This window comes from Cydia fagiglandana, chromosome 18 (assembly GCF_963556715.1).
Source record: "Cydia fagiglandana chromosome 18, ilCydFagi1.1, whole genome shotgun sequence".
Taxonomy (NCBI): domain Eukaryota; kingdom Metazoa; phylum Arthropoda; class Insecta; order Lepidoptera; family Tortricidae; genus Cydia; species Cydia fagiglandana.
In genome coordinates this window covers 524,652-813,009 of record NC_085949.1, presented here as the reverse complement: position 1 = coordinate 813,009, position 288,358 = coordinate 524,652, and the positions used below count along the sequence as shown (strand labels likewise).

Sequence of the window (288,358 nt, the reverse complement as noted above, 5' to 3'; positions counted from 1 at the left end):
TGTACGAAATATCAATGATATTTCGCAGTTGCTTTTCGGTGAAGGAAAACATCGTAAGGAAACCGGACTAATCCCAATAAGGTCTATTTTACCCTCTGGGTTGGAAGGTCTGATGGCAGTCGCTTTCATAAAAACTAGTGCCTACGCCAATTCTCGGAACTAGTTGTCACGCAGATAGACCCCAGGCCCCATAGAAAAATGCCGGGATAACGCGAAGATGTTAGGAGGTAAACGAGCTGACGAACTACCTGATGATAATCAGTTACCGTCGCTCATGGACACCTATAATGCCAAGAAGGTTTGAAGGTACCGGTCCGGAAACACCAGACGACAGTTCATTCCACAGTATACTCGTAGCTGTGTGAGGCAGCAATACCCGGAACAGCTAAAAACGTTTCGATATATTGAAGAGTTGACATTTCTATGACACCTGTAATATCAGTGTTATACATGGTGTGTCTGATCTGACCATGGGGCTTTAATTCAAGGGCTTGATTATACACGCTAAACTGAGCTACTTTTACTATGGGACCAACCCTAAAATCGGAGAAAAATTTTTGGCTTTTCCATAGAAAACGTCGACATCTGATCAACCAAAATGAATGAAAAAGTAATTTTTTTTCGGGATTTCGGGGTTGGTGCTTGGTGCCATAATAAAAGTAGCTCAGTTTAGCGAGTATAATCGAACCCTGGATTTAAAGCCCCATGGTCAGACACACCCTGTATATTCGTGTAATTCCGACCGTTTGCTCAACCTCTCCACACGTTTGGCTCGCCGAAGGTACAGACAACCCCCCCGTAGATCCCACGTTATTGTATATTAAAATTATTTTCTTCAAGTCGTAACCGCCACTTGCACCATCCCACTAACGCGGGTTAACCGGTTAAACTTGGAGTTACCATGGCTAACCCAGTGTCAAAATGTACTGGGTTTAAACGGTTACCGTACCCGGGGGGGGGGGTCAGTGGGATGATGCAAGTGGCGCTTACGACGGCTCGACCATGACATTACGCGAATGGCGACGGCGGCAGCGACAACTATAGGTAGGAATAGGGTGGGTGGGGTAAATAACGCAAGGTCCGATCGCTGTCTCGCTCCATGGTGACCTATGGTGATCGCTCTCGCCGTCGCAAGTCGCTCATTGTCGTGACCGAGCCGTTACAGATACATAGCCACTGTAAAAGGAACGTTTGGATGTCAACTTCAGTTGCATTACTATTGTTGCAGCGTCGTTGTTTCCGCTATTGTATTTGGGCCCGATTCGAATTTTGAAATAGATATCTATTAGATATATTTTAGACATCACCAAGATACGATAACGATATGTTTAAGATCTAACCTGTCAAATTTGACATTTGCGCGATTCTGGAGATACTCTTGAACGATTTCCACAGGATATGACTTAGATATCCAATTCACATTTAATAGATATCTCACTCTATCTAACGTAAAAGTGACATTGGCAGTCCGAATTGCGCTGCAAAAGAGAACTAGTTGATATCTAAACTATAACGTAACTAGAATGGATCTAGTATGTGTCGTCTCTTGTGAATATCTTGGAGTACGAATACGGAAATTTGTCAATTCCCTTGAAAAAAGGGGACATTGTAGATAAGCCAAGTGCCAAAGGTCTGTATCCAAAGGTTTATGTGCATTTAAAGGTTCGTCACTGACCGTGTCTTGCCGCTCGTGCCTGACTCTCTACACGTGCTCGCTTCATCTAGTGGCCGTGATCCGTATCCAAAGGTAGTATTTACCGACTCGTCTTTTAAAGACTAAATTAGCGGTGTCGTGTCGTGCTCGCTTCATCTAGTAGCCGTGATCCTTATCCAAATGTAGTACATATTTACCGACTCCTCATTAGCGGTGTTGCGTCGTGCCCGACACTTGACTCGACACGTGCTCGCTCCATCTAGTGGCAAAACATCTGTGTCCAAAGGTAGCGTTTAAAGGCTCGTCACTGGCCGTGTCGTGTCGCCCGTGTCGGACACTCGACACGTGCTCGCTTTGAGGCTAATCCCGTTACGCGCCAGTTGACACACTTCTCACTCGCTTTTATGACGGCGTGAAGTGTGCTATCACAAGCCGTACAAGGGGTTTTCAGGAAAAAGGGGTACCAATTTTTTTTTACTAAAATTTTTTGGGTTATTTAGACTCAGTTCGATAAAAAATAACATTTTAGAAGGAATAGGTACCTATTCAACTATTCAACTATTCAACTATTCATATCAAAAGCTTTTATGAAAAAAAGTGTTAGAAATCTTTAAGGGCTGATTAAGGGTGCGCGAACTCGTAAGCGATTTTAGTTACATTGAGGACTATTGGTTACATCCGATTCAACCGACCAAACAAAAACCGCAATGTAATGAAACTCGCCTTAATACGGCTCCGACACTCTCATGAATAATTATATTATACTTGTCATGATATTCCAACATTTGGTTCAGTTCGGTCATGATATTCCAAGATCTCCCCACACACACACACACACTGTGTTTTATTAGACTTTACTCGTAGTTTGTTATTTTTTTCTGTCCAGCAAAAGTTGTGTAAGTAATCAGGTTTCGAATCGATGAAGTTACTAGAGACTACTACTGATCACCAGTTCACCGGACAGCAAAATTTGACAGCTCCGAACAACTGACAGGCTGATATCGTACGGCGAACTCGTAATCTTACCCTTTAAATTCTACAAGCTGTAGATCAGCTACCTTTAATTTTAAAATTAATTGACAAAAATCATACATTTTCAAATGCATAGGTACTGAACGGCGAGATCGTCATCCATCGGTGTTTGACATCACTACGATAACCGACAATGTCACATCACTAGAGGTGGTCGTCCATCTTAGATTGGTTTTACGCGAGAGCGTCCTCGCATATTATTTTCAGATCTATACTCTCATATTTGTGATTCCCTAATAAATATTGTTATAAAGTGGTGCCTTGGTGTTTTTACTCTTACAGTACCTATATATCAATGTGCTAAACTTTCAAAAAACATTTTAAGTATGTGATACCTACTCCATATAAAAATGAACTGTCATAAGGATCATCATCCCACGTGCATTATAGGAATGAAGATGAGATGACAACAACATAAGAACATACGTCTCACGTCATTACGTCAGAAAGCGAACAAAGCATTACGATCCGTTTGCGGAGCTCGGTTTGTTAAGGTGAGTATAGACGGGATTATGACGTCATCTCGAGTGCTCAGTGGCGCGGGGCGGCCCGATAAGGCGGGGGCACACGGCCGACTAATCTTGCGAACTTAGAAGATGTAGAGGCCAATTCAAACTTGCACTGTGACATCAAAATGTTATCTAAAGATGTCAGTCAAGGGCGAACGAGAACAAAATGACATCATTTGGAGCCCGCGCCCACAGAGAGCGGTCTGGAGTTCTGCGTTCCGCGTAGTTCTGCGTTCCTCGTAGTTCTGCGAAATAGGTAGCTCCTAACTACATAACGCACACAGGAGGCGGCAAGACCGGGGCAGTCAGGTCAGACAGACCGATAGAAGATATTGAAGTGATGAGAGAAAGGCGTCTTTTATAATTATGATTTAAGTCATAATAATTGCAACACTATGGAAAATATTTTTACACAATTTGCCATTAACTATTAATTATACTTTTTACTTCGTTTGACTTTATTCGATTTTTTTATGCTTTTAAGATTTAACTCTTATATCATTTGAAAAATTAAAAAAAAAAATGAAGGGGTATAGGAAATATAACATCATTTACTGGCCAAGTTGTCCGTCCGTGTGTCTCCCCTCCAAATAGATGATGACTGAAATAACTCCATGTGTTAAAGCGCGCCGTTTGTCTCGCTTTAGCGGAGCTATCCGTCTCGCCGCGATAACGACCTATAGCTATTACAAGAGATTTATCGTGCGCGTTATGTGGGCTATTATATTGACCGTATATCGGGTAGTTAATGTGGGGTATATTAACAATGTGTAGGCCTACCGCGAAACACGAAAATGGAAATTTCGTTATCTGCCTCTCTATCACTCTTGCATAGAATAGAATATATTTTATTCAAACGAGCAGTGGCGGATTTTTCCTAAGGCCAAGTAGGACCGGGCCTAGGGCGCCAAGATATCAGGGGCGGCATATTGTGACAAAAAATTCACTGATGATAACAAGAAATAACTTAAAAACCGGGCAAGTGCGAGTCGGACTCGCGCACGAAGGGTTCCGTACCATAATGCAAAAAAAAAAAACAAAAAAAGCAAAAACAAAAACGGTTACCCATCCAAGTACTGACCACTCCCGACGTTGCTTAACTTTGGTCAAAAATCACGATTGTTGTATGGGAGCCCCATTTAAATCTATATTTTATTCTGTTTTAGCGGCTTGCGGTTGCGGCGGCGGTTGTTGTTATAGCGGCAACAGAAATACATCATCTGTGAAAATTTCAACTGTCTAGCTGTCACGGTTCGTGAGATACAGCCTGGTGACAGACGGACGGACGGACGGACGGACGGACGGACGGACAGACAACGAAGTCTTAGTAATAGGGTCCCGTTTTACCCTTTGGGTACGGAACCCTAAAAATGTAGTCAATATGACGGGTGCTGAGAAAGGGGCGACTTCAACGCCTGGGGCCTAGGGCGGCAAAGACTGTAATTCCGCCACTGTGAACGACACCCGCAACACCAGAGGGGTTGAAAGTGCGATGCCGACCTTTAAAATGGGAGTACGCTCTTTACATGTACTGAAGGGAGGTACCCCAATGTTTTCTAGTTTTATTTATATTATTCACAGCAACCTTACTACAGCTTCAGTTAGGGCCAGTTGCACCAACCACATTTGACAGACTGATCAACGTCAGCCGGCGCGCCCCGGCGCGTCTTTACTATGAAACTTTCCATTTCCATACATAAAAATTTTGCGAACTCTTTAACGATTCGAACAGTTTGGTGCAACCGACCCTTAGGGCCAGTTGCACCAACCACATTTGACAGACTGATCAACGTCAGCCGGCGCGCCCCGGCGCTTTACTATGAAACTTTCCATACATAAAAATTTAGCGAACTGTTTAACGATACGAACAGTTTGGTGCAACCGACCCTTAGTCTTATTCAAATGACATACATTATTTATTACCATTATAGGTACATATTATTTTTCGCACAAAACTTCGAGAATCTTTAGAATAACCGTCGCGTAGCGAAAACACTCTTGTTTATTTATTTTTAAATGCAGTCTTGATAAAATTCAATTTCATTTCGCCTCTGTTTGGTAATAATGGCACCTATTTAATGCAGTGGACTGCAAAGCAGCTTTTTGCTACCGGGGTTTTTTGGTGAGAAATATTGTTATTACTGTTCTGTTTTTAGCGGGATTAGAACAATAGCCTGGTCCTTTTTTACTCAACTGCATGCAGATATTTAAGTAACTAAGGGCTACTTGCACCATTTACTAACCCGGGGTTACCGGTTAAACCTAGAGTTACCATGTACAATTTGACACTGAGTTAATGGTTTAACCGGTTAACCCTGGGTTAGTGGAATGGTGGAAGTGGCGCTAAGAAATACAAAGTTAATTTTCCACTCTAGCCTCAAAACTACCGACCGACTTTAGTTGTGTTGATTTTAGGTGTCCATATTTTTAACAGATTGAAAGTGGCAGGGTTTTTTTTTAAAGTAGTAGGTATTTGTGTAAATAATCAATCTTGACAAATTTTAACTATTTTACTCTATGTACATTATTTAAAACTTAAAATCAACGCTCCAATAAAAATATTTTATACAAAACAACATCTTTTAAAATCCGAATCGCAATATTTCGCATGTAATTATCGCGCCGTGACGTCATTGTGCTTTAAACAGGACGGTACTATATACTATGTAAAGAACATAGTGCCTTATATAGGACATACTAACGAGGCAGCATTGTGTGATGCTCGTTAAAACGGGCCGACCATTAAGAAAGTCTTTTATATAGAACTTTCGCGCTTTCGAGGCGACGTGTGATTTTTACAGAATCCCTACTGTAAGAGTGACATTCCATTTCCAACTGCAGCTGCAACACTGTTCATTTTACTATGGAAATTGACAGTGACAGCGACGCGTTTCCATAGTAAAATGAACAGTATTGCAGCTGCAGTTGGAAATGGAATGTCATTTTACATTCGATGGCGTGACGTCTATTTTTGTATGGGATTGTGAACAGCGCGCCAAGCGGCACATTTTGGAAAATCTAAATCGCATACATAATGATACTTAATGCAAACGCGTACGTCACGTCACGCTATGGAATGAAATTTACACTAGTCGCCTCCATAAACTCGCGAACTAAATTGACATGAGTTGGACAAATAAAATGATACCAGGAATAGCAAAGAAAAAATTGTCACGGGTATATGTCGATAAAATGATATCGATAAGTAAAATATTGCACTTACTACCCATGTCATAAATTATAAAGGGGTCACAAACGATTTCGATCAATATGAATGTGACGAGAAAAGTGGTTAATTCGATTGTAAGATTGTGTCGTTACCGATCAAATCAGGAGGTGCGGATGAGAAACTGACAAATTTCAGTGTCATGTTAGTGTGCAACAACTTGCCGTTCTTTATTTCAAGAGCTCGGTTGTCACCATAAATCTAAAATTGGTGATTTAATTTTATACATGTGGCCGGTAGATGAGATTGATCCATAATTATTTATAGTTGGTCAAACAGATCTTGTCAGTAGAAAAAGGCGGCAAATTTGAAAAATGAAGGCGCAAAGGGATATCGTCTCAAAGTAAATTTGAATTTCGCGCCTTTTTCTACTGACAAGATTTGCTTGACCATCTATAAATCTTGACCTTATTGTCAACTTAAACGTCCAGTTTAGGGACTGGTCTTTACAATCGAAGCAATAGGGATACCGAGGCGATTTAATTTTTGCGTCCACACCACTCGAATTAAATGAGAAATTAATCACATTATACGAAATATTTCCCCATCTGGGCCGGCCTTTTTTGTATTTTAAGCCAAAATCACTTTTTCTATATTATCACCTACAACTTAATTGTTACTCTAGCTGTAAGTTTTCCTAACAAATAAAACAAAATAAATATAATAAAATATTTATTTATCTAATTACAATATGTTTATTCAATATCCTTGTCTCTATTAGGTACTATAAAATTGCACAATTTTGGAAATACCGACATTCTCTAATTAAAACTTTTTTGAAAATATCGATATGAACAACACTGGCCAAACTGTGGTATCATTTGTGCACATTGACCTGTCAATTTAGTTCGCGAGTTTCTGGAGGCAACTATAGCGGTACAGAGCTTTTGTATTTTCTTACATAACACTGTCATAAGTGTCATAACAATACGGATTCATCTATGACATGTAACATTCACTGTAGTTTAATATATCATATGGTTTTCAACAAACCCACAATCACCAACCGCTTAAACTACTCTGCTTAACTCTGCTACCTCTTTAAACATTCAAAAACTTTGTGACAGCCTCCAAAATATAAGCGGCCATTTCAAAACCATTTCTAACCATTCGGACTGCATGCAAATCCGGCCCTGCGGCCGTTTACTACCTAGATTCAAAAGGACGTATGTAAATACAAAACTAGTTGAGATATAGCTTTTGGCTTTCTCGGTAGAGTTGTGGGCTTTTGTTTTTTCACGGGAAGACGCGATTCAGTGTCGCTTATAACCGCCATTCGCTATTTTGATTAAGAGGGAAGAATAACTTTGCAATCCTTGATAGCTAGACAGTTGAAATTTTCACAGATGATGTATTTTTGTTGCCGCTATTATAACAACAAATACTAATAAAATAAAATGAATTTTAAAGCGAACTGAAAAGCTAAAAATAATGTTGATATGTTAGTTACATAACTTTATGAATCTAAATTGGAATGTAAATGTACACTCACTGTCGTTCACAGTAAATACAAGGGGTCATGCACATTTATGACCGTGACTGTAGGTACGTGTGCATTTAGTTTCGATTACAGTCGGGGGACCTTGTTGTACCTACTGCATTCTCTCATTCAAAAGGTCCCCCGACTGCAATCGAAACTAAATGTACACGTAGGTACCTACCCTACAGTCACGGTCATAAATGTCATCTCTTTTTGTTTGGGCAGTCGTGTAAAAAGTATGGAACCCTCGGTGGGCGAGTTCTGCTCGCACTTGTCCGGTTTTTTTCTGTGAAGCTCCATTTCGGGAGGAAATGGTTTCCACTAACTAAATATTAACAAATCACTTTGATTTTGTCTTCGACAAAATCGCTCGTTCGATCGCTTCAGCATAGTATAGTTCTATTTTTTTTTAAGTGCATATTTTGAAAAAAGGAAAACCTTTAAACCTACTATTTCATTGTGTGAATAATACAGTAGGTATGTATCAGAACGAAAGGCAAAGAAAGAGACCCATTAAAGGTCATACTGAGCAACTTTTACTATGGGACCAACTGCGATAATGCCGAAAAAAAAATTGACTCTCCCATAGGAAATTTCAACATCGGACCAGCAAAATGTATGAAACATCCAATTTTTTCGGGGTTGGTTTCCGCGTTTTCGGGGTTGGTCTCATAGTAAAAGTTGCTCAGTATGACCTAAACATTAATGGGTCTCTTTCTTTGCCTGATACATATTGTATACTAAAAAATCATGGAGAATAGGAAATATTTAGAATTGGAAAAACATTGTACCGACGGTATCAAGCTGCTGTGATGATGGAGACACATAAATATTCATATTAACTACATAAACAATAAAACGCCAATCTTCTAACTAAACTTCCATGACATTTCAGCTAAGTACATAAGCGTGGCACTGAATTAATCTAAATTGCCGCCCTTTGAAGGGCTCCACAATTTCTCATGGAAAATTAAGGCTTTCAGGTGAAAATTGCGTTGGGCGGCAGTGAGCGGAATTTAATCACGCCACCGTGCAAGAGATGGCGCTATAAATAAACATATAAACTACGAGTGAAATTGTAAGGCGTCCGCTAGGTGGCGCGGTTGCACGGAGCGGGTGAGCGGGCTAACGAAAAATAGTATGAGCAAAGCTAACTGGCGCGGGGCCCGATTGGGATTTTGAAATAGACATCTATTAGATATCTTTAAGACATCACCAAGATACGATAATGTCATTTTTAAGATCTAACCTGTCAAATTTGACATTTGCGCGATTCTGGAGATACTGTTGAATGATTTCCACAGGATATGACTTGGAGATCCAATTCACATCTAATAGATATCTTACTCTATCTAACGTAAAAGTGACATTGGTTGCCCGAATTCTGCTGCAAAAGAGAGCTAGTTGAAATCTAAACAATAACATATCTAGAATAGATCTAGTACGTGTCGTCTCTTGTGAATATCTTGAAGTTCGAATACGGCAGACTGACGCGTGCGACTTATTTTACCTACAATGGCACCCGCGTGCGTGCGCCCGCTCCGTGCATCCGCGAACCACGTTTCACGTTGTTGTCTCTCTGTCGCACTTGTAAATTCGTACGTAAGTGTGATAGGGAGATAACACGTCGAACGTGGTTCGCGGTAGGCCCTCAGATAGCGGATGCCCTTACAGTTGGCGTCAAAAACATGTTTACATTATTTGCTTTATAAATTTCAAACGAGTGCAAAAAGTGTAAACATGTTTTGACGCGGAATAACATTTTTTTTTAACGTGTGACTTATTACCCGACTACGGCAACGCAAAAGGAGGGTTATGATTTATTCATTAACAATGGAAAATAAACACAATAAAACCTAACACGTACAAAAACCAAAATTAGCACAAGGGGCTAAACAATAACTTTGCCCCTTGTACAGTCAACAGCAGAAGTTGCTAATAAGCGGGCCAGGTGTTCAAAATGATCTTGTCGCGACTTTATTGTTAAAAGAATAAGAGCGTGTCAAGGTAATTTTGAACACCTCGCCCGCTTAGCAACTTCTGCTGCTGACTGTAAAACAAATAAGTGCGTCAGCTATATTTATTTACTTAATTGGGTACCTACGCTCGTTTTTTCGACAATATATACACGACTCATGCGATTGAAGGCTCCATAAGAAGAAGGATAAACTATGCAAGTTTAATGATGAAGAACTAACATTTTTGCCATATTCTTTAGTGAAACACACCACCAAACTCCACAAATTACTTACAAAATGAAGGCTTTCAGGTGAAAATTCCGTCGGACGACTGTGAAAGGAATTTAATCATGCCACGCTTCGGGAAATGACGCCGGGATAAATAAAGATATAAACTAAAATTAGGCGAGGGACGTTCCGATTTCAATAATGAGATCTTGATATTATACTACTCTCTCTCTGAGAGCGTTTTGCTTAATATAAAACATTTGGGAGACCGAGCTTTGCTCAGAAAACATAAAAGAAACTCTCAAATGCGCATTTTCCCAGAGAGAAGACTGCTAGCTAGATCGATTTATCACCTCCGAAAACCCTCATACTATAATAGCAAATTTCATCGAAATAGAGACGTTTCCGAGATCCCCGAAATATATATATATAAATAAATAAACAAGAATTGCTCGTTTAAAGGTATTAGATAGATTAGATAAGAGCGATATGCATTGAGACGAGAATAAGTTTTTTGTCAAATATGTCATTTTTTATACGAGCTTTTATCGCTGACTACTTTTCTTTCAACAGGCAATACAAATAATACTCATTGAGACAATTGTAACAACCCAAAATACCTATTTGATTGCGTTGTTTTACCTCAGAGTTCCTATGGCCTTCTGTGCCCACTGTCCACCATTAGGGACAGGGATCGCAACCTCTATCACGTAATCTGCGCCCCAAGTCTCTAATCTAACTTTATTGACATGTATTTACTAAGAAAGTCTATTTACAATATTAATAACAAACTTAATATAAAAAGTAACCTAAAATTAAAACTACCTACAAAACTAAAACTAATACCTAAAAAAAATATAGAACTACCTACAAAACTATAACTAAACCTAAAAAAAATACCTAAAAATCTATATCTATATTTATCCCTTTCGGTATCGAGACCCTCGGTCCGTGGGGCCCGGGAGCTCAGTCTTTTTACAGATTTGTCGAAACGGCTTGTCGAAACAGATTTGTCTCTGGGGACAAAATAGCTGGCAGCTTCCTCGCTCAACGCATAAGCGTTCTAATCTAACTAACTTTTTCGGTTTCAAGCACCACGGTAAGTAGTTAAGTAGCCGTAGTAGGATAGGTGGTAGTTTGAATTGTCCTCTTTATTACTGTTACGAATATACGCCCTTGAAACCACTCGCAGTGTTATGCACTTACCTTATAACCTCATAAGTCCCCGTGTACTTGTATAAGTACAAATTAAATTCGAGTTATAAACTCTTATAGACATGTTACAACTAATAGAAATAAAAAAAAGTTTCAAATTCAAATACGCAAAAATTGGCTTGAGTCTTACTTGGTGGAAAAAGCATTAGTATATATATATATATATCTAAGCATCAAAATAAATGTAACGAACACAAATCAAAAAGGCTTGTTGATCAACGTTAAAAAAGGACCATAGTTCTTTGTATTATAGGACTGTCGTTACCTGATTTTACGGTATCAAAATTAAATCAACATACAAAACAGCAGATTTTAAATCTGAATAACGCTCTAGGTATACCGTTAGGTACGAAATCTGTTTCATCTCTCCATTTATTCCTCTGATCTTCATTAAATCCGTATTATAAAACTACAAAGTAATTGTGCGCTAAGTGATTTCCATATTGCTAAGGATTGAAGACAGGAATTCAAACAGACTGCTAAATATTCTGCTCACGTTGTGTGTTGAGCGTCTTTTTAAGCGCGGGGTGTGCGCAGTGGCAGAAAATCTAACAATAACGCAACAGTGAAGGAAATTGAATAGATTAAACCGATTGAAAATTACAAATGATATCAATTTGCTGTCATAGTATTATAATTCGTCCGCCAGGTGGCTAACTCAAACGCACCAGAAACGCACGATCCGAGCGTGCGCGTTCGACGATGTCGATAGCCGTCGCACTGTCGCTGGACCGCCAATATTTGTGTTTGGACACAGACTAACTTATCACTGTCCTAAAAAAAATCATAAAAGTTAGTATGAATCTTGGGAATCTGTTCAGGACAATGCCTCTAGGATTTAACGATTCATTATCAACGCCATAAAAAGTTATGTAAGTAAAATAAAAAGTCAATTCTCATGTCCAAGTAAGTACAGCATCGTTGCACAGTGTGCCAGCGTCAGAGTCAATCATGCATGCTTGGAGCGTGCATTTCATGGCCAAGACGTAGGTTTTGAGTAAGTAATTGATTGATACGTCCATTAGTAAAAACAATCCTTTAATTTAAAAGAATGTTCCCTCACTGCTAAGGGTCGCAACAAGGTGTGACTATGACCGCACTCCATGGAGACAAGACTATGTAGTTTTGTTTCATTGGGGTGCGGTCATAAGCCATGTGGATTATGGATCGGGTGGTCCAGGCTATTGACTTCTTCACAGCGTCAAACCATCTGACGCTACTAAGCCAAAATGATACTGTTTTTAAATATGTACACTGTGAGGGTTGCGCTAAAATTCTCAGTTCGAGTACATTTGCATGACAAAGCTAGCGTGTTTATATGTCCGCGATCTCTACTTGCCTTTGGCTGACTGTGGAAAAGATGACGCGGGCCTTAATTCGGAAGACATAAGTGCTTTTGGTCGGACGCTAAAAGGAAATAGGTACCGTAAAAGTATAAAACTTGGCCATTTGACATAACTTTGCCCACCGCGTCACAGTTCAGAAAAAGCGTAATAACTTAAAATTAGTTATAGATACACTTTCTGATACTGAATTGTGACGCGGTGGGCAAAGTTATGTTAAAGGACAAAGTTTTATAATATAACGGTACCATAGGATTTTATTATAAAAACAAAATGACATACAAATCGGCGGCAATGACGACACAGCAACAGTAATGCAACTGCAGTTGACATCCGATTGTTACATTAATGGACAACTTATTTAATTTTAAATTCATGATATTCTTACAGGGTATAATAAATATAATTACGTTTTGAACAAGACGCGGTTGCTATGACGCCGATGTGTCTTTTATTAGATTTTACTAATTTCATCATCATAATCATCATCATCTCAGCCATAAGACGTCCACTGCTGAACATAGGCCTCCCCCTTGGACCTCCATTCGTACCGGTTGGAAGCGTCCCGCATCCAGCGTCCTCCGGCGGCCTTAACAAGGTCGTCCGTTCATCTTGTGGGTGGACGTCCTACGCTGCGCTTGCTAGTCCGTGGTCTCCACTCGAGCACTTTTCAACCCCATCGGCCATCTTCTCTGCGTACAGTTCAATTTACAGTTCGTAAATGAGTAAAATCCTGGCTCGGACACATTTTTGATTAAATTGTAAAACGTTGGCTACATATTTGAAAATAACTTCGAATTTCCATCTCAAGTGGTTTACAAAAGGCTCCGAAATTAACTGCAATACATCAAAACTCGATACAATTTGTACACGCGAGCAACAAGGCTATCAAAGTTACGAATTCATACCGCAACTCTTAACAAAACGTTTAACTGTTAACGTTTGTTCGGTACAGTTTTGTTAAACGAGTCTTTGATGCTGCGGTTGGTAGCTGCGGGTGAAGTTGCGAGGGTTCGCCGAAACTTAGACTTGTTTCGCCGAAACTTGATTTTCGGTAAATGAATAAATAACAGATCTAAGGATTAGATAAATAGAAGAAGTACTTTATTCGTGAACACGAATATCTATTAAAAGAAAATGATTTAAAAGAAGGCAATTTACAGATGAGTTGACGGTTTGCAATAAGTAATTTGAATTTCCGCACATAAGTCCAAAAACTTCAACTTACGCGCTTTTTGTGAAACAAAGGTATTGCAGTTGTGCGAAACGGCTGAAAATTGTGCTTAGACTGGATCTATGAAAATCATACATCAAAAAACGCCAAACGAAAAATAAAATACATTGGGATGACAGATGCTACGAAAAGTCACGTGACTATTTCCATTACACTATTGAAGATTCTATTGGTGTTTTCTAGAGAATGCCATGAGGCTATAGTCCGCCATTTTTACCTTTTTTTGTTGTGCTATAATAGTTTGATATTCGCACTGTTCGCACATGAGTTCAGAAACTTTAGCTTTACGTGCCTTCTTGTGAAAATAGTATCGCAGCTGTGCAAAACGATTTTCGCCGAAACCCAATTTTTGGCTATATCGCTGACCTTTAAAGCTGAGTTGCTTGCAATAGTTTGATGTTCTACACACGAGTTCAGAAACTTACGCGATTTTATGTGAAGCAGGTATCGCAGGTGTGCAAAATGGTTTTCGCCGAAACCCAATTTTCGGCTATATGGCTCGTCTATAAAGCTGAGTTGACTGTTTGCGATAGTTAGAAGTTGTTCCGCACATGAGTTCACAAACTTCAACTTCACCAGCCATAGAAAACGCATTAAGCACTAAGATAGAACTTTCAAATTCAAATGTAACGCGTGGTTGTGGTTCGAAAAAGTTTTGGTAATATGACAGTTTAAGTTAGGTATTACAACAATGTTGTACACTGTTGTGTGTTGTGTGATTAATAGAGGTATTCATATAGGTGATGCATCTGATGCAATCTCCTATATGAATACCATAATAATTGTTGCTCCATGCAAGTAATACATGCATGTAGGTAATACTCGCCCTGTAAAATTCTATAAGTAAGAGGTTTTTTTTTTATAAATGCAATCTTCCGTGTGATCTACTTAAAACGGAAAATAATAATAATAAAATAATGCAGGGCAGCTTGTGGCGAGCTGTTGGGGAGTAACGACCCCACGGACCCGAGTACTCCCGAGAGTCGGTCAGGGTCTCCGTCTCCGGCGTGTCTTCGTCGGTCGGAGTGGACCCCAAGGAGACCCGCAGGACTCTCAGCTCTGGCTTGCCTTAATTGGCCGTCCAGAGAGGAGTCGTTAGAGCTATATGCTCCAGGGGTGGAAGTGAAAGATGCATAAGACGCGAGTTGGCACAGTGGCTGTTAACAGCCACTGGGTAGAAAGCGGCGCACACCTCTCGACACCCCTGAGCCGCTCACACCGATGTTGCTCCTGGTCGTCTTTACGACGGCAGTTTCAGGGGCCCATCTAGTAAGCGGCGAGTCACCGCCTGTCTCGATGACGGTGTTTACATTGTTATGGCAGGTGTCCGGACCTCTTTTACAATAGCCCAGTCTCATTGTCCACCCAAACATCAATCCATAAACCGGTATACTGTTCACTTCTTCTGCAATAGTCCCAATGCTTGCTGCGACCGGTTCACGGGTGTCTATTGTTGCGCCTGTGAACGGGTTCCAGCAGGCGTTCTACATTACATTAAAACTCTCCAAAGGGCCTCTACGTGTTGGATCTATATCCCCACGCAAGCCTATCAAAAGACCGGGATTTATAGGCCCGTGAAGTCCAAAAAGGAGAAACAATAATAAAATAATTTTATTTGTTCCCTAGTTGTAAGTGATACTCTTTAATAGAAATTGAGGTACCTGCACCCAAGAAGGCCCGGTTCATAGTCTTTGAAAATTTTATTCTTTTATACGTACTGTGAATGGGTTCAAATTTTGCGTCCATGTTCGCAAGTGTAAAAATATGGGTGTACAAATAATTTCAGAAATATGTCCCATAACTCTTATGTCAGTGAATTAAGAACTATGGGACATATTTTTGAGTAAGTTGTCTACACCTATATTTTTACCGTTGACTGTACCATAGACAAAACTGTGAGTTCATATTAAACATAAGAAGAATGAAAAATAAAAATAACGACAGGCCTTCTTTCACGCAGGTAAATTGTATCAATACTACATACGATTATACCCAATACACTCTAAAAAAAATTTGGTTGGCCCTATCAATATTTTGATAGTCGTAATCAAGCATCTTGATTCCATACGAGCCTAACAAGGACTTCGACATTTCAAATAAGGTAATTCTGATTGATCTTACTATTGCTATGTAACTGAGCCAACTAAGATCTTGTTCAATATATACATGAAAAAGAATTATGGTAACTAATTGACCCTAGTAAGATCAACTAAGCTTGATATTTATTGAATCAACCTACGTTACATAATTATGTCAACAAGTTAATAATAGATGCAAGGTATACAATTGTTAGGATTAATCAATACCTACTTTATTAGTTCAATCACAGATACACTTATTGTTTTAAGTAATCAGCTTTCATTGATTTATATAAGATCGTAATTGTTGTAATTAACTTAACGTCAACTAAGAAGAAACTGCTCTTAGTTGGTCTTCATTTTTTAGAGTGTACTGTTTACTCAGGTACTGTATACTAACCCCTTTGTACCACATCAAGGTTTGCATTGTACGCTAAATTGGCTGTAGTACTGGACGATTTTAGAGGAGCTCAATATCACCACAAGGCTATCCACCATCTGTACCCAAAGAGTCCTCAAATTCTTCGGCTACACAGTCAGACGCGGCACGGACACGCTAGAAAGGCGCATTATTACCGGGAGTGTCGACGGACGAAGGAGTAGAGGGCGTGCACCCAGTAGATGGTCAGATGTGGTCCAAAATATTAACCAGACTTCACTCTAGGCAACGATGCAGATGGCCGAGGATCGAGAGGCCTGGAAAGCAGTGGTAGGAAGAATAACTCATAGGAGTCACGTCCCTCAGACATGGGGTCACGACCACGAAGAAGACTGTACGAGTAGTTCGTAGGTACCTAATTAAAGACCGAATCACGAAGCCGGTACATGCATATTGCTGGCCAAGAGCAGGTAAAAGTAGGTACGACAGACAGAATAGATATCTATGAACGTTTTTTGCACAATTTCCTGCTATACATTTTTGGCCGGAAAAAAAATATACTATAATAAAAAAAAAAATTATTTATTAACAATTACATTTGGATTTTTTAAGAGATGCCATCGATATTGATCTACAGCAAGTTGTTTTACAAGTCGAACTCTTCGCGACTAAATTATTTTAATCTTCCGCCTTACTACGGACGAAGTCGCTAGGCGAGAGTATAATAAATAAATGTTTTCATTTTTAAACCTTGAGTACAATTTTACAAAAGATGAAGTGGGAAATAGTTTCCCCATGAACAAAAAATCCAACGAAAGTACAGATTAGTTAATATAGGGATAGATGGCGCTACATGTCTATGTAGAAGTAAAAGAATAGATCAGCCACAAATCTGTCTCCGTCCCCCGACAGTTTTATCTGCTTAGAAAGAACTGGGAATTATATAAAATGATCTTTTGTCGCTCGTGAAGATAGAAATTTATTATTTATAAAACGAACAGTCAGATGATATACGGAAAAGAAACACATGTAGTGCGGTGGGACCATGGTAGAAATAAATTAAATTGCAAACATTGTCAAACTCCGGTTACGTAGGCGACCGAAAGAACTGGTCACTCTACAATGTACGATGCGGCTAAACGTGGGCCGCCTTATTGAAGAACGTATAGCAATGACAATCCGGCTAATCGTCGAACCGCTGCATTTCAAAACGCCCCTGTTTTTGAAAACGGCTAGCCGTAATGTAATACGGCGGATTATACGATCTGACTACGACATACATATTACGTAGTTACGTTTGATCAACGTCCGATGTATACATGAATACAATATTTCCCTAAGGAACACCAACCATTGTATCCTGAACCCTAAGTTGAAATACAACACTTACTATTACAAAGAAGACCGTCACACGGAGGGCTCTAGATATTTTGGTACCAATACTCTATGAGTTGAAAGATGAGACGAGAAAATATAAAGAGGCTCTTAGAAGACGTTTTCGGAGTAATTTTTTGTCAAAGAATATTTTAAATGTGGACAAAAAATATTTAAAGTGTATTTTAATATCAAGTTACAGGACCCATTATATTTTAAGTACAGTTACTTATAATAATTTTCTGTATAAAGAACGCATTAACTCAGATTCGTTTTCAAGGGATCAAATTAGTAGTAGTAACGTAAGTAGGTAAGTAAATGAAATAATACAAAGGGGCAAAGTTGTTGATAGCTAGTGAAGTGAACTGTATGATGAATTGGTAATATAATGGAAACACGCAGATTTTATACAAATATTATAAATAATTTGTTTATGAAAGAACAACAAGAACTTAATAGATCGGCGGTGACAGGCAGACTAATTGTCAAACACACAAATTAAAATATTTCACAAACAATACGTTCGAAGGAGGCCGCGTGCCAGCCAGTCGCCAACAGTTGTTGTTTAACTTCTCGTGCTAATATTGATACCCGAGCAACCGAAATATTCCAAAATTGAATCACGAGCGTACCGAGTGGTTTGAAAAATGGAATATTGAGCGTTGCGAGGGTTTCAAAGCACGAGTTAAACAAAATTTGCCCCCGAGTGAAACACAAAATTTTTCACCACACCAACCCGAAGCAAATATTAAATGTAAAATAACAAACAAAATCAAACCAAATCAAATCTAAATGAATGTTATTAAATATTTATCATCCAAAATCATCATTTAAAAGTCTTCTAGCAGCAAATATAAGAAAACAACTCAAAATTTGCATTTGATTACTTTGCCTCACATGTGAATAAAATGCAACTATGCTATCAGTTTTTGAAGTGCAAAGTAAGCCTTTCCGAGCTGAGCTGGAGTGGTGAAAAAGTAATGTTCGTCCCGGATTTTCATTTGATGTGTCCTTCACATATTAACGACATATTATTCCATTATTCCAACGAAAATAACGACTAAAAAGTTACTACCTACTACCTACCCGAGTGAATCAACTATTTCTTGTTGTAATTCAGTTATTCTGGTTGACCAACCAGGGGACAATAGTAGCAAAGTTTTTAAAAGGACTATTATTGCACCATGGTTCTACTAACATGCTTTGTAGATGCCCCATTAAAACCCTATAACTACCAATAAAATGCGTGTTTCGTTAATTTAACGAATAAACTAGGCTTTTAATAGTGACCCAGGAAACCGTAACCATGGCAACGAGTTACAAGAAAAAGTTTATTCACCCACCTACTGTTAATAGTTAGTATTGTTGTCCTTACATTTCGTAACATTCGCATTAAATTAATTGGAATCAAGCAGCAAAATTAAGTACAAACCCCGCAATATAGATATGCTAGTCTCCTCACAGCATGTATCGAGCAGATAAAACAACAAGGATACAAGTTCGCAGACGAGGGAAAACGCTTACGCACAGAGTGAGAGGAGGCGCGGGTAGCGGCACAGAATAAATAATAGGACCTACTACCATGGCGGGACGACTTAGACGCCTTCATCAGTGGCTGGCCGGAGTAGGCACTACAACGGGAGTTGTGGAAATCAGGGGCAGAGGCCTTTGCCCAGCAGTGGGACACTACAACAGGCTATTAAAAAAAAAACTACCGTACAGAAAGGACACTTCCTACAAAACCGAAGTTGGACAGCGGTCCAGGGTATAATAATGATGCCCTTTTCTAATACATGGCATTATCCCTTCCAGCTATTTAGGGTTGTCAAAATTCCAGTCTTTATCTTATCTTTGGTTGTGCACGCAAAAGGACGTCAAGTGGTGCCAACCCTGATAATTGCACGGAGCAGTGCTGAGCCGAACGAAGCCGAGTTTGCCCGAAGTAAGGTGTCTCCACTGGTCGCGGGTAGCGCGTAGGCCCGTCACCACGCATAAAGCCAGGGGCCTAGCCAAAAGACAATCGCAATACATCGACAAACACCAATACACTGACTAAAAACAGAAAATGTATCGGGATGACAGCTTACGAAAAGTCACGTGATTTCCATAAATTATTTCAGTTTCATTATTAAGTGCTGAGGACGCCGCAACAGGTAATGCAGCAGCAGTTGACATCCGAACGTCACCTTGAATATTAGGGAAGCATTGCCAGTGCAAAATTTAAAAAATGCTCTGCTAATTAGCCAGACTATATCACTCAACGCATAAACGAAAACCGTTTCAGTTCTCACCCTATCCTACCCCTTAAAGGCTATGATAAAACATTAGTAAAACAGCGCCATCTGTTGCCAACCCTCAGAACTTTTATCACAACAAGCTCGCGTCACAGTTCAAACACTCCCAATAATACGGTCCGATGTCTTAATGAGTCTTAATGCTTGTTTAGAAGTTGGCCAAATTGAATTGGGGTTGCCGCAAGGGTGGGAAAGGAAAGTTTGAAGTGTTGGCGCGTTTGGTGTTTTTGTGGGTGATATGATGATTATTTTGCTAGTAGTTTTGATTTTTCTAGGTATTTTTACCCAAACTTCAAATGAATGACTGTAATTTCCTCTTCTAATCTCTCATGTTCCACTTAAACATTTTTACTTCAGGGGTTTCAAATAGTCAACAAAAAAAATTGTACTAAATAAAGACTAATATGGATCCCTAAAGCCGACCAAAGTTTTAATATCAATTACCGGTCTCTTGTGAGTTTTAATGACAAAATGGTGGCTTGGGATCAATGAGGACCAGCCGAGAAATTGATATTGGCTTTAGTTTCCAGCCGTGCTGACAACACGTGCTTTTCTCTAATACATAATATGTGCTAAGTTGTTTACGAGGAAATTATGGTTATTAAAAATACCATTGTTTGTTTCAAGAATTTAATAATCTTAGAATGTTTCTTGTGCATCAATCGATCGTATCTCCTGCTAAATAATACAATTAAAACCATCTGTGACTATTTATATTATTCTATCTATATATTTGTCTTCAGTGCCGCTACGTATGACTATATTTTTTACTACACAGATATTGATTTTAACATGTTAGTGTTTCAAGTTATAAAAGCATTTGAAATGATAGCTTTATCTTTCGCGGCTAGATATTCAAGAAAAATATATATTGCTGTTGACAAACTGGATACTAAATTCGGTTTGGATGATGACTATATGAAGATATTGAAAAGCAAAGCTGATGTGGCTACAGTAGCGGCAGTGGTATCTTTGTTAGCTGATGTTTGGGGTGTGATGCAATTGACAGTCAGACCAGGCCTGATGATGATATTCTGCTTAGGATCTGCTGCTCATGATGCTGAATTGATTTTTATTTCTTTATTCATCAATATCATTAATATCAGGTTGTCGAAGTCTATTAATTCGCATCCAAGTTTCGGTTGCACTGTTTACAGGCATATCTTGATTGCATCTTCATATTTCAATGATGGATTTCAATTTACTGTACGTATCCGTAGCTTCAGTATTATGCTTAGTTTACTTTACCTTTCTTTACACAACTGCATTTTATCAAAACTTATTTGCAGATTCTCCTCATGTCGTTTGTCACTTTGATTAATACCATTGTATTTGGATTTACCATCGTTGTTGCATATATGGATATGGTACGTAGATACTATTTGTTAGTTATTTGCTAACAATCTTCTTTTTATTAATGTATGAAATTAAATGCCTACTAATAAAATGACATCAACATTATATTATTATCATTTATATTTTCAGTACTAATCTGTAAATTATTTCATAAAAAATAGAATTGTTATTTTTTCAGACTGTTTTACTATTTGGATACCTTCTTTGGCGTCAATTCAAATCTTTTTACTTACTGTGGGTAGTTTGTGCAGCAGCGTATAGGACTGATATGATTTGCAAGCAACTAGGATTTCATCTGGCTTCAATATTAGTTTTGGATCCAAGATTTTCTAATGGTGAGCAGAATTAAGTATTTGATCTTTAATCCCTCAGCACTATCTCTCTCACCCCTCTCATTTCCGTTTACATAGGTATTCAATTATTTATGTTGTTTTTAATTTCGTAATATTATGATTTTCTCTTTTTTTCCATGGCCTTCGGATTCAGATTCGGAAACCGTGACGAAAAACGAAAAAGACAATGATTAATTCAAAGATAAATAAGTTACATATTTTGAAATGACCAAAGTCATCGTCAACAATGTTAAGAGGGCCCGGCCCTCTGTCGCTGCAGCATTTTCCATTCCAGCCTATTCTGGGCCTTCGTTGACCAAAGTAGATAATGAAAATGATAAAAAGCTAACGGGAGAAATAAAGAACGAGTGATGATTCCCAAGCATGTCTTCACTATTGATTCTTTTTTCAACAGACACATCATCAAAGTCCTACCAGACCCTACTCCGTTGGTACACCAGTGTAAAGACTGAGAAAACGAGCTTTAAAGCCGGACCAGACATGCCAATCGGTCTGTCCGTGCCGGTCACTATCCTGGACGTTAGTTGCAATTACCTACTTCTAGTAATTCAGGTAACTTTCTTTAGTTTTGATTTTTTTATAACACGTTAACAAACAAGCATCGGCCCGCTTGATGGTAAGCAGGCACCGTAGCTTATGGTCGCCTACAACTCAGGGGTGTTACATGCGTTGCCGACCCTTTAGAAACCTGTACACTCCTGTAGAACCCCTTACTTACTGGTAGTAGCCCCTCGAGAAAACCTCGGCAGGGGATTCATCATACTTATTTAACCATACATAGACGGCTATTCCCATTGACATGCTTGTAACCAAAATACTGCTTATTTCCGTAGTCGACATGTGTATAGCGTCAAGTAGCAGATTTATTAGTACCACTACTTGACATTGACACTAGATATCGCCACTGTCGCGACAAACGAAAAGTGTATTCATCATCATCATCATTTCAGCCTATATATGTCCCACTGCTGAGCACAGGCCTCCTCTCATGCGCGAGAGGGCTTGGGCTATAGTCCCCACGCTAGCCCAATGCGGATTGGGGCTATAGTCCCCACTCTAACCCAATGCGGATTGGGAAAAGTGTATTGCTCAACCATTTTCAATTAATATTCCGCTTGTTAATTAGTCAGACTTTCTGACCAGTTATCTCTGCAGCTTAGGTACCTACTCTACTTACCTAGGTACATTATTTTTCTCAAACATGCAATGAAATATTGATGTTATGTTCCTTATAATAGGCTGCGAAGTATGACGTTTCAGGTGCGGCTAGGACAAAAGGTATTTAATGGAATTTCATACAAATCTTGCAGGCCTAGGCCGGTAAAGTCCTCTTTTTTAATTTTCATTTCACAGATATTTGTGACACAGCATCGTGGCATTCATCCATAAAAAAAAACTAGAGGCAGTATTGGCTTTATGGTTCGTAATGACACTGCCACTACGCCTATAAAAAAAAACAAAAAACAATGTTTGCTATAATTTGCAGTTTTATTTGTATAAAATCAACATGAACTTAATAAATAATACATTATTAACCAAATTTTATAATTTTAAATTATAAATTTAACTACACAAATAAAAAACATTTAAAATATTTCATCTAAACGTTAGCGGTAAAAAGGTCTACTTAAACACGCGTAGTTATTTTTTTTTAATTGTTATGGAGGTAAAGTTGAAAAATTTTCATTCTGTTTTATTGGATTTATGGTGCGTTGTTGATTTTTTTACTTTAATATGAGTTCCGACGAAATAATGAAATTAATTGTAATCGTAGGTGTTGGAATTGGCAGCGTAAGCAGAATTGATTTTAAATAACTTGCTGCCTGTGCCGCCAAGTCAAAGACGAAGTATGTATATGGTTGCTTATGGCAATTTTATTATTTGATAAACTAAGAAAAATGGCTTACAGTTTATTAGAAACAGTTTTGTGGCATATTTTAAATGGATGTAACTACAAATTCGTCGACACTGTGGAAATTATACTTATTTACTCCATGCATAAAGCAACGATGTATGTGAAAATGATATCAATATGAAAGACTATGTAAACTTATGTGACAAAAACGACAGTCAGACGGATACAAGCGAAAAAATCAAAGATACATGAAAATATACGAGTAGTAAAAATACACGACTCGTCTAAAACATACGCGTGTTAATGATATAGGTACGTGTTGGTTATATTTTGGGTGTAGTTTACTTTTAGTTTTTTCTATAAATAAAACTTGGGTTTCGTGGATTTTTTATTTTATTTATTTCATTGCATGTTTGAGAAAAGCACTATACATACCTCGGCGGGAAATGGGGTTGCCCGCGCTCAGACCTATCCGGCCTCGCTTCGCTCGGCCGTCTATATGTCTTCGGCCGGCAACCCCTTTTGTCCCGGCCTCTGTAGTAATGTACTATTATTCTATCTAAGATTGTCCATCGCTTCAATAACAACCATTTATCTACATTATTCCCGTCATACCCAATGAATGTTTTAATAAATAGAATTACTGCTGATCCCTATTATTATCTACTTGCCAAAATACAAATTCATGCTAGAGAACATTAGTCATTTAGGACATCTTTGGGCAATATGGAAATGTACAGTCGCCATCAAATATATCGGAGCTGCCGAGGTGGTCAAAAATATCTGAACACGAACTGTAACGCCTTGACAATAGAGGCGTGTTCAGATATTTGTGAGCACCTTGGCCGCTCCTATATATCTGATGGCGACTGTACGAGATCGTCTGGCACAAGCATTTCAAGAAATAATTTTTCGTGTTGTTCTTTAATAACTTTTTGGCGATTAAAATATGTATTAATACTTGAAATATGTTGCTTTTCAGTTCTACATGGCTTACAACTGAAGATTCGTAGGATTACATACATTATTGATTTGCTTATTTGTAAGTGCAGACTTCGATTGTTTTTGTTTAATAATTATAATTCTTAAGTACCTAAATAAATTAATAAATTAATTTATTCATTACCAGCTTGGCTCATTTGTGCTAGTGATTTGTGGTAGTACCATACCTATAGGATCAGTGGACCGACGTCTTTGACTTTTACACAAAACTGCCCAACTGTCAGTAGTACCGAGCTACTAACAATGGCGATGTATGCAGCTCGGGTGCGAGCGTTTCGCCCCTCGTACCCCGCATCAAAATAAAAATGGAATGTCCAGTTAACATGATTAAATTATGCCTGATTTTTTGAATTACCTGAATACACTTTATAAAAAACCTGTACATATACAGTTTTCTTTCATTTTCTCAAAATGATACAACATCATACTAATGGTGCTGGTCATTTGAGCAAAGCCGTGTAAATATATTTTTGGCACGTTGGCTTGTACAGATGTTTTTGCACTCGACCGTACCTAACGAACGAATGAAAACCGGAACCTGAAAATGCTGAATCAATCAACAAATGGGTAAACCCAATTATTCCAATTGTTTCATTCAATTAACCGGTAATAACCGGCGATGTCGATGGAAACGGTTCATTTCATTGGTGTTTTTAAAATTCATAATGGTGATTGGAGGTAATTTTGAAAATTGCGAATAATGGTGGTTCCACACTGGCTGGTTACCCATATAACGTTATTATAGTATCGTATGACGCGAATTTACGAGTACTTCTTATTCGTAGTGCCCCTTCGTTGGCTTTTCGTTGTTTTTTTTTTTCTTTGGTTGGTTGGATTTTCTTCGATTTTTTAAATATTATTAGAGTTAGGGGCACTAAAAAATTTGCATGATTTGCAATGAAAACACTAAAAAAGTTAAACGAAGAAGTTTTAAATTTTTTATTATTATTTTGAACTTTTATTATATAACTAAAGGTTCCAAATTCAAGAACAAAACATTTGCTCCAGGGTCTTAAGAGGTTCTTTAAAATTTCGACCCAAGATCATAGCTTAAGACGGCACCTCTAACAGCGGCCCTTGACATAGAAACTGAAACTTTTTCGCAGGAAAACGCTCATTATCACGACCTGAGACCGGGAAATTAACCCTTTCGCTGCAGGTACGGAAAGATTTATATGGATCTGTGGATTAAAATTATATTACTAAATTATTCTCTTAAATTGCTTTTCTTCTTAAGACAAGTTAGCTTGTTTATAACATACAATAAAAGTAAAATACAACACGTACAAAAACAATACAAAAAACATATAAACATATTATTAAAAACCTAAACTAGGGTGCACCCAGCACCGGTGCAAGGGTGCAGGGCCCAAGCTGCCGGTGGTCAGGGCCGCAGAGAGATACTGCCGTATTCGAACTTCTAGATATTCACAAGAGACGACACGTACTAGATCCATTCCAGATACGTTATAGTTTAGATATCAACTAGTTCTCTTTTGCAGCGCAATTCGGGCAACCAATGTCACTTTTACGTTAGATAGAGTAATATACCTATTAGATGTAAATTGGATCTCTAAGTCATATTCTGTGGAAATCTTTCAAGAGTATCTCCAGAATCGCGCAAATGTCAAATTTGACAGGTTAGATCTTAAACATATCGTTATCATATCTTGGTGATGTCTAAAAGATATGTAATAGATGTCTATTTCAAAATCCGAATCGGGCCCATGGAGGAACCGGCAGACTATCCGCGCCGTGTACAAGACCTCCGCACACCACCGCCTTCTGCATCTGACCCTTGATCCAACCACCTAGCCAGAGTCTCTCAAGATGTTGGTCGAGACTCTTCGCTATTAGACCGTTCACTGAAACGACTATCAGGACAATGATCGTCGGGTGTTGACCCGATGTGGGATGTTGATCCCACATGGCGGTTATCTCGTATACTTATTAGGTATCGTCTTGGGTCGTCCCATTAGTTTTTCGTCAAGTTCTTAAATTAGTCCTATTTTGCTTTCGTCACTCATTCTACATTGAAAGCCAACGACGATTGGAACGTATCTAGAATGAGTGACGAAAGCAGAATAGTACTAATTTAAGAACTTGACGAAAAACGAGTGGGACGACCCAAGACGATACCACTTATTAGAATTATATTTATTTTATTTTTATTTATTTAGATATTTAATTCAGGCAACAAGGCCCATATTACAAATACCTTACAGACTAACATACATATGTATTTTATAAACTTAAAACTAAACACTAGACGACAAAACGGCGTGGCTCCGTTGCGTCGGCTGCTCTTGTGTGGGATTCGGCAGTTTGCCCCGGAACCTCCGAAACACGACACCTTTCGGCCAGAAGTCGGCGCACTCGATGGTCCCCTGCAGCGGTCGCGGCACGCGCACCACAAAAGAGTTGAAGTGCACGTAGTGGCGTGATCGAAGCTGGAACACCCTCAGCGTGTAGCCGGTCTCCTGGTGTACATACTCCACCACTTCAGCAGCCGTGGCGGTATAATGCAGGCGCGATACGTACAGCGCCTTACTCGGTGTAGCAATCCGCAAGCCAGAATTAGCCGGTTCAGCGGTACCACATTGAGTCTTACGAGGCGCCGTGCGCATATTACACTTAGCTAAAATTATTCATAGAACAATCGAACAAGCCTAAAGCCCTTTGTATTAATTGGATTCCTTTAAGCACATAGCTAAGATACCTCGTGGAATCGAGCACTCGAGATTGCAAGAGATTTGCATAAATTAACTGGCTGGGTAATGAACGCTGTATTAATCTCTTGTTATCGAGAAGACATTTGTAGAGATTGTCGGCTTGGATGTATTTATAAGAGATTTTCGGCTTAGATATATGGGGCATTATCTATGAAAAGGGACCTTGTAGATGGCGCTTACGCCGCATAGCGTCGCGCGGCATTGTATTTATATCGGAGCATCGTTAATAATGGCGTAAGCGCCGTCGACAATAAGGTCCCTTTTCATAGATAACGTCACATATTTAGTTTAGATGTGAAAATGAATGGAAAATATTGTGAATACGATTTCCTTTGTCTTTCTTTCATAATATACATATACAATAAAATTGTAAGTATGTACCTATAATAGGCCAATGTTATTAGATTATGGAAAAATAAACTTCCAGTAATTCATTTGGTTCTAAATGCGTGAAATCCGAGTTAGCGCAATTGCAGGAGGTACATGTTTGCTATTTTTTAAGTTTTTTGCTTGAAGTTCGAAAACGGTACGTCCGGAAAATGTTATCCTGTTCAATATTAGAAAGGGTTAAATTTTGTGTCGAATGAGAATTTGAAATTTGGTCCAGTGGTAAAATGAAATGAACAATTAAGTAGAGACCGGAACAAATCCTCCAAACTTATTAAGAAAAACGCTGCACCATGGTAACTCCAGGTTTAACCGGTTAACCCCGGGTTAGTGATTGGGGAAAGTGGGGGCAATTGGCTCTAAGCCTTGCTGGTGCCATTGTAATTGATGGTAGATTCCTTCTACATAGAGTGGTTTGGCAATCTGAGGAAAAAGTTTTTTTTTCAATTAAATGAAAACTTTCCATTAAAGTCGTATCCCTATTCCACCCGTCTGTCCCCATTAGGGCTATTTCACGGTTTATAAATGAACTCTAATGGCTGCCTTTGTTGCCGTCAGTCGCCGTTCATTAAAACGGACAATAATAATTAAGATCACACTTTACTCCAAATTGCTTCTCAAGGAAACGGATCTACTGGAAAAAAAAACTGCATTAAAAGATTTTCTAAAACTCGCTTGCCTCGCCCGGAACTCGAACCGACTAAAAATTCTAAAAAATAATACTCTCAATTTTATTCTACTAGTCGATACAGTTAATGTTAATGATAACATTTCTGAAAAGAAACATTAGGTCTTAGACTCGTTTGTCGTATAAAATATCCATAACATCTAATATTTAGTACTCAAGATTTTTTTAGACAAGCCAAATGAAGAAAATAGAAAAATCTTTGAATGCAGTTTTGTATCTTTTTAAAAATAAAGGAATGTCTCATTTAAGTAAAATGAGCCAGTTTAAGGATTTAAGGTAGTTTCCCTCGAGGGCCCGACTTATCTTTCCACACTGTATACTACGCTTAGGACTTTAGCACTAATCGGTTCTAGGACATTCATTACGTTATGGCAAATGAGTATTAGTATGCGACTTTAAGTAGGACAAAAGTTATTAGATACTCAATAGAAACATGCAATTTTTTAGCACTTTTCCGGATATAAATAATTCTCAACTTTGTTAAACGAATTAAAAACCTGTTCGGGCTATAAGAGCTACGCCTATTATAAAAGTTTAACTCCTGATAAAGTTTTAACACTAACAGTTCCAGTTAATATAGATATGTATGTAGTATACTCATTAAAAACGCCTTAAGGTATACCGAAGTATCTTAATTTTTCCTTAATGCGATATTATTTTTATTTTTTGTTTGAAGAAAACGTTACAATTTTATTTGATTCTTTTTTATTATAAGTAAATAAATTCGGACGAAGCTCACTCTGAATTGCATCAAATTGTGCTGGTAACCATGGTAACTTCGTGATTAACCGGTTTAACCCGGGACAGCGAATGGTGCAAGTGGCAATTAGAAAATTATTTTCAGAATGTATTTTAATTAGTTTTTATTTCAAGTAGAAACATTAGTAATACATATAAATTATAAACTGAAATACTTATGAACTGAAGGCCTTGGTGACTTTTTCTTAGTATAATATATATTATGACATTTATTTCAATTTATGTATAATTATTGTTGTGAATAATTAGGTGCCATCTTTATGAACAGAGTCAACTTACATTAATAACATTGCAGTTTACATTAAGATTGTGTCTATAGAATTAAAAGCCTCAAATTAATGAATTAGAAATAACAAATTATTTAATATCAATTGAAATAAAAAAATCTAAATTAACTAAAGAGCACTCTATCAAACGGCAATGAAACTTATCGAACAACTTTGATAACAGCGCCATCTCTGTTTCACCGGCTGAACTCTTTGTAGCGCGGCTTCAGCTTTCGCCTAGTCGGAGGGTTAACGATTTTTTTGCCACGTGGCCGCCACGTGTCGGGGGAAAGTTTGGGAGCGCTTTCAGCATTTTTCGGGAAATGAATTAGAGATGCACTAGATATGAAATACAGTGAAACCTGGTTAATTGGCACCTGGATAAATGGAAAACCTCAATAATTGCAACCAAAAGTCCGGTCCCGGTCCCTTGAGACCAAAATGCCTCTATAATTGAAATTTTGGAACCTCTATAATTGCAATTTAGATTTTAGTGCTTTTCGTAATTTTGCCTCTGTAATTGACCACATCGCAAATTAAGACCTCTATAATTGACACGGTGCTAAAAAATCCGTTATTTTTGCTATTGTTTTTACCTCTATTAATGAAACGAGTCTTACTTATTACCTCTGTAATTGAAATAATGTAGTTGTAGACAGCAGAAACAATATTTTAATAGCAATGATCATTTTATTTATATCTCCATCCAGAATTCAATTTATTTATTGGGTATCTATCACAGCCCGTAGTAGGTGAAATAGTTTTAATCAATAAAAAACAAAGTATGCTTTTTACATTCTAATAAAACTTTCTTCTACAATTCAAGGGAATTTTTTAAACCCAAATGATAAGACAAGAAAGTGGTAATTAGTGTAAAAGTGCAAGTATAGACAGAAGCAATATATAGACCAGAAACCCAGAATGTAGGCGTGTTAATCTACTTTAAATGGTTATTTGCACCTCCATATAAGAAATTTGTCAGAACGCAACCTCTATTAATGGAAACCTCTATTATAATTGACACAACGATTTTTGGAACCTCGTTAATTGACACGACCTGCTTAAATGAAAAACCTGGTTAATTGACAAAAACTGGCCGGTCCCTTGAGATTGCAATTATCCAGGTTCCACTGTAGTAAAGATATGTGACGTTCCACGGCAAAAGGTACCTTATGGCAGCTGGCGCTTTCGCTATTATTAACGCCGCTCCAATATTCAGCCGGGGAAATGGTACCTTTTACTTTGGAACGGCACATAGGTATATTTACTATTTCATATCTAGTGAATCTCTAGTTCTTTTCCGAATCGCGCCGATTAAATAATGTTATGTTATTAGGTAGGTACTTTATCGATATTTTCGCTACCGAAAAATTGAGAATAATATTTACAGTCAGCGATAAAAGCTTGCGCCAAAATTGAAATTTTGCCAAAAACTTGTTTACAATTTTTGGGGAACCCGGATCCCTCATAGTTTCGTCATGTTCGTCTGTTTTTTTTTGTACTTTATTATAACTGTTTTCCGATCAAAAAAGCAAGTTAGGTACTTACCATGCTATTACTAAACACTTACCATCGCGGTTGTACCGCGAATCGCCATAAACCCAGTTGTTTTACTGCCTGGATAGAACCTAAATAAATAATAACTTCACGTTCACAATAATATGTTATCTACGCCACCGCAGCCAGCTGAACAAATGTACTTACAGCTTTGGGGCCTAGCCAAGGCAACATCTTTAATAGGAAAAGCCAAATGAAACATAAATAATGTATAAAAATAGTCACGTGATTTTTCACGTTATTCTGGTAGGTACAGTCATCAGCAATAGTATCTTACACAACTAGGGCCGCAAACATATGTGACACGTTCTTATTTGGAGCGCAATAAGAGGGCGTCATATATTTTTGCGGCCCTAGTTGTGTAAGATACTATTGCTGATGACTGTACTATAAGTTTTAGAGTAGCGTATCCAAAGTCAGCTCTGGCTGGACATTATTTAATTTCAGTAGGTATCTCGGTTCTAAGTGTATTTTCAGTAGGTATCTCGGTTCTAAATGTATTTTCAGTAGGTATCTTGATTCTAAATGCATGGTAGGTTATTTAAACCAGCATCTATCTCTGACTTTATCACAACAGTTAATACAAAAGGAGTACCCTTTATGTGAGTAAGGTTCTATCATATCATTTATTTAGTTTTTTTATAGGTACGGTCAGGGGTGCGAAACTCCTGAGATCGGTCAAACTCGGCTCCGCTCGGCTCAGCATTGCTCCGAGCAATTACTAGGATTGGCACCACTTGACTTCCTTCTGCGTGCACGACCACAGATAAGATAATCACTTGAATTTTGACAACCCTAAATAGCCGAAAGGGATAGTGTCATATATTAGAAAGGGATAGCATGATTCGACCCTGAACCGCTGTCAAACTTCGGTTTTGTAGGAAGTTTCCTTTCTGTACGGTAGTACTATTATTTATTCTGTGGTACGGTTTAACTTTGCTGTTTAAGCCTTGACTTTGGTAAAATATTTTGTTTTATCAATTTGAACTCAATAATCAAACACCGTTATCAATGTTTCAATTCATTGAAAATCAGGATTGGCAAAAATATCTACTGTAGGGAACCCTAACTTCGCCTTAGATGCCCAACTTCGACCAAGTGAGAGAGTAAAAAAATCAAAACGTAAATAAATGTACAATTTTCTTTTTTCTTTCTTTCTTTCTATAATGAATCTTAACTAAAAATACGTGGGTAAAAAAAACATTGAACTATTATTACTAAGTCGAATGATGCCAGAACCCCGCTCAAACGAAAAAGCTCATAACGTCGCAATTCTAACCCCTATGACACAAGATTTCATGTAGATTCATGGTAATCTTATTCCTTAGGGGAGAGTCGGCTATAATGTATCGCCCGGTCAAATCGTACCTCCCCTAGATTTCTCGTTAAACGACAATGCTCCAATGGTATTCCTATCAATAATCTGGTCAGAAATGGCATAGGATCTAAAACTAATGAAAGATAAATAATATGATTTTCTTTGGACATGCTCTAATTTTTGATGTGGATTTTTAATATGATAACTCATGATCTAGATAACTTAAAAATACGCAATAATAATAGTTAACTACAAATTTACATAAACGGCTTCATTTCGTGGCTTTTAAAATATATCTAAAGTTTATGCTTCTCTTTTTATATTGATTTCAAAATAATACCTAGTAATATAATACTGAAAAGAGTTAAAATACAGGGATAAGATCGCTTTTGTTGTATTTAATTCACTCTGTAACTGTGTTTCTCGCGTTTTTATTTATATGTACAATAAAGTAGGCATATACATACATACATACATACATACATACATATACCTAGTTAAATTTGAATGGGATTCCTGTAAACGTGCGCGTCTTGTGCAGTCAAACGGTTAAGGTTATAAAAGGTTTGGTAATATATATTATCTGGATCAAAAACACTTTTCGTTTCTTTTCAATGCAATATAAACCTTAAATACTTTAATAATAGGATTCATTTTAAATTCAATATCTTACGCTCCTGCGAAAACGTCTTGTTCAAAATGATTAATAGAATCGTGCCTCTTTTGTTTTTCTTTTGTATTCGTAATTAGAATCACATTAATTAATAATTATAAACTTCTGATCCCAAGTTTTAGCTAATAAATTAATGAATACAATTCGAAAATTTAATTAAATAGGTATTTTTGCATAATCTGATTATACCTACAATGCCTATACAGGCGGTTTTTTATATCTGACCATACTCATACACCATACCACCACCATACCATCCATCCATCTATCTCTGACCATATTCATACTCTAAGGGGTGAATAAGTAGATCATACTGAATACACCCTGAAAATGTTGAGCTAGATTGTTGTAATAGATCACGCTAATTTTGCACAGGCCTTACAGTGACAGATTGTGGAAGAGACACTATTTACTTAAGGTACGTCACCTGCAATAACATGTTACTCTTCGAAGGCCGCAAAAATATGTGACACGCTCTTACGGCTCTACAAATAAGATCGTGTCAGATATTTTTGCGGCCTTCGTTGTGTTACATATTATTGCAGGTGACTGTACCTACTTAAGGAAAAAGCTTTGAGATATTGTTACTATAGAGAAGCCATACATACCAAACATTGAAATTGTCGCACTCGCAAACTGTACCACGCGAACAAAACATCGTATATAAGCGTTTAGGTCGCAACCTCACACTCCGCTTCTATGGTTTGTTGTCAAAACAACATCAACAGAACTCATGGCGCAAAATACTGGTTCTGTGTGCCGGTTCTAAACTTAATAATAATAGTTCAATTTGAAAAAGATGAGAATGAAAGTAATCACATATTAATAATTTTATTTAAACAATCACAATGACCTTAATGTCACTAAAAATACAGTCAGTCGATTCTTAACCTTAACTAACTTAATCTTAATATTATCTTACCATTTCACTTAACTACAACAATATTTTTTTACATTTATATCATTCAATTTCGTAAGTTACAACTATCTAATTAATTTTAATTTACCATTGAAGTAAATAACGTTTAATCAACCTCATATTGAACTGTATTTTTGTTATTTTTTAACTAATTGTAAATGAACAAATAATGGACAGTCGTCGTCAAAAATATGTTTACACTTTTGCACCTTACTCCTTTGTAATAAGGCAAAAAGTGTAAACATAGCTTTGACGTCGACTGTACATATACCTATTTGTTTTACAAGAAGAAAAAGTTGTCGATTGAATACCCAAGCAAGCAAAAGATTCAAAAATTGAACCACGAGCGCAGCGCTGCGAACGATTTATATGAAATTTTGTATAGAGATAGTTTGAGTAACAGACTAGTCACTATACAATTTTGAGGCCCAAAATCTTGTCTAACGTCACTAAAAACTGCTGATTTTTGCAAAATAGTAACTGTTTTGTTATGGCTCTATACCAGCGGTTGGCAACCTACGGCCCGCGGGCCGCATGCGGCTCGTGAACCTGTCACTTGCGGCCCGAGTGCCGCTTTGGTTATTTTGTATGTAATAGTGACAAACGACAATGTCTCATAAAGTCATAAATATTAACAAAGTGCGGCCCGCGTCACCTCTGTTAACTAGCTACTATGTGGCCCTTGGCTGCTAAAAGGTTGCCGACCGCTGCTCTATACTGTAAAACATGGCAAAACACGTCATTTATAAAATGACATTTTGTTTGTCCAAATGTCATTGTTCATTAACCTTCAGACAAATTAATGAATACCTATATATCTCACAAACGTCTTCAGTTACACGAAAGCCGTGCTATAAGCCATTCTAATTATATTAAAATATGTCTGTTTTAGACAGTTTGAAATTCAACCTTAAAAACACCTTAGTTATGGTCGGGTTTTCAATACAAAAGGAAGACAAAATACAAACAATGGAAACTTAATTGGACATTATTCTACTCGTAAATGTGTATCTTATAAACTTTAGCAATACCAATGGTAAACCCCCGTATAATGGACGCGGCACCAATAATGAGACGTGAACCACAAATCGTGTAAAATAACAGCACATTTTACCATAAATAAGTCCTAGAGCTGCATAAGATTGACGTTTCATTAATTTTTGCCTGTTTGTGTGTCTATAACTGGATAAAAAATACGTAGATACTTAGTTTTCATTTAGGTTGAACCCAATTACAGTATTCATTATACACGTCGAGAATATAAAAGATGTTCCACGTTCCACTTTTAACACGTAAAGCTGTAGAGATTTTACAGTAGGTAACAGTGAACTATCAAAAATACTCCAAATTTTCTCATAAATGTCTCATGATTGGTGCCGTAAATAACTAAAATACATGATTTACCCACAGTTTAAAACAAATAAGGAAACCAATCAATTTTTAACAATTACAATTTTGCTTCATCTCATTTGGACGATTTATCGTTTGACATAGGCAGATCAGATTATTACCAAAATTCTTTGTTCAGAAATTCGTGAAGATCATGGTCGCTACATTGCCTCGATGCATTGGTATGCCATTTAATGGATCGCCGAAATTAAATTAACCACGTAAATAACAGCTTGGAACGTGATAATAAAATTTATGATAAAATTTTCACCTATACAATTAGTAAACTTCAATTTGTACACAGCTCCTTATATGTATTAGGTACCACAAAATTTCGAAATTCATACACCCTTTTTCAAAATATCAATATAAATATTTCCGACCTCATACACTCTAAATAGGTACTTCATTGTATTATTTAACAAATAATTGCACATTTTGAGCGTTTCCACACCATTAATGTTCGTTTCACAAGATGGCAATAAATTATCCGCCGCTGCATCTGTCAATTTCATTGATAAAATCGGTGAAGGAATAAAAGTTTGAATCTCAGATTAGAGGCGGCGAAAGTGACTCATTCTTTCAAGGAAATTCAAGGAATATCAAGGATTTTTAAAAAGCAGCAGCAACAACAACGCCGCAACATTACAATCCAGCTTCATTCAGTTGACATCCAAACGTCACCTAGGTGACAGTCCATTTCCAACGACAGCTGCATTACAGTTCATTTTACTAAGCCGGGTACTCACTAGCGAGCTGTAACCGAACATGCGTGATACAGTAACGAGGTTCTAGTGTGTACGCGTGTTACAGTTTCGGCTCGCGACGTCGCCGGAACGCTTTCACCGAGCGTACTCATTTTGCGAGCTGTAACTGTAACCGAACAGATACAGTACGAGGTTCTAGTGTGTACGCATGTTACAGTTTCAGCTCGCGACGTCGCCGGAACGCTTTCACCGAGCGTACTCATTTTGCAAGCTGTAACTGTAACCGAACAGATACAGTACGAGGTTCTAGTGTGTACGCAAGTTACAATTTCGGCTCGCGACGACGGCGGAACGCTTTCACCGAGCGTACTCATTTTGCGAGCTGTAACTGTAACCGAACAGTAACGAGGTTCTAGTGTGTACGAGAAGGCCAAGCCGCTGGAAGCCGGATCTATCCTCAGTTTTGGTTTGTAACTCCACGATGAAGTATTTTTCGCTTGTGCATACATACTAGATGGTCTAGATGCCTACTCGATGATCATAAACGGCCACGTTGATGGGGGATTCACAGAATATATCGGGAAAGAAGATCCATAAAATACTTGCGTAGTACACTATTTTCCCTGTAGGCGTCTATCAGCAAAATACATTTATCGTCTGACCATTCACTCATGACGAAGAAATACTCGATATAGTTGGTTCGCACTTCGCAGCGGCTAGCAACAACTGATCTTGACGTCCACGAGCGCACTGCGAGCGCCCTTTGGTTCGCGCCAAAAACCGACAACCGTCGGATCGCTGCGAGCCGCTCGTGTAGCGTTCGTTGCAGGCTCGCGAGCCACGTACACACTATGTTTTTGGCAACAGTAACTGTTACAGTTACGTGCAACGTTACGGGCTCAGAAATGAGTACGTTGTAAACGTCGGCTCGCTGCGAGCCGCTCGCGTACCGCTTGCAGCAGGTTTGCGAACCACGTACACACTATGTTTTTTGGTTACATTACATGCAACGGTTACGGTTACAGCTCGCTAATGAGTACCCGGCTTTATGGAAATTGACAATAACAGCGACACGTTCAGTACTAGTAGTGCAGCTGCGGTCAGAAATGGAATGTTACCATAATGATGCCATTTGGTTATCATTCGTGGTTGCATTTCGTTCGTACATATCCGTACATGCATTGGCACGAGCGAAGCGCATCATTTACCTACATATCATTTTTATGTCAAAATGTAAGTTTGATTTGGCCTCAGGGCTCGTGAAACGATGACATCTTGTACTTTAAAGCAGACCACTGACGAGCCTTCCAAATGGATGCCGTTACAATGGATTCATCCAAATGGACGGCATCCTAATATTAAACGTTTTTGACATTCACGGACCGATTTTGGATTGCAGCCACGCTATTTGGACTATTGGAAGGCTCGACAGTGGCCACCTTAAGGTTGCAATACACTGCATGGGTCTACCGTACGTAATCAGGTTATTAGTATGATTACCATTACAATGCAACCATAATTATTTTCATTCAGTGTATTTGCACCATTACGCCCTTTCACAACCTTATCATACGTAACTCTAGATTCAGGATCAACACCAATCGGAAAGCAAATAACGTAGCTTTTCGTATCTGTACGATATCTACATCTTTTGCGTTTACTTTGCCATTGATGTTTATGGGTTACCTATCGCTACTTTCAAACATTATATGTCCAATGTTTCAATGCTTCATTTTCATTTGAACGAACGCGTTTATTTATAAAACCATTGAATTTTTTGAAGAACATTAATTTTACCTAATCTATAATCCAATGGCTTCTACAGGATTTTTAAAGTTTCAGAAAATAAACTTTTATGAAAAAGCCGCGTGCGGTCAAATCAAACTTGTTTTGAAGTTGCGATATGACACCGTGTTAACAACTAACCACTGTCAATCTTGTAACTATAAAACACCCGTGAGACTTGTAAGTCATCTTATAATTATTTTAAACGAGTTACTCACGTATTAAGGATGACACACGCTACACCGGGCCGTGCCCGAGCCGAGGCGTCCGACATGTCATTTTCTATGACGGCTGATAGGTGGTGCTTTCCGTAGAAAACAAAGCACCGGAAGCTCCGACCCGGCCCCGGCCCGGTCTATCGTATGTCAACCTTTATTAAGTCGAATAGACGCTCGAGATATTTCAACCCAATTTTCAAGGATCTTCTACTACGAGATTCTTCTTCTTCATCGACTGCACCGCTTCTACTGATCGACCGCGCGATCGAAACATGCTGAGCGTTTATTAGACTTAATAATACGGGAGTAACCCGTTTAAAGTAAATTGAACATAAGTACTCTAAGCTAAGCCCGTCTCTCATACTCTTAACCGGACGGAGTCTCTTCCCTAGATGCAACTCTCCTTAACCCTCCGGCTGGTAGTGACCACTTCGGGCCGGAACCTCGCTGAGGCGATGTCAGCGCTGCGGGCGGTGACACCGCGGTTCACCACCGATATGCTCTGTGAAGACTGCAAATATGTTAATTACATTATAACGCGTGTGAACAACAAATACTAAATACAGAATATAATAAATATTTAGGGGGTCCCATACAACCGTGATTATTTTGCCGTTTTTTGCGTAATGGTACGGAACCCTTCGTACGCGAGTCTGACTCGCATTTGACCGGTTTTTAGGGTTCCGTAGCCAAATGGCAAAAAACGGAACCCTTATATATTCGTCATGTCTGTCTGTCTGTCTGTCTGTCCGTCCGTATGTCACAGCCACTTTGTTCCGAAACTATAAGCACTATACTGTTGAAACTTGGTAAGTAGATGTATCCTGTGAACCGCATTAAGATTTTCATACAAAAATAGAAAAAAAACAATAAATTTTTAGGGTTCCCCATACATAGAACTGAAACTCAAAAAATTTTTTTTCATCAAACCCATATGTGTGGGGTATCTATGGATAGGTCTTTAAAAATGATATTGAGGTTTCTAATATCATTTTCTTCTAAACTGAATAGTTTGCGCGAGAGACACTTCCAAAGTTGTAAAATGTGTGTCCCCCCCCCCTGTAACTTCTAAAATAAGAGTATGATAAAACTAAAAAAAATATATGATGTACATTACCATGCAAACTTCCACCGAAAATTGGTTTGAACAAGATTTGGTAAGTAGTTTTTTTTAATACATCACAAACCGTAAACCGCAATTTTATTGTGTTACTTGCTGTTACGGAACCCTTCATGGGCGAGTCCGACTCGCACTTGGCCGCTTTTTTTATTCATGAAGTCTTTACTTTAAGTTTATTTGTAGTTTATTGTTATGTAGTAATATAGTCTGTAATCATTATAGTTTATGCCTACCTTACTTAAAGTTAAACGGTTTCTAAGTTTTTCAATTTCAAGTAGGACAAAGCAAAACCCCTCCAGGATTATATCAAAATAAGCTTAAGTATATTTAACATGATAAAATACACACGTTGGAGTCGGGTGACCTTAATAGCTTACCTTGCCTTAGGAGCTCATTAATGAATTTTAGTGCGACAAGGTACTAACGTGAATAGTGTAACTGACAGGACCAGATTTTAATCTGGACCAAAACTAATATAACACAGTAATTACGTGTGTTTATTAATAGGCACGTATATACAGTCAGCAACAGAAGTTGCTAAGTGGGCCATGTGTTCAAAATGATCTTGACGCGGCTTTATTGTTAAGAGAATAAGAGCGTGTCAAGGTAATTTTGAACACCTCGCCCGCTTAGCAACTTCTGCTGCTGACTGTACATACAGGTAATACCTGTCAGTCATCACCTACAATGCACATCAGCTTGGGAAATTACAGTTAAGTAAGTGTAATTAATAAAGTAATTTTCAGTGATAAAAATAACACTAAAATCACAATCTTTTAGCCAGCTAATTAAGAACAGATTTTAATTCATTAAGTTCCTTTTTATTCTTTTTCACGTCACTCGCAGACAGTTATTACCTCTACATCCACATTAAATAGAAAAATGTTAAAGCTCCTTATTTTTGCAGAAAGCTTTCTTATATTTTTTGTTCCTTCATCTGCCCTTGACAACCGACCAAGAAGCGATTAGAGGCTTAGAGGCTACTTTTACATTACTTCTGACAGTTTTTAGGGTTCCGTACCAAAAGGGTAAAACGGGACCCTATTACTAAGACTTCGCTGTCCGTCCGTCCGTCCGTCCGTCCGTCCGTCCGTCCGTCCGTCCGTCTGTCACCAGGCTGCATCTCACGAACCGTGATAGCTAGACAGTTGAAATTTTCACAGATGATGTATTTCTGTTGCCGCTATAACAACAAATAGTAAAAATAGAATAAAATAAAGATTTAAATGGGGCTCCCATACAACAAACGTGATTTTTGACCAAAGTTAAGCAACGTCGGGAGGGGTCAGTACTTGGATGGGTGACCGTTTTCTTTTTGTTTTTTTTTGTTTTTTTTTTTTGCATTATGGTACGGAACCCTTCGTGCGCGAGTCCGACTCGCACTTGCCCGGTTTTTTTTTCTTTTTAGCCTTCTTCGTCCACTGTTGAGCATAGGCTCTTCATGTACGGCACTTATTCCGGTCCTGGGCTAGTCTCATACAAAATTTGTATGAAACACATTTAATGTGATCCACCCATTGAGCCAACGGACGCCAATCCATCAACATTTTGGTGCACCTATCAGTTTGGTTATACCGCAAAAGTTATTATAATTTTGCACATTTGCACAGAGTGGATAGATTAGAGGAAAGGTCACTTTATCGTAACACTTTAGAGGGATGCGACGCAGTTAGGGCCCCCCCACATCTAGCGTCTTTCGAGCGTCGACGTCGGTCGGCGTCTGGTCAGCGCTATGGAAAATGACGTCGCTGCGCAGTTGCGTCGACGCTGCGTCGACGTTGCGTCGAGCAGCGGCCATAGAATTGTAGACGCCGACGCTCGAAAGACGCCAGATGTGGGGGGGCCCTTAGGGTCACCTTTTCAGTACAACCCACCGGGTACGTTGTGCACATTAGTTCATCTATCAAGTCTTCTTCTTCCTCGCGTTATCCCGTAATTTCGCCACGGCTCATGAGAGCCTGGGGTCCGCTTGACAACTAATCCCATGGTTTGACGAAAGCGACTGCTATCTGACCTTCCAACCCAGAGGGTAAACTACGCCTTATTGGGATTAGTCCGGTTTCCTCACGATGTTTTCCTTCACCGAAAAGCGACTGGTAAATATCAAATGATATTTCGTACATAAGTTCCAAAAAACTCATTGGTACGAGCCGTTTTCAACCCGCGACCTCCAGATTGCAAGTCGCACGCTCTCACCGCTAGGCCACCAGCGCTTCATCTATCAAGTCATTCATTAAAAATCCACGATAGATTCGTATCAATTCGGCATTCGTACTTACGTAGCGAGGACAACGATGGGTCGCAGTGGGGCGTTGCTTGTCACGCGCGCTAGCGTGTGAGTGGGGGGCACTTCGAAACAGTACGGTTACCATCAGTTTGTCACTGACATAAACGCCGTCGAGAACGTAATTTACTTTCTATACATCTCGCTCGCACTCGCATATTAGTGCAAACGGGATGTATAGAAAGTAAATTACGTTCTCGACGGCGTTTATGTCAGTGACAAACTGATGGTAACCATACAGAAGACTTACCGCAAACCACGCTCGACGTGTTGCCTATCTGTCGCACTTATAAATTCGTACGTAAATGTGACAGGGAGGCAACACGTTGAACGTGGTCCGCGGTAGGCCCTCCGTGCGTGATACGAAGCGTTTTTTTGTCAACCTGCTGCTCGACCGTGCTCAGCAGTAGGGTGATGGTTTTATTCTTATAGCTTTATTTGATGTTCATAAGCGAATTGTAATTTTCCAACTTGGAAAATTTAAACTTCCTTTATCTTTAATCTAAAAAAAAATTGCGGAAAGGTTTTACCTACTGAAGAACATTTGATTCATCTTTGTCTATTAATTCGTAATCGCAATACAAACACTTTGCTAACAAAGTTGGATTTTATACCATCAGATCTGTCATTTTAAATTATCGTAAAGCACTACTTATTTCCTAAACTAGGATAAAGGGAATATGATAAATGATGGTGATATTGCAGAAACAAATGAGGGTTCTCTCGACAGGCAAATTGTTAGAACATAAACAAATTGTACAGTCAGCAGCAGATGTAGATGGGAACATAGAAATAATGAGTAAACTTGTTTGCACTTTACCGTAATGGTGCGTTAAGCCTATGCTCGTGTTTTCTTTTTTTCTGGAGCAAAAGTTGTTTGCTTAATCAGGTTTCGAGTCCATTTAAAGATTGCCATTCATATTTTTTGGCAACTGTATTAAGTTTTCGGTTGTAGCTTGTGTTCTGACTGTACTAGAACTATTAATTAAGTGTTCAACACAAAGAAAACCATAACGCCGCGAAAGATGTTTCATTACGCTGTCCCAATTAGGGCCCGCTCGATACAATTTATTTTGTTTTTCAATGTGGTCGGAAACGTTCAGAAAAATTATAATTTATTAACCGTAAAGCCCGCAAAAGGCCGGATCCTATTATATCAAATTTTTGTGAATAAAATAACCGATATTTTTATTCAAATTGGATGAAATATTTGAATTATAGGTGAAACCTATTTTTAAAAGGACTGAGCCACTCAGGCCGTCAGGCCTTTGAATTGGCCAGACGGCCTGAGTGACCCAATCCTATACACTGAAATCAGAATGATATTTGAATCATGTTATTTAAATTATCGTGCGTCTCGTGAGAACACAGACAAAACATCCTCCAGTCTGAGCATAGACGCGCTACCCCCTCTGCCACGCATACGGTAATTTTACTCCATGTTCGAGTCGAAAGTGTCTTTGTGCGACGTCCGTGTCTTTGAACGGTCACCAATCACGGCACGGGACTTCGCTCACCTTGTCCCGCGCACCCCCGCATTTTTGGCATCATCGGTTGCACGAAATAATTGCTCTAAACTCGGTCTAGAGGTTTCCTAGTCTATGCGCGAGAATTATGGTAACATTCCATTTCTAACCGCAGCTGCACTACCGGTACTGAACGCGTCGCTGTCATTGTCAATTTCCATAGTAATAAAATTGACAGTAGTGCAGCAGTCGTTGGAAATGGAATGTTACCCTTAGGAGGTACGAGCCACCAGCAGAGGCCTCTGCAAGCTGAGGACCCAGCATCACCAGCCCTTTTATTAGCATTAGCATAACATATTTCGAATACAGCTTTACACCACAGTTTTGTATGTGAGAAGACTTGCATTGCGCCCGACAAAACTGTTTAAACAATTTGGGCGGGAACCCGCAGCGTATACGGAATTCCACACCGAAAAGCATTTCAGCGGCGTACAAAAATCATTTTAGATTTCTAGTGCGCTAGAAATGCTAGAATTTAAATGTGAATAATGGCGGAGCTACCCTGGCGTAGTTGCTCAGTACCTAGTATAATTTCAAGTTCAATAGGATAAAAGGGCCATTTTATTTCAAGTTGTACCTACACTAGACTTTTTTCTTAAATTTATGATTTTTTTACGATGTTTCCATACCAGTGAGAATCACGAGCTCTTTCGATCCTAATAAGAGAAAAAACAGCAGCAATAATTTGTTGCAGCGTCGTTATTGCCGCCGCTGTATCTTTCAATTTGCTTGATAAAATGAGTGAATTTTGCCGCATTGCTGCCCCGATTGATGTTTATTCCGTCACTCATTTTATCAAGGAAATTGACGGCGGCGAAAACGATGCAGACGTTGACGTTGGTTAAAAATGATTACATAGTTTACATAGCCTTTATTAGATAGCATGCGGAAAAGTCTGGCATTTTAAATAAATTAATGTGCCAAACTTCCAAAAAATGTCTACAAACATTTTACGTGACACGACTACTTTACTCTATATAAAGATGAACTGTCAAAGGAACCATCATATGACGCAAGAGGTTAGGTTAAAATATTAGGACCAAAAGGTTATCACGTTATCAAGTTTTAAGACAAAACTTCCTCCAATTTTTCACACGAAAAACATGAATTGATTATCCCCCATTTCCACGAAGTCGGATATGAGTGCTGCATAAATTATGAATCCATTCACCCTACATGGTTCCCTGGATGGCGAATAACTTGCGCTGTCTGCGTCGCCGACGTTGAGAAATGGCGGGGCCCTGACGCATGACAGCGAGTCTTATAATGGAGCTGTGCTATGATAGTTCTGAGAGAAAACTTGGTTATGGAATTTTTTAAGCTATTATATTCTGTAAATGGGTAAATTTTTAAAAAAAAAGTGCGAGTTGGACTCGCGTACGAAGGGTTTCGTACCGTTATCAAAAATCACGTTTTTTGTATGGGAGCCCCACTTAAATATTTATTTTATTCTGTTTTTAGTATTTGTTGTTATATCGGCAAAAGAAATACATCATCAACTGTCTAGCTATCACGGTTCATCCACAACCTGGTGACAGACAGACAGACGGATATTGGATTCTTAGTGATAGGGTCCCGTTTTTACCCTTTTAATTATGTTGAATCCAATTGCAGTATCTTTTATATATCAAGTCGGAAACATAATAGACGAATAAGACATTCAACTTTTAACGCAAAACCGGTAAACAATTTAAAGCTATCCGTGAAATATCTCTAAACTAAACACACCAAAGTTTGTCTTAAAAAATAAACAAGGATGATATCCGCAACAGGCTTCGTCATTGTCTTAAATGTCTCATTGGATGACGTTACATTAAGCCGCTTATTACAATTGCAATACCTACAGTCCCATGTCTGCACAATCGCTTTCAAATCTACTGTAACAATACTAGTGGGAACAATTTTCATCTCCACAAAACGGCTCAGACCGACTACTGCGAATCACATAATCACCATTACTGGATATTGTCAATGAAGATAACAGTAGGTACCCTTAATACAGGCCAATTCGAACGTGCACCTGACATCCGGCGCGATTCGGGAAATGAAATTAGACATTCACTAGATATGAAATAACGGCAAAAAGTACCTTATGGCGGCTAGCGCTTAAGCTATTATTAACGCCGCTCCAATATCCTCGAACGTCACATATCTTTACTATTTGATTTTTGGAGTCATGCATACCAAAAAACCTTCATATTTAAATTACTCGAAGCGTGACGTGCGGGGTGCGCAACGGCTTGTTGCCCCGAAGCACAGTACGTCTGCTTTTCGTGGCAGCTTTCGTTACGCCGCCACGAAGTGTTGGAACAATCTGCCACCTCCAATTAGAAATTGTACGTCAATAGCAACCTTTAAAATTAAGATAAAAGAGTATTTAACCGATGTTCAAACTTCCAACATATGAGCTGACGTACTGCGCTAGATATTATTATTATTGTTATTTTTTTAGCTATTAAGCTCGTTTCATGTTTACAAACACATACTTCTACTTCCAAATTGTTCAAGCACGGAATTATGTACTATTGTCATTTAATTAACTCAACTGTCATCTCTTCTCCCATATGTTGCATTAAGTTTTGTTTTGCTTTATTTTATATTTGTTATGTGTATTTAAATTGGTTGCCCTGAAAACCAGCGCCATGGCTAAGGACATTAGTCATCGGCATATGCTGAGTGGCATCCATTTTGGTGTCTTGTGCTAGAATAAGATGTATTATAGGTTAAGCATGTATTTCAACACCAAATAAACCATTTCTATTCTATTCTATTCTATTTCATATCTAGTGCATCTCAAATTCATTTCCCGAATCCCGCCGATCAAACCGATATTTGAATAGTATTGGAATCACAGGTGTCATTCGCGCGTTCATTTCGCTCAGACTTGTATGCACAAGGTACTATTAGTTATTCTGTGGCATACTTGTGCCACCAAGTAAGTTGTGTGTGGCGCCCGCGCGAATGACAGCTGCTATAAACTGATATGACTCCGATATCAGTCTAATGTCGGATTGATGTCAGTGCAGGTTAAAATTGGCCTGTCAGTGCGATTACCAACACGATGACAGAAAGTTTAAAGTTGCCTCTATATTATGCTCTGTAGGGGTAAAATAAGTTAAATAAGTATTCAATTTCAGTAAATACCTAACGATTTTCCTTGACGTTACCATAGTTATGACAAAAACTTTTAACTGACTGCCGTAAGAAACTTGCGTATGTACAGTCGCCATCAGATATATCGGAGCGGCCAAGGTGTTCACAATATCTGATCAAGCACTATAATTAACGCCTTGACGTGCTAGATATTTGTGAGCACCTTGGCCGCTCCGATATATCTAATGGCGACTGTACGGTCACACACTTTAATTGTTGATCCATCTAAGGTTCAAGCTAATTTGGTTGACAATACTAACGGTATGAAATGTCCAATGTAAAATAAACCCTAATTGGCTAAACAATTAAAATACGTGACTGTACAGTCAAAGACTTTAATTTCAGTACCATTTCGTATCTTGTCACATGCAATGACAATCAATATGGAAGTCAGAATAAAACCAGGCGTTACTTTGTGGAAATCCATATGAACCGAAACAAAAATGTTATAAGGTGCAGGGACAATTTCAACTCGGGAAAATCATCATTCCAATTTGTACTTGCCTCATGTTTAGAGGCGGTGACATGAGGCGGTGACAAATGGGAATGATTTTTATCACAAACCTATTCCCAACTATGCCCGCCTCATGTTTGGAGGCGGGGACAAACGGGAATGATTTTTATCACAAACCTATTCCCAACTATGCCCGCCTCATGTTTGGAGGCGGTGACATGAGGCGGGGACAAATGGGAATACACCAAGAGAGTAGGTACGGGTAGGTATAGTTTAACTTACCATACTAGGAGGTAGAGGCTGGTCGCTGTACAGCCTCAGCGGGTCGCTTTCAGACTGAGGTAGCGGGTCCTTGCAGTAATCGCTGCATTTCTTATCTGTGCATAAAAAGAAATTACACAGATAAAAAAAAATATCATCATCATGAATCTATTGCAGACGATTTTATGGTGTAACACCGGAGAGACACCGTTTTTGGTGGCTGAATAGACCGATGAGGGACAGACATGGTCTACAAGTATTAAAATATGCACAGAGGGAGTTAAAACGTCCTAACGGGAAACACTTCCCTTGTTCCTTCCGTTCCGTCACCGTCATACAAAGTCTATGAAGAATGGTAACGGAATGCAAAAATCTAAGGACATTTTCTTCTCTCCGGTTCGACAAAGCGTTGAAAGGATTAATGCTAGACAATCAGCATCCGTACATATACTGCGACATAAAACAGTAGAAATTAAATAAAATGGAACCAATCAATTTCCATACTAAATTGTTGCCATGTTTAGGAATTTTACGTCACATATGTGACAGTTACGTAGGAAGTGGCACCTTCAATTTTTTTTTATTTTCTTTATTGCACCAATAATTATACATTTCATTTAATTACATTATATTTAATTTTCTACTATTTCTTGTCGGACTAAAGGACCGTCAGCTTTTTATATGTGATACAAAAAACGAGCGATTGCAAAAACTAGAACAAAATCTCGTCTAGGCCGCCATATTGGATTCCAAGGCCGCTCTTCGGAAAGCTAATTTAGCGGATATGCTACGGCCATCCAGCGTATATGTGATCTCTCATTTCTATCCACTGGCCGCCCGCTTCCAAATTCGAAATCAAGACTTTCCAACATTGCAAAGATTGCATTGCCTGCATTGCAAAGATCGATACTGCGCTTTAAAGACTGTGTTAAGCGAGACATGTCAGCGTTTGAAATCGACCACCATGCCTGAGAAGCTTTTGCTGAAGACCGTGATGGATGGTGGCGCAAGCGTGTTGTGGAGGCGAGAAGTCTATGCGTTAGATAGGGGGCTATTCATAAATTATTACGTCATTTCAAATTAGAGGGGGGTAATGGGTCTGGACATCGGATGATGGAAGCATGATAATTGGATGATTTTAGGAGGGGGGGGGGCAAAAATCGTCAAAAATCGATGACGTAATTTATGGACAGCCCCTAGGTAACAAGTGTAGCAGAAAGCAAACCGGGACTGGAACCTCAGGTGGCATGAGCTTTCCCTGCTAAAAATGTGGGAGGTCGTGCCGCTCACGCATCGGCCTCCACAGTCACTTAACCCGTTGTCAAAATAGCAATGTTTAAATTGTCTGCAATAGACGCAAAGGCCTGTGATGATAACAGCATTGCCAACATAATGAGTAAAATTGTCATTTAGTATCTGTGGTACATATCTACTTAATTAAACTATATATTTTGTTACACATATTTAAATTGTATTATCTGTGACGTTCTCTCTCTCTCTAAAAACCGGGCAAGTGCGAGTCGGACTCGCGCACGAAGGGTTCCGTACCATAATGCAAAAAAAAAACAAAAAAAAGCAACAAAAAAAAACGGTCACCCATCCAAGTACTGACCACTCCCGACGTTGCTTAACTTTGGTCAAAAATCACGTTTGTTGTATGGGAGCCCCATTTAAATCTTTATTTTATTCTGTTTTTAGTATTTGTTGTTATAGCGGCAACAGAAATACATCATCTGTGAAAATTTCAACTGTCTAGCTATCACGGTTCGTGAGATACAGCCTGGTGACAGACGGACGGACGGACGGACGGACAGCGAAGTCTTAGTAATAGGGTCCCGTTTTACCCTTTGGGTACGGAACCCTAAAAACGAAGGTCCCTAGAGAAAACAAATCTTTAGAGATCTCAAAATCTTGATTATACTGGTTTACAAAAATGCGATGGGACGAATATCCTGCTACTCCTGATGTCCTGTGTCCCTCGTTCAATTTGGACGATTCATTTGTAATCTCGTTATTGGTGTTGCCTATCGAATCAAATCTTTTTTTTGGGCGCTACGACAAAGTTCAAAGTTGAATGGGGATGTTTGTAGGGTGACGGCACCAATCATGGACATGTTAAGCGCACTAAATTAGAATTTCGTTTAAAAATGGGATGTTTTTTGACGATACAAAAATGGTGATTTTTTTTTCGGCACTTAAATACATGAGGAACATTTAAACAAAACCAAAAATTCCGTATGTTTAATACATAATTAATAAAAAATATATAAATTGAAATTTACGAAATCACCATTGATGGACATCAAAAATTCAGTAATGGACACCCAGTCATGGACATGGACCCAATTATGAACATCCATTAATGGACACTTTTGTATTGAACACATAAATGAAACAAATGATGTCACAAATCAACTTTTATTAACGCTATTTGAACTTTCATTTAGATTTCTAAGTTATAACTACTATAAGAGTTTTAGTCCGGTTGCCGGCTGCATGAAACAAACCTGATCAAAAAATAGAATATACCTACCTACCCTGTAGAGGTACCTGACATTTAGTACCTTCCAACGCACTTGGTCGGCCTAGTCTTAACCTGGCAGATTTTGTACAAATGGCAAAAACGTTAGACAAAAAAACATCAAAAAAATACCTCATCGAAAAATAGAATGAAACTTGTATGGTAGGATACCTGACTTTGGGGACAGTAAAAAAAAAGTGGTCGGCCTCACCTTAACCTGGCAGCTTTTGCAGTCCGACCAAATATATGTATAAAAAAAAACATGAAAAAGACCTATCGAAAAATCGTATGAAACTTGTATGGTACGATAGCTGCCTTTGAGGACAGTAAAAAAAAATGGTCGGCCAAATCCTGTATTGGCCGGCCGATTGGCGATTGGGTCGATCAAATTTGTGGTACCACGTGAGAGCTACAATTTACCTCATCAAGAAATAGAATTGGCAGTTTTTGCTGACAGGCTACGAGTTTTTGCAGTCCAACCAAATTTGTGGTACCACGTGACAGCTACAATTTACCTTGTCGAAAAATAGAATGAATAAAAACGGATTATGATAGCTAAAAAAAAACCTGTTGACGTATGGCTTGGTCGGCCTCACCGTAGCCTGGCAGATTTTGCAGTCCGACCAAATTTATCCATCCATCTAAGACAAAACAAAGAGCCCAATTATGGACAACTAAAAATACCCAGTTATGGACATCGTCCATTATTGGAAAATAAAGAGCAATCACAAAATCAACCCAACTCAAATGTTTAGTGCGATAAATTAAATAATTTAACACAATAAACTAAAAAAGTAATAAAAAGCTTAAGCTTGGACACTTGTCCATTACTGAATTTCATAAAATATCGAATCCAGTCATGAACAAACCCCACAAAAAACTTATTGCTGTGATTGGACATATTCAACTTAGCTCAATTTACTTGCAATATAGTATTATTCAGTAAAAATAACATCAAATCTCATTACAACATAACACAAGATAACACCATGCACAAATATGTACTCACCTCCTTAACGATTTCAACAACAATAGCGGATTTTTATGACCACCGCCCGCAACGAGATTTCACTTCGCAGCCATCTTAGAACAAAACGGCTGATTATGGTGACATGTGTCAAAATGACAGCTCAAACATCTATTGGTTATGCTTTAGTGTTGCCAGTTGAAAAATGTTGTGACAGTTGCTTAATAAATTCGATCAACGTAAAAAATGTCCATAATTGGTGCCGTGTCCATTACTGGTGCCGTCACTCTAAACCCTATTTTAAAACTAAATTATTTTATGATATCGTTAATATATTTTAAGTAAGTACTACATCTACATTACTACCTAGTATTGAAATATTACGAAATATTCTTAAACTATTAACGTAAATATGAGGTACAGTCAAAAAATTTAATTTCCGACCCATTTTGTACCTTATCACAATGACAATAGTATGAGGTTTTTAGCGACTTTCATATTAATTGTCACTGTGACAAGGTACGAAATGGGTCGGAAATTAAATTATTTGACTGTACCTACCTATACTAATACATAAATGGTACTTTATTTAAACTTAGAATAAATAAAGTACAAATTGATGCGGACTAAATCGGCTTAATCTTAACAGAAATTCTGGAATAAGGGCAAATTATTATGAACTATCATATCAAATGTACAATATTCTGTCAACCACAAAGTAAAGATATTAGTACCTATATTGTTCTAAATGTAATTAGCAAACACAGTAGGAAGTTAATTACTTTTATAATTTGCGGTGAAACTAAATTAAACTAATGCAGTTCAGGTAACCTAGGACTAAACTAAACTAAATTACCGCATTTACCGCATTCAGTCTATATTGAGTGGGCGTTTGCGTTAACTTTGATTGGAAAATGGTCACAGGTTACTAATTACTCGTAATGCTATAATGGAATGTTGAGCCTTTAAAAAATATGCTTAGAATATAATTTAACATTAAAAATCACGCAATAATGCTTAGTATACAATTCAGGTACTTGCCTACGCCACAGGGCGGACACGCCATACATCGAAAATCATTTGCGTTTATATGTGTGCACGGCACGTCTGTACACGCGTCATTGTGTGAGTAAGGGTCACTTGCACCAATCACTAACCGTTAAAACAACACAACAACACAATAACAGTACAATTTGACACTGGTAACCGGTTAACCTCAGGTTAGAGGGATGGTGCAAGTGGCCCTAAGTGGCTTAGGGCTGCCTCGTGCGGCGCGCGGGGAAGGCGAAGCCGAGTTTTGAGCGGCCCGCTGCGTTGCATAATTCGACCGAAATACGTAAAAAAACAAAATATAGGTTTATGTTTAACAAAATATAGGTTTATGTTTTATTTCGCTCCAATTGTTGAATTGGCTTTGTCAGTTTATAGTCCTGCACGTACTTGGACTTTCAACACGCCATTATTAAATGTACCTTATTGTTGATGCCTATTGATTATTTTATATAACATTTTAAGAAATAATTATGTAAATTATTTCTTAAATTCTTAAAATTAAATTAAAAATCAAACGCGAATGTCCCGCGACCAACAAGTTCTTTATTGTGAAAAGAGTGTTAAACTAAAAATAAAACATTTACGAGAAATATCTGTGTAGAAGGTCTAGTTACCTTAGGTACTTTAAATATTAAATGTTGGCTTAACATTCACAAATTCAACGAACGGGTTTTAATTCATATGATATTATTATTTTTACGCAAAAGTATAGCCTTATTTACTGATACATATTTCGTATCTTTGGAAAACTATATTATTATTCATTTCTACAATAAGTAGGTATCCGTACTACCCGTACATCGCACAATACACCGGCATTTTGAACGTTGCGTCATCGCGTCGCGGCGTCGCTAGCCGAACTGAGCGTACGTCAGGAGTCCGTCAGAACTCAGTCGCGGGGCGAGGTAATCCGAGTCGGGGCGGGGCGGTGCGTGTCCGTTCTGTATGATAATACTATTACTTATTCTGTGCCTACGCATAAACGCAAAGCATAGGTACCTAACCTAAAATATTAGGTAAAGTAAAAGTGACGAAGCCCTCCAGTGGTGATTTGTTCCCAAAATTATGGCACACGCAACACGGATACCATTGTAAATTAAAATCTGTCGCACGCGTTCACGCCAGTTAGCGTACTAATATGTACCTACTATTTTTCGTTAACCCGCTCACCCGCACCGTGCAACCGCGCTAGCTAACGTCCTAAATATGTACATACTAAGTAGGTACACATTTTTTTATTCAGATGTATTCAATAAATACGCTAGGTTTATTTTTTATCCTTTCGAAATCTCATTCACTTTGATCGTTCATATAAACATAACTTGACAAAATCCCTTTGCGTTTCCCTATCGTTTCCCTTAAATTACGTACAAACAATCTGCTGTTGATCCGAAGGAATCCTCTTACCATACCACGTCTATCATTTTGACTGGCACATGCCTTGTTACGAGAAAATGTAAAACATACATGGGAACAGAGTGAAAACGAGTAATCCACATTTTGCTTTAAACTAATAAATTTTGCTATACGGTACATGCTACAGACATAATCACAAACTTAAGTAAAACACTCCTCTTTCTAGAGTTCCGTACCAAAAAGGTACAAAAGGAACTCTTAAGGTGCGACACTGTCCGTCTGTCTGTCACATCGCTAAATATCCTGAGATCTACTTATGCTATCGATTTGGGAAGAGTTATGAACCAAGCTAAGTCGGACACAGATTGAAAGTGTTATTTTTCTTATTTTTTTCCGTCAGGAGTAAAAAAAAAGTTATATAGTAAAAAAAATTGCGTAAAAAAAATATCACGTAGTAGCAAATTTGACGCAGTTATTAGAGTTTTTCGCTCCACGTTGAGGGTAGGTTGAGGCAATGTCTGTTGCTCAGGAAATAAGAAAACCTCGGTGTAACGCGATTTTGTATCGAAACGAAGCTGATTGCGGATTACATGGATAAAGCTTATTTGCATGTTACATGATAAACAAATATGTACAGTTTGGTCGAAATATGATTTACATTGGCTGGTTGAATATTAGAGTTTTACTGTGTTCGTTTTTTTAACTAAAAAATTAAATATATTTAGGGAAAAATTGCGGCCATCACTGCACATAGCAGAATACAAGTTATAACGGATAGACCTCCTCGGAGTCGGTTAATTGGTATCGATCCACCATGTACCTACGCGAGTGTAAACTCATTTAATTAATATAGGATGACATGACATTGGTCATGATGGGCAATTGCCCTCAACCAGTGGGTGTAGAGCCATATAGAATAGCGCGCGAGAATGCAACTCATGCTAGCAGGTCTGAGGGATAGTAAGTGGGTTTAAGATAGAGTACGCTTCTATTCCTGTCTCTCTAAGCGGTCTCCCTCACTCACCGTAATGGCACGGAATGACGTCAGGGTCTGAATCCTCGACCTGATCCATCTTCACTTCGTACCGGCTGTAGTAGTCGAGCTTGTTGCCGTGTACGTGTTTAAACAGTCTCTCTCTGTCTCTCTAAGCTGTCTCCCTCACTCACCGTAATGACACGGAATGATGTCAGGGTCATCGACCTCGTCCTTCAGCTCGTACCGACTGCAATAGTCGAGTTTGGGCGTCCCCGTGTATGTTAAAACAGTCTCTCTCTGTCTCTCTAAGCTGTCTCCCTCACTCACCGTAATGACATGGAATGATGTCAGGGTCATCGACCTCGTCCTTCAGCTCGTACCGACTGCAGTAGTCGAGCTTGGGCGTCGCCGTGTATGTTTAAACAGTCTTTCTCTGTCTCTCTAAGCTGTCCCCCTCACTCACCGTAATGGCACGGAATGATGTCAGGGTCATCGACCTCATCCTTCAGCTCGTACCGACTGCAGTAGTCGAGTTTGGGCGTCGCCGTGTATGTGTTTAAACTCTCCGGCTTAGAGAACTCGAGACTTCGTTGCATGTAGAGGGTGTTCCTGAGGAAATAAAAAAGTTAGATTATATTAAATTCGTAATAAATGAATGAACGTATATTGAAATTACTGATTTAAACTCTCACGATACATAAATTTTCATGTCTTCGTGCAACACTGAGAAGAGAGTCGAGATTGGCACTATTTCCCATCTGGCGAAGCATATGCCCAACTGGGCGTCACACAACTACGACGTACACAAAAAGAAATCGTGGTGTGCAAGATTTGTCTTTGATTTATGTTATTTTCAATGCATTTGTGTCGTCATTACAGATTGGATTTTGTATGAAGTGAGTGAGAGAGAAGCGTCTGTGTGCACATTTCCCCCGCGTAAAATGGCAGAACGTTTTGTACGGTAAGATATCGCTTGGGCTCCTCCCTTCCGACATGTCGGAAGCCGGTGTTGCTCGAAGGTTCATGTTATATAATTTTGCTATTAATACTATAATAACTGTAGATAAATTAGAAGTTACGAGTATTCACTTACGCTGAAGGCGGATGCTTATCCAAGTGGTGTCGGCGCGTCATATGCCGCCGATATAACGCAGTGATGACACCGCAGACAGCAGCACATAGCAATGCTGATAGCGCTACTAGAGACGCTAGCATTGGTGAGAGCGGCAGCGTTGTGCTTGCTCCTGTTACAGGATAGAAAAGTAAGGAAAATGCGGCATAAGGGGTCATCCATTAATTACGTCACACGTTTAGGGGGAGGGAGGGGGTCAAGAAAATGTGACATATTGTGACATGGGGGAGGGGGGAGACCCAAACATTGTGACGTCAACTTTTTTTTTAACTTCATCAGTAACCGAAAATTTATTTAAATTATTTAGTTCGCTGTACATTTAAATAACAAGTTTTTAAAACGAAAATAGATTTTAATCGTTTAATTTTCTTTCCTAAGCAGTTTTGGGTTATAAAAATACTAATATTTATATCGTCAAAAATATTTTGATAAAATATTAATAATACTTAGGTACTTACTTAATTCGATTTGGCGATTTCGTAGAAAAAATGTGACGTCACACTATGGGGGGAGGGGTTTGCCAAATGTGACCAAGTGTGACAAGGGGGGGGGGGGGTCAAAAAACCTAGAAATTGGTGTGACGTAATTAATGGATGACCCCTAAGTACATGATACGTACTTCATCGATTGTTAACTTCGTCGACAGTTGCAACCATAGACTATATAGGAATCCTCTAGACCGAGTTTAGAGCAATCATTTCATGCAACCGATGATGCCAAAAATGCGGGGGTGCGCGGGACGAGGTGTGCGAAGTCCCGTGCCGTGATTGGTCCGTTCAAAGACACGGACGTCACACAAAGACGGTGTACCCTTGTTTTGCCGACAAACTTTTCATCGAATATTATTTCATCGACAACGATTCATCGAAACGTTAGTACTAGTAATATTGTTTGGCGTTATTTTGTTTCATATACTATTTATTTCAATTTTTCTTACTGCGTAGAAATACTATTCAACGAATATTACTTGATCACTAATTCGTTTCAAAATATTTTAATTGGCACAACTACTAAACATCGCAATTCATTTGTTCGACGTATTACTTTAATACATTTTTATATGTCTTACTATACATTTATACATTTTTCTGTTGTAAGAATTTTAGATTTAGGTCAGGTTAGAACTGCGACCCCACACAGAAACGAACGGCTTTCAAAGTAGGTTTAGGTTAGGTTAGAACTGTGACCCCACACAGAAACGAACGGCTTTCAAAGTAGGTTTAGGTTAGGTTAGAACTGTGACCCTACACAGAAACGGACGGCTTTTAAAGTAGGTTTAGGTTAGGTTAGAACTGCGACCCCACACAGAAACGAACGGCTATCAAAGTAGGTGTAGGTTAGGTTAGAACTGCGACCCCACACAGAAACGAACGGCTATCAAAGTAGGTTTAGGTTAGGTAAGGAACTGCGACCCCACACAGAAACGAACGGCTTTCAAAGTAGGTTTAGGTTAGGTTAGAACTGCGACCCTACACAGAAATGAACGGCTTTCAAAGTAGGTTTAGGTTAGGTTAGAACTGCGACCCTACACAGAAATGAATGAATATAATTTACCTATTTATAATTTGGCCAAAATGAAAATGGCAGCCTTGTTTCGATAAGAAATATTACAAACTGAAGTAATTTTACGCATAAGAAATTTTATTAAATACAATACAAAATGAAATAAGAAAACCCGTAAAGAAATACCAGGATTTAAACTATATACAAAATAACTCAAGTACCAATTAAAAGTCCCCGATTTAAATTTACTAGTATCGATTCTTCGACGCAATAACTTGTCGATGAAATGAAAATACTTGAAACGTTGTCTTCGAAATAACATTCGATGAAATGTCTGTCGGCAATTCAAGGGTAAACCCACAAAGACACTTTCGACTCGAACATGGAGTAAAATTACCGTATGCGTGGCAGAGGGGGTAGCTTGACTATGCTCAGTCTGGAGGATGTCTTGTCTGTGGTTGCAACAGCGATTGATTTTAGTGCCAGCAGTCAAAGGTAAAAAAAAAAAATACGCTCGTGTATGGAATTTCCTGCAGACGTATTTGGCCGCAATGGCCTTATTTGTTTACATTGTAGGTATTCTTAGATAGGTGATCATAAAGCTACTAGCTACTATACATTTTTACAAGATTTTGCTGTGTATCTTTACAGGTATGTAGCTCAATCTTTGTTATGGTAATAACTGCGTTAGCATAAAGTAACGGATCAAACTACGCGTCAAAAGTATCTACATTTTCTAATCTTAACAAAAAGATATAAGATCCTATATGTACTGTACTGTACAAACTGTAGCAATATAGGTATAAATTTAAAAGTGGAAAAATTACTGTCTTGGGTGAGACTTGAACTCACGGCCTCTGGATCGATACTCCAGCGCTCTGCCATCTGAGCATAATATGGTGGAAAGATTTGCTGGCTGGGGATGAGGTCTTGGTGCTCAGATGGCAGAGCGCTGGAGTATCGATCCAGAGGCCGTGAGTTCAAGTCTCACCCAAGACAGTAATTTTTCCACTTTTAAATTTATTCTAAGCTTAATAGCATCGTTCGCAGACGTTTCTGCTTGTTAAAAATTAAAATATAGGTATATTTGCAAAAAAAATCCAGGATGGCAAATACTTCTGGAGCGTTGTTTCAATGTAGCTGGATTTCTACTTTGAAACTATAAACTCACCAGTAAACTTATCAGGTGACCTTAAAGCTACAGTGTACAAAGACACCGCTTCGCTCCGCCCTTTGGCGTTTGCGGCGTATAGCTTCAGCGCGTAGCTCGACCTTCCATCTAGCTCCACTTCGAAAGTGGAACTGTTCGAAGTTACGTTGGCATGGACCTAAATAAAGAAACAATTTTTTGAACATCGAATGAGTCAAATGGGCGTTTTCAGATTCAGAAATAAATATCGAAAACCCAATTCTCACAGATCACGGTGTTTTTGGGTTTTTTCAACTCGAATCACTAGCATATTCAATACTGATGATAAAATAAAATGTCCCAAAAATTTGTATGAAATACATTCCACTACGTCACGCACATACAAGTGAAATTTTTTTTCATACTAAAACGTGACGTAATAGAATGGACATTCTGGGACATCTTTTATAAATGGTGGGATGGAGAATGCTGTCGATTCTGAGTAGAATGAGCCCAAGAACGTCCAGATGTGAAAGAAAAGGTTTTCAATATTTATTTCTGAAAAAGCCCAAATGTTTTATAGTCTGCCATCGTGGCACTTTCAAATAGACACGTGACACGATAGGCGATAAATGTGAAATCGTCTTATCCGTTGATACTGTGCCTGCGTTAGAAAATGTAGAATTTTAAAGAAATAAAAAGACTGTCTTACCAGCAGAGATGGTAGTTCTAGCACCTCCATATAGAAGAGCTGAGGTAGACCTCCATCGAAGCCTTCCAAGCACTCCACTTGCAAACCAACAGCACTTTGGTTCGTCACTGAGCAGTTCTGGAGCGGCATTGGCTTACCTATAACAAAGTTTCAATGTAAAACGGTTCCGTTATTTAGATACTGAGAGTCATTTTCATGCCTCCAGTCATTTCTTTCTTTCTTCTTTAAAGGTGACATTCGGATCTCTATAATATACTGCTGCGCTGTTAATTTCCATGATATAATGAGTAACTGGGTCAATTTTCAAATAGGCATTTTTTGCTGTCCCACGGCTAAAACTCGAAGTCCATAGGACTAAAAGACTGGGTATGTATATATTTTCATTCAGTGTATTATAAGCTTTAAAAATCATGTACAACTGTACCAAAAATATTATTTGGTCCTGACAAAATCGCATTTAAAGTTCCAAAAACGGCGTAATTTGCCGTTTTTCGCGTGTCCCAGTGGCAGCATCGCGCAATTAAAAAAATCATAACTTTGGATGTAGGAAACGTATTATAAACAACTTTGTATTTCTATAAAGAGCATTTTCTAGAGAATTGATTAAATCATATTGATAAATTAATGCGTTATTTAATAAAACAAGGGAAGCCTTTTTATCGCTGTCCCGCGCGGCACCTGTTTTGTTATGACTTAAATATACCCCCTATAATCTTCTTTGTCTATTGAATAACGGTTAGATTAAATTTACAACGCAATAGTGCGGTTAGTTGGGCATCAATTGACATCAAATGTAAACCCGGAAACAGTTTAATTTATTTAAAAACAGATAAAAATCTCTTTCGATATATTTTGGTACGACTACAACGACATTTGTATGGACGCTGAATACGTTGGTACATAGTTGGAATAAAAATATTTCTTTTATAATAATAGTTGCAAATATAGTGTTAAAATATATAGTAAAATAAATAAGTGAATCTGTTGTATTGTGTAGGAAATATCGCTAAAAAATATTATTGGCATGTCATTTATTACATGTCGCGACATTTGTATGGCGACATTTATACGGCTATCTTGACCGTATAAATGTCGATTGTGGCATACAAATGTCGACATAGTGCCATACAGATGTCGAGAAGGTGTTATACATATGTCGTCAGGGTCTTATAAATGCAACAAAAATAATAAATAGTGGCATATACATGTTGGTACTGCCATATAATGTCGAAAAAATGCCGTATACATGTCAAAAGCGCCTTACAAATGGCTAAATAGTGTCATACAAATGTCGATCTGTAAACGTCCATATCTAGCTAACTATAAAAAGTACAGAGGTGCCTCCTACAGTATATTTTTTGTTGTTAAGAACCCTTCCTAAAACGATGATTATAAATCAGATATTTCAAAAATAAAAAATTGCCATACAAATGTCGAAAAAACACCCTCTTCAAAAATTGACCCAACTATGACGGATTGAACGTCATAATCGCGGCAGTAACGCGACTACAAACGTCATCGTCACTCATTATATCAAGGAAACAGTGACAACGCCTGCGTCAAGGCCACAGCAGTACCTAATGTCGTAGCAATACTGCAGCTGCAGTTGACATTTGAATGAATTGTTTTAAATGTTTTAGAGCTTCGCTAAAACCATTTTTTTTAATACAAACCCTAAAAGGTAAAAGTGGCGTAGGAATATAACTAACTTTATTTTGATTTCGTTTGCTTTACTTTAAGTACGTTACTTTATTTTACGTACCAGCAGCTACAATCTTGTACACACAAGGGGCTGCCTGGCGTCCAACAATGTTGGTGGCTGTACAGGATATGGTGCCGAAGTCCATGTCTGTAATTGGAGTGTAGCGGAGCGTTGACGTGAACCCCGATTTCGTGTAAGACCTGGTAAAAAGTTTATTAAAATTTAATAACAAACAAGAATATCCGAGACACGGTCAAGGAACATTCATCACATCACATCACATTCTCATTTCATCACAGTGAGAATAGTTAGAAATCCCTAGTGATTTTCATATAATTGTCACGGTGACAAGGTACAAAATGGTAACAAAATAAATAAATAAATATTATAGAACATTTTTACACAAATTGACTAAGCCCCACGGTAAACTCATGAAGGCTTGTATTGTGGGTACTCAGACAAAAACTCAAAAAGGTGAAAAGACCATTTAATATACGAATAACATGACTTATCGGGATTTATAACGGCATTTCTATTCTGCATATTTCAGTATATCCACTCTGTGGTATTGAATCTAGCTGTGTCAAGCCTAATACGCCGGTCAGAATACACAATGCAACATGTAGGTATAAATAAGGGTAAGGTATTTGTAATATGGGCCTTGTTGCCTGAATTAAATTTCTAAATAAATAAATGTTACCTAAGCCGTATGGTGTGTTAGCTAATGATCGTGTCTTCGTAGAGCAGGATTAAAACGTAGCTGTTACATACCTTTAAATTCCAAAAAAACTCCTTATACAGGGTGTTTGGTACATCGTTTGCCAAATTAAAACGGCAGATAGGTTGAGTCATTTGCTATCTGCTCGCAGCTGGCCAACTTTATTGTCACACGTGCAATAGAGTGTTTAAGACTAAGTTCGGTCTGGCCAGCCACATAAGGGCTCACGCTAGACAGCGTCCATGATATTTATCTGGGGTCCCGTCATCGAAAACGATGAGGAGGACTATATATGTCAGAAAAAAAATTGGCCCTGTTTTTTTTTACTACTGCTCAAGTCAAAATTTGAAATTTACGAAAAACTGCCATAGAACTGAAAAAATAAATGTCCGAAAAATTAAAAAAATCTAGGCCTGGGAAGATAGCAAATGACTCAAGCTATCTGCCGTTTTAATTTGGCAAACGATGTACCAAACATCCTGTATAACATGTGTAAATTATGTCAAACCAGTGTCCATATATAGTTACACAATTTTTTTATATTTATTGGTATAATCAAAAAATATATGTATATATACATGCTTATCTGAAACAAGAGTGACATGTACAGTAAGCTGCTGAGATAACTGCACCCCGTGCAAAAGTTTATATTTGAGGGGGTTACACAAATGAGTCTAGCGCGATATAATTTCATTGTTTTAATATGTGTAGCTACAAACCGCGAGAGTTTAAAGTGTTATATTGAAAACCAGTGTCGCCAAACTCACAACATTCATAGTTAAGTTGTAACACTGCATACAATAATAAAAATGGTTTAGATTAGTAGCAACTCCAATATGGTATGTAACCAGTTTGCATTTCTCGAATTTTATTAATGAAATGTAGGTACAGTCAGCAGCAAAAGTTGCTAAGCAGGCCAGGTGTTCAAAATGTCGTGTCAATGTAATTTTGAACATCTCGCCCGCTTAGTAACTTCTGCTGCTGTTTGTACCTAACATATGCAACAGTCTAAATTATTATGTCAAAGTTATACTAACACCAATTGAATAAATCTACTTAATACTGAATAGCGATGTAATAAATTATTGAAAAAATATTTAATTCACTCATTTATCGCCAGCTAAAATTGTGACTAGCGTAGCGTATTTTGCGTCTATATTTAAATTGTGAAAATTAAAACCCTTTAAGGAAAATATTCACATTCAAAATGTCGAGGACTAAACTAATTACAAATGAATAAATTATAAAAAAACAGTATATTTCATAGTTCTGAAAAAGAATTAATCTAGGCTCTAGGCATTTCCAGCAAATGACAGCCACAAAAATGCCACATTCATTAGGTACTTTGAGAGCTCACAGACAAAGGGAATTAATTAATCAGAGTGTAAGTTTCACGCATTTCATTAATTCATAACATTTAATAACGTTCGTCATTGTTAGCCGATTCTGCTCTAACAATTTGTTATTTTTCTTCTTCTTCTTCTTCCTCGCGTTATCCCGGCATTTTGTTACAGCTCAGCATTTTTTTATTTTTTTATCTTGTTTTTTTATGATATAGGAGGCAGACGAATCGCCTGATTGTAAGCGATTACCGTCGCCCATGGACACCCGCAAAACCAGAAGGATTTTAAGTGCGTTGCCGGCCTTTAAGGTACTACGCTCTTTTCTTGAAGGTCGTATCATTCCAGAGTGTGCAAGGCAGGAAGCAAACCATCTAAGACTTCTAAGCGTCACTTGCACCATCCCACTAACCCGGGTTAACCGGTTAAACGGTTCCAGGAGTTCCAGGTTTCACCGGTTAACCCTGGGTTAGTGAATGGTGCAAGTGGCCCAAAGACATCTAAGTGGTGCAAGCGAGATGCACTGCGTTTCAAGCTGCGTAAAATTCAGGGTGACTTAGGGTAAGGGTACTGATAATCGCCCGCCCCAATCAGCGTGGGTTATCGTCAAGTTCGTTCAAAACCAGTAAAATGTTTAACAAAATGTTAAATCAGAATCAGCCTCACGATGAGCTCAGCTCTTCTATTATAGTAGGCTTTATTATTCGATGTGAAATTCATTACAAATGAACAATACAAAATAAATATGAATAATATTTAGTTTAATTAAAATTATGACGTATAAATAACACTTGCTCTGCGTGGATTATCAAAATCGCTGCAGACTTTTCTGGTCTAACTCTACTTATTTTATTTCAATCTTAACATTCTTGACATGGACCCGGGTATGTCCTTAAACTACGTCCAAGACCACCTGTGGACGGGCAGCAGCGTCCCTCAAATTCGGTGTACTCGACTGCGATCGCCAACCCGCCTGCCAAGCGTGGCGATTATGGCATTCACCCCCCCAAAGGGGAGGCCTATGTTCAGCAGTGGACGTCTTGTGGCTGAGATGATGATGATGGTGATGATGATTCTTGACATATGGCTCCTCTTCACCATTGGCCATGATGGGTTATTGCAGGTGATCCCGTAACCGCCATTCTATCGGTTTTCTTCCTTGTCACACTTATGTACTAATTTACACGTACGACAGAGAGGCAATACATCGAACGTGTTTCGCGGTAGACCCTGAGGTCAGTCAATGTCCGAAATGTATCATGCTTAGCGTCCTTACGCGGGCGCTGTCATAATCGCTGCAGTAATGCGACTACAAACGTCATCGCCACTCAAAATATCAAGGGAATTCCCTTCGGGACAGTCGGCTCGATTCGGGAAATGAATTAGAGATTCGCTAGATATGAAATAGTAAAGATATGTGACGTTCTAAGGCAAAAGGTACCTTATGGCGGCTGGCGCCGCGATTCGGGAAATGAATTAGAGATTCACTATAGATATGAAATAGTAAAGTTATGTGACGTTCCACGGAAAAAGGTACCTTATGGCGTCTGACGCTTACGTCGCATAGCACCGCAATAATATTGCAGCGACGTTAATAATAGCGTAAGCGCCAAGCGCGATAAGGTACCTTTACTCGTGGGACGTCACATATCTTTACTATATCGTATCTAGTTAATCTCTAATTCATTTCCCGAATCGCGCCTAGTGACAGCGCCTGCTTAGGCCATAGGCGGCAGCAATATCGTAACAGTACATTTTCAACGTTCATGTAAAATATCTACAAGTTCGGGTAGTTCGAAAAACTCGCGCGTTTAGATGTTGATGTACACTTTAGCCACTTCTCCAAGACCACGGGACAACGCCGTCCTCGGAACGTCGGACGTAAATTTAAAACTTAATTTTAAGCGATTAACTCCCGTGAATAATAATGAATATCTCACCCAGCTGGTATTTGAGTCTGCTCCCCTGAACTGTTGAAGGTCCATGTGAAGCTGATTGGAGCAGGGTTGGAGTCCACCGAGCACAGGAGTTGGACCGTCTCCTGCTTCAGGGCTCCGTACACCTCGCCATCTTCCACCACCTTGCAAACTGGGGCGTCTGTTGGAAAGTCAAAATTTAATGCTAGCGCTAGTGACCTAGCGGTAAGAGCATGCGACTTTAAATCCGGAGGTCGCGGGTTTAAACCCCGGCTCGTACCAAAGAGTTTTTGGGAACTTATGTACGAAATATCATTTGATATTTTAACAGCAGCTTTTCGGTGAAGGAAAACGTCGTGAGGAAACAGGACTAATCCCAATAAGGCGTAGTTTACCCTCTGGGTTGGAAGGTCAGATGCCAGTCGCTTTCGTAAAAACTAGTACCCACGCCAATTCTTGGGATTAGTTGGCAAGCGGACCCCAGGATCCCATGAGCCGTGGCAAAATGCCGGGACAACGCGAGGAATCTGATGATTAATGCAAAGATACGATAATCTCAGTTGGAAAACGGAATTAATACTATGGCCAAAATATTTTTCATTTCGCATAAAAAAGTGAACGTTCTAATTAAGGCAGAGGAACTGAATAAAATCAAAGGGAGACGACTCGATTTGAATAGCATTACTCTGATTTTGCTGTAACAAAATAAAAATTTCTTGATTGGAATGAGGCTAGGAGTGGCTGTTTATAGGAGTAATAACACAAAAACAAAAAGCCGATCTGTATTTTTAATTAGAATCATGTGTACCAAATTTCAACTTAATTGGTCCTGTAAGTAGTTTCCGAGAAAATAGGTTGTGACAGACGGACAAACAGACATACGCACGAGTGATCCTATAAAGGTCCGTTTTTTTCCTTTTGAGGTACGGAACCCTAAAATCCAGGAAAGTTTCACCTTACTGCTGTCTCAACGGTGACGGCACGGAATCGCAGTGACGTGCCGTGCGTACCTACCGTTTTTATCGCATATCGTCCACCCTCCACACCGCCGCTCAAAACACGCTGACGGTGCGAAATCGCAGTGACACGCCGTAAATGTTACAAATTTATCGCATTCCCTCCGATATAACGCACCGCATAATGTACAGAGCCCTAAAGACAGTGGCTACTTAGTTATTTTAGCTGCCATGTACAAGGAAATATTCGTCACTAGAAGAGCAGAGCGTCAAAAGAGCATGGAGATGTTTCAACCGTAATATTAAGGCATTGCGGTCGACATCTATTCATGCACTTTTAAACGCCACTTTACAGCCAAAGAATTAAATTTCAGTACCATTTCGTACCTGTGCCCTGTTTATCAAAAGCTTGTAACTTGTAATACAAGTGGAAGTCCCTTTTTGACAGCTTTTGTTAGAAAGGGACTTCCACTTGTATTACAAGTCACAAGCTTTTGATAAACAGGGCACTGGTCACAATGACAATCAATATGAAAGTCGCTAGGGACCTCATAATAATGTCATAGTGACAAGGCACGAAATGGTACTAAAATTAAATTCCTTGACCGTACTTTTTAGTGCAAGTGGGATGTACAATACATCGCGATATAATATCAAAATAAGATTAGATTTTAGCTTATTCCAAAGTATATCGATGAGTTGTCTGCTCTTTTTAAACTCAACCGAAATGAAACATACAATGAATAATTTAAGAATTCGAGAGATTTATATCGTTGTTTGTTCCATTCTGTCTTGTTATTTCCTTTATTCTTTACACTTTATTCGTATTATTTTATTAAATAAATAAGTTTTTTGCCAATTATTTCATTTGATAGAAGCTTTTATCGTTGACTGTACTTTTTTTAACAAAGTTTCAGCTCAATCAAATACCTACTGTGAAGTGGGTCTTATTTAGTTTGTGGCGTGCTGTAGTGTGTTAGTTTAGTACTAATACTAAACTAACACACTACAGCACGCCACAGTTTGCAAGATTTGACCCGAACGTACCATCACGCTCCGCGATTGTTGAGCCATTTAGGGTCCTGGACCTAGGCGAATTGGTTGTTCAATACTTTTGCTATGGAATATCTAATTTAGAGAAACCTTAATAATGGCATAAAAATCACGGAGCGTGATTACATATAAACGTTTCAAGTTAAAAACAACTGATCTGCAAGACCGAAGTGATCCCATAAATTTAATGTTCCGTGAACAAAGTTTTGCACGGAACACTATATTCAACTCACATCTGACTTGCAGTGACACTGGGTTGCTAGTAGCACTCCCTTCAGTGTTAGAAGCGAGACAGCTATAGTCGCCGGCAGCTGTCCTGTTCACGCTCTGCAGGACCAGACTCTGGTCGCTGAGGATGATACCGGAGCTCGCGTTGTGGGTGATCTCTTTGTCCTGCGCAATGATAGAAGGCCGTTAGTAAGTATAGTATAATATATTTATTATTTATTTATTGGGAGCCCATAGTGGCTAACTCCCGGACAAATGAGCTTCCTGACGTTTTGTTGTCTACTCGAAGAATTCGGGGCGATCCACGTCCACCTGCGGTGGGCTTTTTGCAAACTATTTGTAACTTGGAAAAATTTGGCCAAAAGCAACTAGCTGTAAGCCACGTGTGTTCCGGTCTGCGAGACTATGGGTCCAGCGACAATTTTGTTAGGTATCTAGTTCTTGCCTTTTGCCTATCTTGGCATCACCAAGAACCAGGTTGTATGTGGCCGTATGTTCGTCGCATGATCTACTTTCTCGTCACGGGGGTTTGTTGATGTTGGAGATTATTTTTCTATCTCCCTGAATAAATAATTAAATAAGTATGCAAGTAATATCTAATAATCACTTACCCCTTTATACCAAGTGAGTCGATAGCTCTTCGGGTTGGCCTTGACGCTGCACTCGAAGTACACATCGTCCCCTTCTTTAATATGACCAGGGTTCAGGCTGGAACCCATCCTCAACGTCAGTACGGGAACATCTGCAGATAAATAATATACTAGAAACCTGGTGTAAGTAAATACTACAGCAGTGCCTTTGTGTTCGCGCTAAAAACCGACAGACAATAGATCGGGCACGAGCGTTACATGTATTACTCGTAGGTAGGTGAAATCTATCGGATTATTCGAGCCCACGGTGTATAATAAACCTTCTACTCTAAATCCGATGATAAGGCTCATCTTTAACAATCCACAGACACCAATTATCCTACAAATTAAGAGTATGAAAATAACCCGGAAAAGCGGGCGAATCGATAAGCTTTTAATCCAATCAGAATTCCATCGCTTCCGGAGTAAAAATAAAACTTTGAGGAAAATAAATTTTAATATTTATTGAGGATTCTTCAGAGTAAATTGGTTGTCTGATTTACGATGTATTTTAGAGATTCTTTTGGATTTTAGTAACTAATTTGATTCTACGATAGGCGAGCATTATGCTTAATGCAAACAGAAATAAATTCCTTAAATAGATGTCGAATAAAGAATAAGTTTTCGGTAAAAAATTCATTCTGGTCTAAAATTTTATCGCTGACAAGTTAAGGCTTGTAAAAAGTGACCAGCCCTAAAGGCCAAATTTGACTAACGCCACAACACTAGTCCACTTGATCACGACGGAACCCATTATTTATAAGTATATGCAATCCTTTGGAAGGCTTGGTGCCTTTGATCAACTCCAAACACTCGGTCAATGACATCTATTTCAGTTTATTCAAATTCAATTCAAATTCAAAATTCTTTATTCAACGAAAACGTACAGATGATCAAAGGGATGGAGCCTCCATGTAAGCAAAATAGATGCTTGTGTTCGGAGTCACCGCTCTTCCTTACATAGGTAACTTGAGGCATCTACTTTATTATTATTTACAAGTATACATATCAGGCTATAAACTATAAACGATCACTATTATTGCGGTCACTTAAGTATATCTTAACATATCTCGGGACCATGGAGTCCCGGACCTTTGGGAGGCGTGCGTGCGGCCGAAGTCAACAGCGCAGAGGCCCTTAAGACAAGCTTGATCTCATGTAGAAATATCTATATTATATATATATATATATATATATAAATGCAAGTGTCCTGACTGACTGATTCATCAACGCACAGCCGAAACTACAAAAGCCAGAAAGTTGAAATTTGTACACCAGATTGCATTTATAAAGTGTACAAGAGATAAGAACCGATTTTGAGAAATTCAACCCTTAAGGGGGTTAAAAAGGGGATGAAAGTTTGTATGGGGTTAAAGTTTTCTTTCAAGCTAGGAATTTGAAACTTCGTAAAATGATGTATTATTAAAATACAAGAAAACTAATTTCAGCGTTTTTGAAAATTCATGCCTTAAGGTGGTGAAAAAGGGGTTGAAAGTTTGTATGGATATCAAAAATGTTTTCAAGTGGTGGACTTGAATCTTTGTATTTGGAGATATTATTAAAAGATAAGAAAAGTAATTTCAGCGTTTTGTAAAATTCATCCCCTAACAGGGTTAAAAATTTTAATCCATTACAAATGCTTTGAAACTTCTTAGAAAGGCATAATAGCCGATTACAAAAAAAAATTGATTGCAACGTTTTTGGAAATTCAACCCTTAAGGGGGTTAAAAAGGGGATGAAAGTTCGTCTTCGGGTGCAAATTTTATTTTAAGCTAGAAACTTGAAATTTTGTAAAAAAAGTATCAAATTTAAATACAAGAAAACTAAATTCAGCGTTTTAGAAAATTCATCCCCCAAGGTGGTGAAAAAGGGGTTGAAAGTTTGTATGGATATCAAAAATTCTTTTGAGCACGGGACTTGAATCTTTGTATTTGGGGATATTATTAGAAGACAATAAAAGTAATTTCAGCGTTTTGTAAAATTCATCCCCTAACAGGGTCAAAAAGGGGTTGAAAGTTTGTATGGGGTTAAAGTTTTCTTTTGAGCAAGGAATTGGAAACTTCGTTAAAAGATATATTATTAAAATACAAGAAAACTAATTTCAGCGTTTTTGAAAATTCATCCCCTAAGGTGGTGAAAAAGGGGTGGAAAGTTTGTATGGGATCAGATATTTTGTGAGTGCCGAACTTTGTATAAGGGCATAGGTACCTATTATGAGAATACAAAAAAAGTAATTTCAGCAACCAACATCAAAATCCACTTGACTTAAAACTTCATACAACTTGCATATGAAAATTATAGGTACTAAAGATGTAAAATGTTGAAGATAAGATTCCACGCGGACGAAGTCGCGGGCAAGAGCTAGTATTATTATATAGTCCTCCATGTCGTATCTGACGACGGCGACCTTTACAATTTTCTCTTATGAGCACGTATATGGCTCGCAAACAGTCGCAACACTGCCACTGCCAGCACTCCATCGCTGCAGGACTTTTATATCAGAGTCCAGTAAATTGCAAAGGTCATCTGCGCGTTATGCGATTATAGAGAGTGAAGAGTTGCGGTTCTGCACCACTCTCTCGTTCCTAACCCCCTGGCACCAGTGGACTGTGTGATTAATACTACTGATGTGAGTATGGAATGTAGTGGCTGATCAACGGCTTTTATTTAGATGTGTCACCGGCGAGCGTTTATGAAGAATGTTATGAAAGTGAAAGAAACGAAAAAGGTATTGTCAGGATCGTAGCAAGTGAAAATTCGTGGTCTTTGCCCTCCCTCCGGGAAATAGGCGTGATTATATGTGTGTATGTATGTATGTCACAATAGACGATGACTTACAGTGCACATTGAGCGACCACCTGTCTTCGACGACCGCGTCCGCTATCCGGGGGTTTTCCGCTCGGCAGACCAGCGTGGCCTCGTGGTCTTCCGCCTCTGGCACGAAGTGGAGGATGCTGGTGGTTGCGTTGGATTCTGAAAACTGGAAGAAATAAATTTTTGATTAGACTTCAAGCTGATATACTTGTTGAGAATATAATGGTGGATCGCTGAGTCTTTTTTAGGGTTCCGTACTCCCGTACCCAAACGGTAAAAACGGGTAAAAAGGGTATCACTAAGACAACTGCGTCGTCCGTCTGTCCGTCTGCCTGTCACCAGGCTGTATCTCAGGAACCGTTATTGCTAGACAGTTGAAATTTTCACAGATGATGTATGTATGTTTATGTTATCCGACCCACTGTCCGGTTTTTTTATACTGGGTGGCAAACAAGCATGCGGCCTGGTAAGCGGTCACAGTAGTCTGTCATCATAGGCCTTTCAGTCTAACTATTGCAGACTATACAAACAGTGTTAGGCAGGGCGACAACGTTTTTCATGGCTGAATAAGCCAATACGGGAGCGGAACCACGACCGCAAAACTGGCAGGTGTAGTGTGCCCGTACCCACCGGGCACCGTAGTCTGTAGACGGATGTAATTTCAGGGGTATTACAATGCACGCTGAGTACTCAAACCCTTTAAAAACATGCTTTTTTTAATAAACTCCTTTTTTTAAATAATCCCATACTTACGCAAGTATGTGAAGTTTCAGCTCAATCGAATAATATGAAGTGGGTCTAATTTAGCTTGCGAAATTTGACCTGAACACACATGCTACATACATACCTTGCAAGTGAACTAAAAGCTTGTAAAATACAAAGAAAGATCACAAAGTTTCATAATTAAACTGCGAACCCCCTACTATAAAACTTTCCTTGAACTTTATACCTTGTTTAGAGCTTGAATTAGATATCTATGCAAATGTTTCAACTTTGGTATCTAAATTTAGTAAACATTCAAATTTCTGAGTCGTGCTTACAAATATTTATAAACTGAGCTTAAAGTTTAATCAAAGATACTTTGTCTGAGTAAACTTTTACAGATGTAAAGTAAGGACGCCAAGCAACGAGGAATTTCGTAGGGTACATTGACCCATCTTTTCCTATCTCTATCGCACGCGCGTAGTTATATTGCTCAGCTGTCTCGCCTATGATGCAGGCGGTCAATGTCATCTCTCTTTTGGTTTGCCTGGGTGGAATCAAATGCTACAACGCGATTGGTTGATGAGATCGCATCACGCGCGCGATTGGTCGCAACTAGTTGCGTTAGAATGCACGATTGGCTCAAATATGTGCGTGACACCCAAAATGACACCGCTGAACTAGCACCATTCTTAGCGCCCGTAAGGCCCGTCTTTACGAAGTAATATATTATTATAACCTGGGATTATTATATTTTATTTTGAGTTTCCTCGTGGAATGTCGCATGTCAGTTCTGACTTTGATATTCTACGTAATATTTTTGTACTTAAGAGGATGAGGGAGCTAAGCCCCTTCTCAGATTTGAGAATTTTTCACGACACCTAACATTGCAGATTAGGTGAAAAATCTCATAAATTGGGGTTTCGTACTCGACGGCTTCCTACTCCAAAACTTAACCAATTGTAACGAAATTTTGAACCTAAATGGTGAAGAAACTATCTATGTCGCACTGTTTTAAATAGCTTTTTAGCAAATTGACAGTTTTGATTACCAGCAGGCTTTTCTATCTATTACGCCGTTTATGCGATGTTTCAAATGCTCTAGTGCTAAAAAAATACGAAAATATCAAAAACAAAACAGTGCGACGCCGATAATGATAATATTAATTTGTGTTGAAAAAATCACGGTCAAAAACCACAGAGAAAAGATTCGAGTAGGTACGTTTGTATGGAAAAATGATATTTTATGACCAGATATTTTTTATGTCTCCCCTCTCCCTTTCCAATCCTTCCTGTGCTGAGCAAGATCCCGCCAATCCCGCTTAAACGGACCCAAGTCGTCCCGCCATTGCTTTTACGTCTAAGCCACGACTAATAGTGGCTATTTTGGCCCATCTGTTATCATTTATCCAGCAGACATGTCCAGCCCAGTCCCACTTTAACGTGGGGTGAACTATAAATATATTCGATATTTATACTGTACCATCCGCCCTCGGATTACCCAACTGGTGTGAAGTGGCGCAGAATAGGGTATTAGAGTGGCGCTCTCTTGTGTCAGAGGCCAAGATCCTTTTTTGCTCACTAAGCCAGTGAGGTATGTATACGTATATATGTATACTATACCATGGTTGCAAGAATAATGAATGATCACTCCCTTATCCTCTTAAAATCTCGGTACCTTCCCATTAAACATGTTTCCTGCTCGTTATGTTTAAACGTGACGTTCCTTTTATAACGACGTCACTGACAGGAATTCGATCAGGGTTCAAACGATTCGGGCCGAATAAGTTAAATTAAACGACTGACAGGGAAGGAATTCTAATGAAGCCAAATGACACCCGGAAATACTACACGAAAATAATTTTAAATTAAACTGATTTAGATATTAATGCAAAAAAATACGAATCGTGATGAATGACGGTTTTTTATCATTTATGTTTTCCATTGCCATTCGATATTGAAAATTCTTTTTTTGATTGAAAGTTGGTACTAATTTTTTCAGAACCCAGTTCTAACCTATTTCTCTATGATGGCGAAGTTTTGCAGGGATTCAGTAGCAATACGGTCGCAAAAAGGCCGCAAGTCGTGGTGCTGACGCTGAGGACACACAACAACTTCATTTTATTTTATTTCAGCGTTCGCACTCAAGAATACTCAACTGGCCACTTTGTACAGAAATATCCATACATTTGGAGGATTCTTTTGTAATTAACCCTTAACCGCAAACGAAGCCATATAAGGCGGATATGATATTCAACTCTGACAGCTATTAAAGTTTAAGTTTAAACAAATATTTTTATTGCATGCAGTAACCCCTTTATCGGTTTTTCCGTGACCACAGCTGTTGCAAGTTGCCCTGATATCCGTAGCCAATGTTAATAACCCCCAATAATAGTAAAAGGGTAGGAAATTAAACGCGGAAAGAAATAAAGGGAAAATCGGAATTTGGAAAAAATGGTCAGGCTGAGTAATGCTGAGTTGGGTCCATTTCGTGATGCACACTTAATGTTCTGAATGTTTCTGCTACTGATGTCTGTACCTGTTCTTAGGGTACATTATGATCGTCACGAATAGATGTATTTTATGTTTATCCTTGGTGATCCACTGCTGGGCAAAGGCCTCCCGTTTTCTCCACTCGATCCTCTCATGACAAGTATGGCATGGTTCAGCAGTGAGACACCAAAGTATGCCAAAAATGATTTATCTTTATTAAATATATGTATAGAGAATCATCCTAACCGCAGAAACTAGAGGGCCATATCGTATGCAATCCTTTCCGTTTACAACGAATGGAATACTGTAACAAACTCAAAGTTCCGCGGCACACGGCGCAGATCCTAGTTTCTAAACGAACCGAAAGAAGAACAAACTCAACTAGTTCGGCGATTCTGGGGTGTAGTTGGGAACATTTAATATAGTCGGGCCAGCCGTTCCTGTTACAAGCTATCGGCTCGATTCGGGAAATGAATTAAAGATTCACTAGATATGAAATCTTCTACAGCGAACTGCAAACTGGTAAGCGAAAGCAAGGCGGACAGTTTCTGCGGTTCAAAGATGTGTTGAAGCGGCATATGAAGAGAGCTCATATAGAGCCATCAACATGGGAGACACTAGCTGGTGACCGTCCACAGTGGAGGCATATTGTGCAGACGCAGGTACGTGAGTTTGAAGCCAGGCGACGCACAGAGCTCGACGCACGTTAAGCGTGACGAGCTAAAGGCCAGACCACCTGTGGCCATCACGTACAATTACGTCGGAGGGGTGCTGACATGCAGCGAATGTGGCCGCACATTTGCTGCAAGGATTGGCTACGTCAGTCACCTGAGAGCGCACCAGCGACGCTCTCAGCTGTAGCATAGCAGTCGCTGTAGCCGAAAACGGCTAGGAGATGATGATGAGATATGAAATAGTAAAGATATTTGACGTTCCACGGCAAAAGGTACCTTATGGCAGCTGGCGCCGCGATTTGGGAAATGAATTAGAGATTCACTAGATATGAAATAGTAATGTTTTGTGACGTGCCACGGCAATAGGTACCTTATGGCGGCTGGCGATTACGTCGCATAGCGCCGCAATAATATTGGAGCGACGTTAATAATAGCGTAAGCGCCAACCGCCATAATGTACCTTTATCCGTGGGACGTCACATATCTCTACTTTATCGTATCTAGTTAATCTCTAATTCATATTCCGAATCGCGCCGTTTGTGAGCAAACACGACAACACACTTTGTGAAATAAATTTTTGGTCAATTTCATTTTTGGTTCAGGTTTTTGTCACCGATGGTGATTTTCTTTCAACCATCATTTATTATATTCACGATTCTAAAAAACCGGGCAAGTGCGAGTCGGACTCGCGCACGAAGGGTTCCGTACCATAATGCAAAAAAAAAAACAAAAAAAAAGCAAAAAAAAAACGGTCACCCATCCAAGTACTGACCACTCCCGACGTTGCTTAACTTTGGTCAAAAATCACGTTTGTTGTATGGGAGCCCCATTTGAATCTTTATTTTATTCTGTTTTTAGTATTTGTTGTTATAGCGGCAACAGAAATACATCATCTGTGAAAATTTCAACTGTCTACGGTTCGTGAGATACAGCCTGGTGACAGACGGACGGACGGACGGACAGCGAAGTCTTAGTAATAGGGTCCCGTTTTACCCTTTGGGTACGGAACCCTAAAAAAAAGATAAAAGCTTGTAAAAAGTAGGAAACAAAAGTTTTTTATTTAGAATATTTGCAGTTTTTTAGGTGAAATTAACTATACTGGTAATAAGATGGAGACTAGTACAGTCAGCTGCAGAGAAAAGGTACCCCCCTCCCTCCTCGATAGAAATTTGTAGATGCCAAGCTAATAGTATTGCTGACTGTACGTGCCGATATGTTAATACCTTGATTGACCCATGTATAAATTTCTTCAGTTTTTTATGGAACAGCTGATTGTTTTTCGCGATTTTTGGGTTGTTTCCATAGTAAAAGTTGGCCAGTACAACCCACATATTTACCCTCAGCCGAGCGTTATGGTCAAATATAACAATTTCACCCTGTATTGAACCTGTATATTATAAACGGCCTAATGAGCCGGACGCCTAGCAAGTGTTTAGTTAGTCATTCACCTAGGTATTCCCTTAATGCACTGTTCTTGCTTGCGTCGGATGTTGGTTAATAATTTAGGAAAGTTACGGCTGGCTTGGGCGCGGTTTCATGTATGTTTATAAAATATACAAACAAAGGTATTTTGCATGAAATATGGTATATGGTACAAACGATGGATTCGATTATAATTGTTTGAAATATTATTGCGTATCGATCGACAATTTATAACACTACAAACCTGTAATGACTGATAAAATAATTATGTCAGTGCGTCGTAGTTCATATTTCGCAACCGTATGTTTTTCTTTTCGCGAGTCTTTAATTGGCGCCCAACGTGGGACCAGAAAAATCGTCCATATTTACAACAACCACGAGACCAATGTAACGTGACTACCATTCATTGATTAAAACAAGAACACACTTGTTACGTTGCTTAGTAAATAAAACCACTAAAATATTCTTCGCATAGCCAAACTGCCATCAAAACGCCGTATCTCCAACAAGTCTAATGATACTTACGGCTTTTTAGTTGGGATGACTAAAACCCCTGACACACCTGGAGGTTGCCATCGCTTGTACTGTGGGCAGCTCGAAAAAGCCAATGTAAGAATGATCTCCGTATACGCGCTGTTGTTATAGAATTCAAGGTCACGTGTTGAGAGCTCAACTCGCGATTGCTAGCTTGAGCAACGATAATAAAGAGCCTGTTCTGAATACAAATACAAGGGCAGTAACAGGTAGAAAGCCCCTTATTATGTATTTGTAAAACCCAAGGGATCATCCCTGAAGTGGTCTTGTAAAAATAAGCAAATATGTTAGAATATAATATGAGGATAGAAAGCACTTGTAAATGTGTGGAGGAAAGATACTTTTATAAGTTATAATATAGGTATATTATAACAAACATAGTGATGATGTGCATAGTTTCCTAAATACTACAAAAAACATTTACTGCAGTAATATTATATATTGTTTGTTAATTAATATCGTTATTGAAATAAATGGTTTCCATATTAATTACTATAATTACGATTTTCGATATAAATATGGTTCGTTGGAAATATTGATGATGAAATACGATGCTGGATAAATCGAGGAATTTCGTCAACTATTATTATAGGCATTGGATTACGAGTAAATTGGGTTGGGTATGTTTTAGTAAATCGATTTCTCTCGGAAAGGGACATTTGGTGAAGTGAAACTGCTGATGAAGAAAATATAGCATACTGTCTTGCTATTATTTATTTACTATTTTCGGCTTGCGGCTCCGTACGCGAAAAAGTGAACTCTAACCTTTCACATACCTATTAAAAATATGACCCAGTTTTCGCCCCTCATAAATAAAGCATCCTAGCATCTTCGTATTTGCGTATATAAATTCATATGACATAATATTATCAGGATTATTCCCAAGATGACATTTCCGATTTGAAATTGCGGATTGAGAAATATAAAATGGGAAGATTTAAAATCCACAAGTCATAACGTAAATAAATATAGAAACGGAGGCCGCAATCAGATGATTGTATCCGTAGATGCTGCATCATACACTAATTTCTCTCAGAATGCCTAATTCCCTGTCACGAAATTATTACGGAGTGTAGTTTTTTGGTAGATACTAAGTAGTCGTTTAAATTAGTAATTATTTAAATATAAATAACACAGTGCCATTTTTATCCGTTTTATAAAACACACAAATTAAACCTTGGTGGCCCGAAACAAGGAAATTAAGAAAAAAGAATAGCGAGAGTGTATAAATAAAAAACAAAATATATCTTTATTACAAGGGAACTAGTGGCCCACAGATACATACATTAAAACATAACAATAAGCATAATGCAAAAAAGCCACTGAGTGTGAGTACCAATGAGTTTTTCGAAAGTTATGTACGATATATATATATTTTTACCAGGCGCTTGAAGGAAACCGGACTAATCCCTGTAAGGCCTAGTTTCCCCTCTGGGTTGAAAGGTCAAATGGCAGTCGCTTTAGTAGAAAACCAGTGCCAACGCCAATTCTTGGGGATAGTTGCTAAGCGAACCGCAGGCTATAGATTTTGATAATTTCATGAAATGCCATTTTAAAATTGATCACTTGATGACATGGTTTGGTTAAGTCAGATTTGTCGTTTTCATGATGTGGCCAGTCGTGTCATGAAACTGGTCACGACCATTGACGTATATTTCAGGACGGGCCTTAGGGGCACTAAAATGGTAGGTACTCACGAATTCGAGCCAATCGGGAAATCTAACGCAGCTAGTAGTTGCGACCAATCGGGCGTGTGATGCTAACTCATCAAGTAATCGTGTTGTAGCGGTGTCACACCGCTGTACTGGCCGAATTCATGCTCCGTTCTTATGCCCGTAAGGCCAGTCCTGAGATCTACGTCAACGGTCATGACATACACAATCTGGTCGTAAGTGATCTACACTCGCAACGCTTTTCAAAGCGACCTCGGGAGCCAGAATGCCGCTGAAGAGATGCTCGGAATTAATCTCGACTTAACGCGTCTTGCCGAGCCTTGGAGTACCAGAAAAATATATTCAAACGTGAATTATACGGAATTTAAAGGAACTAGAAGCTGTGTTCAAGAAATAAAACTATTAAATTTAGAAATGTAAAAACCCCTATTAATTATGCCAAAAACATATTTTATGCATACTAAAAATATCTTACGTCATTTTGGTAAAGGGCTGATAGGTACACTTCAAACTGCTGGATCGATTTTTATCAATTATACTGAAGAGCTACCACAAGGAACCTCGCTTTCACGTAAAAAATAGCATCGAAATTGGTCTGTGGCCTGAATCGGAAACATATATAATTATATGCTACATTGCCAAAGCAAGGTGCTACCATCTTACCGTTCTCGTATGTATAGGTACAATTCATTGTGCACAGACACAGTAGGAGTAGGTTCTGCCATTTTGTGGGCTACATCGGAAGATAAACGTCACATTTACACCTCTCGCCATAAATCTGACTGCTCCTATGCTGCCCCCTATAGTTTACGCACGCTCCCTATAGGTATAACAGTAATGTAAAATGTCAAAAACGACACAATCTGAAAAGTAATAAATCTGTCGTTGCATGACGTCACATTGTAGTGATCGTATCGCTAGCGATTGAAAGGCAAGCGTTCACAATGGAAACTGAAATTTCATTAAATATATGTGACTTACCCCACCCCCATAATATTATTACTATACCTCTCCCTGGTCCTTATGACAGTCCATTTTTATACGAAGAAGTTGTCACGTAAAATGTTTGTAGACATTTTTTTGTTTTGACAATATACGATTAAAACGTTATTCCAAGCGCCGGAAGCTCCGGCCCGAACACGGCCCGGTCTAACGTGAGTCATCCTTTAGTATGGCGACGTGTGACGTTACTGCTGTTAAGTTGGGACACAGACTGTACTACTCCAATCAACTCCGAAAACGTCAAAAAACTCTGCTGTTTCAAACATTTTCAGCGAATAATTCAATGATTCCTATGAAACAGCGAATTATTATATTATTCATCCCTCAGACTATCGTCACACTATACATGTAATATATTTAAGAAGCTAGATCAAATATATTAGACGTTTATCATATCGGGTTTTAGAAGCCAACGCGCTGGCTGCAGCGGCTGGCGTCAGTGTGCTAACAGCCTAAGACTGGAAAGCCCACAAATACCAATGTAACCCTTCAAAGTGTGCTAGTTTCAATTCAGAAGTGGGACGCACGAACACCAAATTAAATTCACATTATCGGGCGACGGAATACTGTTAGAAACCCCAAAATGGCGATCATAATTATATGATAAGGTTATATGTATTAAGGCGCTCTTATATTGGAGTTTTACGTTTCCGAGGGGGTGAAGCAGACGAGTGGTAGAACAGGCGGGCGGCCGCCCCGCGCGCCCCGCCGCACCATTCTCGCGCAGCACGTCTACGTCCTTATTCTGGCGCCATCGGTATTCTGAATATTCTGATTCGTCAGTTCCGGGATTTTTTCCGGCAATTAATATCGAATAAGGTTTATTAGCAAATTCGTATTTTAATGAGTATTTAATGAAATTATATACAATATGAGAGTATACCCCGACAAACTAAGAAACTAATCAAATTATACCCAATTATTATGAGGCAGAAATTAGTACTTACTTACCTTAAAAATATAATAGAGTTAGACCAAGAAAATTCTGCAACGATTTTGATTGCACACGCAGTGCAAGTGTTATTTTGAACGACAAACCTTTATGAAATTATGATTAACACTTGCACTGCGTGTGCAATCAAAATCGTCGTAGACTTGGTCTAATTCCAGAAGTCAATTTCGGGCAAGTAGGTATTGAAAATAAGGAAGAATACTGTAGTTCGTTTTTTTAGCATTAGAAAGTACTTGAAAGAAGGTAAGCGATCTTGACACGTCTTTTAATTGAATAGCGCTTTTTAAAAATCAGTAACTATTACTTATGAAAGCTTATTTTATATATTAGGACTTTTATTTTATATAAAATCAATCAACATTTGCATGATGTGTCGCATCCCCGTAGCTGCAGGCGTCCATAGGCTATGGTGAATGCGGGTCGTATGCTTGCTTGCCACCAGTGTGGTATATAAAAACAGCATTTTTTGGAATAAATTTCCATATAGCACGGTACGGACTTGGCGGAAATAAGGTAGAAGTACCAGTGCTCAACGCTGCACTAGTATTCGACACGGGCACTTTATGTCAAAGTGACAAGAATTAAATTTGAATACAGAAAGATCGTCGCCGTTCAAATTTAACCTATATTACTTTGACATAAAGTATAGTGTGTAGCTTTCAATTAGAGCTCAACGGCTAATCCTATTGTCTATTGTTAAGTAAAACCGCACGTGCTACTTACCTGCAAAAAAGGGTCTTAATTATTTTATTTGGCACCTGAGCGCGGGCTAAGCCAACGCTAAAAAAACCAGTGTAGATGCGCTCTCCGATAACGCGCCTTTGTTACGCATCTCGATGACACATTTTAGACTGGTTCTGTAGCGTTCGACTCGCCGGCATTCAGTAACTGAAGTACGTATTTTTTATGTAGGTGGTGGGATAAGGGCAGGGGAAAGAAGAAGGTTGTAGCACGTGGCATTAGCGGTTTTACTTAACAAAAGGATTAGCCGTCGAGTTCTATTTGAAAGCTACACACTATACCCATGTCGAGTGTCATACTAGTGCAGCGTCGAGCACTAGTACTTCTACCTTACCCAATCATCATTCATCATTCTCTTGCCCTTGTCCCATTCACTTGGGGTCGGCGCAGCATGTCTTTCACTTCCACACCTCTCTGTCGCCCGTCATTTCATCATTCACTTGCATTCGTTTCATATCATCTCTCACACAGTCCATCCATCTTTTCCTCGGTTTTCCTTTCCTCGTACTTCCCTCCACATTCATTCGTAATACCTTTCTCGTCACATGACTTTCATCCCTCCGCATCACATGGCCGTACCACGCTAGGCGATTTGCCCTTACTTTTTCTGTTATGGGTGCAACTTTCAGGCTTCCTCTTATATATTCATTCCTAATCCTATCCATTCTCGTCACGCCACACATCCATCTCATCATTCTCATCTCCGCTACATGCAATCTACCTTACCCAATATTAAACAGAAAACCATTTTAGGCATTTTTCGACCACTTCCCTTAAAACGCATGTAGGTAACTCGGAAACTAAAAGCGGTGAAATGATGGTGGTAACCATACACTAAACACTCCCACATATGTATTTGAAATCCGTACACATATGTTTAAAAATGATTAAATTTGATTAATTTAATAGCCTTTAATAAAATATGTTTACACAATTTATCAATCGTGACTGAATTCCGGATTGGTTAGATGGGTGTGTGCCTTTGCTTCCCAACTTGTTATAAAATGACAATATGATGGGCGAATGTCTGAAATGTCACAGTAATTAAGAATCATTTTGCTTTTCTTCGTAAGCATGTTGAAAAACATTGTGTGTATAACATTATTTGCATATTTATACAGTGATTACCCATTTTATGAAACGTCCACTAAACTAGCATAGGTCCGACGCTGGCAGTGGCCACGGGCGTACTGGCGCGGGGAATGGGCGCAAGGTATTGCCGCGTAGGGTGTAATTTAGTAGGCAAAAGTTGAATTCATAAAATTATGAATGAAAAGATTAACGTATCGATAAAAGGACCAGCAATAACGAAGATTTACTTAAAAGCTATCGAATGAGGTAAGTTTCATATCCATTTTCGTCGTAGTACTTCTAAAATATGGATCAAAAGACAGCTTTAAGCATGTTTTCAACTTAAGATTCTATCGAGAAAATAATGAGCCGTTGTGTTTCTGACAAGCAATAACGTAGTTCAAGGACTAAAGTTATACATACTAGAAAATAAAGCATGAAATCCTTGTAAAAGTCTGTAAATATGTTTACAAAAAAGCGCATTTTACTACACACCGCGCCTTAATTCATCTTAGGGGGTGAAAGCAAAATATGACCCACATTACAGACTACTCCGCTCAAACTTGTTATTCATTTTATTCTACTCGTACTAAACAGAGAATATACTGCATGATTTTTTTTCCAAGAGAAAGATTCTGTGAAACAGTTGGTTACACTTTGCTCGAAGCAGTGTTTTTTAGGGCTCCTTACCCAAAGGGTAAAAACGGAACCCTACTACTAAGACTACCCTGTCTGTCCGTCTGTTACCAGGCTGTATCTCATGAACCGTGATAGACAGTTGAGATTTTTACAGATAATTTATTTCTGTTGCCGCTATAACAAAAAATACTAAAAAGTACAGAACCCTCAGTGGTCGAGTCCGACTTGTACTTGTCCGGTTTTTCCGCTTCATTCTAAGGCCCAGCTTACGATAGTGTGGTCGTAGGTAAACATCTTGTAGGTACCCGTGTTAGCTAATATATACGTTTTTACCCGACTACGGCAACGCAAAAGGAGGGTTATGATTTTGACCGGTATGTATGTGGGTATGTATGTATGTATGTTCATTTGTTCCCTCAGAACTCCTAAAGTACGCATTATAATTTGACAAACGATATGTCATTCGAATCGTCTTAAGCATCCGCTGGTTATAGGCTATATGACGTCACAAAAAAAGGAACACGGCGCTCTCTAGAGGTCATAAAGTCACGAACCAAAAAAATAAAAATAAGTAATGATGGCGTGTTGTATATCATTTGAAAGAGCTCAATTAGCACATTTCAAATATATACATACTGTTAGCTTTTGCACCCGGCTTTACTTACATGAACCCGATAAAACATTAATTTATCGGGTAGGTAATTCGAACTACGAATCTATAAGCGCTCTGAATTCTATCCGCGTATTACCCGATTAAGGCGATACAAGAAGGTTTTTGCAAAAGAAATTTGTTTAGCCACTATATACATGGTGTTTTTTAATGATCTGCAATATTTTATAAAGTGAATAGGTATAGAAGCCCAGATCAGCCAAAATGTAGGAAACAGCCCTACATTCCCTACAACAAGAGACGTACGAGGCACGCTGTACGTACGAGGCTTCGGCGCCCTCATACGAAAAGAGTTGGGCGCAGCCCGACGTACGCGTTCCAATTCCGGGCGCCTTTGGCACCCTCATACTGAGAGTCGCTCAGCTACGCTCGCTGTATGCGTTCCAAAGCCGGGCGCCGAAGGCGCCCTCATACTAAAAGAGTCGGGCGCAGCCCGACGTACGAGGCTCGCTGTACGCGTTCCAAAGCCGGGCGCCTTCGGCGCCCTCACACTAAAAGAGTCGGGCGTAGCCCGACGTACGCGTTCCAAAGCCGGGCGCCGAAGGCGCCCTCATTCTAAAAGAGTCGGGCGCAGCCCGACGTACGAGGCTCGCTGTACGCGTTCCAAAGCCGGGCGCCATCGGCGCCCTCATACTAAAAGAGTCGGGCGTAGCCCGACGTACGCGTTCCAAAGCCGGGCGCCTTCGGCGCCCTCATACTAAAAGAGTCGGGCGTAGCCCGATATATGCGGCTCTCTGCATGCATTTCTGTACTGCGGACGCCCTCGCAAAAGTAATATCAAGTGACTTCAAATAGTTAGTAACGAAATCATGACCCCAAAATTAATTAAATAAAAAATAAGTTCAAAAACTAAAACCCGACTACTGCAAATCGCGCTCTAAAAAGTATGAAACAAGATAGAATTCTTATCTAAAAATTATCGAACAGGGAATATTATAAATGTTACCATTTTTTCAATAAAAAAATACAACGTAATATAATTTACAATTTTTTATATATATGTATTTACAGAGATTCAGAGGATAGCCGTGGTCGTATGCCACTTTACCTTAAAGTTTATAATCGTGGCATACGACCACGGCTATTGTAACTAGACGCACTAGCTGATCTAGTTAACATAAATAATGATTGACACAGCTGATCAATCGATCTATATTATTTTCATAAACTTTAAAACCTCAATTATTATATACAAATGTTAATTAAAATAAATACTTGTAAGTAACTATAATATATGCATTCAGTAAATTAATTTTAAATAACAGCAAAACATTCTCACGAGAAATTCGAAACAACAAACAAAAACTTAACTGAGTCAAGTTTGTAGTGGGCCATTAATCAGAAAAACTGATTCGCTGAATCCAAAGAGAATGGAATGTGTATAGAGAATTACTGTCGGTGAATTTTGTAGTCACGAAGATTATGCTGCCATCTGTTGACGCAGTATTGAAACTAAAGATGAAAATGTATAAAAATATCAATAAAACATATATATTTACATATAGACATAAATGATTTTTATTAATTTTGGAACGCCATGTGTTTTGATCCATGTTTTTTACATTGATGTGCATTAGAATTGTTGAATATCAAGAGAGTGGCGCCATCTGTTAGAGAGTGGCTTTGTCTTGATTTCCGAGGCAAGGGGTTTCTTTTGACTTTGCTTGTCTTATGGGATTCACATCTCTTTGCTAAAACTACTCAAGATTGGAACTCGAGTTTAAAGGAAATAAATAACAAAGTTTTTATTTTGAAGTGCGCCTAACGCGTCAAATGCGTCAAACGCGTTTCGTTAATGTCTTTTATGGTTATAAATACCCCCACGCCAAGCTGGGAACGGTTGATTCTATTTTTGTCCGTCGGATTGTCACGATCTCTGGCTCGCCCGTAGACGTTAAAACAAAGGTGTTATTTTTACGGTTGAATGTTTGACATTACGTAGCTACTATGCTGCTTTTTGTCAGACTGTTCAATTGCTAGTTCAGTGTAAATACTTACGTGTGTTTTGGTGTTTTTGTGTTTTAGAGCCAGATTAGTGTCTGATTGCACGGTCAATCAACCGAAAACGCCTAACCTAGCGGTGATAAGCAGGCTTTTCCGGGAATCCAGTAGAGTGTTAGGTCCAGGTCGCGAGAGGGGCCTGGCGTCAACCTTTTTACCTACACAGGTGACGATTATACCTCTTACGTTATCTTCAAGGTCTGACAGAGGGATGTGAGGATCTCACGTGTGGATCATTAAGAGTAATCTTTACTCACTGAAATCTGTTGGTAATTGAAGAAGCGTGGTCTTGTTATATATATTTATATATTCACATTTTATATTTGGAATAGGGCGCCTTATTCGTCAGTACCCTTGGCTACGGCCTATACTGCGGAGGGAGGCAAATTACACAGACACTAGGGTTTGCAATACCTCGGTTTTGTCGGCCGAACGTTTACAGCTTAAATTAGGGTCCCTCTCACACACTTTCCCCCCCCCCCTGTAATACTAGAGGTTCGCTTCTAGTCTTACACATTAGAATAGGTGAAATTGGGGTAGAGTTAGGGTAGAGTCATTATTTGGGTGTTAGGGTTAATTATTATTTCTTTCTTTATTATTATTTATTCTTTCACATGTATTTTGGTTACATACAGTGTTAAAATCATTAGAGTGTTAATTGTTTTAAAATACAGAATAAATTAAAGTCTAGTTTTAGTAGCATATGGATGGGTTACTGAGGCTCGTATATTAAATATGATTTAAAGGTAATACATTTTTATATTTGGTGAGATAGGGGAACAAAGTTATTTGAGGACATACTAAATAATTTTGTTATAGGGAGCTAGTGACAGGCAAAGCAGTTCACTAGTGACAATTTGAGCTTTTCTATATTGGGTATCTAAGGGTTAAAAAGTCATGTTTATTAGACGATCGCTTCAGTATTCCATACATTTATAGTATATTCAGATAAGTTTCTTGGCGTTTCTTCTTGTCTGAAAATAGGTTCCGAAACGCAGATAAAAGTAAATATTACATAGTGTTTAGGAATACCTATTAAAAACAAAACAAAATAAAATAGGTATTATTTAGTTTAGAGACCCGACTTCATCCGAGGCGTGACAGTAGATAAAGTATGTTTGTACGTATTAATTTTTGCAACATTTACATATACATATTTTCCTTTAGCTAGCTAGATTAGCGAATGGATATAAAAGGAAAATATAATTACAAACAACAAGGGCTTACACTACTGTTCATGGTAACTGGTCACGGTAGGGCTCGGTAGAAGATAAATTCTAAAAAATATAATTTATTATTTAATTTTTTTCATATGATAGTGTTATAATATAGAAATACAGTAGAAATATTTACAATTACATAGGGTATTTTAGGGGTAGTATTTTAAATCCAAATCTAATCAGTCTGCACATAAAAGACGAAGGGTATTAAGGTTCACAACGTATTAATTTCACTAGACGATCACATGGCCAAATTTATTTATTTTTATTTATTTATAATTAATTCTGGATGAGTTTTATTAAAGTAGATTAGCTAATATTGGGTTAAGGTACACTATCCTCTGAATCTGTGTAAATACATATATAAAAAAAATAGTAAATAAAAAATAAGTTCAAAAACTAAAACCCGACTACTGCAAATCGCGCTCTAAAAAGTATGAAACAAGATAGAATTCTTATCTAAAAATTATCGAACAGGGAATATTATAAAAGTCACCATTTTTTCAATAAAAAATACAACGTAATATAATTTACTATTTTTTTATATATTTACAGAGATTCAGAGGATCGCCGTGGTCGTATGCCACGATTATAGACTTTAAGGTAAAGTGGCATACGACCACGGCTATCCTCTGAATCTCTGTAAATACATATATAAAAAAAATAGTAAATTATATTACGTTGTATTTTTTTATTGAAAAAATGGTAACTTTTATAATATTCCCTGTTCGATAATTTTAGATAAGAATTCTATCTTGTTTCATACTTTTTAGAGCGCGATTTGCAGTAGTCGGGTTTTAGTTTTTGAACTTATTTTTTATTACTTGTAGCACCCGAGTTACATTCTGATGTAATTTTTCATTTCCATTTGTCTTGGCAGCTTTTGCTTTGTGGATGGCTAGCAGCAATAATAAATATTAAACAGTGTCGACCTCAGACAATCTAATAATGTACCGATGCAGTGGATAATATGTTCCATCGTATTTTCACCGAAACTTTGTTATTTCAGTCAGTCTCGGTAAAGTACTGAACTAGCGTGACAAATACGAACGTTTCCGAGAAAATACAATGGAAAATAAATTATACACTGCATCTGTATCCCTCTGCAGGCTTATTTGCCTGACGAACACACTGACGCTTCTGTCTCTAATTTAAATTTAGCAGACGTACCATCACCCACACTGTAACTGTACACTTTACATCGGAGGACCTTAGGCCTTTATAGTAAGGTCCACCGATGTACAGTCAGTGGGTCCGATTAGGATTTTGAAACAGACATCTATTAGACATCTTTTAGACATCACCAAGATACGATAACGATATGTTTAAGTTCTAACCTGTCAAATTTGACATTTGTGCGATTCTGGAGATACTCTTGAACGATTTCCACAGGATATGACTTAGAGATCCAATTAACATCTAATAGATATCTTACTCTATCTAACGTAAAAGTGACATTGGTTGCCCGAATTGCGCTGCAAAAGAGAACTAGTTGATATCTAAACTATAACGTATCTAGAATGGATCCAGTACGTGTCGTCTCTTGTGAATATCTTGAAGTTCGAATACGGCAGAGGGTTGCTGTTTGTACCTACCCGCCAAAGAGAGGAATGTTTTATTGAATGGATTCTGAGAACTCTCGATGTAGCAGCTAATCACGCTTTTGTACATAAAGGTACCGTTCAGGTTCAGACTACATCAGCGTTACTGCTGCATTGTGGCGCAAAAATGCCGACAGAAAAAAATCCGAACAGTGCTTTGGACATTTGCGGCAGCAATGCAATCGGCAATATTGCCGCGCGACAATGCCGACTGCATTGCTGGCAAAAATATCACAATTCCGATCAGTATCATCGATTTTGACATTTGAGACAGCAGTAAGCGGTCCCAAGCATCTTTGACGTTAAAAATAACTCCGTTAAAGTTTTAGCTCGATAAACCAGTGATGTGTAGTACCATTTTAAATATATGGTCCATGCCACATGTCAACTAGAATTTGAAAATGTGAAACGATCAATTATAACAACCTCGTAAAAGCCTCATCAATCATACAATAAGCATCTAATAATTAAAACCATCTCACTGTCAAATTTCCATTTCTAAATAGATTACCAGAAATCGATGCCAAAATAATTAAATAAACAAGACACCCTGAGAATCCACGCAATTGTCGCAATAGCTACGCAAATACATAAAGTAGTATCTCCATAACATTATAACAGACATACAGCTTTTTAGTTTACAAGGGCAAGTAGTGATAAGCCTAGGACTCGGGAGTGGGTATGAATAATTAATTTGCCTCAATCTAGAGGATAATAGTTTATAGTCTAAGAGTCTACGGAAATAGGTTTGCAATTCATAGAGCAACGAAATCCCTATAGTTAGTGTGCCATACTATCATTATTAATTAATCCGGGCGCCTGGCAGCTGTTCAGCGGTGGGTGTGACAGTGATTGGGCAACAAAGGGGTTATACAATCAAATTGAAGGTGTGCAATTTATAGAGCTCTGGGTTTGGTATGATATAATAGCTTATTATGTATTGAATTCAAATATAACAATTCCGGGCGAGCGAGGGAAAAGCATTGAGGGAAAAGTAGTGCCAGGTGACGCCCAAGATGCGCGAAAAAGTGTCGATTCATCTCATTTACTGGTTGATACAGCTCTCTGTCTATGAAACCTGGGCGTATATGCTGGATTAGCAGAAAATCTTGAAGTTTCGCGGTTTTATTTGGATGCGGATTATAAGTTGATGTAAGATTATAATTCAATTCAATTTAATCATTTATTTCAGACAGAAGCCCATTTTTTATGATATATTTATAACCAGATTACTAGCGAACCATGGAGTGATAGAAAAAAATGGCTCTTTAAAAATATTTTATTGAACCTGCATCAGTTCTATCTGTAGAGGAGGGCTTTCACCAGTGTGTGGCAATGTACGGCAGAAGCATTTTTATATTAATGCACTTACTGATTCATTTGGTTTAGACGCGAATAATTTATCTTGAAGTACGTCACATTAGATCATAGACTAGGAATCCTTAGTTTAGAGGAATTATTTCATGCAACCGATGATGCAAAAATGCGGGGGTGCGCGGCACGAGGTGAGCGAAGTCCCGTGCCGTCATTGGTCCGTTCAAAGACACGGACGTCACACAAAGACACTTTTGACTCGAACATGGAGTAAAATTACCGTATGCGTGGCAGAGGGGGTAGCGCGACTATGCTAAGTCTGGAGGATGTTTTGTCTGTGCATTAGATGTAGTCCATAATTATTTTATCATATTTTCACAGAAACGTACGAAACGTGTCTTGCTATTTCAGTCAGTATCGGTACAAAAAGTACTGAGGTTGACTGAAATAGCATGAGTGCATGACAAATATTACGAATGTTTCCGAGAAAATACGATGGAAATCAATTATGAAACTACATTTCTAGTTTTTCTTTTTTCTCTTCCGGGCTATTCTTTGAGGAGCTTTGAAAGGAGCTCAACAGCTGCTTTCAAGAGAATATACCGTTCCAGCTACTTAAAGAAAATAATCCTTCGCAAAGAGGATTTACACTTACAGGAAAATTTCAATGTAACATTTGATTGAATTATAAAATACTGACCGTATTTAGCTTGAAACGAAACAATATGATGGATTTCTCGCTAAAAACCCGTAATAAAATACTTTTTTTTTTATACTTCGTCGTCTAGTACCCACAACACAAGCCTTATTGAGCTTACTGTGGGACTAGGTAGATCTGTGTAAAATTGTCCTATAATATTTATTCTATTATTTATTTATTTTATTATGTACTCTAACTCAGTAGCGGAAGGTGCTAGCCCTAAAATACGGTGTTGCATGAACAAGAGATTTCCTTTGGCAGGATTGGTCCTTAGGACCCAAGGATGGATCTAAGCTGTGGAGCCACCGAGATTTTTGATGGAAATTTTTATGGGGCTCTCAACTTGATCTTGATATCTATGTCATTTAAGCTACTAGGCCAAGTTTGGTATCGTTTTTGTATAAATCGGGGATGCCGAATTTATTTATAATATTATCAAAATGACACCATTCCGAAGTAGAAACACATAAAATATTAAAAAAATAGTTTTTTTTAAATTCCGCTTCACGCCTAAACCGCTAGACCAATTTAGTTAAAATTTGGTACAGAGATAGTTCGAGTCCCAGGGAATAACATAGCATACTTTTAATCTCAAAAATCATCCCTAAAGGGTGTGAAAAGGGAGGTGGAAATTTGTATGGGGATCCAATAACCGCTGAACCGATTTAGATAAAATTTGGTATAGATATAGTTTGAGTCCTGGGAAAGAACATAGGATATTTTTTATTAAAAAAATGTCTCAATAGTGAAAAGGAAGGTGTAAGATTGTATGGAGAATCAATAACGGCTGAACCGATTTAGATGAAATCTATGTCTACATCATTGATTTCGTTGAAAATGATACTAAACTTGACATAGAATCTACACTTAAAAAATATTAACCTCAGACGTCACCGACCGATCTGGTTGGCTCCACGTCTTAAATATATTTTAGGAACACAAAGATTAATTCTGCCAAAGGAGATCTCTTATTCTGTGAACGCCGTGGTTGACCTTTTTATGGCCTGAGCTCACTCCACTACAGTACATTAGTGTAACAAAAAGAAATACATGAGCCATGCTTTTGTCTCGTCGGCCAAATCTACTTAGCGCCACTTGCACCATCCCACTAACCCAGGGTTAAGCGGTTAAACCGTTAACCCAGTGTCAAATTGCACAGGTAACCATGGTAACTCCAGGTTTAACCGGTTAACCCGGGATAGTGGGATGGTGCAAGTGGGCCGTAGTGCTTAATTTAAGATTGTATTTTGTTATTTTATTTTATTTTTGTGTTTGTAATTTTATATGTTTTGTAGTTCGCAGTGCTTCTGCTGAAATACTGTCATAGTGTAACGAATTGTATAGGTACCTAATTTAAAAAAAATACTTCATCATCATCATCATCATCATCTCAGCCATAAGACATCCACTGCTGAACATAGGCCTCCCCCTTATAGGCAAATAATAATACATGCTATAAATAGTGTTTAGTTTTGAGTCTTTAAATACATAATATATGTAAATAAGTCTCTAAGGTATTTGTAATGTGTTTGTAATTTGTAAAACTATAAATAAATATATTTACTCTTCATTGTAATCCGTGGTTAATCCTTGTAGTAAGTAATCAATAATGTATGAATTCAAATTGCCCCCAGTAATCCGTCTATTGAAAGCTTTTAAAATTTTCAATTTGGAGATAAAACATTTAGTTTGATTAATGGATTATTTGTTGTACTCGTACCTATGTAAATCATATAAATACAAATCATCACTTTCACCATTTCTGATCCAAAATCAGCCTTATGTCTTGGAATTAAGATTGAAATTACAGAGAGAAAAACGAAATGATACGACTTTTTAAAAGTGACGCGTGTTGGAAATAAAATAACAATGTACCAAAATAATTCATCGTATTGACGCGTTTCCAAATCTACCTTGAAATGTTTGTATTAATTGGGTGTTTTCAACGCCCCTGGCAATCACTGAGTGCATTGCTTTTACCCGACGGGATTAATACTTTTGGAAAGTATTATATATCTTCATTAATAACTGGCCGGAAAATAATCAATAACGGGAGTCGTGGAAATCAAGGAGAGAGGCCTTTGCGCAGCACACTATAACGGGTTATTAAAAAAATTTGGCAATTCAATTATGTGGCAAGTAAATTTTTTTTGCAATAATTCAATATTTCGACGACTGAACTCATATCGATCATCTATTTACTAACCGGTCAATTCAAACGTACACCACAGAATAATATACGTAAATGGTACTACCATGGACATAATAGGTACAGAAGACTCACACTCTAACAAAACGCGTTTGTTACGATCAGGACAGATATGGCCGCTAGGTGGCGACAGCGCCACGCGCGGCTTATGGATAGCTACCAAAATTGGTGTGGAACGGATGTACTTTTAGCTACCTGTAGCAAAGCGACGAAATCGCGGAGTGAGTCACGCCTGCGTACACCGACATCAGAAAGATAACAAAATGATGTAATTTAGTTATCGTGCATTTCGCTCGTACCTGTCTGTCAGTACATGTAATAGTGCGAGCGAGACGCACAATATCTAAATGATATTTGTATACGTACGTAGCTCAGACACTGTTAGAAAGGAAGAGCCTAACTCATTTCCCTAAGCTTCTGTTAGCTTAAGTTACCATCAATGTAATGACCGTGGAGCATTTGGAGGGTCTGCCATCTTGTAACCTAAAACCATATGTGCACATGTAAACATTACCAAAAGCAGTGCTGCCATCTACCGTTCTCGCAGGCACGTTTCCTTGTGCATAGTAGGTGTTGCCATCTTGTGGGCTACATCGGAAGCATAAACCATTTACGCCTCGCGCCAAAAATCTGACGGCTTCTATGCTACCGACTATAGTTCATGCACGCCACATATAAGTGACAGCAAGGTGTCCCCTTGGATAATAATTATGAGCACTAGGACGTTTCCTAAATGGCGAAACCTATCCTGTAGATTTCAAGTTAGATATTTAACCTGAAAGTTGTAGTCATGAATCATGTAGCACATGTTAGAGCGTTTGCACCGTGTGCAAACACAGGAACTACTCTGCAAACACTAGGAACTACTCTGCAAAAGGCGCACCCGACTCACAGGCTAATTCGAAAGTGCAACTGATATCAAAACGATAATATATATTTTGATGCATATTGGAATCATATCAGCAAGTTGTAATTAATATTCATAGAAACTCCGAGATTCAAAAACCGGCCAAGTGCGAGGCGACTATGGAGTGCAGTGGAGGTTCTTGAAAAAAAAAAAGATATAGGTATCGTTTTTAAAGGGTTGGCAACGCGCATTTTATCTCCTCGAGATACGACCCCAGTATCTTGTGGTTAAACAGGCGATTGAAATGATTAATCGCCCTAAGTAGACGCGGATTAAACTGACGAATGAATAGAAATGTTCACAAGCGGTAAGATGCCTATAAAGAGAGAAACGAATTATTAGTCTTAGAAATATTCAACGAATTCCAAGCAAGCTGGCTGCGGTATCTACCTATTTACCAGGCTAGCTGTGCGTTTCTTTGTCGCCGTTGTAATCACGGGCTAAAAGCCAGGGCATCTGTGGCCATTATTTACTAGTTATTATGTCGGTAGGGTGCTGACCTGCAGCGAGTGGCCACACTTGCTGCAAAAATTGGCTGCGTCAGTCACCTGAGAGCGCACCTGCGATGCTCTCAGCAGTAGATCTCAGTCGCTGTCGCCGAAAACTGCTAGGAGATGATGATGTCGACCTAAGTATACAAAAGAGGTGATGATCGAAAGCGCTAAGGTTATTTATCTACTGAGAGGCACTCACGTTTTTCACCCCCCTCTTGATCTGGCGTCCGCCCTTCCACCACGTCAGCACAGCCTCGGGCCTCGATCCCGTGGTGTGGCACTCCACCTCCTGAGGCCGGTCCGCGCGAAGCTGGCCACTCTTGTTCAAAATGGCCACCGTGAGGGGACGCACTGGAACCAACTGGTGTGGTTAGGATGGAATAGTGCTTAAGTTTACTTTTTATATAGGTACTTTTTAGCATTAGAAAAAGGCTCACGATCTTGACGTGTCTTTTTATTGAAATGCGCTTTTAAAACATAGTAATTATTACTTATGAAACCAAAAGAATGTTATTGAGCATATGCTGTAATTATTATATAGTTGCTGTGACATATTTCTCAATAACGAGACCCGTCCAAATTGCGGAGTCTTTTCTAATGCTATAAAAGGTATAGTTAGGTTCACCGCGTATATGTATATATTTGTATAAGTATGTGCTTCAAATCTTGTAACTTATGCACCTAAATGTGAACCGATGTACAAGAAAAACGACGAATTTTAATCAAAAACGTTGTGTTCTGACTTCCGGATAACAGTTCTAATTAATTTTTTTGATAAAAGGAAAACGGAGCGAATACCGAAACCTTTTTTTTAATTGGTTTAAAAATAAAACTTTTGGTAGAATTTTGGTAGTGGAAATTGGGACTACAATTTTTCTCTCTCCCGTGTGAGCTAATCGGTCCGGTCCGTTTTATAGTTGCACCTTTCAAGAGGATAACGGACTGACAATAACGACGTGACAAACCTTTTTTTCACAACTTCCCAAAAAAGGGTAAAAGGCAATATAATCAGGGTTTATGTTTGTACGTAGGTATGTATGTAAGTATGTGAGTTTCTTTATTTTAAAAAATTATGTATTTATATCATTTTAAAGTCATCATCGGCACAAAGTAGACGCTATCATAGAGAAATAACTTAGCTACTCTAAGCCTACTCCAAACATAGCTTTCCTTACTTAACAATATGTAATAAGTTGCGTGGGAGATGCGGTTAAACTTATTATTAACAAGTATTAAACTTGCTTGTAATTGAAAGTTCGAATCTTATCACAAATAAGCTCGCTTACAACTTATTAAAAATGGGGCTTTATCTATATGTGGAATGAAAACGCTTACTTTTTCTACGGCTATATTAAAGTGTGCTTTCCTTGAACGTTTTTGCCATTAAAGCGTAATAAACGTCAGAATAATTTTCTCATATGTTTGCAGCACATTAACCGTCGACAGCGCTTCAGAAGATAGTGCCAGTATAAAGCTGAATTGTTTGCTGAATGACCCTGCCTGCACGGCAAACACGCTGTTTAAATAGGACGGGATTACCAGTACTTTGACTTGGGTTTAGCTACAGTGCTATATAAATTGTAGAAATTTATTGAGGGCGCCACTGAGCTTAAACATACACATGATACTCACATCCTGCTGCATAAGTACGTCTATTATGGTAACATTCCATTTCTAACCGCAGCTGCACTACCGGTACTGAACGCGTCGCTGTCATTGTCAATTTCCATAGTAAAATGAACAGTAATGCAGCTGTCGTTGGAAATGGACTGTCCTGTCACCTTTACGTATGTTGCTTGATATTTGACGTTTGCCGTTGACATATACACCTAACGGATATTTTCATCTAACCTCAAAACTTTACGATAAACAAATTAGACAAAGCGCTGCTCCATACAAATACAGTCCCCATTTTCCTCTCTTAACATTATGGATATTATTTTCAACAAATACACGAAATCATCCCTCCATCAAAAACCCCGATGCAAGGTGGCGGTACTGATGCTCGACGCGGTTCCAGTACGTGTCATCTTGAAACTTAAGTGATTGTCATTGTCAATATAGGTGACAGCAGGGTGTAATATATAGGGCATAGCATGTCGAGCACTAGTACTTAGGGCATACTGAAAATTCCCGGACTGGCCACTCAGAAAAAATAAGTCTTCTTATATCAGGATCCAGAAACTTTCAGTATCGCCCACGTAACACCACCATAAGATAAGATACTGCGCACAACCTAAACGCCGCCATGTGACGGAGATGCACGGAATTGTTTGTGTCTGCTCGTTACTCGCAGTTAATTAAGGAGGCTCCGACAACGCGAAATTAAATTATGGCGCTCGCAGTGGACGGTGTCAGTAAAGCAGTAATTACGGGCCTAGAGCGGAAAATCGCCTTTGTGAGACAGTTGGTAATAAATACGCACGATAGTGAAATGTTTGATAGTGATTCGAGTTGAGAGAGATATCTAAAAACCGGGCAAGTGCGAGTCGGACTCGCGCACGAAGGGTTCCGTACCATAATGCAAAAAAAAAACAAAAAAAAGCAAAAAGAAAACGGTCACCCATCCAAGTACTGACCCCTCCCGACGTTGCTTAACTTTGGTCAAAAATCACGTTTGTTGTATGGGAGCCCCATTTAAATCTTTATTTTATTCTGTTTTTAGTATTTGTTGTTATAGCGGCAACAGAAATACATCATCTGTGAAAATTTCAACTGTCTAGCTATCACGGTTCGTGAGATACAGCCTGGTGACAGACGGACGGACGGACGGACAGCGAAGTCTTAGTAATAGGGTCCCGTTTTACCCTTTGGGTACGGAACCCTAAAAATGAGACTATCGTTTAAACTTTGAAAATGATAATTGAAATTGCTTCAATTATGCAGTCGCGGTGTGAGCTGTAGACTTCGCCATAAAGGACGACTTACGTTAGACCAGGCCGTGTCCGGGCCGGAGCTCCCGGCACTTACTTTTCTATGACATGACAGGCGATCACGTGATGCTTACCATAGAAAACGATGCGCCGGAAGCTTCGGCTCGGACGCGGCCTGGTCTAATGTGAGACATCCTTAACCTCGTGCCGCCCAATGTGCAATACATTGTACAAAGTGACACTCAGCATAACTGCCCAGACTTTAGAAATTAAATTCAGAGCTAAACGCCCAGTGTACAATACGCTGTACATAAAAGTTTATCAGATGTAAGTTTTAAATTTTCGCGCATAATTCGAATTTACCTAGAGGTCGTGAATGGTCGGTTCAGTGGCGATCATTTTGACAGCTGAGGTTTGACAGATATTCATAAACAAGTGTTGTACTTCCGCAATTATTCAAACACGCGCGACACATGGGTATATAATGTTAATTTATTAAATGAATCATGGCTTTTATCGTTTAGAGAGTGACATAAAAATTATCCTAAATGTTTGTTTTATTGAAATATACTGTTATTTTTTTACAAAGGCACAAATAAACTTTTTTTTTTCTTAATCGTAAGATTATGTTCATCATATTGCACATTGGGCACTACTGTTATAAAAATACATAATATAACCTACAACTGAAGGTTCTTTTTTGATAGTTTATTTTAGGTCTGCATGATGATTTACTTCTTGAATACGAGCTGGAAGACTTTTTGCGATCACACAATAAAATTTGTGATCCTGGATACTAACCTTCTGGTGATGAACCAGATATTTACAGTCTTAGTGAAAAATAAAGTTTCGAAGGCAGTGATACTGAAACACAGCAAACATACAATAACTTATATATAATTACGAAGGATATTAAGTTGTATGTTAAGGAAGTTTATTAACTATTTTTCAGCCCTTGTTATAAAGCATTTCGATGTCAAATATGAATGTTAACATACATAAAAAAGTAGCCCAATACTAATTTTTTTTTTTCTAATTATTTTTGACTTACGTGGCTTATTATGTAACTATTTAAGCAGAATAATAATAGTCAGAGGCTACGTTATCGCAATTACGTGCCTTAAAGTTGATTTAAAAAAAAAAAATTTATTACTTTATAACGTCAATCAAAAACCCAATGTGCATTTAAATGAACAAAAGATACGAAGGTGGAATTCAGTTTACTGTATTCATTTTTATTCACTTATACCCAGAAAAAAATAAAAAAAATCCTGCTCGAGTTTTGTGTAAAAAAAAAATGTTTTAAGTGCGTGGGCAGTTACGACTTCAAAATATTATGGCTCATATATTGCACACTGGGCGTTTAGCTGATCTTGCGTTTTTTTTCTTGGGCGGCACGAGGTTAAAATAGAAAATACTTGCTTCTTTGAGTCATTATCACATCTTAAGAATTTAAGAATTAATTTTGTCCGTAATAATATTGTACAATGCTTTTTATTTATTTATTTATTTTGTGCTTTTCATTAATTGACGAGTGTATAGTTTCGGTTTAATTAGTTTTTAGATGTGTGTGTTTTTTTTGTTTTTGACATGTACGTTTACACCATATTAAACGATCTGAATCTGAACTCACAACGGTTTTAAGTGTCATAGACTTTACTGGCTCTTAAGTCCTTTAAATACCATTTATTTTCGAAAAAAATCTAATCAACTGAAAAACTCTATCATAAGGTCATAACTATCGAACCTACTTATTAAATTTGACTAGAATCGATTGACAAATCCGAGCTGCAGAGAACATCTGGACAAACGAAATCATTTTTGGCCTAGCTGAAACGGAGACCTTCGCTAACGCTCGGTCAATCAATTTGACATTTAAAAAGTTTAAGGACGTAACTTTTTACATTGGCAGATCTGATCATGTCCACACTGTTATTACATTCAGAATATGTATCTAGCTTTCCAATGGCTGTTCTTCGTATAGTGGTAATATTTCAGTTTGTTTGAACAGTGAGAAGATACAATAATTATCGTACAAAGCTTATGTACCTACCTAAGGTTTGAAGTGACAGCTTCGGGCTACCAATTAAACTGCGGTAATGTTGCACGTTCTACCGTTATTGTGCACACAACAGTGCCTTGCTCCGAGGGAATAATGTTCAAAATGCCATGATGGGTTAACAACTGGTGAATATTAGGTATTTCTAGTTTACGCGCTGTTATGGCGCTTATTAAAGCAGCGGGTTTGAGGTTCGGGCACACCGTGGCTCAAATCAGTAACTTGGCAGCGGCGCCGTTGGTGTTGGCGGCCTGGCAGACCAGCCGCGCGTTGAGGTGCTGCCGGCCGACGTTGGGGAACGTCAGCGTGTTGACAGTCACGCAGTCCCGCTGCATGTAGGAATCGTCGATCACCGTGTCCTAGAAGTACCAGACCACCCAGGGTCTTGAGAGAAACCGAAAAGGAATTAAAAAGAAAACTCACAATTGATATCCAATATGATCATCTTAGTCTGCGGCGGCGCCAAGTTGGTGTTGGCGGCCTGGCAGACCAGCCGCGCGTTCAGGTGCTGCCGGCCGACGTTGGGGAAAGTCAGCGTGTTGACGGTTACGCCGTCTCGCTGCTCGTAGGAGTCATCGATGACTGTGTTCTCGAGGTACCAGGTGAGGCGGGGACGGGGGTCACCTGCAGGGAGAAGAAAGATTAAGATGACGTTCGGATTCAGACTGCAGGTGCACTACTAAATTACTGCTGCAGTCGACATCATTACTGCAGGAAATGTCATAATGTCAATTTATCCATAAATTGGACGTTTCAGTCAGCACCAAAAGTAGCGGAGCAGACTTCGAGTGAAAAGTCGTCATACTCTAATAACTCGTTTTTCAAATCTCGCACCACCTAACCTCGAACTATACCTAATTGTTCTACTTGCGAGTATAGATTTACTAATATTGTGTCTCAACGAAGTTTCAAGTTCCTCACGCAAAAAATTATCGTAACCGATACAAACTCTAAATGCCTATAACCCCTTCAAGGATGGTTAGATTGTGATATGTTGATCGCGACTGTAGTAATGAAATGAAAATGAAAATGAAAAACCGGCCAAGTGCGAGTTGCCTTTAAAAAACCCGTAGGGGTCGGATCAAAAACTAAGTAATTGGTCCGACTTACGCTTGACTACATATTTCTTATAGGTTTTCCTGTCATCTATAGGTAAAGACCTATTTTATGTATATTTTTCAAAATTTTAGACCCAGTAGTTTCGGAGATAAAGGGGGGTAATGGTCATTTTTTGCCTATTTTCTTGAATTACTTCTAAACTGTTTATTCTAAAATTAAAAAAAAATATGTTTGAGATTCTCACATTGAGCTCTTTCATTTGATATGTAACACGATATAGTTTGAAAAACTTTATTTTTAGATTTTCTCATTTACCCCCCAAAAGTGGCCACCATGTTTAAAATTCACTTATTTACGTTACATGTCCGTCTTTGGGTCACAAACTTACATATGTATACCAAATTTCAACTTAATTGGTTCAGTAGTTTCGGAGAAAATAGGCTGTGACAGACGGACAGACAGACAGACAGACGCACGAGTGATCCTATAAAAGGGTTCCGTTATTTTCCTTTTGAGGTACGGAACCCTAAAAATGAAAAAAAGTTTACTGTATAAAATTTGACATACAGTAAATCAAGTCCCTGAGTCCTGATCTAGGAAACCCTGTGTTACAGGACCCAGTTTCGTTACTTATACTCAGAGAGCGCAACTTTGGTGCCGATGACAGACGTATGACGTAAAGCTAAATACAGAGTGTTGTTATCTCTTAGATTATAGATACTTAAACAAATAACAACTTATTAGCCTCTTTAGTTTACTGATATTGAAACTTGAGTTGAGAGTTTTTATTTTATACGAACTGGCCACGTATAAAAACATAACTAACTGTCTTTGTCATGTTTAAAACAAAATTGTTGGAAATGACAACCAATTACTGTTTACTTATTTTTGTATTAGTAAAATATAACCGAAATATTATTGTTTGAAGTCGCTATGTAGTCTATGCACCCGTATTTGAAGAAATTTCCTTTTCTGATTGTAAAAAATGAAAAAATGTGACCAAAATTTAACAGCAAAAGCAAGCAATATAGAGAAACATTTGAAAACAACAAAGCATATTGAACGAGAAGGAGATCGTTTCGTATCGTTTTTTTAATGTTTACATTATTTTTTTATCATATTTTGTGTAAATTACCAAGCATTTTTTATAAATAAACAATTATATGTATATATATATATATATATATATATATAACTATTTTCTTTATTTATCTTTCTTCTTAGGCTAGGTCATTTATAATATGAATATAAAAGTAAAATATAAAAACACTTACAAAACAATAAAAAATACATATAAACACATTATAAAAAACCTAACCTAGGGTGCCGCCGGCAGCGGGGCAGGGCCCAAGCTGCCGGTGGTCAGGGCCGCAGAGTGAGGAACCGACGTACTATACGCGCCGTGTCCAAAATTACCGCCTTCTGCATCTGACCCTTGATCCAGCCACCCAGCGAGAGTCTCTCTAGGTGTTGGTCGAGACTCTTCGCTATGAGACCGTTCGCTGACACGACTATCGGAACAATATATATATTACTAGCTGTGCCCGCGGCTCCGCCCGCGTGGAATTAGGTCTGTTCTATTTCTCTCCCTCTCCCCTGGAGGCGGAACTTGATGTAAAGTTGACAGATGGATATGCTAGAGGACTGTAGTCCAGATAAAATATTTTACAATTAGGTACCACTAAATAAACCTACATTCCAAAATTAATAGCTTTTTTCGCCCTTATTCAAATTTTACACGTGATTTAAACGACAGAGTAGTAGGTGTATATCGGACGATACAGTAAGGTATACGCGCGCGAGCAAAAGCGAAGCGGCTTGCCTGGCTAAAGCGCCACTCACTGTGGTCTTCTTCAGACTCCTGACGAAAACCACGTGCCCTTTGTAACCTCGATTGTTTTGGGGAAGGCATGGTAATGCGTATAAAATGCGAGTCCCAAATCGTTTGACTCCGCAAACGACCAGTGCCGGATTAAGATATTTTGATGCCCTAAGCATTTCTAGACCATGGTGCCCCCTCTCCCTAGGGTCGTCAAGATTATATTGAATTTTTTTTTGGTCAATTGAGTGACGTTCATTGCCGCATTACAGCTGGATATGGAAATCAGTCACATCATTTTATCACGAAAATTGACAGTCCTGCAGCAGTAACGTTGCAACAGAGTAATGCTGCTGCAGTCGCCACCTGAATATCACCTTAATCATATCTTAGAATGTTATTGTAAACGCGAGCGAAGCGAGCGCGAAAATTTTTCGATATAAAAACGCAATTTGATAGACAGTTGTACATTTTTACTTTAAGTATAGAAATCAGACACATCATTTTATCACGAAAATTGACAGTGCTGCAGCAGTAACGTTGCAACAAAGTACTATTTTCGATATAAAATACGCAATTTGATAGACAGTTGTACATTTCTACTTTTAGTCCCAACCAGGCGCGAATCCAGGATTTCATACAGAGGAGGGATGTGACAGTTTTCTATCAGCCTAGCTTCGCATAGGGCTTGATATTTAAGGGTCGCAGCGTGGTTGTTTTCATACAGAAAAGATGCAAGAAAGCAGAGCTTGGAATTGACCAAGTGAATTGTATTGGCGAAATGTGAGCAAGGCAGAAGGCCCAGCTGCGAAAGAGGAAAGCTTGGATTTGGATCCACGCCCAAGTATAATTAAGGCAGAAGATCAACTTTGCCGTAAGGGGGCATGCCTTGCATAAGACCTCACGCCGAACTGCAAAAGAGTGGCTTGAAATCGAATCTATGCATGTAATCACGACTCTTCTATTGCTCGCTCTTTGGCTTCACTCGAAAGCGCTACTTGATAGGATGCTTTTAGTTTTCGGCTTTCACGGGGCCCCTGAGACCTAACTGCCAAAGTGGTGTCACTTTGACAGTTAGGTCTCAGGATCGCGGCTAAGTAGCAACTCTCCTTGGCCGACAAATCTGCCGTGCAAGAGAGCAAAATTCGCTATAAAATCGGTAACCTATGTCGAAAAAATCGGCTGGCCGCAAGCCCGAAAGCAAGACTTTTTTCCATGACTTTAAGGGCGTCCGCGTAAGGTCAAATCGAATGCCTACGTTGGAAATGTTCATACGTACCCTCACTCTCTTACTTTTAGTATTGAAATCAGTCACATCATTTTATGACGAAAATTGACAGTGCCGCAGCAGTAACGTTACAACAGAGTAATGCTGTTGCAGTTGCCAACCGAATATCACCTTTATCATATGATAGAATGGTTTTGAAAACGCGAGCGAAGCGAGCGCGAAAATTTTTCGATATATAAACGCAATTTGATAGACAGTTGTACTTTTTTATTTTTAGTATGGAAATCAGTCACATCATTTTATCACGAAAATTGACAGTGCTGCAGCAGTAACGTTGCAACAGAGTAATGCTGCTGCAGTTGCCAACCGAATATCATCTTTATCATACCGCAGAATGTTATTGAAAACGCGAGCGAAGCGAGCCCGAAAATGTTTCGATATAAAAAACGCCATTTGATAGACAGTTGTACATTTTTAGGGTTCCGTACCCAAAGGGTAAAACGGGACCCTATTACTAAGATTCTGCTGTCCATCCGTCCGTCTGTCACCCGGCTGTATCTCACGAACCGTGATAGCTAGACAGGTGAAATTTTCACAGATGATGTATTTCTGTTGCCGCTATAACAACAAATACTAAAAACAGAATAAAATAAAGATTTAAGTGGGGCTCCCATACAACAAACGTGATTTTAGACCGTAGTTAAGCAACGTCGGGCGGGGTCAAGTACTTGGATGGGTGACCGTTTTATTTTTGCCTGTTTTTGCATTATGGTACGGAATCCTTCGTGCGCGAGTCCAACTCGCACTTGCCCGGTTTTTTTACTTTTAGTCCCAACCAGGCGCGAAAAAGTTTGCCCCTCCTTCCTAAGTAGCGCCAGGAGATTCAGGGGCAAACTTAAATCAAGCGAGTATTGTGGCTACCCCCCCTTATATGGGTTGAATTTTATAGCCTATAACCTGGCCGGAGATTTTCTCGACAGACTAGTAAAGTTTTCATCAAAATCCGTTCAGCCGTTTTCACGTGATGCGCGTTCAAATAAACAGACAAACAGATAAACAGACAAAAATTTTAAAAACTGTTGGAACGTGTTCTGTTATCGATTCTAAGTATCCCCAGCCAACTTTTTTTCAAATATCTTCCATGTACAGACTTTCGACCGTCTTCAGCTTTATTATATGTATAGAAGATAGATAGATAGATCATTATTAAGAATCATTGAGGTGTTACAATGTTGTTTAAAAAAAAACATCCTATATGCGACTTAACGTCATAATGACGTCATCGGCACCAAAGTTGCGCTCTCTGCATACTAGTTTCTTTAATCTAAGTATATACCTATTGTACAAATTGTACAGAGAGTTACACTGAAACTTACAGATAGCTATGCCTCTTTTAACATGTATATTGTTTTTATTTGTAAACTGCGTGTGTACGAGTGTTTGTTTATTTGTGAGTGTGTGTATATATATATATATATAATGTGTGCGTGTGTGTGTGTGGGTGTGTGTGTTAGTGTGTAAAAATGCATACTATAATATTTATGATAAGGAAGTATTATTTCAATGTTAGTAATATATCCCTATTTGGAAAAGTATTCCAGGATGGCAGATACTTTTGGCGCGTTAAGAGCCAACAGGAGTGGTCCTTTCTCCATACAAACGTACTCGACTGTTTTCTCCGTGGGTTTTGATGCTAGAGCAATGATTTTTTCAACACAGATTAATATTGTCAATATCTGTGTTGGACCGTTTTGCTGTTTTTGCTTTTTTTGATATTTTTGTTTTTTAAGGCGCTAGAGCCCTTCAAAAATGGCCAAAATAGCCTCATTGACTATGCCGCAATGAGAGGCGTAGTATTCAAAACTAATATCAATTAGCCAAAAAAGCAAAACGGTCCGACACAGATAATTTCATAATCATTTAGATTTCCAAAGCCGCTTCCGTTAGCGAGACGGGTGGGTATATTTACCTAAAATATTTAAAACTCAGCTTCTGTTTCGTCTTAATTGTTTCATCTGCTACTGATGCTGTCTGTACCCCATTCGTTTACCTGCCCAATTATAGTAAAACGATATGTCAGAAAGAGTTTTGCGAATCTCCCTAAAGCATCACCGGAATGTCACTCTCAGTTCCTTACCGATGTTATCTTGTGTCAAGGAAATTCCCGCAGAGATTTGTTTTTTGGCTAATGGCTTTACCTTATCTATATCCTTCTGTACAAAGGGCAAAAGTCAATTGGCTGTTTTTGTTTTGTTTTATTCATACAACTTTATTAATAGTTTTTTTTAGATTACAAGGGGGCAAATATTTGGAATCGCTTCTCCATACAAACGTAATCCCCATTTCCCTCTCTGGATACCTATTGAATTCATGTAAAAAATATATAATTAATTATATGTTAAACATAGCTGGATGGTGTTTAGCAAAAATGTGTGAACCCACATTAATTTTGCAATAAGATGTCAACTCAAAAAATGTACGCTTAAAGTTGACATTTTATTGAGAAATTAATGTGGGTTGACACATTTTTGCTAAACACCATCCAGCTATGCCTAAGCTTTTTTAATTGATTCCTATAAAAATTTGTAGCGAAAAACAAATTCCATACAAATTTCCCACTAACCAGTTTATCTTTATGCTGGTCGTAATTTGCGGTTTTAGAACGCATCATAGAGAGTTAATGTCTATGTGTGTAGATAAAATAAGTAAATTCATAATTTATACGTCCTCTTTAAATGTAATAGAGATTTTGACGTAAACCACAACTATTTAGGAAAATGTTTGATGATGGAACCGGAATTTACGATCATAACCACAGAACCTAATTATTAGAACATTTGCAGATTTTCAGCCAGTAATTACAACATTATTAGTGGGAGTAAAGTTTTTTCTATTATACAGGGTGTATTGGGTTCTGATCCAGAACTACTTTTTCCGACTCTGTAAATAATCCACATTATTATATGGTAGTATTTGATTAAAATATAATTATAGTTCGTTTTTTTTAGCATTAGAAATAAGGTAAACAATCTTGATGTGTCTTTTAATTGAAAAAGACATTTTAAAAATAAGTTACGGCAAATATGTAACAATTATGAATCTAATACGATCATTTATATTCTTCTGCTTTCATAAGTAATAGTTTTTGATTTTTAAAAAGCGTTTTTCAATTAAAAGACATGTCAAGATCGCTTACCTTCTTGCAAGTTCTTTCTAATGCTAAAAAAAACGAACTATAGTATACATGGTCACTCCATGACTGACATACGCTGTATGAAGAGCGACAAGACGTCACATTGACGGTGACCAAATTGGATGCATAATGGTAACATTCCATTTCTAACCGCAGCTGCACTACCGGTACTGAACGCGTCGCTGTCATTGTCAATTTCCATAGTAAAATGAACAGCAGTGCACTACTGTTCATCAGTTGCTGTCGTTGGAAATGGACTGTCACCTTTAATGTTTTTTTTTTTCATCATTATTGGTAATAAACAATAATTAACAACATCATTACGCAAATCCTTGAATTCTGTATGATGTTGTTCTCTTGCTCCATGAACCCGAAATCACCCTGTATTTATGACAGTTAATTAACTAAAACTATTTGTTTGGTGTTAATTAAAACTATTGGCTCTGTGAATGTGTTTTAGATCGGTCAATCCTATCCTGTCAATTATTCTAAATTATGTTAATTCATCGCTAAACGATCAGATTAATAATAATCATTAATAATGATTATTAATATTTCATATTTATTTATTTCGTAAATGCACGGATACATTACACGGATTAATATCATTAATATCACATGAATAATTATTCCAACATAAATTTAAACAAAGTTAATATTATATTTACTGTTGAATATTCAATTAGATGTTGTTCACCGTAAGCTTAAGGGTTAAAGAAAATATAAAATGTAAATATTGTAGCCACGAGTTCTAAATTCGCAAGCAAAGCAAATTATACGTATTAGGTACTTATATCGTGTTGTATGTTAAAATTTATTTACCATTAGGCATTAATTCCGCCATATGTACCTACATTATTATATATTTTATGTTTTGTGCAATAAAGTTTATATTTTTTAAAATCTTATCTAATCGTATTAACAAGTTTATTTATAAATAAATATTTTCATGTGTCGTTTAGTTCCAAACGACCAAAAAGAAGAGCAAATAGCTCTATCCTATTAGGTACCTTTTCTTAACAGGTACCAAAATCGCATAACCTGACAGATGGATTTACCCGAGTTTGAAGTTAAGCGACTCAAATATATTTTATATTATAAAAGTTAAGGCCTCTTCCAAACTATACACTGAAATAGATATAATCTACCTAATCCAAGGACGTGGGTTCGAGTCCCACGTGGGCCAGAGTTAATTATCGTTGATTTTTTCATTGTTATTGACATCGGTAATTAATAGATTGTAATAATGAGGTACGGCTCACAATAAAAAAGGAAAAATACCGGGTGTGGCCTATAACATGAGCAAATAATTAAAACATTGATTGTACTGCTCAAACGGTGACACTTTTGTTCTACAACTTTATTTAAAGAATTATGAAGTATTTAGGCTCCCTATTTTTCATACAAAATAAATATTATCTTCAATGGACGCCATCGCCACGCCATATCATTGCGATTGACGTTGCTTGTCACGCCTTAAACGTAACAAAATTCGCAATACATTGCGTCTTAGAATAAACTTTAAAGTGTATTAAAAATCAAATCACAAGTTATTTTTAAAAGTCGCTGAACAAATGTTGGTCAGTATGAGGAGTATAGCCTACAGTTAAATTTTTTGCTCATATTACAGGCCACACCCGGTATAATATTAACATTCGCAATATATTTATTTATTAGCCATGACTGAATTACACTTATAATTGCGACCGACAATTTCAATCGAGATTCCAACCTTTTATTTGTAGTCCAAAATGTACGCAAATAAGTTGTATTTATGTAGTTCTTTGACTGAGGCCTAGTAAAGTTAGGTATCGTAAGAGAAACTATGGGGCAAGAAAAACACTTGAGAAAATAATTAGTAAGATTTATCTTGATCGTGCAAAATAAATACGTTCCTCATACCCCATTTGACTTTACCCGATTTGCAGAAGGAACCCCAAACTGTAGCTACATATTCATGAAAATCTCGGCGAAGTTCATTTCATTACACAGCTGGAGAGTTTACGGCTGAAAATTCCCTGAAAATGTACAGTGCTTGACTATTTACGTCCCAGATTGCGAGGATAAACGTCCTGCGAACGGGTGGTAGAAAGTTGGTGTATCAAACGATTCTTATAAATACTAACTATAAACAAATATTGTTAAATTAATATAAATTGCCTAAAATATTTTCTATAATACCCAGCAAAGAAAACAGCAACTACTTTTCTATAGATAAACGGTCACGTGACTACATCCTTCCTCATAGTACAACAAACCCTTCCACGTGTATATCACTTGCAATAAACATGCTAGTGACATAATAAATTCACGAATACCAAAGCCACTCGTCCGGCACGGGTAGACACTAAAATGTCCATTAGTCGATCCTTGTCACACCTTTTTCGGGCGCGGAGTGGCAACAGGGTTGCCAGGCGTACGGTAATTATCCTACATGTACGATAATTTGCACTCTAAATAAGGTAAGTACCCCTATTAACGACCCCATTAAAATTGGCATTCATTACCGCGGTATGTACAAAATAGCGTTTAATAAGAAAGCTTACTAACTTTCTTTGAATCTAAGAACACAGAAATAAAGCCTTATCTTTTGACTGTCGAATAAGTATAACACTACTACGAAAATATCACACAAACAAGTCGAAAAACGTAAACTAGCGTATCAAGAGCGCAAGATTTGGTTGCCCCATACTAACACGCAACACCTCAAGTAAGTAAACGCGTATTCTATTTAGTGATTAGCGTAATAATGGTAAATATTATGGAAGGATTAAGACTTGAGATTGATTCTTAGTTATTATCTTTATGATTCTCAAATACTTTATTTGCGATATTTGCTCGCCAATAGGGAAAAAAATAGGAAATTAAAAACCTCGGTGTTAGGTTCCATTTTCTTTGTGTGACACCTAATTTCGAGGTATACCTCGGTAATAACGGAAACGGTATTTTAGATTCGAGCGATCTTATATTCATATATAAATGCACATTTCCTTGACTTTTGATGTTATTGAATTATTTAACCACCTATAAAACTAAAGAGGTATTAACGTGATATGAAATCTATGCAAGAACTCTTAATTTTGATTACAATTTTAGACACCTTCTCAGACGTTTTCTTAGAAACCCTTATATGAGAAACTCGTTCAAGTATTGATATAAAAACAGAAGTATGGTTATAAAGTTTATTTTAACCTAATTGTTTTGTAATATTTGGAATCATCCATATTGATCGTTTAAAAAAATACAAGATAACTATTTATTTTGATTAGTCGTAAATGAGTTTTAAAATTATTTGAATTGAACCGTTTAACGATGGTTAGAAAAGACATCGCTCGGTAATAAGCTGTATGAGAACCTAATACAGACCCACCCAAAACTTTAATGGCTTCGAAATTAATAGGTTCTTAAAATACTTTAAAGTACTTTTGATACTCTTTTGTATACCAAGTACATAATAAAAGGGTTCTTAAAATTCAAGGGCCGAAGACAGGCCCGAGAATTTTCAGACCTAATGTATTACCGTTGCACACAATATTTTTTATAAGGCACAAACATAAAATGATATATAAATTCAAAGTAAATATTGGTTTTTAGATCTTTGCCTAGAAGATAGTTTTTTTTTTTAAAAACAACTCTTGACTATTACTATTGTAATATTTGTGATCATATAGACAAAGGACACGGCCCTCTACGCACTGCGCTTCAAATGTAGCTGGTTTAGATATCACTGGCAATCATTTAATCGACAAATACAAGTGCTGGAGTAGAAAATAAAATATTTTATGTTATATATATAAAATAGATACACAACACAAACATACAACATTAACATTAACTTACACAGATCTTGTATCTGTATTGTGTAGAATATAATTGTGATAGCTTGAACGTTTTGGCGCAATTTGTCCTCCACGTCCGATTGAAATAATTAAGTACCTATTTATTTAACGTAGATAGGTAATAAATAAATTAAACAAGAATAATTTCGACAGCATCACCCTTGCTCGTAAAGGGTACCCCACGATGTTTTTAGCGTTAAAGGAACCAACTATTTCTATTTTAAATTCAATAATTAACTAAGTCTTATAATATGAAAAACGTAGGTAAGTATTGAATATACCATATTTTATCCATTATTGTCAAATAAATAATATTTATCGTAATTATGGAACTAAAAATGTAACGAGTTATCTACCCTCGTAAAAAGGAACCCACATCCGCGGTATTTGGGTAACAGTGGTCCATTACCACGGTAATAGGCGATTTCGACATTTTGGTTTTGATAATTATTTTTTCCTTTATAATTTTCTAAAACAAGGTCAGAAACTAAAATAATATAAACTTTAATTAATAAACTAACATAAAAAAATATATCTTGGTCCATATACCGCCGGTTTATGCTTAATGTTTGGCTCTTTTTGGGAAACTTGCTTAACCCCCTCGTTAATAGGGGTACTTACCTTAGTAGGCCTATTATGGATGGCTTTATCCATGTGACAAAATATCCGTCACTTTTTAACAGAGCGAGATTGAAAGGGATACCGTTTTATCACGCTGTCACGTAGACAAGAACGACCATCATAATATATATCCGTACAGGAGACCTATAGTTCGTTTTTTTACATTAGAAATAAGGTAAACAATCTTGATGTGTCTTTTAATTGAAAAACACATTTTAAAAATAAGTTACGGCAAATATGTAACAATTATTATTATTTTTTTTTTTTTTTTAATTAATAAATCTTACAGCTATCATAACAGTTTCCCAATGCGATAGTGTAGGCAGGCTATTATTAGGTATATACTATAAGTACTATAACTAAGCTAAGAATAACACAACACAAACAATGTAACCTTTACAAATTCACTTTCAGAACAATTAAATACGTCAGTTCGATTGGCAACTTGGTTAAATGTGCGCAAGGCTCTCGTCCAAGGGGCCGTGCGCATCAATCCGGTGCGCGCGTGCGGCTCAACCAGTAGAGGCGGTCTGCGCCTCCGCCACACGTACTGTGGCGGCGCATAAACACCTATCGTCTCTAGTAACTCTGGGTTACTGATTTTTCCTCGCACTAGCTTAAATATATAAGAGGCTAGTGCCAATTCCCTTCTAACCTCTAGCTGGTCATATTCCACCATTCCGAGCACAAACAGGGTTGGGTACATTCGAGGATAGAAGGGATACACTCCATACAACTTTAGGTACAAGAACCTGATGAATTTATTTTGGATTCGTTCTAGAATAAACTTGTATTTCGCCTCATTTGGGCTCCAGACACAAGAACTGCTCTCCATGTGGCTTCTGACCAGGGCTTCGTACAGTGCGCGTATAGCTCTTATGTTGGAAAACCCGTGACACTGCCGCAGAACGAATCCCAAGTTTCTATAAGCCTTCTTGCAAATAGTGCTAATGTGGTGCCTAAAGGAAAGATCTGCGGTAAAGTGCACCCCCAAATCTCGCACTTCCGTCAAACGCTCCATCGGCGCCCCTTCTACTAGGTATTGATGATGTATCGGGCTGTAGGATCTGCTGAAGGACATCGACGAGCATTTAGCCACATTAAAGTGCAATTTATTGTCGTGACTCCATTGGACCACTCGATCAATGTCATTTTGCAACTCGACGCAGTCCGATACATCCTCGATTTGACGCACCAGTTTCAGGTCATCAGCAAAGAGCAAACAGTCCGCGTTTTTGACTACACTAGGCAGATCATTGATCATTAGTACAAAGTGTAACGGACCCAGATTGACTTGACTGACCCCGGACCTAGTATAGTATGGCTTTGACCTGCCTTATTATGAATCTGATACGATCATTTATATTCTTCTGCTTTGATAAGTAATAGTTTTTGATTTAAAAAAAGTGTTTTTCAATTAAAAGACATGTCAAGATCGCTTACCTTCTTGCAAGTTCTTTCTAATGCTAAAAAAAACGAACTATAATAAGATGACAATTATTATTTGCGCCGTAGCGAACGAAACGCATCTCTTTCTCTATCGCAATAATATGGAATATCAATGAATACTGTTTATAGTTCGTTTTTTTTAGCATTAGAAATAACTCCACAGAAGGAAGCGTGCAGTTTTTATCAGGCTCTTTAATTGTTAATAATTATTTAATTATCTAATGTAGCATGATCAATACATATTATTTACTTCAAATTATTACCGCTAAAAGTGCCGGATCTGGAACCACAAGCTTACTTCTGCGAAGTTCTTTCTAATGCAAAAAAAAACGGACTGTAGTTCCCCACCGCGCAAACGATTGGAATCTTGGCTTTGCTCTCTGTTTGAGATACGATCCAATGAGCATTATTAATAATATGCATAAAAAATACAATTTGAGGCGAAACATGACACTTTCACTAGGAAATAAGTAGAAAATAGGCTAATTTCTGGATGTTACGGTCTTTAGGGCAAGTTTGTAGCATCAAAACTTGTAAACTTTTCCTGTAGAACCGTTGATACTAGCACAAAATGCACAAATTTAATCAGCTTTTTACGAAATAGAGATAAACAATTGTGTTGTCTTTTAATTACTATCACATTTAAATGATTTAATATTATTTTGCAAGTAATTTTAGGGATAGTGCCTTTTTGATACACGTATAGTAGGTATTTATTTCTTTCTTCATTAATCATTACAATAGGTAATTTTGGTACTCAAATACGATAAATTCTCTTCCACTATCCTGGCAACCCTGGCAAGGCAACGGCAGTGACTTGTGAATTTCCCATGGGCAGACGTGTTTGACATATTCACAAAATTCAAAGCACATTCACAAAATTGTCCGCATTATCCTACAGATGGCGTTGACACGTTGAAACATTTTTCTGCATCACGCTATTGAATTCTTTGGTCAGTGGTTTAGTCACGTATATAACCCCGGCGGGATCTATGTGGCTACCACCAGCCTGGCACTGATATAAACGCTACCGAGAACATAACAACTTACGGCTCGATTCGGAAAATGAATTAAGTAGATTTCTACTAGACTTCAACAAGTTACGATACGGATAATTTAAAGACATTTGTAAGATAGATATGTCAAATCCTCTTGAACGATTTCGACAAGTTATGACTTAGATATCCAAGTCACATCTAGTCGATATCTAATGTAGATGTAGTTGATCTCTAAATCGTCTCAAGATCTTGTGATTATCTCGAAATCCGAATAGGCATGTTACATATCCAAGTCACATCTAGTCGATATCTAATGTAGATCTAGTTGATCTCTAAATCGTCTCAAGATCTTGTGATTATCCCGAAATCCGAATAGGCCTGTCACTGTCAGTCTCTATTCCATGCATTTCGCTTGTACTTGCATATTAGTGCGAGCGAGTTCTATAGAAAATAAATTACGTAGACGTTAGCGTATAATATCAGTTTTGACCGTGACAGTCCGACCCATGGTACGGATACTATGGTTTTATTTGAAAACGAATGCTGTTAGTCGGTTTTATCAAATAGACGGCCGGACACTTTGCTCGTACTGCGTTGGTTTACGATACTGAACAAATAGACAGCGTGTGCCTGAAGTACTTTCAGTATATTTTTTCCGATACCTATTTTCAAAAGGGAAAAATTCTTTGAATTTCATTGCGTAGCTAAACGGAAACGCAGTGAAATAGACAGAATGGTGTGTTAATTTGTTATCTGATCTATTCTTGTTTCTATTTGATGACATTTGCTAAAAAATTGTTGAAATGACGCTAGAATGAAATTCTTCATTTAAAGTTTCCGAGTAAACCTATTATAGGTTTTCTCGGAAACTTTTGTATAAAAAGAATAAATATTTTTATACATCGGTACCTTTATATTTTTATTAGAAATACGAAAACAACCTTTGTCTATAGCTATATACTCTTTTATTTCTAAGAAAATAACCCAAACGAAAATACTTAAATTTTCTAACAGCTGAGTTGCGCAACGTGTCTAACATTTTAATTCCAACTTTCCATTCATTTCATTTTCTTTATATTTCAACCACGTAATGGAAACATTGCATTAAGTTAGGCAAAGTGATTGATCAGTTCCAAGATTAAATAACTTACTCATGTGGTGACGTTTTATTTTCACACGTGTTCAGCTAAGCCCAAAGGAGTGAGCATTTTAGCCTATGCGTAGGTGGAGGTAAAGTTACTGAACTGATTATGATGGATGACTGCCGTAAGGCCAAAAAAATACGATGACAATTTTTATAGGAGTACTCATATTATATAAAAATGTAGTTTGCATTTGTGTATTAAAGATCAAGGGGAATATTGTGAAGATATCTAATATGTTTTTGATTCAGTAGTTGAATAATTGTAGAATTTTTAATGACAAAGAAAAACTTGCAAACATGATAAACATACTAAGTATGTATAAACAAAAACCTAATTTATTAATAACATTTTGTAAAACACTTAGATGTGATTAAGAAAAATATTCCTTAATATTCTTTGTCAACGTATTTTTGGGACAACCTGAAATAGAAAACCAAAACGAAAAGGTACCTATTTGGAAAACAATTGAGTTAATCCTACTGTCTCCTCCATATATTGGTATATTTTTTACGTCGAAATAAATCGTTATACGATTGAGTTAAGGTTAATTTTTAATAAATAAAAATTATCTACTTGTTACAAAATAATATTTCAGTTTCATTTCCTGATTGTTTTCGATCAATTCCCCTTTTTCGTATATCAGGTAAAAACGGATAGAATATATGTATTATAATCAAGCCCGCCTATATGTAAACGAAATTACCACATTCGTGCAGCGCTGTATTGAAACCTAGAATTTTAATATTTTATGTTTGCCTCCATATTGTCGGGCAATCAAAATATCGTTTCGGTTTTTTCGATACAAAGATACTTATTGATATTTTATTCATAGCGTTTAAACAAGTTATCTAAGTGAGAAATTTTAATAATGCAATTTTGCACAGGAAATCCATAGATTGGAGGAAGCGTAAATGAATAGTAATTATGTAGATGTAAAAGCTTAATCACTACATGAATGCACGAGGAAGGCGGCTATCAGAGAAGAGTGGCGACGTGTTGTGAAGCTTGCCACCAACACCTGAAGTGATGACCACGACCTCTCTGTCAAGAGTGATACCGACGAAGAAGAAGAAAAGCTTAATTAATGTTTTCAACGGGTCTAAGGCGATTAGATTTCTTTATCTTACCTTTGTTCCGACGTTTCAGCCAGGTTGCACTAGATGTGACCACGGAAGACTGACATTCCCAGCATGGTATAATAATATACTCCGCCTGGTACTCTCTTCCCGTCTTTTCGTGGTCACGTGACTGACACAAGCCTACGTCATCATGCGACAGCGCTATATGATAATATGCGATAGCGCTATATATAGCGGCCATGTTATTGTGACGTAGTCTTGTGTCACTCTGGGAAGAGAAGACCATGTTTTATTAGACTATGCATCCCAGCAAAATATCAATGGAGACATGATAAACAACACTAAGCTACCCGATATTAGTTAACATAAATTTTCGGGGTAGACAAATAAATTGATTTAACCGTTTTTGTTAATGTTTATTCAACATCAACTCGAACAATATCCGGACACTGGTCAGAAAATACATATATTCCTTGGTTTCAACATGGGAATTACTGGTCCCCAAGTTGACGATAATTTAAACAATTTGTACCCGACTTCCCCGAACTAAATTTCAAACACTAACGAAATATAACATTATAATATCGATGTTTTTAAATAACTATGTAAGGATAACGTTATAAAGGTCTGATTAGTTCTAAATTATGGTCTGTGCCTGTAACTGTTACCCTTACTTCAGGTAACTAACTAACTATTATGGCTCAGCGACCCAAAGAGGGTCTTGGCACCCGAAACGAGAGCACGCCACTTTTCCCGATCCTGTGCCGTTTTCTGCTAATTATTGGCTTGAAGCTGACGCAGATCCGCTTCCACACTGTCTCGCCAGCGGTATCTTGGACCCAGATTCTGGGCCGACCTCCCGGACGGCCACCAGTCGGTCTCCCCAGGTACGCACTCTTGGCAGCCCGATTCTACATAGGTAAATTAAAATAAATGTCAAAAAGTCAAACGTCAATATTACCTCCATAGGTTTCACAACTGAGTTCCAAGGTGTCACCCTCGTTGTACGGCTGAAGCAGTCGCGTCTGGTCTTTTGTTTTGGTATCCACTATAGTTGGCCGATTTGGAGGAGCTGCGGACAAAAAAGTTAATCAATACTTAATCACATTGGTTTTAAGTAAATAATTAGAGTTAGATCTAGCAGCAGCAGCGATTTTGATAGCCCACGCAGTGGAAGTGTTATTTTTAACCTCAAACTTCTATAAAACTATGACATGTAAATAACACTTGCGCTACGTGGGCTATCTAAATCGCTACAGACTTTTCTTGGTACAACTCTATGTACAATCTTGGACTCTGGTTTCGAAGGGAAAGCAGCTTCAATCAAACACCTTGTTTTTATAAACAGAAAGTATGTTTAATCTGGCACACAAATTGTCTCAATATACAAAAATAAATTAAGAAATCTTACGTATCCCACGACAGACAACCGTTCGCTAGTTCGAAACATAAAGAGCGACATCTATCGGGAAATTCAGTAAATAAAGTAAATAAGGCGTTTTATATACTCTATCTTAGCTTATTTTAATCGTTATTCAGTCGTTTGATCTCAACTTTAACTCCGACCAACAATAATTAGTTAGTTAACCAGCCAAATTCTAATTTGTAAGTCCGTCAAAACAGTCAATAGGTAATTTAAGTAACTGTCAAATGTTCTCAAATTATTCTCATATTCTTTGATCTTTGATTTTCTTAATCATACGGAAATTGTCTAAAATTGCCTTGACTGCAAATTAATTTCTTTGAGCTTTGTCCTTGGTTTCCCGGAATATCAAATTGATTTCCAGCAAAGATGAATCATTAAAATATAATAAAATAGGTATAATTTATTCGAGAACACAAACTCAAAATAGATAATCATACAAAAGAGAAAAACAAAAAAAGGAGAAAGTACTACCAAATGGTCCCATCTCAGCATGTTGCTGCCTACTTTCAGCGCTGATCTTCCGATAGAATAGTTAAGTGTTAATGAAATAAAATCGATTTCATGTAATAAAGACAGTTATTTTTAACAATCAAAGTTATACTTTATTATATACCTAGTCTTCGTAAACATAAATTTGAAATTAACTTTTTCAGATTTCATTGTTGCTTTCAGCTTTTCTCGCCGACTGTACTTTCTTTCAAAATTATCATTTCTAGAGACAATTCTAACAAAATAAACTCAAAGAGGTTGCGCTGTTTAACAAAGTTCCCACGACCACCACCTCCCGGCCAAAATCACATAACAATTATCTTTCATCACGGCTTCAAACAGGCGCGGATCCAGCCCTCAAAAAAGGTTGTGGTCACAGCCACTCCAAAATCGGCCAAGTGTGAGTCGAGGGTACCTGATGATTCCCCGACCAATAAATTCGCAGAGGGATCGCAAGCGATTTATTTCAGTCTATACACACTTAGCGCCACTTGCACCATCCCAATAACCCGGGGTTAACCCGTTAAACCGTTAACCCAGTGTCAAATTGTACTGGTAACCATGGTAACTCCAGGTTTAACCGGTTAACCCCGGGTTAGTGTGATGATGCAAGTGATGGCGCTTAGATCTATAGATAACTACACTAAAAAACTCCTTCGGCTGTAAATTAAACGCTGGCAATAAGCTGGAAATAATTGCCCCTGTTAGTAAATAATCTATATTCTTGCAAATAATTAGGGCTCTGTATTCAGCTGGGGTGCCTACCCTGATTCTCCGACCAATTTTTAGCAGATTGTCTATTCGCGAAAAACGGTCCGACACAGATAATTTCATAATCATTTAGTTTTCCAAGTTTGGTTAGGATTGGTTAAGTTTTGGAGGAGGAAACATTCGAGTACGAAACCTCTATTTTTGAGATTTATACGCAGGATTTTTCGACTTATCCTTATCGCACTAGTTTTAGGAGCCGCTTCCGTTAGCGAGACGGGTATACTTACCTAAAATATTTAAAACTCAGCTCCTGTTTCGTCTTAACGTTTCGCCAAAAATGGTTTCGTAGAGTCAATTATTCGTAGATGTAACTTTTGGTAGACTCTTGATTCACATATCATTCAGTTCGCTTCTGTGTAAATTAGCAGACCAATCATTAGAAGAATTTCATTTGGTAGAGTAATCTTTTCATCAAGCAACCTTCAGTCGAGTAATGTTTTATAACTTTTTTAAAGTTTTTGTCAAGTGGCACTCTGAACCCTGCCTAATATCATACAAAAATATCAATTTTAACATTTATTTTATATCTCTGGTTCCTATTTAGCTAACGTGATAAAACTAGTCTGCAATAATAGACTATTTAATAACTGTTCAAAAGAAATAAATAAGTTTTTGACATTATCAATAGTTTATGATTTATGAACAAAATAAGGCCAAAATCTGGAAAATGTCCACATGTAGAGCACTTGCCCCTACCCTTAAGTAGTCGGAATTTTACCAAAAATGGCATGCGATTTTTTTGTAAGGTCTATGGAGCCTTTTCCATACCCATATAGACCTGCGCTCTGAAACTCCTATGACAGTCAATTTTAACCTTTTGGCCGCCGGACCTAGTCCGCAAAGACGCTCACTCACACGCCAGAGCAAATTTTAAGTAAACAACTAATAACAAGTTTAGGGATTGCAAATAGTGATATCGATATTTACAATTTATGGTAAAAATCTTTTTAATTTAGCTTTGTTCTTATCCTGTTTTAATTTCATTCCAAATTTCCAAAATTAAACATATGTTTTACACCCGAAAATGTTTAAAATATAGGGATTTAACATAAAAAACAACCACTAAACAATGTCGATTCAAGACGTGATATCGCCGCACTAGGCTGTACGAGAAGTCTTTTATACAAGACAACGGCGCCCATGGACTGCCCGCAGTGCAGACCGACAAGGACTGTTTCCGCGCGGATCAAGTAATAATAGTCTCTAGGTCAACGGCGTAAGCGCTTGTCGGTACGTAAACTTTATTGGCGTAACGTTAAAGCTGCGCATCATATGTCGATAAAGTCAATATACCGGAACTGTTTTAGTGAAAATTACACGTGGGTTGAATTTTTAATGAGTGAAGATATTATTCCGGAATTAGAATCTATCATTATAATTTCAGTTTGGTTTACATTAATCTATAGGTAAACTCTTATCAAAAAAACGTTCAACGACTTGTTATAAAAAAATTACACATTAACTTCAATGTTATAGCAATAAAAGTAAAGTCTGATAAACAGGTATGTCCACAGGGACCACACTTGTGCGAAGCGGTCGCTGCGGTGTATCCCTTCCCACTAAGCTATAAAATAACATCAATTATTTTTTTTATTTATCTCTTCTGCAATTAAATAGTCCACAATCTACAAGGGCAAATTTACTTGTCTGACTCTACTTTATAGAGCTAAAGAAGCTACCTGAACTTTAAATATAGTTATGCCTATCTGACTCTCGTTCTACGTATTCTAGTAAGTAGTTACCTACTATTCGTTGAAAAAAATTGGCGATTAACAAGTGCTCAAATACTTAGATAAAAACATATTTCTGACTTTATATTTACTTTAAAAATTCCCATATCGAGTAAACATTCCCATCCCTAGCTGTCTTTTATACAAGACAACGGCGACGAGGAACATGAAAAATGTTGAAAATTGGAGCAATTTTTTTAAATCCCTTATTATAAAAGAAGGGATTTATATAGCGGCTTAAAAAGCAAATAAATGAAAAAACAAAGACCTTAAATATGAACACGAGTGTAAATGAAATTGCAATTGTTATTATTTTCACATTAACTCAGTGGTTGAATTTGTGTCTTGTATACAAGACGACGGCGCCAGCGTATCGTTCTATCGTTGTCTTCTATACCGGACAACGGCGGTCAAAGGGTTAAAAGCTGGAATTATTATAAGAAATTGTACAAAAAATTCTGAATGTTTAAATTTAAGACTCCATAAGTTAATAATTTAATAAATTGCTGTTTATTCTGTATCACTAATAATTTGAGTTGTCAGCTGATATAAATACAGCAAGGAGTTCTATTTCACTAAGTACCTATAGTATTATATAATTGTGTTATTCAATTTATTTATTAGGTAAGTTGACATTGTTTATATGGTAATTTTATGTTGTACTATTTTGTGAGCGTTTTGGGGCCACCTGTAACTCGGGCAGTTTTGACGTTCATCAAACGATAATTCTACGAAAAGTAAATCTGCGTATCGATCAACTGACTACTCTGCGTACTTATACCTAATGAAATTCTGCCAAAGCGTCTGCGATACAAAAATCGGCGTAATTCTACCCGGGGAATCAATAGGGCACCCTATTAGGGTTGTGGGCATGCCCACCGTGCCCACAACGGTGGATCCGCGCCTGGCTTCAAATTATCGGAAAGTATGTATGTTTCACGAGTATTTACCTATCGCTTTATAGGATGTTAATGGCCGCCATCTTGAATATCTCAGTTTCCAGCAAAATTTCAATGTGCAACCAGCAAATTCGAATTCAGCCGAGTCTAATTTAAAAAACTTGGTTGCCGAAAAGTAATATAATTTTGCCAGTCGCATCAAGAAAAAGAGCGATTTCGATTTTTTTTTGTATAGACTAGGATAGGGAAAAATCTCAAAACGATAAATTTGTAAAAAAATAAGGTAAATTTATACGGAACGAGTCCAACTCGCACTTGTCCGATTTCTTTTAAATAATGTACCTAAACTTATATTATATACGAACGGCATGTAGCAAAAATATATAATTTCTAAGACCACCAGGTAATAAGTTTAGTATTTCTTGTAATGTAGATATTAGTTACCTATTTTTGCAGATACAAAATAACTTTCCCTCAATATCTTGCCCAATCTTCCAAACACGCTTTTTCCTCAAAGCAATGTTGATGTATTTATTATTTGTAATGTTTTATTATTCGCCCATTTTCTCATTCCGGAGGCGGATGTACGGAGATTACTTGACGTCCAATGGAAGAAAAACAATGAATTATTTATCTGAAGCAGTAATGATGTTGGTAGGCCGTTATTAGGTTACTTTACGAATAACTTTTTCAATCAATCAGACAAAAATATATGAAAAATAAGTTTTTGGCAAAAATTAAATTTTTGGTACAAGCTTTTATCGCTGACTGTACTTTTCATTCCACAGGCAACTAATACTCATCGAGACAATTCTAAAAACCCCAAACACAATTAGGTTTCGTTATTTTATCACCGAGTTCCTATGGCCACCTCCGGTCTCCATCATCAGATCAGCTCCATGACACCATAATATTGCATTGTCACTCGACTTACGTATGTATGCAAAATTTCAGCTCAATCGGAAACCGGGAAGTGGATCAGATTTAACTTGCAAGATTTGATTACAGACAGACAGACAGACAGACAACGGTCAGGTGAAACTAAATAAAAGCTTGTAATTATAGCGCTTTTTTAGATCAAAATACGGTTGCCAAAAAAATTATTATCTTAAGGCCTTTATCTAATATATTCATTACTTTTGTTCGCTAGAAAAAAAACACGAACATAGGTCTTACTAAGCGCACCTTAAAAATATATAAAAGATTTTGCACAAAAGCTAATTGGAATTGCTACTAAAAATGTGCATAATTTTTTTGATTAAAAGGCAACATGGTATTTTTAATTTATGTTTGCTAAAATATAGTTAACAATAGAATCTAAATTGGGAACGGCGGCAAGCAAAAACTGTTTAAATAAAATGAATCATGCATTGAATCTGTAAACGCCCTTGGCGCTCTTTGAAATAAAATCCCAAGAGACTTTAACCTACGCCCTTTAGATACTAGAGGTCAAACTCCTAACTCGGCAAACTAGCAAAAAAATGTCCCCAAACTTGTCAAAACTAGTTTTAAATGAGAGACCCTTCCAACAGTCCGCCGGGGACTTTGACGCGATAACGCGAAGATACTATCAACGGAGTTTGTCAGCTTCAACGAAGTGTATGGAAGACAGTTTGTCCGTCTTTGAAGTCAGCTTTAAAGCAAGATAAATGAAAGCTTAGAATAAATTTAAAAGTGGAAATTTTTACCGGCTTGGGTGAGGCTTGAACTCACGCCACTGTATCGCTATAGCCCATTGCTCTGCCATATGCTGAGCTAAGACCTAACCCAAAGCAAAGACATAATATATGTAATTTCGTATAAGATGAATAAAGTCTAAGAAAAAAACGTGCCCCGGAAATCAAGAAAAAGTCATTCTCGGATAGATGGCGCACACACCTTTGGCCTATTCTCGGCTAGATGGCGTTGACGACACCGTTTGATATTTAACAATTTTAACACATATCAGTGAAAGAACATGGGTCAGTATGGAACAATAAAAATTAAAAATCATTTATCCGTAAACATATTTTGATTAATTTTTACATTTTCAATTTTATTTTAAGTTTTAATCGTGTGTCGATAGATGTGGCAGTAAATGTACCGTGACTACAAAATTTACTTTGGCAGTAGCCCTCTATACTATCTATTCTCTTTACCCAAAGTCAGCAAATATTCACCATATGGGCTTTTAGTGTGCCACTCTGGTGACATCTACCGTAAGAGTGTTACATTTCTTAAACGGCTAGCGGCTACCGGAGTTCAAAGTCATATTGGACATTCAGCAGTAATGATGCGCCACCTATATTAATTTAGGGTAAATGCTCATGTCGATTTGTAGAACTTTGATTAGATTTTCTATCGGGAGATGTTTTTCGTAATCGAATATTTTCAGGATACTTACAATTTACATGTTGCATGGTCATAAAAATGAGTCATCTGTTTTATATAAAAAACTGAGGACACTGAGCAGAAATAAAACCACCCAGGTTAGTTTTCGGAAAAAAGTAGTCACTTTTTTCTTCACGCAATGTCACAATCGACGAACCTTTAGTTAGTAATGCCCTGTCCTGAAACCAGCCTCCCTCTACCCTAAAAGGATTTATTACTGCTATAATAAATAACGTTGCAAAAGACTGAAACGTAAATCAAAAAACACTTCTATGTTTTCAATCCCAATAAAGGACCAAAAAAGGTGCGCAACGAAAAGTAGTACCCTATTTATACCTTTAAAAAACAATTCGATACAGACAGTAAACCCTATTAAAATTTAATTAGGAACGCAAAAGAATATTTGATTTTAAATATAAAAAGCAGAGTTGATTGGCCGTTTACGCCACGGTGCCTTTTTGGGCGGCTGTTTAATGAAAATTTGATTTCTACCTTTTAGGGGAGGTAGGAGGGAACAATTTATTTCAAGCTGTAATGAATTGAGAACGAGGGTAAGTAAGATGGATGGAGAACTTGATAATAATTTAAAAATGTTGAAATGCAAGTTCGGTTGTGGATGTTTGCATAAAATTTTAGCAAATTTTGAGATTTCGCTTACAATAGGCCTCATATAATATATTTTACCTTTACCAAGCTAACGGCTCGATTCTGAAAATGTATTAAATCTCTACTAGACCTCAACAAGTTACGATATGGATAATTTAAAGATATTTGTAAGATAGATATGTCAAATTTGACGTTTCCGCGATTCTGGAGGTCCTCTTGAACGATTTCGACAAGTTATGACTTAGATATCCAAGTCACATCTAGTCGATATCTAATGTAAATCTAGTTGATCTCTATATCGTTTCTAGATCTTGTGATTATCTCGTTTCCCGAATACGCGTGTAAGGGATATATATTTCCCACATACGGCAGTTCAAACATGTGTTCTATTTTCACTGTGTAAGTCTGACATTCGATTGTCATTTTTGAAATGTCAGCCTGGTGAAGGGTTAAGAAGCGAAGTCACTCAAAAGGGCAAAGTAGCGAGACGATGCATGCCACAGTGCTAAATTGCAATACAGCATCCTAAATTGTATGATGATCCAACAAACAACAAAACAACGAATGATCGTTGTCACGTTCATGTTGTCATGTTTTCGTTATCGCTCACTCTGCTTTCAGTAGGTACATTACGTCTCTGATAAACAAGTTCAATTCGTTTAAAATGGCCGGAAGGCAATCCCATTTCCGAAAAGGTTAATTTGATCTTACTTAATTAAGTTTATAATTCTTTGATGTGTGCTCGAATTAATGAATTTAATTAAATTATGGCACGCGTAGAGGAAGTGTTTTGTGACATTACAAAAGGGGGATGGATTGTTTTTTAGTAAAATCGTGTCTGGGAAAGTATAATAGGGTTCGAATTTAACAAGAAAATGACAAAGAAAAGTAGAAAAGCAATTTTTCTAGAACAGCATTAGCTATCAGCATCATATAGGTATTAACCTATACGGTATAGGTAGATATTTAAGGTACTGTAATTAATTCACGTGTAAATACCTACTTAGTTAATTGCCTAAAATATAATTGCGCGTTATGATTAGAGGTACTGCCTATAATTTTAAATACTTCCTCTATAATCATAATTTAGAGCAAATAACAGTAAAATGTTATTAGAGTCAATATTGGTTTTACCACAGAATAAGTTAGTGTTTTACCACGTACTATAATTAGCGTGTAATTTGTTCATGGAATATGATTTGTTTAGATACCTACATTTACTGATGTGGCGTTGGAAAATTTCCAATTTTGCATGATTTCAAGAGAATATTTCGGAAACCTCTTATAAATTATTTTGATTCTGGTGAATACGTGTATAGATTAATTTTATAAAAAAATTTACTCACGTAGTTTATTGATGTATAAGATAATTTTCTGCTATTAGCCGCCGTTTAGGTACGAGTTATTTACGAAAAACAAAAAAAGGGACCTTTACGTATTTAAGCATTAATAGATACTTACATCAAAGATATCATCGTCTAGTAAACAACACAAGCCTTGTATATCTTGCTGTGGAACTAGGACGATTTGTGTAAGATGTCCCATAATATTAATTGTTAAGACAATAAGGGTTTAAGTACTTTGGGGTCGTGCACAAATCACGCGAGGTTCGATGGGGGGAGGGGGGGTCACGAAAAACTCACGATAGATCACGTTGGGGGAGAGGGGGTATCACCGAATCAGGAAACCTCACGTGTATTTTTCTACAGTAACCAAAACTAAGAAAAAAAACCAACCACATGAGTAAATACCTTTTCTCGGTTTCGTTAAACATAAATCTTCACTCTGTACTTCAAAATAGCGAATTTATTTAACGAAAATAGAAAAATAAACAATATTTTCTAAATACAACACTATTTATCTTAAAATTAGGTCGAATGAAAAAGAATCAAAAAAATACACGTGAGGTTGCGCGGGGGGAGGGGGGATAGCCAAAAACCTCACCAAATATCACCAAGGGGGGTCAAAAAGTAGCCAAAAATACCTCGCGTGATTTAATTAAATTTGACTTTAATTATGTAGCGTAAATACTGTACAACCAAAACTTCAGTCATAAATTTAAAAGGTATATATAAGAATTCTACTATTCAGAGAGGAACGAAAAACATAAAATAGAGCTCAGTTTCTTATAAAAGACTTAATTACGAAAATATTGCTCTCATTCAACTTTTCTCAATTAAAACTAATTTCTTTCTATCGCCGCTAATTTCAGTTTTAATTAAGTTAAAACTATGAAAGGAGAAACTATAAATTATTTTCAATATCGAAGTTCAAATTAGCAATGAAATTGAACATTTGAATAGAAATGTTCGAAGCTTTCTGACGCTAATTTCTATTATATTATACATTTTATAGAACGCTGGCTTTGAAATAACTGACTTGAAAATACAAAAAAACTTTTTCTACTCCAGCACTTCTATCTGTCAATTAATTAGCTGCCATTAAAATTGCTGCTTGTCTTTAGAAAGGATCGTAATAGCCATGCTGTGTATATGTCGGCGGCCGATCGTTAGATCAGGCATATCGTGAAATTCCTAGGCATATCGTGAAACGTGAAAATCTTTGACTCGGTCCCTGAGTCGACGGAGCCCCGCTACGGCGGGCTCCTTTTTCTGGGCAGTTTGCCCTTCGGGCATCTGAAGCAACCTAACGAACCTATCCTACCTATAATAATATATTCATAAGAGCTTGTTGCTAGGCCTACATGAATAAAGTATATTTTGATTTTTTGATTTTTTTTGATATACCTATTGGTTTAATGAGACTATCGTCAAAATATTACACAGGAACATTACGATCTGCCTGATCTTACGATCGGCCGCCGACATATATAGTACTGTTGTATTTTTTCACTGAGAAATATCTTCAAACCAAATTGATTTATTTTTGATTATATTTTTCCTAGTCACATGCCTAGTGGTCAGCGGCGTGAGCCCCGTAATCTAAAGCACACACCTGCACCTTTCCGCAACGGCTGACAATGTGGTGGAATATGTTTGCAAGAAGATCCGTTACGAGCTGAAAGTGTTCCAGCTGCGATCGCGCCATTACGTGCACTTCAGCTCTTTCGTCGTGCGCGTGCCGCGGCCGCTGCTGGAAACCATCGCGAGCGCGGACTTCTGGCCGAAGGGTGTGGTGTTTCGGCGGTTCCGTGGGGATCTGCCAAATCCTACACCGGATAATGCGACACGACTGAAAACCACCGCGTCGCCGAAATAATTTTTAGCTTGTAAGATTGTATATTGTATGTATGTTAGTTTGTAAGGTATGTATCTTTGGGCCTTAGTTGCCTGATAATAAATGATATTTGATTTGATTTGATTTAAAGACTCCGGTTTAATTCTGGCCTCGGCCACCACAGGTCTTGATCACTTTTTCTTTATGATATCTATTTCAATGTATTTATCATTTTGAGTACTATACATGATATATAATTTAAAAAATTAACTTTATATTTATAAATCTCTGTTGTTTGTAATTAAATAACTGGAACACATAACGATTCATTGCTCAAGAGACTGTATTTCCCTCTTTTCCTCCTTATATCCTTACTAAAGTGACTTTCTAGAAAAACGTTAAAACATCACAAAAAAAGAAATTCCTAACAAATTAAATTTAAATGCAGTATTTGAACGTACGAATGGTATTAAATGTTTTAATGAAATGAATAAAGGGTAAGTATATTGTTATGCCGATTGCGACAGCAGCGTTCTGCAGCGTTGCAGTGACGATGTCACTGTCATTTCCTTGATATTAGAGTTGCTGTCATTACCGCATTAGGGTAACATTCCATTTCCAACGACAGCTGCACTACTGTCAATTTTACTATGGAAATTGACAATGACAGCGACGCGATCAGTACCGGTAGTGCAGCTGCGGTTAGAAATGGAATGTTACCATTAACCTCGTGATCAAAACATCAACCTTGAGGAAGGTAGCTACTACACTACTAATACATACATACACAAAAAATGGGTATAACACCGAATACAGGATTACAAATACGGAATTCCTTTTTAACGTTCACATTCTTTAAAAATATCCTCCAATTCAACCTTGTTCAAGTCATGTAGTTACGTAGTTATTAAATGAAGTGCAATATAAGCGATAGTTGAAATGTGAGTAGATAAGTAGGTTTATGATATCTTGGAAAATACTATTAAGTGATTCGTTCGGTACTGCGATTACTGATGGAAATCTTATTAGAAATTATATTTTTCAATGGTTGTTTGGTTGATTTGAATAGTTTGTGAGTTTCTTTAAGTATACAACAACTTTCTAAGTGATTATTATCGTGTAATTCGGGAGAAAAGTGTGATAATGTCTTCGAGAAGAGTTTGTTTACATCATAGGACAAGTAAGGATGAAAACACTTTTATTTACTCAATAACATATTATTTCTGAATTCAATACTTCCAATGACACTTTAATATCATTCCTATTGTCGTCTCACCATTGATATTTGACAGGTCATCAAAGTGAAAGTCAAATTCAAATGATTTATTTGTAAACATAGGTAACAGTGTTGGTACAAAAAGTGTGAGAACGCTATGTTTCGCCGATAGGCATACAAATTTGAGATTAGGTATACACATACCAATTAAAATACATTATTTCATGCATCTTGCATATCTTGCACATCATGCAGCTCTGTGGCGGCAACGCTGTACAAGTAATGCTTTCACAACCTGAATCTAACCTTAAGGAATGAAGATTTGTGTTTGTGGAAGCGAGATCGTTTTTTATGAAGCATAAAGCAATTGATTTAAAACATTTTACTTCGATTACTCTTGATAAGTGCTTGGTCTGACGATATCGCTCTTCTGAAATTAAAAATTCTAATATTATTGAACAATAGTATTGTATTGGTTCATGAGAATTCATTGGCTCGTGAAATAAGAGGTATTTCTAGTATTTCTAGGAATACCTAGTAGTTAGGAATTAAAATATTAATAAAGTATATTTTTGACATTGATACGCAGGTGTTAGCAAAAAATGTAGGCACGTCTAAAGGTGCTCAATAAATGCGAGTATCTATTATCACTATGATTTCAGTATGTTTCATTGTAACTCGTTCTTTAATTTACTGACTATGAAGGCTGTATAATCATAATCATAATCATCATCATAATCATCATTTATTAATAATATAAAATTACATGTCAAATAGGTACTACAATATGTAGGAAGGTATTACATAATTATTCTTATTCTATGACAGGTTTACTTATAAATAGCTCTTTGTGGTCATAGAACGTCTGCTCGAGGAGCCAGTGTTTCAGTTTAGTTTTGAACATTGACGCACTTTTTGCAGTAACAATTTCACGCGGAAGGCAATTGTACACTTTTCGACCCATTACATGACTTAGCTTTTTGGTTTTCGCGAGTCTGTGCGACACGAGTGGCAGCATTCCAGCGCGCGCGCTGCGCGCTGCGTACCTACGCGGGGCTTCGATTATTGGATTGGAGTCTACTTCATCACGTGTATTTATTGCCATTTGCATTATTAGAAGCGAGGGAAGCGTGAGTATTCCCAACGACTTGAACAGTGGCCTCGCGGAGTCACATTGAGGGACGCGACCTATCGCGCGAAGGGCGCGCTTTTGAAGCCGGAAGACTCTCTCCCAATCGGCGGCCCCGGCCCACAGTTCGACTCCGTACTGCAGGAGAGCGTGGACTGAGGCGAAATAGCACGCTCGAACCATTTCAAATGGAAGTACTCGAGCCAGCCGCTTTAACGCAAAGCATGCCGTTGCGAGTTTCTTGCACATTTGATCTATATGGCCACTCCAGGTGAGGCAGCTGTCTAGCTCAAAGCCAAGAAATTTGGAGTTCATTACTTGGTTGATTACAGTGCCATTCGCTATTACTGACAGCTGCCTAACCTGCCGCCCAGACAGATCAAAGCTGATGTAATGCGTTTTGCTCGTGTTTAGGATAAGTCCATTAATGCCAAACCAATTAGCGAGTGATGCGGCGATCGAGTTAAGTTTGAGTTCAAGCTCATCGTATGTAGGAGCGGACACAACAACAGCCACGTCGTCGGCATACATGAAGGTCTCTCCGCCGGTGACCGCCATATAAATATGTCGGGAATTGTGGGCGTATCATACTATCGGCAGCACATTAGAACCTTCAATCGTGGATGACGAGGGCCTTCAATGAAATACGATGTCCAACTCACAAACTTTACTGCACAAGACTCATTATACTACGACGTTACATCCTCAAGATTTATTGTCACTCTGTAGTTCACTCTCAATGTATCAGGCATTGCACATAGTTTAAAGCTAGAAAATAGAATAAAAAGTACTAAAATGACTACTTTCCCCCACTCCTGCCCCACCGTCACCCGGTTCTTGCGCCCGAGTTCGTGTCATTCTCTTTCTTTGTGCGGGCATTGCAACATCGTGTTACGTAACTTTGTCATTCCGAAATATCGTATCCTTTTCTTTGGATCGCACAAAGTAGTGATAATGGGAAAACGTAAACGTAAGGATAAAAATCGTCATTTAAAAGAAAAAATTAGGCGATTAGAAGATCGACTCAACCGTTGTTCATCATCAGATTCGGCAACAGACGAAGGTTAGTGTCTTTTTTGTTTAAATAGAACAATAGTAAGTACCTAAGGAATACAAACTATCATACATTATGTTTCACTACGACAAAATGCTGTGGAATGCGTAATAAATTGAATCTACCCTCCTAAATTGAAGAAAAAATTAATGCTTCGATTCAAACTCGAACAAACATATATAAACAAAGATTCTTTTTTTATGTCTTTTGTACTGTTACCGGATCATCAAGGTTCGTTGTTTACTTTATTAAAATTAACATTTTAGGTAGTAATGGTTATGTAAACGAAAGACTTTCATCGAATAACATGAATATCAGATATTATGACATTACTTATTAAAAGTATTAAAAGGCTAGGTATACACTCGAGCGATTCTAAGCCTAGGTATGCCAACTAAGCAGTCCCGCGTCATAGCGTGCCTATGCCCAGTGACTCAAAACTTTCAGTCCAGCGATATAGCGAGCCTATACCCAGTGACTTAAAAACACTAGTCCAGCAGCTTAGCGAGCCTATGTTCAGAGACTTAAAAATTGTTTTTTATCGTCTTTACAGAATACAATGATTATGATCGGTACTACCCAGAACAGTACGATTACCCTCACAATCCAGGTAGTGAGGACGAAGTGCCCCTAATACCGTGGTCTGATTCGGAACACTCGATTCCTGATACAACGCCTAAATCGGTGATCATGCAACCTACACCGATAGCGGACCCAGTTCTTAATTCCGCCGTACCCAGTAACGTCAATGAAACGGTATCGGCTGATCCCGGTATCAGCACCGAGACCGATACATCACAAACATTGCCGTCTGATATATTAGAGGCCCTCGGGGACCCGAAGGGAAAAGAAGAAATATATGGGCCAAAAATAACTGATGAAATCTCTAAACGTTGGGGCCGGGTACTCGTTGATGGCCTAGAGAAAGATGTAAAGCAAAAACTGCCTGAAAAGCACCTGATACCAGATAACTTTCGTTTAGCTAAAGCCCCTATTTTAAATCCTGAGATTATATCGGTGCTCAACGAATCAGTCAGATATCGTGACAAATTATTAGAAAAAGAGCAAAACCAACTGGGTCTAGGCATTTCTGAGCTCACAAATCTAGCTTCAGCGGTAATCAAAGAAAACTTAGATAAAGTCGAAATACTAAAGAAACTTTCTGAAGCTAGCCAGATTTTCCTAGACCTTCATCACGATCAGACCACTAGGAGAAGAAAGCTCATAACCACAACTCTTGACAAAAAGTTTGTCAATATAATATCGGACGTAAAAAGGGATACCTACCTGTTTGGCGAAAACCTAGGAGAAAAAATAAAAGCCACAAAAACAGCGGAAACATCAGGGCTACAAGTGAAGCGTAAAGAGGTCAACGCTATCGCATCTACGTCTAGGAAATATCCCAACCAGGGAAACTGGAGGGGCCCACCCCGAACATACTACCAATACCAATTACAACATTTTCAACGAGCACCGAGACAGGGTGGGCCGAGACCGCGCTACCCTCACCAGCAATACCGGTACCGTCCGCCAGTTCCCGATCGTCAAGCCCAATCGACGCGCAAGCCGCCCAACAAGACCCCAAAAGCCTAATAGAGGTAAATGTACCCCATGCGGGTAGACTAAAATATTTCCATAAAAAATGGCGTAATATTACTGACGATCAGGTAGTTTTGAGCTATGTGAAAGGACTAGTCATACCTTTTAATAGTCCAGTCATGCAAAATGTATTTCCAGCAAATAACAATTTTAGTCCTCTAGAAATTGAGCAAATCAATTGCGAGATTAAAAAATTAAAGGACTTAGGCGCATTGATAGACTGTAAAGATATACCTGGACAGTTTTTATCTAGTATCTTCCTTACTCCAAAACCAGATGGCTCTAATCGTTTCATACTTAATCTTAAAAACCTAAATAAACACATTGCACATCAACATTTTAAAATGGAAGATGTGCGAACGGTGACAAAGCTCATGACCAAAAACTGTTTTATGTCCACCATAGACCTAAAAGACGCATATTTTTTGATCCCAATGAATAATAAGAGCAAAATGTTTCTGAGGTTCAAATTTCAGGGAAATACCTTCGAATTTCAGTGTTTACCTTTCGGTCTCTCCTTGGCGCCATACATATTTACCAAGTTACTCAAACCAGTGACGGCGGTTCTAAGAAGCAAAGGCTACATACTAGCTATTTACCTAGATGATATAATATGTTTAGGCGGTACTTATAATGAATGCCTAACTTGCGCTACGGAAACCGTTAACACGTTCGCGGACGCTCAGTCACACCAGTTGGACACCTAAATTTTGTATGGAAATATTGGGACTGTTATAGCATTCCTGTCACTACAAATATATCTTTTAGGTTTGTATATGACGCGTAATGCTATGCAAGGCGAATGCTATGCAATCCGCGTCAATATGAAGTATATTTTTTATACGCTATGTGACAACAAATGCTATACAATTCGGATGCATAAGCATGTCTGTCACATGACGTAGTCAAGATGGGATTTTATATGACATCGCATGTTATAGCATTCATACATCGTGCTCGATGGACTTGATGGCTGAGACTTCTGACTTCCTAAGGGCGCGATTTTTGCTCTAAAGACTCATTTGCTGACCTCTTCAAACAATTTTCTTCTTCTGTTTTGTTCCCTCTTTGCTTATCATTGTAATATTGAGTCCATCTCATACATGCCCCATGCCAAGCACGTTCGCTCTTCATTCGACCTCAAATTATGTGATACTACCTACAAATTATGCGTTGGAGACCGGCTCTAATCTAAAGGCCCAGTCATGGGTCTCATAGCATGTTGTAGAGAGCCGAGTTGCAATGTTGAGCTCTCTTAAAATGAGAGGTTTGTTCTTCTAGCTGTCCAAGGTATACGCAGCATTTTACGCCAACACTACTTCTCAAAAGTTTCAATATGTACCGCATTACACTTTTTCAGTTCCCTGTAACGCACCGCCGCGTTAAGTTCTGGACGTAAAGCGTCCACCACTTTTCCTGCCAAGCGATGATTCACCCAACTTTATATTCTTTTTCGGATGCATCTGCACCAAATACAAGGCATGAAATATACACAGAATGATACCACAAATGCGTGTCATAAGGTGCTTACCTTGTGGGAGGTGATCATCGAGCGCCAACAGGCTATAATTCACAATTATATGACCAAAACTATGACTAGTAACGTAATTATTTCAATAATAGGTATACACATTCATGCCTCACTTTTTCACATTAATCGTTATCAAAATTTTACTGTAGTGTAATTAACAGCAAGTAAACACGTTTGTTTATTAAAACACAATGAAAAACTTAAAGAAATTGTAAGAAAAACATTAATTACGATTTTATAAAAATACGTCAAAATCGCTATCGCGCACGAAATTGACCCAAATTACATGTGTCCACTCCCAGACGCACCTGCCGGGCTACTAAGGGAGCTGCCATACAAAGACGAATGCTATAGCATCCGCGTCACAGAAAGGGGGGCCAATTTGGAGACGTCACAGGATAATTTTTAACTTCGATAAAACTATGTAATATGGCAGTACGCATTATTTGACTCTGGTGACTGGTAGAGGAAAAGTTGATGAATAATATTATACTGTGGTTAAGCGGATTGATAAGCATTTCAACGAAGAAATTTAAAAAGAATAACGGATGCAATAGCAGGCGCGTCACCAGGAGGAGTACAAAAACGGATGCTATGCAATCCGCGTCCGCGAACGTGTTATACTAAAAAATCTAGGTTTTGTAATAAACCAGACTAAAAGTAAATTAATACCTAGTCAAGTTCAGACTTATCTCGGTTTTGAGTTAGACTCTGTTAATATGCGTCTAGGCTTACCAGAAAAGAAAAGACAAAAAATTTTAGACTGCCTCAAATATATCCACAATAAAAAATCAATCACGATACGTGATTTCGCCAAGCTTTTAGGTCAATTATGCTCAGCCTGTCCAGCGATTGCTTATGGGTGGGTTTATACCAAACCCTTAGAGCGTGAAAAATTTCTTGCTTTACAACAATCGGGAGACAACTATGATAGTCTTATTAGTATTGGTGCTCACCTTAATCCTGACTTTACATGGTGGAAAAATAAAATTTTAACTTCATATAACCAAATCCGAGAAGGCAAATATATTTTAGAAATTTTCTCAGACGCATCCTTGACAGGCTGGGGAGCATATTGTAACGGTGAAAGAACCGGAGGTTTTTGGAGCCCACAGGAGGCTAAAAGACACATAAATTTCCTCGAGCTGCTTGCAGCTTTTAATGGATTAAAATGTTTTGCTCGGAATCTTAACAACGTAGAAATATTACTACGCATTGACAATACCACTGCCATATCATACATAAACAAATTTGGCGGGGTGCAGTATATTCACCTAAATAATATTACTCGAAAGATATGGCAGTGGTGCGAGTCACGCCAGTTATACATATATGCGTCATACATTAAATCCAAAGACAACGTTGAGGCAGACGAAGAATCTCGTCATCGCAATATTGATACCGAATGGAGCTTATCTCCCTTAGCATTTCAAAAAATTACACGATGCTTTGGATTTCCTGAAATTGACCTGTTTGCGTCCAGATTAAATAATAAATGCCTCAAGTACATTTCCTGGAAACGCGACCCTGAGGCATTTGATATTGACGCATTTACGCAAAACTGGGCTAACTTTTTCTTTTATGCTTTTCCGCCTTTCTCACTTATCCTCAAAAGTCTGAGAAAAATCATAAATGAAAAAGCTACAGGTGTAATGGTCGTTCCTGACTGGCCCAGTCAACCCTGGTACCCAATTTTCATGAAGCTCTCCAAACAAAAACCGATATATTTCAATCCTGAGCCTCAGTTGCTTCTTTCTCCTTTCAGGAAGAGACACCCTCTCTGGAGTCGCCTTTCCCTGGTGGCATCACTATTATCCGGGAAGCATTTAGAAGACAAAATCTAAATCTAGACACAATAGATATTTTAATATCATCTTTATCAAAGAACTCTTTAAATCAGTATAATGGCGGATACAAAAAGTGGTGGACGTTTTGTTCAAAACATAACATAAGTATCTACTCCACCAACATTCCCGATATTCTTGCGTTTTTTACGGCTGAATATAACGCCGGTGCAAGTTACTCCACTTTAAATACACTTCGTTCTGCACTTTCCTTGATATTGGGCAAACAATTCAGTAATGACGAAAGGGTCGCTAGGTTCCTAAAAGGTGTTTTTAAAACAAAACCTGCGTTACCAAAATATCAGTCAACCTGGGACCCTAATCTAGTATTAGACCAAGTCAGTAATTGGCATCCGAATGAGGACTTGCCTCTAGAAAAAATTACAAAAAAGTTGGTAGCTCTTCTTGCGTTGTCTACAGGACAACGTATGCAGACGCTAGCCCTTATTAGCTTATCCAATATCAAGATAAATGAAAAGAATATTGAAATTGTAATTAATGACCTAATTAAAACTTCAGCTCCGGGTAGATCTATGCCCCGGCTAATTATTCCATTTTTTCCTCATAAGGTCGAGATATGTCCCGCTAAATGCCTAATTGCATATATGGAAAAGACCACTCAATTTAGACATTTAACCAAAACAGACAAGTTGATTTTAACAACAAAAAGTCCAGTCCACAACGCGAGCCCTTCGACCATTAGCCGTTGGATAAAGTCTGTATTGGTAGCAAGCGGAATAGATACCTCAGTTTTTTCGGCCTACAGTTGTCGTCATGCTTCTACATCAGCAGCTAGTCGAAAAGGGGTATCTGTAGACCTTATCAAGAAGTCAGCTGGCTGGTCAAAGAATTCTCTGGTATTCGCAAAGTTTTATAATAGGCCGGTAATTGAAGAAGATAGCAACATTTTTGCAGAGGCCGTATGTAATAGGGACAATGATTAAAATAGCATTTAAATACTGTAAATCGTTGATTAGTAAATACCTAGTATTAGCTTACTATAATAGGCACAGTATGTAATTTAACGAATTAATGCCAAATTCGAAAATACAATTTTTGATTACACATATACATTTATTTTATTCGGTCTTGCTACTTTCCCTTAAGTGCCAGTTTTGCTTGGCGCTAAACATCTACAGAGTGACAATAAATCTTGAGGATGTAACGTCGTAGTATAATTTAAGGTTAAACAAACTTACCTGAAGTGAAGTTTGACCATAATTATACGAGACGTTACATCCGAAAAGATTTATCACCCGCCCTGCCCTGCATTTTTTTCTCCGAGTCTCAAAAAATGATACCCAAAACTGTCGCAAAATGGCACTTAAGTATCTCTAAAACAATGACACGAACTCGGGCGCAAGAACCGGGTGACGGTGGGGCAGGAGTGGGGGAAAGTAGTCATTTTAGTACTTTTTATTCTATTTTCTAGCTTTAAACTATGTGCAATGCCTGATACATTGAGAGTGAACTACAGAGTGACAATAAATCTTTTCGGATGTAACGTCTCGTATAATTATGGTCAAACTTCACTTCAGGTAAGTTTGTTTAACCTTAAATTACAAATCACAGCACGCGATACGTTTCTTATCTTAAGCAAACCAGTGGATTTGACCCAGGAGCCGCCACAGACGTCATCTTCTCCCGTTTGTTCTCATCGTGCTTCTCCTGAAGATTGATTGACAGCATAACTTCAATTGTTCTCGACTTCAATTGTTTTAATAGCGCACTCTATGACGTCTTAGCGGAACTGCGTCGAACGCCACTTAGGTGTACGTAACACCCTAGTTTGCTCTATTTGTCAAGGTTTGCATGATAAAACGCCTCTTGAAGGCGACAGATGGCACATTTTAGCCATTCTCCGACGAATATATTTATCGTGATCATAAAAGTGGTTTTTGAATTCTGATTTTCGTTCAAAAATAAACTTTTGGTAGCATGAAATACAGGTACAATGGACGTCAAAGATATGTTTCCACTTTTGCACGCGGGACTCTTTCACAATTATTCAAATATTAGAAACAGTATACCTTTGACATTGGACTTCATTATTGTCCTAAAGATCAAAATAAGATAAGTTATTCGCCTTTGTACTTCCTTTTGTGCCATATTTGTGATAAATTTGTACAATAAAGAGTTTATATACATACAAAATGGGTATTACACAAAATACAGGTTAACAAGTAGGAAAATCCTATTTTAACGTTTATACAAGGAAATAAATCTCTTATTTCCTTTTTTGGGTTTAGTGCCTTAAGACGATAGTGGACCACCGCTTCTCAATACATTCGTAGACCCCATTTTCCTCTCTAGATATATGTATTACTACCGACCCGCTTCAGCTATGCACGGGTTAATAAATACACCTGAACCTTCCTTAAAAATCACTCTATTGATAGGTGAAAACTGCATGAAAATCCGTTCAGTAGTCTATGAGTTTATCGCTAACATACAAACAGACAGACGCGGCGGGGGACTTTGTTTTATAAGGTTTGGTGATTAACATTATGGAAACTATTTTTTACATGATGTTTATTAATTATAGCTATTAGGATATTATGTATATCTACATATGGTGGAATGTGTGTCTAAGTAGGTATGTGTGTAGTATGGCCATTGTGTTTCGTCTTTAGTTCTATTTCATTTAATTTCTACAATTAAATTTAATTAAAAAAAAACTTAAAAACCAAATCTAAAAATAAGTAAAACTAAACTTAAAATAACTAAAAACTATTGCTCTGCGGCATGGTGCCGTAGATGCTGGCAGCATTTCCACCTATTTCCATGCAATTATAGGTGTGTTGCACCATATAGCGAACATATATTTGTAATACGAAGTAGGTAAACAAAACCAAGAAATAACTGATCCAATTAAATCAAACAAGATGGTAACATGACGTTGACATAGCAAAAACAGATATTACGACCCGATAAAATTACAGTCAACGACGATGAGGAAAAATATTTCTCACATCGAAGGAATATTTGCTTTTGGTTATTATACAGTACCAATGTATTTACGTTTACAACTGACATTTTAAATACTTATGAAATGTCGTAGGATCTTTTTGGATGTGAGATATAGGTTAGCACTTAGAACAGAACAGAAGAAAAAATACCACCATATTTTTAGGTTCCGTAGTCATCTAGGAACCCTTACAGTTTGACAGAGTCCGTCCGTCTGTCCATCCGAGGCTTTGCTCCGTGATCTGATCTGAACTGACCCCTGCTCGCGCTTGTGCTTGTTTATCTCGTAATAGACGCGTTTTATTAGAGAGTGAATCTTCTGTACCTAATACCTCGGCCAGACTATGCTCTGTTGCCCGCTCCGGTCACACACTGCCCTACTCATGCGATTAATGGCGACGCTCCTTGCCGGTCCTTTGACTCGCGCCAAAAAACCGAAAAAATAGCGAGAGAGGCATGACGAGTGGCGAATCTGTGCCTACTTCCTTCGCTACTTCCCATGCCACTCGTCGAGTATGTGACCGTGGAATTATACTATTATCTTATTCTCAGGCGTATTCGGGAAACGAGATAATTGCAACATTAGAGACGAACTAGAGATTTTTGGGATAGTCTACATTAGATATCGACTAGATGTGACTTGGATATCCAAGTCATAACTTGTGGAAATCGTTCAAGAGGACGTCCAGAATCGCGGAAACGTGAAATTTGACATATCTACCTTACAAATATCTTTTCTCAAACATGCAATGAAATATTGATGTTATGTTCCTTAAAATAGGCTGCGAAGTATGACGTTTCAGGTGCGGCTAGGACAAAAGGTCGTTAATGGAATTTCATACAAATCTTGCAGGCCTAGGCCGGCAAAGTCCTCTTTTTTAATTTTCATTTCACAGATATTTGTGACACAGCATCGCGGCATTCATCCATTAAAAAAAAACCAGAGGCAGTATTTGCTTTATGGTTCGTAATGACACTCTGCCACTACGCCTATAAAAAAAAACAAAAAGCAATGTTTGCTATAATTTGCAGTTTTATTTGTATAAAATCAACATGAACTTAATAAATAATACATTATTAACCAAATTCTATAATTTTAAATTATAAATTTAACTACACAAATAAAAACATTTAAAATATTTCATCTATACGTTAGCGGTAAAAAGGTCTACTCAAACACGCGTAGTTATTTTTTTTTAATTGTTATGGAGGTAAGGTTGAAAAATTGTCATTCTGTTTTATTGGATTTATGGTGCGTTGTTGATTTTTTACTTTAATATGAGTTCCGAAGAAATAATGAAATTAATATTAATTGTAATCGTAGGTGTTGGAATTGGCAGCGTAAGCAGAATTGATTTTAAATAACTTGCTGCCTCTGCCGCCAAGTCAAAGACGAAGTATGTATATGGTTGCTTATGGCAATTTTATTATTTGAGAAAATAAGAAAAATGGCTTACAGTTTATTAAAAACAGTTTAGTGGCATATTTTAAATGAATGTAACTACAAATTCGTCAACACTGTGGAAATTATACTTATTTACTCCATGCATAAAGCAACGATGTAAGTGAAACATGATATCAACATGAAAGACTATGAAAACTTATGTGACGAAAATGACAGTCAGACGGATACAAGGCGAAAAAATCAAAGATACATGAAAATATACGGGTAGTAAAAATACACGACTCGTGTAAAACATACGCGTGATAATGATATAGGTACGTGTTGGTTATACTTTGGGTGTAGTTTACTTTTAGTTTTTTCTATAAATAAAACTTGGGTTTCGTGGATTTTTTATTTTATTTATTTCATTGCATGTTTGAGAAAAGCACTATACATACCTCGGCGGGAAATGGGGTTGCCCGCGCTCAGACCTATCCGGCCTCGCTTCGCTCGGCCGTCTATATGTCTTCGGCCGGCAACCCCTTTCGTCCCGGCCTCTGTAGTAATGTACTATTAAATTATCAATATCGTAACTTATTGATGTATAATAGATATCTAATCGCCTTTCGGATGCATGCGATAGACGTGGCCGGCCCATTTCCACTTATTTAATCAAAGTTTTGGAATAAAGCCTCTGGGACTAAGGAGGTAGGATTAAAATAATATCATAAATAAGCTATTATTAAATAGACTAATAGGTGTACTTTAAAGGGAATATCACAAATTGAATCATGATTCAATATATACAGTCAGGTTTTTTAACCTAGTAAATATCATCCAAAGTAGTACTTTTAGTATTCAAATAGTTCGGTACGCCATACAATATACATATTATATTAATCATATGCCTTATGGGAATATAGTTCAGAGCCGGAAACCGCTACCAACTTTTAGTATGTTGTTGGGCATGGCATTGGGTCTCCAAAACTGCCGGGAGACGGCGGCGCCGGCCATCTACTTCAGCGGAATGACGTCATCAAAATGACTCCCGCTTCGTTGCGAATATTGCACACTGCACCCAAACTATGCATAGCACATACACGTGTGGGGTATTAAATGAAAGCCAATTAAATAATCTATATTTTATTTATACAAAGTGTATCAAAATATGCGACAGTTTCAGAGAAATTTACAAAATAATAAAAATTACGTAAAAACATATTCGATTATTTGGGTTTTACAACCAAACCAAAAGTCGGACGATAAAGCAATGTACTACAACATTAAAGATGACGTCTCAATCCATACACTGATATCAATAAAATCAAAATTGGACCAAATATGTGGAAATTATGCATCAAAATGTAGATATTTGCCCATACAAATGCATAAAAGTTAATAAAATCCAAATTGGTCATTTTCAGGATAATCCGCATAAGCTTCTAGTATGTTATTAGCAAGATGACCTGGATTCTAAAACTGCCGGGAGACCATCTTTATTGTCCCCCAGTCACGAATTATGACGTCATACAAATAATCACTGCCGAATTTCGTAAAATGTAAATTATATCTATACTATGAGTCACACATACATGTGTGTTACATGTAATAAAAGGTTATTAAATTTAGTATGATTCGCCTAAACATTATTTGTAAAAAAAATGTACGGTTTAAGAGCTAGAAACAAATAAATACCACTTTTTATGGAAAAAGTAGATGTATATCAATTTTATAGCTAAACTAAAGTCGTCAATAAAACGTTGCATATAACATTTAAAAAACCAGTTATTCAACTATACATCACAGTTTAAATTTTACATTTTCGATAAAAACTGTGGAAGTTGTGGAAAAAAAACTAAAGCGCGCCAACAATTCTACCTTAATGCGCTCATATTATGCAAAGAATAGTTCTAATTATCGAGTATTAAATGAATTAACATTACATAAAATACATGAAAACGACATTTTTGAATGGAACCATAATTAAAAAAATAATAATTTACTTGATAAGTAAGCAAAATACTGTTTCTTTAAGTACATAATCTCCTCCATTCAAAGTCGGTTTAAATGTGGTTTTTGTGACCTGGGCTACAAAGACAAATAAATTGACACCTCATTTATCAGATCAGTTGTTTCATGTAAAAAATACATAATTACATACGTAGACAGCAGTTCCTGCTGTAGTCGCGGTAAATATTAATATGAAATAGACTCTTACGCTACATTATTAGAGAAATGTAAAGTTACATGCCAGTAAGTAGGTACATGCCTAATACAAAATGCCTTATCGAGGTAAATGCCATATCAGTTCACTTGATGCGATACATAATTATATATTTAAGCCTCGATTAGCCTTATACATACATACATCAATGGCTCAGTGACCCAAAGCAAAGAGGATCTTGGCCTCTGACACAAAAGAGCGTCACTCTGCCCTATTCTGCGCCACTTCGCGCCAGTTGGGTATTCTTATAAAAGTGGAATCTTGAGTGGTGCAAGGCTTTCAAGGCTGAGCTGAGAAGGCTGGCAGAATTTTCCCTCTGATCCTCCGAAATACAGGTCACCCCTCTGGTCCTTCGAAGCCTCCATAAGGCATCTTGCTAACTCATCGAGGCGACGCCCGCTAGGCCTGCTAACATCTACGGCCTGAGGGTTTCAACGTTTGATGCCAAGCCACGCCAGGCCATAATAGTAAAGGTCTAATTATTGAATTTTAATTTTTTGTCCGACTACGGCTGAATTTGCTATCTATGCGTGCATGTGTAGGTACCGTTTGCATGAAACTACTGAACTGATTTTGATAAATTAGGTGTCAATTTGTGTCAAAACAGGGCGATCCGCTATCTCCAAAATTGTTCACCAGTTGTCTCGAAGAGATATTTCAAAAGCTAGCGGTCTCATGGGAGACGATGGGCATTGAAGTCGGCGGCAAGAGGTTAACAAACCTGCGCTTTGCTGACGACATAGTCCTCTTCTCCCATACGTCCTCACATCTGCAACAAATGCTACAAGACCTTAGCACGGCGAGCCTTGAGGTTGGACTTACAATGAATAGAGCGAAAACTCAGTTGATGACCAATCAAGCTAAACATAGCATTGTGGTGGATGGACAGGATATACAATATGTCGACGAGTACGTTTACTTGGGCCAGATAGCATCCTTCGAGAACAGGCGGTCTATCGAAATCGATAGACGTATCGAGAACGCCTGGAAGAGCTTCTGGTCCATGAAAGCGCTAATGAAGGGCGACCTTCCCTTGTGTCTCAAGCGCAAACTCCTTGACATGTGCATCCTGCCCATTCTAACCTACGGTGCACAAACTTGGTCATTAACTGAGGCTCTAAAATCTAAACTCAAGGTTTGCCAGCGTGCGATGGAGCGTAGTATATTAGGTGTTCGCAGAACTGATCGGATCAGAAACACGGAACTACGCTCCAGAACTAGAGTTGTAGATGTAGGCGTCAAGACCGCTAAGCTTAAGTGGGACTGGGCCGGACATGTCTGCCGCATGCACCCAGAAAGGTGGGCCAAAATGGTTACTGAGTGGGACCCACGGAATACAGTAGACGGTGCAGGCCGGAGTTTAGGCAGACCGAAAAGGAGATGGCGGGACGACTTGGACACATTCTACCCCAAATGGTGGGAAAATGCCGATGACAGGGTCGAGTGGAAAAAACGAGGGGAGGCCTTTGCCCTGCAGTGGGACACCAAGTAGGCTAGAAAAAAAAAAAAAAAAAAAAAAAGGTGTCAATTTATTTGTCTTTGTAGCCCAGGTCACAAAAACCACATTTAAACCGACTTTGAAAGGAGGAGATTATGCACTTAAAGAAACAGTATTTTGCTTACTTATCAAGTAAATTATTATTTTTTTAATTATGGTTCCATTCGGAAATGTCGTTTTCATGTATTTTATGTAATGTTCATTCATTTAATACTCGATCAATAGAACTATTCTTTGCATAATATGAGCGCATTAAGGTAGAATTGTTGGCGCGCTTTAGTTTTTTTTCCACAACTTCCAGTTTTTATCGAAAATGTAAAATTTAAACTGTGATGTATAGTTGAATAACTGGTTTTTTAAATGTTTTATGCAACGTTTTATTGACGATTTTAGTTTAGCTATAAAATTGATATATGTACATCTACTTTTTCCATAAAAAGTGGTATTTCTTTGTTTCTAGCTCTTAAACCGTACATTTTTTTTTACAAATAATGTTTAGGCGAATCATACTAAATTTAATAACCTTTCATTACATGTAACACACATGTATGTGTGACTCATAGTATAGCTATAATTTACATTTTACGAAATTCGGCAGTGATTATTTGTATGACGTCATAATTCGTGACTGGGGGATAGAGATGGGCGGCGGGTAAATACCCGGGGTAGATATCGGGTATTTATCGGGTATTTACCCAATCTACCCGGTATTTACCTTTTCTACCCAAATAAGTGGGTATAAATAAAAGTTGGAAACGGAGTAATAAATTGAATTGAGATAATGTAAATAACAGTTTTTTTGATACTCATGTAGTTCTATAAAACGTATAATATATGTATTGACTAAAAAAATTGACAAATGTTTAATATCTTAATACATACGTTCTACAATACGTGTGTTTGTCACTCTACTCCTCCTAAACGGCTGGAACGATTAGGATGAGATTTTGTGTGTATATTTCAATGGGTTCCTAAAGGGTTGGGAAAAACAATTAAACCCGGTAGGTGGCGCTGCTATAGGTATATAGCCAAATTCGATTTACTGAAACCGATTAGGGTGAAATTTTGTGTATATGACTATTATATATATGTATATATATATTTCAACGGGTATCTGGATTGTTTAAAAAAACTATTGGACCCGGTAGGTGGCGCTGCTGTCGGTATATCACCTAATTTTATTTACTGAAACCGATTTGGATGAAATTTTAAGTATATATTTCAACCGGTACCTGGATTGTTTGAAAACTCTATTGGACCCGGTAGGTGGCGCTGCTGTCGGTTTATCACCTAATTTTATTTACTGAAACCGATTTGGATGAAATTTTGAGTATATATTTCAACCGGTACCTGGATTGTTTGAAAACTCTATTGGACCCGGTAGGTGGCGCTGCTGTCGGTTTATCACCTAATTTTATTTACTGAAACCGATTTGGATGAAATTTTGTGTAAGTATATTTCAACCGGTACCTGGATTGTTTAAAAACACTATTGGCTATATATATACCGATAGCAGTGCCACCTACTGGGTCATATTGTGTTTTCAAACAATCTCATCATCATCATCAGCCTACTCTCGTCCACTGTTGGACGTAGGCCTCTCCTATTGCATGCAATGGCGTGCAATAGGCGTGCAATAGGAGAGGCCTACGTCCCACGCAATGCGTGTGTGTTGCACGCAATGTGGCTCAATGGAGCACGATTTGCGGCAACTTTGATCCAGCTCTTGCCAGCCGCCTTGCGAAGACTGAGGGCGTCCTACTCTACGTTTGCCGATGCGCGGTCTCCATTCGAGAACTCGTCTACCCCAACGGTTATCGGTTCTACGGCTAATATGTCCGGCCCACTGCCACTTCAGCTTGCTAATCCGGTGGACTATGTCGACGACTTTAGTTCTCTGACGGATGACTTCATTTCGAATACGATCCCTCAGAGAGACTCCCGAGCATAGCCCTTTCCATAGCTCGCTGAGTGACTTTGAATTTATGGACCGGTCCTACCGTGAGTGTCCACGTTTCGGCTCCGTATGCCATCACGAGTAGGACGCACTGATTGAAGACTTTTGTCTTCAGACTCTGTGGGATTGACGACGTGAAGACTAGACGCAGCTTCCCATATGCTGCCCAGACCAACTGTATCCTTCTATTCGACTCTTTCTCGTAGTTGTTCCTTCCTAACTGCAGTATTTGCCCGAGGTAGACGTATTCCTGAACAACCTCGAGAACAGCCCCTTGTAGTGTAATAGGTTCCGGAGCAACACATTCGTTGAACATAACTTTCATGTTGTCCAAATTCATCCGGAGACCTATGCGTTGAGAAGAATCAGCTAGACCGGTCAGCATATGCTCTAAATCCTGCAACGTCTCAGCTATGAAGACGATGTCGTCCGCAAATCGCAAGTGTGAGATGTATTCGCCATTAATGTTAATACCATGTTCCTTCCAGTCGAGCGTTTTAAACATATCCTCCAATGCATTTGTGAACAATTTGGGGGAAATCACATCCCCTTCTCTCACACCACGATGCATGGGGATAGGCTTAGTCTGCTGGTTTTGGACTTGGACGGCTATGGTAGCTGCGTTGTACAGACATCTCAACACTTGGATATATTATGCCAGGATGCCAGTCGACTTGGCATCGCTGCAGGGAATCCAGAACAGCCCAGACTTCAAAGGAGTCAAATCTTTCTCATAGTCCACAAATGCTAAGCACAGGGGCCGGTTATACTCTTCAGTCTTCTGTATAATCTGCCGCACTGTGAAGATGTGGTCTATGGTGCCGTATTCTCCTCGAAATCCGGCCTGCTCCGGTGGCTGAAATTCGCCGAGTCTTCGTGCTAGGCGGTTCGTTATGACCCTCGAAAACAGTTTGTAGATGTGGCTTAGGAGCGAAATGGGCCGGTAGTTCTTCAATAGAGCCTTATTTCCCTTTTTAAAGAACAGCACGACAACACTCCTACTCCACACCTCTGGAGATCGAAGAGAACGGCGTTAAAGATGTTCTGGAGCTCCTTTAGTGCAGGTTTGCCTCCCGCTTTCAGAAGCTCAGTTGTAACGCCGTCCTCGCCTGGGGCTCTTCCATTTTTAAGCTGTCTGAGGGCCATCTCGATTTCGTCAGTGCTGATTTCTGGCAAGTTTTCGGTAAAGTGGTGGATTAATTTGGCTCTCGAATCCTCATTTTCGGGATCTGGATGAGATCAAACAATCTAGATACACACAATATTTAATCCAAACTGGTTTCAGTAAATCAAATTTGGCCATATATCTAACGAAAAAATTACTGTATTAAACAATAAATAAAATAAAATGTAGAAATATCAAAACCAAAATATGACAACAACTAAAAAAATATATAGGTATAAAATAAAATAAAAATTAACGAAATATATATATATATATATATATGTGTATATAATATATGTATGTAGATAAAATAGTTATACACAAATTAACAAAGAATGTAAATACTACGATATAAAATAGCTTAATTAAATTAATATTCCTACACCACAAATCAGTGAACAAAATGCACTCGTCGAAAATTTTTTTTATTGTGTACAAAAAAGTTGTGAGATTGTGATTTGCATACTTTATTTTAACTTATTTTCATATTTATATGATAATAATATTGATATATCTTAGTTATATAATGAATTTCTTCAATTATACGAACAAATTTTAAATACCCAACAATTTGGGTAGATACGGGTAAATATCGGGTAGATTGGGTAGTTTTGGGTATTTTCCCGGTATTTACCCGCCGGCGCCCATCTCTACTGGGGGACAATAAAGATGGTCTCCCGGCAGTTTTAGAATCCAGGTCATCTTGCTAATAACATACTAGAAGCTTATGCGGATTATCCTGAAAATGACCAATTTGGATTTTATTAACTTTTATGCATTTGTATGGGCAAATATCTACATTTTGATGCATAATTTCCACATATTTGGTCCAATTTTGATTTTATTGATATCAGTGTATGGCTTGAGACGTCATCTTTAATGTTGTAGTACATTGCTTTATCGTCCGTATTTTGGTTTGGTTGTAAAACCCAAATATTCGAATATTTTTTTACGTAATTTTTATTATTTTGTAAATTTCTCTGAAACTGTTGCATATTTTGATACACTTTGTATAAATAAAATATAGATTATTTAATTGGCTTTCATTTAATACCCCACACGTGTATGTGCTATGCATAGTTTGGGTGCAGTATGCAATATTCGCAACGAAGCGGGAGTCATTTTGATGACGTCATTCCGCTGAAGTAGATGGCCGGCGCCGCCGTCTCCCGGCAGTTTTGGAGACCCAATGTCATGCCCAACAACATACTAAAAGTTGGTAGCGGTTTCCGGCTCTGAACTATCTCTGCGATCGTTTCCCATAAGGCATGGCACTATATGGTGTATCGAACTATTTGAATAGGTACTTTGGAAGCTACCTACTATATTATTATGACGCTCACTGTACTCGTATGTCACCGTTTCGACTACGTTTTCACTAAGGCAATAAGGAAAACAAGTTTTAGGGAAAACGCGGTTTGACATAAATAACATAATAAGTATAGGTACATAACAATAGTTATTATTTCGCCTTTGTAGGTATATACTAATGATCTATGTTGTTTCCTGTTTGGTATTTCTTTCTTGTACAATTAAGTTCTTGTAAGTGCTACTACTAGGTACTACTAATATTTACTAAATAACTCAAGAACAAAATATACTAGTGATGAACGCACATATAAATGCCCTTACCAGGATTTGAATCTGGGACCTCCAGCTTCGCAGGCAGGGTCACTATCATTTATATCGTTTCGATGGCCTTGCTTTACAGGCCTATTTGAACGTACACTGATATGAGAATGATATATGAATGATGTCATTTACTTATCGCTCGTGCCAATACATGTGCTGACAAATACGAGCGAAATGCACACTGATGACATCATTCTAATGTCAGTTACTGACATTAGAATTATGTCATTTGTATACGTTCGAATAAGGCCCACTTGCACTATTCCACGAACCCGGGGTTAACCGGTAAAACCTAGAGTTACCATGGTTACCAGTACAATTTAGGTGAGGTTTCAAATCGCCTCAATATTGAGACTAATGGAGATCCAACAGCTATAGTTCTTTCCGATTTCGTCGCTCTAACTGGTGTTAGCCAATATAACAATTGTTCTAATATAAATGGACGTGTGTTGGATTTAGTAATGGCCAATGTAGATTGCACGGTTGGTGCCTGCTCGTCACCGCTTACGCAAGAGGATCCGCAGCACAAAGCGTTGAATATTTCACTAGCGCTAAACTTAATGAGTTATTTGCCGCGCTTACTGCCCAATCAATGTACTAGGCCGATTTTTTACCGCGGCAACTATGACCTTATCCGCAAGGAATTATCTGAGACCGATTGGTCGTGTATGAATAACATGAATGTTGAGGAGTCAGTTACGTATTTTTATTCGGTTCTTAGAACACTTATTCTCAGGCATGTTCCACATAAAAGCGTTAGTAGTAATACTGGATACCCTCCTTGGTTTTCTCGTGCACTAATAAAAGTTCGCAAACAAAAACTATCTGTCCATAAAAGGTGGAAAATATATGGTAATCCCCTGGATAGGGCGGAGTTTAATTTACTGAGAAAAAGAGAACACAAATTAGCCACCGAGTGCTATAACAATTTTATTTCGTTGGCTGAGGATAGAATACACAGTGATCCTACTTATTTTTGGTCGTTTATGAAGTCAAAATTCCCTAGTAATTGTGTACCCGACCAAATGTCTTACCTTGGGGAAGTTTCTAAAGACGGTAACATAATTAGTAATTTTTTTAATAGATATTTTAACTCTGTGTTTGTTACTGATTCTTCTACCTTACCCGATTATTTGCATGTAGCTAATGACTCCTTGATTGATCTTAATACCGTTGAAATCTCCGAGGATTGCGTTTTTAAGTTTTTAGAGAAAGTAGATATTAAGAAGGGTAGTGGTGCCGATTTGATTCATCCCCTTTTCATCAAAATGTGCGCCCGTGAATTGACAGTGCCTTTAACTCGAATCTTTATTAAGTCCTTTTCTCATGGTCAGTTTCCCTCTTCTTGGAAAAAAGCCTTGATAACACCAATTTACAAAAGTGGTGATGCGAACCTAGTCACTAATTACAGGCCCATTAGTAAATTGAACATATTTGCTAAAATCTTTGAGAAGATCGTTTACAACAAGATTACTTCTGCTTTCTCTCAGCACATTGCCCCTAGCCAACACGGTTTTTGTCAAGGTCGTAGCGTGGATACAAATCTCCTGACCTTTACCGATTTTATTATCAATAGGATATCTTCTGGCTGTCAGGTGGACGTCGTGTATACCGATTTTTCGAAATGTTTTGACAAAATTAACCATAATAATTTAATCAAGAAACTCTTTGAGCTCGGTATACACGGCGACCTCCTTAGATGGATAAAGTCTTACCTGTCAAATCGCAGTCAGGCGGTTGCCTTGAAGGGTTATACTTCTTGCTTTCTTCCTATACCTTCCGGAGTACCCCAAGGATCACATCTTGTCCCTTACTATTTATCTTATATGTCAATGACATGGCAACCTGTTTTCGAAACTCTGAGCACCTCGTCTATGCAGATGACACTAAAATCTACAAAGCTGTGTCATCGGAAGCAGATTGTCGTGCATTACAGCATGATTTGGATAACTTTTCCCTCTATTGTTCAGATAATCATCTTTTCTTGAATAATGAAAAATGTTTCATAATCAGCTTTAATCGTAAAAATGATCCGTTAATTTTCAATTACACCTTAGCTGGGAAAAATATAGCCCGGGTATCTTCCATTAGGGACTTAGGTGTTACTTTAGACTCACAATTAAATTTTAGTTTACATATTGATAATATATGTAAGCGGGCTTATAAGAAGTTAGGGATGATTCTCAGGATCGGACAGCCTTTTAGGCGCCCTAATACTTATAAACTATTATTCTATTCCTTTGTTAGGAGTATACTTGAATTTGGTTGTGTTGTGTGGACACCTCAGTATCAAGTTCATATTGATCGCCTGGAAAGGATCCAAAATATTTTTCTAAAATCTCTCTGTTACAGAACGGGCAATTATTTCGAACGTACTTCGTTAGCAGCGAGGCATTTTTGTGTTCCTTCCCTTTATAAACGAAGACACTATTTAGATGTAATGTTCTTATTTAAAATTCTTAATGGAATAATAAAATGTCCGAATCTCTTAGAATTAGTCACTTTTAGTTGTCCGCACCTCCCCCTACGTTCCAGATCTCTATTTCATATCAGCTTTGCTCGTCAGAATTACTCTCGGCACACTTTTTTCAGACGAGTCCCTAGTTATGTTAATAGGCACTTACATGACATTGATCCTTTTCACTCTTCCTTGTCTAGTCTCAAAATTGAACTTAAGCGTAAATTGTTTTAGTTTTAAGTATTAAAAATCGTTTTAAATGACAAAATGTATAAATGTAACTTTCAGATTGTCCTACCTACCAACTAGTAAAATAAATTGATGACAACTTATCCGATAATACTAAAATAGATATTGATCTTGAACTTATTTACCAATTTTCTACTTACCTACCCTACTATAATCTAAAACAATATTGATTTTGTTTGGAAGACTGGTAAATACAGTTTAAGTAGATATGGCTCATAATTACAATTTTATTTTTTCTTTCTGCGGTTATTATGTATGTTAACATTATATACCTACTCATTAATGAACCTCCAGGTCTGTTTCTTAAGTATGTTACGTACACTACATTGTACTAAAAATCCATTTGTATTATGTGACTGTTTGTGTTCTAAATAAATAAAAAAAAAAAAAAATTTGACACTAGGTTAACGGTTTAACCGCTTAACTACGGGTTAGTGGGATGGTGCAAGTGGGCCTTGGTCTGTTAGTGCGTGAGATTTAATATTGTAGCCATGAAAGTATTATATAACCACCCCTGCACGCCTGGATGCCTGATCGATACGCATCGTAGATAGTGTAGGGCCGATATGTGTGAGATAAAATCATAAAATCCTGATGTATGAGGGTACTTTAACGATGTTGGTATTCGGTAAGATTCAGCGTCCATACTCATTTTTGGAAAGTCTCAAGCGGGCTCCTGATAGATGTATTGCATTTGCTCGGGTATCCTTTTTAACATAATAGGTCAGGAAATGAATGCTCAAAAAACGTTGTAGAGGGAAATGCTAGGAACACAATTTTTGACCCCGTAACTTTGTTTGGACTAGTTAGGAGGTGAACATATCAAAAGTCCCCGGCTGTAGCCCCGGTGCTGGGGGGTAGAGGGGGGAAAGAAGGTCTAATTTTTCGGTTTTTCACTTATATCTTGGAAACTTTGCGTCTTAGCGACATGACTACTAAGACAAACCAAAAGCTGATAAAATTTGTTACAAGTTTTATTCAGTCAAGTTAGTTCAGAAAATAAATATTTTGCGGTTTATTCGATTTTTGACAAAGTTGCGTTCGGCGCTCGAGGTCACAAACTTGGATTATTCATTGGGCCAACATCATAAACAAGCCTGCAAAAAATCAGAACTACCGGATTTGACGCAAAAGAGCCAGGTTACAAAATTCGACAAAGTTACTGGATTATTTCCCTCTATAACTTCTTATTGCTTGGCCTAATAAGTATTGTCACGGAAATGTGTAGGTGTATGAACGTGTCATGCTATAGTCAAACCGTAAAAAGTCTGCAGCGATTTTGATAGCCCACGCAGTGACGTTGACGTTGAGATGACGTTTACATAACACTTACACTGCGTGGGCTATCAAATCCGCTGCAGACTTTGTTTGGTGCGACTATATTCCAGTTAGTCTCAGTACAAAAAGTACTGAGGTTGACTAAAGTAGCATGACAAATACGAACATTTACGAGAAAATACGCGATGTTAAAGGATTATGCACTACATCTTCATAGTAAACTATTTTTCATCACACCAGCTGGTAAAAGCTCTAAAGATTGTTAAAAAATTGTTGAGAAAGTTGCATTTTATCCACATGTGAGGCAAAGTAATCAAATGCAAATTTTGAGTTGCTCAATGGTGGCTGGTCGAATTGACTTTAAAATGATGATTTTGAATAATAGGTATAAGTATATTTAAAAACATTCATTTTGAATCGATTTGCTTTGATTTTATTTGACATTTACAGTTACCTAGTATTTTCTTTGTGTTGGCGTGGTGAAAAATTGTGTGTTTCACTTGATGGCAGCATTTGTTTAACCTTCGTACCTTGAAACCCTCGCAACGCTCAAGATTAAAGTTTTCGAACCAATTCCATGGTGGTTCAATTTTGGAATCTTTTGCTTGCTCGGGTATCAACATCATCACGAGAGGATAAACAACAACTTTGCCCCCTTGTAAAACAATAGTACATTGTGCAACATGGGGCGTAAGTTGAATATTGCAAACGAGAGTAAATTAAATCGCGAAGGCTTGCCGGAGCGATTTATAGACTCGAGTTTGCAATATTATTACGCCCCGAGTTACACACAATGTTTTTCATCACACTTGCGATACAAAAATTAAGTATAAAGACAAAAAACTGTTAATTACGGCACTAGAAACATCATAACTCTCTAGGGAGAACGCTTTTTCTATAACTCCCGCTAAACCTGCGTGCAATTCCACATTTACTGAGCGAGTATGATGAAAATAACTATTTCCCTGCCGAGGCAACTGCTCGCTATGGCCGCATGCGATAGCATTACGCGCAGGATCGGTCATATTGGATTTGCCGGAAGGGTTTAATCGAATCTTTATTTATTTATTTATTTATTTCTTTATTTAACCAACTTACATTTACAGCAAATTGCCAAACATGAAAGTTATAGGTCACAGTACAAAAATATAAAATGATTAATTACATAAATAGCATTTTGTTAAATTATAAGATAAACACGTATACATTTCAGTTTATAGGTAGGTCAATTTAAATTTTAATATACTTACATTAATTTTGATACACATATTGAGCACATATTACACCTAACATGACATGCACAGGTAAAAAGTAATCTAATACTGTATTGTGGTAGGAGTGTTAATTGACTCCAAATAGCGAGCGGCTGTGGCCAGAAATCTCGACTCTGACTGCGAGAACAAGTCCAGTGTTGGGTCAAAGAGCAGAATATTGTTGATGTGGTTCAAGGCCACATACAGAGGAGAGTTGCTCAGATTTGTCGTGGCGTGCGGGACCAGGAATAGCGGCCGTTGGCGTGGACGGAGGGAACCTCTAATGTGTAGTGGTACTTTAAACGATACAAATTGTAATAAGGAAGGGTTAGACAATGTGCCTCGTATCAGTTTAAAGAAATATTTTACCATAGCAAGTCGTCTACGCATTTCAAGGCTTTGGTATGATACCATTCCTAGTACAAACAGTGTTGGGTACATGTAAGGGTAGAAGCCATGAATTTTATAATAGAGGTAACGGACAAATGATTTTTGAACTCTTTCAATTAAGGTAACATGTTTTTGATAATGTGGATTCCATATGATGCAGTTACTCTCAAGCACACTACGGACATAGGCGTTATAAAGTAATGAAATGACATGGTGCCTATTAAAAAGTTTGGACTGCCTTAAGACGAACCCAAGAGACTTACGCGCTTTGTTACAGATTTGCACTATGTTTTGATCGAATTTTAGTTGGGTATCGAAGCACGTGCCGAGGTCTCGCATAGTTTGTACATTTTGGAGGACCTCGCCATTCAGCGTGTATAACCGTGAGGCCGGTATGGTTGTCTTCGAATATGACATGCTTGCACATTTAGCGGTATTTAGGTGTAGACTATTATTTAAACCCCACCGATGAACGGCATCTATGTCCGACTGGAGTTTACTAGCATCGGTCGTATCCTGGATTGATTTTGCCAGTTTGACATCATCCGCAAACATCAGTACGGTAGAATGCTTAACAATTTCGGGCAGGTCATTAATTATGATTAAAAATAAGAGGGGACCAAGGCTGCTACCCTGACCTATACCTGACGTTACTGGATACGCCGTAGAATGGGCTTTATTGTAAATTACATATTGCGTACGGCCAGAAAAATAGTCAGCAAAAAATTCTAACAACATTCTCGAGAAACCTGCTTCCGCCATTTTTCGCAATAGGTTATCACAGTTGATCCGGTCAAATGCCTTTTGAAAGTCCAGGTAAACCACATCAGTTTGCTTTCTTTCCTCTATATTGTGAGCTATCAATGTTACGAGATCTATCGCGATCTCATTTGCCTGAAATGATTAACCTTTTAAATAGCATTATTCACCGAGCGTACTCGTGTCGCCGGCGGTGCGAAATAACATGAAGTTTTGTTTTATTTATCAGACTGCGGCTAAATGAGCCCGATTTTATATCAGTCTACGGCGGTTGAAAGGTTAAAGCACTGATATTTAATGGTTTTCAGTTAGTGTTTTAGTCTTAGCGGATATTTTGCTATAATAATGCTCGAAGGGTACACTCACCTGCGCTCGCGGTATTCCTTAGGGATCGCCCTAAGGAACGGGTATCGACCCGTTTGACCGCTTGCAGGTTAGTAAGGATTAAGGCAATTTTTTCTAAACTGATGAACACCACGAGCGCAGGCGCGTGTACATTGTGCTAAGTTGGTCATTATACACGAGGCGATATTGTGCGATTTTTTTTTCAAACTACATATTTTCATTAGTTAAAGTTACCAACTTATCTATTTGTATATCTGGGAACAATCTTACATCATCCTAGGCAAAGCTATGCGTACTAGACGACGACAGTCATACTTATATGAATAGATAAATACATACTTAGATACATTGAAAACATCCATAAAGAACTTAGGAACAAGTATTCGCATATCATAAACACATAAATAAATTCCCTGACCGGGATTCCAATTAACCCGGGACCTCCTACTTCATAGACAAGGTCACTACCTACTAGGCCGTTACGTTACATTATAATTAATATAACATTATAAATAACAGGATGCCGACTCCATCAAGTCAAGCCTGTATTTGTTCATAAATATCCTACATATACCTATTCTTCTGAAAGTAACGTTAATGAAATAAAATTATACTCCGAAGAGCTTTTATTGTTCTTCACTTGAAGTTACTTCGCAAATTGGCTGCGCTTGTGTTACGCGTACAGTCGAACGTAATTGAAATTATTCTGTATTACTTTTAAGAGGAAATGGGGCGACGTCACGTGGCTTCTTCTACGTTTCCTCAAAAAGGAAACGCACATAATACATAAAGACAGAGGTAGGCAACAGGAGGACATATCGCTAAAGAGCGATATCTTCCAGAAAACCTTGAGCTCCTGGTTGGTGGTGGTCCTAGATAAGGTTTTACGTACTGGTGCTCGACGCGGTCCAAGTTCACTGAGAGAAAAGTACAACAAAAATACACTCAGAATCACAAAAAAAAACTTAATCCGAGGACAAGGAGAGTTATACATAATAGGGACAAATTGACTTTTGCAATTTCTATTAGTTCTTGCAATTTCTATTATCTGTTTGTTGAAATTATATTTGGGATTACTGACCTGTTTGTAGAAATAAATAAACTTTACAGAAATAGTGAAACGTCCATAATTATTACTAAAACTTCATTTTGTCCCCCAGTACCTACAGAACTGTTTTTTAATTCCTGGTGATGATTTTTCTCTTAGTGTACATGTCATCTTGAAACTTAAGTCATTGTCAATAGAGGTGACAGCAGGGTGTCATCTATTGGGCATTAGCATGTCGAGCACTAGCACGTTTACCTTATTAAAGTTATAAGAAAATATTTTTAAGTTAAGTGTGGGTACCATACCATATAATATAGAGACACGTTCTCATTTTAAAACGACTAAGAGTGGTTTCGCACTACGTCCGATCCGAATCCGATCCGAACCCGTGAAAATATAAACCCATAGAAATAGTTCTACGGCTACTACGGACCATATTTTCACGGGTTCGGATTGGATTCGGATAGGACGTACTGCGAAACCGCTCTAACTAGATTGCTCTTAAACTTTGTACCTACTTGTAATAGGATAAGGTAGGTATATTATATGCACCTAATTAGTTTATGTAGGTTCAGATGAGCTTTAGATACCATAGTTAAAATAAAATACAGTGAATTGACCATCTCGGACAAAGAAAAGCCAGTAGAGGGTCCGAAATGTAGGCATTTATAAATTCATTATATTATTATGAAACATAATCCGTTAACATATTTTTTTAATATATAAGTAGGTAATAACAAACACAAAATTTATTCAATTTTACATATGTATTATGTATGTATAAAACTTAAGAAACTAAAACCCGTTCTGAGCCATGCCGGGTCCAAAGGTCCCCATCACACTAGCAGCGTTACCCCGCTGTATGGCGATGGAGACCTGTTGGACAAGCCATGACTCAGAACGGGGATCATTCCCCTTTTCTCTGAAGCGCTTTCCAAGCTCCCTGAAAAGCTCTCGTGCCTGCCGTCCCCAGGGCCCAGCTGTCTCGACCAGTAGGTAATTAAAATTAAAGATTGACTGCCAAAAACAGATCCTCGTGTAGAATCTATTTTTGGCACAAAGTATAGCCTATCTAACCTAACTCTGCTGTCAAAATGACTAACAGAATTTAGAGTAAGGCAAGCTAATACCGAAATTCTTGGTAAACTGTTGGCATTCCACATTCAAAATCACGGAGGCCAATTCAAACTTACCTACATTTTGACATCAAAATGATTTATAATCTAACACCCTTTTTCTGTTAATTATCTATTATAATGATATTTAAGGTACTTTCCGTTGATGTCCCATAGTCTTGGGACGCCAATCTTAGCATGTACAGTCAGCTATACTTATATTTGATAAAGAAAATACTTATATTGGATACAATATTAAAACTAAAGTTAAAACTAGAAATAAAATAAAAATACAAACTTAAAATATACTTACCTACAAAAAACCAAACTATAAAAAGAACTATATATATATATATATATATATATAATAATATATATATTATATAATGATTATTTCACGATCCTTATCATTATCACCTTAATTACCTCCTCCCAGTTGAATGAGTGAGAAGACAGATAATGTGGTACCAAAGAGTATAGATATAAGTATCTATACTAGTAGGTACTTAAAATCGGCCCCCGTGTTCGTGTTTTTTTTACCGAGCGAAAATTGTTAAATCTAGTGTGGAATCGATAAAGTTAGCAGAGAAAGGCCTCAAGATTGCACTTTATATTTTTCTCAACCGTCTTATGATCTAAAAAAGCGCTACATATTTAAAAACTCTACTGGCTTCATTGCACTTTTGCGGATATTTCAGCCAAACGAGTCCGACTTGAACTAGCAGTGTTGCCAACTCGGATTTTGAAAAAATGCTAGACTAATGTCTAATTATGCCAAAGATTTTTGAAACACCTATGCTAAAAAAATGCTAAAATATCACTTGAAATTAGACACTTAAAACACATACATTTTTCAAATTTATCGCCTTTTTCTACTGACAAGATCTGCTTGACCAACTTTATATAGTCCGTTGACGTCCATCCGTCCACAAAAGTCAAAATTCATATGAAAATATGAACCACATAAGGCAATGGCGCATATTGTTGCTGCCAAGTTGGTGCAAACTTGGCTTAGACTAAATTATGCTAAAAAATATGCCAGATGCTAAATGGAAAATTTTGGTGCCAAAGCGAGTGAAAATATGCCAGATCTGGCATCATTTATGCCAAGTTGGCAACACTGTGAACTAGGCGTGGCTCACTCCGCGATTTCATCGCGTCGCTACAAGTACATGCGGCGTACACCAATTTTGGTGTCTAACAGCAGCAGTTGTTTCGCACCGCCGCTACGGAAGGGACGCCTGCTCGCGCTTGCGCCACCTTGCGGTCATATCTGTCTCATACGCGTTTTGTTAGAGGAACCTACATATGAACCTAGTACTGTTATTTATTCTGCGCCGGAGCAGGTGATGCATGACAGCTGAGGACAGCTACTCGCATACGAGTACGCATACATGAGTTTGCCGCTGCCAAGCTGTGCCATCTTAAATATGAACTGTAACTCCAGTGTATAAAGCCCCATTTTACACGGCGCGAGAACTTGCATACAATATTCGATGCATTGATAACTACAGAGTATAATGAATTCAGTAGATCGACCAAATACAGCAATGTAACGAAAACCGCATGCAAGTTCTTGAACTGTCTAAATGGGGCTTTAGTTTTAGATTCCTTTGACATCTAACATATAGGTAACATTGATATTTATGTTATAGCGATCGGGTCTGACCTCGCCTCGGTCGGTGTAAATACTAAAATCTTGCGGAATATCTTAGCCTAGGGGCGCCAGGTTAAAAGGTACCTTAAGAAGAAAAAAATGGCGTTCAAAGCTTCCTATATTCGAAGGTCAAATCGATTTCCTCTTGAGCGAATATTATGTAATCGTGTAGCCAAATTAGTCTTGTTTGAAACTAATTATTTATGAAACAAAAAACCTTTTATGAATAACAGAAAAACGCTTCCATTTCGCTCCGCTGTACAAATAAAAGTTCTGTCTTCATATCGGTTATGTAAAAGCCAGCGACCATTCTTACGAGTAGCAAATATATTTTTCACCACACCAGCTAGGAAAGGCTGACTTTGCACTTCAAAAACTGATAGCAAAGTTGCATTTTATTCACATGTGAGGCAAAGTAATCAGATGCAAATGTAGAGATGTTTTCTTATGTTTGCTGGTAGAATTGACTTTTAAATGATGATTTTGGATGATAAATATTTAATAACATTCATTTGGATTTGATTTGGTTTCATTTAATATGATATTTTACGTTTAATATTTGCTTCGGGTTGGTGTGGTGAAAAATTTTGTGTTTCACTCGGGGGCAAATTTTGTTTAACCGTCGTGCTTTGGAACCCCCGCAACGCTCAAGATTCCATTTTTCGAACCACTCGCTACGTTCACGGTTCAATTTTGGAATCTTTCGCCTGCTCGGGTATCAATATTAGCACGAGCGGTTAAACAACAACTTGTAAAACAAATACTTAACTATTAAAATACTCACTTATAACTGTAAAGTTAAGCCTCATGTTCCTCGTAGGCGAGTTCTTGAAGTCCACCCTGCAGCGGTACATTCCAGCGTCCGAGGCCGCCACGGCCTCAACCAGGAGTACGGCCGTCGAGGCCGCACGGAAGTACGCGCGGGACCCAAAGCCGGCGGGCGAGGACCAGAGCTTGGGCTGCGAGGCCAGGCGACCGCGCACGTCGTAGCTGGGGACAAAAGAACGAATTAAACAGACTGCCGTATTCGAACTTCAAGATATTCACAAGAGACGACACGTACTAGATCCATTTTAGATACGTAATAGTTTAGATATCAACTAGTTCTCTTTTGCAGCGCAATTCGGGCAACTAATATCACTTTTACGTTAGACAGAGTAAGATATCTATTAGATGTGAATTGGATCTCTAAGTCGTTCAAGAGTATCTCCAGAATCGCGCAAATGTCAAATTTGACAGGTTAGATCTTAAACATATCGTTATCGTATCTTGGTGATGTCTAAAAGATATCTAATACATGTCTATTTCAAAATCCGAATCGGGCCCAGAGAAGTGTATAAGAATGCACCTGAAGTGAGATGATCTTGTTCAAACTTGTTTGAGAGAACGGCTCACTTTATATTTCGTCAAACTTACCTACTTTGATATAGGTACAGCAGCTAACTACCAACTGAATGTTAAGAGGATAGTCGACGACCGCTTCACCATACAAACGTAGTCCCCATTTTCCTCTCTGGATAATTGACATTAAGAAAAATATTTTTACACAATTTTTCGTGTATTAGATACAGCTATGCCTTTCGTTTGACTTTCTTAAATGTTATGAATATTATATGAAGCGATACAGATCCACACAAATTAATAAATGTTATGTTTTATAATAATTGAAATTCGAAAATAAAATCAAACAAACAAAGGTGCATACCTATATGATAGCTGCTGTGACGTATCCTGCTCTTGTAAAGAGGTTTTATACTGTGTTTTATATTCATAATTTTATATTTGGATTTAGAACCCTGTCGCTTTACAAGAATTGGAATTATACGTTACCATAGCAGTCTAACAAACAGCCTCGTCTTAACAAGACCCTATGTCGTGTAATTTTCTCCTGTAAATAAAATTGTGTTTCGTTTTAAAAGGTGTTTCCGTTATCAGCGCGACCATAACATCTGGCGACCGTGCATAATAATTAATATGGAAGCGTGGAAACGAAAACGGACCCAATACAGACGGGAATTCACAATACTCGCAGACAAGGCGGCGAAGGCGGTAGAGAGCAAGGACCCTGCCTCACCGCAGATTTTCGACCTCTTGTCCGATGCGGCATCGACATTGTTCGAAGCGGAAGCCGCATTGAGGGATTTATGGGTTGAGGAAAAAGAATTTGATGAGGAACTGTATCAAGCAGACCAGGAAAAGGCGATGCAATACAAGATACGTTGGCATCAAATAAAAGCCCTCTTTCCAAAATCTCTTCCTCGCATCAGTAGTGCGTCGTCGCTACATTCAGCGCAATCTACAGACCTGGAGCCTGGCAAACAGCGAAGACTCAAGTTGCCTAAGTTAGAGCTAGTCAAGTTCGACGGGAACGTCAAGTCATGGCTGTCATTTTGGGGCCAATTCAAGAAAATACACGAAGATACACTCATGGATAATACAGATAAGTACCAGTATCTTCTACAATCAATGACTCCTAACAGCAGTGCACGCCAGCTTGTAGAAAGCTATCCGCCTTGCGCGGAAAACTACAGCAAGGCAATAGAGGCATTGAAGGCTAGATTCGCTAGAGACGACATCCTGATAGAAACGTACGTAAGAGGACTACTTACTATGATGCAACAAAGAGGAGAACAGAAACAATTATCGAATTTATACGATAACCTGCAAACGCACCTGCAAGCATTGGAGACATTAGGCGTAACAAAAGACAAATTCGCCTCAATGCTATTCCCTATGATAGAGTCGGCACTACCTGAAAGTGTACTTCGTGCGTGGCACCGCAGTCGATCTGACTCCAGGGACCTAGCCAACCTGATGCAGTTCCTGAGACAAGAGGTGGAATCAGAGGAAAGGATCAAGCTAGCCAGAACTAAAATAGAAGAGGCTACCCTGGCAGAGCCAAAGCCACCCACCGCTTGTTTTGTGCAGTTGACAGAAGCCAATAAGCGTAAGAAAGAAGCTTCAGGGAGACAAGGCGAGACATCTACGTCGTGCATATGGTGTAGCAAGGATAACCACTTTGCCGTCGAGTGCTACAAAGCGGCCAAAATGACAGTGAGTGATCGTATTGAATTCATCAAAGATAAGAAAGCCTGTTTAATTTGCTTGAAAGGCAACCATATTGCAAAGAAATGCAAGTCTTTCCCAAAATGTCTTTTCTGCAAAAAGCGTCATTTTACAATTATGTGCGCAGACATTCCAGCGGAGCAAAGCAGCAACAATAACCAGTCGGAGACATCCAACAACATGGCGTGTTTACAAGAATCGGCAAGTACAACTATACTGCAAACCGTGATGGTGAAACTTGTGCACGACAAGAAGGAGGTCTGTGTAAGAGCATTTATTGACAATGGTTCACAAAGGTCTCACATAAGGAAAGACCTAGTACAGAAGCTCGGATTAAAATCTACCAGAAAAGAGGCAATTACAAACTGTTTGTTCGGCGGGTTCGTAACGAAAAAAGAAGTCTACGACGTGTTTGACATATGCGTCAAAAATGTCGAAAACAACTTTTCTATGAATTTATCTGTTGTACAACAATCAAATATTTGTAATCTTTTACCTAAAATAAGATCTTCAGTATTATTAGAGCAACTACGTCAACAAAATATAAATTTGAACGACTCAATGACCGATTCTCCTGACGAGGTAGGTTTACTGATTGGTGCTGACTATTCCGGTTTATTACTTACAGGCGACATAATACAGTTAGAAAATAACTTGACTGCTATAAAGACGAAATTTGGGTGGACCATTCAAGGTCCAATAACAGGGGTTTACAGTTCCATGACAAACTCGACGACGACCTTCCATTGCTTAACAAAGGTTGATCTTTCAGATTTATGGTCTTTGGAGGCGATAGGTATCAACGATCCCGCGGTACAAGCAACCAAGGTAGCGATGAAGAAGTCCTCAGATCCTTCGAAGAGAACATCAAGATCAACGAAGAAGGCCGTTACGAGGGACGAGTACATAAGTTCACTCATACAAAAGCGTGAGCGGAATGGACCTGTACAACTTCAGCCTGGAGACGTCGTCTTGGTGGAGACTGAAGACAAGTATGTGGCATGGCCACTGGCCATAATTGAAGAGGTTTACCCTGGTGCTGATGGCGTTAGTAGAGTGGTTCATGTTAGAACTGCAGCCGGAACAAAGGTAAGACCTGTTCAACGCATTTTTCCACTGGAGTTAAACTCGGATGACAGACTTGACTCGTCTTTTAGGCTAGTTGATACTGACTCTACTGAACAAAAAATACAAACTGAGACAAATGAGAGCAATGAGCGTAATGTGACCAATGAGGTACGATCAACACGAGCCAGAAGGTTGCCACAACACCTGTTTGATTATATCTTGGACTAATAGGAGTAGCTTAACCTTCCGGTTCTTCCCGCTCGGGAGTGTGACGTATCCTGCTCTTGTAAAGAGGTTTTATACTGTGTTTTATATTCATAATTTTATATTTGGATTTAGAACCCTGTCGCTTTACAAGAATTGGAATTATACGTTACCATAGCAGTCTAACAAACAGCCTCGTCTTAACAAGACCCTATGTCGTGTAATTTTCTCCTGTAAATAAAATTGTGTTTCGTTTTAAAAGGTGTTTCCGTTATCAGCGCGACCATAACAGCTGCCGTGAACATTAGCTCTACTATGAGTTCCGTGTATGACAGTGAGAAGTGAAGATAGTGAGAAAGTTAAGGAAAATGTATGGAGTAATTGTACAGTGCCTCTACCGGTCACGTAAAGAACTAAAAATTTCAATTTGTACCATGAGTTACAAACGTTTTTACGCGAGTTTTCCATACTTGCCTAACTTCACACCTAAAACGCTCTCTTTCTAATTATATAATGAAAACTGAGCCAGAATTATTCTGCGTAAATACTTTACGCGAGTAAACGTGACAGATGTTATGGAAAAATACGTGCGTTTCCAACGTGACATTTCTGTCAACTTGTAAACACAACAAATACGCAGATTTTTCACGAATATCAATGCAATTTTCAACGTAATATGTATAAATTTATAACAGTATGTGAACTTCAAGCAAAACTTTAAGGGATAAATCAATTAATAGTTCGATAAAAGGCTGATTTAGTACAAAGGTAATGAGTTATACTTGACATCATATTTTCCTATTTCTACTGCTACATTTGCGAAAATCACATTGCTTACGAGCAGTTTTTGGTTTTAGGCAAGAAGCTGATTGAAAACAACATTTCCATGAAAACCCGGATTGCATCATGTATGCATGCGTATGCATGTAGAAGTTACATATGTATTAAGAATTAAGGCTCAATACAAGGAGCGGTACATAGACATGTTGCTGTTTTTGTTGCTGGGTGCACATAACACATAGTAAGAATAAGACATACCGCAAGACCTATTATAATATTTACACAAGAATTGCTACGTATTTTATTAAGAATTATTATCTTATATAAAATAAAACATACAAATGTTCTGTGGGTTTATTTATTTTTCTTTACTAAGTAAGTATTATTTTATTTTCCGTTGTTCAAATTATTGTGTTTGGTACCTAGGTAATCGTTTTTCATGTCAACTTGGTAACAGGAAATATAAAACTTTCTTCAAAAACTTTTGCTGGTGGTTCTGAATCTGAAAATTTAAATAAGATTTAAACACATTTATTGCCAAAAACCCGCTGCGTGGGTTCATTTTGTATTGGAAATGGGGCGCTTGGCACTGAAATATACTCGAGATCATATAGGTACTATAAAATTAAAATCGCTATTAAGGTCATACGGTCTGATATAGGGTCTGTGCGGAAAGAGAAGAGTCGTAGGTATAATGTATGGGCTCCCCTAAATTTCACGACTTTTCTCTTTCCGGACACTCTATTAGATAATGTTACTTAGCAGTAGGAGACGGCCGCTGTCATGATGCGGACTGAAGCGGACCATTATAATACATACCTATTTTAATATTTTAAGATTTCTTCTCATGTGTGTATTATTTTCATCATAGGTAATAAATATGTAGCCAAAAGTAGCCTGTATAATCGCGCCGTATACTTTGCTTCCTATTTTTTAACACGCAATGTCATAATTTTAACTCGATTATTAATGATGTTTACGTAATTATCATATTTTGCAATTTTTGTCTTGAATACAATTATATTTTAATTTATACACTGTTTACTAATATTGATGTGTTTATTATTTTCGTAACTATGGCAACGTCAAATCTTTAAAAAATTGTAGAATGAAGGTTGAGTCAGTAACAAAGGGACAAAACTGGTCTTAGAGCATTTAATAACTGGAGTGGCCATTGAGTGCTTACTGTTAGGATTTAGGATTAGGGTTCCAAGCAGGAAAGAAAAGCTTGTTTTAACACCATATAGGTAATGTTTATTAATCTCAAGCAAGACTACATAGTAATGGCGTCTCATACGAGAAGAAAGAACACCTACATTTGTTTTATATTGACAACCGAATAAATCAAATATCATAGTCGTAGTAGTATCGAAGGTATACTCTTTATTTTTTTGTTGACATTATTACTTACCCCTCTGCCGAAAAACTTGCACAATTGTGCAAACTTTTGTATGGACCGACATGGCTATTTGTACGATACGTACAAATCATGTAGAAATAGCAATACATTTGACGTCCCCTCCCCCGCAAAAATCGGCGGACTGTTTTGTAAAGAAAATGACAGCGATGACATCTCCCTTCTAAATGCTCTTAGTGGATGGTAGAGGTAAGGAATACAATCTCCGTGTAATTAATAATGAAAAAGTGTCCGTCAAAAACCTTAAGAGGGAAGTATACGTAGGTAATCGTCCATACAAAAAGAGAAAACGTTTTTCCACTTGTATATAAATACGAGTATCTTCCATTCTCCATGATTTTTAGTACGGTATTGATACAACATACAATGAGAAACTAGGTTTATGGGTTTTCCTTTTTTCGCTACTCTGGAGAGATTTAGAAAAATTATAATAGCTGACAGCGTGCCCAGTTTTTGCAAATATTCTCCCTTAAAGGAGTTTTCTCATAAAGTCATAAAGGATTCTCCTTACCTCTAACCTCTATATTCACGGCTACCATCAGTATATGTAACATTACTTTCTGTGCATCTCACTTGCACTAATATGCGAGAGCGAGATGCATAGATAGTAAATTACGTAGACGTGAGAAAATGTGTCAATTTTGTTAGTTAGTTCCTTAGGTGAATCCTAGAGGCGCTGTATAAAACTCCGATAACTCTTGCTCTGTTTTTTAGTATACTTAGAAAGGGACAGCATCGTTTGGAGTGGAGTGAAGTTAGGTACATAAGACCGTAAAGAAACGTAAAACGTGACTCACGGCACGTTTATTCACTGAAAGTAAGTGAAAAATACTCTGCCAACTGATAGTAGAGCTACATATGTCAAATTGTGTAAAAATATTTTCTTTAATGTTAATATCCAGAGAGGAAAATTGTGACTACATTTGTAAGGGAAAGCGTTTTAGCGCGATCTCCTTTCGTCTTAATTAAATGGACTGCCGCAGCGAACGTGTTAACTTTGTACGACGAACCATCTGTTAATGAAATCACAATATTTGAAATAAAGGAAAAATGGAACGTTTTTCCACCTCGGGCGAGCTTCGAGCTCGTGACTCTATAAAGGTGACAGTTCATTTCCAACGACAGCAGCACTACCATTCATTTTACTATGGAAATTGAGAATAAAGCCGACGCGTTCGTACTAGTAGTGCAGCGGCGGCACAGAATAAATAATAGTACTAGGTACAGAAGACTAGTGAGTCTTCTGATCCTTGTCGTGTGTTGTCTGTCCACGATCAGGACAGATATGGCCGCTAGGAGGCGCCACGCGTGGCTTATGGCTTTCCCCAAAATTGGTGTGGAACGAATGTAGTTTTAGCTACCTGTAGCAAAGCGACGAAATCGCGGAGTGAGCGAAGCCTGGCTGCGGTCAGAAATGGAATGCTACCCTAAGTAATCACAGTTGATCTCGTACCTCGGTAGAGGGGAAATAGTGCAAAAGGCGACTCCCTTCGGTGTTGCTCGAAAGTACCAATTTATAATAAATAAATAAAACAAAAGTAAAATACTTTTTGACATCTCGAAAACTTATTAATATTTGAATAAATATCTTTCAAGCAGATGTGACAGCCGATATTACTTCTTTTTGTCTCAGACGGCAGAAAACCTCAAATATTTATTACGAGAGTTCATTTAGGGAACGAACTTTTGCTGAATTCACACGCAATTCGTATTTCATGCCAATATTAATAAAAAGAGATTTGATTAGGTTATTAATATTGAAAAGTTTAGGACCCGATTCGGATTATGAAATAGACATCTATTAGACATCTTTTAGACATCACCAAGATACGATAATGATATGTTTAAGATCTAACCTGTCAAATTTGACATTTGCACGATGCTGGAGATACTCTTGAACGATTTCCATAGGATATATTATGACTAAGACTATGAGATCTAATTCACATCTAATAGACATCTTACTCTATTTAACGTAAAAGTGACATTAGTTGCCCGAATTGTGCTGCAAAAGAGAACTAGTTGACATCTAAACTATAACGTATCTAGAACGTGTCGTCTCTTGTGAATATCTTGAAGTTAGAATAGTTACAGCAGTTAATCTTTTTGTATTCAACAGCGGCTCTGGTTACTATATTTTTAAAATGATAAATATTGAAGGAGGGTTTAAATGCTTTAAATATTTTCAGTGATTGATCGGCGCGCAAGTCACGTACAACTTTCATTGCTTTTCGCATGCACCAATCACTGTGACAGATCTTCAAAGTCGCATCAAAACAAGATAAATTTATTATTCTCTTCAAATAAAAAAAGATAAACCTTAACGAATATTGGCCTATTTTTATTTCGATGTCTAATTTAAGGTTCCGTACCCAAAGGGAAAAAACGGGACCCTATTACTAAGATTCCGCTGTCCGTCCGGTCACCAGTAGGGCTACCGCCAATACCGAAAATCGTCAATTGCGGGGATTTTTCCCTGTCACTCTAATTACGCCTTCATTGGAGTAAAAGAGAAAGATCCCCGCAATTTGCGAATTTCGGTTTTCGCGGTAGCCGCCCAGGCTGTGGTATATCTGTGCCTGTAATTAGTTTATATAGCTTCAGATACCATAGTTATAAAAATACAGTTAATTTAAGTTTTTACAGTAGGTACAATTCAGTTAATACAAAACTTGTTTTGCTCTATTTCGGTTGTTTTATAAAGTACAGCTATATGAACTAATTACAAGCATAGATATACTTCATGTCATTGTATGTCCAAAGTTTCATTACAATCCAACACGAAGTTTAACGAGAACGAAACTCCGTTTGTATGGGAAGGTGAAATTCGGCCAATAATGCTGGGGACTTTTACATATGTAAATTGGTTGACAAATTGTCTACCTTGGGCCTAAGGCCGTGGCTTTGTCTGCAGCGGACAGCCAAGCGATTATAAATCTTGTTTTGGTTGGAATGAAAAAAGGAACGGAAAATTATGTAGTTATCAATTATGTAGCCAGCCTGATGGGCACCCTTCCGCAGGGGACAGAATTGGGGGACCTTTCATAGGTACTATGCATCTTTCTTTTCTTATTTTATGTGTAACTAGCGACCCGCCTCGGGTTACATAAAACCATAACAACTTGTTTAAACCTTCCTCAAGAATCTTTCTATGGTAGGTAGGTTAAACTGCATGAAAGTCCGTTGAGTAGTTTTCGAGTTTACCTCGAACATACATACACACAAACAGACATACGCGGCGGGAGACTTTGCTTAAATGTGTAAGTAACAAGCATCACTACGTTTCCTGTTTCAAATTTCTTTTTTGTATTCAACAACAACAACACAATAGTCTTTTCTGATTAACTGGCTTAAGTCAGAAACGCAGCCTTTTATGTGAAAAAAATTATCGCTACGTCTAAGACGGGTCCTTATGTGACTTTTTTCTATAAGTACCTTAACAAGACGAACTCCTTACCTTTTGTATCGACACGTGTAAACTGATACAGAATTGACGTGACACGGGTCTGGTAATCATTAAACTGTCAATAGTTTCTTCTGTTCTAACGTGAATTCAAGTGTTTGAACTTGGGAAGGGTAAATAATAACATCTTTGTGCCCAATCTTGTCTCGCCTGCACGTGGTACTCTTGCCGTTTAACGAAAGAGATAGCAACAGGGAAGGAAAGCTTGAAACAAACGCGGCTCAGTACCATCCTGCACCTGCAACTGATCCGACTACGCGCGTATCGACTTGTCTTTTCTGCGAACCCAGTTGGTGAGATCGAAAGAGCCACAGATCTTGGGCAACCCTGTGTGTGTTCTTTTGTGTACCAGGCAATGAAGTGTCTGTGGGGTCTTTACCCACGATGGCTTTGCCACGTTGAAAACAATACGGGGAGTGCCAGTGACTAAATAGCGTCATCAGCACGACATCCGCTCACCACGGTCACGTTTGTGGTCACACGTCGCCTACCTGACACTGCTTGGTCTGCAATAGACTCAAAGACCAATGAATGTACCTGTACAGTGGCTCTCCGTCGCTCTCCTTGAACCACAGCACCATGGAGACCTGGTCGCCAGCCGCGAGGGGCTGGATGTCGCACGGCAGCCTTTCTTCGTACCCCACTGTTGGTGCTGTGACATAATGTACCTGTACAGTGGCTCCCCGTCGCTCTCCTTGAACCACAGCACCATGGAGACCTGGTCTCCAGCCGCGAGGGGCTGGATGTCGCACGGCAGCCTTTCTTCGTACCCCACTGTTGGTGCTGTGACATAATGTACCTGTACAGTGGCTCCCCGTCGCTCTCCTTGAACCACAGCACCATGGAGACCTGGTCTCCAGCCGCGAGGGGCTGGATGTCACTCGGCAGCCTTTCTTCGTACCCCACTGTTGGTGCGGTGACATAATGTACCTGTACAGTGGCTCCTCGTCGCTCTCCTTGAACCACAGCACCACGGAGACCTGGTCTCCAGCCGCGAGGGGCTGGATGTCACTCGGCAGCCTTTTTTCGTACCCCACTGTTAGTGCTGTGACATAATGTACCTGTACAGTGGCTCCCCGTCGCTCTCCTTGAACCACAGCACCATGGAGACCTGGTCCCCAGCAGCGAGGGGCTGGATGTCACTCGGCAGCCTTTCTTCGTACTCCACTGTTGGTGCTGTGACATAATGTACCTGTACAGCGGCTCCCCGTCGCTCTACTTGAACCACAGCACCATGGAGACCTGGTCTCCAGCGGCGAGGGGCTGGATGTCACTCGGCAGCCTTCTTCGTACTCCACTGTTGGTGCTGTGATATAATGTACCTGTACAGCGGCTCCCCGTCGCTCTCCTTGAACCACAGCACCATGGAGACCTGGTCTCCAGCCGCGAGGGGCTGGATGTCACTCGGTAGCCTTTCTTCGTACCTCACTGTTGGTGCTGTGACATAATGTACCTGTACAGTGGCTCCCCGTCGCTCTCCTTGAACCACAGCACCACGGAGACCTGGTCTCCAGACGCGAGGGGCTGGATGTCACTCGGCAGCCTTTCTTCGTACCCCACTGTTGGTGCTGTGACATAATGTACCTGTACAGTGGCTCCCCGTCGCTCTCCTTGAACCACAGCACCATGGAGACCTGGTCCCCAGCAGCGAGGGGCTGGATGTCACTCGGCAGCCTTTCTTCGTACTCCACTGTTGGTGCTGTGACATAATGTACCTGTACAGCGGCTCCCCGTCGCTCTACTTGAACCACAGCACCATGGAGACCTGGTCTCCAGCGGCGAGGGGCTGGATGTCACTCGGCAGCCTTCTTCGTACTCCACTGTTGGTGCTGTGATATAATGTACCTGTACAGCGGCTCCCGGTCGCTCTCCTTGAACCACAGCACCATGGAGACCTGGTCGCCAGCCGCGAGGGGCTGGATGTCGCACGGCAGCCTTTCTTCGTACTCCACTGTTGGTGCTGTGACATAATGTACCTGTACAGCGGCTCCCCGTCGCTCTCCTTGAACCACAGCACCATGGAGACCTGGTCTCCAGCTGCGAGGGGCTGGATGTCGCAAGGCAGCGCCGCTTTCTTCCCCAATACTCCTTGGACGTTCGCTGTTGGTACTGAAACAAGAGAAGCCCAGTGTATAAAATGAATAAAACTTTATTTTAAGGTAATTCACTAGTTAGCTGAATAATAATGTACCTACAGCGGGGAAATTACCTATAGGGGGTACCTCTGCCCATACATAAATGCCATAGGAGGAAGGGGGATGACCGCTTCTTCATACAAACGTAAATCTCATTCTCATCTCTGAATATTGACAATTATAGTAAATATTTTTATGAATGTTTAATTGCATAACTATAGCTTTGCCCCTTCCTTTTTTATAATTAGTATAAGAGTCGAAAAAAATCCGAACAATTTTTTTCAAAGCTCCTAACTTCAATAGATAGGTTTAAAAAGAATCAAACGAAGGCACATGTGAACATACAATAAAGTATGTAAAAATATTTTCGACCGCATCAATATCCAGGGCGGACAATGAGTCGGTCGTCCCCTTCCTCTTCACTACGCTAAAGCAGACAGCCTTTGACAAATTATGTTCGCATTGCGTTGCGATAGCTCGTTCGTCGCTCAGCAAACAGCGGCTAACGAGCTGACATACAACAGACAAAGCATTTAATAAACGTTCCCGAGATAAAGTTGTGTGATTAGGTTGTTACACCAGGCAACAAAGACAGTTCGATAAAAAAAAGTTTTTTGAGGAACCTCTCGTACTAATATTGATACCCGAGCAAGCGAAAGATACCAAAATTGAATAATTTTACGATTTAGACGCACTTGTTTTAAGTCACTCGCGCGACATGTTTCGGAGCAAAACTGGGATCAATTAGCCAAAAAAGAAAAACGATTCGACACAGATAATTTCATAATCATTTAGATTTTCAAATTTGGTTACGATTGGTTAAGTTTTGGAGGAGGAAACAGTCGAGTACGAAACCTCGATTTTTGAGATTTTTACGCAGGATTTTTCGCCTTGTCCTTATCGCAATAGTTTTAGGAGCCGCTTCCGTTAGCGAGACGGGTATATTTACCTAAAATATTTAAAACTCAGCTCCTGTTTTGTCTTAAACGAATTTCGCCACCGAATAAAACACAAAAATTTTCACCACATCCATACAAGGAAAATACTTACTGTAAAATATCGAACAAAATCAAAGCAAATCTATTCAAAATTAATGTTATTAAATATTTATCTACAGCGAAACATCCAAAAATACCTTTTATAAATGCAGCATTTAGTAACAAACGGTTTTCTCTGCCCAGTCATACAGGCAACGTAATTTTAGGTAGGCGTTAGACCGATCAAATGAGCTATCGTCCAACTAAAATTTGACTGACATCGTTCGTCGTACGTTCGTGTTAGATATTTCTCGTAAAACATCGTGATTAAACCAATCTAACCCTATTAAAAGTCAAGTTTATCCTCTGGACTTAGACAAAAGGCAGCCACTTTCAAACAAAAAATTGAATTAGGTTCCCAGAATTGCCCATCAAACCACGAAAGAAAAATAAGAAAGAATCTCTCAGAAAGAGCTAGTATTATACTATCCCTCAACCAAAATGACGACCGGTGTCGTAAAACTTCTCATTCATGCTTACGTGGTCATGCCAAGAGTAAGAGAGATAGTAAAGTTATATGACCTCGGTCATCAGTTTGGTTGACGTATAGTGTGAAAATCACAGGAGGAAGGAGTCGAATGCTTGGGACGCAATAATATAGCAGACCCCTCAACAAAAGGTAATTTGCTAACGAGTTTTTTTAGCTGCATTTAGCGAAGTGTTTCGTATTTTTCACCAAAAGGGAATGCGAAAGTGAAAGCTCAAAAGTTGTTTATTAGTAGGTAAGTAAGTTTATGCAATTAGTGCGAACGGTGTGAACTAACTAAATGATTCGCCGGTATTTATTTAAATAGGTACTAGCGACTTTGTCTGCGTGGAATTAGTAACAGCATGCAGTAGAGTAAGTATAGCGCCTGGATAAATTCTAATGGCAATCATTCAATTTGAGCAATGCTTAAATTCCACCCCCCCCCCCCCCCCATTGTCTCCCTCTGTACTTACTTTCGTCATAAAAACTATCCTTTGTCCTTCCTCGGAACTGAATCAATCTCTTTGTCAAATTTCGACTAAATCAATTCAGCGGTTTTAACATGAAGAAGTAATCGACATACAGACACACTTTCGAATTTTATAATATTGATGATTTACAAAATAGCTGTGTGTGTGTGCTGTTGACGACCGGTCTGGCCTAGTGGGTAGTGACCCTGCCTATGAAGCCGATGGTCCCGGGTTCAAATCCTGGTAAAGGCATTAATTTGTATGATGATATAGATATTTGTTCCTGAGTAGTGCGAACGGTGTGAACTAACTAAATGATTCGCCGGTATTTATTTAAATAGGTACTAGCGACTTTGTCTGCGTGGAATTAGTAACAGCATGCAGTAGAGTAAGTATAGCGCCTGGATAAATTCTAATGGCAATCATTCAATTTGAGCAATGCTTAAATTCCACCCCCCCCCCCCCCCCCCATTGTCTCCCTCTGTACTTACTTTCGTCATAAAAACTATCCTTTGTCCTTCCTCGGAACTGAATCAATCTCTTTGTCAAATTTCGACTAAATCAATTCAGCGGTTTTAACATGAAGAAGTAATCGACATACAGACACACTTTCGAATTTTATAATATTGATGATTTACAAAATAGCTGTGTGTGTGTGCTGTTGACGACCGGTCTGGCCTAGTGGGTAGAGTGACCCTGCCTATGAAGCCGATGGTCCCGGGTTCAAATCCTGGTAAGGGCATTTATTATACAGATATTTGTTCCTCATGGTCATGGTTGTTTTCTATGTGTTTAAGTATATATTATATATATCGTTGTCTGAGTACCCACAACACAAGCTTTCTTGAGCTTACCTGGGACTTAGTGAATTTGTGTAAAAATGTCCTATAATATTTATTTATTTATTGGTACCTAATTACCTAATATTTTATTATGATGCAGTAGGTTCAACCAGTAGTTTTTGAAAATAGCGCTTTATTAGATCACAATTATATACGTTCACCATTTGAAACCTGATTTTTTGAAACTGGGTCTTTTTAAGACGAGCACAGAAAAAAAAGTAACATTTTTGCACAAAAGCTAAAAACAAATGAAAATTGCTTCTAAATATACTGTGCCATTTTATATTTGGTCGAACATGATTCCGATTACTTTTTTGCTAAAAACTTAATAAAACAACAATTCAAAAATATGATATCTAAGATCCCGGGCACGCAGCCGTCTCGCTCAAGCTTACGCTCAGTGAGAGTGAGAGAAGAACCTGAACCCACGGGGCCTTAATGGAAAGACGGCCCTATTCGAAATTTAAGATACCTACGTCAAATATTTATGCTAGATAAGATACGAATTAGATATGTCAGTGTCAAATGTGACGTTTATTTTGACACTGACATATCTAATACATATCGTATCTAGCCGTAATATTTGACGTATCTTAAAGTTCGCATCGGGCAGAGAATCGCGACTTAAATATTAACCCCCTTATTCATAAACGTTTACTAAAGTTGACAAGCCGATAATAATCGTTTGTCCCTTTCCGACGTATTGGTATGATGGAAAGGGACAAACGATTATTATCGGCTTGCTAAACGTTTATGAATAAGGGGTAAGACAATAAGAACTGTTTTGCAAAAACTGAGCATTTTTTTAAGCACACTTTACTTTAGGCTATGATAGGCAAGTTTACAGTGCTGGAAAATAACAAATCAATTTGAAATTCAAATTCGAATGCCGCTGACAGCCCGTCACCATCTCGACACGCACGACACTTGACACCTGTCACGACAGGCTCCACTGGATGGGAGAATCGGCAGGGTGTCGGGTGTCGGTCAGATTTTATTATTTCTATCTAGATATTAATATGGCCTTAGCTTGCATATTGACATTGGGAGTAAATCCAGAAAAATAGAACGAAAATTTGCGTCTTACTTTCTTTAGGGGCTATTCATAAATTACGTCATTTCAAATTAGGAGGCCCCCTGGACATCGGATGATGGTAGCATAACGTAGGAGGGAACGGTGTCATTCGAAGCATGATTTTTGGATGATTTTAGGAGGGGGGGGGAGAATCGTCAAAAATCGATGACTTAATTTATGGACAGCTCCTTGGCTAATATCACTAGGTAGCTTTCACATTTAGAAAAATGATTAACTAATAATTACCAGTCATACCTAATTTTGATAGTAAATAATTATTATAATGATAATTTAATCAATTTATTAACATAAGTAAATCTGTGCAAACAGTTTCATTGATGAGATTGATAATTACAATTGTGCAATGGAAACCAAACAGCAAAAATTACAAATAAATTTCGTTATTTTGTGTAGGTTTCATAGCGAAGAAGTAAATAACGAAATTTCCTTCCCGTCCCCTTTCCCTCTGTTTTCCTTTGACTGTACTAATATGAACGAATAACTTTAAGTACTCCGAGACTTCTGAGACTGACTGTACATTTCGCAATCTAATTTAGAACAAACAAGGAAGTTGAATCAAACCCTATTACAAGACGGCCGATTCTGCTGTGACTATTTGATATAGTTTCCATCTTATTTTGATACGACCTTGTCATGTCATTAAGCATCTTACTCACACTAATAAGTGCGAGCGAGATGCCTGCACTTGAATCTCTTGATTGCATTTCGTAAGCACTGTCAACGAGGTTTTCTAAGCAAAACTAGAGATAAATAGCACGTCCGAATTGTAAATGCCTGTATTGTAAATAAGTGTGTAATTTTGGCGCCAGCGTCGCGTGCTTATTGACTGTCGTTCATGCATAAAGTGTCATTCTATAGAACTTGCAAACTATGAAAACAAGCCGCCATATTGAAAGTCACTGAATGATTTTTTTTTCTTTATTACGAGCATCAATTGGCAACTGGCAACTCGGTCATCAGTATGGCGGTTTGTTTACAAACGTATAGTTAGCAAGTTCCATGGAATGACACTTTACGTTTGACCCACTACTGCAAGCGAAAAAAAACACCAATCAGCGTGACTAACATTCGTTGAATCACGACTTTCAAAAGAAAGAAAAAGAGAAAGAAAAAAAAAAGAAAAAAAAGAAAAAGAGAAGAAGAGAGTTGAAGGTCGTATCAAAATAAAATTAAAATCACATCAAATTATTGCAACATAATCGGCCTCAACCAAACGCAACTTTTTCCAAGTCTCAACGAAAACGATTTTAGCAGTGTTTGGAACCAGAAGGTCGTCCCTGGTGTTCACTTTGAACTTTAGTCCTTGACGTTTTTGAACTTTTGGAAACATTTTACTGATTCATGTAGGTAGCTTAAGTTTTCAGAGCAGAGCAGGCACTTGATGAATTGATGAAAAAAAACATTAATGGAAGGCTCTTGTATATGCGTCACATACACACAGAAAGAACTTCGCAGAAGTAAGCTTGTGGTTCCAAATCCGGTAATAATTTGAAGTAAATTATATGTATTGACCATGCTACATTAGATAATTCAATAATTATTAACAATTAAAGAGCCTGATAAAAACTGCACGCTTGCTTCTATGGAGTTTTTTCTAATGCTAAAAAAACGAACTATAGGAAGGATCACTTTTCTTCCTCGCTAGGAGGGATCAAAGCAACACTTTTCTGTTCTAGGACACAATTTTTTTTCTACTTTTTTAGCTAAATAATATTTTGTAACCTAATAATTTGCTTACGAGTGATGTGAAAATTACTGAAAGAGGCCTCGCCGCGCAACTCCCGGCGCAAAGGTGCCCATCACACTTCCTGCGTTACCGTATTGAATTGCAATGGATGATAGTCTTTGCATTAGGAATGACCCGGAGCGCGGGTCAAGGCCCCTTTTTTGCAGGCGACGCTACTACTTAGGACCTTATGGCTCCTCTACACGATGGGCCAACGTCGGCCACTCCAAGGGACGCATTTATGCGTTAGAGTGAGCAAGCGATATTGCTATCTCATTCTACCGCATGGCTGCGTCCCTTGGAGTGGCCGGCGTTGGCCCATCGTGTAGAGGAGAAATTACTTAATTTTTGAAGAATTGTTTATATTACGGCTGTTTTCTGTGAAATTGAATATTCTAAAATAAGCTGTACCGGTCATTGGAGCAGAACCAAAGTATACGGTGAATGAGCGCGGGCCATTTGATACTTAAACTTTTAAAGCAGGGAGCGGCATAACAACTTTACAAATTGATCTCTACTTGATTTCATTATGTTATCATTCGCATTTCGCTCATACAAACAACTGCAATAATTATTAATAATAGGTACAGTCGCCATCATATATATTGGAGCGGCCAAGGTGTTCACAATATCACAACACGTACTCTAACGCCGTGATAATAGAGGCGTGTTCAGATATTTGTGAGCACCTTGGCCGCTCCGATATATCTGATGGCGACTGTACTTACCGTAGGTAATGTGCTTGTGCTGGGGTCCCTTTGTTTCCCATAAAGTTTTAAGTCATAATGTATTGTTTGTCATATTATCGTTAGTCATAAAACTGAAACCGTTAACTTTTCAGGATTTTCGTAAGGTTATTCTATAGATTGGTTAGGTTAGGTTAGGTTTGTTTTATGGCAATCCTGAAAAGTTATGCGTTTCTGAGAAAAACCAATTATGACTAACGAAAATTCGGACAAACAATACATTATGACTTCAAACTATTTGGGAAACAATAGAGACCCGCTTGTGCTCCAACAGTTTTTATATAATGTATACGTACTATATATATTATGTATGTATCTCTGGAACCTCAAGGCATCAATTTAACCCTAAAATGATTTTTTTTAACCTCAAAATGTATGAAGGGGACAAATATTAAATTTTTCATTAAACGTACTCGGAAAATATATAAAAAATTAAAAAAATAAACCATCCTTTAAGTATAACAATTTAGGCTGATGTTTAAAGGTACTTATACCATTTTTGTGAAATCAATGCTAACTAGGTACCTACAGTCAACTGCAAAAATATGTCTCATAGCTCTTAAATATGTCGGCGAATTAAGTAAGAACTATGGGACATATTTTTGAATAAGTTGGCTACACCCATATTTTTACAGTTGACTGTATCCTTTGTGAATTATATACCTACGTATTTGGGTAAAGGGTAAATTCGTAAACACTATCTCGGATCAAATCCGTATACCCATACTTAAAATATTAGGGTAAATTCTATAACGCTAAAATATGAGAAGCCTTTGAGGTGTCCGCAAAATTGTGGTCCGATACCGGAATGTGAGCGGGCCAGGAAGTGCGCCATTGTTATCTTTGAACGGCCAAAGCTACGGAGAAGGATGTTTACTTTGCAGTCTCCAGAAATATTGCATTTTCAATGCCAGATATTGTTTGTTTTTGAAGTGAAAACTTCTTTAGCGGCGCTGTGCTCTTTTTGTGATGGGGAAAAGATGTTAAACAAGACAGGTCACGTGACCGTAAGATTCGTAAGACGTAAGACGGGCAGACAAGTGACCTGATCGAAAAACTGTTACAATGTCACTGAGTTTTCACTTCTGCCGGCACTCCCGGAGTGCAACCCGTTGTTTTTTTTTTACTTAGTTCAGTGAAGCGTTTTTGAAAATCCAAACATCTGTAGGTAATTGATACTAAAATATTTTTACTTGTGTATTTTTTATCACTCGCGCGACATTCTAACTAAATGTTCATAAGACTCACGACAGTTTAAATTGTATGATATTACTCGTAGCGGGGATAGTAGGTAAGTAGGTACTTAAAAGTACAAGCTTTGCTTTAGGCTAGTATTAATGAACCCGTTTGAATCCCTCGCTATGCTCTCGTTCCATCTCCAGCTTGTTGACACAGCGGCTCTTTCTCAGTCGTGTTGACACGGCACAGTGCTCAGAGCAGACTATAATTTAATGTTTATTTGTGTTTCCTAAGCCTTCTTTCCTTAACCTCGTAAGTCCCCGCGTACTTGTACAAGTACAAATTAAGGATAGCACTTCAGACCTGACATTTTAACCACGTAGATGGCGTAACTGCCTAATGTACTTACTCAAGTACAAATTTTTCATTTCCCATTTACCGGGTAGTTTTTTTACAACGGCAACACTGACACGGTCATTCTCATTCTATATTCTATGGTCAATATCGCCATGTTAGACAGGTAAAATCAACTGTCAGTGTCAGTGTCATTTTTTCGCAAGATGGTCAGGTCATAGTCAGGTCGCTGGCCAGCACGAGGTAAAATAATCGGTTTATATTCAAGTAATCACTTATTTTTTCTGTTGTCATACGAATGTATTAGTATATTTAAATAATAAATATTGTAAAATAAACAATATTTCAAAGAAACCTGTATATTTAAGGGGGTTCGTGATTGGTCAAAATAATTTGTACTTACGGTAGTACGTTCGGTCTAACTTACAAGTTTTTTTTTCTTATTCTAGCGTTTGATGAAAAGCAAATATTTCAATTTCTCAATGACTATGACTTCAAGGACTCTGATAATGAAGATATGTTTATACCTGAACCCGACCAAGTATCATTTTCGTTCAGTGTGTTTAGATGGCCTCCTGGGTAGCGGTAGCTGACATTTATTGACAGTTATTGTTAATAACATTACAGTATCATTGTACTGGTTTAACGCTTGGCAGGGTTTCCAATAACATTCTGTGTACTGCGGAAACATTGTCTTGAGCACTCGATTTCAAACCCGTCTGTTCTGGATGGTCTTCTATTTCAAGATCTCTGCGATTGTCTCCATAGCGGAAATAAAATCTATAGTTTTTACGGTTCCGTATCCAAAGGGAAAAAACAGAACCCTATTACTAAGACTCCACTGTCCATCTGTCTATCTGTCACTAGGCTGTATCTAATGAACCGTGATAGCTAGACAGTTGAAATTTTCACAGATCATAGTAGGTATCTATTTCTGTTGCCGCTACAACAACAAATACTAAAAGAAAAATAAAATAAATATTTAAGTGGGGCTTCCCCGGCTTCCCATAGAAAAAACGTGATTTTTGTCGTTTTTTGCGTAATGGTCTTCGTGCGTGAGTCCGACTCGCACTTGGCCGGTTTTTACGTTTACTATTCGGTAGGAATCGTCTTGTCGTCAAATACTAGGGTACCTACTTCGCCCCGAGACAATATTTTGTTCACACCTTTGTTCTATTTTTGGTACACTGAGCAAAAGAAAGTTTCATTATTTTTATTAAAGTCTGAACTGTATTAGATAGGTAGATACCTATTATGTAAGTTAAATAAGAACTTATACTATATCATCGCAACTCAATTTGCTCTTGTTTTTATAACTCTTCGACTTTCATTTGACCAAACTCTTCGCTGACTCAAATAACTTAAAAACACATTGTTCAGATAAAACTAACTTGACAAATAAAATAGGAATCTTGCAGAATTTAATTAAAAAGCTTTAATCAAGTTCCAGAACCACTACTTTAACTAAAGCATTTTGTTTAACCTCGAATATCTTTGATTAAAATATAATACCCGCTTAAAACATCAAGCAAATATTTTTGGTATTAGTGCATAGTTAGGAACTTTTAGAATAATAAATCTAATTCTATAATTTAAATATCACAGATTGAAACTTCTCTTTTCGAAGATTGGTTTTAAATAATTAAAATTTAGAGTTAGGCAAAAAATATATTAGAAATGTACGTTTTTCCAAGTGATTTAACTATAGGTATCCTCGTAAGACCCAGCATAGAAAGTATTCCAATTTTTAGGGTTCCGTACCTCAAAAGGAAAAAACGGAACCCTTATAGGATCACTCGTGCGTCTGTCTGTCCGTCTGTCACAGCCTATTTTTTCCGAAACTACTGGACCATTTAAGTTGAAATTTGATACAGATATGTAACTTCGTGACCCAAAGACGGACATATAACGTAAACATATGAATTTTAAACATGGGGCTATTTTTGGGGGGTAAATGAGAAAATTAAAAAATAAAGTTTTTCTAACTATATCGTGTTACATATCAAATGAAAGTGCTCATTGTGAGAATTTCAAATATATATTTTTTATAATTTTAGAATAAACAGTTTAGAAGTAATTCAAGAAAATAAACTAATACTACTAGTTAACATAAAAATGACCATTCCGCCCCCTTTATCTCCGAAACTACTAGTTTAATTTGAACCTTGTTTTATAAGTAAATTGGCAATATACCGGTATTCGGTCCCTGCGGTCAAGGAAGTTAATTTCAGTAGTGACTTTCATATTAACTGTCACATATGTGGCAAGGTACGAAATGGTGTTGAAATAAATTCTTTGGACTGTACCAACTGCGGTTCCAATCAACACTCATGAACCTAATTATATGTACAATCAGCAACACTGTTAACTGTCCATCGGTGGACCTTATGCCTTTTGTAATAAGATTTACGAACCGTCAGTTAACAGTGTGGGCGATGGTACGCATCCATTCAAAACTTATGGCTCCTCTACATGATGGGCCAACGCCGGCCACTCCAAGGGACGCATTTATGCGTTAAGGCTCCTCTTCACGTTGGGCCAACGCCAACGCCAACGAGGGACGCAGCCATGCGGTAGAATGAGATAGCAATATCACTTGCTCCCTCTAACGCATAAATGCGTCCCTCGTTGGCGTTGGGGTTGGCCCAACGTGAAGAGGAGCCTTTAGAGGACTAGTGATATTGCTATCTTATTCTACCGCACGGCTGCGCCCCTTGGAGTGGCCGGCGTTGGCCCATCGTGTAGAGGAGCCCTTAGACGCAGGGTGGTTTAAAACTAAACAAATGCTTATTTACATACTGAAGTAGGCATGCATGCTGATAATGATGACATGTTGATCTGGAGGCCAATTCAAAGTTACATTGTGACATCAGAATGACGTCATTTAGTTATCATTCGCCCGTGCCAATCCACGTACAGACATGGTGTTAGAGTTAATTTTCGATATTTTAATTAGTTATTACTAAAATAATTATTCTGAGAACGCCTAAAAAAAGCAATTAAAATGTCAAAGTCAGACATTTATTACGTGGGTTGAAAGTTTTTAGAATGTGACTAGCTATAGCTACATTAACATAGCAATTAATTTATATTAAATACTTTTCTAGACTATGTCTCACCACGCGTAGGTATAAAATGTTCAGGTAATTATTTAGATATTTAATTAGTTTGTACTTGTTACGTTCACCAAGATAAAGTAATTAAAATATGGAAAACTGTTAAGTAAGAATCTATTTTATATTTGCTAGGCTCTTTCTGAACACGTGTACATAGTAGGGATAGGTACAGTGGCGTTGAAAAGTGCATGGATAGATGTCGACCGTAATGCCTTAATATTACGGTTGAAACATCTCCATACTCTTTTGAACGCCAGTGTACATACATAATTACCATAATCAATGTAGCCCACCATGGCCATCATATTTGTCTACCAAACTTGACAACCACAATCTTTTGTTACCTTATTACTCGTATTTCTCTTAAGGGCGTCCGCTGGCTGGCGAGGGTGCACGGTAGAGATGCCCCGAATAGCGAATTTGGCCGAATACCAAATATTCGGCCCCTCTCTCGGCCAAATACCAGATATTCGGCGACCGAATATTCGGCATGACATGCGAACATTTTGAGTCACAATGATTATGAAAACTGTTCGCTAACAAAGCACAAATGTTTGCTAAGATATATTTTTATGTTCAACAGGATCAATTGATGTAGAAAAATATTTTGGAATCAACAAATGCTCAAAAACGTGCCTTCGTATTTACCTAGTTTCCAAGAATATACATTTTAAATATTAAATATATACTCTCCCGGCCGGTTTCGACCACGGCGACTGTTTCAGCTCCGTTGTTGTATACGTTCGTGTGCTCGCATGTGGCTCGCGTAGCCGATTTTATTTGCGAAGGCGAGGTATATTAAATATTAGTAGATTTTAATTATATTTTTGTGTATTTTTTCTTTTTAGTTAGGAGCAACAGATATTCGGTATTCAGCCGAATAGTAGGCAACATTCGGCCGAATACCGAATATTCGGCAAAGTGGCCGAATACCGAATAGTTACCGAATAGTTATTCGTGGCATCTCTAGTGCACGGAGCGGGCGCACGCACGCAGCAGTGCTAGCTAAAAACAAGGTAAAGGGGCCCACTGATTAACAGTCCGCCGGACGGTATCGGCCTGTCAGAACAAAATTTTGACACTTTCGAACAACTGACAGGCCGATACCGTGCGGCGGACTGTTAATCAGTGGGTCCCTTAAAATCCGTCGCACGCGTCCGCGCCAGTGCGCTCATACTATTTTTCATTAACCCGCTCACCCGCTCCGTGCAACCGCGCCACCTAGCGGACGCCCTAAGAGGATTGATGTTACCAAGATGGCGGCGAATGCTCTCAGTCAGATAAGAATACGGTCCCAGGAATCAATTGTTATAAACACAAACCATATGTGTACAGATGGAGGATTCATCGATCCGGTAATGTTACTTGAAAACGAACCATGAGGCTTTAGAAATACAGTTACTTTTAATATTCAAATGCGATTCAGTGTTGATTCTGGTTATTGTGGTGTTGTTTAAGTTACTTTAACTTAATGTAATTTGGTCTTTATGTCCACACAGCCACGGAATATTATAAAGAAGAAGCTCAGTACACTTTTACTTTGAGAAATGGGCTATACGACTAACACTAAAGTCTGACGTTTTTGGTGGAAAAAATTACTGTTAATGACTCTGACTGACTGAATGAATGACAGATCAGTATCGTATCGCTGTGTCATCTTATAACCATTATTCGAATCGGGCCGTATAGCATCTCCGACAATTCCATCCGAATGATGCCCGTGAGGGTCTCCCGTTATCCATTGTCCAAATGAGGACTCATTTCCTTTTTAGGGTTCCGTATCCTAAGGGTAAAAACGAGATCCAATTACTAAGACTCCACTGTCCGTCTGTCTGTCACCAGGCTGTATCTCATGAACCGTGATAGCTGAAACCGTGACAGTTAAAATTTTCACAGATGAAGTATTTCTGTTGCCGCTATAACAACAAATACTAAAAACAGAATAAAGTCAATATTTAACCGGGGCTCCCATAAAATAAACGTGATGTTGTGCTCGATATTACGGAATGGTACGGAACCCTTTGTGTGCGAGTCCGATTCGCACTTGGCCGGTTTTTAAGTCTTTTTAAAAAGGCTAATAAATACATTGCAAGCATCCACATTTCGACAATGTTGATACAAGCCGCCTATAAGCCAAAAATGAGGGTCTAGTGACCCCGTTATCCTCATCTCAAAAACACTGTTTTCTTTTTAACCCTTATAATACTGTATATGACCCAACTGAATAAGGGGGATAAATAAACTTAGCACAAACATTTATATAATTATCCGCCCTTAAATCCTGAAATAAACTTAAGCGACCCTCACATAATAAAACTGAACTGGGGCGTTACTCCCCTACTTACCGAGATCTAGCGAGTGTTTTTAACACCCGACGCAAAATGAGGAATGAATTTATGCAAATCTCGGTCTTCCTCTGCCTCTCTCTTTTTCTATTCTGCCTTCAATTATAGGCTTTATGTAAGTATCGTGCCGTATCAGGTGCCCCAACATGTTTCCCCTTCTGTTTTCAATTGTTGTTAGCAGAGATCTCTTCTCACCTACCAAATGTAATACTTCCGTATTTGTTTTCCTCTCTTTCCATTTTAAGCCGACCACTGACTAACAGGCCGCCGGACGACATCGGCCTGTCAGTTAGAACAAAAATTTGACAGCTCCGAACAACTGACAGGCCGATATCGTCCGGCGGACTGATAATCAGTGGGCCCCTTTAGTTTTACCGGGTACTATTTAGTAAGCGGTGGGAATAGCTTCCCTAAACTGCACAGCGAAACTTTACCAAGATTACCGACGACCCTTCAAACTTGGAGGCCAATTCCAACTTATTATTGTGACATCAAAATTATGTCAATCGCCCGGCGGTCCCGCTCAAGCCAATACATGTCAGCTGCAATAATATGTTACACAACGAAGGCCGCAAAAATATCTGACACGATTTTATTTCTAGAGCCATAATAGTGTGTCACATATTTTTGCGGCCTTCGAAAAGTAACATATTATTACAGGTGACTGTACAAACACGAGACTGTACAAAAGGCGAACTAAATGCCATAAGGCATTATCTACCTTTAGATAAAGCAGATAAGTTGTAGGCGGTGTACATTTATTTAGATATGTTATAAGTTTGATGTCAAAATATAGGTTCGAATTGGCCTCTTGGTTTAGCTGGTTTTCTATACGAAACTGGCATAAAGATTAAATAGAAGGATCAGCGGTAATGCGGGGCACGCTAACGAGGGGGGGGGAGGGGGGAACCCCCGTTTAGGCTTAGCGCCACTTGTTCATTCTATTATACAGTATGTTTCTGACCTTGGGGCTTTAAATCCAGGGCTTGATTATACTCGCTATTCTGACCTACTTTTACTATGGGACCAACCCTAAAGTCGGGGAAAATTTTTTGGCTTTTCCATAGAAAACGTCGACATCTGATCAGCCAAAATGTATGAAAAAGTAAAAAAATTTTTCGGGATTTCGGGGTTGGTGCCATCATAAAAGTAGCTCAGTTTGGCGAGTAGAATCGAGCCCTGGATTTAAACGCCATGGTCAGACACACCCTGTATAGCTACATTCTACAAAAAGCGGGGCTTAACAACCGGTGTAAAGTTTAGACGGCCGGGAATGAAAATAGTAAACTACAGAGCAGGTACAGTCACCTGCAATAATATGTTACACAACGAAGGCAGCAAAAATATCTGACACGATCTTATTTGTAGAGCCATAAGAGCGTGTCACTTATTTTTGCGGCCTTCGAAGAGTAACATAATATTGCAGGTAGTCGCCTGTACGTACACTGTGCTTTAGGTTCAGTCGTACTACCCACGTCATGTATATGTATAATATTATAATATATAATTATGTTAACAATAAACAACTACCTACACAAACACAAATAAATGTCCTTACCAGGATTCGAACCCGGAACCTCCTGCTTCGTAAGCAGGGTCACTACCGACTAGGCTAGGAGGTCGTTATCCGTCTTATTGACCGAGCGTTAGCGAACTCCGTTTCAGATTGGGCAATGTCGGATGTTCTCCTCTACAAGTCGAAATTCTTAATCGAATTTCGTGAAAATTTATGAGCATGTCGATTAGTGATTTTTTTTTTGTCGATTTATTTTTTAATATAATTCCTAATCTCTCTATTTCCATAGTACAGTCAACTGCAATAATATGTTACACAACGAAGGCCGCGTGTCACATATTTTTGCGGCCTTCGAAGATTATTATTGTAGGTTTATATTATTGTAGGTGACTGTACACAGACCAACACACGATGGTTTACGAGTGCAATAGCGCTTTGTGTCCCGCATACCACTAGATTCTCGTTTGATCTGACGGAACCCGATATTGGGGCATTCCATGAACTGCCCGTATATATGTACCTATTTTATTCCTGTATATTATTTACCTACTAGGCTTGTGTCTACTTCTTAGTACATGTCTACTTCTTCCTCGCGCTATCCCGGCATTTTGTCACGGCTCACATAGGAGCCTGGGGTCCGCTTGACAACTAATCCCATGATTTGACGTAGGGGAAACTAGGTCTTATTGGGATTAGTCCGGTTTCCTCACGATGTTTTCCTTCACCGAAAAGCGACTAGTAAATATCAAATGATGTTTCGTACATAAGTTCCGAAAAACTCATTTGTACGAGCCGGGGTTTGAACCCGCCGCGCCGCCGGGCTTTGTGTAGTACATGTACGAAAGTCAAAAAGACGCAATTCCAATGAGGGTTTCCGCGATCGCGATTTTCACTAGATGGCGACGATGACGACGCGATGGATGGGATGGCGGCGATCTTGAAGCGACATTATTGTTAATAGAATAAGAGCGCGTCAAGGTAATTTTGAACTCCTCGCCCGCTTACCAACTTCTGCTGCTGACTGTACCTTCATCAAACATCAAACATCAACATTTATTCAGCAAATAGGCCACAAGGGCACTTTTACACGTCAACATTGAATTTACATAAAAGCAAAAATGATAACATCAACAATTTTATAAAATAAAGCTAACAATTCAATCTAGCCTATTACAATTACTAAGAGATACTAAGAGAATTAATAAGAGCCTTCGAGCAAAATACACGGTGTGCGACAAAATATAATTACCCGACTACGGCAACGCAAAAGGAGGGTTATCATTTTAGATATCATGTTGATATCACAATGTAAGTCCGAATTGGCGTCCATTTAAAAGTGTTGCTAATAGTTTTCGAAACATCTTTCTTCCATCTGGCTAGTACAAACGGCAACACTTTTTACTGTACATCGTGGACCTTATTACAAAAGGCATAAGGTCCACCGATGGACAGTTAACAGTGTGTGCGATGGTACAAAGTAAACAAACGCAATGACTAATTTACTGGAAAAGGTCTTGTTTGGAATCAATAAAGTAAACAATTAATGTTAGAGGATAGTGTGGACAGTCTCCATACACAAGTAGTTCCCATTTTCCTCTATGGATATTGACAGAAAGGAAAAAGACTACTTCTAAAGGGCCCACTGATTGTCAGTTCGCCGGGCGATAACAGCCTGTCAGTTAAACGCAAAATTTAACAGTTCCGAATAACTGACAGGCTGATATATCGACCGGCGAACTGGTAATATATTTTTACGCAATTTGATGTAGAGTAACCACAGCTTGGTCATTCTACTCTCATTCCCCTGTCTATACCTATTCGCAAATTCCCAAGAGATTCCGCTCAGCTGTTGTGATTGTAGATGGAACTTGGCAAAACGTAAATTTTCTGCAAACCTAAAGCTAATACCACCTAACCCTAATATAAAACAAATAATACTTCGGTATTTTTGTAATAATAAAGTGTCCAGTTAAGATTCAGCTCAGGTGGCAGCTTTCTCTGCCAAAAATATGGGAGGTCGTGCCGCTCACGCATCGGCCTCCACAGTCACCAAACCCGTTGTCTAAAAAGCAATGCATAAATCGTCTGCAATAGATGGAAAGGCCTGTAATGAGTTAAAAATAATGATAATTGATAATAGTCAAATCGAAATAATAATGCTAAAAATTTTAATAAATCAACGTCTGCGTTTATTTATTTTTTTACTCCCTACAACTAACATCCACATTTAAATGGCCGCTTGTCCACATCGGAGCGTTCATTCCAGATTGATTTCACTCCCGTCAAATACATATCAGCTCTGCACTATACGTGACTGTAACACCCAACAATCTAACCGGCGCGATTCGGGAAATGAATTAGAGATTAACTAGATACGATATAGTAAAGATATGTGACGTCCCACGGTAAAGGTACCTTATGGCGGATTACCTTATCTAGAGAATCTCTAATCATTTCCCGAATCGCGGCGCCGCCGCCATAATGTACCTTTTGCAGTGGAACGTCACATATCTTTACTATTTCATATCTAGTGTGTCTCTAAATTCATTTCCCGAATCGAGCCGAACATGTCCGCACGTTCTCTACAGAATACTGTAAATTAGTCAATGCCCCGAGGTTTGTTTATGTTATAATTACGGACAGACTGACGCACGCAGAGATAACATTAGGGAGGCCAAGGATAACACTCGCTTAGGTAAATAAATCATAACATGCTCTGGGCTGTTTGTACAGTGGAAGTTCTGGATTGCTCGATCCGCACAAAGGAGTACATTATTGACTGAACGATGGCGAAGGTCTTCGTTTCAGCTTGGTCAGAAATGCCTTCGTACATCTGGATGTTCGCCTCTACAGGTCGCATTTATTAACCGACTCTACAAGACTACTTATAATTTTCAAGTTCATTGGTTTTTTGGAAACTATTTATAATGGAGGCAATTGGCATAAAGAACATAAGCGCCAGAAGGGTTTATAGCACTTAAGACTACTGTGAGTTCGCTTTGAAAATGACTCAACGAAGTAAGTGTTTTTTTTTACGTTTTACATTTTCTAAGCTAATCGCGAGGTCTGCAGCTCACAGAGCTACTAGTATCATAAAAACCAGCTTTTATATGTCCCATATTGCTGAGCACAGACTTCCTTAAAATCCTGTAAAAAAGAGGTTTGGTTTACTACACTCACATTACATGTTTATTTCTTAATATAGGCATATTTACTCTCGATGTTTTCCTTCACGGAAGAGCGACTGGTAAATATCAATTGATATTTCCTACTTCATTTCCGAGAAATGCCTTAAATAAATAATAAATAACCTTTCAGGACCCGTCTCACTGAAACTGTCTAGGAAATATTGTGACACTAATCCAGCGACAAAAAAAACATAAATAAATAAATAAGTAAGATACGCGAAACGCTATTTTTCTCATCGTTTAAAGGTCGTATCGGTCTGGGAATAGCGCAGGTGACAGTTCATTCCACAGTTGAGAGGGGGAAAACATTTATTACATTAAATAATACAATTTTAAACGTATTTACGTACGGTACGGTACGGTAGAAAGAAGAGAAATCTAATCTTCAAGGATGGGTATTCCACAGCCGTCTTCAGATCTAAATCTTTCTATCTTTCTTCTCGTTCAGTTATCTCTTCCATAGTTTAGTTGTATTAGGCAGGAAGTTTATAGAGAAACACAGCCCAACCATATGAGCTTCGCGCTTACATTTTACGTGACGTTCGGAAGCCCACTGCAGCAGCATTACTGTTGCGGTATCATTGTTGCCACCACTATATCTATCAATTCCTTTGATAAATTTAGTGAAGGAATGAAAGCCTTAATCGAGGCAGTAATGAGGCGGTGAATGTCACACATTTTATTAAGAGAATTGACAGATAAATCGGCGGCAACAACATCGCCACAACAGTTGACATCCGAAGGCCTTTTCATTTTGTAAGGGATTTGAACAGCGCGCCAAGCGGGACATTTTGGAAACTTAAAATCCCATACAAAATGAGACTTAACGCAAATGTGTACGTCACGTCATGCTATTTATCGAATGGAATTTAGGTAAGGGATTCATGTCAACTTCACACTTAAAGAACAAGTGCCAAAAGTGATCATATTTTCTGAATTTTCTTCGAAGCGCGTTCAAAGTGCGCGTGTAAAGGATGCACCCACCGTTCACAATCTCAGCCAAACTTGAAGAAATAATAAGACGGATGCATAAAGATTTTGATTCATGTGCACAAAGAGACATTTTATAAAACTGGAAGTAGAGGAATTTGCTGTCTAGTGGTTTTCGAGCTTTTTGTTTTATTTTACAATAGTTGCAAGAATTGTGATATATTAAAGTTTTTAAATAAAATAAATGAAACCGTTTTGGTCGAACCGCTAGAATACAGAATACCACAAAATATTTACATTGATTTTATTATATCAATACAAAACAAAGTTTGGTGTATATTGGCCGAAATTTCTGAAGAGCAGAATATTCTACTTCATTTGTAACTAAAAAATATATTTTATTTTAACGGTGAATCTAGCGAGTCGTGAAACGAGCTGTTTTCAAACTGTGTTAAAAACGATGTTGTATCCGTAATCATTCACGATGTGCACGTCGATAAATCGAAAACGTGCTTACTGGCTGGATGTAAATCTAATCTTTAATGGCTTTGTACTGATATAGATAAAGATCGTAACTGAGCCATTACGTCGAACGAATCAATCCCTTTTATACTGGGTGTCCCAACCCCAACCGCTCGATTGATGATAAATATTTTTGAAGTGAAAACTTCTTTAGCGGCGCTGCCGGCCTAGCCAACGTTACAATCGCTATCGCTTCGACAACGAAAAGCATTATGTCTCTCTATCACTCTTCCCCATTAGAGCGACAGTGACAGTTGCGTTTCGATCGCTACGGAGCGTAAGCGATCGGCATCTTGGCTACACGGCCTGAGCAGTTATTGAGGTGGGGAAAAAATTATAAACTCGAGACAGCGTAACGCGTAACGCGTAACGCGCTGACGTCATGTGTCGTGTGACGGACAATGTTATTCACCAAAGAACTTTAGTCATAACGTATCATAATCAGGTCAATTATTTAAAACTGGACTTTTATATTAAGCAATAAAGCTCAATGTTCTAATCTTATACGGGATGAAATACGAGGATCTCACAGTTACATTCTAACTTTATATCACGCCAATGTAATTCAATAAAGCTACATCGTGATGAAATCGCTAATAAAAGTGAACTCTAGTACTGGTGAATAAAACTCAAAATATCATGACCAAATATGTTTAGATGCGAGGTCTGCAAGGTAACTTTACAATTTCTATTCGAATTTAAACAATTAACGCTACAAATTTAAGCTCACTGGCCAGCTATTACTTTACACGGAATTAAAGTTTTTCAATAGAAAGGAGGATGGGTCAATTATACATAGTGCTGCAGACATTTTGGACTAGTCATTGAGTTTTCACTTCTGTCGGCACTCCCGGAGTGAAACCCGTTGTTTTTTTTTTCAACCATCATCCTAGTACAATATACAGAAGGATTGTGACCTTCTTGATATTTATTTGTAAATAAATAAATAGTGGGAAAATAAATTTAAGTGATTTATCTAACAGATATTCTCCGTAATACTTTGTTACACAAATCTTAGGTAATTGTGCTCCAACCTCATTTAAGTGTTACAACATGTTAGTAGTGAAGGCCTTCTTTCAAGGTTGACTCACCCTAGACCGGGCCGTGCCCGGGCCGAGGCGTCCGACATATCATTTTTTATGTTGGCTGATCAGTGGTTACGTGGTGCTTTCAATAGAAAGCTCCGGAAGCTCCGGCCCGGTCTAGCGTGAGTCATCCTTAAATCGGCACATAATATCACAATAATAATATACTTTTTTTTTAAGTATTAATTTAATTTCGAATTATGAGTAAATTTTGGAGCAAAGCAGGCACATTACGGTACCAACACTCTTAAAATTTAAATTATTACCAAAAGACTTGTTTCTGATACTGAACAAAAGCCGAAAGACCCAAACCATTTAAAAACACAGGGAGAGATAGGTTCTTGTGTGGCCACAATGTACCGAAAGATAAGCGTTTGGAAGACTCACAAGATGAAATAATTTTGTCATTATTACAAAAACCCGCTGAATGAGGGCAGTGCACGACTATGTGTTGTGTAGACATTGACGTATATATGCTTTTGGCATTAAGTCCGCCTTTTGTACGATAAGTTTTCTTTTGTGCAATAAAATTTAAATAAATAAATAAATATATCTAAGGACTCTTACGGGCTCTAAAAATGGTACTAGTTCAGCGGTGTCACTCACGAATACAAGCCAATCGTGCAGTTTAACGCAACTAGTTGCGACTAATCGCGCACGTGATGCGAACTCATCAACCAATCGCGCGCGTGAAGCGAAGTCATCAACCAATCGCGTTGTAGCGATGTGACAGCGCTGTACTGGCCCCTGTAATGCCTCATTATTATTGCCCGTAAGGTCATTCCCTAGATATATATGTCAATGTGTCTAGACTATTTTTTTTTGTTGTTTTGACAATGTCTATTCAGAAACTCCATGGAACGTCTCGTTGTCCAAGGATGAGTGGAAGGCAAGCGGTCACGAGGTCGGTCACCTACGCACTGAACAGAACTGATAAAATCTGCGACACAAACCACCATAGTCCAATATTCCCGTAACGCCGAAGCCCGTGGCAAATGGAGGCGCATCGCGAGGGCTGCGTTATCCACGATAGATACGTCTCATCGTACAACAACGACCACTCTGTCAAGAGTGAACGACTGAGAAGGAGGATTCAGAAACTAGGACACCATGTATAAAGGCAATGTAGGCATTTGGTGAAACTTTCAAAGTTCCGGCAAGAGCTTAAGCAGCTCTAACCGACCCAAACGGTGCCGCTTTCAAGTTCAACAGCATTTACAATTACAACAACTCTGAATTCAGTTACTTGGAGTTAGTGTTAGTAAACTAAATACTTAGACGCCCTAACCACGGATAAGTTGATTTAGTTCACCCTTCCTACGGTTTATCATCACGAACAACGAACAACTATACTTCGTTTTTTTAGCATTAGAAATAAGGTAAACAATCTTGATGTGTCTTTTTATTGAAAAACACGTTTCAAAAATAAGTCACAGCAAATATGTAACAATTATGAATCTAATACGATCATTTATATTCTTTTGCTTTCATATGTAATAGTTACTGATTTAAAAAAAAGCGTAATTCTATTAAAAGACATGTCAAGATCGCTTACCTTCTTGCAAATTCTTTCTAATGCTAAAAAAACGAACTATACTTAGAAGTGTTAAATCTTGTCGCTGGAGGATCTTCCAGTTTTTCTTAACTTAAGCCAGGTTTTTGACAGCAATGTGGTTGGACAAATCATATCAATAACTATTAAATAATAAAAAAAGTCCTATACAATTATGTCAAAAACTGCCTTACATCATTTTGGAAAAGATTAACTATTACTGTTCAAACTTCTAGATTGATTTTTATCTATCATGGTTAAGAATCACGATGCCACAGACAGACACACAAACACACTCAAATGAATCCAATCGACTGCCATTTTGTGGTCTATCTAAATAGCGCACCAACTTCCAAACTAACTATTCCACCGAGCTGGTTAGAAGCCGTAAAACTTTCATACCACTGCACGGAACTCTCACTTTGAAGTTCCTTCCACGAAATAATAAAGTCATCTACCAAAGTTATAAACAACCTGAAGTGCAAACTATCAATGCTGGAACCAATTACTGACCGAAGAAGTAAACAGAGGCCGAACTGTGGTTCATAAGAATTAATATCAACTGTCTGCTGTGTGGTTTAAGAAAGAAGCGGGCATGGCACAAAGCTCATAATTTATAGTTCATGGCTGAAAGATTTTCTTAGTATTTATTTATTTAATCTTTATTCGCTGTGTGTTAGGGAAAGATAATTTTTAGGGTTCCGTACCCAAAGGGTAAAACGGGACCCTATTACTAAGACTTCGCTGTCCGTCCGTCCGTCCGTCCGTCCGTCCGTCCGTCCGTCCGTCCGTCCGTCTGTCACCAGGCTGTATCTCACGAACCGTGATAGCTAGACAGTTGAAATTTTCACAGATGATGTATTTCTGTTGCCGCTATAACAACAAATACTAAAAACAGAATAAAATAAAGATTTAAATGGGGCTCCCATACAACAAACGTGATTTTTAACCAAAGTTAAGCAACGTCGGGAGTGTTCAGTACTTGGATGGGTGACCGTTTTTTTTTTGCTTTTTTTTTTGTTTTTTTTTTGCATTATGGTACGGAACCCTTCGTGCGCGAGTCCGACTCGCACTTGCCCGGTTTTTTAAAATAATATAATATGCTAAATTCCCATAAAATGTTATTGGTATTTTTTCTGCACGCCTATTTGCCAAATCTTCTTACAGTTAGTTTCGATTTCTATTATGACACTTGAAATAGACGCCAGTCGTAAATAGTTAAGAACATTGAATAATCCCTAATTCCTAATCTGAGATCTGGAACATTCTAAGTGGAATCTTACAGGAGAATTTTCTCATGAAAGTTTCCAGAGAATTTGAGAATTATCAGCAACTTGCACATTACTGTGAAACCGTCTTATTAGGGTTCCGTAGCCAAATGGCAAAAAACGCCCTTATAGATTCATCATGTCTGTCCGTCTGTCTGTCTGTCCATGTATGTGACAGCCACTTTTTTCCGAAACTATAAGAAATATACTCTTGAAACTTGGTAAGTAGGTGTATTCTGTGAACCGCATTAAGATTTTTTTTAATACGTCATAAATCGTAAACCGCAATTTTATTATGTTACTTGCTGGTACGGAACCCTTCGTGGGCGAGTCCGACTCGCACTTGGCCGCTTTTATTTTAATAATAGCTGTGACACCAGCGCGCAGGGTATCACGCAGAAATTTGCCGCTCCCTCAAGCATTGCCGCTACTCAATGCACTCTGACGTCAACACCTGATTGTGATTTGTTTGCATGTCCTGGAGATAGATGGCTGTGTGTGTACCGTGAGTGTTTGAATTTATGTGGAGATGATGGATGATAGCTCTTAAAGGCATTCCACAGTCGATGTATGGTTTATGTTATCAACGTACGTCGCTCAGACACCGTTAGTAAGGAAAAGCTTCACTGTTTCCACTCACAACGAAAGAGCTTATAGACAGGCTTCCTTTATAGACGGTCTTTTCCACAATGACCTTAACTTAATATTTTGTTATTGCAATGAAGAATATTAGTATTGTATTGTATTGTTATTAAATTGTAACTCGCTTCTTGTATATCCATAGACCACCCGTGTTTGTACACGCGGTGACCCCGCGCGGCGCGCGGGAATACATTATTGGACTTGTGAACGGACAATTTCAGTGTTGATATTGACATGAAAATAATTATGTTTGCCGGCCAACTCTACAATGCCGACCCGATTCGATCTAACTTAAATAGAATACTGTTTGCTTGGAAAAATTGAAATGCTGATCGCATCTTTGAGTTAACCCTTAATAGGGCAGAGATATAAATTTCGAAATAAAATAAGTTATGTAAGTGATTTAGATATTTATTGTGGCCACAATCAACATGATAGCAAATAAAAAAAAATTCAGGATATGAGTTTTCAGGAAAAACCGGGTGGTAACTATATGACCATTACCTTTTAATGGTTTTTAGGAAGTGGTAAGTATTTTACCGTTGCCCGTTCGTGCTGCATGAGGCCATACTGTCCTGACGGGTGAAACTGACCATTTGTCATTTAAATTCATCATCTTAAATCTTTTACATGTAAACGCTTCAGAAATATCTGAGTTTCTGTAAAATAGATCTGAAAACCAATACAAGTTGCAATAGGTATTGCAATAAGCAGTGGATTGAGTCCCATCAAAAGTAGTACACCAAGGAACGCGCGTATTTCGGTTGTATTTGTTGGAACCCAATGCAAAGCTTCCCTTTGTATGGCATAAATGTTTCTTTGTTCTTCAATAAGTTCGCAGGCCGCGTCAGGAAAAAAATGGTCAAAGGAACTGACAGGTTGTATGTTAAATGCTAATGGTCTATCAAACTTGGGTATGCGATGTGCTGGGAAATCTGAAGACCATTCTTGAGCTGGATATATATACGACGAAACCTAATTAGATCCATATCTTGAGGTATACTTTGATTTATGACCGAAGGCAATGTCTGCTTAATTTGAACATGGAAGCGAACTAGACACAACATTTGTAATTTCATTTTGTACAACAATAACTAGTGGTATTTCTTTGCTGGGCTGAGGATCAGTTTTCTCAATAGGGTTATACGAAGCAATAGAGGTCAGCAAATGATTTAAAATAGTAACAGGTCTTGTGATTACTCAATTTTCATGGTTACGTAGTCAACTAATCCCAAAATATCTTCGGAAGACCAATTAAAGGGCCCCATCCCCCCCATCACATGGTTTCTTCCCATGTTCACCAGTATCTGAAGCATTTCATGAGGTATTTTCGCTTATTGCCGTATCGTCTACCTCCATATAATCATATCTAGTATCAACACAATGCTCTTCGTTAGCCTCTGAACTCAAAATTTTTGATAGCCCTCGTAAAACGTGGTTGTCATAATTATACTCATTAACGAAATTAGAAATGTACCCCATGTCATCATTTGAGTCACTTTCAAGGCTGGAAATATTATTTTCAATTATTTCTTGAATATTTTTGTCATTAAACTTATTTTTTCTAGACATATTAACTGAAAACAATTTAAAAAAATAAAATGGATCCGTACTTTTATGACCGTAACGGGCACTGGTAAAATATTTACCACCAACTTGGAGCTATCTTCCCAAACCGTGAAAATATGTATTTTAGGGTGGATAACACCTGACAAGCTAGACAAAATAACAAATTACTACATAAAAACAACAAAAACCACCTACCGGAATCTTGTTAGAACACTTTGACAACAAATATTCGCTAAACACCATAAAAATCGTTTGAATTTCAAATTTTCTGCTTAGCAGGTACAGAACCTACGTTTGATACTTCACAGTGTTGCCAACATATTTTTTTTATGAATGATAGGTCATGTATGCGTTCATAAATCTATCAAACCACCAGATAAGTCAAATTGTGTTTCATCTGTGCCTGATAGAACGAAGCGGTAAATATATGACCGGTGCCCTATTAAGGGTTAAGCTTGTGCTGGGCATAATTGGATTAAACATCGGTCGTGGAACTGTACTGTACGAGTATATTTTTGTAATTTATTTTTGAGTCTAACTGACTTGAACACCTCATCCGGTTCTTGTTTGATGTTTATTTCTTTCCTTTTAAATTTTTATTTCTTTTTAAATTTTAAAAATGAATAATAAGACTCGTAATTGTAGGTATTATGTTATTTTTAACCGACTTCCAAATCTCAAAAGGAAGAGTTTATCAATACGGTTGTATTTTATTTTTTATTTTTTGTTTCTTACTCATCACTCACTGCCATTACTGGTCAAATTTTTGTAATCTCAAGTAGATAAGTATATCATCAAATAAGCGCCATGCTCGGTATCAAGCTTCAAGAGGAATATTGAGATTACCAAACTAAAATAGAGTTGGACGGGACATGTTACCAGGCAGCGTGATGGCAGATGGACCAAAATGTCAACGCAATGGTGCCTATCAGCTGACTTCGAAAGGAGTGCCTGGCGTCTGTTGGCTCGTTGTGTGGACGTCATTTGGATGATTGCGGGTCACTTCTGGATGAGGTTAGCTCAGGACTGCAACGATTGGCATATTCGATTCGAAGAGAGGCCAATGCTCGGCAGTGGGCAATAAAAGGCTGATGTGATGATAATGATATCATCGAACATTATGCTAAACAATATTCAGTTACCGATATCAGTAGTTACCTACCGACATTAATTTTTAGTGGAATAAAGTTTAATGGCTACTTCTTTTTAAATCTTTTTCATGTACTTTGCAAAAAAACTACGGTGGTATACCTAGTGCTTAAATGAAATAACGCGTTAAGTAATGAATGACGCATTACAAACAAATACATATTTAGGTGAAAATCGACTAAAAGTAAAAAACTAAACGAAAAGTAATTAAAAATACATTGTAAATTTTATGCCCTATTGTGATTGAAGAAGAGAAATCATACTTCAATAAAAAAAACCTGTTCAGAAACTTTGAGATTGCGGTAAAACGTTACTAACAATAAAAAATCCGCTTCCTTTTCCATCACGAGATCTATTATGGGTGTCAAACCGTAGGAATTTAGTTAACACTACGTCGCCCTTTCCATTAACATATGATCACTATGATAAATAAAACATCTCCAATGCGAGTATGTTGTGACAGATGGGTATGTCAATACGAAATCAATATACGAATACATGGACGGGTAAAACGCCATCCTCGGTTCGCAAATGATATATCGAAGAAAACGCTTTTTTGAAACTTAGCTACATTTTTCTTTTAAATTTATTTCTTGTTTACATGTAAAATGTATTGTCAATTTTGTTATTGATCCAGTAAACATTCTTTACTTACTTTACATTTATGACACAGTGTAGGTTTGCCTCATAATTACCAAATCATAGATTTTTTATTTCCCTGTTAGGTGAATAGATATCATTTAACATTAATTATATATACCTTATCTTTATCAAGTAAAATATCTGAGTGCGTAGCCAATATGCCAATTGTTTACGCTCCTTACGAAACGCAAACTATCACTGTCGCACTAATACAGAAGAGTGACAGAAAGACATAAAGCGTTTCGTTATCGTAGCGCAAGCGATTGTCACCTTGGCACCAAGATTAGAGCACATATTTTGATACCGGTTCTGGCATTATTTTCATAATCCACGGCGGTGCGCGTCCTCGCAACACTCCGTGTATTATACCACTACATTTCCGTATCCACCGAACAAGATGGCGAAGGAAGAAATCTATTATTCAGATATAACATTGATTGAGGATGTTCTACATATTCTTTTGGAAACATTTTTCTGGGACGTGTACGTATACAAAGTAAGTTTAGGCACCGTGACTGTTCGGGGCGAACGCTTTTCAAAAAACTAAATACTTGTAGGTAGGAATTAACAAAATACTCAAAAACATAGGTCCATAATACAGGCCGAACCCAATTTTCACATTGGATTTCCTTCTTTACATTATTATGACATGAAAATTAAGCAATTCTAATGGTTTGCATTTCATGAAATAGTACTTATTTAAAAATACATTGTATAAAATTATATAGCAACCATCAATAATTTATATAAGAAGATCTAAAGCTTCTAACGAAGCACTCAAATATTTTTCAATCAAATTCAAATTACTCGTATAATTAAAAGTCCCCGTTTGATGCCAAGTTAATTATAAGGAGTCTCGGAGTTCTAGTCAACCCGGAGACCCGGAGTACCCCAAGGGACGGTGCTGGGGTAACATTTGTTCAATGGAAATGTGATTGTGTTCCGAGTCCCCGAGATTTGTGTTCGACTTAAAAATAAGCTTTTCGATGTAAAAGGAGAGAGCAAATGAAATTGAGATTTAAATGGATATTGATGGCAGTAGGCGCGATATTCGTGCAATATTCATGCCAAGAATGGATTTACAGGATTTATTAATATTGCTACGAAGACAAAATACGCTCATCCCTAAAAACTGGCACCGGTGGTTCTTATCTATGACTAGCTTCAGTTTGCAACTTCGTTCGCGTGGAATGATGATATGATGATGATTAGTGAAAGGCCTAAAACTATCTCAATACACATCTAAATATGTTTAACGATTCAAGTGTGAAGAAGTAACAGACAGACAGACCCTACTTTTGCATTAATAAGTCGGTAGGCAATAATAGACAATTTGAATTTCTGAAATAGGACAAATCTTATCGTCGATATAATATGTTCAAATAGGAATAGTCTCTTATACAACACCTGAACCTACCTATACAAGTAAAGTAAAATTTATAATTTGTATTATTTACAATTAAGCTAGGTTCCAACTATGTAAACATTACTATAGAGCATTAACTAACTTCCGGTCCGCCATTTATTAAATTCAAAAATTGCATTTATAATTGTAAACTTTTACCAATAACTTACTTAAAAGTACGAAAATTACTTTGATCTACGCTTTAGACCTTACAAGCGTTCTTGAGGGAGTAGTCACAACTTACGTTACGAAGCCTTTACGGGATTTTAGCGTTCAAAAGCATCCAATATTACATCCCTTTTCAACAAAAGACAGGAAAGCTAACAAAACTGCATCCAGTTTAAAATGAGCCATAAACATTCAAGTTACTTAAGTTTTAAGACGTTTTAGAGTTGCGGAAATCTTGTGAGGACTGTGAGGTCTCATGTGGAGGGATCAATGTTTTTCACATCGCTGTGAGAAAGTCCAGTATAAACAAGAGCTCTGGCTTCTTATAACACATAAAGATCTTGAGGCCATCATACGCTGGGTAGAAAAGGTAACATTGAAGCCTGTAGAAGTAAAAGGGGATGGTCCAATAAATTAAAGCGATAAGAAACGTGCGGGATCGAGGGGAAATGTCCGGGATCTACTTACGGGATTATCCGTCTGTGTAATAGATTTTTATTGCAATTCTTTACAAATACGGTCGATTTATTTTCTACATGGTTATTAGCTCTTGTTGACATGAAAATTACAAAGAATGGTAACTAGAATTCCATTAGCCTAAGTACTTTAAGACTATTAAGTGATCAAGTAGAAACATGAAGATAAGTATCGCAAATTATGTCTGGCTTAACTAACCCTATCGTATTGCAGCGCGACTTTCTTCTTCTTCTTCAACCTAGCGTTTTCCGACGCCAGGGTCCGCTTTCCTGCTCAATCTTCTCCACTTTGCCCGGTCTTCGGCATCCTCAGGTGTGAGATTGTTCTCTTCCATGTCCGCTGTCACGACGTCCAGCCAGCGCGTCTTAGGCCTACCGCGGCCGCGTGATCTAGGGCCTGGACAGTGAGATTGAGGCATATTACTGCCGACTAAATTTCTGTCGCAAATGTCCGGATTTTAAGCATATGCGGCAGCAATGCAGTTAGCAGCAATGTCGCGAACGGCACCATAAGGTAAGGTAAGGTAAGGTATGGTAAGGGCGGCTTATAAAAGCGCTCCTATTAATATACTTACCGTTGACCGATCTATAATTTAAGTTCACCAAATAACTTCTAATCGGTCCAAAAAATAAATTCGGGCAGGGCAGTAAAATTTTCATGTAAACCTAAACTCTTTTAATAAAATCCCTCGACAATTCCAGACTGCCATGTTAAGCCAGAGTCATATCCCTGTGAAAAAGTTGAACACGGCTTTTTCGTTTTATGAATGTAGAATAATTAATCGATGAGTCTCGAATGGCCAATGAAAAATAAAACCAGCCTGTACGAGTACACCGTATTATTATGAAGGTAAAAAAAAGGTTGTATAATAAATATAACTGTCTACGTAATCAGAGAGAGAGAAGATATTAAACAATAGGCGGTCTTATCGCTAAAAAGCAATAATACGATACCACCCACCTAGTATGCCCTCTAGCCGGGGTCCCTTTGCATGACATAAAGTTTTAAGTCATAAAATGTCATAATGTATTGTTTGTCATTTTATCATTAGTCCTAAAACTGAAACCGTTAACTCAGGATTTTCCTAAGGTTATCCTGTAGATAGATTTAAGGTTAGGAATTTTCCTAAGTTTATCCGGTAGATAGGTTTAAGGTTAGGTTAAGTTTGTTTCATGGCAATCGTGAAAATTTATTAACTAAATTAAATAAACTATGACTAACGAAAATTCGGACAAACAATACATTATGACTTAAAACTATTTGGGAAACAATAGAGACCCTAGACCGCCTGTTGTTTAACCTCTTCTTCCTGTATTATTTGTATTGTTTTCTGTAATGAGGTGTGCAATAAAGAGTATTTGTATTGTATTGTATTGCTTAAAACTTTTTGGGAAACAATAGATGCCCTCTAGCCCCATAATGTCATTGTCAATCACGAAAATTCGAAAATCAACATGTCCTCAACAAGCTAACAAGTGAAAATAGCTTCGACGCAAAATAAACAGGCAGAAGCCTCCAAGTTAACTAGTTTGAGATAGTTTCAAGCATAATTAATATTTGTATGTTATAGAGGCAGGCTAAGAGCAGGCTAATTTTAACAGCCTTGAAAAGCGACGAGGGAGCAGGCGAGTGATAGTATTTTAGTTTAGAGCTTTTCCTAATAAAATATGATACGATACAGCGGCAAAGAAGATGAATTCTAGTTAAATTTAAAATGATTTTTACTAACTTTTGTTTGCTTTTGTTAGATTGCCCCTTACTGCATATAATAAAAAAAAATTACTTTAATAGCTGTCAATAGAGTTAAATATCATATCCGCCATATATGGCTTCGTATGCGGTAAGGGGTTAAAGTTGTTTAAAGTGTATTGACAGCAACATTTTCAGTGAACTGGCGTGGAAGTTATAGCAAGTAAAGATTTTGTGTATGTGGCCTTAAAAACACTGTGATAAAATAACGCAACACAATTGTGTTTTGTTCTATTAGAATGTCTTGGTGAGTATTCCGTATATTATCGTATTTTCTCGGAAACGTTCTTATTTGTCATACTATTTCAGGAAACCACAGTACTTTTTGTACCGAGACTATCTGAAATAACAGCATGACAGGTTCGGAAGTTTCCGTGAAAATACGATGGAAAATAATACTACTAATACGCATCTGTAGTTGCTTGTTGAAAAAAAAGTACAGTCAGCGGTAAAAGCTTGTATCAAAAATATTTTTTTGACAAAAAACTCGTATTCAGGTAACGAATAAAAACGGCGCATGATAGGACACCGCAAAATTGTATGAATATGGAGGAGTGCAGCAAATTGGAGGAGCGATTCAAATTTTACAACTCGTTACGGTTTTGACGGTTACGGTTTTGATTATTGATACTACCTTGATCTTTGGTAGTTGGTTGCCATAGTGAATTAAGTTGTTTGGCAACTGAAATTCGGAGAGTAAATGGGCCCACTGATTAACAGTCCGCCGGACGTTATCGGCCTGTCAGTTAGAACAAAAAGTTGACAGTTCCGAACAACTGACAGGCAGATACCATCCGGCGGTGAGCCCCTTAAAACGGCCAAAAGTCAGAACACCCATTTCGACACCATTTCACTGTATAAGTGCGAAATTGCGAATAAGACGCGCTGCAAGTAGGGTGGGCTGTTGTAGCAGTAAGCGGGCGATAAGATTCCGCAGTGTAGCTACTGACGAAACGGTTAGGTATTAGATGCCCTCTCAAATAACACAAGAGATGATTCTTAAAATATAATTTGTTTACCTACTATTTATAAAACTTTGAACCTTAAGTGCGTCCGCCTACACCAGCTTACCCTAAACAGATTATAATGTCGCCTCTAATAAATGACAGAAGCGATGCTGTTAGCTGTTTAACCCTCTAGCTTTTAACTCAAACCTACCTCCCTAAATCTACGCAAAGCACAAGTCAAAACGACCCCTAAAAGCTAGGCCATAGAGCTGAAAATGGCAAAGCTTTTCAGTCAGAACACATATTCGGCAGCCATTAAAATTATTTACAGTGCCAGAGAGTACAGGGTGTGTGTATTCACGTTAATACTGCGAATCCGAGAGAATCGAGTTTATTAACGAACCATGAGGTTGTGATTTTGTTTTCATATATAATAGTTATTTACGATACAAGTGCGGAAAGTAGGAAATTTGCAACGAGTATAAATTAAAAGTCGACCGAAGGAAGTGTTTTAAGTCGACACGAGTTGCGAATTACCTATTCGCACGTGTATCGTACAACGTTTTACAGTACATATGGCCCTTTTAAACTTTCGACACAGGCATGGAAAGTGTTCATTCGCGCACAAGTGCGGAAAAGTAGCGCCATAATACCGTACGACTGTGAAAACGAAGGTCGAGGATTCAAACCCTGGTTCGTACTCTTTGAGTTTCTTGGAACTTATGCACAAAATATTATTTAATAATTATTTACTATTGGATGTAGATAATCAAAACGCAACGAGAAAACCGGGCTTTACTCTCTGGACAGGATCTCAAAAGCTGGTGCCTGCGCCAATTGTTAGGATTAAGTCACCAAAGTGGCCCTCTCGGACGCAAGCTTCATTTTTGACTTGAATTATTGACGCTCCGACTATGTTTGTTTCTCAAGCTCGAGAGAGATTACAGTCTGCCGGACGATATCAGCCTGTCAGTTGTTCGGAACTGTCACCTTTTGCGTTTGACTGACAGGCTGATATCGTCCGGCGAACTGGTAAGCCGTGGAGGGGCCCACAGCACCTAATATATTATACTTACCTATATTTCTCAAAATTGTCGTCGTTTCAACTCGCCCCGGTCTCCACGACCCTTACTCGGTTAGCTGTTGCAATGGCACTCACTAAAGTGCGTGAACTCGCAAACGTAATTGCTATCTACAGTGTGCACTGGCAAGCAAATTAATTAGGTCAGCTTGTACACTTTAATTTGACGGCTAAGTCATAAACCATGTTTTTGCGTTTTTAACCCCCGACGTAAATAAAAAAGGTGTTATAAGTTTTATATGTGTATTTTTGTGTGTGGTTGTATGTCTGTCTGTGGCACAGTAGCTTATGGTTTTGACGGTACAGAGAAATTAGTCAAAAGTTCGCAATTGCAGGCGCAACAGAAATAAGGGGTCGTTCGCGTTCTCATACTAAAGTACGGGAGCGCTTTATACCGGGTGTGGCCTGTAATATGAGCAAAAAAATTAACTGTAGGCTGTACTCCTCATACTGACCAACATTTGTTCAACGACTTTTAAAAATAAGTTGTGGTTTGATTTTTAATACACTTTAAAATTTATTCCAAGACGCAATGTATTGCGAATTGTGTTATGTTTAAGGCGTGACAAGCAACGTCAATCATAATGATATGGCGTAGCGATGGCGTCCATTGAAGATAATATTTATTTTGTATGAAAAATAGGGAGTCTAAATACTTCATAATTTTTAAAAGTTGTTGAACAAAAGTGTCGCCGTTTGAGGAGTACAATCTATGTTTTAATTATTTGCTCGTGTTACAGGCCACACCCGGTATGTGACCACCATTGTCTTATGTGCTCCGTCTACTAGTTGAGGTGATATGTGGCTATTGCAGTCTCAGCGTATGTTGCCAGGAATTGGTAACCAATTAAAATGAAACTCTACTAGATAATCTATTTTACGTCAGAAACGCCTTAGAATTCTAGAAGCGGGAAGTCGGGAGCGCGATTTTGGCGCATTTCCACGTTTCCGAAGTCGATTCACTTAGCCATTCACTTGCTCAAGCAAACAGAACTCTATTGCCTAGGTAATAAGATTTGATTGCGACTGTTTAGTAAAAACGCTAAAATATTCTGGTTAAACGTAGATGGATACATTTAACGGTATTCGAATCTAAGCTTCGTAGTAGTTTCACTTTTTAGTACTCGCAGAGATATATATAACTCCGTATAAGATAAACAAAGTCTAAGAAAAAAACGTGCCTCGGATGTCAAGCAAAAGTCACTGTCGAATAGATGGCGCCATATACCTTTGGTCTATTGTCGTTTAGATGGCGTTGGCGACATCGTTTGATATTTAACAATTTTAACACGTATCAGTGAAAGAACATGGGTCATTGTGGAACAATAAAAATTAATAATCATATATCCGTAAACATATTTTAATTCATTTATACATTTTCAATTTTATTTTAAGTTTTAATCGTGTGTCGATAGATGGCAGTAAATGTACCGTGACTACAAAATTTACTTTGACAGGACCCCTCTATACTATCTATTCTTTTTGGTACTCGTAAGCATTACCCACTAGGCTAGTTAAGAATAAGTTGTTTTCTAACTACTTAAGAAGCTAAAAGCCCAGAAAATAGTAGTTTTAGTTTAGTGGGAACTCGAGTTTTTTGAGTTTAAAATAGACTAACTGTTCTCGCTTCAAAAATTCTAGTCAACCATTTTGTAGGTCTAAATACTATTAGCGAAAAAAAAGCGTTATTATGGAGTACGTAAACAAAAAAAGAAAACCGACTTCAAAAAGGGTAAAATAAAATATTTAACTATTTAATCAGGTATGTGCTTTATAAATTGGTTTGAAGTGATACAAATGAAACTCTATCCTGATTAAAAATGATTGAAATTCATCGAACTGAATAAGTACACTCAAAAAATTATATTTTCGTACCATTAAGCACCTTGTTAAAATGACAATAAATATGAAAGTCACTAGGGACCTCATACTGAAGAATTATTCTCAATGTGACAAGGTACGAAATGGTACTGGAATTAAATGGCTTGCTCGTACTATAGGTAGGGCCATTGGCCTTCTTCTTGATCGGGACACTCTTGATGACTTCTCTACACGATGGGCCAGCGCCGACCACTCCAAGGGACGCAGCCATGCGGTAGAATGAGATAGCAATATCACTTGCTCCCTCTAACGCATAAATGCGTCCCTTGGAGTGGCCGGCGCTGGCCCATCGTGTAGAGGAGCCATGACAGAGCGGTCGTGGTCATCATTGGAAGTCTCCCTGTGACACGTTTGACGGCTCGCCTCCACTCCTCCCTGACAGCTGCGCGTTTAGCGCATTCATGCAAGGGGCCGTCCATTGCTGCCTTTATTTGGTCGTCCACCTCATGGGCGACCTTCCTCGCGCTCGGGTACCCTTCTACTCCGCCCTGCACCACAAGTCGCTCTATGGATACATTTCCACGTCGAGACGTGTCCAAAGAAAGTGAGGATGCGAGCTTGAACGATGGAGGATAGACGCTGCTTGATGCTGAGCTCTTGGAGTATGGAGACGTTGGTGCGGTGTTCGGTCCACGATACTCCAAGCATTCTTCGCCAGCACCACATTTCCAGGGCATCCACCCTCTTCCTCTCACTCTCCTGCAGGGTCCACGTCTCAGCGGCGGCGGCGTACCATTGGCCTTACGAGGTTAAATAAAAGACATAAAATATAATAAGCAATACATTAACCTGGCAACATTGTAAACATATGTGAAGATAAAAGCATTGTTTTGCTCTTGTGATGATTAAATCCAATCTGAAAGCTACAAAATATCAAATTCCTTACACAAGGCTTTATGACCTTAATTAGATGAAAAGCTTATTCACATTATTTGCTAAGCTAATTTGAGCGTTACTGTCACGTATGTAGGAGGAAAGTTGTTCAATGGAAAGAACAAAGAGACATAACTTAATGTTAAAGTATATTATCTTTGTTATTTGATAGGATTAGGTACAATTGCTGAGGTTATTTAAAGGTCGCATTTACCGTCGCCCACATTGTTAACTGACAGTTCGTAAACCTTATTACAAAAGGCATAAGGTCCACCGATGGACTGTTACTAATGGTAACATTCCATTTCTAACCGTAGCTGCACTACCGGTACTGAACCCGTCGCTGTCATTGTCAATTTCCATAGTAAAATGAACAGTAGTGCAGCTGTCGTTGGAAATGGACTGTCACCTTAAGAATGTTGCTGGTTGTACGTAAAAAGTGTAAAAACATAATTTCACGATATGGTCTGACAAAAGAGAGTAGAAATTTAAAAGTAGCAATAATGTAGTGTCATCCCTTTCACATCAATCTATATAAGTAAACGGGACGACACTACAATATTGCCACTTTTTAATATCTTAGGTACTCTTTTTTGTGAGACTGTATGTTAGTAGTCATATTTTACTTGTTTTAACGATGACGTAATACCTACAGTCCCCGTATTTTTCATGTTATTTGCACCTTAATTAGTTATTTATCTTATAAAGGTTAAAAAGGTTAGTCTATTTTTAACCTCAGTACGTGAGTACGCCTACGCCTTAACAAGTATAGGTACTTATTACAAGTAACAATAATGTTGCTTTATAATATTATGATCGTAGGGTTGAATAGTTTTTTTTTAATATGTATTTTTGTACCTTAGACATTTTTTTTTTTGTTTAATCTTAAGGTTATTTGAATTGTACTATATGTATTTTAGGAATAAGGACATTGTATACCGTAAACCGGTTGATTGTGACACTCTCTAATCAAATAATATTGTAACATCTGTATACTGACATTGCATAATCTGACAATAAATTATTACTTACTACTAATGATTACTTACTAACAGGGTAATTTACTACAGTTCGTTTTTTTTGCATTTAAAAGAACTTGAAAGAAGGTAATCGATCTTGACATGTCTTTAAATTGAAAAACGCTTTATAATATAAAAATCAGTAACTATTACTTATGAATGCAAAAGAATATAAATAATCGTATTAGATAAATAATTGTTACATAAGTATTTGCCGTAACTTATTTTTAAAATGTGTTTTTCAATTGAAAAACACATCAAGATTTCTAATGCTAAAAAACGAACTATAGAATTAAGGGACCGTTGGGATCCAGACTACTCCCAGCATTAAGGGTAACATTCCATTTCTGACCGCAGCTGCACTACTAGTACGAACGCGTCGGTTTTATTGTCAATTTCCATAGTAAAATGTCGTTGGAAATTGCCTGCCTTAAAGGTGACAGGCAATTTCCAACGACAGCTGCACTACTGTTCATTTTACTATGGAAATTGTCAATGACAGCGACGCGTTCAGTACCGGTAGTGCAGCTGCGGTTAGAAATGGAATGTTACCATAATTCTACATTACTGCTACGTAACAATATGTCGACTGCACAGCAATACTGCCGCAAAAGTAAAATCGATGTTGCTGCCCGGATTTTCCATATTTGCGCCATTAATGCAGTCAGCAGTAATGCCGCGCTGCAAAACTGCAACAGTAATACTGGTGTGGTCTGAATCCGAACGGTAAAGTGACAACGAAGGCCGCAAAAATATCTAACACAATCTTATTTGTAGAGCCATAAGAGCTTGTCACATATTTTGCGGTCTTCGAAGAGTACCTAACATATTATTATGATGATGTACCTTTAGAAGATCTACCTACAGACACAAAATTGACAGATTACGAACAATTTTGAAACTTGGCCTTTATTTTGCCAATCTTATTTTCGCCGCTGAGCACTTAGTCAAATGAATTTATCCGTAACAGCACGAAAACAACCAGGGGGCCAGTTCGGGATGTTGGTATTCAGATTTGTGACATAGTGATATAGAGAAAGAGAGATACTTGTGGCGTCTCCTCTAGCTGCCACTGCCAACGTCGTGACATAATAATCTAACAGATGGCGTTAGGGAGCTAGAACTTACAAACGACTAAGAAGATACTACGTCTAGAACGCAATTAGTATGAGACCTACATCGCGCTTACGGAGTTATAATGTCAGTTCAGTTGCTATATATATGTCGTAGTCAGATCGTATAATCCGCCGTATTACATTACGGCTAGCCGTTTTCAAAAACAGGGGCGTTTTGAAATGCGGCGGTTCGACGATTAGCCGGATTGTCACTGCGATACGTTCTTCAATAAGGCGGCCCACGTTTAGCCGCATCGTACATTGTAGAGTGACCTGTACGGTTACCATCAGTTTGTCACTGACATAAACGCCGTCGAGAACGTAATTTACTTTCTATACATCTCGCTCGCACTCGCATATTAGTGCAAACGGGATGTATAGAAAGTAAATTACGTTCTCGACGACGTTTATGTCCGTGACAAACTGATGGTAACCGTACAGTTCTTTCGGTCGCCTACGTAACCGGAGTTTGACAATGTTTGCAATTTAATTTATTTCTACCATGGTCCCACCGCACTACATGTGTTTCTTTTCCAAAACATTTCCTTCACAACTTAAATAGACGGAGCCCCGCAAGCGGGGCTCCTATTTCTGGGCGGTTTGCCCTTCGGGCATCTGAAGTTACCTAACGAACCTAACCTAATTACCTACCTACGCTTTTTTCCCCAAAGTGTAATGTTTTCACGGACGTCTCACTTAATCAATAGGTAGGTAGGTTAGGTTCGTTAGGTAGCTTCAGATGCCCGAAGGGCAAACCGCTCAGAAATAGGAGCCCCGCGAAGCGGGGCTCCGTCTAGTTAAGCTGCGAAGGAATTTTTTTTTTGAAAAGAAACAGTCCGACAAACTCCAGATTTGATGGACACCCCAGCGTTCGTCAGGCAGCGCCACGAGTGTTAAAAATGGGAACTAAAAACTGTCAAAGCGGCGGCTAATGACTCGCTGTATTACATCACGGCTAGCCGTGTTGAAGAACGTATGGCGCCGAATACATTCCGGCGGATTCTCATTCAGCCGCATTCAATACGGCTAATCGTTAAACCGCCGCATTTCAAAACGCCCCTGTTTTTGAAAACGGCTAGCCGTAATGTAATACGGCGGATTATACGATCCGACTGCGACATATATATAACTTCCGACCAACTCTCAATGGACTTCGGTCCCCAGACATAACACCCTCCTGGAGAGAGTACTCTCTATTGCCTCTCTACCTTCTACAAACTTTTTCATTACACTTCGGCGCTTCGTTTGCTATGGAAAGCACCACGTGATCACCGCTCAGCCGTCATCGAAAATGACGTGTCGGACGCCTCGGCCCGGGCACGGCCCGGTCTAGCGTGAGGTGTTATTACACGTAGGCGATACGGTCCGTATATCCTAAATATCGATCTAGGGCTGTACCGTAAAATGGGGTGAGTAGGGTCAAAACTGAAATTCAAGCCACGATAACATTTTATTTTTACGTATGAAAACTGAATGGTGTATATAATAAGTGTTCCGGACGTTTGTATTTTAGTTTTTATTTCATTTTGGGTAGTTCCATTTCATAACTTTGACGATAAAGGGGAAAATCCACCTCACCCCGTCGTATTTGGGGTGAGAGGGGTTTTCATACAAAGGTGAATTTGGAAGATTGTTGGATCGATTTTTTTTTATTATGCGTATTACTATAGCTCCATTTTAAATTGGAATACATTATTTTTGTAGCAGTAGCGTCCTCCTCACCCGTCTCAAACCTTCTCTCCCTATTCATAACCCACCTCTTCCCGTGAAACCTACTCACCCCGTCTTACGGTAAAGTATTTTTAGTACACTCGCTCCTGACTGCATTTTTAGTAATATTTTCCTTTTTTTCGAGAACGATATTTTCTGCTCTACCTATATGGACTCCTAGGCTGCTACACAGTGATTTTCTTTGATATTGACTTTGATAATGTACTACGAGTAATTTCAAGGTTGTGTAACAAACAATCCGTTTTGCCCACGATTAAACGGAGAACGTGTAGGCGTGTAGGGCACGAGGCGGTAAGACCCTATTAGTGGTTGTTCGAGGTGTGTTTCCACTAATATCCAAAACCAATTAAAGTTAATAATAACGCAACAATTACTATTACTACTGCTGCCGTGGCACAGCGACCCGAAGTGGATCTTGGCCTCTGACTCTAAGGAACGCCATGCCTCTCTGTCCAGCGCCGTTTCTGTCCAATCGACGGCTCCGAGCTCGTTCAGATCTTTCAAGACATCGCTCCAGCGATACCTTGGACGCCCAACCGGTCGTCGACCATCCGGACGGCCCGAGTACGCTCTCCAAACCGCGCGATCTTCACCCATACGGACCACGTGCCCGAGCCATCGGAGTCTTGAGGCTTTTTGTTTCTCCTACTATATTAGGCTCGGCCACCAGATCTTCGATTTCCTGGTTCCTGTTACAATTACTATTAGGCCAATGAAATTAATTAATTAGGAGATTTAGGAGGAATTAATATCCAGTAAGCTGGAAAGAGTTTTAATACTTTATTTAGGTCTTAAATGCGTGTAATTCGAGGTTGCTCCAGCCCAAGAGGTGTGCATAAATGTGGAGAGACTTTTAGGAGATAAATTCTTCCTAGGATTGCACCCACCACCAAATACAATGGCACTACTAGCAAAGTTTGGTGGATCGGACCCCAGTAAAACAGCGTTTTCGGATTTTTAGCATCATTATACCAAAAAAAAGCAACTTGACTACGAATTTATTTATATTAAGGTACCTTTCGCATCCTCAGACTTTCTCTTTGGTCGGTCCCTCATGTCTGAGGATCGTGGTCAGTATCAGGGTTGCATCTGGAGCGGATGATTTGTCTCCACCGTTTCTGTCCATCGCGTCTCTGGCGACCGTGTAGAAAGTAGAGGATGACGAGTCTTTAACTTGATCGGTCCATCTTATTGGTGAACTGCGTGATCTCCTGCCTTCGGTGTGTCCAATCACAATCAGTTTTTCCAAACTTTCGTCGCCTCTGCGCATCCTCAGACATCAATTTTCATTATCATCAACAAAAACTTTCGTCGGACGTATCGTTTTCGATCTACATACAAACAAAAAACTGAAAAAGAGCAAAAATTTATGCGCACCTCCTGGTATGAACCAAATTATATCAGGGAATTAATTCTTCGAAAAAATCTTATTTAATTGGCCTATACTGAATGTTACTGGGCAGGTTATTGTATATTAATTTAACCTTTATACTTACAATTGGTATTGAACATTGTAACCCGAGATTAGCCAATATTCTCAATTAATCGTGCCCCCAATTGGATCAAAGGAACAAATGTCAAAGGGTCCCGTCTTTGTCGGCCATCTTTAGGGGTCAGACCACAGACCAACAACTACTAGACGGGGCATACAGGGTGATTCAGAAAACGTGACCAGCAGGGCTAGCATAGGAGGGGCGCCATAATAGGTATCTCAATCAATAGTTTCACTTAAACATTACTATTTCTCTCCTTCGAAAAATAATTAGTTTAACACAGACATTTTTAAAATTCCTAATTTTTACTTTATAATTGGATGTTTCATACATTTTGCTGGTCTGATGTTGAAATTTCCTATGGGAAAGTCAATTTTTTTTCCGCGTTTTCGTGGTTGGTCCAATAAAAACAGTTGCTCAGTATGACCTAAACATTAATGGGTCTCTTTATTTGCCTTTCGTTCTGATACATACTGTATAGGTTGGTACGAAGGCATTTTTGTTCAATCTAAAACGAAAAGCTTCCCTAAAGCTCGGTCAATAACACAAATCGTGCTAGTAAATAAAATATATGTGACGTTCCACGGGAAAAGGTACCTTATGAGGGTTTCTAGTTTCGGAGATATGAAATGTTTTGTAAAGAGGTGAAAAAATGCTCAATTTTTTTTTATTGTGTGATCTGAAACCTTAATGCGTAACGTTTGTTTACCTGTTTTTATTTTTGTTATAAGTTAGTTATAAGCCTAGTAATGTCGTCTCAGAGTTTAGTCGAAAAGGTACCTTATGGAAAAAAGATTGAAAATTCCCAAAAAAACTAGTCAATACGGGAAAAGAAGTTTGGTAGAGAACTGTATTAGCATTCTGCAAAACTAATTTGATAATTTCAGTTCTGGTTGGGGCGCCTAGCAAATATTATAACCGTACATCGACCGACATTACAAATCCAAGTAGCCTGCTATTATACCAAAGTTACTCTCGTCAAGTCTTTATTAACTAGAATAATCTTCATTTGGTTTGGTCGCATGCAATAAATCAGCCATTGGTTTGCTGAAAAATATCAATACCCGACGCATTACCTTATGGAATATCTGAGGTCATTGAACCTCAATGCCGCTTGTCTTCAATGGCAACCAAAATATATTATTGATAAGAAATAGACTATTTATACCATCTTTACCCCAAAATATTATTAGTTTATCCTAACTGTTCCATCATCATCATGCCTCATCATGTAACTTAACCACAAGGTACCTTTTCATTACATACAAATTATTGGTCTTTTTTAAGATTATTATGACGAAGAACTAATTAAATTTGTGGCAGTTTAATGTAAATTAATATTTTCTATTCATAAAAGATAAACTTCAATGTGATTGATGTTTTGTAGTGATGTATTATTAGATTTATTTCCATAAGGTACCTTTTCGTAAATGTATGGAGCAAATACTGTAATTGTTATGTAAGTTTAAAGTGGCATAAGGGGTTAAATATAGTATTTAGTTGGGGTTTTAGGATTTATTTCATTTGAATGATAGAATTTCTTTCATATGTGCTCAGAAAAATTGTTTGTTTGTTACATTAAAAGTAAAAATATTCAATTTTCTGATTTTATATGAAAAAGTCAGAAAATACATTTTCACCTCTTTTTTTTTTTTTATTATGCATGGGTTTACTCATGGCCACAGACTAGCCGAGGCGTAGACGTGGCCTACGATGGAGCGAGCTCGCCCAGAAGGTGCCTGTTCACTCTTGATTTGAAGGTTGCCGGGTTATAAGAGCACGGAAATATACTTAGACGCCGGCAAGGAATTCCATCTCTAAATCGGTATTGCTTTTTGCTTAAACTGTCTCTCAGTGTCGTTTTCTAATAGATACAATTTAAATCTTGAGAGCTCATTGCAATCAATCGTGAAAATGAAATAAGACTTTATTTTCAAGAGATTGGTTAGTATACATATAAATCAGTCGATATCAAAGGTTTCTATTTGCATAACAGAACAAGTCGCAACATTTTTTTAATCTCAGATATATAAGGTATTATTATTTGTAGTCAACTATGTAACTTACTTCAGGAACATAGTTTTTTAGGCGGCTAAACTTAAAACTTCTCTATTGTAAAGTTGCTCATTTCACAACATTATTTTCAAAAAATCATATCTCTGTAACTACGCAACTTAGAAGGTTGATCTTTTGTGTTATCGATAGCTTATTTATTGTAGATTACTGGGGTATGCATAACTCCATACCCGCCATAAGGTACCTTTGCCCGTGGGACGTCACATATACCAACTTACTAATGAAACAATAAATTTGGCAAAGTTTTGCGCCACGGGCGATGTTCGCAATAAAAATCTACACAAAGCTGAATCATCGACTATTGTGATTAATTTACCTCTATCTAGCGGATAACTTTCCTTTTTGTCGCGTTCAAAGACTATTTTATGTCGATATACTGCCGTATTCGAACTTCAAGAAATTCACAAGAGACGACACGTAAGTACTAGATCCATTCTAGATACTTTATAGTTTAGATATCAACTAGTTCTCTTTTGCAGCGCAATTCGGGCAACCAATTTTGTCACTTTTACGTTAGATAGAGTAAGCCCAACAAACAATTAAGCGACACTTAGCACTTATTTTATCACCTAAAGACATAGAACGGCTGTAGAATGGCTACATACTTATTCTAAGCTTACAGGCTCTGGTGACATCAAGGTCTTTAAGAGGTCCATGTATAGCTTTAAGATCCACAGTAGCCGTTTTGGCCGCTATAATGCATCTTAAGCAGCTAGTGTTATAGCTCAAAGTGAATTCTACCACCTTAATATCTAGATGAGTAATAAGCAGCTGCAATTTTCACTTAAGGTTCTAAACAGGCGATAAAAAGTCACTTACAGTCGAAAAGAGAAGTTATCTGTCACCATTATCGATCATGTAGTCGCAGACGAGGGTTATTCAATACCTTAGTACATCTTTTACTGTTATTAGAGTCTTACTTAGAACCTAAGCCTATAGCGCCATGTTAAGATGACCGATGAATCAATAAGCAAAACAAAAACTATTAATTAGAACGTAAATACTTCATAAAAATCGATACTTTTACTCAATATTGACCTAATGTTAGTATTGTTATATTTAAAACCGGACTTCACGTATATTGAGTAATTTTTCGAAAATTAAATACGGTGGACCACAAATAAAAAAATATTATATTCAGATAAATATGCAAAGGATCAGAGGCCCATTAAAATTTTGTTAGTAATACATATAGTTTTTGACAGTGTAATTAATTTCGCCATCATAAATCCGCAGATAACTCCTGCATCAGTGAACTAAAATAATTATTTGCTTTTAATTATACTTTCGACGTTACATCCTCGAGATTTAATTTTAACTAGGTAGTACACTGTTTAATGTACTAGGCATCCAGCACAATATTTAGATATAAAAAATAAGAATGTCAATTGATCCTCTCGTTCCCGCCGCTGCGCCCTCTGTCGGCGCGCGCGTCACCTCATCGCAGTACACTCTCGTTCTTATTTTTTCAAATTAAATTATTAATCTTGTGAAAATAAGTGTTATATTACCGAGTACGTCTAAAAGGATATCACGATAATATGGGAAAACGAAGAAGACGTCGCTCGGAAGATATTAAGCGCAAAATAAAACGATTAAAACGCAGTTTAGATCGGCGCCATTATTATAGTGACGATGACGGTGAGTTCAAATTACTTACATTTTTTAGCCGTGGGTACTATGGTGCAGGAGCGGCGAGCCTCCGCTGCTGTTCGCTACCTACCGCACATCTTGGAAAATGTAAACATACCAGTGTTCGTTCGTTCGTTTATGACCCAGTTACCTATGCCATAAGGTGCATTTTCTACCGGTTTAACATGCACAGCTAATAGAAGCTAATACAAAAAATGTGTCAATAACTGAATACTCGTCCTTATTTATCTGGCTACCTACGCTGTTGTGTGCTGCAAATCGTATATGTGGATATGTGTAAGGAACACATAATATAGTTATTTAGAACCGTGATGCGATTACGGTCAATAACTTTAGTCTCGAATTGCGATGCGATTGCAATCAATGACTTTAAACGTTAAGTTTGGCAACAAACTTTCTATTTTTTAGCCATTCATACCTCGACTTGTATGAAACAAGTTATTTAGAACCGTGATGCGATTACGGTCTATAACTTTTTTGTTGCCTATTATTTTTTGAGTCGTGATGCGATTACGACCTTATTTGAAATTAAATTTTTACAAAGTAAAATACAAATTATGTCGAGGTATGCACTTCATATGCACGCACACATCAACGTCTGATCTATATATACACACATTTACTCGAAGTTATTCTTTATTACATGGGAGCTCGTTATTACAGTTTCCGACTGCAACTCTTCAGCTGGGAATTACTATTCTGACTATGAAGAGGTGTCAGAAGCCTCGGCATCGGACTACTCTAATGCAGAGGAGATTAAATCAGTAGTAGTACCGGTCGAAAATTCGGTCGACGCCCAGGCTACACAACCACCTGCTCCAGAGCCTGTCGCAGGGCCAAGCAATGTAACGCCGGAAGCGCCGTCGATGGAGTTGCCAGCTAATATTTTGGAGGCGCTGGGTGGATCGAAGGAGAAGGAGGAGGTATTTGGGCCTAACGTCCCAGAAGAAATCGCTAAACGTTGGGGGCGAATAGCAGTTGAGGGCTTAGGCAAAGAAGAAAAGGAGGAGCTTACAGAGAAATTTCTAATTCCAGAAAACTTTAAATTACTTAAAGCTCCTAAACTTAATGCTGAAATAGCAGCTGTGATGTCTGAGTCTTCAAAGCAAAGAGACAAAAGAATGGAAAAGGCCCAAAACCAACTAGGATTGGCTATTGCAGGTTTATCAAAGCTCACAGGTTCCCTCATTTCAGAAAACTTGGAAAAGCTTGCTATCATAAAGCAGATAGCTGATGTCAGCCAATTGTTAGCTGATCTTCATTCTGAGAATACCACTAGCAGAAGGAAAATTATTCTACCAAGTTTGGATAAAAAATTCACAAATATGATGCAAGATGTTAAAAGGGACTCGTATTTATTCGGGGAGAATCTCGGCGAAAAGATTAAAGCTTCAAAGTCAGCAGAAAAGTCAGGACTGCAAATAAAAAGATCCTACACTTCTAATGTCCCTCCTACGTCAAAGAAATATACTTCGCGCCAGGGAAACTGGAGGGGCCCACCCAGGCAACAGGGTTCGAGAACGAACAAGCCGGGTGGGTACCGGCCTCGCGCCCCTCCTCAGCACCCCCGGCGGACGACCTCGGAGAAGTACCAGCCTTCGTCGTCCAAGAGAGACAGCCGGCAGCCACGCAAACATCAATAGAGGTAAAGCAGCACGCAGGTAGACTCCAGTTTTACATTGATCAATGGCGTGATATAACAGATGATCCGGTTGTCCTACAGTATGTTATTGGATACAAAATCCCATTTAACTCACCAGTTGTACAAGAAATTGAGCCAACTGACTCTGTTACTTCTCCATCCGATAATGACAATCTTAAAATTGCTATCACAAAGTTACTAGATTGCGGCGCCGTCGTAAAATGCCGAGACTCTGCAGTGGAGTTTATATCCAAAATTTTTCTTACTCCTAAAAGTGACGGGTCACTTAGATTTATCCTCAATCTTAAAAACTTAAATAAGTTCATTGATCATCATCATTTTAAGATGGAGGATATTCGTACTGCCACAAAACTAGTACCTAGATCAGGATACCTGGCAACAATTGACCTTAAAGAGGCATATTTTTTAATTCCGATTCATAAATCAAGCCGAAAGTTTTTAAGGTTCAAATTTCATGATACTTATGAGTTTACATGTCTACCATTCGGACTCTGTTCGGCGCCGTACGTTTTTACAAAACTCATGAAACCTGTTATCTCACATTTGAGAAGTAAAGGCTTAATGCTTGTAATATATCTAGACGACATATTGTGTATAGGTCGTACTTATAGCGAATGCTATGATTGCGTTACAGAAACCGTATCCCTTTTAAAGAAATTAGGATTCGTGATTAACCCTTAACATGGCAAGACATGAAATAATGTATCCACCTATTTCATGGAATGTTTTTGGGGATAGTAATGGGTAAAAAAGTACTATATTTAAGAAAAAAAAATTAAAAGCATTCTGAAAGTAGGGTTTTCAGGACGTCCGTTAAAACGGACATTGCCACGAACCTTATAGATTGCTTGCTCTCAAGGTTGTCCTAAAAAACGGACAATGCCGTTATACAGTTTCACAAAATAAACAATATTAAAGAATTACAGGGCAAGAAAATTTATAATTATTTCAATAACACACTATTGAATGTTTGGAAAAATGTTTAATTATATTAATAAGAAGAAAAAAGTAATGAGAAACATAATAATACTATATTTACTTCTAGTGTTTATATGTAAAACGACCCACGTACAGATATAATAAACAAAAAATATACATTATAAAGCTACGTATACAGGCAAAATAGGCTCATAAAGATAGTTACACATTACAATGATTGTAAGTATCATTACTTTACTTAAATGACCACACCATTTATCACTACGGTCTCACAGTTCTATGTTTTGCTTGTTTTCTTATCACCCGGAGTATCTGAAACCTAAGCTGGTGGTAAAGAAGAGCTGTAGTTTCTGTAAAAGTTTAGATATTTTTCAGTCTCAATGGCCTCTGGCAACATTCTGGTAATATATGGCTCCTCCTTGGCGAGAACCAGAGTCTTATCCATGTCATGCTCCCAGACCGCAGACTTTAGTTGGCGGTCCTTGACATCAGCTATAATAATATGTTCTTGTACCCGAGTAGAAATGCTTTGCTTCGTCTGCCCGACATATGAAAGACTAGATTCTATTCCAGACCAGAGAAATTAGCTATTTACTCTCCTGAAATTTGTAGAGATTACATTTTACAGGCCTCAGGAATTGTAGCATCTTCATCATCAACTTGAAATAGGTTCTAACCGTAGGACATTTCAAGAAGTGCCAATAATTTGGATACTGAAGCGAGTTATGCGTTTAATGGCGAGGAATTAAGTTTTGTGGATAGAGTACTAGAGGACAGGTCGTGTTTAGGTCATCAGGTCGGTTATGAACAACTTTTTTCCCACAATGACTACGTTAGACTTCGAAATTAGATTTAAATACAGATAGAGCCATTCACAATGAGGCGCACTACACTTTAATAGCATGACAATAAGAATAAAAGCACGCGTATTCGTAAATGAACATATATTTGTCCATCATATTTGACATCCTCGTAGAAAGTGACCTGGCTGAAAAAGAGTCAGATTGGGGCAAGGCAGATGTACAATCTGTCTCTAGTAAAATTTCGTCATCGTCGTTTTTTTGCTATCTCACTCTTCTGAATCAGATGGTGGAACCACCTGAAACTAAAATATAAATAAATGTATACATATACTTATGTATAACATAACCCCAATGCAACAATAGCCTATAAAATGACGATAAATGAAAAAAAAGAATAAACCCTAAGTATGGCAATGTCCGTTTTCTGTCACAATCTTGTCTCCGCACAAGTCGGCACTGTCCGTTTTTTAGGACGTGCTAAATGGTACCTTGTTACCAGTACTAGCGACAATGTCACAAAAATGGGACAAGATATATTTCGCAATTTTTGACTTAGAATTAATCTATGATTTAATGAGCTTTATATATAATAACAATGTTTAACTCATCTAGTAATAATATCAACACAAAGAAAACAATTTGGCTATTAACTTTATATTCTATGACCCCAGTAACACACACCGTCGCAAATTCAGCGAATTTCAAATTTCAACTGCCGCCTGCGCATAAACCGAATTTTGTCTGATATTTTCTTAAGCTAGGAAAAAAAGTACAATTCTCGCACTTTCTTTAACGTTCTCCTTTTCTAGCCTGCACTTAGTGTTTAAACTTGGCGCCACATTTAGTACCTGTACTAAAAAAGTGACAGAAACGTTTTAAGGGTTAACGACAAGAAAAGTAAATTGCAGCCAAACCAGACATGTACCTTTTTAGGTTTTGATATAAATTCTCGTGATATGAGCCTAGAGTTGCCCTACAAGAAACGAAAACATATTTACGATCAGTCGAAAAATATTTCCAAACAAAAAGTTACAACCATCAGAGAATTTGCTACTTTTCTTGGCTCTCTTACCTCTGCTTGTTTGGCAGTATCTTATGGTTGGGTATACACGAAACGTCTGGAGAGGGAAAAATTTCTCGCGTTAAAGAATTCAGGTGATAACTATGATAGTAATATGACATTAACTGAAAAAATTCAACCAGATTTAAAGTGGTGGCAGGAAAACATAATGACCACCAAAAACCCGATCCGATCTAGTAAATACGAGTTGGAAATATTTTCAGACTCATCACTCACTGGCTGGGGCATATATTGTAATGGTAAACGCTCTCACGGTTTCTGGAACGCTACAGATAGGGAACACCATATTAATTATTTGGAGCTCCAGGCAGCCTTTATAGGGCTTAAGTGTTTTGCGAAAGATTTGAAAAATAAAGAGATTTTACTTAGAATCGACAATATGACCGCAATCTCTTATATAAATAGAATGGGTGGGGTGCAATACGTACACCTTAATGACATAACTCGCAAAATATGGCAGTGGTGCGAAAGTCGCAAACTATTTATTTTTGCATCATACATAAAATCAAGAGACAATAAGGAGGCCGATCAAGAGTCCAGGCGCACCAATATAGATACAGAGTGGGAACTATCAGAGGATGCGTATAACGAAATTATTGACAAATTTGGTGTCCCTGACATCGATATGTTCGCCACTCGAATCAATTCTAAATGTCAGAAATATATCTCTTGGTTCCCGGATCCAAGTGCATTCAATATTGATGCGTTTACAGTTGATTGGCATCCATTCTTTTTCTACGCGTTTCCGCCCTTCTCATTAATTTTAAGATGCTTAAATAAGATAATTGCCGATAAAGCAACTGGCATAATTGTTGTTCCCTACTGGCCTAGTCAACCGTGGTTTTCGCTATTGACAGCCTTGTCAACGTCAGAACTAATTTTCTTGGGACCTAATATTGACTTGCTCCTATCCCCTTTCAGGACTTACCATCCGCTCTGGAAGAAGCTTACCCTGGTGGCGACGCTATTATCAGGAAAGCATTTTCTGGGCATTCATTAATGCCCCAAACGATTGATATAATGATTTCATCTCTTTCTGCAAATTCATTAAAACAATATAATTGTGCATTGTATAAGTGGTGGTTATATTGTAAAAACAATAAGTTAGATTGTTTCTCAGTGGACACATCCATAGTATTAAATTTTCTAACGGAGCAATATCAACGTGGAGCTAACTATTCAAGCCTAAATACTTCTCGATCAGCTCTATCTTTAATTTTAGGAGATTCGATTGGTAAAGATAGACATGTGTCTAGGTTTTTAAAGGGAGTCTTTAAAACCAAACCCTGTTTCCCAAAATATCAAACGACTTGGAACCCGAATATAGTTTTGGATCATTTAACTACTCTATATCCAAATGAAGATATAAGCCTTGATCTGTTAACACGAAAAACCGTAACTCTGCTCGCATAGTCAACTGCACAACGAGTACAGACGTTATCCTTGATTAAGCCTCCTAATATTCAAATCAATGATGATAACATTCAAATAATTGTCGATGATATTACAAAAACTTCCGCTCCCGGAAGGACAATGCCACGTCTCATTATACCGTTCTTTCCCAATAAAATAGAAATCTGCCCAGCCAGGACATTGTTGGCATACATGGATAGAACCCAAACTATTAGAAATAGTGTCAACACAGAACGACTTTTTCTAACAATAAAAAGACCAATACATAACGCTAGTTCTAGTACAATCAGTCGTTGGATAAAACAGACGATGTCTGACAGTGGAATTGATACGAGCTTGTTTTGTGCACATAGCACAAGGCACGCCGCTACCTCAGCGGCTAATCGCAAAGGCCTGTCAGTTGAGAGGATTAAGAAAACAGCAGGCTGGTCCGGAAATTCGCTAGTTTTCTCAAAATTTTACAATAGACAATACAATACAATACAAATACTCTTACAACCCCTAACAACTAATGCTAGTGCTGACAATGCCTTTGCTGAAGCAGTTTATAATGTCTGATCGTACTTATTTGATTATACTTTATAAGTGATAATGAGCCTAATATTATATAATCATAATGAAAGAAACTAATTAAAACACCATGTGATTACAATAGTGTTTTACGATTTATTTATTTTTTCCTTTAGTTTTCACTCTGCGAAAGGGCGCTAAACATCTACCTAGTTAAAATTAAATCTCGAGGATGTAACGTCGAAAGTATAATTTATGGTTAAACAAACTTACCCGAAGTGAAGTTTGGCCATAATTATACGAGACGTTACATCCGAAGAGATTTAAGGTCCCATCCCGCCCTGTTTGAATGGTAATTAGTAATTACATCTTACCATTCATCCCAAAATTTCGCAGAGTAGATGCCTTAACTCTAAAGTAATGAGGTGACGCGCGCGCCGACAGAGGGCGCAGCGGCGGGAACGAGAGGATCAATTGTCATTCTTATTTTTTATATTTAAATATTGTGCTGGATGCCTAGTACATTAAACAGTGTACTACCTAGTTAAAATTAAATCTCTTCGGATGTAACGTCTCGTATAATTATGGCCAAACTTCACTTCGGGTAAGTTTGTTTAACCATAAATTATCCGCCATTACATTTCACTTCAAGCTGTCACAGAGCAAGCTTACGATTAATAATACAAAATGGAAACGTCTGCTACCAAAGCAGATAGGGTTAAGGAAAAAATGTGCAATTACCTTCTTGAGTGTTACAAATATTGACTTAAAATGCTAATATACCATCTAAAGCTGAAAGTATCATCTATATGGCCCTACACTACTACTCAAATAGTTAGTATTCGCTTATTTGGCACCCTTTTAAATCCTAAGTACTTAATCAACGCTATTACAACACTACTTTAGCGCTCTTCTACTACAACAGTTTGTAGTCACCTATATGCAACCCATCTAGCTCCTAAAGAATTAATTAACACTATTGTAGCTCCACTATACCGCTCTTATGTCTCTTTTTTTATCCGCTAACCCTACTGTAGCACTGTTATAAATCTTATGGTGATAAAATTTGTGCCCAATCCGGGGTTAAAACGGGGTTATAGCCGGCTATAACTCCTATTTTTAGAGTACTAACAACACCTAAAGAGTAAATAGGCGCTTATCTAGACACGCGGCAGCGTGTCAAGCCAAGTTCAAGCAAAGGAACTGGCTAGCCAGCGCCGAGTGTAATATTACACGAACCACTTGGTGCCACTTTTGACCCTTCTATAACTCAAAACATCTTTGACGTAAACACATAAAACTACGTGTGTTTAATTATATCCATAAGGATATCTAGAAGCCCAAATTTCATGAAGCTAGCTCAAACGGTTATAAAGGTATGAAGGTCAAAAAGTCGTAAATTTTAAGACTGACTTATGACTTATAGTACCTAAACCTAACCTACTTCCAGATGACCTAGAAGGATGAAATTTGGAATCCAGCTTGGTTATTGTGTGTAACCGTAGGAAAAAATCTAAAAATAAAATATAGTTAAAAAATAGGGGGGGTCCCCATACAAAAAAACCACTTTTTATTGGGACTGACATATAAGTACCTAAACCTAACCTACTTCCAGATGACCTAGAAGGATGAAATTTGGAATCCAGCTCGGTTATTGTGTGTAACCGTAGGAAAAAATCTAAAAATAAAATAAAGTTTAAAAATAGGGGGGGTCCCCATACAAAATAACCATTTTTTATTGGGACTGACATATAAGTACCTAAACCTAACCTACTTCCAGATGACCTAGAAGGATGAAATTTGGAATCCAGCTCGGTTATTGTGTGTAAGCGTAGGAAAAAATCTAAAAATAAAAAAAAGTTAAAAAATAGGGGGGGTCCCCATACAAAAAAATATTTTTTTATTGTAGCGTTGGAACCGTTACAAGCAGATATTTGAAACTACCCCAATATATGTATTATTATATTTGCTATATTAAAATAAAGTTTAGTCAAAAAATAAGTGGTGTCCCCATACAAAAAACTTGTAATACGCTCTAAACAACCGGCCAACGGTGTGTCGTCGGCGGCGCGCGGGACCACATAATTATACAAAGAACAGAAGTAAAAACCATACAGCGGAAACACAAGAAAAAACATTAAATCTCAATACCTGCCTAGTTTTCTTTACAAAAAGTATTGGTATCCCACCAAAAACATAAATGTAAAAAAGGAGAGCCAAGTTCAATACAAAAATTATGCTTGGCTGTGGGGCTCGCCGCAAAAAGAATGGAGATCTAAATGAGTGCCACTGCCAAGTTCTATGCAAAATCCAAATATGTATTTATAGGAACAAAATAACATTATAAACAAGTATTAAACTCTATTTCTTTGCTTTATTGGATACCTATAACAAATGCTGTTATTTAAAAAAATGTGAGATCTTAAAGTAGGTTACATTTGGCTTGGCCAGGTTTTATCAGAATTACAATATATATAAAATGATTGATATAATGAAAACTGGCCAAGTCAAATCTAACCTACTTTAAGATCTCACATTTTTTAAATAACAGCATTTGTTATAGGTATCCAATAAAGCAAAGAAATAGAGTTTAATACTTGTTTATAATGTTATTTTGTTCCTATAAATACATATTTGGATTTTGCATAGAACTTGGCAGTGGCACTCATTTAGATCTCCATTCTTTTTGCGGCGAGCCCCACAGCCAAGCATAATTTTTGTATTGAACTTGGCTCTCCTTTTTTACATTTATGTTTTTGGTGGGATATAAATCTCTTCTAACCCTTAAATTTAGCGCCTAATGTTAGTTGGGAGATATCTATTAGATGTGAATTAGATCTCTCAGTCATATCCTGTGGAAATCGTTCAAGAGTATCTCCAGAATCGCGCAAATGTCAAATATGACAGGTTAGATCTTAAACATATATAACATTGATAAACTTAACCTGGACCTTTTTTATATCCAGAAGTGGTCTGAGAGGTTCGGCCTGTTTGTAAATCCGTCAAAGTGCCAGGCTATTGTTATAGGTAGTTCCAAGCAGCTTGAAAAACTAGACTTGGATGCACTTGCACCTGTAAGCTTTAACGGCTCCCCAATAACATTTAGTCAGAGCGTTAAAGACTTGGGCGTTCTTTTCGATAACACCTTGAGTTGGAGAGCACAGGTTACTGAAATCAGTCGTAAGGTCATGGGCTCCCTTCATTATTTGAACAGACTGAAACACTTCTTACCGGTCAAAACTAAAGTTGCATTAGTTAACGCCCTTTTACTACCCATTATTGACTATGGTGATGTCTGTTATCCGGACTTAAACGAAGAGCTTCTTCATAAATTGGATCGCCTGCTTAATAACTGCATTCGCTTCATTTTCTGCCTCCGCAAATATGATCACGTTTCTTCTTTTCGCTCTCAGCTTGGCTGGCTTCCCATCCGACAACGTCGCAACATTCGCTTGCTTTCCACTCTTTTTTCTGTGCTTAATGATCCACTCTCTCCGGAATACCTCAAATCCTTCTTTCAATACTACGGCGTTTCTCGCGTCCGCCAACTTCGCTCTTCTGGCAATATGTCTCTGTCCATCCCTCCTCACCGAACCGGGTTCATGTCGAATTCGTTCACTGTGCAGGTGGCGCGTCTTTGGAACAGACTTCCTTTTAACATAAAAAATGCGCCTAATAAGTTCGCTTTCAAAAAATCCGTACGTGCTTTCTTTGCTAGCAGAATGAAAAAATCTTAGTGTACCTATTATTAGTTTCATAATATGTTTCGTCGTTATTTATTTATATATTATATATATATATATATATATATATATATATATATATATGTATATATATATTATAGTATATGTGTACAGTATATTTGTATAGGTAATTAATATGTTATACGTAATTTATTGTTCGTTTTTGCTGTTGTAATTATAGCACCGCTCACAATCTCTCTGCTTAGCCTTAAGGTTGACTGGTAGAGAATGCCTTATGGCATTAAGTCCGCCTTTTGTACTATAAGATTTTTCTTTTGTGCAATAAAGATTAAATAAATAAATAAATAAATATCGTTATCGTATCTTGGTGATGTCTAATAGATGTCTATTTCAAAATCCGAATCGGGCCCATATTCGCAATATGCGTTTTATAAGGTGTAGCGATTTGAGTTTAGAAATACAATACAATACAAATCCTCTGGAGATGAAACAACATGAAGATGTTTAGTGATTACTGGTTAAGTTTAGTTGTAGTAATATTATGAATATGATCCCAACAGAAACATAAATGTGAAATGGGAGCCAATTCCAATATAAAAATATATATGCGTTGTTGTTGACTCGCCGATAAAAAAATTGATAAATAAATGTGCTAAACATGTGTGTAGGTAAAATTATAGGTTTCAAGTTGTGAAAGGGTCAAAGTACCTCGAAATGGTTCGTGTAATATTACACTCGGTTGCTGCGTTGCCAGTTCCTTTTTCTTTGAACTGTACAGTCAGCCAAGAAAGTGGTCTACCACTTTTCGACTCTATCATCTGATTGATAAAGTCGAAAAGTGGTAGACCACTTTCTTGGCTGACCGTACCACTACCACCAGTTTTGACATTGACATATTCACTCACGTCTAAGTAACTTACTTTCTATGCATCTCGCTCGTAGTCGCATATTAGTGCAAGCGAGATGTATAGAAAGTAATTTACGTAGACGCGAGCTAATGTGTCACTGTCAAAATTGGTGGTAGCCGTACTGGGCTGGACATTACCGCGTGTCTAGATATTTATTTATTTTTTTACTTGCTGCTTGTATATTTATTTCGCAAACATTCCCTATCGTAAGCATAACGCGTGATCCAATTTTAACGTGCAGCATTTATGTGCATTGTAATGTATAACAGTAGCAATCGCGTAGGGGGCGTGTAGGTCAGCTTATTTATATGGCGTTTCTGCCCTAGTTGGAGAAAAGATGGTTCTGTGGGAAAATACAGCCCGCTATTGCTCGGAAAGGGGTCAGACTAACTATACAGGGTGGTTTTCTTATATCGAAACTTACTGTAAGGGGTTAATATGTAGGTAATTCTAAACATTATGATGGTAATGAATTTGCTGGAGGCAAATTGTCAAACTTGCATTGTGATATCAAAATTATATCTAAATGTTGTGCGCCAATACATGTCCGTACATATCCTTTGTGCTAAATGATATCAGACGCGTATTCATTTCGCTCGTACTTATCCGTATAAGTACGAGCGGAATGAATGCGCGTCTGATATCATTTAGATATAATTTTGATGTCACAATGTAAGTTCAAATTCGCATTTTTACCTCTTGACCTGCTATTTCCACTACAGCGCTGCTGAAGACTTTAAAGAAGCCTTTTAATTAATATAATTAGAGTGAAGAAGTTCTACTGAACATATTTTACTAAGAGACCTGGCCGCGTAGCCAACATGCCAATCGCTTACGCTCCGTAGCGATCGAAACGCAACTGTCACTGTCGCACTAATATGGAAACTTCAGCTGTAGGTAGTAAAATTACCCTTTGTGAAATTTTCTTGTCAACCCACACGCAAGGGTTTTTGCCACCGACCTGTCAGGGCAAGATAAAGGTACTCAGAGAGCTTAGCCCTTTAATTAGCTAATAAAATGGGTTTTCATTAATTGAGCAAACCTACTCTAAGTCATTATAACAATTAAAGAGGAAAAATTACAACACAGACTTTAGGTACCTATTTACTTTTTATATTAGCCTTTTATTTCCTTAATAATATAAATTAAGTTACATAAATAAAAAAGGACATGCAAAAGAAACGTGTAGGGATTATCAAGGACCTCTCAGCGAGTGAAGTACTTTATGTAACTACCTCAAAGCATTGAACTGAACATTAAACATTTTTAAGAGACCTCTGCAAGCAATATCCCTTTTTTAACTAACGTATGTAAACGTTGTTTCAAATACATAATAGTAGGGCCAAAGCTTTGCTGCTAAAATAAGGGCGTTAAGCACAAAGAATTACGTGCATTGACCCTGCATTTCTTAACTCTATCGCACGCGTATTATATTACCATTTTGCTCGCAAAGGGGCATTGACCGCTGGCATCATCCGCGCCAACACTTCAAAGATGACTCACGCTAGACCGGGCCGTGCCCGGGCCGAGGCGTCCGTCATGTCATTTTCTATGACGGCTGATCGGTGATCTCCGAGCTCCGGCCCGATCCCAGCCGGTCTAGCATGAGTCATCCTTTAGTAGATCGTGCAAACTTTTATTTTTGTCCTACTAACGCAGGAGTTCGAAGTTTCTGCAACCTCATGAATATTAACAAGTGTTGTAGGTAACTTTTTAAAGGAATCTAGCAACATCATTTCAGTCTTTGCTTTGGCTTCAGATAAAAATAGCGTTAACTTTAGTTATGGTTGGATACCTTATCTACAGTCAAGAGTGGCATATAAGTTTAATTTTAATAGGCTTGTTTATTATATGTAAATAATTTTATTTATTCTCAACAATTTTTGACTTTCTGTTTTGAATAAAAAAAATATGAATTATTTTACTGCTACGAGGGTAGTGCTGAAAGTTTTTAGACTATCAAAAAACATACTCGAATAATATTGAAACATTTATTAATTGATTCATAAATATGTCATAAAGATAGGTAATGTTAAAAATAATTAGCACGATGTCAATTTAATTACAATACAATACAAAGAGGATACAAAAATATCGGTAAAATTCAATTTAATGTCAATTAAATATCAAGTTATGGCAGAACGTAGTAGACTTACCTATACAAATAATATATATTATGACATCCAACTTAAAGTGACATTCCATTTCCAACTGCAGCTGCAATACTGTTCATTTTACTATGGAAACGCGTCGCTGTCACTGTCAATTTCCATAGTAAAATGAACAGTATTGCAGCTGCAGTTGGAAATGGAATGTCACTCTTAGACTTCTTAAAACCATAGCAGCACCATATAAGATAAGAACTAAACATGAGGATTGTTTGTTAGAGTTCCGTAGCCAAATGGCAAAAAACGGATACCCTTATAGATTCGTCATGTCTGTCTGTCTGTCTGTCTGTCTGTCCATCCGTATGTCACAGCCACTTTTTTCCGAAACTATAAGCACTATACTGTTGAAACTTGGTAAGTAGATGTATTCTGTGAACCGCATTAAGATTTTCATACAAAAATAGAAAAAAAAACAATATTTTTAGGGTTCCGTACCCAAAGGGTAAAACGGGACCCTATTACTAAGACTTCGCTCTCCGTCCGTCCGTCCGTCTGTCACCAGGCTGTATCTCACGAACCATGATAGCTAGACAGTTGAAATTTTCACAGATGATGTATTTCTGTTAAAACAGAATAAAATAAAGATTTAAATGGGGCTCCCATACAACAAACGTGATTTTTGACCAAAGTTAAGCAACGTCGGGAGTGGTCTGTACTTGGATGGGTGCCCGTTTTTTTTTTTTGCTTTTTTTTGTTTGTTTTTTACATTATGGTACGGAACCCATCGTGCGCGAGTCCGACTCGCACTTGTTCTAAAGCTATAGAGTAATATAAGTACCTAAAGAAAGAGTGGTAACTCCATACCTCAGTTTTCTTACCAAAACGCGCGTTATTTCGTAGTATAGGCCCGGCCCCGGCCCGGTCTAGCGTCAGTCATCCTTTAACGAACCATTTCATTAGGCCCATCACTTATTCACTAATGAAAGTACTTAATGAAACCTTTCAGAGGAGAAGAATCGTGAGAGAGTACCGTAATAACATTTCCAATGATTACATAATTATATTTTAGCTACTCGTATATTACTAAATACGCACATATTTCTATTTAAGGTGCGGTAGGTTCAGCTTGTAGAGTTTTTAAAAAATCGTAGCGCTTTTTTTAGATCGTGATATGATTCCCAAAAATACCTATGAATAGCAATCTCCTCAGCCTTAAATATTTAGTCTTTTCGTCTAAAGCTTAAAAAAATTGTAATTGTATTTGCACAAACGCTAATAAAAACTTTTTACAAAAAAAAGAAAACCGACTTCAAAAAGGATGAAATAAAATATTATCCTTTTTAAGTCTATGCGTTACCAACTGATATGTTTGAAGTCGGTGCCAAGCCAACTTTTGAAGCATACCATGATTTTGGTGCGATTCTATAATGATTTACGTTGGATTGCCTTACACGACAACAATGAACGTACTTTCTGTAGGTACAGTCGTCGTTAAAAATATGTTTACACTTTTCGTCTTATATTACATATTACAAAGGAGTACGGTGCAAAAGTGTAAACATATCTTTGACGTCGACTGTACCTAAGAACACACGATCAAACCTTCTTGGTACAGTCCGTACCATGTTTGTCGGCACGCAAGCGTGGGATTGGGACTGAGTTATTTCCCGTCCCTTATTCAGAGGACTACATTTCAAAATATAAAACAAATCAAGGAATTTACGTTCTTGCCAAATTTCACCTAAAGCGGTTCAGTTGTTTAGCCATGAAAAGGCGACAAAGAGGCAGACAGAATTACTTACACATTTATAATACTCATTAGTACAGTTCTAATGGGGTTTAAAGCTGATTATTTTTGACGGGTATTGTTACTACTTGGCTTGGCACCGACTTCAAACATATCAGTTGGTAACGCATAGACTAAAAAAGGATAATATTTTATTTCATCCTTTTTGAAGTCGGTTTTCTTTTTTTTGTAAAAAGTTTTTATTTTTCCATTTTTAGTTTTTAACGCATTGTTAAGTGCGCGACGCATGAATAAAAAACAACATCATGATTAACACTAAATTCGTGTACCTACTTTAATAAATATGTACTTAATCAGGAATTTTTTCGGGTCCGTCTGGGAAATTATAATTCCTGTCACTACACTAAATCCATCCTCCGCCCCGCCGCTGACCCAATCCCTCAACTCCCCGATCACTCTACCTCACAGCGCATCAACCCCTGATCCATGAACCCCTCGACCCTGAACCAGCAGCCCTTCAACCGCCATTCCCTTAACTTCGCTTCGCCTTAACTCCTAACCCTAACCCCCGATCAGTAGCCTTACCAGCTTACCAAGAGTTTGACATTGATTTATTCGCTAGCGTATGTGTAACTTACTTTCTTTGCATCTCGCTCGTACTGGCATATTAGTGCGAGCGAGATGCATAAATAGTAAGTTACGAAGACGTTAGCGTCGCTAACTTAGCGAATATGTCAATGTCAAACTCGTGGTAAGGCTACACTTGGCTACACTTGCACTACATCAAATTGGCGGTTTTCGGAAGCAAATGCTCGAGTTACTTTAGAAAACACCGAAATCACTTTACACGTGCCTTTAAAAACTGAGGAGTTCCCTCAATTCCTCATGGATTCCATCATCAGACCAGAACCAAAAATAATACGGAAACACCTTGGAGGTAACTCCTTCCAAACAAAAAAAGAATTACTCAAATCGGATCACAGGTGCCGGAGTAATTGCTGAACATACTACATTTAAAAAAATCATCATCATTATCATCAAAACAATCATCATCATCTGGTCTACTTCATCAAAGTGGTGGTTTTCGGGAGAAAATGCTCGAGTTGCTTAAGAAAACACCCAAATCACCATGCATGTGCCTTTAAAAATTGAGGAGTTCCCTCAATTCCTCATGGATTCCATCATCAGACCAGAACCAAAAATAATACGGAAACACCGTGGAGGTAACTCCTTCCAAACAAAAAAAGAATTACTCAAATCGGATCACAGGTGCCGGAGTAATCGCTGAACATACTACATTTAAAAAATCATCATCATTATCATCAAAACAATCATCATCATCAGGTCTACTTCATCAAAGTGGTGGTTTTCGGGAGAAAATGCTCGAGTTGCTTAAGAAAACACCCAAATCACCATGCATGTGCCTTTAAAAATTGAGGAGTTCCCTCAATTCCTCATGGATCCCATCATCAGAACAGAACCAAATTAAAATGGGACCAACTCGGAGGTAGCTCCTTTCAAACAAAAAAATAATTACTCAAATCGGACTACGGATGTCGGAGTAATCGGTGAACGTACATAGAAAAAAAAAAAATAGCCACAACCGAATACAGAACCTCCTCCTTCTATGAAATGGAAGTCGGTTAAAAATATGAATGTTGCTTTAAAAATGCGCAATGTTGTTTCTGATCAAGCTCATCGATTGCTTTTTCTTTGTCAGAACCATAGAGAAATATAAGGGAAGAATGGTAACTCCATAACTCAGTTTTCTCACCAAAACGCGACATCTAGCGTCAAGTAGCGGAATTAATCAGTACTGCTAGTAGACAATTGTGTCCACCCACCCGCACGTATTGGTGCGGGTGATGTGAAAACGCCCTAAAGGCCTGTGCACACCGGCTGCGTGTGCGTGACGTGCACGTGCGCGTGCGGAGTTGTAGTATACAGATCCTTATGAGAGATGGCACACCGCTTGCGTGACGTGTGCGCGTGCGGCTCCAACAGTTTAGCGCACGCACACGCGCACGTCACGCACACGCAAGCCGGTGTGGCTCGGCCTTAAAGGTCATATCATAATTATGAAAACCGTATCAAGTTGTTAAAACTAAATTGGGCTCAATCAAATATTTGTATAAATGTAATAATCGATATTAAACTTTCGTGAGACATATTTTAAATTATAAACTGAAATAAATGTCATATACTAAGAAAAAGTGACAAAGGCCTCCAGTGCACATTTATTCATCATTCATTCAGTGGACATTTATTTCAGTTTATAATGTATATAGTAGTGTTTCTACTTGATAAAAACAAATTAAAATATTTTCTGAAAATAATTTAATTTGTTCAAACACAACATATAAATTTAATAAACATTAATTTCACTTAAAAACTACTAAATTTAAAACTATAAATTACATCTAAATCTAAACTTAAACTAACCTAAAAAACTATTCAAACAACCCACCCCGCATCGCCCCCGGCGCAAAGGTGCCCATCACACTTGCCGCGTTACCGCGTTGAACCGCGATGGACAACCTCTGCGCCAGGAACAACCCGGAGCGGGGGTCGAGACCCCTCTGCCGCAGGCGACGCCCCAGCTCCCCGAGAAAGGTTTTCGCCTCCGCGCACCAACACCCCGATGTCTCCACAGCCAAGGGAACGAACAAGTAGTTCGTTAACCCCGAGTACTTGTCCCTCTTAAGGGACGCCGCCTGCTCAGCGGCTGCACCTGCCGACCTCACAGTGCGGCCAAGGTGCGTGGCGGCAAATGTGCTGACGCAGGTGGCGTCCCACAAAAGGCACTTTCCTTTCTCCCACGGCACCAGAGTCAAACCGTCCGGCCTTTTGCCATCTGACCGACTGAGGCCCGGCGGCTCCAGCACACACGGGACATTGGCTGAAACCAGCGCCCTTCGAACAATGTCGTTCAACGCGTGGTGGCGTGGGAACCTCCCCGCGCATCGGCAACAGCTCAAAGCGTGGTGCCCGTTACTCTCCACCATGGACCCGCAGATGCATAGATGTGGTTGACAAACATCGCAGCCCAGACGAAGAGCAACGGCCACCCGCAACGAGTCGTCGTCGAGCAGGGTGCCTAAGTTCGGGGAGGGAAGGGCGTGCAGCCAAGCCCCAGATTCTGGCGCCGAAGCCGCGTTCAGTTTTTGTTCAAATACTTCATAGTATATTTTGAATTGTTTATACGACGACGGTTTTACTCACTTGAATTTTTATCGCTATTGGCATTGGTTACGAGTTGCATTCGCCGCGAGCACTCCAGCCTGAGGAAGGACCCGAAACATGTCGCCAATAACGACTAAAAACCCAAGTGAGTGAAACCGTTGTCGTATAAACAATTTATAAATGTAATAGTTACGAGTAGGAACTAGGTATAATGCTAAGTTGAAAATATTTCATAAATGTACCTAAATAAATCCCTTTTCAAAACACGAGAAAATAAATGACGCCTCTGTAATCTCACTTTACCTGTGGAACACGAACCTGCCTCTAAAATGGAATTGTATTTTTAAGAGCTCTTTAGCACCAGACACCGCTCCATAATCGTAATGGAGGACTGCTAATCTGTGTATTAAAACATAATGAAATTAAATTAAGAACTTTATTTAAGGCAACTGGTGGCCCCCGGTAGATAAATATGCATTATACCGGGTGTGGCCTGTAATATGAGCAAAAAATTCAACTGTAGGCTGTACTCCTCATACTGTCCAACATTTGTTCAGCAACTTTTAAAAATAACTTGTGGTTTGATTTTTAATACACTTTAAAGTTTATTCTAAGACGCAATGTATTGCGTCAATCTAAATACGGCAAAACACATCATGGTTGCAAATGCATTACGCAACCCCGCAGTGTCAGGGAGCCGGCCGCGGAACCGCCAGAACTTCACAGCCTTCGGTCAAAATTCACCACAAACGTACTAATTTGTTGTTTTAATTTTTCTTTCATATAAACTTTAAGCTATCAGTTCACCCTTAGGAGTTGATTTTCAATTCATTATTATTTTATACAATTTTTTTATTTATTTCTATTTTCGCTTATACACGAATTATTTTCCATATTTGACAGTTTATGTTTTTCATTTGTTGAGCTAAAACAGTTTATGACCTAGCATTTATTTTCAACCTACGTATTTCGTTTTTATATTTTTAATTTTTTACCTTCGGCTACCCTAAAAGTCACATCCCTATTCAAAATAATAGATACTTCCACAAATTCAACCGAATTTCAAAAATACATACCCACAGTTAGCAAAAATCACTCCTCAGTGGACGTTACACCCTCCGTGTCCGTCCTAAGAAAATATGAACCTTTTAAATAAGAACTTCTAAAAACCGTGGCTAAACACTTTTACTTTTGTTTGGAAGAAAAATGGACCAAGTAATACACTTTTGTAGTATCTTTGTTTTAGTGAGTTGACTTTTCCTTACACCGACACGAGTTCCCGCCATATATTAACCACTTATACAGTGTTTTCTGTAACAGGAGCAATAAATTAAACTGTAGGTTGTACGCCTCAAACTGACCAACATTTTTTCAGCAACTTTTAAAAATAACTCGTGGTTTGATTTTTATTACACTTTAAAGTTTATTCTAAGACGCAATGTATTGCAAATTTAGTCATGTTTAAAGCGTGACAAGCGACGCGACGTCAAAGACACTGATGTCAGCGTACATTGAAGGCAATATTTATTATGTATGAAAAAGAGGAAGTCTAAAGGATTCATAATTTTTAAAAGTTGCCGAACAAATGTTGGCCAGTTTGAGGAGTACAGCCTTTAGTTTAATTTATCGGTCCTGTTACAGGAAGCACCCTGTATATTAACCAGGATCGGGATAAGTGGCGTACACGAATAGAGGCCTATGCTGTGCTAGTGGGCGACTGAAGGCTAGAGTGAATGATGATTAAGCACATGTACAGTCGCCATCAGATTCATCGGAGCGGCCAAGGTGCTCTCAAATATCTGAACGCGCCTCTATTATCAACGCGTGAGACTGCGTATAAGGGTTCCGTTTTTTTTCATTTTGAGGTATGGAACCCTAAAAATAAATAAAAATTAGACATTATAAGGTTGGTTGAAAACAAGTCAACACGGTGAAACATCGTCCTCAAAGCAAAAGTGCAAAATGTTAGACGCCTTTAAATCTCCAGCCATTTGTCTTAATTCCAGGAAGTTCTGATTCGCAAGTCTTGATAACTTTGTTATATTCGGCCGACGCGGATTATAATTTAGCTCGCTGGGCAAAAAATTAAGTTATAAATGAATTTTAGAAAGCTAACATTTTCAATCACATTTTTGGGCAGATCACATTGCGCGCAGAGAAGATAGCAGAAGTTCTAAGGTCCTGTTTTCTAAGGGGACCTTGCATTTTGGAGACAAAGCAAACCGCTTGGAACAGGTGTTTCTGGGGGTGATCTGAGCCGATTAAGCCCGGTTGCCAAGAGGTTCCACCCAGCAGGTGGGCAGGGGAGGGGGGGCAAATGTGGCTCCGGCGCGCCTCACTCTAAGCTATATATCTGCATACATCTAGCAACTATATCAAGTTTGGTGTCTTTTTCGTGTAATTCGAGGATGAAGAATTCATTTCTGTGACTAAATTTTCACTCTTCCATACAAAAAAATCGAGAAATTAAAAATTCCAAAAAAATCTTTTCACTTCTTTTTTCGAAAATCTTCTACAAAATTAAAACTATGAGGATTTGCTCTAGAAAAAAAATACCTGTGAATAGCCCAGTTATCCTACTATATAGAATAGTAAACTTGTTAAACATTTTTTTTTCATAACTCTGATAAAAAAAATGTTTTGTGTCGCGCGGCGTACCTGCATTGTAAGAGCGGTATGCAGCGTTTAGGATTTTTAAGTATGTTTCGATGGTTTCTGATAAGTTGTTATTCTTCTGGTTGTAGAAAATTACTTCTGGACGTGATATATATACAAATATAAATTAAACGTATAAATATAGATGTTGGCAAAACTTTCGCCAATAGAGTTATTATAAATGTGATAAAATTAACAAAGCAGATGTTTGATTAAAATGCGTGTTAAAATACGAGTAAGATATATATTGTTCGCAATTGCCACTACATGCCCATGGGTCCGTGCATTTTAGTTTTTTCTTAACGCAGTTGCACCTCCCTGCCCATTTTGTTTTGCAGCGGCAACGAATAAGCTCTAAACAAGCAGCAGCCGCCGCAGGTAGGCTTGTACATATGGGCTCCCAATAACCATTTTGTTTGAACCAGCTCCAGTCAGCAGGACATGGAAGCTGTTGCTGAGGGGCTATAATCTGTCCCCAAACATAGCCTCCTTGGTAAACTGCACGGAGAAATATGTTTACGTGGGTAGGGCATCTTCCATTGGATGCAGATTCTCTAACTGAAGATTTTTTTTTGTAAAAAGTACTTTTCGGCACTCTTTTGCACTCGTACTTGTACCTGATGTACTCGTAAAATCAGTAACAAAATACTATGCATTTTGTTAAAATAACGTCTAGGGGCGTCTAACGTCTATAAATATTAATTCTAAGGCTAAACAATTTATTTTAGCTGGTAATCATAACACGGTGTTAGTCTGCTAAATATTTGCAAGTATTTCTTTAATTATATTTACAAATACGTTTTTTTATTATTGTAAAATGGCGACAATTTTTAAACAGCCTACAGGATAGTTGGAGAGCATTATAATCTTAGTAGCTGTGCTGTGTAATAAATGGAGTGTCTTTTACAGCTTTTGTAATTAAAACAGGTTTATAATAGAATATTTGTATTCGTTTGGCTGTATTTCGGTTCTCCGTACATAAGTTATAATTCTCTTTAGAGATCCGTATAACAAATAAAAAACCTGTACTGTATATGTCATATATTCCTTTAGTTTTATAATACACTTATTTTCAGAAATCATTACACTACTATACTTATACGAGTGTAAAATTACGCCAAAAGATTGTTATAAGCGACTCTATCAGTAATACAGAAAAAAGCTGTACTATAGCTGCCATTTATTCATTTGGTTTTATAATACCCTTACAGACAGAAGTTATACAACCACTATTCTTATAGGAGAGTAAGATTATGCCATAAGAAGTAGCTTTAAAACGGGGTTGACAGATACATTTGTACAGCTACAAGTGCCAAGTGATACTACAATACAGCCTGTATACAGCTTTTACGATAGAATTAGCTTGTAGTGTTTCACAACACTTAAAGTTTTAAAACGGAGTTGACAGATACTTTTGTACAGCTAAAAGTGCCAAGTGTTACTACAATACAGCCTGTATACAGCTTTTACGATAGAATTAGCTTGTAGTCTCTCACAACACTTTTAGTTTTATAGTAGATTTTTTTATATTCTGATAAAGCACCCCATGCTTCCGCAGAATCCTTTATAATGATTTTATACAGCTTGAGCTGTATAATGTCTGTAAAGTACCTTTTATACAGCTTAAATCTTTTCTGACACTCTTATACGTCCCTTAAATCACTCTAAGTTCTTAATTGGCTGCTATATTGATGTTGCCGACACTTCCATGCTACTTGGGTTGACCCTGCATTTCTTAACTCTATCGCACGCGTATTATATTACCATTTTGCTCGCAAAGGGGCATTGACCGCTGGCATCATCCGCGCCAACACTTCAAAGATGACTCACGCTAGACCGGGCCGTGCCCGGGCCGAGGCGTCCGTCATGTCATTTTCTATGACGGCTGATCGGTGATCTCCGAGCTCCGGCCCGATCCCAGCCCGGTCTAGCGTGAGTCATCCTTTAGTAGATCGTGCAAACTTTTATTAGGGTTCCGTACCCAAAGGGTAAAACGGGACCCTATTACTGAGACTTCGCTGTCCGTCCGTCCGTCCGTCCGTCCGTCCGTCCGTCCGTCCGTCTGTCACCGGGCTGTATCTCACGAACCGTGATAGCTAGACAGTTGAAATTTTCACAGATGATGTATTTCTGTTGCCGCTATAACAACAAATACTAAAAACAGAATAAAATAAAGATTTAAATGGGGCTCCCATACAACAAACGTGATTTTTGACCAAAGTTAAGCAACGTCGGGAGGGGTCAGTACTTGGATGGGTGACCGTTTTTTTTTGCTTTTTTTTGTTTTTTTTTTTGCATTATGGTACGGAACCCTTCGTGCGCGAGTCCGACTCGCACTTGCCCGGTTTTTTTTGTCCTACTAACGCAGGAGTTCGAAGTTTCTGCAACCTCATGAATATGAATAAGTGTTGTAGGTAACTTTTTAAAGGAATCTAGCAACATCATTTCAGTCTCTGCTTTGGCCTCAGATAAAAATAGCGTTAACTTTAGTTATGGTTGGATACCTTATCTACAGTCAAGAGTGGCATATAAGTTTAATTTTAATAGGCTTGTTTATTATATGTAAATAATTTTATTTATTCTCAACAATTTTTGACTTTCTGTTTTGAATAAAAAAATTATGAATTAGTTTACTGCTACGAGGGTAGTGCTGAAAGTTTTTAGACTATCAAAAACATACTCGAATAATATTGTAACATTTATTAATTGATTGATTCATAAATATGTCATAAAGATAGGTAATGTTAAAAATACATAACACGATGTCAATTAAATTACAATACAATGCAAAAAGTATACAAAAATATCGCGTAAAATTTAATTTAATGTCAATTATCAAGTTATGAAATGAAATGAAATGAAAACATTTATTTTCAGGCAACTATTGGCCCATAGATACATATTAATACAAAATATATCTTAAAACTAAAAACACAGTTATGGCAGAACGTATTAGACTTACCTATACAAATAATATATATTATGACATCCAACTTAGACTTCTTAAACCATAGCAGCACCATATAAGATAAGAACTAAATATGAAGATTGTTTGATTTTTTTTATTTATCGTATGGCGATTATTTTACGCTGTACCTATGATATGACATATATTACCTATTTCATAATCTAAATCTACATTTGTCCAAGTAGGTATTGGCTGCACTCGTAAACTCGTACGGTTTCAAAATCTTATACTGGGCCATCGTACTTTCGGCGCGATTCGGGAAATGAATAGTAAAGATTTGTGTCGTCCCACGGGTAGACATAGACATAGACATAGACATCATTTATTGGTAATAAGGCATTACAAGTCACAATTTTTAAGCATATTTCTATACATCTTACATCTATTATTTACACTATGTTATTGTATTACGTATACACTATATGTATTACACTTGTGTCTTACACGTTACTACTCTTTATAATCTAAAAATTCTTTAAAACTATAAAAGCTTTGCTTGACTAGCCAGTTTTTAAGCCTTGTTTTAAAGGAACTAAGCGTTCCCGCTTCTGTGATGGAGAGTGGCAGCTTGTTGTATACTACCGGACCAGCAACATGCATACTTAGTCTTTCCGGTTTTTTTTAATTTATGGGTAATTGTTTTTAACAAGTGCGCGTTTCGGGTGACCCAGGCAGATCCATCGCCTCGCCTACCGTACTGCGACATGTTTTCCCTAGCAAATACAGCCATTTGAAAAATTAATAGAGACGGTAGTGTTAGTATCCCGAGTGCTTTAAAGTGCGGTCTAGCGCTGTCGTCGTATCTAGCGCGGGCTAGTGTGCGCACGGCGCGTTTTTGTAGTACGAACACGCGCTGCCATTCCGCGGCTCGTCCCCAGAACTCTAAGCCGTATTGAACAATCGCTTGTATACTCGCAAAATAACATGTGCGCACCGCTTGGCTATGTAAGGTTTGACTTAACCTCGACAGTGCAAAACAGGCTTTGCTAAGCTTGGCACATACCGCGCTTATCTGCGTTTCCCACGTCAGGCCCTGGTCGAGTTGGAAGCCCAAGAATGTCGTGGATGCCACCTGATTGATGGTAGTATCTTGGTGCTGTATGTTTAACGGACGTCGTTTCCTGCCTGATATATCAAACTGTATAAATTGAGTTTTTGTTAGGTTTAACAGCAGTCCGTTCATGGTACACCAGTTAAGAATCTGGTCGGCTGTGACGTTTAGTTGGATTTCCAACTGGTCCAGGTTCTCCGCGGTTACAACGGCTGCTACGTCGTCCGCGTACATGAACACTTCGCCGACGTTGACAGCATCCGGCAGATCGTTTAAGAGGAGGGAGAACGCCAAGTTTGATAAGGATGATCCTTGCGGTACACCTATGTCTGTGGACAACCCATCCGATTTTAGGTTTCCCCCCTGACCGACCACGTATTGCAATCTGTCACGTAGGAAGCTCTTCATAAACTTCAGGGCTGGTCCACGTATACCGGAGTGGTGTAGCTTATCTGCCAATACCTTGTGATCCACTACATCAAAGGCTTTAGAGAGGTCACAAAAGAGTACTGCGACCTCTCTTTTATCCTCGCGCGCAGCACAAATGCGGCTAATGACTTCACGAGCCATCGTTGTAGTAGACCTGCCTGTACGATATGCATACTGCCTTTCGGACAGCTCGCCGGTTTCGTTAAGAAATACCGTAATACGTGTGGCTATGCCATTTTCTAGTATTTTAGCGAGTGCTGGTATTATGCAAATGGGTCTGTAGAAGTTAGGGTCACTTATTTTCCCTTTCCCCTTATATATCGGACAAACTTTAATTTGTTTAAAAGTTTGGGGATATTCGCCCTCCCGCAGTAGTTCATTAAAGAGTGCGGACAGCGGAAGCGCGAGGTTAGTCGCGACCAGTTTTAACAGTACTGTTGAGATACCGTAGAGATCTTTTGTGTGTTTTATAGCGACTTTTCTGTCAATAATTTTGTAAAGTTCAGCCGTCGAAAAGCGTTGCATGAATAGCGAGCGGTAGTTTGGCGGTCGCGTGTGGGTCAGTGCGGCGAGTGCGCGAGGAGGGTTGGCGCGGGGGGCTCCACAATGCATTGCTGCCGATGCGAACTGCTTATTCAAGGTGTTTATTAAGTCTTTTTTTGTTGGGTAACTAGTACCATCCGTTTTTTTTATTACGTCGGTAAAGTCGTTGCATTTTTTGGACTGTTTACCAGACTCCGTATTCACTAATTGCCACATAGTTTTACTAGTGTTTGTGCTGTCATTTATTAGATTACTATAGTATTGCGTTCTGGTTTTTCTCGTTAGTTCACAATACTTCGCCTTTATATCGTCTAACCGGCTGTCTATTTGAGGATTAGCGGGGAATTTATTTCTGAGATCTATTAAGTCAAACATAGTGTACTTTAAATTAAGAATGTCATAGTTAATCCAAGTTTTATTTTTTTGCGGTATGTATTTGTTTTTAAAGGTAAGGGTACCTTATGGCGGTTGGCGATTATTAACGCCGCTCCAATATTATGCGCTATGCGACGTAAGCGCCAGCCGCCATAAGGTACCATTTGCCGTGGAACGTCACATATCTATACTATTTCATGTCTAGTGAATCTTTAAGAATCAGAATAAAATAAAGATTTAAATGGGGCTCCCATACAACAAACGTGATTTTTGACCAAAGTTAAGCAACGTCGGGAGTGGTCTGTACTTGGATGGGTGCCCGTTTTTTTTTTTTGCTTTTTTTTGTTTGTTTTTTACATTATGGTACGGAACCCATCGTGCGCGAGTCCGACTCGCACTTGTTCTAAAGCTATAGAGTAATATAAGTACCTAAAGAAAGAGTGGTAACTCCATACCTCAGTTTTCTTACCAAAACGCGCGTTATTTCGTAGTATAGGCCCGGCCCCGGCCCGGTCTAGCGTCAGTCATCCTTTAATGAACCATTTCATTAGGCCCATCACTTATTCACTAATGAAAGTACTTAATGAAACCTTTCAGAGGAGAAGAATCGTGAGAGAGTACCGTAATAACATTTCCAATGATTACATAATTATATTTTAGCTACTCGTATATTACTAAATACGCACATATTTCTATTTAAGGTGCGGTAGGTTCAGCTTGTAGAGTTTTTAAAAAATCGTAGCGCTTTTTTTAGATCGTGATATGATTCCCAAAAATACCTATGAATAGCAATCTCCTCAGCCTTAAATATTTAGTCTTTTCGTCTAAAACTTAAAAAAATTGTAATTGTATTTGCACAAACGCTAAAAATATGAATGTTGCTTTAAAAATGCGCAATGTTGTTTCTGATCAAGCTCATCGATTGCTTTTTCTTTGTCAGAACCATAGAGAAATATAAGGGAAGAGTGGTAACTCCATAAATCAGTTTTCTCACCAAAACGCGACTTATTTCGTAGTCGACATCTAGCGTCAAGTAGCGGAAATAATCAGTACTGCTAGTAGACAATTGTGTCCACCCACCCGCACGTATTGGTGCGGGTGATGTGAAAACGCCCTAAAGGCCTGTGCACACCGGCTGCGTGTGCGTGACGTGCACGTGCGCGTGCGGAGTTGTAGTATACAGAACCTTATGAGAGATGGCACACCACTTGCGTGACGTGTGCGCGTGCGGCTCCAACAGTTTAGCGCACGCACACGCGCACGTCACGCACACGCAAGCCGGTGTGGCTCGGCCTTAAAGGTCATATCATAATTATGAAAACCGTATCAAGTTGTTAAAACTAAATTGGGCTCAATCAAATATTTGTATAAATGTAATAATCGATATTAAACTTTCGTGAGACATATTTTAAATTATAAACTGAAATAAATGTCATATACTAAGAAAAAGTGACAAAGGCCTCCAGTGCACATTTATTCATCATTCATTCAGTGGACATTTATTTCAGTTTATAATGTATATAGTAGTGTTTCTACTTGATAAAAACAAATTAAAATATTTTCTGAAAATAATTTAATTTGTTCAAATACTTCATAGTATATTTTGAATTGTTTATACGACGACGGTTTTACTCACTTGATTTTTTATCGCTATTGGCATTGGTTACGAGTTGCATTCGCCGCGAGCACTCCAGCCTGAGGAAGGACCCGAAACATGTCGCCAATAACGACTAAAAACCCAAGTGAGTGAAACCGTTGTCGTATAAACAATTTATAAATGTAATAGTTACGAGTAGGAACTAGGTATAATGCTAAGTTGAAAATATTTCATAAATGTACCTAAATAAATCCCTTTTCAAAACACGAGAAAATAAATGACGCCTCTGTAATCTCACTTTACCTGTGGAACACGAACCTGCCTCTAAAATGGAATTGTATTTTTAAGAGCTCTTTAGCACCAGACACCGCTCCATAATCGTAATGGAGGACTGCTAATCTGTGTATTAAAACATAATGAAATTAAATTAAGAACTTTATTTAAGGCAACTGGTGGCCCCCGGTAGATAAATATGCATTATACCGGGTGTGGCCTGTAATATGAGCAAAAAATTCAACTGTAGGCTGTACTCCTCATACTGTCCAACATTTGTTCAGCAACTTTTAAAAATAACTTGTGGTTTGATTTTTAATACACTTTAAAGTTTATTCTAAGACGCAATGTATTGCGTCAATCTAAATACGGCAAAACACATCATGGTTGCAAATGCATTACGCAACCCCGCAGTGTCAGGGAGCCGGCCGCGGAACCGCCAGAACTTCACAGCCTTCGGTCAAAATTCACCACAAACGTACTAATTTGTTGTTTTAATTTTTCTTTCATATAAACTTTAAGCTATCAGTTCACCCTTAGGAGTTGATTTTCAATTCATTATTATTTTATACAATTTTTTTATTTATTTCTATTTTCGCTTATACACGAATTATTTTCCATATTTGACAGTTTATGTTTTTCATTTGTTGAGCTAAAACAGTTTATGACCTAGCATTTATTTTCAACCTACGTATTTCGTTTTTATATTTTTAATTTTTTACCTTCGGCTACCCTAAAAGTCACATCCCTATTCAAAATAATAGATACTTCCACAAATTCAACCGAATTTCAAAAATACATACCCACAGTTAGCAAAAATCACTCCTCAGTGGACGTTACACCCTCCGTGTCCGTCCTAAGAAAATATGAACCTTTTAAATAAGAACTTCTAAAAACCGTGGCTAAACACTTTTACTTTTGTTTGGAAGAAAAATGGACCAAGTAATACACTTTTGTAGTATCTTTGTTTTAGTGAGTTGACTTTTCCTTACACCGACACGAGTTCCCGCCATATATTAACCACTTATACAGTGTTTTCTGTAACAGGAGCAATAAATTAAACTGTAGGTTGTACGCCTCAAACTGACCAACATTTTTTCAGCAACTTTTAAAAATAACTCGTGGTTTGATTTTTATTACACTTTAAAGTTTATTCTAAGACGCAATGTATTGCAAATTTAGTCATGTTTAAAGCGTGACAAGCGACGCGACGTCAAAGACACTGATGTCAGCGTACATTGAAGGCAATATTTATTATGTATGAAAAAGAGGAAGTCTAAAGGATTCATAATTTTTAAAAGTTGCCGAACAAATGTTGGCCAGTTTGAGGAGTACAGCCTTTAGTTTAATTTATCGGTCCTGTTACAGGAAGCACCCTGTATATTAACCAGGATCGGGATAAGTGGCGTACACGAATAGAGGCCTATGCTGTGCTAGTGGGCGACTGAAGGCTAGAGTGAATGATGATTAAGCACATGTACAGTCGCCATCAGATTCATCGGAGCGGCCAAGGTGCTCTCAAATATCTGAACGCGCCTCTATTATCAACGCGTGAGACTGCGTATAAGGGTTCCGTTTTTTTTCATTTTGAGGTATGGAACCCTAAAAATAAATAAAAATTAGACATTATAAGGTTGGTTGAAAACAAGTCAACACGGTGAAACATCGTCCTCAAAGCAAAAGTGCAAAATGTTAGACGCCTTTAAATCTCCAGCCATTTGTCTTAATTCCAGGAAGTTCTGATTCGCAAGTCTTGATAACTTTGTTATATTCGGCCGACGCGGATTATAATTTAGCTCGCTGGGCAAAAAATTAAGTTATAAATGAATTTTAGAAAGCTAACATTTTCAATCACATTTTTGGGCAGATCACATTGCGCGCAGAGAAGATAGCAGAAGTTCTAAGGTCCTGTTTTCTAAGGGGACCTTGCATTTTGGAGACAAAGCAAACCGCTTGGAACAGGTGTTTCTGGGGGTGATCTGAGCCGATTAAGCCCGGTTGCCAAGAGGTTCCACCCAGCAGGTGGGCAGGGGAGGGGGGGCAAATGTGGCTCCGGCGCGCCTCACTCTAAGCTATATATCTGCATACATCTAGCAACTATATCAAGTTTGGTGTCTTTTTCGTGTAATTCGAGGATGAAGAATTCATTTCTGTGACTAAATTTTCACTCTTCCATACAAAAAAATCGAGAAATTAAAAATTCCAAAAAAATCTTTTCACTTCTTTTTTCGAAAATCTTCTACAAAATTAAAACTATGAGGATTTGCTCTAGAAAAAAAATACCTGTGAATAGCCCAGTTATCCTACTATATAGAATAGTAAACTTGTTAAACATTTTTTTTTCATAACTCTGATAAAAAAAATGTTTTGTGTCGCGCGGCGTACCTGCATTGTAAGAGCGGTATGCAGCGTTTAGGATTTTTAAGTATGTTTCGATGGTTTCTGATAAGTTGTTATTCTTCTGGTTGTAGAAAATTACTTCTGGACGTGATATATATACAAATATAAATTAAACGTATAAATATAGATGTTGGCAAAACTTTCGCCAATAGAGTTATTATAAATGTGATAAAATTAACAAAGCAGATGTTTGATTAAAATGCGTGTTAAAATACGAGTAAGATATATATTGTTCGCAATTGCCACTACATGCCCATGGGTCCGTGCATTTTAGTTTTTTCTTAACGCAGTTGCACCTCCCTGCCCATTTTGTTTTGCAGCGGCAACGAATAAGCTCTAAACAAGCAGCAGCCGCCGCAGGTAGGCTTGTACATATGGGCTCCCAATAACCATTTTGTTTGAACCAGCTCCAGTCAGCAGGACATGGAAGCTGTTGCTGAGGGGCTATAATCTGTCCCCAAACATAGCCTCCTTGGTAAACTGCACGGAGAAATATGTTTACGTGGGTAGGGCATCTTCCATTGGATGCAGATTCTCTAACTGAAGATTTTTTTTTGTAAAAAGTACTTTTCGGCACTCTTTTGCACTCGTACTTGTACCTGATGTACTCGTAAAATCAGTAACAAAATACTATGCATTTTGTTAAAATAACGTCTAGGGGCCAATTCACACCTCGTAATTCAAATCTGTCCATACTTACTATTGTAAGACTCTTACTTGCCATACAAGACAATAACAATTTTTATCAATATTGGCAATGCCTGCTCAATATTGCCTTGTTTGCCGTATTTAAACCCCTCCGTTACGGCAGGATATGCGCTCCAAGCTTGAAATACGCTTTTTTCCCTGTCCATACAAAAAAGAAACAGTGTCGCAACCTGAAAAGGTGTGGAAGAATGACAAGACTTCTGACCTTTCTGGTCCTGTAAAATAAATTATATATCTATGCGTTACAAATAAAATCATATATTTAAAGAAAGTTTGCAGCACTTGACCAATTGCCCTGGTGAGCTGTCTCGTATACTGCGGTGACATATTTATTTTATTTACAATTAATGGAGGATTGGCACAGGAAAGAATCACCTGTTCCTCTCGTGCCATGCTATTGCATTTTCTTAAGCTAACGTTTGTAGTTCTTCCATTAATTGTAAATAAAATAAATAAATATGTCACCGCAATAAGAGACAGGTCAACTGGGCTAATGGTCACGTGCTGCAAACTTTCTTTAAATATATGATTTTATTTGTAACTCATAGATATATGATTTATTTTACAGGACCAGAAAGGATAGTAGTCTTGCCATTCTTCCACGCCTTTTCAGGTTACAACACAGTTTCTTTTGTGTGTGGAAAGGGAAAAAAAGCGTATTTCAAGCTTAAAGCTCATATCCTGCTGTAACGGAGGGCCTTCTTCTTCGTTACACTCTTGATAGAGTGGTCGTGGCCATTATGAAAACTTTTGAGCGACTCATTTAACGACACGTCGCCATTCCTCCCGTAGAGCTGCTTTCCGTAAGCATTCGCTTACTGTGACCGACACACTGATTTGGTTTGGTCAGTACATCTCATTAGAGATCTTCCCCTAGCCCTGTCACCTCCTACTCTTTCTTGCACAACTAGACGTTCTGTAGAGGTTCCGTCTCGACGAGACACGTGTCGAAAGAAGTTGAGTACCGAGTTTTGCCCGTAGAAAGCAACCGCTCTTTAATGCCAAGCTCCTCAATAATTGATGCTCAGTCCATGATATGCCCAGCATTCGTCTCCAGCACCACATCTCTAGTGCATTCACTTTCTGTTTTTCGGATGCCCTTAGTGTCCATGTGAGACATACAGCATACAGAAAAGTGGGAAATATGAGGGATCTGACAATCCTGGTTTTAGTGGTCCTTGTAATGTTCCGGAGGGATTTAAATACGGTAAACAAAACATCATTGAGCAGCCAATTTTGGAAAAAAATGTTATTGTCTTGTATGACAAGTAAGAGTCTTACAATATTAAATCTGAACAGATTTGAATTACGAGATGTGAATTGGTCCTTAGACATTATTTTGATACTATGCATTGTGTTACAGTGTTCGGATCAGGTACAAGTACAAGTGTAAAAGAGTGCCGAAAAGTACTTTTTACAAAAAATAATCTTCAGTTAGAGAATCTGCCTCCAATGGAAGATGCGCTACCTACGTAAACATATTCTCCGTGCAGTTTACCAAGGAGGCTATGTTTGGGGACAGATTATAGCCCCTCAGCAACAGCTTCCATGTCCTGCTGACTGGAGCTGGTCCAAACAAAATGGTTATTGGGAGCCCATATGTACAAGCCTACCTGCGGCGGCTGCTGCTTGTTTAGAGCTTATTCGTTGCCGCTGCAAAACAAAATGCGCAGGGAGGTGCAACTGCGTTAAGAAAAAACTAAAATGCACGGACCCATGGGCATATAGTGGCAATTGCGAACAATATATATCTTACTCGTATTTTAACCCGCATTTTAATCAAACATCTGCTTTGTTAATTTTATCACATTTATAATAACTCTATTGGCGAAAGTTTTTCCAACATCTATATTTATCTACATTTATATATTTATCTATTTTTTTTTTTTTTATATTTATTTGTTTCGAGCTGTTCGTCTGTGGAACAGTCTGCCGTTAGACATTAGGTGTGCTAAAACTCTCCAAAGCTTTAAAAACCTTCTAAAGAATCATTACTTATCTCTTCCTTAATGTGCCCCTGTGTATATATTATATATTTATATATATATTTATATATATATTGTGTTTGTATTTTTGTATGTGTTTATATATATGTATATGTATGTTATATATATTAAACTATTTGTTTGTACCTATTGGTACATATTTATATAATTGTATATGACCGAATGTGTAATCTTCTTATTCCTGTAACTTATCTCGTGCACTACCTGTTTTTAAAAGTTTTCTATTCTTTATATCCTGCTACCCCAAGGTTGTCTGGAAGAGATCGCTTACAGCGATAAGACCGCCTGTTGCTACCATTATTTACACTGTAAATCTGTTATTTTATTTTTCTTTGTGGTGCAATAAAGAGTATTTACTTACTTACTTACTTACTTTATACATTTAATTTATATTTGTATATATATCACGTCCAGAAGTAATTTTCTACAACCAGAAGAATAACAACTTATCAGAAACCATCGAAACATACTTAAAAATCCTAAACGCTGCATACCGCTCTTACAATGCAGGTACGCCGCGCGACACAAAACATTTTTTTTATCAGAGTTATGAAAAAAAAATGTTTAACAAGTTTACTATTCTATATAGTAGGATAACTGGGCTATTCACAGGTATTTTTTTTCTAGAGCAAATCCTCATAGTTTTAATTTTGTAGAGGATTTTCGAAAAAAAAAGTGAAAAGATTTTTTTGGAATTTTTAATTTCTCGATTTTTTTGTATGGAAGAGTGAAACTTTAGTCACAGAAATGAATTTTTCATCCTCGAATTACACGAAAAAGACACCAAACTTGATGTACTTGCTAGATGTATGCAGATATATAGCTTAGAGTGAGGCGCGCCGGAGCCACTTTTGCCCCCCCTCCCCTGCCCACCTGCTGGGTGGAACCTCTTGGCAACCGGGCTTAATCGCTCAGATCATCCCCAGGAACACCTGTTCCAAGCGGTTTGCTTTGTCTCCAAAATGCAAGGTGGTGGACCTTAGAACCCCAGCTAAGATGGCTGATGGGGTCGAAAAGTGCTCGAATGGAGACCACGGACTAGCAAGCACAGCGTAGGACGTCCACCCACAAGATGGACGGACGACCTTGTTAAGGCCGCCGGAAGACGCTGGATGCGGGTCGCTTCCAAGCGGTACGAATGGAGGTCCAAGGGGGAGGCCTATGTTCATGTGGACGTCTTATGGCTGAGATGATGATGATGATGATGAACATTTTCATTGTAACTTACAGGTTTAGATATCTATTTATATACGAGCCTACAGTTTATTAAAAAATAAGTATATAATCACAATAGGTACCTATGTAAAAATATCTGAAAAGAAGCGATAACAAACGAACGTAACGTAACAACGTAACGTATGTTTCTGTCATACTAATCTACCTATAAGCGTTTGTGAGTACCTAGGACTTATTCGATGATTGTTTTCCAACATCCAACGAAATATCAAGCCTATGTCTATCGGAATAACGTCTATATTAGCTCGATAAGTAGGTATCCGAGAAGTTTAATACTTCTCCCGAGGCATACCCATGTCTAGGCAATTTCCTACCAATCTTTCAGACGTGACAGATATAATTAAGAACTAAAACAGTTGTTATATTGTTGTTCAAACTTGTTGGTAACATATTAATAACGGCAAAAGTGTTATCAATTTATGTCTTTGTTGTTATCGTAATATGAGTGTCGACATTGGATGTAATAGTTGTTTATTACTTAATAATGCAATAACGGCTTAACGTAACATCCCACCCAACCCCAAATGCACCCAAATGGGTGCAATTCGACAAACAAGTAGCTTAACATTATTAATAAAGCATTAAGGTGAAGTTAGGGTGTATTAAGCTGCATCAAGACGTTAAGGGGCCCACAGATTACCAATTACCAGTTCGCCGGATGATATCAGCCTGTCAGTTGTTCGGAGTTGTCAAATTTTGCGTTTAACTGACAGGCTGTTATCGTCCGTCGAACTGGTAACCAGTGGGCCCCTTTAGCCACGTAAGCTGAAAAGGCCGGTCCTATTCCGGCATCGGACACCGGAGGTTGGTTGTATTTTCTTTAGTATGTCATCTTTTTTAGATTACAGCATTATAATATTTCAATTTGACGATAACGCTTCCCAGAACGTGGAATAAGGAAAGAAAGAATAATAGAAATAAGACATAATAATATATTATTGAATACCAATATAAAGCAAATGAACAGAATATACATACAGCTCATAGTCCAATCATAGATAATGTATGTTATTGTAATATCGTACTATGTATTGGCGACAACGTTTGAGATGGTTATATAGGGAGAAGTTTGTTTACTTTACATATTATGTTAGAATAGCTCACGCGGTATAGGTGTATATCTAATATACCATGTTACATATTGCTTGAGCGCCTACTAGCACTGTAGCATGATGGGGCAGAAAGGTTCTTGAGTATTATCAGTATTAAACGGAACTGTTTTCATTTAAAGTATTTCGGATAAGTCAATATCATACCAACGTTGCTATGATATGCTGCATTCTTTTGTGCTGAGCGTTCCGACTGAACACCTAGCAACCTTCACCAAGGAGGAGTTTTGGCCGAAGGGTGTCAAATTCTGGCGGTTTCGCGGCCAGCTCCCCTGACACTGCGGGGTTGCGAACTGCATCGCAGCCATAATTGTGTTTTTAGTTTTAAGATATATTTTGTAATAATATGTGGGTCGGGCGAACTCAAACAACTCAAAATTACTATAAAACTTATATTTTTGGAAAAAACACAGGAAAATTACACCGTCACATTATGCGTCCGAAATCAGTCTCTCCGAATGCCCGATAACAATTCAAAATCCGCCCACGGCGTTTTGCCATCTCTTTCACACACTCTGACACTCGGCATCATACTCTCTCATTCACACATCATTCATTCAACAGTTCGTTCCATTGCTCACTCGTTCACTCCTTACGTTCCAATCCACGCATCCTACAGATCGGCCGTCCTACTCTTTAGTCTGGCCTCAGGCTATACAAATACAGTCTTTACTCTATACTCTAGTTACAACTTAATTTGAAGCAATAGGAACTATCATGATACTAATCTAGATACAACCGTGAGATCACAAAGCATAGCACATACTAGGTACGTTATCGACATCAGTATTCAGTAATAAACTAAAAGTTATAAGCTTTCTCTTAACATGATTAATCTTTCACATAACTTTGTGTGATACAGCTTCACATTTAATATTTAAGTTTAAGGAACACGTTACACGTTAAACATTTAAATAAAAGGTACATATTACACCTTAGATATTCAAAATCTTGGGCACATCATCAAATTATTGAAACATGGTAAGAAAACATAGTGACAGTGCCCTGCATAGGTATGCACACGTGTGGCGCCCTCTGTCATGGTAACATAAAACATGAAAATCTTACCTGACTTACTCCTCACCAGGCCATGGCTTCATGTTGTCGCAGGAAGTAGTGGTGTTCCCCGGACCTTCGGCTGCGCCGTCCAGTTTCTTCACCTTGTACCGATCACGTCCCATACATCCAACGACTTCATATGGACCTAGGAACTTAGGTTTGAGCTTCATGCCAACACCAAACTGGGTCCTCTTAATAGCGACTCTATCGCCCACAGTATACGGTGTACTAGGCTTCCTTCGCTTATTGTAGGTCCTTCTATTTTCCTCTTGTATTTGTAAAATTTGCTCCTTCGCCTTCTTTCTATTTTCTTCTCTAGCAGCCATAAAACTATCTCTATTCTCTTGCTCTATCAGTTCGTAGATATCATAGTCTTCCTTTATTTTCATTTTCGTACCAATTAGCAACTCAAATGGAGTAGTGTTTATGCTGCGCTGATGGGTACTGTTGATGGCTCGCTGAACTCTACTTACATGGCGGTACCAGTGTGTCGGTTCTTCAATACACAGCTTGGTTAGAACGCTGGTCATCACTTTGTGGAGCCTTTCAACTTGGCCATTGCTCCGAGGTACCCCAGTAGTTATCTTTACATGGTCAATACCTTCGTCTTTGCAGTATTCCTCAAACTGGGAGCCAGTAAAAGCGGTGCCTCTGTCAGTAATGATTCTCGTCGGATTTCCGAAACATTGCTGAAATATCATCATCTTATCTACGGTTTCTTTGGCAGTTGTACTCTTAACTGGGAACAGCCACACAAACTTGGTAAATGCATCCACAATTGTCAAAATGTGGTTATACAGCTTCTTGGTTTCTGTCATTGGTCCAATATGGTCTATATGGAGTGTATCTAGTGGCAACTCCTTCTTATCGATCGGATTCAAGAACCCTTCTAGCTTTCCGCTCTTCTTTTCTGCCAACAGACATGGTATGCATGTGACTATAAACTCTTCTATTTTTCTTTCTAAATTCTTGATGTAATAATCCTTACTAATAAGCTCAATCATTTTCTTTTTTGAAAAATGGCCATTTTCATGTGCTCTCTTTATAATCTCGGATTCCATAGTCTTTGGTACCACGAGATGCTTCTGTACGCCTTTGTAGAGCAAACCATTCTCCAAGTAATAGTCCTGATACTGTGTGTTCGTTTTGAGCACCTCTAGGATCCCTTTCAACCCATCATCATTCTCTTGTGAAGTCTTCAGCCGTTCATGAATCGGCCCGTTACATATTGCCACATATGGGTTTCGGCTGAGTGCATCTACATGCTGCATCTTACTTCCAGCTCTGTGCTCAATTTGAAAATCATACTCCTGCAGCAGTAGTATCCACCTTGCCACTCTCGTTGACATTACTAAGTCTTTCTTATTTAATGTCATTTGAAATGCTTTGCAGTCGGTGACAATCTTGAAGTGTTTTCCATACAGGTAACAGCGAAACTTCTTTACTCCTTCAATTATCGCCAAACCTTCAAGTTCATAGCTGGTATACTTGCTCTCAGCTGGTGTCGTCTTTCTGCTCATGTAATACACAGGATGCAGCTCTGCATCTTCTCCTCTTTGTAACAGTATCGCAGAGATCGCTGCCATCGAGGCATCTGTGTGCATCTCAGTCTGCAGTCTGGGGTTAAATATGCGAAGCACTGGCTGACTCACCAGTCTCCTCTTCAGCTCTTCAAAAGCAGCTCGGCATTCATCATTAAACTCATAACTGTTTTCTCGTCTCAACAGATCCGTCAGTGGTTTCGAAATCATGGCAAAATTCTGTATGTATTTTCGAAAGTAAGATGTTAGTCCTATAAAACTCTGTAATTGCTTAGTATTGGTGGGCACGGGGAATCTGGCAACAGCATCCGTTTTCTCTGGTGAAGGCCACACCTGTCCGTCTTTAATAACATGGCCCAAGTACTCAACTTGTCTTTGAACCAACTGTGACTTCTTCCAATTTATCTCCAGCCCGTACTCAGCCGCCACCTCCAATACTTCCGCCAGTCTGCTCACAGCGTCGTCTTCATTTTCTGCGGGAATGATTATATCATCAATAAAAATAAGTATAATACCCCTAGCAATCAGGTCCCTGAAAATCGCTGTGATAAATCTCGTGAACACTTTTGGACAGATCGAGAGCCCGAAAGGAGCTCGAAGGAACTCGAACTGGCCCGTCATGGTAACAAACGAAGTGTATTTGACAGATTCGTCATCCACAGGCAAATGAAAGTAGCCATTCTTTAAGTCTAAAGTGCTAAACACTTTAGCATTTGCCAGTCTGTCAATATGGTCTTCGATGACTGGGAGCGGATACTCGTCTTTAACAATCTTTTGGTTCAGCCGTCGATAGTCCACACACACCCTCGTACTACCATCTTTCTTTTTTACCAACACTAAAGGGCTTGCATAATCAGAATAACTCACCTGTACTATGCCGTCTTCAACCCACTTAGCTATCTGCTGATCTACCTCATGCTGCTCCGTTGGGGCCAACCTCCTCGGCCGCTGAGCCACAGGGATGTCGTCTTTGAGCACGATCTTGAGCTTGATCGGCGCCTCTTTCGTCTTCATAGGAACATACGACTGCACCATGTTGTTCACCTTTTCCCGTATCGCGGGGCTTACCTCGTTACCCATAACAGAAGGATCATCCACACGTATGGTATACACCCAGCGAATACGCGGTAAAATCAAAACAAACCCGTCTTCCAACACAGTCGTACAATGTTTCAGTAATTCTTGCCCGATAATCATTCTAAACAAGTGAACTGGTAGGTTATCTTTGTCAATAACAAAAAACTTCATGTCGTTGTACCAAAATCCGTCAATTAACAACTTTAACTTAACTTGTTCATAACATTTCACACCACCGCCAAGTCCAGTGATATTATCATCGGGATCGCATTCAACAAGCTCCGGCGCACTTAATTCGCTGTAGCACTCGATCGTTAGAATGTTTATGTCACTACCGGAATCAATTAACGCGATTTCGTCCTTTCCGCACACGGAGATTTGCTTCAACGGCTTGTTATTAATCGTTTTCGGTCTCGTAGTCGTCATAACAGTTGTTAAACACTGGTAATCGTTCGTCGTCGTAGTATTTTCAGCGTCGGCGCAGCTGTCATTGTCGCCGTCCGAAGTGAAGTTCGTGACATTCGCGTGACACATGAAACTCCTTTTCCCACCGCTGGCGGCTCCGGCGTTACTCGGATTCGAGTGAAGTTTTTTCGTGTTGCCAACTTCACTGCTGTTCGCCGCTGCGTTTCCGTCGTCCTTACCGCGTGAATTTGAAATTGTCGCTTGTGGCGTTTTGCACTGCGAAGAAATATGCCCAAAGGAGTTGCACCTGAAGCATTTTAAACCCTTTTCTTTATGCGGACACTCAGTCGATGAATGACTCATTTCTCCACAGCTAAAACATCTTGTAAACGCCAGCCGCCTGCTTGACTTCTCGTGATCTACGTACTTCGGCTTAGCTTCTTTTTCTTTGCTCGAACCAGACATATTTTCTTTAAGTTGCTCGTATATTTTAATCTTCTCTTTTAACTCACTATACGTACTCACGCCGTACAACATGATTTTATTAACTTCTTGGTCTCTTATTCCCTCCACGATGTACTTTATTGCTACGTAGTCGGGCATCTTGCCGCGTTTTCCCAATTCTTTCATTGTAAACATGTATTCTAGGCAGGACTCACTCGGTTTCTTGTACCTGGAGCTCATCAACTCGTGTATCGTCTTAATATCAATCGTATCAGGAAATTCTTTTAGAACTGCAGCTTTAAATTCATCCCAAGTCTTGAATATTCGCTCCGCCCGGAACCATAGTAATGCCGTTCCCGCCAGCGAACGTCTTGCCATCAGCAACTGCTGTAATGAGGTCCATCCGCGGAGCTCCGTACTGTCTTCAACATCCTGGACCCACCTAGCCGCTGGATAGGTCTTGTCCTGACCGGTAAACTTAGGTATGAGGCCTTCGGTGAGATGCAACATACCGCTGCCTGCGCCATGCCACGTATTTGCCGCGAGCTCGTCGTCGTCTTGCCTCCGCCGGTTTTTACGTGGTGTCATCGTCGTCGTCGTTAGTAATCGTCGTTATCGTCGTCGTAAGTCTTTGTAAATCGTCTTCTTGGTAGCGTCTTCGTCAAGGTCAAGTCTTCAAGTCGTCATATTTTCGTCGTAATTCGTCGTCTTCTTAATTTTGAGCCGTTCCCACATCTGCACCTCTAGCACAACTGGCCGCGACAGGCGTGAGAAGTGACAGATCGGCGCGACTTGGCGGCTTGTCGCGTGTTGGCAGCACAACTCACGCGCGAGAGCCGCGACAAACTCGCGATCAGGTGTCACTGTCAGAAAATGACAACGATCGCGACTTTGAACTAAAATCCGTAGCACAACTGGCTATTTTGAGACAAAATATTCTCTCGTCTTTATGTCAATCCGCGAGTCGAAGTCTACGCGACTTTATAACGCGACTCGCTCTCGCGGGTGGTTTGCTTGTACTTTTGTAACTAAACTCATGATAATTATAACTTAAAACAAGTTTCATATATTATGTAATAATATAATTTGTATAATTACTTATTGCCCTAAGGAATAAGGAAGTATGGAACAATCACTAAATGCGCTTTACGCACTCTTATATTGATTATGCACGGTGATACCTACAAGTACCACAACACACCCATCATGTTTACAACTTTAATTTCAAACAGCTAGTTTGTAGGTACTCAATTAAGTAATTAGGTACATATGTAGGATTTTTAAATTTCAATTCAGGTTCGTAAGTTTGTAAAAGTAATCCTAAGACTTCCTTACACAAAACTTTCATCAACCTAACAACGGAGCCCGCTTGCTTGTACATAAATGAAGCCGATGAGGTGGGTAGGTACAAATGTTCAAAACAAACTATCCAACTTATTAAGTAAGCCATAGTCTTAGTAGTAATATTTAGGATCACGGTTAGATGTCTAATTTCAACAATCTCTTACTATTTAGGTACCGTTTGGAACCTTCCTCGACTTCAACAAAACATACCTACATGTGGCCTGTGCCCGCTGCATCGTACTGTAACAGAATGATGTAATACGTGGCTATAACAGGATCATGTCCGGCTCAAAATCATGCTTTGTATGAAATATTATCAGTCATCACCCACTAAACCATTCCGTCCCCTGCCATCACCATACCGTGACGTGACTGGACCGAGCCGACCAACAACATTTTGAAGGAGTTATTACGCTCATGTCATAGTCTGCGTAGGTAGCATAGGTACGGTTATCATATGGTCTACCATATTGAAACTCCTCTAGATCAAACCCGTGTTCTAGATGTTTCACTTCATGTTTGACAGGGCCTGATACGATCATGCTATGATACGTTGCTGTCAGCATTAGGTATGAAGTGGGCCTTGGGGAGCTAATTAATCATGGCTTCTAGGAGTTCTAGGTACTTACCTACCTACTTTATTTTTGTTTCTTTTCAGGTAAAAATACAGGAGAGAAAAAAAAACAATATTTAAATTAATAGTATATTGCTTTGCCTTATATATTCTTGCAATATTCGACTTCTTATTATTAAACCTAATATATATTAACATCTAGAACCACTATAGAGAAATTGTAAGAATCTTCTTTATTACCCTTGAAAAGTATTTTCTCTCTTCCTTTTTCTTCGACATGCGGCGTAGGACAATCACCCTGGAAAGAAAATTGGTTTATAAACAAGACAGTAAAATATGGTCATGACTTCATCGAGGACTATGAAATAAGCTTCTCATATCAATTTGTCAAATCATAAACAGTTAGGTACACAGTACACACACATGCCATCCATTATTGGCACAAGAAAAACTATATGAAACTTATTTGAGAGTTACTGTGGCAGCTTAGTGTACGCCATAACCAATAGGGTTATTATTAATAGTTCACTTCGTCGGTGGTGTTCTTAAAGCTAAAGCGCTTCTCACATCTTAGTTAATTTAGAAAAGGGGACAGCTCCGCGTTTGAAACCTACAAGCTTGCCTAGTGTGTTTCTTTTCCTGAATCTCCACTTCGGGTCCCGTTGGCACGTTCCTGTTAATAATATTTTCCTTTGGGTGCTGGGATATCAATCGTGTCTAGGATAATGCTGAACTAATTCTGAAAAAAAAAACACAATTTACAACAGGAATATGAGAACAAACCCAATAATAGCAATTCCATTATTATAGTTAAGTACTTACAAAAATATTTTATTTAAAAGGTTTATTAAACAGAAATTTTTAAACAATATATATTTTAAGGAATATTATCAATATTAATTATATAAGGCTCTATTACTTACATTTTTTCATATTTTTCCCGTAATTAAATGTTGACAAAATTTGAAAGTTCCTTGACTTTGACAAGAAAAACTTAACCATCGACAAAAAACTAGATTTTTTACCACCAAAGAACGAATGATTTAGCGCATCCCTGGTTTCCGATTCAGTGTTGCCACTTGCAAATATCGATTTGTTTAGACTTTGATTTCGCCGGGTAACACTGACGAGTCGCGCCGCGACTTTGAGTTCTCTACGCGGCTGTTGCAGTCGCGAGTACAAGTTATGCTACGGAAATCGACAGATTTGACAGCCGCGGGAATGGCGACTCGAGTCGCGGTCTAAGTCGCGGATGCAAGATGTGCTAGAGGTGCTGACACCAAAACTGTGGGTCGGGCGAACTCAAACAACTCAAAATTACTATAAAACTTATATTTTTGGAAAAAACACAGGAAAATTACACCGTCACATTATGCGTCCGAAATCAGTCTCTCCGAATGCCCGGTAACAATTCAAAATCCGCCCACGGCGTTTTGCCATCTCTTTCACACACTCTGACACTCGGCATCATACTCTCTCATTCACACATCATTCATTCAACAGTTCGTTCTATTGCTCACTCGTTCACTCCTTACGTTCCAATCCACGCATCCTACATAATATTATGTATGCTAGTTTAAGGTATTTATCTATGGGCCAATAGTTGCCTGAAAATAAATGTTTTCATTTCATTATTCAATTAATTAAATATGAAAGCTAATTGTCAACGTGGTATTTCTTTCAACAATACATAACTAGACATATGGAGGCAATATCACAATCTTACATTTAGGCGAGACAAATAGGGCCTCTTTATAAGTGAGACGTTACAAACACATTAAAGATAAATTCTCTAAAGCGCTGATTATAGTGTCTGTTAGACGAAACTTAATTACCTTCGTTATTTAACGGTTAAATATTTGAATTATGAATTTCAAGATGGCGTATAATTTCCGAGAAGGACGAAGGTTTTATGACCAGTCGGCTATTAAGCTTATTAAAGTCTTAAATCCCCTTTGAAATGGCTATTTATCAAGACCTCTTAGGTCCAATGGGTTATGCCGGGACACAAAAGCGGCGAAATGTGGCCGCACGTTAATGGAAACACATCATTCCCTAAGGCCCAAGAGCCAGCTGGATTGAAGTGCTCAGCGATATTGAACAAAAACTGGGGTCAGTTGCTTGGAAAAAATCTTGGGCAGTCGCGTAAGTAATTAATCGGTGAGGTGGTTACGTTTTACGTCCCAAATTCGGACATTCTATAGGGTCATTTAGACGGCGCGCGAACTAGCATAAATACAAGTTTTTTTTTTATGATTTAGGAGATAAAGGATTCGGTGGGAGATTGCGCCGGACAACTGGCGTGTACATGTGTGGGACGCCAAAACTCATTTTGGGTCGCTGCTGACGTAAGTACTAATATCGTCACCCATGGACAACTCCAGACGGGTGTGTGTTGCCGGCCTTTAAGATGGGAGTACACTCTTTTCTAGAATAGGAATGAATTGTCGCCCACGGTATTTCCGGATAGACGTGTCTATATCTGGAAATACCGCAGGCGACAGTTCCACAGCTTAGCTCACCAATATTGAACAAAAACAGGCTAGGATTCGTTGATAAAAAAATCTTAGGTGATCGGCTAATAGATGGTAACGAAAATAGGATATTATAATGCGGCTACTCATGCGAGGTGGATGACGAGCGTGAATGTGTTAACACTAAAAAAAGTTTGCACTATTTTCCTTGTCATGTCACGCTTTTCGCGCGAGTGTGTAAACGAGTTCTTACAGAAATAAAAATAAAAATTGACACTCTTGTGGATAACAACAGCTTGTTTGCATAAAAGTTTTAATTAATCACAGAGATATATGGAAAAATACCCATTTAATACTCTTTTTATGATAAGCAAACTAGTAGACAAAACTCCTGATGGTAAAAAATTACCGTCTCCCATGGACACCCGCAACAAGTGCGTTGCTGGCCTTGGAGATAGGAGTACGCTATTTTCTTGAAAGTTTTCTCATCTTCATCTCCCCCAGTGAGGCTCCTTCCACCTGCCCCCTCATAGGTACTACTAACACACAAATAAATGCCCCTACCAGGATTCGTTGGTAATTAGGTCACTGCCACTAGACTATGAGGCCGTCAAATTCATCCCCATATTTCCTCAGATCATAATACATAATTATCTTCATTAATGAAGCATGGAAATGACATGTAAAACAAATAATAAATTGAATGTAGTAAATTTTTTTATTGGCCTGTATTTCATTTATTTTATTTTATTTTAATTTAACGATCCTTATGAGATGAGATATCCGTGCTTATATTATTTGACATGACATTGTTAATAATTTAGTTAATTAATTGATTGCTTGTAATATAAATTCGTATAGATTAGTGTAAAATAATTTATATTGTAATTTCATATTATGAAATATACAGGATGATTCAGGAGACGTGAGCAGGACTAACACTACGCATTTCGTAAATTATAAGCAACTGTTTCGTATCAGTATTAGTGAGATTAACGTTAATTTTCTAGTCGTGTTGAAAAAAAAAGTTATTAATTTATTTACGACATGCATGGTCAATTGGTCACCCTACTATTAGAATACTAAAGTACCGATATTATGTGTCAAATTGAATGTCATCATCACGGTCTGGTTACTTTTGATAACTCGTATCTCACTCAAGTTTGACAGTTTATTTTGTTCGTAATCATAATGCTGTCATTACGGTTAAAGAGGTTTTATGTTTATTAATTAGGTCTTGTAGGGTGACCATGATTGTAGAGAATTAAATTTGCCCTCAACAATAAGTTAAAAAATAGTAAAAAGTGTGGTTGTTTCACCTAAATACAACGGTGAGCGATCAATTGTCAGTTACTGAGTGTGCAGGGTTAGTCCTGCTCACGTCTCATGAATCACCCTGTATAAATCTAAATTTAAATCATACCGTTTACGTCATAACATTTCCGACTGATTACTCTAAGTAGGTATGTACTAATAGATCATTTCTCGGGAAATGGTCGTGATTGCACTCGGCATTTTGCGTTAATGCCTCGTAATACCGTTGCCGTGGCGCCTTGCAAATAGCACATAATTATCTTAATGTCGATTCCTCATTTATTGACCGAGCGAAAGAAAAGGTGTTCCATTAAAATTATTTCGTATGTCCGGATATTACGTAGCATTTCTCAACCGATTCTCGTGAAATTTGGTGACCATGTTCGTTAAATTTATGTACTGTACTCAATTTAGACCAAGAATTGCTATTAAAGAACAGCAGGTTAAAGAAATGAGTTAACCATTAATATGTATGTGTAAAATCATGGGACCTAACAGGGTATCTAGTTGACTAGTTGACTAGACGTTGGCGTGGAGCTGAAGTGAACACGTAGAGGCCCTTTAGACAATTTAATGTGATATAAGGGGTACAAAGAGCGGATGCTGCCCTTGCCCGTGTCATGGGACGTACGTAGCGGCAACACCCGCCAGGGTGTATGAACTTTTGAGAGTTGATGGAATCTAAAACGGACTAGGTTATTGGGTGAATGCGATGGACTAATTACTATGCTATGAAATGAAATGCTATGGTATGAAAAACTGCTGCCATATCCATCTCATCCACGTGATACTCTCACTGAACTCACGTCACTGATCTCTCGTGAGCTGTCACTTTTTAACACCGTGGGATAGAATTTTATAATGATTACCAGTGATACTTCGTTACAAGGCATTTTTATGGGACATTTTTTACACAAATTGACTAAGCCCTAATACGGTAAGCTCAAGAAGGCTTGTGTTGTGGGTCCTCAGACAACGATATACAATAATACATAGAAAACAACCATGATTGGGGACCAATATCTGTATATCTGTATCTGTATATTATTATCATATTTATGCTAGGATAGTCAAAGCAGAAACTATAATAATACCTACCACCGCATCGCAAACTATGTCACTGCAGAAAAACTGCAAATAACTTGCGTTAGAACACATTTCATAAGAACTTATTAAACTTCAAAACTATGAAGTTTGTTGTCGACTGACTATGAGTGCACTGGTGAGTCCATAACTTCATTTTATTATCCGATCGTAGATAGGAAAGAAAAGGGAGTAGATTTCACACCCAATACGGAAAACCGTTCGTTATCTTAGATTCCCCGCTTATAGAAAGCAGTTCATTTGAATGATCGCATCGGTGGTCTTTCAACCCAGAGGTAGCGGGTTCAAGCCCCGGCTTTAAGTGAGTTTTTCGGAACTTATGTATGAAATTTTAATTGATATTTTACCAGTTGCTTTTTGGTAAAGGAAATAATCGTGAGAAAACCGGACCACCCAAAATGGGACCACCCAATATCGCCTAGTTTCCCCTCTGGGTCTGAGTCGCTTTCGTAAAAACTAGTGCCTACGTCAATTCTTGGGATTCATTGTCATGCGGACCCCAGCCTGGCAAAATGCCGGGACAACGCGAAAAAAATTACTATGTATAATGTATCCAGATCCAGCTAGTTAAGTCGCATATTTTTCTTAGGCCCAGTTGCACCATCCCACTAACCCGGGGTTAAGCGGTTTAACCGTCAACCCAGTGTCGAATTGTACTGGTAATCATGGTAACTCCAGGTTTAACCGGTTAACCCCGGGTTAGTGGAATGGTGCAAGTGGGTCTTAAAGTATTACATAATATATTGGCTGTACTTCATATTGGCAAAAATAACCCTAAGCACACATATAATATTGGCTCCAAAAGTTTACAGAGTGTTGCTTCCCAGCGCGATCTTGGTGTAGTTGTAACTAACAATCTTAAATGGGAGGAACATATTTTAGGGTTTACCAAAAAGGCAAATTCGGTTTTATACATGATCAGGAAAGCTTTTCGTTACATAGACAAGAATCTCTTTATTAAGCTATATAAGACATATGTAAGACCCTTACTGGAATATGCCTTCCAAATTTGGAATCCATATTTTAAAAAAGATATAATTCTTATTGAAAAAGTCCAAAGAAGAGCCACAAAATTGGTACCGTCTCTTCGTAACCAACCATATGAAGATAGACTAAAGGAATTGGGCCTGACAACCTTGGAACAGCGAAGGCAACGCGGTGACCTGATAGAAACGTATAAAATACTCACAGGACACTACAACGTACCCGGGTTAAGCGATATTTTTACTCGCAACATAAATGACAGACTGAGAGGACACTCTCTGAAACTAACACGGACGCAGAGTAGTAGCAACCCCAGACGACACTTCCTGTCTAACCGCGTAGTGAAAGTGTGGAACAGTTTACCCAAGTCAGTGATCAGTGCACCTTCGATAAACTCTTTTAAAAACAAACTCGATGAACATTTTCGTAGACTACAAAACACAAGTGGACATTGATGTGCACGTATCAGCTTTAAGCTGCCTGTGCATTTACATATAATATAATATAATATAATAATATAATATGTTCTTATCTAGAAGAAAGAAGATACCTGCTAATGGGGTTCGTGCTAATAACACTTTATATTAGGTGTAACACAATCTGGTTAGCCACTCAAGTTAAAACAGCGTCGCAAAACTCTTAATTCTTTTGTCCCTTTTGTTGGACTTGGAACACAAACTAAGAGACCTGTCACGTTAAGACTTTACTTACAAAAGTTCAACCATTAGGATTTTATAGGAGCCAGATTGTCTCATATCTCGACATCATACTAACTTTGTGGCCACAATGTAAAGAAAAACTAAAAGGTCTTTATGTAACTGTCGACTCTTTGCTTCCTTGAATAAGGTTGGGATTCGAATGGACACGAAATCTTATTTTGGTTACCTAACGAAGGGAGTGTTATTGAATTCTCGAATACATAATATCACATCTATGTACTTAGGATTTCATGTTTTTTTGATTGCTAACCGAATTTCAGCTTGTTTTTTCTTCGAAAATATTGGGGTCTCTTGGGATTATTGAAAAAGCTTAGAGCTTAGATGTTATTTCAACTTTATTTCCAGAAATAGTAGAAAATAGAACGTTTATTGCATTTGCAGGGAATGATTTGATAAAGACGGATTTATTTTACTTTTGTAGCAAAATAACGAATTAAGTACATTAGCCCCAGATGTTGGGGTTTTCCAGTCGATATTGGCGGAACCCCTATCTAAACATGCGAAGTTCGTGTACCATTTCTTTGATATCTAGCAACACTAATGTAATGTAGAGTAATGTAATGTAGAGGCCCAACGGAGCCGACATGTCCCATAGATAAAGGTTCCTTCTAAATACGTAGATAAAAAAAAAAGTACATTACCCTTTCTCCATAAATAAATATTACTTTGTAAATGATTAGTTTTTATATATTAGCTATATGTGTCTTTTATTCGGTTATTTATTTAAGATAATTTGTAGAAATACGAAGTCTGCAATTCTTTTCTACGAGAATTTACAGCCAGCGAAAAATTAAAGTCATCTCCTCCTAGCCGATTTCGGCCACAGCGACTGCGTTCTACCGCTGAGAGCGTCGCTGGTGCGAGTGGTGCGCTCTCAGGTGAGTCAGGTAACTGACATACTTACATAGCAGGTACTGACTAGGTATAACTACTTTGATAAAACTTAAAAGCGCTAAACGTCAAGCGGAAATTCAGAATCAAAACTTGAAAAACATGGTGCCGTTACAAAATACGTAAAACGGTCTCTGAGAAAAACGCATTTAAATAACTGATTTGCAAGACCGAAGTGATCCCATAAGTGTTCCGTGAACAAAGTTTTGCACGGAATAGGTACTAAAAACCATGTAATGTTATGATATATTATACAATACACTCAACTCATAACCTTCAAAACTCAAATATATTTGTGCTGATAACAAAAACAAACTCCTACTCATGCCAATTCTGTATCGTTTCGTACCTATTTAAGTTATAATTTATTCTCATTCTTTCGTGAAGTTGCGGGAAACCTTAATACACCTAATATGCTAATACTTGCAAAGTTCACCAGCGAACGGACTTAAATTATAACTTCTAAATTAAAAATGAGCTCAGCTTAGTACAGCTAGCTCTGATGGTGGTATAATAAGTTAGTAATTTTATTAGTTTCCATAATTATGCAGTTTTCTAGCCACAATTAAGGCTGTTCTCGGGTAGTTAAAAGTTTAGCTGGGTGAATAGGAGGTATACTATATCTTAGTAACTTAAACATACTGCCTTAACCCATTTTTTAACAATTTTTCACACACATTAAAATATGACATTGATGCATCAAGGCGCGGCGGTTTGTTAACAAGGGCCTACTTAGAGGCTGTCCATAAATTACGTCATCGATTTTTGACGATTTTTACCCCCCCCCCCCCCTAAAATCATCCAAAAATCATACTCAAAGGTTAACTGGAACACTGGAAGAGACCCCTTAAAGGGATAAGATCGCCTTTGTACTAATGACGAATGTTATTTTTCCTGTTTTGTTTTGTTTTTTTGTACAATAAAGTGTTTTACTACTACTACTACTACTTCGAATGACCCCGTTCGATGCCGTCCGATGTCCAGACCCCCCCCCTAATTTGTAATGACGTAATTTATGAAGCCCCTTACCGGGAAACGCGAAAATCGAAATTTAGTTACATAACTAGATAATTTAGGCAGATGCCTCCTTATCGCTCGAATATACGAGATTGATGGAGAGGTTAGATAACGAAGTTTCAATTTTCTTGTTTCTCAGTAGACCCCCAGATTGTGACGGATTGTGATAGTGGCGCCCCGTACGGAGAGTTTGGCGTAAAATTCCCTATTATATGACATTTGTATCATATTCATATACCTTATCTCACTTGCCGAGACGCTGCGAAAAGTCACGTGAGTATTTCCATAAATTATAAGTTTCGATTGGCGTTATATATCAACGATTGTAATCTTGGCTAGCCCCCCAGGACGTTTTCCTCGTCAATCGTTTTTGGCGTAGGTACCTATTTTAAATTTTCCGTCACGCCCGGCAACGGCAAAGTGACGTTTTTGTTTGAAAAAACGTCACTTTTGACACTGACATATCTTCTCTACATCTATTTACTGACGTATCCTAAAGTTCGAATTGGGCCGAATGCCTAATTCATTTGCCGAATCGAGCCGTAAGTACCCAATTATTGATCACAATATGCTACTGCCATGCTAGCGTCATCTGGCGTCTTATGAGACCATCGAGTTAAGATTAATATACATGATGCTTGACGTTGAAAACTGCCTACGTAAGACCGTTCAAATACGCTGATATACTGCCGTATTCGAACTTCAAGATATTCACAAGAGACGACACGTACTAGATCCATTCTAGATACGTTATAGTTTAGATATCAACTAGTTCTCTTTTGCAGCGCAATTCGGGCAACCAATGTCACTTTTACGTTAGATAGAGTAAGATATCTATTAAGCTGCCCAGGACCGGAGTCAGTGGAAGAAAAAGATTCGAGCCCTACACCCCAGCAGGGGGTAACAGGATGGAAAGAAGAGAAGAAGATATCTATTAGATGTGAATTGGATCTCTAAGTCATATCCTGTGGAAATCGTTCAATAGTATCTCCAGAATCGCGCAAATGTCGAATTTGACAGGTTAGATCTTAAACATATCGTTATCGTATCTTGGTGATGTATAAAAAATATCTAATAGATATCTATTTCAAAATCCGAATCGGGCCCATAAGCGCTTCCTTGTATTTTATTTCGTGCTGCCCAGATGTACAGTCACCTGCAAATATGTTACACATCGAAGGCCGCAAAAATATCTGACACGATCTTATTTGTAGAGCCATAAAAGCGTGTCAGATATTTTTGCAGCCTTCGAAGAGTAACATATTTGAGCAGATCAAGATATGAATAGGCATATATTCAATAAGCAAAGAAACAAAAGACAATCAAAATTATCTGAACATGCGCTCTAATACCTTGGAGATAGAGTCGTGTTCAGATATTAACGAGAACCTTGCCTAGCCATCAAGCCGGAGGGCATTCGAGCTACGTTTGCCAAGACTTGGTTTCCAATCTTAGATAGGGTTACCGTATGTCGGGAATTTTCCGGACATGGCCAGACATTGGATTTCAGGGGGAAAAATTTAATGTCATGTCGGGAAATCCTATTTCGGTAAACTCAATCATTCATTATTTCCCCATATAAGTACATATCAGGTGACAAGTAACCACCAACACCTAGTCTAGAAACTAGACTAAGAGACTAAAATTTTATTTATAAGATATAATATATATTTATAAAAATAGGCCTACTTTTTAATATTATTTCAATAATGTATAGTAGGTAAGAGGCTGTCTATAAATTACGTCATCGATTTTTGACGATTTTTGACCCCCCCTCCCTAAAATCATCCAAAAATCATGCTGCGAATCACGTTTCCTCCTACGACATGCTACCATCATCCGATGTCCAGACCCCCCCCCCCCTAATTTGAACTGACGTAATTTATGAATAGCCCCTAAGTACCTACATATCCTACTGTTATTTCAATGGACTGTACCCGTAGTTTACTCGTAAATTTCATTAGATACCGTGACGTAAAGTAGGTACGCGTGCGTTAATTGTCATTTTGTATGAGATTTTGAGTTTCCAAAACGACCCGCTTGGCGCGCTGTTCAAAATCCCATACAAAAATAGACATAACGCAAACGCGAACGCTCGTCAAGCTATCGAATGAAATTTACACTAGGAGTTCAGCATTTTCTCTAAAATTCAAATACGTCAATACTGATTATAGAAATCTAAAATAACGAATGTCACGGTTAATAATCCTTTGATTGACGCAGAGCTATACAAAACAATTAACAAAGTTAAGCTTTCACAGAATTGTAGACTAAATCCGCACCAGTAAATAATTACTAAATATTAATTACCTACTATAGTCGGACCGAAAAAAGTCTGCAGCAGATTTGATAGCCCACGCAGTGCAAGTGTCATTTATACGTCATAATTTCATAGAAGTTGGACGTTTAAAATAACACTTTCACTGCGTGGGCTCTCAAATCCGCTGCAGACTATTCTTGGTCTGACTCTAGCGAATATGAAATAAGCGCGAATTATATGCCAATTCTTAAACAATAGGCTTTGTAAAATTAAAAATTAATTATCTCTTCTTATATCTATGTAATTAGCACTAACCTGGCTTGTCCAGGTCACTAATAAACTCCTCGGTTTCCACATATCCCAATACCCTGGTCACTAAAATCACCAAAATTAAGAGTGGTAAACACCCCCCTCTCGTCAAAAACACTTTTATGTCACACATCTAATCCACTCTATGACACTCTTTTAAAAACACTATTTTACATATATTTTCTCTTATTTATTTTGGTAAAACAAAATCGCATTGCAAATGGAAATTTATCGTATCGTACACCGAAACCGAAAAACCGCAACCATCAATCACTTTCTGTCAAGTTAACACTTTGATTTATTTGAAAATTTTAACTGAATCAGTATTTTAATTTCTTGAAAATTACCCTTGATTTTTTTATTATACTTGCCTGATTAATTGATATTTAAATTCATAGTCACAAGCACTTGGTAGTGTTCGTACCGGCACGCATAACGAATATTTCTTCTAATTCGACGCGACGGGGTGCGTGCGTTCTCCGCCAGGCCGCGCGGCACACTGATCGGAAACCAATTGAAGCGAAGAACCAACGTTCAAAATTTCGAAAACCAACGCATTAGGTACGCGTTCGGTTTTTGAATTTTTTTGATACTTTTTATTGTAAACTACCCGTGCCGTTCTTAAGCTAAGTCCAGACCAGATGAACGCGCGTTAGCGCGCGATGTCGCGCGATTCAGGTTCAGATGACGGCGGCGGCAGCATGCACGCACGAGGTACAGATTACAGATGTAGTGCATAATGGTAACATTCCATTTCTAACCGCAGCTGCACTACCGGTACTGAACGCGTCGCTGTCACTGTCAATTTCCATAGTAAAATGAACAGTAGTGCAGCTGTCGTTGGAAACTGACTGTCACCTTAATTGTTTTCCTTCGTATTTTTTCGGAAGCATTCGTATTTGTCATGCTACTTCAGTCAACGTCAGTAGTTTTTTTACCGAGACTAACTGAAATAGCAAGACACGTTCGTAAGTTTCCGTGAAAACACGAAGAAAAATAATTATATGCACATCTGTATCAAAAATTCATTGTTAATATAAAAAAAAAATCAACAAATTTAATAATGATACCATATATTTTAACGCTTAGCCAAAACCTTGACTATTTAATACATTTTGACTGGTCAAATGTCGATGTATTCTATTCAGCATCATCATCATCATCTCAGCCATAAGACGTCCACTGCTGAACATAGGCCTCCCCCTTGAACCTCCATTCGTACCGGTTGGAAGCGACCCGCATCCAGCGTCTTCCGGCAGCCTTAACAAGGTCGTCCGTCCATCTTATGGTTGGCTATGGTATTCTATTATATAAGGAAATAATCCAAACTTTTTCACGAATTCGGGGTTGATCCTATAGTAAAAGTTAAATTTGGCTAAGGGCTGAAAAAAAATCTATTATTTTTTAAAGTAACCTTAACGTTTAAGATATCTAAAAAACCGGGCAAGTGCGATTCGGACTCGCGCACGAAGGGTTCCGTACCATAATGCAAAAAAAAAAAACAAAAACAAAAAAAAGCAAAAAAAAAAACGGTCACCCATCCAAGTACTGACCACTCCCGACGTTGCTTAACTTTGGTCAAAAATCACGTTTGTTGTATGGACGCCCCATTTAAATCTTTATTTTATTCTGTTTTTAGTATTTGTTGTTATAGCGGCAACAGAAATACATCATCTGTGAAAATTTCAACTGTCTAGCTATCACGGTTCGTGAGATACAGCCTGGTGACAGACGGACGGACAGACGGACAGCGAAGTCTTAGTAATAGGGTCCCGTTTTACCCTTTGGGTACGGAACCCTAAAAAGCCTTAACCCTTTGTGTTACAATTTTTTATTAATTATACAATTTTTAGTAATAAAAGCGTGCAGTAGTGTATGGCTTATGATTACTAAAATAAGGGAAAATACTTTTTAGTCAATTTTGAACGGATGGATGTAAATAGGTGGTTGGTATAGAATATAGATAAAAAAAAATTAAAATTTAAACTGTTTATTTTAAAAAAGAATTAACATTCTATTAGCTTAGAACTAATCTTACATTTTTAAGATTATTAGAACTAAGGGACATGGGGAGCAACCCCTATCAAAATTACATTATCATTAAGTGTTTTTACATGCTACTGAGTCTTTTTACATTTATCTCTATCAATGCCTTTTTAACAATAGCCTTAATATTATTAGGTTTCTTATTTATATTTTCAATTACATGACTTGGAAAACTGTTTAGAGCTTTAGGAACATAAGAGGACCAGGTTCTATTACCATATTCATTATTATTTTTAGTAGTCATAAAATTAGGTTCATCGGGTAGACTGCGAAGGTTATTTGGTCTGTTATATCTCTTCAGCTCTCCCAGACAATGCTTATATTCTAAGATTACAGCCAGTTTAGCCTTATCATATACACTTAGCACCCTGCAATAACTAAACAAGTTTTCATAATTATATCTGAACTGTTGCTTTATTTTTAGCGGAACTATAGTTTTTAATATTCTAATCTGTACTTTATGTATTCGTTGTAAGTAAGTTTTATAGGTTCGCCCATAGCTGGATATGCCGTAGTTAATTATGGAGTCGGCCATAGCAATATACAATAAACGGAGAATGTTATAAGGCATTTTTTGTTTAATTATACAAAAATTGCTGAGAATAGCCCTTAGCCTATTACACACATAATCGATATGCGGACCCCAATTAAATGCGGTGTCAATTTTTAATCCTAAATAAGTATGGATGTTGACAACTTCCAAAGCCTCGCAGTTATCACTGCAGCAGGACTGCGCTGTGTGCATGCATGCATGCTCATGGGCCACGATCCTGGGTGTGTCATAGATTTTAACATAAGGAGAATGAATATGCATTACTTTAGTTTTACTATAGTTTATGGACAGGCCAACATCGTGGGCCCATTTACATAACATATTGAACTCGCTCTGCATCTGACACTCCGCCACTCGTATATCTTTATTAGCAATTAACAAACATGTGTCGTCAGCGAATTGGTATACTGAGGCCTTTTGGAATATATTAATCATGTCATTAACATAGATTAAGTACTCCGTTGGTCCCAAAATTGATCCCTGCGCTGTGCCGTGGTAGGATTGCAGGAGGTCGCTTTGCTCTCCCGCAATACTAACAGTGTTAAATCTTCGCTGGTGATAATGCTTGAACCAATCCAGTGTGGGCCCCTGTATACCACTTCGCTGAAGTTTTTTATACAAAGTCTCGTGATTCAAAGTGTCAAATGCTTTGCTAAAGTCTATCATTACCACTATTACCTGCTTCCTATCATTTAAGTGCTGGTTTACTTCATCTGTGAATTGTGCAAGTAATTGAGTTGTGCTTTTACCTTTTTGAAAACCGAACTGCCTACTATGAATAATGTTGTTAATTGATAAAAATTCATTAAGTTTACTACCTATGTATTTTTCTATTACTTTATCTATGACTGATAAAATAGTTATAGGTCTATAGTTGTTAGTGTTTGCGAGGCTTCCTTTTTTGTGTATTGGGCGGATTACACCTACCTTTAGTTTATCAGGGTAAAGAGAATGGGTTATACATTGATTAGTCAAGTGTGTCAAAACAGGTGTTATTTGCTTGGTTAGAAATTTGATGTCTTTAGCTCTTAATTTATCGAACCCTGCACTTTTATTTTCACTAATGTTGTTAATTATTTTTTCCATATTATTTCTATTAAGTTTTAAGGAGACCTTGGGTTCATTACTGTAGGCACTCTCATCAAGAAGTGGGATGTCACAAGAGTTTAGGACACTTGTGACGTTACTCTCAAAGTCGCGGGAAAATTTATCAGATAACTCTTTTGCTTTTATTTTGAATGACTTAATCAATGTATCATCCACTGCCCTAACCAATCTCCCAGTTAGTCTGTTAATTATTTGCCACATTTTCTTGGGATTTCTGAAGTTGTCACATATATCTTTTTTTATAAAATTGTTCCTAGCCTTAGCCATAAGTCTGTTTGTCTTATTTCTATATTTTTTGTACAAAAGCTCGTTTTGCTTATTATTTGTATCTTTTAAATATAAGATGACTACCAGGACGATAGGAGTTAAACAGAGAGTGGGTAGGCACTTTCCGTAGATACTATTTCCATAGAACAGTAAGGTTTATTTCCCTGTAGAGCCTCTTGGAAATGATGCCTTGAGGCTTTTACGACCGCTGGCAAATACCCATCAGGTGCGAACCCTCTTTGGGTATATGGGTATGCACTCATTTATTAGATCGGCTTAACAAAACATTGGGTTAAATCAACTTTATTAAGACATAGGCCATTTTGGGCCCGATTCGGATTTTGAAATAGATCTCTATTCGATATCTGTTAGACATCACCAAGATACGATAACGATATGTTTAAGATCTGACCTGTCAAATTTGATATTGGCGCGATTCTGGAGATTCTCTTGAACGATTTCCACAGGATATGACTTAGATATACAATTCACATCTAATAGATATCTTACTCTATCTAACGTAAAAGTGACATTGGTTGCCCGAATTGCGCTGCAAAAGAGAACTAGTTGATATCTAAACTAAAACGTATCTAGAATGGATCTAGTACGTGTCGTCTCTTGTGAATATCTTGAAATTCGAATGCGGCAGTTTGACATCAAAACGATATTTGAATCATAACAGTCGGCTTCAGCTGTCTACGCACGGACGTCTCACTCGCAATAAGAAACGTACGGACAAGTCTATCAGAAGGCCTACCGTATGTTCGACGTGTTGCCTCTCTATCGCCCTTGTAAATTTGTACCTAAGTGTGACAGGGAGGCAAGACGTCGAACGTGATTCGCAGTGAGCTCTCAGAGCGAAATGAACGCGCGAATGACAGCTACTGATACTGAACTGATATAATTCCAATGTCAGGTGCACACAGGCCAATTCGAACGCGCACCTGACATTGGCAGACGCCTCCGGCCGAGAACGTAACGTCACGTTCGAAACAAAACATCAATACGGCTACCATCAGTTTGGCATTGACATAAACGCTATCGTGAACGTAATTTACTTTCTATGCATCTCGCTCGTACTGACATATTACTGCGAAAGAAATATATAGATGGTAGCCGTACAGAACCCCTATACGGCTACCACCAGTTTTGACATTGACAGATACGCTCGCGTCTACGTAAATTACTTTCTATACATCTCGCTTGCACTAATATGCGAGTACGAGCGAGATGCATTGCAAATAAGTTACTTAGACGCCAGCGTATCTGTCAATGTCAAAACTGGTGGCAGTGATTCTAGTGTAAATTTCATTCGAAAGCGTGACGAGCGTTCGCGTTTGTCTATTTTTGTATGGGATTTTGAACAGCGCGCCAAGCTGAACATTTTAGAAACTCAAGATCCCATACATAATTAGTAATTACACTTAACGCAAACGTCACGTCACGCTATTGAATGAAACATACACTAGGGGTTCTGGACCACTACCACCAGTTTTGACATTGACAGATACGCTCGCGTCTAAGTAACTTACTTTCTATGCATCTCGCTCGTACTCGCATATTAGTGCAAGCGAGATGTATAGAAAGTAATTTACGTCGACGCGAGCGTATCTGTCAATGTGAAAACTGGTGGTAGCGGTACTGGACAAATTAGTAGGTATAATGTATATTGAACGCGATTAAAGCTGGTTGCACCAAAAAGTCTGAAATCTTAAACTATAATACATGTCATAATGGTAAAGAAAACGTCACCCAAGCCCTCCAGTGCCCGAAGCATTTTTCTAAGTATCTTTAGGTACCTATTTACATTTCACCCTGTATAAGTCAGAGGGCAGTTCATTCCTATTAATACGGTTCACATTAATGCTGTAAATTTGTAATTACAGTAACTTTAGATTAACGTTAATTATCATATTCAATGAAGTATAGCTACGTTACGTATCGTACATGAATATTTAAAATAATATTGGTTATTTAATCATGATTTACTATATGTGATATCTACATTAATAAGTACATTATATATGACGACCGGTCTGGCCTAGTGGATAGTGACCCTGCCTAATATGAAGCCGACGGTCCCGGGTTCGAATCCTGGTAAGGGCATTTATTTGTATATGAAGATACAGATATTTGTTCCTAAGTCATGGTTATTTTCTATGTATTTAAGTATTCATATATCGTTGTCTGAGTGTCCACAACACAAGCCTTCTTGAGCTTACCGTGGGGCTTAGTCAATTTGTGGAAAATGTCCTATAATATTTATTATTTATTATACTTTTGAATCGATACGGCCTCCTAGCTAAATCGGTAGTGATCCTGGACTGGTAGGTATATGAACGAATAGGAATTTGGACGAATTACGATATGGGCGAAACGGGTTATGGACGAACCGCGTTAAGGATACAATAGTCATGGACGAACTGCGACTTGGACGAATCGCATGTTGGACCAACAGCATCAAATGGAATCCCGGTAAGGGCATTTATAGATACTATCATTTAATCCTGAGTTATAGATGTTATCTATGTATCTCGCTTCCGCTTATATATTAACGGACAAGTACGAGCAAAATGCACGATAACTGATCAACATGAATTCTGATGTCATTGTACAGTCAGCAGCAGAAGTTGCTAAGCGGTCGAATTGTTCAAAATGATCTTGACGCGACTTTTTTGTTAAGAGAATAAGAGCGTGCCAAGGTAATTTTGAACACCTCACCGCCTAACAAAATCTGCTGCCGACTGTACGTTTGAATAGTCTAATAATAACAAGTTATGACCAGAGGCAGGCGTGTCTCACTCCGCGATTTCGTCGCTTTGCTACAGATAGCTAAAAGTACATCCGTTCGGCCCCAATTTTGGGGTTTGCCATAAGCCGCGCGTGGCGCTGTCGCCACCTAGCGGCCATATCTGTGCTGATCGTAACAGACGCGTTTTGTTAGAGAGTGAGTCTTCTGTACTTAATACTATTATTTATTCTGTGCCAGAGGCCAATTCGAACTTCCATTATGGCGTAAAAATGATGTCATTTGAACCTGGGACAATCGGCTTTATATTATTATTTTATCGGCAAGGTTTCTACCCACTAGGCTAGACCGGTCGTTAATATTAAAATTTATACAATTTATTTCGTAAGACACAACATGTGTATTTTTGTAAACCATAATCCCACCAAAAACATAAATGTAAAAAAGGAGAGCCAAGTTCAATACAAAAATTATGCTTGGCTGTGGGGCTCGCCGCAAAAAGAATGGAGATCTAAATGAGTGCCACTGCCAAGTTCTATGCAAAATCCAAATATGTATTTATAGGAACAAAATAATATTATAAACAAGTATTAAACTCTATTTCTTTGCTTTATTGGATACCTATAACAATTGCTGTTATTTAAAAAATTTGAGATCTTAAAGTAGGTTAGATTTGACTTGGCCAGTTTTCATTATTCCTATTTGTTCCTATAAATACATATTTGGATTTTGCATAGAACTTGGCAGTGGCACTCATTTAGATCTCCATTCTTTTTGCGGCGAGCCCCACAGCCAAGCATAATTTTTGTATTGAACTTGGCTCTCCTTTTTTACATTTATGTTTTTGGTGGGATATCAATACTTTTTGTAAAGAAAACTAGGCAGGTATTGAGATTTAATGTTTTTTCTTGTGTTTCCGCTGTATGGTTTTTACTTCTGTTCTTTGTATAATTATGTGGTGCCGCGCGCCGCCGACGACACACCGTTGGCCGGTTGTTTAGAGCGTATTACAAGTTGTTTGTATGGGGACACCACTTATTTTTTGACTAAACTTTATTTTAATATAGCAAATATAATAATACATATATTGGGGTAGTTTCAAATATCTGCTTGTAACGGTTCCAACGCTACAATAAAAAAATATTTTTTTGTATGGGGACCCCCCTATTTTTTAACTTTTTTTCATTTTTAGATTTTTTCCTACGCTTACACACAATAACCGAGCTGGATTGCAAATTTCATCCTTCTAGGTCATCTGGAAGTAGGTTAGGTTTAGGTACTTATATGTCAGTCCCAATAAAAAATGGTTTTTTTGTATGGGGACCCCCCCTATTTTTAAACTTTATTTTATTTTTAGATTTTTTCCTACGGTTACACACAATAACCGAGCTGGATTCCAAATTTCATCCTTCTAGGTCATCTGGAAGTAGGTTAGGTTTAGGTACTATAAGTCATAAGTCAGTCTTAAAATTTACGACTTTTTGACCTTCATACCTTTATAACCGTTTGAGCTAGCTTCATGAAATTTGGGCTTCTAGATATCCTTATGGATATAATTAAACACACGTAGTTTTATGTGTTTACGTCAAAGATGTTTTGAGTTATAGAAGGGTCAAAAGTGGCACCAAGTGGTTCGTGTAATATTACACTCGGCGCTGGCTAGCCAGTTCCTTTGCTTGAACTTGGCTTGACACGCTGCCGCGTGTCTAGATATTTTCTAGATCAATTAGGGTAAACGTACTGATGCTCTACGCGGTCCCAGTACATGTCATTGTCAATAGAGGTGACAGTAAAGTGTCATTATTATCAAGGGTACCTATTAAATATGTCTAGTACGTTTACCTTTTCGTTCAGAAGTCAACTGAACCTTCCATAAGCTTTGTTTTTACTCAGTATAAGCTCTAGACAAGACACAGTAAAGAAATAGAATTATACCGTTTGTACAAGGAGCAATATCCTTTAATAAATAATATTTTGGAACTTAATTTTGTACCCGTGTTGAGTATAACGTACCGAGACAATGCCAAAACCTGGACTTACCAATGTATAAGTAAAATTAAATGAATCCTTTTCAGTATCGACTTCTGTTGCTACTATTGACGGTTTTCTATCGGGCGTAAATACGCTTGAGGAAAAGAAGCAGCAATGGATTTTGAACATTTTGTGATGTTTGTTTAGCAGTGTGAAGATTCTTGTTTTCGAAGAAGCATTCATACATATATCAGCGAAGTGCTGAAATATTATGAAACCGCCGATGTTAGCCTGATGAAAATATCTTGTTGCTACTAAATTGGATTTGCGATGTATTTTGTTGAATGAGGTTGTGTTATATTGGTAATATTGATTATCATTCAAGCAATTTTTCGGTTACCTTTTTTGCAAAGCTACGTTATATAATATTTTGCTGGAAAAAATAAGTCCTTTGAACGTTATAAACTGAAATATTTAGATAATATATCATTTAAAGAAAAAGTGACGAAGCCCTATAAATCTATACCGGGTGTGGCCTGTAACACGAGCAAATAATTAAAACATAGATTGTACTCCTCAAACGGGGACACTTTTGTTCAACATATTTAAAAAATTATGAAGTATTTATTCTCACTATTTTTCATACAAAATAAATATTATCTTCAATGGACGCCATAGTAGAAGAGCCGGCCGCAAATTTTCTAACCGACTTGATACCACGATGAAATGCACAATGGTTTCCCATAAAAGTGATGCTAAGTCCGAATTCGATAGTCTGCCACGGCGGAACTTGCCGAAAGTACGAGGAAGAAGGCCACTTCCGGTGCGAAAAAAGGGGGCTGATTTAACCCATCTGATACCGAAATAATAGTTATGGCAGCAGTTAGAAATTTACATGTAGACACATAAAAGCGAAGTCTGCCAGTATTTTTTTTGCCGGAAGTGCTTGGCAGACGCTTTCAAAGGTGGCCAACGGGACCCCTAATTCAACCCATCTGATACCACCATGAAACCAACTCCAGTCGGTAGGTATGAACCCTCATGTCAGGAATATATAAGTCTGCCAAGGCTTTTCCTGCCGAAACACCTTGGCAGACGAGATTATGTAAGCAAGGTCGGCATCGGTTACCCTACACTAACCCATCTGATACCACCTCTTCTTCTTCTTCCTCGCGTTATCCCGGCATTTTTGCCACGGCTCATGGGAGCCTGGGGTCCGCTTGACAACTAATCCCATGATTTGACGAAGGCACTAGTTTTTACGAAAGCGACTGCCATCTGACCTTCCAACCCAGAGGAGAAACTAGGCCTTATTGGGATTAGTCCGGTTTCCTCACGATGTTTTCCTTCACCGAAAAGCGACTAGTAAATATCAAATGATATTTCGTACATAAGTTCCGAAAAACTCATTGGTACGAGCCGGGGTTTGAACCCGCGACCTCCGGATTGCAAGTCGCACGCTCTTACCGCTAGGCCACCAGCGCTTCTTACCACCCCAACCCATCTGATACCACCATGAAACCAATTCCAGTCGGTAGGTACGAACCCCCATTTTAGGAATATATAAGTCTGCCAAGGTTTTTCCTGCCGAAACACCTTGGCAGACGAGATTATAAACAAGATGACCATCGGTTACCGTACACTAACCCATCTGATACCGCCATGAAACCCATTCCAGTCGGTAGGTATGAACCCTCATTTCAGGAATATATAAGTCTGCCAAGGCTTTTCCTGCCGTAACACCACGGCAGACGAGATTATGTAAGCAAGGTCGGCATCGGTTACCCTACACTAACCCATCTGATACCACCATGAAACCAATTCCAGTCGGTAGGTATGAACCCCCATTTTAGAAATATATAAGTCTGCCAAGGTTTTTCCTGCCGAAACACCTTGGCAGACGAGATTATAAGCAAGATGACCATTGGTTACCGTACACTAACCCATCTGATACCACCATGAAACCAATTCTAGTCGGTAGGTATGAACCCTCATTTCAGGAATTTATAAGTCTGCCAAGGCCTTTCCTGCCGAAACACCTTGACAGACGAGATTATGTAAGCAGCATCCACATACGAGGGATCCGTATTTTGGGATTATACAGATTACGGACATTATTAATAGCTGTAGGCTTATTTATTACTTTATGCTTATTCATATTTGTATATAATTATGTTACTAATAAAATATATTTATAATTTATTAAACCTAAACTTAATACATTGGGAATTCATTACCTGCTTACGGCAGTAGTAGGGATAAGTGGGTGAGTTCTGGCTCACTGAGCCAGGCCAACAGTCCCTCCCCCTTTTTTCCCTTGTTGAGGCTCTGCAACCTTGCCTTGAACCCAAACTAATGTCATTGTAGCTCGAATCTAACCTAATCTATTTTTATTGCTTTTAGAATATTTCAATTATCTACTTTTGCAAAGTTAAAGGTTGAAATCTCTATTTCGCAAAATGGAATTTTAATGTGACTTTAATGTATGTGCAGTCTACTTAGTAATTGGGTTTAAAGATATAAAAACACACATTTTATTTCCTATCCTAAGTATCCTATCCTAAGTTTATTCAAATAATATTCTGAACATATATAGTAATTAGACTGGTCATATTTTTCATAAAATCGATTTCGACTGGCAAAGCATATTACTTTTTGGCAACCGGGTTTTTTAACCTAATTAGACCCCGCTGAATCAGAATTTGCCGGTTGCTCGATCGAAATCTTGACCGGAAGTGAGATATTTGACATTAAAGGTCCCTTTTTTTCGTTTTTCGTAAATAACTCATAAACGGTGGCACATAGCAAAAAATGTTCTATTACATAAGTATTCTGCATAAAATTGCCTACAAGAAAGATTCAGTACAAATTTTCGCTAGGATCAATATTCAAAGAGATTTTAACGCGGGAAGTTTAATTATAACCCGGCAACCTTCAAATCAAGAGTGAACAGGCACCTTCTGGGCGAGCTCGCTCCATCGTAGGCCACGTCTACGCCTCGGCTAGTCTGTGGCCATGAGTAAACCCATGCATAATAAAAAAAAAATAATAATAATCACTTCTAAGGTCCCGTTTTTTAGGTTTTCGTAAATAACTCATAAACGGTGGCCAATATCAAAAAATGTTGTTAGACGTTGATAATCTACACAAAATTTTGAACAAAAAAGACTCAGTACACTTTTTGCAGGGATCAATATTTAAAAAGATAATAAAGAGGGAAAGTTAATTATAATAAATTCTAAGGTTCCTTGTTTTTATTTTTTCGTTAATAATTTGAAAAGTATGACTCATACCAAAAAAAAATCTTATACATAAATAATAAACGTAAAAGGTCATTGGGCATTTTGTTCGGACATATGACCCACAGCGTACACAAACGAAATAGGGCTAGGTATGTAGGTAAATGTATCTGCTACACAGTGGTATGAGTCGCATTCTTGCAAGCCATGGGAGAATTGAGAAAAAAATAAAAATGGTTTCTTATCATTTTTATTTTTTGGCATTTTTGCAATGAATTAAGTCAGAACTATTGGAATTATATCAAAAATACTTTGAATAGCTGCTGTTATATTGCGTTGCTGTTGTTATATTGTTTAATATAAAGAGGAACAAAAATAAAATCCAGTTATAAAAAAACAATATTTTTATTCTTCTTGATCAAAATAAATTGTTAATTCGTCTAAAAAGGCAGCAGGCGCGAAATAAAGGGGGAGTCACCATTCACCACACCGCTGGGGGCTGGCATACTCTTCGAACCCCGCTCCGAGGCGGAGTACCGCAGGGGTCTCCCCTCCTTCACACCGATTGAAGATATCAAGAAACTCCTGGAGAAGTTGGGCCACCCCAATACGCCAAACGGATAGACGCAAGAGGGGGCTGGGGCTGCACATGGGCATTTACGGGGTGTCGGAGCTTCTCCACATGAGGAGTGTCAAGGTGGAGGGTGCCAATGTCACCGCTGCCAGGGCTTCCGGCACTCATCACAAGGATGTCACAGACAGCTCGCTTGCGTTCGCTTCGCCGAACCACACTGGGCCAGCCAATGCACGCGACCTGTAGACCAGAATTCGAAGGCCACCTGCAAAAACTGCAGAGGAGACTACTTTGGCAACAGCCGCAATTGACAACATTTCATTTGCCATTGTGCTATAAAACGTTTATCATGCTGCACGGACCACACTTTTGCACAATGCTGAAAGTAAAAACATTAATTACGCTATCTTGTACTGTTGAATAACGTCTTTCTGCCGGGTGATACATAAAAAATAATTACATATTTAGAAAAGTGAGATTAAATTCTCTTTTTTAAAACTAGTTAGGTCTCTGTACGCGAAAATTCATAAAGCGGGTCAAAAACGCCCAATGACCTTTCCTACAAGAAACATGCAGAACACTTTTCGCTAGGATCAATATTTAAAAAGACAAAGCAGCGGGTAAGTTAATTATAATCAATTTTAAAGTCCCTTTTTAGTTTTTTGTAAATAACTCGTAAACTGTGTCCCATAGCGAAATAGGTTTTTAAGTATAAATTATCTACATAAAATTTCCTCCAAAAAACATCTAGAACACTTTTCTCTAGGATCAATATTTCAAGCGATATTAAAGGAAGAAAATTAATTACAATCAGTTCACAGGTCACTTTTGTTTAGTTTTTCGTAAATAACTCGTAAACGGTGGCCGGTTGCAAAACAATATTCTACATAAATATTAAACATAAAATTGTCCACAAAAAAGGTTCTGTACACTTTTTCGCTACAATCAATATTTAAAGAGATATTAAAGGAGATAAGTTAATTATAATCAATTTCCAGGTCCCTATTTTTAGGATTTCGCAAATGACTCGTAAAATAAGGCTCATAGCAAAATAAGTTCTTAATGTTCTTGTAAATAAATAATCGATATAAAATTTTCTACGTAAGACATATGGAACACTTTTCTCTTTTTAGGGTTCCGTACCTCAAAATGAATAAAAACCGGCCAAGCGCGAGTCGGACTCGCGTTGCAAGGGTTCCGTACATTACCCAATTTTTAACAGTGTATTTTATATATGTGAAACGCGAGTGAATTGCCTTCAAAAAAACCTGTAGGGATCGGTTCAAAAACTATAAGTAATGTCCGACTCGCGCTTGACTGCATAATTCTAATAGGTTTTCCTGTCATCTATAGATTCTATTCTGGGTCATTCCACCGTTTCGGGTGTTACACTTGAACTCATAAAATAAGGTTTTATTCGATATTGTAACAGGAACTAGGAGGTTATAACTATTGATTCATCTACTACTTTGATAATATTTTCCTTTCCTGTACGCAAATTATTAAAGTATAAGAGAAATAACGAGAGAATCACTAAAAAGTAGCTGTTTCGGGCGTTACGCGAATTGGCCTATACCTTCTGACCAGCAGTACCAAAATGCATAATTAAGCAAATTTTATCAAGTAAGCTCCAGTTTTATTTATGTCAAGTAATAATAGTTAGTATAGTCTACTGAAACACTGAAGTAACACTTAGTATCACTTCTTATTTAATTTTAATAAAATAAATTACCTATTTCGGGTGTTACTCATGGTTAGTTTCGGGTGTTACGAGTACGAAATTAAGACAGATTTATACGAAATTATGACTCATTTTATTGAAATTATTGTCTTTGTAATAAATTCGATTAAAAATATAAGTAATAAATGCTGAATTATTTTAAAATACATTATCTTAACAATAAAAACTGTTTCTCGAAGATATCATAATTATTTTTCTTTCGATGCGAATATTTCCGAAAATATTCACTTAATCAAAAACTTGTTGATGGTGACACCTATTCATTTTGAAAGATCTATCCAATGACATCCCACATCATAGGATTAAATGCAAAAAAAAGTTAAAAAAATTTTTTTTGTACAGGAGCTACCATAAAAAAACATTTTTTTTCGGTTTTTTTTTGTGACATGAAGGTTCGGTATGTTTTCTATGGAAATAGGTTAGTTTTGACTTCTTAAACCAGTTTTCATTTTGCAACCCTTTGGTAGCGTTTCTTATGGAATGACCCTTCTGTGTATCTTTTCAAAATTTTAGACCCAGTAGTTTCGGAGATAAAGCCCCCTTCCCCAAAATAAAACATTAAAATACAAAAAAATACCACCCCCCCCCCATTTATCTCCGAAACTACTGGGTCTAAATTTTGAAAATAAAATAAAATAGTTCTTTATAGGTAAACCAGAACTTTGGGAGTATTGTCAAGAGGGCGCTCGTTTTGAATTTTATATAGCAACAATTTGTATAGTGGGGACAATGGAAATTGGCAGATGATTTTTGTTTTATTCCGACAACTTTAATAAGTGCGAATCGGGCTTATTTTTCCTCACGATAACTAGCAAAGTGGCTATAGTTGCTTTTCGCGGATCACTAATATTACTGTCATCGAGCCATTTGACAATTGTTCCCGTCCTCCATTGAGTGTTAGGTGCTTTATTGACCTGAAAAGAAAGATATCTTGCGTTGTCCATGACAACACAGGAATTTTTGTCGAGATTGGGAATAAGTTTTTCTATGACCCACTTTTTAAAATTATCTTTATTCAAGAACTCGTGGTAGTCACTTTTTTTTTCTTTGTCATTATATGACAACAGTGCGTTTGGAACTAAAGCAATCCGTGATACCGATGCATGCGATACACCTAATACACAAATCAAATTATTACAAGACATCAACCAAATCGTGACGACCTGACTATAGTGACATTTGTCCATAAGTTTGAAACTTACCCGTCAATTCAGATGCTAATTTCGTTATGTTTTCTAATGGAAGAAATTCATCTCCCGCACGTTTTTTTTCCAATTAATAACTATATACACTATTTACAACTTTTTTCTCTGTAAAATCTAAAACTTTCGGCATGATTAGGTATTGCAGTCTAATAATAATTCACACGAAACTAGACAAAGCAATGTTTACATTGTCAATATTGACAACTATCATAGAGGGTAGATGTTGTCTATTATTAAAATTGTTGCCATTGCTAGAAATTAATACCAACAAATTTCCGTAACATGGCGCACCCTCAATAGATCCTGGTTCACCTATACCTATATAGACGTAAACCTAAAAATAGGGACCTGGAAATTGATTATAATTAACTTACCCCCTTTAATACCTCTTTAAATATTGATCGTAGCGAAAAAGTGTACAGAACCTTTTTTGTGGACAATTTTATGTTTAATATTTATGTAGAATATTGTTTTGCAACGGGCCACCGTTTACGAGTTATTTACGAAAAACTAAAAAAAAGTGACCTGTGAACTGATTGTAATTAACTTTCTTCCTTTAATATCGCTTGAAATATTGATCCTAGAGAAAAGTGTTCTAGATGTTTTTTGGAGGAAATTTTATGTAGATAATTTATACTTCAAAACCTATTTCGCTATGGGACACCGTTTACAAGTTATTTACAAAAAACTAAAAAGGGACTTTAAAATTGATTATAATTAACTTACCCGCTGCTTTGTCTTTTTAAATATTGATCCTAGCGGAAAGTGTTCTGCATGTTTCTTGTAGGAAATTTTACGTTTATTATTTATGTATAAGATTTTTTTGCTATGAGTCATACTTTTCAAATTATTAACGAAAAAATAAAAACAAGGAACCTTAGAATTTAGTATAATTAACTTTCCCTCTTTATTATCTTTTTAAATATTAATCCCTGCAAAAAGTGTATTGAATCTTTTTTGTTCAAAATTTTGTGTAGATTATTAAAGTCGAATAACATTTTTTGATATTGGCCACCGTTTATGAGTTATTTACGAAAACCTAAAAAACGGGACCTTAGAAGTGATTATAATTAAATTTCCCGCGTTAAAAACTCTTTTAATATTGATCCTAGCGAAAAATTGTACTGAATCTTTCTTGTAGGCAATTTTATGCATATTACTTATGTAATAGAACATTTTTTGCTATGCACCACCGTTTAAGAGTTATTTACGAAAAACGAAAAAAAACGGACCTTTAATGTCAAATATCTCACTTCCGGTCAAGATTTCGATCGAGAAACCGGCAAATTCGGATTCAGCGGGGTCTAATTAGGTTAAAAAACCCAGTTGCCAAAAAGTAATATGATTTGCCAGTCGCATCAAGAAGGAGAGCGATTTTGATTTTTTTTGTCTAGTCTAAATATCATTACTTATTCTGTGTACAGTGGAGAAAACGAATGAAATCATGCAATTTGATTTTGCTATTTTTAAATAAAGAGTAACTAAACAGTATTTTCCACAGTTGTTGGTAATGATACCATCTCTTACAATTTCTCTTCATGAACATTTTATGATACCTAACCTTCCAGTTTTCGCCCGAATTAATCAAAAAATTTATCAACTCCATTTACACCAACCAAATAGAAAACGGGTCCGTGTCCGAATTCGCGATCTCGAGTCCGGGTCCGCGTCCGGGTCCAGGTTCAGTTAGAAGTCGAATTCAAAATCTTGCTTGTTTTGCCAGTGGGGTAACTTGCTTAACAATCAATTAGAAAAAGACAAGTCGTCGAGGAGTTCCGTTCTGATCACCATCAGCAATACCACTTCATCAAATGCCACTGTTCTTAATGTAAATCCTTGTTTGCCTGATGAAAATACAAGAGTCACTATACAATGCCATTAAGATTTGTAGAGTTCCCTCGATTCCTTATGGATCCCATCATCAGAACTTGAGCTTCACGATAATATGACTTAAAAATCTAACGTGCTTAACAAACATAACGAAGAGGACAAATCCCCAAACATGAGCTATGCGTCGTTGAAGAGTTCCATGGGCACCCCCTTATTTTGTTACACTTATTATGTTGATAAAATACACCAAGTTTCTTAATTTATCTCAACTATACTTCGTTTTTTTTAGCATTAGAAATTAGGTAAACAATCTTGATGCGTCTTTTAATTGAAAAACACATTTTAAAAATAAGTTACGGCAAATATGTATGTAACAATTATTAATCTAGTACGATCATTTATATTCGTCTGCTTTCATAAGTAATAGTTTTTGAATTTTGAAAAGCGTTTTTCAATTAAAAGACATGCTAAGATCGCTTACCTTCTTGCAAGTTCTATCTAATGCTAAAAAAAACGAACTATACAAGGGGGTGCTGTAGCGATGCTACATACTTGCCTATGATAGATACATACTTTTCCATACAGGATAACCTGTACAACATGACTGTCGCATTTCCAACAGAATAACATACACCAGAGTATGACACTTATGTAAAACTGTAATGTACCTTCTCAGCTGTAGGTTGATTAGCATATACTGCCTCCTGGCTAACTGGTTTCGAAGAAACAAGTCCAAAGAGTATGCCACTCGAACGGAACTTGTCACCCAGATTGTGCAGAGGTTGTCGAACCAAACCTGGCTTCACGTATATCAAAATGATCCTCGTGACCTATCCCAACTGCCCAAGTAGGTCACATCCTAATTTAGTTCGTATTTTAGAATCATTTTCGGAATTTTTATGAAACATAAATAGCGATTTTGACGGTGTCAAAAGGTTGAAATTTTTGACAGATGAACTGTCAGAAAATAAGTTACGCGTTTAGTTACCGCATCGGAAGGAAGATATTCTGAATGAAACAATGTAGAAAACAGTAATAAAAAATATAATTATTAGTAATTATTATTAACCAATTAAAATATTACGAGTATTAACGAGCATTGATATTTTTCGAGAATCATTTGATTTAGAAAAGATTTAAGTTGGTTTGACGTTTAATGTGTTGATGTGAATCGAAACGCGACGTGACAGGTAGGATTTTATTTCGAGCTGTCACTGACACTTGCACTTGGAATGGGAATACGCTAGCATGTGGATGGCTTCTAATTAAAGATTAAGAGGAATTGCCTCGTCTCCTTCCGCCGCCTGGTCCGGCTGGTGGGAGACCGATTTGTAAAGTGCGTATATCGCTGTGCGTGAATTGTGCGCGTGATTTACTTAGTGCGTCCCGTGTCGCCGATGGACATGAGCACGGTTGGTGATCGTGTTCCCTGGCGCGCTGTTGCGCGTCCCCGATTTCGCTGAGCGTCATGCTGGCGCTGCTTCTACGCCGTAGGACGCGGCCTTGACTTGCAGGCCGTGTGTCGGATGGCTATGCTGCCGTCCGACGACTCCAAGGTGTCTTCGCGCGGGTCCTTCCCGTGAAAGTGCGAGCGCCGCGGGTTGTTCTCGCCTTAGCTTGTCACAGCTGGGGCTCGATGAACGCCCGCCGCTGATCTACATCGATCTGTCTGCTACGCTAAGTTCCAGGATGAAAGCTACACCCGGTATCCGTGAGTGCACTAGACTTTCGTTTTAGGTTTTGGCCAAAACTCCGCGTTTCGCCCGTCTCGCGATCGTAGGTTAAGAATTGCCATAGTGTCACCCCACAGCCGCCAACGGCTTATAGAAACAAATTGTATTTTGAGTAGCGCCCGCCCCGAAGCGGAGTGCCTTGTAATTATTTAGCAGGGTATATTAAATTGCATGGCAGATATTCGGTTTTATCTTTTCAATATCCTACCAAGTCCCCATTAACCGGGTTAGAATAACAAGAGGACCCTTGTACTCCAATAGTCCAATGTTTTACTGCGGATCTTATCCGAGGCACTATTTCCATTAATTATTTAAACATTTAAAACCTTATTATTTCTATACACTACAATGGCACGCTACTTAAATTCTTATTATTTTTTTATTCACTACAGTGCTTAACCACGTTGAAATTTTGTATGTTGTTTGAAACCCAACAAAAAGAGTATTTGTGATTCAGAATTTTATGTAAATATCTGGTTTCACACTATTTGCACATGTGATGTATAAGTTTTGAAGTAGAAAAACATTTTCTTTCAAAATAATATCTTTTAAATCACACTTTCAAATCACTCACACTCACTTCACTTTGTAAATCTGTTATTTTATTTTTCTTTGTGGTGCAATAAAGAGTATTTACTTACTTACTTACTTACTTTCAAATAATGCGAAAACTACTACTTACATAAAAATAAAAAAAATAGTTACTTATTTTTTTTTTGATTTCATACAATTTGAAAAATTTCAAAGTGTTTTGAGCACCCCCTTGTAGTTAAGATTGTAAGATTACAAACTTGGCGTATTTTGTCAACATAATAAGTGTAACAAAATGAGGGAGTGCCGCTTCTTCTAGCTAGAGTGTGAATTTTTCCCATACAAACGTGAACCACCCTTACAAGATTTGAAGAGTGCCCTCGATTCCTCATAAATCTCACCATCAGAACTGGGTTTTGACAAAGACAGAACCAATCTGTATGTATATACTTACAAGTTACAACTCAACTAAAAAAATAATTTTCAAAATCGATCCCGAAATGACGGAGATATCAAACATTAAAAAACCGAATTAATACCTCCTTTTTAGGGTTCCGTAGCCAAATGGCAATAAACGGAACCCTTATAGATTCGTCATGTCTGTCTGTCTGTCCGTCCGTATGTCACAGCCACTTTTTTCCGAAACTATAAGAACTGTTGAAACTTGGTAAGTAGATGTATTCTGTGAACCGCATTAAGATTTCAACACAAAAATAGAAAAAAAAACAATACATTTTGGGGGTCCCCCATACTTAGAACTGAAACTTAAAATGTCTTTTTCATTAAACCCATACGTGTGGGATATCTATGGATAGGTCTTCAAAAATGATACAATACAATACAAATCAATACCTCTTTATTGCACGCCTCACATACACTTAGTTTACAATAAATGGACAATAACATAAACAAAGACACTAGAGGTAACAACAGGCGGTCTTATCGCTTATGATATTGAGGTTTCTAATATCATTTATTTCTAAACTGAATAGTTTGCGCGAGAGACTTCCAAAGTGGTAAAATGTATGCACCCTCCCCTCCCCCTTTAACTTCTAAAATAAATTTAACTTCGCACTGAATGATGATATCGTACGGGGCTTAAAGCCCCCGTAACGCAGTGAACGTGTTAAAGTCACATTAAAATACCATTTTTCGAAATAGAGATTTCAACATTTAACTTTGCAAAAGTAGATAATTGAAATATTCTAAAAGCAATAAAAATAAATTAGGTTAGATTCGAGCTACAATGACATTAGTTTGGGTTCAAGGCAAGGTTGCAGAGCCTCAACAAGGGAAAAAAGGGGGAGGGACTGTTGGCCTGGCTCAGTGAGCCAGAACTCACCCACTTATCCCTACTACTGCCGTAAGCAGGTAATGAATTCCCAATGTATTAAGTTTAGGTTTAATAAATTATAAATATATTTTATTAGTAACATAATTATATACAAATATGAATAAGCATAAAGTAATAAATAAGCCTACAGCTATTAATAATGTCCGTAATCTGTATAATCCCAAAATACGGATCCCTCGTATGTGGATGCTGCTTACATAATCTCGTCTGTCAAGGTG

At 38.1% G+C, this 288,358-nt stretch overlaps 3 protein-coding genes across 3 annotated transcripts; 2 read left to right on the top strand and 1 right to left on the bottom strand.

The window, feature by feature from the left end:
* Positions 1 to 46,778: 46,778 nt before the first annotated feature.
* On the bottom strand, positions 46,779 to 267,562 carry LOC134673571 (nephrin-like). The gene is made up of 16 exons (XM_063531569.1): positions 267,247 to 267,562; positions 169,046 to 169,178; positions 157,856 to 158,061; positions 114,813 to 114,923; positions 97,845 to 98,045; positions 92,689 to 92,840; positions 69,496 to 69,637; positions 66,640 to 66,770; positions 66,034 to 66,193; positions 63,816 to 63,972; positions 59,878 to 60,017; positions 58,116 to 58,252; positions 57,446 to 57,602; positions 54,733 to 54,883; positions 54,103 to 54,248; positions 46,779 to 46,882 (listed from the first exon to the last, which is right to left on the bottom strand). Exons 1-16 carry the CDS (start codon positions 267,371 to 267,373, stop codon positions 46,779 to 46,781), a joined length of 2,355 nt encoding a protein of 784 aa, XP_063387639.1. The 5' UTR covers positions 267,374 to 267,562.
* On the top strand, positions 128,594 to 133,740 carry LOC134673245 (uncharacterized). The gene is made up of 3 exons (XM_063531208.1): positions 128,594 to 128,727; positions 129,272 to 130,316; positions 133,614 to 133,740. Exons 1-2 carry the CDS (start codon positions 128,619 to 128,621, stop codon positions 130,309 to 130,311), a joined length of 1,149 nt encoding a protein of 382 aa, XP_063387278.1. The 5' UTR covers positions 128,594 to 128,618; the 3' UTR covers positions 130,312 to 130,316; positions 133,614 to 133,740.
* LOC134673541 (uncharacterized) lies at positions 214,204 to 216,647 on the top strand. Its single transcript, XM_063531539.1, has 2 exons — positions 214,204 to 214,303; positions 214,979 to 216,647. The coding sequence occupies exons 1-2, from the start codon at positions 214,204 to 214,206 to the stop codon at positions 215,956 to 215,958; spliced, it is 1,080 nt and encodes a 359-aa protein (XP_063387609.1). The 3' UTR covers positions 215,959 to 216,647.
* Positions 267,563 to 288,358: the final 20,796 nt, after the last annotated feature.

Bases quoted from the DNA above. Each gene is read 5' to 3' on its own strand.
- LOC134673245 (XM_063531208.1), top strand. From the start codon at position 128,619: ATGGGAAAACGTAAACGTAAGGATAAAAATCGTCATTTAAAAGAAAAA. The intron at 128,728-129,271 runs GTTAGTGTCTTT...TCGTCTTTACAG, and splicing joins AGATTCGGCAACAGACGAAG to AATACAATGATTATGATCGG.
- LOC134673541 (XM_063531539.1), top strand. From the start codon at position 214,204: ATGGGAAAACGAAGAAGACGTCGCTCGGAAGATATTAAGCGCAAAATA. The intron at 214,304-214,978 runs GTGAGTTCAAAT...TCGTTATTACAG, and splicing joins TTATTATAGTGACGATGACG to TTTCCGACTGCAACTCTTCA.
- LOC134673571 (XM_063531569.1), bottom strand. From the start codon at position 267,373: ATGTGTGACATAAAAGTGTTTTTGACGAGAGGGGGGTGTTTACCACTC. The intron at 169,179-267,246 runs GTTAGTGCTAAT...CTCTTGTTTCAG, and splicing joins TAGTGACCTGGACAAGCCAG to TACCAACAGCGAACGTCCAA. The intron at 54,249-54,732 runs GTAAGTGAATAC...TTATTTCCTCAG, and splicing joins GATAAGCATCCGCCTTCAGC to GAACACCCTCTACATGCAAC.